At 42.8% G+C, this 288,358-nt stretch overlaps 1 protein-coding gene across 1 annotated transcript; it reads left to right on the forward strand.

Annotated features, from left to right (window-relative positions):
- Window positions 1–50,694: 50,694 nt before the first annotated feature.
- MEGF10 (multiple EGF like domains 10) lies at window positions 50,695–228,375 on the forward strand. The gene is made up of 24 exons (XM_073557265.1): window positions 50,695–51,028; window positions 122,650–122,779; window positions 135,794–135,895; window positions 137,433–137,533; window positions 147,888–147,980; window positions 174,541–174,787; window positions 177,378–177,498; window positions 179,545–179,681; window positions 179,932–180,144; window positions 194,395–194,569; window positions 199,343–199,463; window positions 202,055–202,218; window positions 204,289–204,391; window positions 209,163–209,309; window positions 209,409–209,543; window positions 209,638–209,766; window positions 211,524–211,652; window positions 213,741–213,869; window positions 213,983–214,111; window positions 214,517–214,753; window positions 215,821–215,948; window positions 216,919–217,042; window positions 221,068–221,274; window positions 224,675–228,375. The coding sequence occupies exons 2-24, from the start codon at window positions 122,664–122,666 to the stop codon at window positions 224,833–224,835; spliced, it is 3,348 nt and encodes a 1,115-aa protein (XP_073413366.1). The 5' UTR covers window positions 50,695–51,028; window positions 122,650–122,663; the 3' UTR covers window positions 224,836–228,375.
- Window positions 228,376–288,358: the final 59,983 nt, after the last annotated feature.

Below are 288,358 nucleotides of genomic sequence, written 5' to 3' on the forward strand. Positions count from 1 at the left end.
AAAGCAATAAAAAAGGATTTTGGGGATATGTTAAAAGTAAAAGAAAAGTCAAAGATGCTATAGGATTTTTACAAGATGAAAATGATGAAATGGTAAGACAGGATGTTGAGAAGGCTGAACTTTTAAATTCCTATTTCGCATCTGTTTTCTCTCAGAAAGGAAATGTAACATCAACTGATCTTCACTGTCCTATTAAAAGGGATAGAAGAATCCAGGATATCTATAAACAGAAAGATAGTGTGGGAATACTTAGCTAACCTAAATGAATTCAAGTCTCCAGGTCCAGAGGAATTACATCCCAGAGTACTGAAGGAGATGGTGTTAGGAGTCAGATTTCTGTGGTTACTATGCAGGAATCCAGACCCTCATATTTTGCAGTCTCTTGCGCTTTATCTACTGCAGAGGAGAATGCCTTGCAGCAAATCTCTCCAGAGGCTAAGTTCTTCCATCTGCCTTCTGAGCATGCTCATGAGGCGATCTCCCATTGGAGATTGGGAGTCGTGCTCAGGTCCCGCTCCAGATCTCATTGGTCCATCTCAGAGGTCTGGAAGTTCCCGGAAGGTCCCGGCTGCTATAAAAGGCACGCATGGCTGTTCCGCCATGCGCTAGTATAGTCATACTTGCTGCTATGTGAATGAGGATGGATGCATGATCTGGTGAATGACTCATTTGAAACCCCTACCCTTTGATAATACGCTGGTGTGAGGGATTGAGTTATTGCCAGTACCAGCGCCAGCGAGCTATTGCTCCATAGCCACAGCTGCTAGCGTCCGACATTGCACTTGCGCCATAGCGGTGTCGTTGAGCGGCAGTATTCACGCCGTGCTGCAGTAGCAGCCCACTTGAGCGTTCACGGCTGTGACGCTATATACTCGGACACACACGGTAGGTCTAGAAGGACTTAGTGCCGCCATCTTGGGCTACTCCTGTGACCATTTACCGTGAGTGTTATTTCTCTGAGTTCCTGTGACCCTAACAGGCTCAGCACTTTATGTTCTGTGGCATCTCTGTGACTAAACAGTTACTGCTCTGCACACCTGGGTGAAGGTTATCCTCGTGCGCACCTCCGCCATATTGCTCTGCCACCAGCTAGCAGCGGTTATACCATCTACCGCACGGTGGACCCCGAGCGACGAACGCACTTTATTTATATTTTTATTTAGTGCATTCCGCCCTTCCTAACAGATCGCAGAATAAATTTTTGAAGCACTCTCCATAATCCTTGAAAAGTCTTGGAGAACAGGAGAAGTCCCAGAAGACTGGAGAAGAGTAAATGTTGTTCCTATCTTCAAAAAGAGAGGGAGAGTATTCAAAAAGATATAAATAAACTGGAGCAGTGGGCAGCAACTAAAAGAATGGTTTTTAACAGGGAAAAATGCAAAGTACTACATCTGGGCAATAAAAATGAAAAAAGCATACACAGAATGGGAGGAATAGGGCTAAGCAACATCACTTATGAAAGAGACTTGGGTATACTAATAGATCACAGACTGAACATGAGTCAACAATGTGATGCAACAGCAGTGAAAAAGGCAAATACAATTCTTGGATGTATTAACAGAAGACTTCCCCCGATCTAGACTGTATGCATTATTGCCCTTTACTCCTCTTTGGTCACACAACATCTGAAATACTGTGTCCAGTTTTGGGCACCACATTTTAAAAAAGACATCAACAAACTGAAGCAAGTTCAGAGAAGAGCGACCAGAATGGTGACTGGTCTGCAAACCATGTCCTATGAGGAACAGTTATAGGATTTGGGAATGTTTAGCTTGCAAAAGAGAAGATTGAGAGAAGATTTAATAGCTGTCTACAAATATCTCAAAGGCTGTCACATTGTGGAAGGATCATCTTTATTCTCATTTGCACAAGGAAAGACTAGAAGCAATGGGACGAAACTGAATGGGAGGAGACACAGATTAGATATTAGAAAAAACTTCTTGATAGTTAGGGTGATCAATGAGTGGGACAGGCTGCCATGAGAGGTGGTGAGTTCTCCTTCAATAGAAGTCTTCAAACAAAGGCTGGACAGACATCTGTCTGGGATGATTTAGTGAATCCTGCTTTGAGCAGGGGGTAGGACCAGATGTCCCAGGAGGTCCCTTCCAACTCTACCATTCTATGATTCTATCTATGATTCTATGAACATGCATTCAACACAGAAAAAGAAAAAGTATTTACCAGATTAAGAGATAGGAGATACAGTATACCTGTCATTAAATCAGCATTAACCCCTACACCACCTTCTTGTTTTTTCTGTTTTTGAGGCTCATTTTTTGCTACCCTTCTTCCCAGAGCCATATCTTTTTTTATTTTTCAATCAATATGGCCATGTGAGTGCTTGTTTCTTGCGGAACAAGTTGGACTTTTGAACGACATCATTCTTTTTGCCATATAGTGTGCTGGACTTTAGCATTCAAAAAGTCAAATGGCGTTTCCTCCCTTCAAAGCCCTGCAGTGTGTCCAAACAGTAGTTTTCCCCCACATATGGGGCATCGCCGTACTCAGGAGAAATTACAAAACAAATTATATTGTCCATTTTCTCCTATTACCCTTGTGAAAATGCAACGTTTGGGGCTAAAAGTAGGAAAAATGTGTGGGGTTTTTTCATAGCTCTATCTTCTAAACTTCTGTGAAGCACATGGGGGTTCAAAGTGCTCATCACACACCTAGATACAATCCATGATTGATGTAGTTTCCAAAATGGGGTCACTTTTGTCGGGTTTACATTGTTTAGTCATATCAGAGGCTTTCTAAATGCGACATGGCATCAGCTTATGATTCCTGCAAATTTTGCGTTTAAGAAGTCAAATGGCACACCTTCCTTTCTTAGCCCTGCCGTAGTTTTCCTCCACACATGGAGTACTAGCATACTCGGGAGAAATAGCACCACAATTTTTGGGGTCCATTTTTTCATGATACCCTTGTGAAAATAGACACTTTTTAAAGTTAAATTTTTGTGAAAAAAAGTAAAGAGTTAATCTTTTCCTTCCACATTGCATAAATTCCTGCGAAGCACCTGAAGAGTTAATAAACTTCTTGAATGTTGTTTTAAAGTCTTTGAGGGGAGCAGTTTTTAGAATGGTGTCACTTTTGGTTATTTTCTGTCATATAAGCCCCCAAAGTCACTTCAAATGTGATGTGCTCCCTAAAAAAATGGTTTTGTAAATTTTGTTGGAAAAATGAGAAAATGCTGATCAACTTTTAACCCTTCTAACGCCCTCATAAAAAAAAATATGTTTCAAAAATCTTGCAGATATAAAGTAGACATGTGGTAAATGTTATTCATTAACTATTGTGTGTGACATAACTCTCTGGTTTAACCCCTTTCTGCCATCTGACGTACTATCCCATCCATGTGACCTTGGACTTAATTCCCATGGATGGGATAGTACGTCATATACAATCAGCGGCGTTCACGGGGGGAGCGCCGCTAATCGCGGCCGGGTGTCAGCTGATTATCCCTGCATGCTTCCCTGGACCCTCGGAACAGGACGATGTGGTCTTTGGGGTCCTGCAGGGAGGCGGCTTTCTCAGGGCCTGCTGAGAGCAGGTGCTGAGAAAGCCTGCAGCAGTGCCTGTCAGATCACTGCAAAGTGTCAGATCAGCGATCTGACACTTTATTATATTGTCCAACGCTGGGACAATATAATAAAGTTAAAAAAAAAATCATATGTAAAAATAATTTTAGAAAAATCCCAAATAGATAAATAAAATTCCCTAATTCTTTTTTTTTGTAAATAAAAAACCCCCAATAAAAATGCACATATTTAGTATCGCCTCGTCCGTAACGACCCGCCCTATAAAACTGTCCCACTAGTTAACCCCTTTAGAGAACCCCTTCAAAAAAAGAAAACAAGGCAAAAAACAAAAGCTTTATCATTATACTGTGGAACAAAAAGTGCAATAACACGCGATCAAAAAGACATATATAAATAAACATGGTACCGCTGAAAACGTCATCTTGTCCCGCAAAAAAAAAGTTGCCCTACAGCATCAGCAAAAATATAAAAGTTATAGCTCGCAGAATAAATTGATTGCAAACATAATTTTTTTCATATAAAATTGTTTTTATTGTATAAAAGCGCCAAAGCATAAAAAAAATATAAATGAGGTATCGCTGTAATTGTATTGACCCAAAGAATAAAACCGTTTTATCAATTTTACCACAAGTGGAACGGTGTAAATGCCCCCCCAAAAGAAATTCATGAAATGCTGATTTTTGTTTATTCTGCGACCCAAAAATCAGAATAAAAAGCGATCAAAAAAGTCACGTGCCCGAAAATGGTACCAATAAAAACGGCAACTCATCCCACAAAAAATAAGACCCATGACTGTGGGTCAAAATATGGAAAATTTATAGCTCTCAAAATGTGGTGATGCAAAAACTATTTTTACAATAAAAAGCGTCTTTTAGCATGTGACACCTGCCAAACATAAAACCCCGCCATAAATAGTAAATCATACCCCCCTTTATCACCCCCTTAGTTAGGGAAAAATAATAAAATAAAAAAAAGTATTTATTTCCATTACATTATTTCCATCTCTATTTCCTTTTTCCCATTAGGGTTAGGGTTAGGGCTAGGGTTAGAGTTAGGGCTGAGATTAGGGTTAAGGGTGTGTTGGGGTTAGGGTTGTAGACAGAATTGGGGGGTTTCCACTGTTTAGGCACATCAGAGGCTCTTGAAACGCAACATGATCTCAATTCCAGCCAATTTTGCGTTGCAAAAGTCAAACGGTGCTCCTTCCCTTCCAAGCTCTGCCATGCGCCCAAACAGTGGTTTACCCCCACATATGGGGTATCAGCCTACTCAGGATCAATTGCACTACCCTTGGGAAAATAAAAATTTGGGGAAAAAATATCATTTTTGTGGAAATAAAATTATTTTTTTATTTTTATGGCTCTACTTTATAAACGTCTGAGAAGCACTTGGGGGTTCCAAGTGCTCACCACACATCTAGATAAGTTCCTTGGGGGGGTCTAGTTTCCAAAATGGGGTCACTTGTTGGGGGTTTCCACAGTTCAGGCACATCAGGGGCTCTCGAAACGCGACATGACACCCGCAGACCATTCCATCAAAGTCTGCATTCCAAAACATCTCTACTTCCCTTCCAAGCCCCGACGTGTCAACACCTAGTTGCTTAGATGGTCTTTAGGCTAACCATGTGGGGAGGAGGCGGAACCACACATTGCCCTGCATCTGGGGTCCTTTTGGCATCAAACCTCCAGCTCGAATGACTGATTTTTGGGAGGGAATACCTTTATAGCTTTGGGTTTGTGACATCATAAAAGGGGCCATCTGGTATGTTCCTCCCCTTGCTCTAGGAGTTACAATTCTAACTACAAAACTTATAATGACTATATCTCGCACAGGGTACCTCATATAAACATGCACGTGGTATCATTCTCTTTAGCCTGTCGCAGACAATAGTTAAAGACCAAACATGCAGTAATTATATCACACCATTTATGAGAAATCTAGTTCTTGGTTTTTGCGGGTGCTGGAACCGTGAAAATTATGGGCCAGAATGCTGGGTTGATCCATTTTGCGAAAATGTAATTTTCATATGTCTGCCGCATATGGTTTTCGAGATTTGGCCTCTTTCATGTTACCCATACTTATATCCATGTTTTTGGAAAAAATATGATTTTTTTATTTTCACGCCCGGGCATTATAAACTTCTGTGAAGCCCTTGGGAGTTCAAAGTTCTCACCACATATCGAGATAAATTCCTTGGGGGGGTCTAGTTTCCAAAATGGTGTCATTTGTGGGGAGTTTCCACTGTTTAGGCACATCAGGGGCTCTCCAAACGTGACATGGTGTCCGATCTCAATTCTAGCCAATTTTGTGTGGAAAAAGTCAAAACGGCGCTCCTTCCCTTCTGAGCTCTGCCATGCGCCAAAACAGTGGGTCCCCCCACATATCAGGTATCAGCGTACTCAGGACAAATTGCACAATAACTTTTATAGTCCAATTTCTCCTGTTACCCTTGGTAAAATAAAAAAAATTTGGACCTGAAGTAATTTTTTTGTGAAAAAAAGTTAAATGTTCATTTTTTTTTAAACATTGAAAAAATTCCTGTGAAGCACTTGAAGGGTAAATAAACATCTTGAATGTGGTTTTGAGTACCGTCAGGGGTGAAGTTTTTAGAATGGTGTCACTTTTGGGTATTTTCCTCAAAGTGACTTCAAATGTGATGTGGTCCCTAAAAAAAAAATGGTGTTGTAAAAATGAGATATCGCTGGTCAACTTTTAACCCTTATAACTTCCTAATAAAAAATTTTGGGCCCAAAATTGTGCTGATGTAAAATAAACATGGGGGAAATGTTGCTTATTAAGTTTTTTGTGTGCCATATCTCTGTGATTTAAGGGCATAAAAATTCAAATTTGGAAAATGCGAAATTTTCAAAATTTTCGCCAAATTTCTGTTTTTTTCACAAATAAACGCAAGTTATATCAATGAAATTTTACTACTAACATGAAGTGCAATATGTCACAAGAAAACAATGTCAGAATCACCAGGATCCATGGAAGCATTCCAGAGTAATTACCTCATAAAGGGACAGTGGTCAGAATTGTGAAAATTGGCCCGGTCATTAACGTGCAAACCACCCTTGGGGGCAAAGGGGTTAAGGGTATATGAATTAAAAGTTTTAAAAATGCAAAAATTTGTAATTTTTTGTCAAATTACGATATTCTCATAAATAAATGCAAGAAATATCGAACAAATTTTGCCACTATTATGAATTACAATGTGTTACAAAAAACATTCTCTGAATCAATGGGATCTGTGGAGACTTTCCTGAGATATTACCCCAAAAAGTGACACTGGTCAGAATTGTAAAATTTGGACTTGTCATGAAGTTGGAATCTCAAACACAAAAGGAAGTACTCTGTAGCGCCATAGCATGCAAACATGAAATATGAAAAATGAATTGCATTACTGCATTAGAAATATGAAAAATTGAGAAAGCTTAGCACATAAAATGGCCAATTTATGTGTACCTGGAAGCCACGTTAAGGCTTTTCTCTTTTTCCAGGACCCTACCCTAATGCCAATCCTCACTTAGAATAAAGTCTTCATCTGTATGGGAACCTATGAAGACTTTGTTTGAGTGTATATGAGTTGGTGACACTAGGTTAATCACCTTTTCACACTTAGTTTATGCTTGGATGTGGCGGTCAGTTTTTTTAAATATGATATTGAAATCTGGCTTGGTGAGTAAAGGGGTTAAAAGTTCATTTATGTCTTTTCCTCTATTCCATTGTAGAGTCGTGGGCCAGGCTGGGGGGTGGTCCCTCTAGGTACCGCGCAGTAACGTACAGACACAAGCTGGAGGCAAGTTTCGGGTGCAACAGGTCCAAGTTTATTCTCTCTCTCGCTGTCCGCCAGTTGGCCTCACCGCACTACTCTTCACAGCTCTCCGCTTACAGAACACATTTAACACCGTACTTTCTCCGGGGACATATATATACGTACCGTCCCCCTTTACACTCTGCGACGCTTCTGACAGCTCCGTCACTGTGGCCGCCGTAGGCCTGTGCACGAACAGTAATTTTACTGGTCAAACGTCGTTCCAAATACGGTGTCCTACACCCGGAGCCTCGTCTATACTGCGGCACTTTATGTCAGGACCACCCCCCTGACTTTCTCTCTCCTCAGTCCCCCTGGTTTGCTTTCCTCACAGTGCACAAACTGTCGTAGTCTTCCTGTCACTTGAGCTCCCCCTGGGGACTGGAACTTTCTGGAACCCTCCTGACAAATTTATAGCTTTCCCGGTTCCCTGTAACTCCGCCCCCCATGGCCAACGGTTTCCTAAGCCCTAAGCTGATGTCAAGCCCTTCACTCACACTCCTCCCTGCCCTCTAATGGTCAGCCCAAGGTATTGCACGTCCACTACACTTTCTTAGCTGTTTCCCCCACTGTGATAACTGACATCTGTCTAAACTGTGCAAACCTTCCTTTCTCTATTCTAACAAGTCTGTCCATCCATCAGGTCACCTTCCTTACACCATGACTAAGGACAGTTACCGCTAGAAAGATGTCAGATTTTTGTGTTTCCAGTATTTGTTTTTTTTTTTCTACTGGACCAATAATAAAGCAACTAATTTTTTTTTTTTTAAATATTATCAATGTTTGGATGTGCTGAATTCACTTCTACTATATTTGCCTGCTATTGCTGAGTCTGCCAGCTGGATATGGAACCCACCGTTTGAGATTGTATGTAACGGATCGCATTATTGGCAGCATTGGTGAGCCTCCTCCTCCTGCTTTCTCTGATTCCTGATGATCAAAATACTTCCTGAGTACCTAACACTCATGGAAAACATATTCTTTCAAGCAGAACATCTAAAATTGTTGTTTATGAGAGGTGGCATATATTCCTGTAAGAGTTAAGCAAATATAGTTACAGGACCCTGGCCCAGCAATCAGTTGTCCTTGGCAGTCAGACCAAATCACTGTGAACCTCCTACTGTCTGCATCTTTCATAATACCTCAAATTAGTAGGCCCCTGCAAATCATGAAATTGTGGCGTAACGTATGCATGACTGTCAAGCCCGCAGGTGACTCACGTCATTCGTGAAACCACTGTGCCACAGGTCCGAGCCTGCCTAGGAAGGGGTGTAGCTAATCAGCTATCTAGTGTTCACTGGAGCTGCTAATGGTGGAGACATGTACCCGCCAGGTACCACTTCTAGGCAGTCCCTGCTATTGCAACTGCTGTACCCCGGAGGTCAAGTTCGCTGACACGGACTTGGGCTATGTTCAGACTGGAATAACTCAGAGACTGATTTTAGCAGTCAGGCTGCATGGAATAATCAGAGGCATACAAACACACACACACGGGTCTCGGATACTGGTATTGGCACCAGCCGCACACAAACCAGGGAACAAGATTCACGCAATGGCCGCACTAGGACCAGGGACTTTGAATTCAGGACTGGTAGCACATGGATCGGGGATGAAATTCAGGCTCTGACCACACTTGGACCAGAGACTTTGAGTTCAGGATTGGCCGCAGATGGAGCAGGGGGCGTTGGATTCAAGACTGGCCACACCAGCACAAGGTACAGGACGCTGGCCGCAACGGTTTCAGGGATTCGAGTTCAGGAACCTAGCCACACTGGAACTAGGGATTCCTGCTCAGGACCCTGGTCACAACAGGGTTCAGGTTAATGACTGGCCACACCAAGATCAGGGTAATTCACAACTGTACTGGTAGACCACCACACTACTTAATAACTAAATGTTTTGCATGGCTCCTCTCTATTGGGGAGAGTGCCTTTTAAGCAAGATGGCTTCCAGCTATTGGCTGGAAGCCATCTTTCAAGTGTACTGTTAGGCTAATTGCCAGGCTAAGACTGCCCCATATGGTAGCAGCGGAATCCCCCGGTGGGCCCCAGTGCAGATCTGGGCCCCCAACCCCACTGTATGGGAAGTACTTAGCATAATTCAATTGATTCTGTATAGAAAAAAGCAACATCTCAACATTCATTAATCAAACTACCCAGTTTATTATTTTATAGAGATACAGGTAAATTTGTGAGCGAGGGTAGTGTAATATTTGTATGCAAGTGGGTCCCCGAGGTCAGTGTTACTGGTGGGTCTTTGGCACCCCAGTCCAACACTGTTAATTTCCTTCCAGCCTATGGCTAGAGGCATTTTACTATATGCGCGCTCTGCCACTTTAAGAGCAGGGGAGCGCGTGCTCCACCGGGACTCAGAACAAGAAGTAAGCAGGGAGCACGCCAGGGACCATGTCGCGCAGTCGGGGCGGTGAGTATGCCAGCGTCCCTTCATGGAGGAGGAAGGGGAACCCTGCAGAAATAGCATTACAATGGCTCTCAATACTCTTGTCTGGCAGCCACAGACTACCCAACCCAGTGTTTGATATGAGGGCGGTTCAGCTGTCTTTGTAACAAGGAACTGATTATTTTAATTTCTTATTTTAATTTCTTACATTACATTCTATCAGACCTGATGCTTGAAATTTGCTAATGGACGATGCAGGGGAGCAGCAGGGAGTTTCAAATAGTACATTATTCCTTAAAAAGGAGCTCTTCTACTAACAACATTATGTAAGGGGTGTACAGGGACTAGTTCGTGCCCCATTCCCCTTGCTCATGTTTCTACATCACTGAGAAGGTGGTATATTTAATATGTTCTACTGTGAAATGTAAAGTATATTTAATATGTCTGATATGTTTTAGAATATTGCTGTGTAGTGTATTGTAAATATATATTCCTTGGGTGGTATAATTGTAGAGAAAGTGTAGTATTTAGATTAGCCCACTAGAGGTGGGGCATAATAGGATATGATAGACTAACAGGATTTTAGTTAAGCTAGAAGGGACCAACAGGTTGTAAGGTAGAAGCTTCCTGCTTTAAGTCAGTAGGGGCTGGGAGCCCGGACGGGACAGTTGAGTCCAGTAACGTTTAAGCAAGGACCCCAGCCATCCAGGGCCTATGAGCCGTCGGTCACACGGTAGTGGACGAATACAGGGCAGCACCAGGAAGGTAGCAGCTAACTTCGTGGGAACAATCCCAAACGTCCAGGATGAAATGGACAGGGAACTTCTGAAGCAGATTAGTATGACCAGCCATGAAGCTGCGGTACCGAAGGCGACGGTACGACCCTGCGATATTCCTGGGGGAGTGAGGGACAGCACAGGGAAAGGAAAGGTTATGCTCTGTTAAGAATCTTGTGATGTTTCTGTGACAAAACTGATCATGCTGTGTAAACAACTGAGTAAAGTTGTTTTGTTGGAACTGGATGTGGACTCTGACTGTTATTGCGTGGTACTTAAGGGAAGAAGGCCCTAGCAGACCAGAGTGGACTCTGATGTGCAAGTAAGTAAACCACCAAATGCACAACAAAAGGGACATTGGGTTTATGTGACGGTGGGCCAGGGTGTGCCAGTACTGCCACCCTCAGCCACGACAATCCCCCTGGTCCCTGTTACAATTACATTAGAGTTTTACTGTTTTATATTTAAAACAAATCTGTCAGTAGGATCAACCCTCCTAAGACGTCTATATGGGCATGTAGGTCATAGAAAATTGAATTAATTGACTTCTTGCTATCTGCGATCTAAAGTCTTATTATAGAGAAATCCACATTTTTCTTAATTTATAAATGAGCTGATAAGATCTATGGAATGGACACTGATCTATGAGAAAATCTGCCTCCAGAGTGTATTTTAGATCAAAGAAGCCGTTACCAGTGTGAGACATGTAGATCAGGAGATAAGCTCTGAAGGCAGATTCTGAGGGAAATCAGTGTCCGGCCCATAGTTCTTATCAGCTCATTTACAGGTTAGGAAAAATGTGAATTTCTCTATTCGATGTTTTGTTCCAGACATCAAGGTATCATTTTATTCAGCTTCCTATGACCTACATGCCCATAAAGACGGCTTGATTCTACTGACAGATTCCATTTAACATTACTTCGAGTATTTTCATTATTGCTATTGTCGTATACAAACCTATTTTCAAAATGGATTCTGATCACAGTTTGGGACATGTATTTCTATGTACCATCTATTTGTTAACAAAGCCTCATACATTGGATGGTTGAGTTTGATTTGCAAGATCAGATCAAAATAGGAATCCGGTGGCTGTTGTAAAGATCGGGTAATCACATCCATAAGTTGCAAAGATGTTTGCTATTTGATGCACTATTCTTGTCCATGACTCAAATCAAAATAATGATTATTGTGTTTGTTTTTTCAGTTTTTTTTTTTTCATGTACATGGACAGCACCGTCACTGAAAAATAGCTGTCTGAACGAGGCCTAACGGAACAGATATGTGAATCTGTAAAAAAATATATAAATAACTAATTGATGCATGAATAGTTCAGTTAAATTCTATGGCTACATATGCTGTACTAATATAGTACCATATGGTATCGGTCTTGAGTGCACAATATAACTACCGGTACATGCTGATCCTTTTATACTTTGAGGAAGGAATGGTTCTTAAATTGGGAAACCCTTCTGCAGAATTCTGCTCTATATTAAATGTATAAGTCTAATATTAATATAAGAATCAATCAGATCTTGCTACAGATAAATATTATTGTTCTGTAATGAGATTCCACTGGCCCCTTGCAGACATCTTTGTTAACCCTTTGAACACCAGGGGGAGCAGTTTTACTGAAAATGACATCTATCACATAACGACTTAGTGAAACATGATCCATTGTGTCACTTTTACTTCTCCAGTCCAACATCGCATCATAAAAATGCACAGGTATATTTTATTACATAAATGAGTCCTGCCAAAACAAATGGAAAAATAAGGTCACATTTTTAGGTATTTTAGGTAGAATAATTGGTTATTTTTGAGCATTTCGGAACAGAATGGCGCTCCATAAAGTTCTGCATGCCTGCATCCGAGGCATTCTGTGTAATAAGAATCACAGTAATAATTATTTTGTGTGATAAGAAATATTGATGTCATCCATGAAACCCTGTATTAAAATAATAGTAACAGGAAGAGAATCCATATTCTGCAGAATCTTACAGGGAGAAACAATCGGAGCTTAGAATCAAGAGGGGATGACGGTTGCGATATGACAGCTATAACATGCTTATTTTGTCAATTGGACCTTTGACATGGAATAATTATTTTTTACGTACAGTATAACATAGTAACATTGTTAGCAAAGGCGAAAAGACATTTGTCCATCCAGTTCAGCCTATATTCCATCAGAATAAATCCCCAGATCTACGTCCTTCTAAAGAACCTAATAACTGTAAGATACAATATTGTTACGCTCCAGGAAGACATCCAGGCCTCTCTTGAACCCCTCAACTGATTTCGACATCACCACCTCCTCAGGCAAGCAATTCCAGATTCTCACTGCCCTGACAGTAAAGAATCCTCTTCTATGTTGGTGTAGAAACCTTCTCTGCTCCAGACGCAGAGAATGCCCCCTTGTGACCGTCACATTCCTTGGTATAAACAGATCCTCAGAGAGATATTTGTATTGTCCCCTTATATATTTATACATGGTTATTAGATCGCCCCTCAGTCGTCTTTTTTCTAGACTAAATAATCGTAATTTTGCCAATCTCTCTGGGTATTATAGTTCCTCCATCCCCTTGATTAATTTTTCCTCTAGTTCCATTATATCCTTCCTGAGCACCGGTGCCCAAAACTGTACACAGTACTCCATGTGCAGTCTAACCAGGGATTTGTACAGAGGCAGTATAATGCTCTCATCATGTGTATCCAGACCTCTTTTAATACACCCCATGATCCTGTTTACCTTGGCAGATGCGGTCTGGCACTGACTGCTCCAGGTAAGTTTATCATTAACTAGGATCACCAAATCCTTCTTCATGTCAGATTTACCCAGTGGTTTCCCGTTCAGTGTGTAGTGGTGATATTGATTCCTTCTTCCCATGTGTATAACCTTACATTTATCATTGTTAAACCACATCTGCCACCTTTCGGCCCAAGTGTAATGATAAGTAAGATATGACTTCTGGAAACCTTCCAGAATCTTCCATTCTCTGAGACTTTGCCTGTCACATAGCTGAAAACCCCCCTTCCTCAACCACAGCTCAGTGAAATCTATGATCCCAGTGAGAATTCTTTTCCCTTCCCCCTTAGCCATGAAAGGATTGTTTTTGTTGGAAGCACCATGCGGCTGGATATAAGTATGGGTAATATTCAAGAGGCTGAATCTCGAAAATCATACGCGGCAGAGACATGAAAATTACATTTCTGCAAAATGCATCAACCCAGTGTTCTGGCCCATAATTTTCATGGTTCCAGCACCCACAGAAACCGAGAGCTGGATTTCTCCTAAGCGGTGTGACATAATTACTGCATGTTTGGTCTTTAACTATTGGCTACAACAGGATAATAATAATAATAATAAATTTTATTTCTATAGCGCTGACATATTCCGCAGCACTTTACATTTCAGAGGGGATTTGTACAGACAATAGACATTACAGCATAACAATAATCACATACAGTAGATTATAACAAAATACCAAGAGGAATGAGGGCCCTGCTCGCAAGCTTACAGTCTATGAGGGAAAAAGGGAGACACGAAAGGTGGGTGGTAACAGTTGCCCTGATTGTTTGGACCAGCCATAATGTTAAGTGTGTAACATTACAGACACAGAGGGCTGATGGATGCATAAAGCATGTGGGAACATGATGCGGGGAACCTGGTTATGGTAAAACTATTGGCTGTGCCACACAGGGATAGATTAGGTTAATGTGTTGAGGCGATAGGCCAGTCTGAATAAATGCGTTTTCAGGGCACGCTTAAAATTGTGGGGATTGGGGACTAATCGTATTGACCTGGGAAGTGCATTCCAAAGAATTGGCGCAGCACGTGTAAAGTCTTGGAGACGGGAGTGGGAGGTTCTGACTATTGAGGATGCTAACCTCAGATCATCAGCAGAACGGAGGGTGCGGGTAGGGTGGTAGGGTGGCCTAGAACCGATCCTTGAGGAACCCCAACAGTAAGGGGAAGGTGAGAGGAGGAGGAACCGGCAAAAGATACCGTAAAGGAGCAGTCGGAGAGATAGGAGGAGAACCATGAGAGAACGGTGTCCTTGAGGCCAATGGAACGGAGCATAGTGAGGAGGAGTTGATGATCCACAGTGTCGAATGCTGCAGAGAGATCCAAGAGAATTAGCATGGAGTAATGACCATTTGATTTAACTGTTAGTAGATCATTAGAGACTTTAGTGAGGGCAGTTTCAGTAGAGTGTAAAGAGTGGAAACCAGATTGGAGAGGGTCGAGAAGAGAGTTATCAGAGAGATAGCGGATCAGACGGGAGTGGACCAGGCGTTCCAGGAGTTTAGAGATGAAGGGAAGATTAGAGACAGGTCTATAGTTAGCGGCACAGTTTTGGTCGAGGGATGTTTTTTTAAGTAGTGGATGTATGATAGCATGCTTAAATGATGAGGGAAAAATACCAGAAGAGAGAGAGAGGTTAAATATTTTAGTTAGGTGAGGGGTGACAGCAGGGGAAAGGGACTGGAGCAGATGTGATGGAAATGGGTCACTGGTGCAAGTGGTTGGGCGAGAAGATGCAAGGAGCCTGCTTACTTCTTCTTCTGTGACTGGTTCAAAATCAGAGAGTGAGTTAGATGCAGTGGGGGAGGGAGGACAGTGCATGGTATGAGGTGATTGGGAGATAATTTCCTGTCGAATCTGGTCAATTTTTTCTTTGAAGTAATTGGCCAGATCGTCAGCTCGGAGCTCCGTGGTTGGGGCCTGTACTCTTGGGTTGAGTAGAGAATGAAAAGTGTCAAAGAGACGTTTAGGGTTATTGGATAGTGACGTGATGAGGGTGTTGAAATAGGCTTGTTTGGAGAGGTGAAGGGCAGTGTTGTATGTTCTAAGCATAAACTTAAAATGGATTAAATCTTCGTGTAGATTGGATTTTCTCCACAGACGTTCGGCGCACCTGGAGCAGCGCTGCAGGAAACGTGTTTGCACAGTGTGCCAGGGTTGTCGCCATCTGCGTTGTGGTGTTCTATTTATAGGGGGTGCAAATTCATCCAGGGCACTTTGAAGTGTTTCATTGTAATGCTTCAATGCAGAATCAGGACATGAGAGGGAGGAGATAGGGGCCAATGAAGACTGCAAGTTCTTCATAAGTTTCTGGGTGTTAATGGCCTGTATGTTTCTATAAGTCTGGACAGTGGGGGTGACCTGAGCAGCCTGGCAGTTCTTGATAGAGAATGAAAGAAGGTTGTGGTCAGAGAGCGGGAGAGGGAAGTTTGCAAAATCATCCACTGCACAAAGCCGAGAGAAGACCAAATCAAGGGAATTTCCGTCTTCATGCGTTGGAGAATTAGTAAGCTGCGAAAGGCCAAATGAGGAGGTTAGAGATAAAAGGTGAGTAGCAGATGATGAGAGGGGAAGATCAATGGGGATGTTGAAATCTCCCATGATGAGGGTAGGGATGTCACAGGAGAGAAAATGTGGAAGCCAAGTGGCAAAATGATCCAGGAACTGATGGGAGGGGCCGGGAGGACGATACACCACCGCCACTCGCATGGAGAAGGGGGTGTAGAGTCTGACGGCATGGACCTCAAAAGAAGGGAAGACTAGTGAGGGTAGTTGAGGGATAACTTGAAATGTACATTTTGGTGATAGGAGCAGACCAACGCCTCCACCTGCTCTATTGTCTGATCTTGGGGTATGAGAGAAGTGTAGTCCCCCGTATGAAAGAGCAGCAGCAGCAGTAGTGTCTGACTGCTGGATCCAGGTTTCAGTAAGAGCCAGGAGGTTAAGAGAATTAGAAAGGAAAAAGTCATGAGTGAAGGAAAGTTTGTTACACACTGAGCGAGAATTCCAAAGTGCACAATTAAGAGAGATAGATGGCAGGCAGGGAATATTGATAAGATTAGAGGGGTTTCTGAGTGTAGCAGATGGGGGGTTTGACTTTCTATAACATGGGGGGCCAGGGTTGGGAGCAATGTCTCCTGCGACTAGGAGAAGGAGGATAGAAAGAGTGAGCAGATGGTTAAGTGATTTGTGAGAGCGTCTCTTATGTTGAATGGTGGGACTGACTTGATCTGTGCTGTGTAGCAATGTGAAAAGAGCATGAGTGCTATACATAGGAGAGGAAAGGAGAGAGGGGCTGATATGGATGGAGTGTAGAGCGTTAATGCCAGGGCGGTGGATGTGTGTGAATGCAGCTGCCAGGATATAAATTACACAAATGCATATGGTATATATTTGTTGTATTCCAAATGTACAGGGAATAGATGTATATAAATGTCTTACCTGTCTCCTGCCCTGTCTAACTGCCATGTTATAACTGCCAGTACTTTGATACATGTACTTCGATTACATGTGCATAAATGCCCCCTGCATAAATGCCTTCCCCAAACTATGTCTGAATATATAGGAGGTTAAGGCTAAGATTTTTTTTTTTTTGCTCTGTCTCTTCTCGTTAATCAATCACACTAAATTGAGACACCAGGACCCAATAAAATGTTGTGGTCAAATAAACACATGTCCAGCACTACATGGATCATAAAGCACTTTGAAAAGTTTCTTGACCTCACAACATAAGGGGACAAGCAGAGTAAGTTGAAAAAACTATATACCAGAAATAAGCTTGAATAGTTGAAAACACATAGATAGCATTCAGGATTAACTGCTTGCTGACATTGAATGGAGAAACACAGGAGTGGATTCAGAGCAGAGATTGAAAAAGCTGATTACCAGAAATAAGCTTGAATAGTTGAAAACACATAGATAGCATTCAGGATTAACTGCTTGCTGACATTGAATGGAGAAACACAGGAGTGAATTCAGAGCAGAGATTGAAAAAGCTGATTACCAGAAATAAGCTTGCATAGTTGAAAACACATAGATAGCATTCAGGATTAACTGCTTGCTGACATTGAATGGAGAAACACAGGAGTGGATTCAGAGCAGAGATTGAAAAAGCTGATTACCAGAAATAAGCTTGAATAGTTGAAAACACATAGATAGCATTCAGGATTAACTGCTTGCTGACATTGAATGGAGAAACACAGGAGTGGATTCAGAGCAGAGATTGAAAAAGCTGATTACCAGAAATAAGCTTGCATAGTTGAAAACACATAGATAGCATTCAGGATTAACTGCTTGCTGACATTGAATGGAGAAACACAGGAGTGGATTCAGAGCAGAGATTGAAAAAGCTGATTACCTGTATGAAGAGAATAGAGAAGCGTGACATATTCATCCATGTTATAACTGCCAGTACTTTGATACATGTACTTAGATTACATGTGCATAAATGCCCCCTGCATAAAGAGAATGATACCATGTGCATGTTTACACGAGGTACCCTCTGCGAGATATAGTCATTATAAGTTTTGTAGTCCGAATTGTAACTCTGTAACTCCTAGAGCAGGGGGAAGAACATGCCAGACGGCCCCTTTTATGAAGCTATAAGGTATTCTCTCCCAAAAATCAGTCATTCGAGCTGGAGGTTTGATGCCAAAAGGACCTCAGATGCAGGGTGACGTGTGGCCCTGCCTCCCCACATGGTTAGCCTAAATACCATCTAAGCAACTGTAAGTGTTGAATCTCTATGTTAATCCCTTTTATTTTATATTTGCATTGTACATATCTAATGTCTCAACTTTGTAACATCTTTTATCTGTGTAATCACTGCCCGCCTTTTTGGGAATAAATTATAAAACTTATTAGTCTGTCTTCATGCTCTAAAAACAAACATGTGCCTTTAAGATAATTGCTACTGAATTGGGTTGGCTTCGAATCCCTCTATTAAGTTTTTAACTTAATCAGAGAAACTCTGGAGCTGGTGGTGGCAAAGTGTGATCTGGGCCCTGGGCACTGCTGAGAGTGATGGAAGGGAGTTTATAAACTAATTGGGTGGCTGCGGCCAGAGCATTTTATAATTCCCTCAATGCAGGGTGCCGGGTGGCCAGTCCTCATTGAAGCAGCCGGCCGGCGACCAATTATCCCAGGTGTAGATCCCTGACTGACCTGAGGGTAAGGGGGGCACTGGAGAGCTGCGAGTTCCAAAATGGAACTGAAAAGTTTCATGAAGTATTGTGGGCAGTGGCGGGACAACCAAAATAACCCCCCTGTGATAAATTGTTAGGGCAAGACTAGCTTGCTGTTTTTTGTCACATGGTGCCAGCGGTGGGATAACTAAGATAAGCCTGTGATAGCCATATGTCGGGGGGTTTTGTTTGGGGTTTATTACTTTACCTAATATTCATCTATATTATGTTCTTTATTAGATTTTGGCCTCTGTATTCCTCATTTATTTATTCTATATCCTATTCCCACTAAGCCTCCCTATATAATGACCATTTTTCAAGTCTTCCATTCTCCCTGATTAGGTCCACGGAGCATCTCATGCCCTCCCTGCATGCATGCATGGCGCTGCTTCCTATGCGCTGGGCGGCTTTCGGCATCGGGTGTTGTCCGGTGGGCGGTCACTAATCAGTGACGCGGCCGGTCAGGTGATGCTGACGCCGCTTGGCGTTGTGGTTGCCGCGGTTACGCATGCGTCACCACAGGCGGATGTGACGCGCTCCGTGATACTGGTTTCCTCTTTCATGTACGCCACTTCCTGGACGCCTGACGGCCGTTACTGGGGGAGTGGCCGCAGGCCTGTGACGCCATTGGTCGCGTCCTGTTGACGCTGATTTGTGTCTTTGGCAATTTTGAGCACGCCCACGGCTTACTTAGGGGTGGCGGTGACGTGATATATTATTGGACCATGTATGAAACTCGGTCCCGGCTATTATAATTATTTCCATGGTTTTGTAGGGGGCGGTGACCTAGTACAATAATAGAGTATGTGTGAAATCTTCTTTTATTTTAGTATGCGACTTTGTTTACTATGGTCACCCCGGACTATCTGGGTGAATGGATTAAATTCTATGAGATTCAGGCTGAGGGATTGTTGTGAATAATGTTTTTTTGAGCAGGCTGTTTTTTTCCGTTTTTTCCTTTCTTATGGGTATTATATTTGATACCAATAGCTTTTGGGAATGTGTTGTCTTTTGACATCTCCATGACGACAGTGGCCATTTTATGGGAAGAAGTCAAAGCATGTGATTCTATTGGCTTGCTCCATCATGTGTGCAGTTGCTACAATTCCATTGGTGGGCTTCTCTTTTAAATACTTCCTGTCTTTCACTCTCTTTATACCCCTTGATGAAGCCCATCTAGCCGAAACGTGCATTGGGGAGGGTACACCTGGGTGGACTTATACTACATACCAGCCTGAAGGTAATATTATGCTGTGATACTGTTTGTAGTTAAATCTGGATTTAGTACATACCACGAGTGGTGGCTGGTCCACCTCCTGTGGCAGTGCTATCCGGCTTCCATTGGGATATTGTGACTGGTCATTTTTCTAATTATGGGTGTATGTGGAATATTTAAATTCGGTGTTGTACATTTATAAAACTATGCACATTCCCATGTCCATGTATCCTTGTGTGCCCTATTGTTTTTGCCCATGTACCTTTTGTGATCATCATTGACTCTTATTTCACCTTTTTTCTATAATCCTGATATACTTGAATAAAATTGTCAATAAAATTTGAAATTTTGTATTGGACCCCTTTTTTCGCTAATTTTCTTACCATATATATCCTATTAATTTTTTGTGACGGTCCCTTATGTCCATATATATATATATATATATATATATATATATATATATATATACCCATTTTGGTAACATTATACGTATGTGTACTTGTTTTACTATATATTAATGGGGTGGTTTTCCATGATAATATTATGCACGAAATCTTTAGCATAGGGTGCGCAGACTGTGCGCTGGCCGTGTGCTAGTAGGATTTTGCGTGCACTGCCCCCTTTTGACGGTGCGCCGATGTGCGCGAACGCACCTTGTTGCATTTTGGTGCGCTCGGCGCACCGTCAAAAGGGCACAGCGCACGCAAAATCCTACTAGCGCACGGTCTGTGCACCCTATGCTAAAGATAGGGTGTGCAGATCGCATGCAGCAATGTGCGATAGTAGGGAGGAGATGACCAGAGGGGGTGTGGCTTAGCGGCACCGTGCGCTGCGAGCAAATACGCTAGTGTGAAACTAGCCTTAGTAGTAGACTTTCCATGATTTCTGTTATATTTGGGGGTTTGTAACAGACCATAATGAGAATGTTGTTACTATTTTTCCCCTCCATGTATTTCGACCTATATGGACTCAACATCCTCATTCCCTTCGCTAATATCCTCCCTTAAAGTGGACTTTAGACAAGACTTTACATAAAGATAAACCCCTCCTCCTCTCCGATTTTTACGATGATTTCTAAACAGACTGTAACCCTGTAAGTTAACTGCCCAGTCATAGCTTTTATCTAAGGCCTCTTTCACACATCAGTTTTTTGCCGTCAGGCGCGATCCGGCTTTTTTTTGTAAAACCGGATCCGGCAAAATGCAATGCCGGATCCAGTTTTTCCCCATTGACTTGCATTAGCGCTGGATCGCGCCGGATGGCATTGCGTTTCATCCGTTTTTTGCCGGATCTGGCTACTTGTCTCATTCCGGCGTCTGGAAAAAACGGCTACTGTAACGTTTTTTGTCTCCGGCGAAAAAGCCGGAAGCGCCGGATCCGGCGCTTCCAGCTTTTTGCTACAATGAAAGTCTATGGGCGCCGGAATGCCCTGGATCCAGAAAAAGACGGATCCAGCCACCGGATCCGTTTTTTTAAGTCTGCGCATGCTCAGATCCAATTGGCCAGCCCCCAGGAAACAGATATAACCTGCTAGACGGATCCAGCAAACAAACGGATCCGTTTCTACAGTTCTCCAAAATTTATGCCGGATCCGTTTTTTCTAAAAATAGCCGGATCCTGCCTGACGGCAAAAAACTGATGTGTGAAAGTAGCCTAACCATGCCTTGGTTATTCCCACTATTCTCCAATCCATTCAATGTCAGCAAGCAGTTAATTCTGAATGCTATATATGTGTTTTCAACTATGCAAGCTTATATCTGGTATCCAGCTCTTTCAATCTCTGCTCTGAATCAACTCCTGCTTCTCCACTCCATTCAATGTCAGCAAGCAGTTAATCCTGAATGCTATATGTGTTTTCAACTATGCAAGCTTATATCTGGTAACCAGCTCTTTCAATCTCTGCTCTGAATCAACTCCTGCTTCTCCACTCCATTCAGTGTCAGCAAGCAGTTAATCCTGAATGCTATATATGTGTTTTCAACTATGCAAGCTTATATCTGGTAACCAGCTCTTTCAATCTCTGCTCTGAATCAACTCCTGCTTCTCCACTCCATTCAGTGTCAGCAAGCAGTTAATCCTGAATGCTATATATGTGTTTTCAACTATGCAAGCTTATATCTGGTATATAGTTATTTCAACTTACTCTGCTTGTCCCCTTATGTTGTGAGGTCAAGAAACTTTTCAAAGTGCTTTATGATCCATGTAGTGCTGGACATCTGTTTATCTGACCACAACATTTTATTGGGTCCTGCTGTCTCAATTTAGTTTGATTGATAAACGAGAAGAGAGAAAGCAAAAAAAAAAATAAAAAAAAAAATCCTTAACCTCCTATATATTCAGACATAGTTTGGGGAAGGCATTTATGCAGGGGGCATTTATGCACATGTAATCGAAGTACATGTATCATCAAAGTACTGGCAGTTATAACATGGCAGTTAGACAGGGCAGGAGACAGGTAAGACATTTATATACATCTATTCCCTGTACATTTGGAATACAACAAATATATACCATATGCATTTGTGTAATTTATATCCTGGCAGCTGCATTCACACACATCCACCGCCCTGGCATTAACTCTCTACACTCGCTTCTTTCCTCTCCTATGTATAGCACTCACACTCTTTTCACATTGTTAAATTGCACAGATCCAGTCAGTCCCACCATTCAAGATAAGAGACGCTCTCACAAATCACTTAACCATCTGCTCACTCTTTCTATCCTCCTTCTCCTAGTCGCAGGGAACATTGCTCCCAACCCTGGTCCCCCATGTTATAGAAAGTCAAACCCCCCAACTGCTACACTCAGAAACCCCTCTAATCTTATTAATATTCCCTGCATGCCATCTGTCTCTCTTAATTGTGCACTTTGGAATTCTCACTCAGTGTGTTACAAACTCTCCTTCATTCATGACTTTTTCCTTTCTAATTCTCTTAACCTCCTGGCTCTTACTGAAACCTGGATCCAGCAGTCAGACACTACCGCTGCTGCTGCTCTTTCATACAGGGGACTACACTTCTCTCATACCCCAAGATCAGACAATAGAGCAGGTGGAGGCGTTGGTCTGCTTCTATCACCAAAATGTACCTTTCAAGTTATCTCTCAACTACCCTCACTAGTCTTCCCTTCTTTTGAGGTCCATGCCATCAGACTCTACACCCCCTTCTCCATGCGAGTGGAGGTGGTGTATCGTCCTCCCGGCCCCTCCCATCAGTTCCTGGATCATTTTGCCACTTGGCTTCCATATTTTCTCTCCTGTGACATCCCTACCCTCATCATGGGTGATTTCAACATCCCCATTGCTCTTCCCCTCTCATCATCTGCTACTCACCTTTTATCTCTAACCTCCTCGTTTGGCCTTTTGCAGCTTACTATTTCTCCAACGCATGAAGACGGAAACTCCCTCGACTTGGTCTTCTCTCGGCTTTGTGCAGTGGATGATTTTGCAAACTCCCCTCTCCCGCTCTCTGACCACAATCTTCTTTCATTCTCTATCAAGAACTGCCAGGCTGCTCAGGTCACCCCCACTGTCCATACTTATAGAAACATACAGGCCATTAACACTCAGAAACTTATGAAGAACTTGCAGTCTTCATTGGCCCCTATCTCCTCCCTCTTATGTCCTGATTCTGTACTGAAGCATTACAATGAAACACTTCAATGTACCCACTATAAATAGAACACCACTACACAGACGGTGACAACCCTGGTACACCCTGCAAACACGTTTCCTGCAGCAGTGCTCCAGGTGCGACGAACGTCTGTGGAGAAAATCCAATCTACACGAAGATTTCATCCATTTTAAGTTTATGCTTAGAACATACAACACTGCCCTTCACCTCTCCAAACAAACCTATTTCAACACCCTCATCACCTCACTGTCCAATAACCCGAAACGTCTCTTTGACACTTTTCATTCTCTACTCAACCCAAGAGTACAGGCCCCAACCACGGAGCTCCGAGCTGACGATCTGGCCAATTACTTCAAAGAAAAAATTGACCAGATCCAACAGGAAATTATCTCCCAATCACCTCATACAATGCACTGTCCTCCCTCCCCCACTGCATCTAGCTCACTCTGATTTTGAACCAGTCACAGAAGAAGAAGTAAGCAGGCTCCTTGCATCTTCTCGCCCAACCACTTGCATCAGTGACCCATTTTCGTCACATCTCCTCCAGTCCCTTTCCCTTGCTGTCACCCCTCACCTAACCAAAATATTTAACCTCTCTCTCTCTTCTGGTATCTTTCTCTCCTCATTTAAGCATGCCATCATACATCCACTACTTAAAAAACCATCCCTCGACCAAAACTGTGCCGCTAACTATAGACCTGTCTCTAATTTTCCCTTCATCTCTAAACTCCTGGAACGCCTGATCCACTCCCGTCTTATCCGCTATCTCTCTGATAACTTTCTTCTCGACCCTCTCCAATCTGGCTTCCACTCCTTACACTCTACTGAAACAACCCTCACTAAAGTCTCTAATGATCTACTAACAGCTAAATCAAATGGTCATTACTCCATGCTAATTCTCTTGGATCTCTCTGCAGCATTTGACACTGTGGATCATCAGCTCCTCCTCACTATGCTCCATTCCATTGGCCTCAAGGACACCGTTCTCTCATGGTTCTCCTCCTATGTCTCTGACCACTCCTTTACTGTATCTTTTGCCGGTTCCTCCTCCTCTCACCTTCCCCTTACTCTTGGGGTTCCTCAAGGATTGGTTCTAGGCCCCCTCCTCTTCTCCTTGTACACTGCCCCTATTGGTCAAACAATCAGTAGATTTGGCTTCCAGTACCATCTCTGTGCTGATCACACCCAATTATACGCTTCTTCTCCTGACATCACGCCAGCCTTTCTAGAAAACACCAGCGATTGTCTAAACGCTGTGTCTAACATCATGTCCTCACTATATCTGAAACTGAACCTGTCAAAGACTGAACTCCTTGTGTTTCCTCCCTTTACTAATGTACCTATACCCGACATTGCCATTTCTGTGTGTGGCGCCACTATTACTCCCCAGCAACATGCCCGCGGTCTTGGGGTCATACTTGATTCCGAGCTTTCCTTTGCCCCCACATTCGATCACTGGCTCGCTCTTGTCATCTGCACCTCAAAAACTTTTCTAGAATTCGACCTTTTCTTACTTTTGAGTCTGCAAAAACTCTTACTGTTTCTCTTATTCATTCTCATCTCGACTATTGTAACTCTCTTCTAATCGGTCTCCCTCTTACCAAACTCTCCCCTCTCCAATCTGTCTTGAATGCTGCAGCCAGGATCATATTCCTCACCAATCGTTACACCGCTGCCTCTACCTTGTGTCAGTCATTACACTGGGTACCCATCCACTCCAGAATTCAGTATAAACTTATTACCCTCACCCACAAAGCCCTCCATGGCTCAGCACCACCCTACATCTCCTCCCTTGTTTCAGTATATCACCCTACCCGCGCCCTCTATTTTGCTGATGACCTGAGGTTAGCATCCTCAATAATCAGAACCTCCCACTCCCGTCTCCAAGACTTTACACGTGCTGCGCCAATTCTTTGGAATGCACTTCCCAGGTCAATACGATTAGTCCCCAATCCCCACAATTTTAAGCATGCCCTGAAAACGCATTTATTCCGACTGGCCTATCACCTCAACACATTAACCTAATCTATCCCTGTGTGGCACAGCCAAAAGTTTTACCATAACCAGGTTCCCCGCATCATGTTCGCACATGCTTTATGCATCCATTAGCCCTCTGTGTCTTTACTGTTACACACTAAATATTATGGCTGGTCCATACAATCAGGGCAACTGTTACCACCCACCTTTCGTGTCTACCTCTTTCCTCATAGACTGTAAGCTTGCAAGCAGGGCCCTCATTCCTCTTGGTATTTGTTATAATCTATGTGATTATGGTTATGCTGTAATGTCTATTGTCTGTACAAATCCCCTCCGAAATGTAAAGTGCTGCAGAATATGTCGGTGCTAAAGAAATAATTTTTTTTATTATTATTATTATTATTATTATTATTATTATGTCTTATTTACCTGTAGATATTTCTGCTTTTAGTTCTTCCATCTTGTTTGTCAGGCTTCTGGCGTTTGCGAGCATGCAGTTTAGAGAATTTTGTTTTGTTCCAATCGCCTCCCTGTGGATTATTTTAGAAATGTTAGCGTTTACCCATAGTTAATTAAATTTACCTAAATTTCAGTCTGTAATCTTCGTTGCGTCATTCATTTTCATCCCCCTGATATGCAGTTTGCAGCCTGACCCAAGTTTCAGATTTTTCTATTGTGCTTTTTGGTGTAATACCTGCTCAATGTTACCTCTGTGTGTATCCTGCTTTCTTCACCTGCTTATATGTGTCATCATGACTGCAGATCTACACTTATTTCCTCTCCTTGTCTATAGCCTATTTTCTCTGCTCTCAGTAACACTTTAGATTCTTTCCTCCTCTCTCCACTGCAAATATAGTACAAACCCATCTCCCTTCTGCTATCTCTAGTACTGAGAGAAGGGAAGGGGAGAGCAGAAAGCCAAAGGAGCAGGAGTTGTGTCTATTTATATAATAGCAGCAGACCCCATGGCTGCTATGTGGCCAGTCGGGGAAGGGGGGGTGACCGATCAAGGATGCAGATACAGGTGAAAGCAATGATGGAACAGGGAGCTGTCAAGCATCATTCTCCCTGTGTGTCTGAGCTGATGTCTCAATGCAGTGTGTGTAATGATATGCCTACATCATGCCTGCTGTACAGAGCTTCAGAAAGACCGTATGCTGAGGAGACCGGGCAGTGGGTGAACAGGGAGAGGTGAGTAGCTTCCTGTCTTTTTTATTTAAATCAATGAGTAGATTGTATTCTTGTATTCATTGTGGTGATCATTCTATATGGTGGGCTATGTGCGGGCTATGATACTGTTTGGAGCGCTATGTGGGAGCCATTATACAGTTTGGATTGCTATTTGGGGGGCATTATACTGTTTGGTGGGCTATGTTGGGGTCATTATATTATTCGGAGGTCTATGAGAGATTCATTATACTGTATGTTGGGCTACGTGGGATCCATTATACATGTTGGAGGGCTATGTGATGTACGTTAGACTATGATGGGGCGATTATACTGTTTGGAGGGCTATATGGGATCATGATACAGTTTAGAGGGCAATGTGGGGTCATTATACTGTTTGGAAGACTATGTGGGAGCCATTATACTGCTTGAAGGCCTATGTGGAGGACATTATACTTTTTGAGGGCTATGCGGGGTCCATTATACTGTTTGGAGGGCTATTATACTGAGTAGAGGCCATTATATAGTGTGGCAGCCATCGTGATGTGTGGGGGCCATTACATTGTATGGTCAACTGTGGAATGGTCATAGTACTGTATGGACAGCTATTAAACTGTTTGGAGGGCCATTATAGTGTGTGTGGAGGGTTGTAGGGGCATCATACTGTATGGGGGGACTGTGAGTGTCATTATATTGTGGTGAGCTCACTTTGGAGGCATCATAATGTGTGGGGGAACTGTGGAGGTATCATACTTTGAGGGTGTGCTGTGAAGGATTCACTGTGGGGGGGCACTTTTGTTGCCATCATACTTTAAGGGGTACCTTAGTGAGTGGAAACAAATAAAGGCTTTCAATAGGGTGAAAACTGCTTTGTAAGGGTTTGAGATATAATCTCTTGTGAACCCACTGAATATATACTTTTTTTTATAATGACCTTGATAGATACATTTCTTAACTTTTTGAAAATTTACAATATGGGATCATGACAAATTCTGTTTTTTTTTCCAATGGCAACCTATAAAAAAAACACCATGAACATCTATTTCCTTGTTTTGCTTATAGGTTAGTGAGTGGCGGAGTAATTCTTCATACGATTGTACAGCCATACATAAGGCCTAGGAGCAGTCATTGGACGTCATGGACGATGCGTTGACAAATGACTGTTGTCATGAGGATGATAAGTGGTTCAGTTATGTTAACTCTCTTCTCCCAAGTAATAGATGATGTGACCAAACCCCGTACGCCGATATTGTGCTACTCCTTCATCATTTCTCCAGCTGAATAATCGTTCCTACTTCATGCTTACATCAGTAGATGAAGCAGACAGCAGGCTCCATACTGACTGGATGAAGTGGGACAATCCTCAAGGGGATTAACATTGCCATCTGTCCATTCATAATGAAGTTCCATACAGTAATATGAGCGGGATAGGGGTAAAAGTAATTAATCACTTTGTTTGGGATGACCCAATGGATAATACTGGACTTACTAAAATCACATTATTCTTATACCTTATCAAAACTTATATAAAATATGTGCATTGTATCTTGGGACATCTATAAAAGAACAGAAGACTGTGGTGGTGATGATAATTTTCCCTCTGCCATCAGCCTTGTAACCTTGTAAAGACATGTGTCTACAGACCAGGAAAAAGAATAACACTGTAGTGTTCAGAAGTCACTCAACTTGTAAAATTGTCTTTAAAGAGAATATGTCTCCACATTATGTCCTGAGTAGAGATGAGCGACTTTGCCTCTTTTAGGGTAAAGTCGGGTTTCATGAAACCCAACTTTCGCAAAAGTCGAGTCGAACGAAATCGGCCGACTATAGGGAAAAGTCGGAGGTCCGACTGAAACACGAAACCCAATGCAAGTCAATGGGGAAGCAAAGTCTTTAGGGAGTAGAGGACAGTAAACACACCTACAGTGCCCATTTCAATGCCAACGACATCAATTCTTATTACTTAAGCTTGTCAACCTTAATTTACTTTATAATAATAGTTACGCATTGAAAACTGGGGGTTATTTGACTAAAGTTGTGGGGGGGTAGGGCTGGCTCCAGGTTTTGGTGTGCCCCAGGCGAAAGAGTGTCAGTGCGCCCCTTTAACACATACCACAATTCATGATGCTCCGATACGGCAGAGAAATATTGGTATAGTGCAATGACAAATACTTCACTTCTTACATTACATGACTTATATCTATTTTAAATTCTACAATAGCTCAAAAACCGGACAGTATATTCCTCCATACAGTATTATGGCCACCACATTGTGCGCCATACAGAATAATGAGCCCCATGTATTGCTCCATACAGAATAATTGGTCCCATATAATGTTCCATACAGTATATGATGAGCTCCACATAATGCTACAGTATATGATGGTCCCCATATAATGTGCCATACAGTATAGGATGGTCCCCATAGAGTAGAATGAGCCCCACATATTGCTCCATACAGTATAATGAGTCGCATATAAAGCTCCATACAGTATATGATGGGCCCCATATATTGCTCCTTACAAAATGGGCTCCATATAATGCTCCATACAGAATAGGCCCCATATGTGCTCCATATATTGCTCCATACCCTATATGATGCCTCATAAATAATAAACCCCATATGATGCTCCAGTATATGATGGGCCCCATGGATGATGCTCCATTGTATGATGGGCCTATATAATGCTCCATATATAATGGGCCCCATATGATGCTCTAGTATATGATGATATGATGGGCCCCATAGGATGCTCCAGTATATGATGGGCCCCATGGATGATGTCCATTGTATGATGGGTCTATATTATGCTCCGTATATAATGGGCCCCATATGATGCTCTAGTACAGTTGTGGCCAAAAGTATTGACACCCCTGCAATTCTGTCAGATAATACTCAGCTTCTTCCTGAAAATGATCGCAAACACAAATTCTTTGGTATTATTATCTTCATTTAATTTGTCTTAAAGGAAAAAACACAAAAGAGAATGAAGCAAAAAGCAAAACATTGATCATTTCATGCAAAACTCCAAAAATGGGCCAGACAAAAGTATTGGCACCCTCAGCCTAATACTTGGTTGCACAACCTTTAGCCAAAATAACTGCGACCAACCGCTTCCGGTAACCATCAATGAGTTTCTTACAATGCTCTGCTGGAATTTTAGACCATTCTTCTTTGGCAAACTGCTCCAGGTCCCTGATATTTGACAGGTGCCTTCTCCAAACTGCCATTTTTAGATCTCTCCACATGTCTTCTATGGGACTCAGGTCTGGACTCAATGCTGGCCACCTTAGAAGTCTCCAGTGCTTTCTCTCAAACCATTTTCTAGTGCTTTTTGAAGTGTGTTTTGGGTCATTGTCCTGCTGGAAGACCCATGTCCTCTGAGGGAGACCCATCTTTCTCACACTGGGCCCTACATTATGCTGCAAAATTTGTTGGTAGTCTTCTGACTTCATAATGCCATGCACACGGTCAGCAGTCCAGTGCCAGAGGCAGCAAAGCAACCCCAAAACATCAGGGAACCTCCGCCATGTTTGACTGTAGGGACCATGTTCTTTTCTTTGAATGCCTCTTTTTTTCTCCTGTAAACTCTATGCTGATGCCTTTGCCCAAAAAGCTCTACCTTTGTCTCATCTGACCAGAGAACATTCTTCCAAAACATTTTAGGATTTTTCAGGTAAGTTTTGGCAAACTCCAGCATGGCTTTTCTATGTCTTGGGGTAAGAAGTGGGGTCTTCCTGGGTCTCCTACCATACAGTCCCTTTTCATTCAGACGCCGACGGATAGTACGGGTTGACACTGTTGTACCCTCGGACTGCAGGGCAGCTTGAACTTGTTTGGCTGTTAATCGAGGTTCTTTATCCAACATCCGCACAATCTTGCATTGCAATCTATTGTCAATTTTTCTTTTCCGTCCACATCTAGGGAGGTTAGCCACAGTGCTATGGGCTTTAAACTTCTTGATGACACTGCGCACGGTAGACACAGGAACATTCAGGTCTTTGGAGATGGACTTGTAGCCTTGAGATTGCTCATGCTTCCTCACAATTTGGTTTCTCAAGTCCTCAGACAGTTCTTTGGTCTTCTTTCTTTTCTCCATGCTCATTGTGGTACACACAAGGACACAGGACAGAGGTTGAGTCAACTTTAATCCATGTCAACTGGCTGCAAGTGTGATTTAGTTATTGCCAACACCTGTTAGGTGCCACAGGTAAGTTACAGGTGCTGTTAATTACACAAATTAGAGAAGCATCACATGATTTTTCGAACAGTGCCAATACTTTTGTCCACCCTCTTTTTATATTTGGTGTGGAATTATATCCAATTTGGCTTTAGGACAATTCTTTTTGTGATTTTTCATTTAAGACAAATTAAATGAAGATAATATTACCAAAGAATTTGTGTTTGCAATCATTTTCAGGAAGAAGTGGAGTGTTATCTGACAGAATTGCAGGGGTGTCAATACTTTTGGCCACAACTGTATTTGATGGGCCCCATAGGATGCTCCAGTATATGATGGGCCCCATGGATGATGCTCCAGTGTATGATGGGCCTATACACTGTGTGCAGAAATATAAGGCAAATGAGTATTTTGATCCCATCATCCTTTTCATACATGTTGTCCTACTCCAAGCTGTATAGGCTTGAAAGCCAACTGCGAATTATGTAAATCAGGTGATTTGCATCTCTGTAATGAGGAGGGGTGTGGCCTAATGACATCAACACCCTATATAAGGTGTGCTTAATTATTAGGTAACTTCCTTTCCTTTGGCAAAATGGGTCCGAAGAGAGATTTGACGGACTCTGAAAAGTCAAAAATTGTGAGATGTCTTGCAGAGGGATGCAGCAGTCTTGAAATTGCCAAACTTTTGAAGCGTGATCACTGAACAATCAAGCGCTTCATGGCAAATAGCCAACAGGGTCGCAAGAAGCGTATTGATAAAAAAAAAGGCTCAAAATAACTGTCTATGAATTGAGGAAAATCAAGCGTAAAGCTGTCAAGATGCCATTTGACACCAGATTTGCCATATTTCAGAGCAGCAACATTACTGGAGTATCAAAAAGCACAAGGTATGCCATACTCAGGGACATGGCCAAGGTAAGGAAGGCTGTAAAACAACCACCTTTGAACAAGAAACATAAGATAAAATGTCAACACTGGGCCAAGAAATATGTTAAGACAGATTTTTGTAAGGTTTTATGGACTGATGAAATGAGAGTGACTCTTGATGGGCCAGATGGATGGGCCCGAGGCTGGATCAGTAAAGGCCAGAGAGCTCCACTCTGACTCAGACACCAGCAAGGTGGAGGTGCGGTACTGGTATGGGCTGGTATCATCAAAGATGAACTTGTGGGACCTTTTTGGGTTGAGGATGGAGTGAAGCTCAACTCCTAGACCTACTGCTAGCTTCAGGAAGACACCTTCTTCAACCAGTGGTACAGGAAGAAGTCGGTATTGTTCAAGAAAAACATGATTTTCAGGCAGGCCAATGCTCCATCACATGCATCCAAATACTCCACAGCGTGGCTGCCCAGTGAAGGTCTAAATGAAGAAAAAATAATGACATGGCCCTCTTGTTCACCTGATTTGAACTCCATAGAGAACCTGTGGTCCCTCATAAAATGTGAGATCTACATGGAGTCAAAATATTACACCTCTGGGGACAGTGTCAGGGAGGCTGTGGTGGCTGCTGCATGCAATGTTGATCGTAAACAGACCAAGCAACTGACAGAATGTATAGATGGAAGGCTTTTGAGTGTCATCGTAAAGAAAGGTGGATCTGTTGGTCCTTTTTTTTTCTGTTTTGAATGTCAGAAATGTTTATTTCTACATTTTGTGTTGTTATATTGGTTTACCTGGTGAAAATAAACAAGTGAGATGGGTATATATTTGTTTTTGTTTTTGAAGTTGCCTAATAATTCTGCACAGTAATAGTTACCTGCACAAACAGATATCCTCCTAAGATAGCCAAATCTAAAAAAACACACTCCAACTTCCAAAAATATTAAGCTTTGATATTTATGAGTCTTTTCGGTTGATTGAGAACATAGTAGTTCAATAATAAAAAGAATCCTCTCAAATACAACTTGCCTAGTAATAGTTATGCAAACAAGTATCAACCTAGGGCCTTGTCAGATCACTCCCCTGTTATGGCGACATTTAATTGGGAAAATGGCGAGAGAGGGGAACGGGCACCATGGTCGTTTAACGCATTCTGGTTACCTATTATTCAAGCAGATCCCTAATTTGCTAAAATAATTTTTTGCTATTAATGAGGGTACAGCCCCCAGGGAAAGAATATGGGATGCGTCTAAAGCTTATCTGAGAGGACTGTTGATCTCGGAAGTGAATAGAGTTAGAACTAAGTCTAGAGAATATGAGGAACTTTTACAGAAGGAAGCTATCTCTGCAGAATTGCAATATTTGAAAACTCCGTCGGATATACATTTTAACGCATTAAAAGATGAGGAAAAACGATCAGCCCAAAATAAGCTTTCAAAAGCTGCATATAAACGATACTTCTGGTAGCAGGTCTATTTCAGGGAGGGGGAGGGAACTGGACATCTACTAGCTACCCTGATCAAGACTCAATCTGGCCCTGCAGAGATAAAAAAACAAAAATGGGGAACTTGAAAGATCTTCTGGGGCAATTCTAGCAACTTTTAGTGAGTTTTTTGAGACATTATATAATTTGCAAGGTGGATTCTCTGACGAGTTGCTCAGTAGCTTTTTGGGGACTGCTGGTCTGCCTACTCTGTCGGAATCGGAAGCTGTTTGGCTAGAGGCACCAATTAGTCTGGAGGATTTAGAGGAGGCTCTAGATTCTATGGCAGGGAATAAGACACCGGGGTCTGATGGGCTGCCTGTGGAGGTATATAAACAGTGCTCAAATATAATGCTTCCACAGCTGTTGAAGGTGTTTGAGGCGGCTAGGGAAGATGGGCACTTGCCCCGGTCCTTGAATGAAGCAATCATAGTGGTAATCCCCAAGGCTGATAAGGATCCTTGTCTTCCAGAGTCATACAGGCCTATCTCCCTTTTAAACGTTGATGTCAAGACTTTTGCAAAGATTCTGGCGATGCGGCAGTCTAGAGTAATATCTAGTATTATTCATCCAGATCAAGCTGGTTTTATGCCAGAGAAATCAACTGCAATTAATATCCGGTCGGTTGTATCTAAATTTACAGATCCCATCAAAGGGAAAGGAACCTAGGGCTAAAGCATTTGACAGCATCGAATAGCCATATCTGTGGGCTATATTAGCCAAGATGGATTCCCATAAAAATTTTATTGCCTGGATCTAGCTGCTGTATTTGAGTCCAGAGGCCAAAATTAGAATTAATGGGGAGATCTCAAATACAATTAACTTACACAGAGGCACCAGACAGGGGTGCCCCCTGTCTCCCCTACTGTTTGCTCTGGCAATTGAGCCCTTGGCAGTAGTAATTCGGGTAACACCTGAAATTAAGGGGTTTGGGTATGAGTCTTTGCAAGAAAAATAGCATTGTATGCTGATGACATGCTCTTGTTTTTGGGAGAGTGGCCGTCTTCTCTGAGGGTGGCAATGGAAGTCTTTGGATCCTTCGCAGTGATCTCTGGTTTATGTTTTAACTGGGAGAAATCTTCAATTATGCGGGTGGGAGATGCTCCCGAGAACTCCTTGGAATTGGCCGGACGATTAAATGTAGTCAAAACGTTTAAATACTTGGGAATTCATACTGGGTATAACATACAAGATTTTGAGCGTTTAAATATTACCCCGCTACTTGCTAAATTTCATCCAAAAATAAAGGACTGGGGCAAGTTACCACTGAGCATGGTGGGATGGGCAAACCTGGTAAAAATGGTTCTCATGCCACAAGCTTTGTATGCCCTCCACAATGCGCCCATTTGGATTCCTGGTCGAATCTTTTATCAGATAAACAGAATATTTAGAGAGCTTATCTGGAAGAGGAGTGTTCCTTGAATTCGGTTGGAGGTTTTGCGTACATCTAAAGAACTGGGAGGATTAGCGGTTCCTGACCCGTTTCTGTATTATCTTGCAGCGCAGTTGCAGCATTTCAAAGGATGGGGGGAGGAGGATTCCTTCATGCGAAGTTCCTTGGGATGTATGCTTACATGCGTAGTGGGAAAGGACTTACTGGTGCAGGCGCTAGACTCAGGGCGGTTCCGTCAGGGTCAAGCTATCAATAGTCCGATAATGAAGTGCATGGATAAGATATCGAACACGGCCAAAGAAATATTGGGTATACAGGGAGTCACGGCACATTCCCTGATCTGGAGAAACTTGACATGTACACAGCTAAATAAATTAGAGGGTTTTGAGCTATGGGAGAGGAGAGGGCTTAAACTAGTATCACAGCTTTATTTTGAAGGGGAGTTTCGATCTTTTGAGGATCTCAAACAGACATTTTCCATCCCTAATAAAAGATTTTTTCAATATCTCCAGCTGAGACATGCTTGTGAAGCACAACAGCGACTCGCTCCACTAGGTAATCCAGCTAAAACTCCGCTGTTGGATAGAGTAGTGATGGGAGGAGGATCAAGAGGTATTATATCCATGATAAATGCAACCATGTTGGAAAAGAGAGTGGCAAGTTTGGAGATGCTGAAGAATAAGTTGCAAGTTGATGTAGGTGATTTAACAGATGATGAATGGAAGGATGCATTGCAAGAAGTCACGAAAGTCTCGGTTAGCGAGGCGCAGAGAGTGTCGCATCTTTATTTACTTCATCGAGTTTATCGTACCCCTGTACGGCTGTTGAAAATGGACTATGCTAGAGAGGCAGATTGTTGGAAATGTGGAACGCCCAATGCGGATCTGATACACATGACCTGGAACTGTCCTCGGTTACGTAGGTTTTGGGGAGGTGTGAATGATTTACTTAATACTGTCTATCAATGTCAAATGGTGCTAGACCCCAAAATGGCTCTTCTGGGGCGGGTGGAGACTGCCGCTTTCAGAGGAGCACCAGCTGGCAGTCTCACGAATATTATATCAAGCTTGTAAAAGGGTGGCGGCTCACTGGAAGGGATCTTCTGTACCCACAATCATGGAAGTTACCGATGCAGTTAATAATAGATATGGAAAAATATGTGTATCAAAAGAGAAGAACAACTAAGAAATGAGAAGATATGTGGGCACCTTGGTTGGACACACCGGGTTGACGCCTCCTAGATTAACAAGGATGAGAGCGTTGAGGAGGATATAACCCAAAAATTGCACAGTTGTGGCCAAAAGTATTGACACCCCTGCAATTTTGTCAGATAATACTCAGTTTCTTCCTGAAAATGATAGCAAACACAAATTCTTTGGTATTATTATCTTCATTTAATTTGTCTTAAATGAAAAAAACACAAAAGAGAATGAAGCAAAAAGCAAACATTGATCATTTCACACAAAACTCCAAAAATGGGCCAGACAAAAGTATTAGCACCCTCAGCCTAATACTTGGTTGCACAACCTTTAGCCAAAATAACTGCGACCAACCGCTTCCGGTAATCATCATTGAGTTTCTTACAATGCTCTGCTGGAATTTTAGACCATTCTTCTTTGGCAAACTGCTCCAGGTCCCTGATATTAGAAGGGTGCCTTCTCCAAACTGCCATTTTTAGATCTCTCCACAGGTGTTCTATGGGATTCAGGTCTGGACTCATTGCTGGCCACCTTAGAAGTCTCCAGTGCTTTCTCTCAAATCATTTTCTAGTGCTTTTTGAAGTGTGTTTTGGGTCATTGTCCTGCTGGAAGACCCATGACATCGGAGGGAGACCCATCTTTCTCACACTGGGCCCTACATTATGCTGCAAAATTTTTTGGTATTCTTCAGACTTCATAATGCCATGCACACGGTCAAGCAGTCCAGTGCCAGAGGCAGCAAAGCAACCCCAAAACATCAGGGAACCTCCGCCATGTTTGACTGTAGGGACCGTGTTTTTTTCTTTGAATGCCTCTTTTTTTCTCCTGTAGACTCTATGTTGATGCCTTTGCCCAAAAAGCTCTACTTTTGTCTCATCTGACCAGAGAACATTCTTCCAAAACGTTTTATTCTTTTTCAGGTAAGTTTTGGCAAATTCCAGCCTGGCTTTTTTATGTCTCGGGGTAAGAAGTGGGGTCTTCCTGGGTCTCCTACCATACAGTCCCTTTTCATTCAGACGCCGACGGATAGTACGAGTTGACACTGTTGTACCCTCGGACTGCAGGGCAGCTTGAACTTGTTTGGATGTTAGTCGAGGTTCTTTATCCAGCATCCGCACAATCTTGCGTTGAAATCTCTTGTCAATTTTTCTTTTCCGTCCACATCTAGGGAGGTTAACCACAGTGCCATAGGCTTTAAACGTCTTGATGACACTGCGCACAGTAGACACAGGAACATTCAGGTCTTTGGAGATGGACTTGTAGCCTTGAGATTGCTCATGCTTCCTCACAATTTGGTTTCTCAAGTCCTCAGACAGTTCTTTGGTCTTCTTTCTTTTCTCCATGCTCAATGTGGTACACACAAGGACACAGGACAGAGGTTGAGTCAACTTTAATCCATGTCAACTGGCTGCAAGTGTGATTTAGTTATTGCCAACACCTGTTAGGTGCCACAGGTAAGTTACAGGTGCTGTTAATTACACAAATTAGAGAAGCATTACATGATTTTTCGAACAGTGCCAATGCTTTTGTCCACCCTCTTTTTTATGTTTGGTGTGGAATTATATCCAATTTGGCTTTAGGACAATTCTTTTTGTGTTTTTTCATTTAAAACAAATTAAATGAAGATAATAATACCAAAGAATTTGTGTGTTGCAATCATTTTCAGGAAGAAACTGAGTATTATCTGACAAAATTGCAGGGGTGTCAATACTTTTGGCCACAACTGTAGCTGTGAGAGACCAAATGCATCGGGAGAGACGAGAGGTGTTTTTTCGGGTGAGGGTGGGGGGTGAGTTGGGAGGCATTTTTGTGGGGTTCTATTGTGTTTATGTAATACACTATTTGGGAAATATCCTGTATATGACTACCTGTTTTTTCAATTTTTGAAAATGTTTAATAAACAATTACCTGACATAAAAAAATAAATATGCAAACAGTGTATAATGCTCCATATATAATGGGCCCCATTTATAATGCTCGAGTGTATGATGGGCCCCATTTATAATGCTCCAGTGTATGATGGGCCCATATAATGCTCCATATATAATGGGCCCCATATGATGCTCCAGTGTACAATGGGCCCTATCTATGATGTTCAAGTGTATGATGAGGCCCATATATAATTCTCCAGTGTATAATACTCCCCATTGCTCCAAACATTAAAAAAATCAAATACCTCTCCTCGCTGGGCACTGCTCTACTCTAGACTCCTCAGCGTCGCCATATTCCAGCTTTCTGCACTTGGACTGTTCAGGCAGATTGCGTACAGACGTGACATCATTGCGCTCTTTAATCTGAGTGTCACTGTCAGGAAACACGGAAGCGGTCACAGCGGTGGAGCAGGGAGAGGTAAGTATTGCAAGTGCTGTGCCCTGAGCAAGCAGGGGGGCCCACTCGAGGGTGACGGCAGTGGCACAGGACCCCTCATAGTACGACGGTGTCTGTGATGGCGAGTGGGCCTCCCCACCGTCAGAGACTTTTGCTTACTTTGAGGGGCCCTGTGTCAGTGCCGTCGCCGACGAGTGGGCCCTCCCACCTGCTCAGGGCCCCGGCACTTGCCCAGGCCCGCCAGGTGCTGACACTGGCCCTGGGGGGGTACAGACCAGTTAGGGAGGTGGAAAAACTGGCATATGTTGAGGTGTAGGCTGGACATTCAGCAGCTGCAAATGGAGGAATTACAGAAGTTGGAGGAAGAGGAGGACAAAGCGAGCCATTTTGCTGTCAACCTATGTGTCATCAGGGGAAGGTGGTACAAAATCCTTTGAAACCCAGGCATGGTTCATTTTAATGAAGGTGAGATAACCAACATTTTGGGTCGACAGCCGGGTCCTTCATTCTGTCAGGATTGATCCAGCAGCACTGAAGACTCTGATAGCACACTACCAGCAGGGCAAGCGAGCTCCTGTAAGGCATATTGTGCCAATTCAGGCCAGGTGTCCAGTTTAGAGGCCCAGTAGTCAAAGGGGAATGAACTGTGAGGGAGAACATCGATAGGGGAGGAGAGGTAATTTTGAACCATAGTTGACAACTGCTGTCTCCTGTCTGTAGCAATCGATTCAGTATTAACAGTCATGTGAGCGGTCCTCGAGAAAGCAGTCCACAACCTGGTCATGAAACCCCTGTCTCCAATGCCAGTTTGGCTGTGTGCACCACGAACACCTCTCCCATTTGGCCCAGTACGGCTCGTGGTAGAATCTGCACCGCTGCTGTGTGCTGGGATTGCCTCTAATAAACGGTTTACCAGAGTTGCTTGTTTGATCGCCAATATTAGCTCTAGGTTCTCCTGTGGCATGATGTTGTGTAATTTGCCATTATAGCGTGGATCGAGGATGCTGGCCAACCAGTAGTCGTCATCCTTCATAATTTTGACAGTGCGTCCCTTTTTAGGATCCGCAAGAGATAATCACACATATGGGCCAATGTTCCAGGTGTCAATGATACACTGACAGTGGTGGGTGGAGGAGCACTTTCTGCCAAATCCACATCCCTCCAGTCACGCACAAACCCTGTACCTGACCTTGGCAAGCCAACATTTTCTCTTGCTCCAGAGAAGCATCCTTCTCCCCAAAATAATCATCCAGAGCAGACAATGGATGACTGTCATCAAGGCTTCCCTCCTCCTCTTCCTCCTCCACTGCAGACGCCTGATCCTTAATATGCGTCAAAATTTGCATGAGCAGATGCATAAGTGGTATGCTCATGCTTATGATGGCGTCGTCTGGGCTTACCAGCCATGTGCATTCCTCAAAACACTGAAGGACTTTACAGAGGTCTTTCAGCTTTGACTACTGCACACCCGACAACTCCATGTCTGCCCTCAAACTGCCTGCCCGTGTATCCTACAACAAATGCATCACAGCCTGCCTCTGTTCGCACAGCCTCTCAACCATGTGCATGGTGGAGTTCCACCTTGTTGCAACGTCTATGATTAGGCGGCGTTTGGGGAGGTGGAGCGATCGCTGCAGCCTCTGCATTCGACTGGAGTCTACGGGCGAGTGACGGATGTGCGAGCACAGTCTTCACACCTTATGGAGCAGGGCTGTTAACTCCGGATAATTATTTAGGAAGCACTGCACCACCAGGTTCAAGGTGTGAGCCAGGCAAGATATGTGTCTGAGTTTTGCAAGGGCTATGGCCGCCACAAAATTACGGCCGTTATCACTGACTACCTTGCCTGCCTCAAGATCGAGACTGCCCAGCAATGACTCAGTTTCTCGCTGCAAGTAGTCGGTCAGTACCTCCACGGTGTGTCTGTTGTCGCACAAAGACATCATCTTTAAAGCAGCCTGCTGCCACTTACCACTAGCTGTTCGATAGTGGGACACCTCGTGTGCAAAACTGGCAGCTGCGGATGGAGTGCTCGTGCGACTGCGCTTTGTCGACGAGCTTTCGCTTCTGGAGGAGGGTCGAACACCTACAGCCAACTTTTTCCTATACCGTGGGCTAGGCAGCACTGTCCCACCGTCGCTGTCCCCTGTGGACCCTGCATCCACCACATTAACCTAGTGCGCAGTGATGGACATGTAATGGCCCTGGCCATGCCTACTGGCCCATGCATCTGTTGTGAGGTTCACCTTTCCACTCACTGATTGTTTGAGTGCATGGACAATGCGGTCTTTCACATGCAGGTGGAGGACAGGGATGGCTTTTCTAGAAAAGAAGTGCCGACTGGGTAGGTCATAGCGTGGGACAGCTCTCGGAACGCTTCGCTTTCAACCAAACGGAAGGGCATCATCTCTAATGAGATCAGTTTGGCAATATAGGCGTTCAAAGCCAGTGTAGGCGGATGAGAGGATGAGTACTTTCTTGTCCTACTCAGAGAGTCAGGTAGGGTGAGCTGGACTTGAGAGCTGCATATAGGGGAACTAGTGGTGGACCTGACCGACTGACAGGGGGTTGGTGATGGTGATGGTGGTGGTGGTGATGGCCTACATTCAGTCTTTCATTGCAAAAACATTGTGATTCCCTGACTGCATTGGCCTTGCGACGACACCTCAACATTTCTTGGTGGTGGTGTGTTTACTGGTGGGCTTACAGTGGGGGAAGCGATAGAGCGTTGCTGGCTACCTTCAGTCGGAGCAGGTGCACATGTGCTACCTGAGGTTTTGTAGTCCATCCACGCTTGCAAGTGCATGGTGGTTAAATGTCTAAGCATGCAACTGGTATTCAAATTTTGGAGATTTTTTCCTCGACTAAAGGTCCTTCTGCACTTTTTACAGATAACCTTGGCCTCATCAATAGGATTTTGGTCAAAAAAGTGCCACACTGCACTCTTCCTACTATGGTATAAATTTTCAGTGCTTGCACGCTGTGCTAATTTGACAGTCTGGCCAAGCTGTCCTGCAACTCCTTTTTGTTCTTTTAGCACGTTTTTGGACAGCTACGGGCCTGCCAGATAACCGCTGCTGCGATGTTGATGCCTGCTGCGGATCCTTCTCTTCTGAGCTATTGCCAGCGGCACCCTCTTCCCCAATGGATGCAAATCCGGGTCAACAACTGGGTCATCCATCACCTCCTCCTCCATTTCATGTGCACCTTCCTCTGTGTCACCATGTAGGGTGGTATAGTATGCGTGAAGGGGCACCTGAGTTTCATCAGGGTCAGATTCTGGCTCAGTAGAATGCGAGGGCAATGTAGTGCTCTGGGTCAATGTACCAGCAGATTCATCTAGCAGTGGCTGTGCATCAGTGCACTCCATGTCAGATTCATCTTGGACTGGGGAATTCAGGATTTGACTTGATAGCCCAGGCATGGTATGTGAAAAGAGCTCCATGGCGTAATCTGAAGTGTGGCCTGCTGCATCCTTCACTTTTGGTGTGGCTGAAAGACACAAGGAAAGGTGTTGTTCCTGACCAGAAGCCAGCACTGAAGACTCAGTGCTTGCAGTTTTTGAAACTTCAGAAGAGGAGGTTATAGAGCTGGAGGCTATTTCAGCAATGTAAGCCAAAACCTGTTCCTTGTCACGTGGACCCGTCCTGTGTGACACGAGCCGCAGGTCGGTAACTAAAACAACAAGACACGGCACGTGTAACTGTCCTGTGTGACACGACCCGCAGGCCGGTAACTAAAACAACAAGACACGGGGGGAGGGGAAACAGTTCCAATGGTGGCCCTGCGATAGGGAACGGGGACATGGAGACCTCCTGCACTCCCCTGAGTCAGTGTCTCTACACTCCTAACGATTCCTAGGCCGGTTCTGCACCGGGCGCCGATTAGGATACCTGAAATCCCTAGCTCGCCCTGAACCAATCCCTTACTAGTGAAGTGGCCGGTGCAGAAACTAATCCCACCACTGCACTAAAACACACATTGAGGAAAGTGACAAACAGGGAAACACCACTTAGCTTTGCTCTATTGCTAATGCTCCCAGCAACAGAGTCCGACACCTGAGTGCATCTTTTCCTCCAACCGGATCAACACCTGAGTGCAGCTTTCCAGCAACAGAGTCCCGCATGTGAGTGCAGCTTTACAGCAACAGAGTCCAGCATCCGAGTACAGCTCTCTTCCAGCAACAGAGTCCAGCATCTGAGTGCAGCTTTCACCATAGCTGCCACTCCACCAAGCTTTGCAAGAACTAGAACAAAAGACACCACTGTGTAATAACCCTAGTGGCCACCGGGGGCAAAACTAACTCTAAGCAACCAGCTCAAAGGAAATAAAAAGTTATTCAAAACCTGTCATATCCAACCTGGATCATGACATTTCTGATGCTCCAGCTTTAAAAGCGGTTTACCTACTCCCAGAAAAGGGAGCCTTCCAGGCCTTCTTGAGCCAGACGATGACGCAGGCTCAACAACTCCTGCCTTTGCTGCTTTTGTGCTTTTGGCATAACCAGCAGATGCACCACCACCACCATCAGTGCCAGCTGCCCCCCCCGCCCACATCCGCGGTTTCTTCCACCATACTTCCTCATGTTTGGGAAAATGTACCAAAAATATCAGCAGATATATGGTACTGTATGAGGAGCATACAGCTGTATAAGATGTAGGGAAAAATGTAAATCTCCTTTTATATATTCCCTTACTCACACCCAGACGCTCTCCCAGTATGTATTTCACCTTAATAAAATAAAATAAAATCCCAAAATAAAATGGATCTGAAAATTTGTTGAGCAATTACTTCTGAGTACACCGATACCTCATATGTGGTCATAAACCACTGTTTGGGCGCACGGCAGGGCCCTGAAGGAAAGGAGCGCCTTTTGGAATGGAAAATTAGCTCCAATAGTTAGCGGACACCATGTTGTGTTTGGAGAGCCCCTGTGTGCCTAAACATTGCAGTACCCCCACATGTGACCCCATTTTGGAAACTAGACACCCCAAGGAACTTATCTAGATGCATAGTGAGCACTTTGAACCTCCAGGTACTTCACAAATTGATCTGTAAAAATGAAAAAGTACTTTTTTTCCACAAAAAAATTATTTTCGCCTACATTTTTTTCATTTTTACATGGGCAACAGGATAAAATGGATCCGAAAATTTGTTGAGCAATTTCTCCTGAGTACACCGATACCTCATATGTGGTCATAAACCACTGTTTGGGCGCACAGCAGGGCCCTGAAGGGAAGGAGCGCCATTTGACTTTTGGAATGCAAAATTAGCTCCAATAGTTAGCGGACACCATGTCGTGTTTGGAGAGCCCTTGTGTGCCTAAACATTGGAGTACCCCCACAAGTGACCCCATTTTGGAAACTAGACACCCCAAGGAACTTATATAGATGCATAGTGAGCGCTTTGAACCCCCAGGTACTTCACAAATTGATCTGTAAAAATGAAAAAATTTGTTGAGCAATTTCTCTTGAGTACACCGATACCTCATATGTGGTCATAAACCACTGTTTGGATGCATGGCAGGGCCCTGAAGGGAAGAAGCGCTGTTTGACTTTTTGAATGGAAAGTTAGCTCCAATCATTAGCGGACACCAGGTCGCTTATGGAAAGTATGTGTACGTCAGGTTGGTGTATGTGGTATAGTATGCACCACACACCCACACACACACCAACCTGACGTACACTATGCCTCACACACCAACCTGCCACACTACATTAGGTTGGTGTGTGTGGTGTAGTGTATGTCAGGTTGGTGTGTGGTGTAGTGGTGTAGTGTATGTCAGGTTGGTGTGTGTGGTATTGTATACACCACACACACACCAACCTGACGTACACTACGCCACACATACCAACCTGACACTACATCAGGTTGGTGTGTGTGGCGTAGTGTACGTCAGGTTGGTGTGTGGTGTGGTGTAGTGTGAGGTTGGTGTGTGTGGTATTGTATACACCACACACACACCAACCTGTCATACACTACGCCACACACACACACCAACCTGACGTACACTACGCCACACATACCAACCTGACACTACATCAGGTTGGTGTGTGTGGTGTAGTGTACGACAGGTTGGTGTGTGGTGTGGTGTAGTGTAGTGTACGTCAGGTTGGTGTGTGTGTGTGGTATTTTATACACCACACACACACCAACCTGACGCACACTATGCCACACACACACACATCAACCTGATGTACACTACGCCACACATACCAACCTGACACTACATCAGGTTGGTGTGTGTGGCGTAGTGTACATCAGGTTGGTGTGTGGCGTAGTGTACATCAGGTTGGTGTGTGGCGTAGTGTACATCAGGTTGGTGTGTGGTGTAGTGTACGTCAGGTTGGTGTGTATGGTGTATACAATACCACACACACCAACCTGACGTACACTACACTACACCACACCATACACCAACCTGTCGTACACTACACCACACACACCAACCTGATGTAGTGTCAGGTTGGTATGTGTGGTGTAGTGTATGTCAGGTTGGTGTGTGTGTGGTGTACACACCAACCTGATGTACACTACACTACACCACACACGCACCAACCTGACGTACACTACGCCACACATACCAACCTGACACTACATCAGGTTGGTGTGTGTGGTGAAGTGTACGTCAGGTTGGTGTGTGGTGTGGTGTGGTGTAGTGTAGTATAAATCAGGTTGGTGTGTGTGGTATTGTATTCACCACACACACACACCAACCTGACGTACACTACGCCACACATACCAACCCGACACTACATCAGGTTGGTGTGTGAGGCGTAGTGTACGTCAGGTTGGTGTGTGTGGTGTTGTGTATGACCAGTCCAGCTCTGTGCCAGGCCTACCATTGCCATTAATGACCCTTGTTCTGGATACTTCTGTGTTGTTCTTGTATGTGCGTGTGATGGCGCAGACACCCTTGTGTTTGGACACCTTTTTTTTCTATTTACCTAAATCAAAATGTCCACTATTGTACTCAGTTTTACAGGATAGATATGAAAATGTACTTTGTGTGCGGGGGGGGGGGGGGGGGGGGCCTCATTTTGCTGTTCGCCTCAGGCAGCAGATAGGCTAAGTTCACCCCTGCCAATACCACAGCAGTCAGAACAGGCCAGCAACAGGAGCCAACCACATCACCAGGAGACGACCACGAGAAAACCGATTCACCAGGAGACACCCACTGCGCCAGAGAGAATCGGCCAGTCTACAACAAACAGAAAAAGCATTCAGAGAGACAGACATTTCCAAAGCTTCTATACTTACATAGACAGTGTTGTCCTCACCACGACAAAAAGCAGCACCAGGAGACAAACTGGAGAAACCCGCTGCACATAGAGCCAACCAGGAGCCAACCACTGTACCAGGCCAGTTGACACGTCTAAAATAAACAAAAAATAAAATTAGTACAAAGTAAAAAAAGCAGTGAGAGAGACAGACATTATCTAAGGTTGTATACCTACATAGCCAGTGTTGTGGTATCATCCAGTCCAGAGAGTTAAGGCCTTGCTGTGTCCAAATTTCCTTTTATAGAGCTCTTAATTATCAGGAGGATGAATCACTTCCTGGACCAGCTTATTAAAAAAATGCCTGCGTATAGAATGCATGTGCGTACGCATGTCCTTGCGTACGCATGCGTTCCCATATACAGTAATGCGTTTATTTGATGCACTCATCCGCATGTGCATGAATGCACATATTTGATGTATTTTTGCCACTTCCAAAAATCCAACGCTCGCCGGACACCGCCGCTCACCGAAAAACAATGCATGCGGACGCTGACGCATGCGAACTGATGCAAACGAATGCCCCTGCATACACCATGTTAAAGATAGGGAAACATGATGCATACAGATTGCTGTGGATGAAACGCTGTGCAAACAGACCGAAATGTGAACGCAGCCTAAGGAGCAGAGATGTGATGAGTACAAAGAGTAGGAAAACAGCTGAATCCTAACAGTATCCTAAAAGTAAATCACAATATATATTTTTGAGGGTGAAAATAAAATTTCAAAAGTTTTTTTTTAAGGGTGTTGTGCATAAGAGCCTCACTATTTAACTTTTGGATACTGTTCAGTTTTCAGTTTTTGTCAACACAACATGCTGTTTGATGAATTATGCAAAACTATGAGAAAATTTGCAATTTCCAATCCACAGACTTTTTAGGCTATGTGCACACATTCGGAACGGAACTTTCTGCAACATTTCCGCAACTCCCGCCATGGGGAAAACGCATGCGGAATTCGCATGCGTATTCCCGCTAAACACAAGAGTTTTGCAAGCGTATTTAAAAGGTGATTGACAGGTTGGTCACACCTGTCAAGCATAGTGCTTGACAATTGTGACCAACTTTTTACTATTGATGCAGCCTATGCAGCAGCAGTAGTAAAAGATAGAATGTTAAAAATAATAATAATAAAAAAAAAAAGCTTATTCTCACCTTCCAACGGCCCCTGGCCCTCAGCAACGCTCCTGGCATCTTCCAGTCCCAGTGATGCTTTGCGCGAAGGACCTTTGCGGCGTCACGCTCGCAAGAGCGCGACGTCATCTCAGGCCATTCGCGCAAAGCATCACTGGAACCGGAAGATGCTGGCAGCGTGGTGACAGGCGGGAAGGACTCCGGGGGCCATCAGAGGGTGAGTATATCACTATTTTTTATTTTAATTCTATTTTTTACAGGAATATGGTACCCAGGGCATGGAGGAGTGTCTCCTCTCCTCCAGACCCTGGGTACCATCGGCACATGGAGCGCTCACTTTACGGATGGTGGGCATAGCCTCATGCGTAAAGTGAGCGTTTCAATGCAGTCCTATGGGTGCAGAATCTCCGCAATTCCGCACAAAGAATGAACATGCTGCGGATTTTACCGCTATGCGATTCTGCAGCGGTAAAATCCGCAACATTAGCACAGCAAAAATGCTAAAAAAGGCAACATGTGCACATAGCCTAACTCTTACATTGTTCTGTTACCATATCTCTGTAGTAAGTTTGGATTTGTTCCTGTATCTACGAAGTAAGCTCAGTTCTGGTACTGTATTTATGTAATAAGGTTAGTTCTGCTCCTGTATCTATGTAGTTGGCACCATTCTGTTACTGTATCTATGTAGTAAGCCTAGTAAGCTTGGTTCTGTTCCTGTGTCTATGCAATAAGGTTATCTGTTATTGTATCTATGTATGTTCTGGTAACAAATATATGCAGTTAACTTGGTTCTGTTCCTGTCTCTCTCTATGTAGTAAGCTTGATTCTGTTGCTTTATCTATGTAGTTACCTCTGTTCTGTTCGCATATGTATCATCTGTTACATACGCAGGTGATGCACTTGGTTTGGGAAACCACTGTGCCACGGGGCTGGGCTTTCCTAGGAGGGGCATAGCTAAACGACTACCTGGTGTTCACTTGAGCTGCCCCGGAGCAGATCCCCAAAGGAATAGACAGCCCCCAAGCATATATTGTCGGTGAGACAAGATGAGACACAAGAACAGGCAGAGAACAGACTGAGCAAACCCTGAAAAAGTCCAACACTTCTGATATACAAAAAAACCTGTGATCAAACGATCTCACCCCTGCTAGATCAGCACTCTGGTATAAACTGGCAGGAAGCAAAAAGATACAAACATAACAGGGAACTGAACAAGCTGTAACATACGAAGCAGGGCCCAGCACTGCCCCCAGCAGGGAGCATGCTGAACCCTAGCAGCAAAGCAAAAAAAAGACAACCAGATTAGATGCAAAGGATTAGCAAAAGAATCACATAGCTGAACATGCAGATCAGGCAGGGGACAAAAGAGCTCCAAATGCACACAGAGGAAAAAATCACCAGCAACCTTCAAAAGCAGCCAGCTCCATTATATGCTCCCAGCCAGCAATCCCAGATTCCCAATTATCATCGTCAGGTGGAGAACCTTCATCCACCTGGTCAGTTCCACTACTCTCAGTAACCACCAGAGGGAGCAGAGGGAGCTTCGGCTCAGAAATCCGAGAAATGGAGTTCGCAACAATGAAGGACTGAGTAGTGTTTTATACTATATGGAGGACTGAGTGTATTTTAATATATGGAGGGCTATGAGGAGTGTATTATACTGTATGGAGGACAGAGGAGTATATTATACTATATGGGGGACTGAGGAGTGTATTATGCTCTATGGAGGACTGAGGAGTGTATTATGCTATATGGAGGACTATGAGGAGTGTATTATACTATATGGAGGACTATGGGAAGTGTATAATACTATAATGAGTACTGAGGAGTGTATTTTAGTATATGGAGGATTATGGGGAGTGTATTATACTATATTGAGGACAATGGGGAGTGTATTATACTATATGGAGGACTATGAGGAATGTATTATCCTATATGGAGAAACATGGGGAGTGTATTATACTACATGGAGGACTATGGGGAGCGTATTATACTATATGTAGAACAACAGGGAGTGTATCATACTATATGGAGGACTATGGGGAGTGTATTATACTATATGGAGGACTATGGGGCACATTATATTACATGATGGAGGACTATGGAGTGTGCATTTTACAATATGGAGGTCTGTGGTGCACATTATACTATGTGGAGGACTATGGGGTGTATTATACTAAACAAGCAAAATGCTGCATATTCATCGACTGATTGGATTGTTTATGCTGGAGCAAAAATCATTGTTCTCAGCAGCACATCACTGGTGTAAACTGAAGATGTGATGCTGATAACATGATACTGTATGGGAACAAATTGATTTATTAGTGATTGTTCTGTTCCTATCATTCTTTATCAGTTGGTATAAAGAGGCCGGGAAACAAGCGTCCAACGACTTCAATATTGTCGATCACACTCGTTTAGCGGCCTGAACTCAGCGCACGTAAGTAAAACAGAAATGCTTATGTGCGATGTGCAATATGTTAGCATTTGGGCCCCCATTTAAAACTTTTGCCTAGGGCCCCACTTTACCTAAAACCGACCCTGCTCCCAGCCATTGGCTGGGGGTATCTACCAATGTGTGCTTGCTGCCCCTTTAAGAGCAAGGAAGGGTGAGATCACACTTTAATATGATTTTTCACTAGTGTGTTCACTATACTTAAATAATATATATATATATATATATAAATACAGGGTGGGTCATTTATACGGATACACCTAAATAAAATTGGAATGGATGATGACCCAGATCGACGCGCTAAATTTGCAGAATGGGCAAAACAAAAATTGGAACAGGTCCCTCAGTTTACACAGAATATTATGTTCAGGGATGAGGCAAACGTTTTTGGGTGGGCCATTTATATGGATACATCAGGGCCCAGAGTCCTTAGAGGCCCGATCGCGGAGCTGCAGCCGCTCATTGGCTGTGCAGCTCCATTATTTGATTGGCTGCCAGGCTGCAATTGGCCTGACAGGATGGCTGCTCTGTGTGCACAGGACCGGTGATGAGGTCACTGGAGGGTAGGAGTCAGGGGTCACATGATCAGGAGCCTCTGTGTATTATGCAGGTCTCTGCCATGCTGGTTGTCATGATGCACTGCTGGATGAGGGTAAGTTTATGTGTGGGGTTAGGAGGGGTTTACAGGGTGGATGTAACGGAGCCGTGTGTGTACAAGGTGTATGGAGAGGAGCCATTTGTGTACGAGGTGTATGGAGCGCAGCCGTGTGTGTACGAGGTGTACCGAGTGGAGCCGTGTGTATACAAGGTGTACGGAGTAGAGCCGTGTATAAGAAGTGTATGGAGCACAACCGTGTGTGTACGAGGTGAGCGGAGCCGTGTGTGTACGAAGTGGAGCCGCATATGTACGAGGTGTACGGAGAGAAGCCGCGTGCGTATCAAGTGTACGGAGTGGAGCCGCGTGTGTACAAAGTGTACGGAGCGGAGCTGTGTGTGCACAAGGTGTGCGGAGTGGAACCGCCCGTGTACGAGGTGTACGGAGCGGAGATGTGCGTGTATTTTGGCATTGGGGGGCCCCATTTGAAAGTTCGCACCGGGGCCCATAACTTTCTAGTTATGCCACTGGGATACACCTAAATAAAATGGGAATGGTGACCGTTTTCTTGCGTAGGGTGTCTTACATTGAAATCTGCTGCAATGACCCAGGTACTGCGTCCACGAGACATCAACACAATTTCTATCCGCTCCTCACGTGTTAACCTCTGCGATGTGTCAATGGCTGTAAACAAAGAGAAACTTGTAAATAACTCATAAAAGAATAAAGTTATGTTAAAACCAAGCACACCATTGTTTTTCTTGTGAAATTCTCAATAAGTTTGATGTGTCACATGACCCTCTTCCCATTGAAAAAAAATAAAGTTGGATCCAAAATGGCCGACTTCAAATTGGCCGCCATGGTCACCACCCATCTTGAAAAGTTTTCCCTCTCCCATATACTAATGTGCCACAAACAGGAAGTTGATAGCACCAACCATTCCCATTTTATTTAGGTGTATCCATATAAATGGTCCACCCTGTATATAATTTATATGAAGTTTAATGTACAAATTATACAGGTCACTATCTACAAATATTTACGTATTATAAAGTTGAATGTTTCACAATATATACATAAAATGTAAAAGTAGAAAGTTATAAAAATATGTTCCATATGTTACATTTTGTAAATAATTTAGCCTCGTTACAGGAGTTTCCATGACTTCAGCATTTCTTATTGTCCTGCTTTTTAGAAACTATGATGGAGCAATGAACCTCCTAAGAAAATCCTTTGGTGTGTTTCTCAGCAGATACAACAAAAGGTCTATATGAGGCAGCCAGTGAATGATGCTTGGCCTCCCCGCCCCCTCTGAAACCTCACAGCCTCACTGAATGGGACAGAGAAGAACAGTGAGAACAGGCTGGGAGCAAAGCTCTGAGGTCTGGAGGCTGCTGCACACTACTCAAGAGCTTCAATCCTCAGGACCCACAGGAGCTTGCCCTCTACAGAACACACATCTTGGGGTTTACATTTCTTCTTCTATCTAATCTGTTCTTATGGAGGGGAATTTATGAAAATTCTGAAAGTTACAACAGGATCTCAATGATCCAGACATTGGAGGACTATCATCACAGTCAGTAGCAGAGGTAAGAAGCACATCATTCTGGATAAGGTCTCTGCACTTTCCCCAGCTCATGTGATTAATGTGCACTTGTTCTGATCTTATCTGTAACTTCTCACTCTTTTATTTTTCGGATTTCGCTGATGGAGTCTCTTCCCCCAACTATTAGCTCACATTGGGCAAATTGAGTTGTCAAGTCTGTCGTACAGTTCAATAATTAATTAATAGATATGCCCATTGCATTGTATGAGATGGCAAATTAGTGATTTAGATTATCACAAACCTCAATTTACTCCCCTATAGCTACTGTATAAGCTACTTCACTTTTTTTCAATGCAAAGTTTGCTCTTTTGAAAAGTAATGGGCTTGATTCTGGTCGTTGCCTGTATTCACTAAATACAGAAACTGGCCAGTGATGTTAGATCGGGCTTTGGTTCCTGCTGACATATATTTTCTGCTAATGTGATGTATTGATTCTGGCAAAAGTGATAAATGAATCTATTGTCAGCACTGCGCTGTAAATCTTATTACAGATCTATAGACGGGACAGCGGAGCTCAATAAACATGCCCGTCTCATAAAATGTGCCGCTATACTACGCAACTCTCCCATGTCTAAGCAGGCAGTGCACCAAAAGCTATACTGGAAATATAGCATTTTTTTTCCAGTTTTTTGTAATTTTTCTTTTCCTGCTTTGTATTAGAGATCATTTATCCAAACATCATCTATCTGGGCTGTGGAGGTGGTGAGCCAAACTTCTGATTTCTGCACTCTTTATAAATGACTCTAGTACAGTTTTAGGCTGTGTGCCCATGTTGCGTTTTTTTTAAGCGTTTCCGCAGCGTTTGTGCCGGCTCAGACGCTGCAGAAACGCTTAAAAGAAGCTTCACATTAAATTGCATGCCTTTTCGGCTTTTTGTGCCAATGCATGCGTTTTTAACCGCTCAGGAATCGCTTAGCGGCTAAAAACGCAGCATGCTCATTAATTTCCGCATAGTTGAGCGTTTTTAGCCATTCCCAATGTTCCCAGAAAACGCATGTCAAAAACGCGTCAAAAACGCGAGGCTTTTTTGCACAAAACGCGCAAGAATCACGAGGAAAAAAGACGCGCGTTTTCTGGGAAGGGGATCAGTTTCCGGGGCGTTTAAAAATGCTAGCGTGGGCGCATAGCCTTAACGTCAAGCTTTTCATCATAAAGTTCGATTTCTGAAGAAATACTTTAAAAAAATTGCATAAGGCCTCATTCAGATATTTCTCATATGTATAAACATGTAGTTCACCAGTGTTTTCTCAGTGTGACAGTTTTTACCATCAGTGTTTCATCAGTGATTTTTCACATATAAACAAAAAAGTAAAGCTTCTTCTATCCATTACATTTTCATGGACCCATAGACTTGGTAATTTTCATCCATGACTCAAATCAATAAAAAACGTGAATAGCACCATAGGCTTTAATGGGTACATATAATAATCACAGAACACGTGGTTTATAGACAAACTGATAATAACTAAATATGGAAAACACTATACATTTAATAAATGAATGATACATTTTAGCCTACTCTGACAGCACCCAAAAATTAGACTGACTCCACGCCTCTGACTCCCACGGATTGGCTACCTGCAATAAAGAAAACTTTAGGCCCAAGTCATCATTTGAGGGTTTTTTAGTCACTTTTCTGTTTTTGTTTTGTGGTATTTGGTGACATTCTTTACAATGGCACTATGTTTCATGAATATTCTATTAATAAAAATTGTATTAACTTTTTTGCACCTTTTTATAGCAAAAAGTTGCATGTCACAAGCAACTCTAGCATTTACGCAAAAATGCGTTTCCTACAAAACATAAAATCACTCCAGGGTAGGGATGGGGTTTGGAAGATGGAGTAAATTTGCACCAAAATTTTGTGATTTTCAAAATACCACAGCCATATTGGTAAACACTACAGAACCGCCTCTTAATCTACAGCATCCTTGGCGGCTCCTTCTTTTATTATCTGAACTGGTGTGGTCATCGTTTTGGAGTAAAGCACGTGATGTTGCACCACACCGGCTAATTACTAGAAGAGCAGAGGATGCCATCAGGTAAGAGGTGGTTTTCCGGGGCTCCCGTCCAGCAGCCACAGATTACTGACGTGGCCACTTGACCAAGTCTTGCAAACCGATTCGTATTAGCTCTAGTAAACAGGTGAACCCATAAACAGTCAAATCACACTTATAACTAGACATAAAGAGTAAACACAATAGTGAATTGAGGCTCTTGTTTTCATTGGTAAGCTACATACACCATCAAATGCATATATTTAGTAAGGGCAAAGGAATAGACATGATGAAATTCAAATTGCCCATCCATTTTTTTATGACATGTACATAATAAACATCAACCGAATATAAGTCTTATTTGTTTACTCTTCTATAATAAAACTGTCCAGAATTAGAAAAACATGGCTACTTCCTATAAAAAACAGCGCCATCCCTGACCATGTATTGTGTCTGGTATTGCAACGCAGCCCAACTGAAGTCAATGTAGCTGAGCTGCAATCGCATGCACAACTCAGGTCTGCGGTGGAACTGTTTATGAAAGAAAGCAGTCATGCTTTACTAATCCTGGACTACTCCTTTAAGGAAAATGCATGTTGCTGACATGCAGAGTACGCAGGTAGAGGGCAGTGTACAAAATCATACAACCTCTTTACTTCAGGAATACCTATAGACTTTAAACATCGGAGTAGTCCCCGCTTATCCCTATGTTGATGTTTCAAAATGTCAATTCAGTTTAATCCGCTTTTGCAAGATCTTGAAGCTGTGGAGGAAGGAAGCTGCTGTCAGACTCAGCCATACTTCGCACAGAAAAGATAAACATGTTTTATTCCCATGTTTAACTAATCCAACTATACATGCACAATGCATACACAACTCTGAACTAGCACTGCATATACAGATTAGGAAGCACTCACAGTGCTTTTATCTCCGAACTCAGTGAATATGTGATCACTGGGCGCTGATAGGGAACAGAAGCTTCTGGGTCCTAGGAAATCCAGACAGCTCTTCTATGCAGCCAGGAAGCTGAAATGTCTTGTAGCTGGCACTAATATACCATCCCCAGTTACAAGAGAAATAAATTAAAAAAAAGAACATATTGATGTTTAAATGCCCTCCTCACCCTCTCCCAACGGTCTTTTAAGATCTCATGGAGGGCACAGTGTATAAAATAAATTTTAAAAAAATTGCAAAAAGAAAACAAAAAGCAAGAGTAGGAAAAAAAGAGACCTCGTCAGTCTAAATTGCTATTTCCCCCTTTGAGAAATATACCCAATACATAAAAATAATTTCTGTGTGAAGTGGAATACATTTTACATTGCTTTAGTGGACCTTTGTGGTCATAAATAAAAAACTAAAGAAATAAAAATGTGAAAAATAGACACGCATTTCCTATTTACCTGAAAATGGTCCTGATCAGGAAAAGAGGTAATGAACTGGTTTAGTAATACTGCACCACAAATGGGTGAATAATATGTGAACCAGTTTGTTTGTACTGTCATTATCACTTTGGGGGACTTGCATGTTTTTCTTCATTTTCTGCTTATTTCGGACCTGCATATGACAACATTTAGGACTTGTGTTTCCTTAGTACAGTGATAACCATACTGCCGACATGAGCTGCGCTGACGGGACTTTGTGTTTGTGTTTACACCTGCTGGACAACAGCTGTAGGTTTCGTCACAGGAGCACAGCGCTCCAATTACAGCCCACTCCTGCCCAGTAAGCTGTGGAAACACTGTTTTTTTTGGCAAAAACATGATGCGTCCTGAGCAAAGCATGGAAAGTGAATTAGAGACACCCACTGTGTGGAAACAGGTGTAAAAGACATTAGATCTATTTAGGCTTGGAGTGCGAATAATGGCAGATGACTGGTCGGTAAGACACTAAGCAAAAATATATACTTTTGTAGCTGGGTAGTTCTGGAAAACTCACTACTAATGAGTAATGCAAATTGCTACATCACAAAACTCCATTTCGATATTTGTTTTTCATTTTTAGAAAAAGTCTCCAATTCTGGAAAGGAATTATGTTGCGCCGATAGTTTGTGTTCTACAGTTTGAAACTTCACAGAATATTTTGCTATTCCTATGTGATCTATGCGGACTTGCTGGGGAGGGGGTATAATGAAGAGATCAATTGCTTTCTAAGGGCTCATACTCACATGCGAGAAACTCGGACGAGTCTCGCACGTCAATACCCGGCACTGCCGCCGGCACTTGGATCAGAGGATGCAGCTGAACACTCCGATCCGAGTGCTGGCGGCAGTGCCGGGTATTGACATTCGAGACTCATCCGAGTTTCTTGCATATGAGTATAAGCCCTACGGGTCATGAATTCAGTCTCTGTGAAAATCAACCACAATAAGCCATTTAAAAACACAGAAGTCCGCAAAAAAAATTGCATCATATTCTCTTCCATATTTCGGATGAGACTTGCCTATTCCAGTCTATAGGTGCACAAAAAAAAATCGGCTCCCATATGCATCAATCATACAGCATCTGATTTTTACAAATATATTGCATTTCTTAACATAGGAAACTTTATTTGGCCTTGTATTTGTTATTCACTGCTGATGTATAAAAATGGATGACATACAGATGTTAATAGGGTCTTGTGAATGTAAGCCCCATAATTTTTTTTAATGTAAGCACATCAACCCCATCAGGTTTAAGACAATGTATTCATTTTATATTCAGTTTGCATTATAAGTAAGCATAATAAATAAATTGTGAAATCTGGCGACAGATCTACTTTAACGTTAACAACTCAACATTGGAAACTTCTGTCGTTTTTAAAGAGATTTTTTTTGTAATCTGCATTTCCTACGCAACAAAAACTGTTTTCACACCCAGTATGCATGCAGCAGTATAGGTCTCATGCAGTTTTATATTCTATCTTATTAAACAGTATTCAAAAATAAAGCCAAGTGCATCCTATTTATGTTTTCACGCGTGCCCAATGTTTGTGGACAGGTTTAAATACATAAATGGGTTTTCTTATCTGAACACCATTAGATATATCTTATAATTAGGGACGACATTAGGGGCAGGCAGGCTAGGCAGCTGCCTAGGACCCCTGCTTCCCCATGTGCCCCCAACCAGTGGTGCGCCGCTGTCATGATCCATGCTGGATCAGAACATATAAAAAGCCCAGGTAACCTTTTTTTTTTCCTAAGCTGTGCTTAAGGTTGGTTTTTGCCCCCTGTGGCCATTAGGATTATTGCACTGTGGTGTCGTTTGTTCTAAGTTTGCCCCCGGTGGTGGTGAGCACCATTGCACTCTAGTTTCTTTAGTTAAGTGCACATGATTATTATGCAGGTGTGATTGCTGGCTCTGCTATAAAAGAGTCACAGGTGTTGCAATCAGTGTTGGTGATAGTGTTCATTTCAACCATCCTTGTTGGAGGAAGGAGCTGGAGAGCGTTCCTTGCAGCACTGTCTTAGCCTGGTGTGAAATAGTCATATAGGATTTCCTTGTAGCTCTGACAGAGCTTGGTGGCAATGAATCAGGAGGAGAGCTGCATGCTGGTGGTGGACTCTGTTGCCAGGAGCAAATGCAACAGAGTAAAGCTAAGTGGTGTCTCCCTGTTTGTGTTTTTCTTTAGTGTGTATTAGTACAGCGGTGGGACCAGTGCCTGCGCCACCCAGTTCCCTAGCAAGGGATAGGTGTAGGGTGTGCTAGGGTGACAGTTTCCTGATTGGCGCTCGGTGCGGAACCGGCATAGGGAACATTAGGAGCGTTAGGGACACTGACTCAGTGGAGTGCAGGAGGTCTCCACGTCCCCTTTCCCTATCGCAGGGCCCACCATTGTAACTGTTTCCCTTCCCTTTGTCTTGTTGTTTTAGTTACCAGCCTGCGAGCCGTGTCACACAGGACAGTATCGCATGCCGCGTCCTGTTGTTCTAGTTACCGGCCTGCTGGTCGCGTCACCCAGGACGGGTCCACATGACATTATCACCAACCTCAACTTTTTTTCTGCTGAGCCATGGACCCAGTTCAGCCCTTTGCCCAATTGCTGCAGACCCTTACTAATGAGATTAGGGGGCTGCGCGGAGGATTGGTGTGGCAGCTGCGGCTGTTGGTGGGCTCTGGGGACTTGGTCCAGGAACAGGCTCAGCCAGAACCCAAGATATCCCTCCCTGACAGATTTTCTGGAGGGAGAGATCAATTCTTGGTGTTTCAACAAGCCTGTAAATTGTATTTCAGGCTGCGCCCTCGTTCATCAGGGAGTGAAGATCAATGGGTGGGAATCGTTATGTCCCTTCTTAAAGGGGATCCCCAATCCTGGGCCTTCTCCCTACCGGACGATTCTCCATCTTTAGAGTCCATGGACGGGTTCTTTGTGGCTTTGACGCTTGTTTATGGGGATCCTGATGGCGTCGCCCTGGCGGAATCTCAAATCCATAGGTGTAAACAGGGAGCCCGGGTCGCTGAGGAGTACTGCTTAGAGTTTAGGAGATGGGCCACTAATACTCAGTGGAATGACCCTGCACTTAGGAGTCAATTTGTGCAGGGTTTGTCTCCAAAGTTGCAGGATACTCTGGTGCAGTACTCCGCTAACAGGTCGCTGGAGGCCGCCATGTCCCTTGCCATCCAGGTGGATAGACGCCTTAGAGAAAGACATATACAAAAAGTGCCCACTAATCCTCGCTAGGGAGGAGGACTCACCAGTGCGGACGGAGGAACCCAGACAGCCTGGTGTTGTTGATACAAAAAAGGGGGTGTCTGCGGCTCGTTGTGGTGGGGGGGTATGCTTTTCCTGTGGGAAGCCGGGCCATTTTATGAGAGCCTGCCCAGTTCATGCCAAGTCTCCAGACAAACTTATGCAAGTAGGAGGAGCTAGTTAGTGTACGGAGCTGCCTACGGTTCGGGGAGTGGTGTCGGCATGTTTGTACTGTGGGCAGACTGGTCATGTCCTGAAGGCTTGCCCATTGCGCGACAAATTATCTGTGCCATCTGAGAAGCCACATTCCCCTGGTCGCTTGGAGGAAGGCGACCAGGGAGTATACATTTCCTCCATTTTGCCCTCCCAAAGTACCATGTCAGCAGAGGTCTTGGCTGGCGGGGTACCGGAGGTGATACCAGTGTTTGTGGACAGCGGAGCAGGAGTCAGTCTGGTGGATGCTCGCTTTGTCCAGACTCATGGTCTGAGGTGTAGGACGCTAGCTCAGCCTATAAGTGTCCGGGCCATAAACTCTGTTCCACTGAGCCAGGGGAGCTTGACCAAGGTCGTAGAGAATATCCATCTGCGTATAGGACATCATGAGGAGTCCTTGTCATGCTATGTCTTGGAGGGATTGCCAGTACCTATTGTTTTAGGCCTCCCTTGGCTGAAGAGACACGACCCAGTAATAGATTGGCGGGTGAGGGAAATGGTCAGCTGGGGGCACTCGTGTGAGGACTGCTGCCTAGGAACTACTGTCTCTGCCGTCTCTCTTCAATGGACCCCTTCCTCTCCGGTGAGGGTAGCAGATGTGCTGCAGGAGAGTGGGGGTAAGTCTCAAACCTCGCCATTGGCCAACCCTGGGAGGCACACACCTCGTGGTGGAAGGGGTCGGAGGGTGGTGTACCCCTTGGTGAGGTGCGGGGGTGTGAGTGTGGTGACACTGGGGGACACCTCTGTTGTCAATCACAGAAAGAGTTCTCCAAGTGGTGACAAACGAGTGGCAATAAACGTTCAGGTCCGGACCTGTGTGTGAACAAGCATGTATGGGTGGCCACCAAAGAACATCCAGTGGAAGTGTGTTGTGGAGTCTTACCAGCTCATACCAAACATATACATACACAACTCATTCCCCAGGTCAGAGCTTCGGAGATGTGTGTTGCCTCCAGAACATACGTTGCCAATACCAGCAGGCTCGTTTCTCATCAACCTGACATGCAGGTAGTTGCTGGGATGAACTCTGGGTCTGGGCGTCCCCGCTGTAGGTGGTTCCCTGATGGGGAGCGGTTTTGAGGGTCCAGAGGCCCCTCATTAAGGGGAGGGTACTGTCATGATCCATGCTGGATCAGGACATATAAAAAGCACAGGTAACCTTTTTTTCCCTAAGCTGTGCTTAAGGTTGGTTTTTGCCCCCTGTGGCCATTAGGATTATTGCACTGTGGTGTCGTTTGTTCTAAGTATGCCCCCGATGGTGGTGAGCGTCATTGCACTCTAGTTTCTTTAGTTAAGTGCACATGATTATAATGCAGGTGTGATTGCTGGCTCTGCTATGAAAGAGTCACAGGTGTTGCAATCAGTGTTGGTGATAGTGTTCATTTCAACCATCTTTGGTGGAGGATGGAGCTGGAGAGCGTTCCTTGCAGCACTGTCTTAGCCTGGTGTGAAAGGAGATATATGGGATTTCCTTGTAGCTCTGACAGAGCTTGGTGGCAATGATTCAAGAGGAGAGCTGCATGCTGATGGTGGACTCTGTTGCCAGGAGCAATTGCAACAGAGTAAAGCTAAGTGGTGTCTCCCTGTTTGTGTTTTTCCTTAGTGTGTATTAGTACAGCGGTGGGGCCAGTACCTGCGCCACCCAGTTCCCTAGCAAGGGATAGGTGTAGGGTGTGCCAGGGCGACAGGTTCCTGATCGGCACCCAGTGCGAAACCGGCATAGGGAACATTAGGAGCGTTAGGGACACTGACTCAGGAGAGTACAGAAGGTGTCCACGTCCCCTTTCCCTATCGCAGGGCCCACCGTCGTAACTGTTTCCCTTCCCTTTGTCTTGTTGTTTTAGTTACCGGCCTGCGAGCCGTGTCATACAGGACAGTATCACGTGCCGCGTCCTGTTGTTCTAGTTACCGGCCTGCTGGTCGTGTCACACAGGACGGGTCCACGTGACAGCCGCTAATAGCAGCACACCATGCGGCCACTATGGGACCTGTGAGTCAGGGGGGCCCGCTTGGCACCGCTCCCCACACGCTGCATTCAACTGTATCGACATCTTTGATGCCGATACAGTTTAAAGCAATAATGGAGGACAAAGCGTCAGATGACACTCCTTACCCCATCATTCCCCTCTGCCTCTGATACAGCGGGTGTGCAATGACGTCACTTCATCATACACCATGCTGTTTGCTGGGCAGATGGCAGTGCAGCTGCTGAGCCTGGAGCAGAGTCGGGAGCAGAGAGGTAATCAGGAGAGGTGAGTATTGTGCTTTTTAAAAAAATATATATATATCAGTGAGTACTGGTGGACATAATACTGTAGGACTGGATTATTTTCTATGGGGGGTGTTTTATACTCTGAAGGGGCTACATTATATTCTATGGGGGGCGGCATTATACTATTTAAGGGGGCTACATTATATTCTATGGGGGACTGCATAATACTGTATGAGGGGCTACATTATATTCTGTGGGGGGCTGCATTATACTGTATGAGGGGACTGCATTATATTCTATGGGGGCTGCATTTTATTCTGTGGGGTGGCTGCATCATACTCTATGGGGTGGCTGCATTATACTTTGAGGGGTGCTGCATTATACACTATCAAACTATGGGTAGTGCATTATGCTATATGTGTTATATGGGACCTGCATTTTATTGTATGAAAGACTATGGGGAATGCACTATACTATATGAAAAACTATGGGGTGCATTATACTATGGAAAGTGCATTGTACAATATGGAGGACTATTGGGGTGCATTATACTATATGGAAGACTATGAAGAGTGTACTATACTACAGCTCTGGCAAAAATTAAGAGACCACCACATCAAAATCCTGTCATGGGCAGCCCATTCTCCAGACCTGAACCCCATTGAAAACCTCTGGAATGTAATCAAGAGGATGATGGATAGTCACAAGCCATCAAGCAAAGAAGAACTGCTTAAATGTTTGCGCCAGAAGCAGTGTGAAAGACGGGTGGCAAGCATGCTAAGACGCATGAAAGCTGCTTTTAAAAATCATGGTTATTCCACAAAATATTGATTTTTTAACTCTTCCTGAGTTAAAACATTAGTATTGCTGTTTTTAAATGATTATGAATTTGTTTTCTTTGCATTATTTCAGGTCTGAAAGCGCTGATTGTTTTTAATTTTGACCATTTCTCCTTTTCAGAAAAAAATGCAATTTATTGCTTGGAAATTTGGAGACATGTTGTCAGAAGTTTGTAGACTAAAAGAACAATTTACATTTTACTTAAAAATATACCTATAAAGAGAAAAATCAGACAAACTGAACATTTGGAAGTGATTTCTTAATTTTTACCAGAGCTGTATAGGTACGACTATGGAGAGTGTATTATACTATATGGAGTGCTATGGCGAGTATATTATACTCTATGAGGGGCTTACATTATATTCTATGGGGGCTGCATTATACTATATGAGGGGGATGCATTATATTCTATGGGGTGGCTGCATTATACTGTATGAAGGGGCTACATTATATACTATGGGGGCTGCATCATACCATATGAAGGGGCTACATTATATTCTGTACGGGCTGCATTATACTATATGAGGGGGCTACATTATATTCTATGGGGTGGCTGCAGTTCATTCTATGGGGTGGCTGCATTATACTTTCATGGGGCTGCATTATACTATATGGGGGCTGCATTATACTCTTTTGGCCTATAAGCAGTGCATTATACTATATGTGACCTGCTTTATACTGTATCAAGGACTATGGGGAATGCATTATACTATATGAAGAACTATGGAGTGCATTATACTATGGGAAGTGCATTGTACTACATGGAGGACTATGGGGGGTGCATTATACTATATGTAGGACTATGAGGAGCATATTATGCTATATGGAGGGCTATGTGGAGTGTATTATATTATATGGAGGACTATGGAGAGTGTATTATACTATATGGAGGACTGAGGAGTGTATTTTAATATATGGAGGACTATGAGTAGTGTATTATACTGTATGGAAGACTATGGGGAGAGTATTATGCTATATAGAGGACTATGGGGAGTGTAATATACTATATAGAGGACTACGGATAGTGTATTTTAGCATATGGAGGACTGGGGAGTGTATTAAACTATATGGAGGACTATCGGGCACATTATATTATATGGAGGACTATGGGGTGTGCATTATACAATATGGAGGATTGTGGTGCACATTATACTATATGGAGGACTGTGGGGTGCATTATACTATGTGGAGGACTATGTATATGTGTATTATACTAAACATGCAAAATACTGCCTATTCATTGAGTGATTGGATTGTTTATGCCGGAACAAAAATCATTATTCTCAGCAGCACATCGCCCCCTGAAAACTACAGATATGCTGCTGATAACAGGATACTGTATGGGGACAGATTGAGCTGGTGTAAAGAGGCCGGGAAATAACCGTTGAACGACTTAAATATTGTTAATCACACTTGTTTCGTGGCTTGGACTCGGCGCTTGTAAATACAGCCAAAATGCTTCTGCGTGATGGTGCAATATGTGAGCATTTGGGTCCCTATTTTAAACTTTTGCTTGGGGCCCGACTTTGCCTAAAACCAGCCCTGTCTATAATCTACATCGATGTAAAGTAAGGTCTCAGCTTGGGAACTTCTTTCATGTGACAAAATAGAAAGAAACAGTAAAAAAATACTGAGAGTTCAATTCATTATTGAATTTCCATTTGTTTTGTCCAGTTTTTGTTTTCTGCTTGTTTTTCATTTGTCCCTTATTCTTTTTTATTTGTTTCCATTTAATGCCTATGTTATTTTTTTTTTGTGTTTTCTTGTTTTTTTATGTTCACTACTGTTAGTGTGGTTTGGGGATTCTAGATGTTTTCATATAATTCATCAATTGCAACTTTTTAAAATAATGACAACATTTTTGCACAGATGTGGAGTGAGTTCATTTCCGACTGGAATTTTTTAGCAAATTTTGCATAATTTTTAGAGGAACAAGGAATTTTTGAACTTAACGGTTGCAAAAACCATTAAAGACATAATAAAAGAGAGCAATTATTATTTTGTGAAAAATTCATGAAGCACATGCACCATTTTGAAGAATTTTGGTAAAAAAGTCAACAAAATACTCAAGATAAAGGACTTAAAAAATGCAAGTGATGACTTGGACCCTTGGAGTGCAATGCATTACTTGATTTCCTATTGATATAAATAGGTTGAAAAACAAGAGAAAAAATGGAGTCCAAAGCTATTTAAATGAGATTAAACTTTTATTGTAGCAAAAAAAAGACACATGAAAGAGAACAGGACAAATTTGATATAATAGTAGATGAGGTATCATGTGAGTTAATGACCCAGGACCATAGAGAAAGATCTGATCAACACATAATCAATAGTCATAACATCCATATGGACAGCCCATAGAGGGGTAAGTAGATCAAAAAATATATTGATACAACAGAGCTGAGAGTGAATCTATAAATGACAGAGAAAATTCTCAATCAATTTGCAAAAAGCTATTGCACATTGCCCAATGTACAAGGGGCGAAGGAAAACTTCGAGGCCCACCCATGAAATCTTTTTTGCATGGTCTTATTTTGCAATGCAATATGTTATTTAGTTAGTTGAATGGTCTCATGAGCAATCTGGATTTATTTTGAATTTTTTTGTTTCAGTTACGGCATTTTAAAGTTGGGTCGCAAGGCTGAAATATGGAAATGGAGAAGTTTTTCAAAGTTCACACATCGGCTGCTGCAATTCACTCCTGTGGTTTCCAACTGCTTCAGCACCCACCCTATTCCCCTGATTTGGCTCCCTCGGACTATCACCTATTCCCACAGATGAAAAAGCACCTTGGTGGAAGGTGGAATTGCAGCCATTGCAACAGCCGATGTGTGAACTTTGCCAACTTCTCCATTTCCATATTTCAGCCTTGCGACCCAACTTTAAAATGCTGTAACGGAAACAAAAAAAATCAAAATAAATCCAGATTGCTCATGAGACCATTCAACTAACTAAGGCTAGTTTCACACTAGCGTTTATGAGCGCAGCGACGGCCTGCGCACGGCCGCCGCTAAGCCCCGCCCCCTGCCGCGCCTCCGCCGGTAGCTCCGCCCACCGGCGCATGACGCTGCATGCGCCCTGCGTCCCCTATCTTTATCACAGGGGGCGCAGGCCGTGCGCAGTATGCGTTTGGCGGCGCATGCGTCCTTTTGACGGTGCGCCGACCTGCGCCAAACGCAACCTGCTGCAGTTTGGTTGCGTCGGCGCACCGTCAAAAAGGCGCATGCGCCGCCAAACGCATACTGCGCACGGCCTGCGCCCCCTGTGATAAAGATAGGGGACGCAGGGCGCATGCAGCGTCATGCGCCGGTGGGCGGAGCTACCGGAGGAGGCGCGGCAGGGGGCGGGGCTTAGCGGCGGCCGTGCGCAGGCCGTCGCTGCGCTCATAAACGCTAGTGTGAAACTAGCCTAAATAACATATTGCATTGCAAAACAAGACCATGCAAAAAAGATTTCATGGTTGGGCCTCGAAGTTTTCAGGCACCCCTCGTATATCAAGTCCATAACAATTCTCTGTAGTAATATGAATGGCTGACACTAACACAAAAGAGCCTCAATATATGTGTAAGCAAAGTTGCCTGAATGGTTCTAATTGTCCCAGAAAAAATACCACCATGAAAAGGTGTAGGGTCAAATGGTATATGGACCAATGACGGACAAAAAGTGCATGGGTGCATCTAACAACAGCTCAGATCAGCGGTGAAAAAAACATACCCATCTTGGCTTGATTTGACATATGTGCTGGTCAGGAACCCCAACGCACGTTTCGCGGTTAAAATGCCACTTCCTCTGGGTGCTATGTAATATATTTCTTGCTTGTAGGGTGGCACACAGTTGAGCCTTAATGGTTAAAGAACCTGGGCCTATGTTAATAATGCTGCCATTATATCTTTGTGAGAAGGGCTTGTCCAGTTGGGATTGGGAATATTTATTTTTTAATTTTTTTCAGTAATCCAGGCATAGTGTGGTGGACTGGAAAGTGTTGAGTGTTTCCATAAATGAAGAAGTGTTAGGATGTAAAATGATGTCAGTACATTACATCAGTACATCGCTGGTCTTATTTTCCTTGGGATCTATTCATTTGGTGCCTTCCATTTTAACTGCTGTAAGCAATTAGCAGTTTTAGGGAGGAGTGCTTTGTGGCTGATTTTGCTTACTCTGATGCCTGGGAACTGTCACACAAAGCCTTCTACTTTGCCTTTTGGCATGTGTATTTAGGTTTGAAGAAAATCTCATTCCAAAGACAGATGCTATTTAGGATGTATGTAGAGTATGATGCTCCTATGATAATGGCGTCTTTCATTTTAGATTGTCTTCAGCAATGAATATGGAAGTATTTTTTTTATGTCTTCACTTTTTTGTACCTGTCTATATTATCGTTATTGTTTCATATAGTAAAAGTTTCATTTGACATAGTAGCAGGTTGTATCTCCATGCCATCATCTGGTGGAGTCTTGTCAGGACTTTCTTATTATAACAATAATAATGGCCACATTATACCAAAGTATACCGGTAATGTTACAAGAAATGTAGCTTAAAGATGTTGTCCACTACATTCTAAAATCCCCCCCTTGTATAGAAGTATTTTTGTAAATACCTCTTGTTGGCCTCTCTGCCTGTAAGTGGCGCTATCGCTGACCGCTCATTCAGCATCTAGTGACCCTGGCTGTAGCCACCGCTGATGTCACATACAAGATTTAAATCGGTGGGGGGATTATAGAATGTACAACCTCTTTAATATTGCAACACGTCATATGTAAAACACCTTGACTAGTCACAAGGGATGGTACTTTTTCTAGAAACAGTCAATATCAACAGGAATCATGCTGAAAGATGCGTTATTAATGTCCCAATAAGTCCCTGACCTCCACTCACTGAGTTTGAGGCACCTGAGTTGTCTTCTCCTCGGGCATCACCATAAAGCCAGGTGTATGTCTGAAGATTTCACACTTCATTCTTGAGCTGAAAACAGTGTGTAAGATGGGGGCGATGGCGTCAAGGATGCCTATTTTGGCATGATTACTGCAGATTCTGCGAGAATGTTCCAGAATGAGGTTCAGCACCAGATAGCACTTTTCCGAGTTATACGTTCATGTGAGCGAGCCCTTAGGCACCATTTTTTAATAAATCCATTGCAAGATTTACCTAGAATACTCTATTAAGTCTGTTACTATTCTATTAATTGCGCATATAAAAAAACAGATGTCATATAGATGGCAAAAACCGACATACAGAGAACATACAGTGGAAACTTTGACTACAATAAGGTATGAAAAAAATGTTTGTTTTTTATGGAAGAAAAAGGGATGATTTTTAATATGACTGTGAACTTAGCGTAATGGAATTTTATTTAGCGGCACACAAAATGAAGTCTAATCTACTTCACCATTTAAACATGAATAGATTTGTTTTTTGCAAGAAGTATGGTCAATGATAGCAGATGCGTAGGCTTTCTCCACGTGTAGAAGTGCTCTGCTGTTCCTTTGTCTTTTGATGTTGGGGTTATGTGAGAACTCCATGATACAATATAATTAAGATGTAGCAGATTAAAATATATTACTGAAGAAAACTTACTGTAATTCACTATTGATCTTTATAATGGAGAAAATGTTAAAACATACACTATCAACCACCAGCATTTTGTTTATTCCTTCACAGATTTGTGTTACTGTAGGTAGTAAAAAAATTGATACACATACGGGCATTCGCATATAAACATTTCTATCCACCTCCCAACCATGGAATTAGTGCAAATCAATTCACTGAACCAGGTCCTACAGCCATGTTAGTAACCTGTGGTTGCTGGGCAGGAGCCCTGAGAACCACCTCCTACTTCCTGGCATCTGCAATTCTTCTTTGACTAGCTGACCTGGTGTGACATCATTGTTGTAGAACGACACACATGAAACATTGTGCCAGGCTAGCTAATGAAAAGAAGACCCAAAGATGCTGGGAAGTAGGAGGTGGTTCTTGGGGCTCCTGCCCAGCGACAACAGATTACGGAAGTGGCTACTGAACTGGACACTATGAATCAATTTAAAGCAACTCCTCTACCAATTACAGTCTAAGCTGAAAAACTACAGATTAGATTAATCCCATGCATTACTACTGACTGTGTAAGCCTCCACAAGCGCCACAATCACTTCACATTACAAGATTTGCATGCAAAAAATGTTGCACACATACACATTTATTGAGTCAAATAATACAAAGCAAGACAAAAGCATTAAAAACAAGAAATAAACACGCAAACATAACCATAACCCCCACATAATTAAAGGAACACTAGAACATTTCTAATTCCAAATTGATATTGCGTAATACAAAATAGTACAGTAATGAAGCGATCGCATCAATGGAGGCTAATACACCCATGTAGAAGTAATACAGTATTTGTAGTACTTATTACTGACACATTTATTGTTCTTCATGATGCCACTGCTTCATTACTGTACCATTTTGTATTACATGAGTTTGATATTAGAGGTGTTATACTTGAGGGTCTCATCTCTTATTTTATGGGTAGTTTATACAGTATGTGTCACCCCCTTTGACCATATAGGGTGTTTTGGTTTTGCTTGTGTGTTTTGTTAGTTGTTTTTTTTATCTGTCCATCTTACTTTCTATTATTATTGGACTCAATAAGTTTCTTCTACTTTTTTGAGCATATGTATTGGTGTGCACAGGTGTTTTGTATGTAAATCTTTCTGTATGTTGTAATTATTTTAGATTACACACTGCATATTACTCTAATAGTATCCACCAGAAAACCAATGCTAAAATATCACCATATCAGGTAAACAGGAATACTCCGAATAATTAAATCAACACCACAAGAAAGAGTACAAAAACCTGTATATAATACTAAAAATGCCAAATTTTATTAATATTACATCATAGAAAATGTTTAGGACAATACATAGTTCAAAAATTACACATAATTCAAAAAATTAAAATTAAGAAAGGCATGAACAGTAACAATGTGGTATAGATAGTTCGTATAAGGACAGGGTATACAAATCCGAATTAGATTGTCTATAAAAATAGCACAAACTTTTATCACACTACATATATGGCCACTAAGAATAGGAGACTAACCTATATAAAAATGTGCATAATTAGTAATCACCTATAAAAAGAGTTATGAGCTCCAAATTATTCAAGTGCCATACTATAATCAAAAACAGGACTTCTTACCCAATATGTCCAGATATACCACACGTAGAGCAGCCCCAACGCGCGTTTCGCCGCCTATGACTCTTTTTATAGGTGATTACTAATTATGCACATATTTATATAGGTTAGTCTCCTATTCTTAGTGGCCATATATGTAGTGTGATAAAAGTTTGTGTTATTTTTATAGACAATCTAATTCGGATTTGTATACCCTGTCCTTATATGAACTATCTATACCACATTGTTACTGTTCATGCCCTTCTTAATTTTAATTTTTTGAATTATGTGTAATTTTTGAACTATGTATTGTCCTAAACATTTTCTATGATGTAATATTAATAAAATTTGGCATTTTTAGTATTATATACAGGTTTTTGTACTCTTTCTAGTGGTGTTGATTACATTACTCTAATAGTGAAGCCAATCCTCAACCCTTCTGTAAGCTCCACAATCCCAGCTATTTGTTCGAAGAAGTTAAAGGAAACCTCTCAGATTGTACAGTGCAGTACAATCTGTTAACCCCATTGTGTAATGAAAGAGAAGCTGACCAGAATGATTTATAGGTTTGTTGGAAAAGTTTCAGTGTCACTTACTATTTTATTCATTGAAGTTCCTGGTATTTTTATGTATATGAGTCCAGTGGCTGGTCCTGTTAGTGATTGACAGCTATCTCCGCATGCAGGGAGGACTGTCACTCACTGAATAGAACCGCCCACTGGACTCATGCATACAAACACCAGGGACTTCAATCAATAAAATGCAAAGTTTACAGTAACTTTTCCAACAAAAATGAATATCATTCTGATCAGCTCGTCCTGCCTGCAGATCAGATACCATTTTCAACTTGACAGTTTCCCGTTAAGTTAAAAAATGTAAAGGATTATGACTCTCTCTTATCCAACATAGTATTGTATGTTACCATATACCGTGTTCAACAAAAGTAGACTATGGGGGGGTCTTCTGTTGTTAACAACAAAGTCCATTTTTCTTTGTAGTCAATGAAAAAATTCTAGGTATCGGGATATGGAATCCAGTGTTAGTTGACCATTCATGAAGTTAAAGGAGCCTTCGGATTGACTCTCTAAAGCTAGAAAAACCCTCTGATTTGACATAAAATATCCTTCTTGCAGTTTTTCCTGTGCTGGCTTAACTTGAGAAGATAGGTGACCACTTACTGAGGTGGCTTTTTGAGGAAGTTTTGGACCCTCCAGTCCTGTGCGTGAGAGGTATGGTTGGCAAGTAACCGGTTGCCACGGGACCCCATTTTCCTTTTTGATATGTGATTATAAAGAGTTATATAGGCTTGTCTGTATGGATGTAAATAAGAAACACGTTGCAGACGTAGTACACTTTGAACGTCAGAAAGGGAACATTAATTCTGCATTTATTATATTAGCTTTCATATTCCAGATCATACAAAATTAAATGAACACTTTTTATAGGGCCACTGGGGAAATAAATTGAGCTCACTATAAACATTTAAATGTGCACAATGGAGTTTCTGATCGTTGATTACGTAAATTAGTTTTTCGATGTGAAACGTAATTTGATGCACAGAATGATTTTATCTAACGTACAACAGATAAATTGATGAGAATCTTAAATAAGAGACACTGGCATCAGAGAATCACAGAACAGCGATCATTTATCATTCATATAACAGAAAGCATGAATGATTACGGTATTCTAAGCTCAGAAACGGAAATCTCAAGTAGGCAGTGGCACCTGTCAGACCCTTTTCTTATTGTCTCCATTTGGCCAATTGTAACCGATAAATTGATGGGAGCAGTTTCTGTTCACTCTCGTTTTAGGATTCATGTTGTGTGAAAGCTAAAATTGTAGAACATGCAAAAATCCATTAATACAAAGTCTTCTCATTGAAATGCAATTTCCTATGGTGCATTTTGTGGAAGTGTTAATGAATTACAGAAATGGCAATCCTAACCTGTAGATAGCCCTAATATTCCTGTGGCCAACTAGTCAGGTACTGGAATAATATTTCTGGCGTAAGAAGCAGGACGACTTACCATGAATTTGATAGGCAGATATAGGGACGTCCCATCCCGCCCGCCCTGCCTTTTTTGGCAAAACTGTTTGAAACTGGAGAAAAAAACAAACATTTTTCGACTATTCAAAGTGTTTTTTGTTAGTTTTCTGGCTTAAGCACTTTGTTGTATGGGCCTCAATATGTTTTTTTTCAGTAGAAACCAAACCTTAAAACACAGTCTACAATGAATTTTTTTTTTTTCCAGAAATCACTTTCAGATGTTTCCAACTATTCACACGAGGAAAATGGTTGTAGAAGAGTGCTATGATTTACTTAGCGTGTAATTGTTAAAGAATGTCATTTTTCTAAATAAATGGAATTTCATAATTGGAAAGTCTATCGCGCTTCCTCCATCCGGATTACTTTACCAGTGAATTAGTCTAGATTACTTAGGAGATTCTGTGCATGCTACTTTGCACATTTAAACCTATGAGAGCATGACATTTAAAAGCAGCCGTGCATGGACACGATGTGAGGGAACGCAAAGCTGCTTTGTCAGGGGTCACTTTGAACAAGATACCTGTTAAATCAGCTTTTCTACCAAACACGAAGAGGGCTAAATAATATAACGCCTGACTGTTCCTGTTGAGAAAAGTGCGAGAACAAGTGATATATTCTCATTTTGCTGACCATTTGTACCGATAAGGCCTCTTTCACACATCAGGTTTTCGCCGTCAGGCGCGATCCGGCGCTTTTGACAGAAACCGGATCCGGCGAAATGCAATGCCGGATCCGGTTTCCCCCCCATTGACTTGCATTTGCGCCGGATCGCGCCGGATGGCCATGCCATTCTGCGGATCCGGTGCGTCCGACTTTTTCACACAATGAAAGCCTATGAGCGCCGCAATGCGCCTGATCCGGCGAAAGCCGGATCCGGTGGCCGGATCCGGTTTTTTGGTCTGAGCATGCTCAGTAGCTCTGCCCACAAGACATATATAAAAGCAAGACAGTGGGACCCACAGCCACACCCAACATGCCACCCAAGAAAGCAACCAAGCGCAGCAGGAGAAGGCAGGAGACCACTGCAGCACCATCAGCACCACCACCACCCCAAATGGAGCAGCAAATGGAACATGCTGAGGAGGGGAGGCCAGCAGCAGATGAGAGACGGTAATTATCAAATCCCCCATTCCTCCAAACTAGGGCTATTGAATATCAAGATATTCATTGGCCCTTTGTTTCTCTTTATTCAACAGCCGCCCAATAGATGCAGCAGCAGCAGCAGCAGCAATGGCAGCAGCTGGAACACCACCCACAGGCATGGAGTGTGGCCACCAGGAAGACAGCACATCATCTTCTGGGAGCCCTCCCTCGCATCGTCAGCGTTTGACGGTAAGTTTTTATTTCCAAAATCCATCATCTCTGTAATATATGTCTATTCATTGCCTTTTATTTCAAAACAGGATTCACAAGATGAAGAGGAGCTCCCAGAAGAAGAAGGAAGGGGTGGACAGACACTTGGAGTGGGCTCACAATTGGTAAGTTTTTTGCATCAAACGCAGAAACACAACATCACACTACACACAACACATAGAAAACAATGTTCTGCAGACCACACACAGCAAACAAATGCCTACATCCAAAGACATAACATTTTTTGTTTTCTTCTCTAGTCTTCCCAATCTGGTGCTCGGCCAAGAGGTCCTCGCAGTGCCTCCCAGGGTCGTCGGCGACAGCAACGCGGCGGTCACCAGCGTGTAAGTATAAATATTTTTGCTTTGTTTTTTTGCACTTTTTATTTCATTTCTTTTGTGGAGGCTAATTATGTTATTTTTGTCTTTTTCTTTAACAGCCTTCACAGCGTGCTCCCGACTCTGACGGTGAGGATGGAGGACTCGATGTGGACCACCTCATCGATCTCGTCAGAGAAAGGGAGCCGCTCTGGAATATGGCTGACCGCCGCCACGCTGACCTTATCGTTACCCGACGACTCTGGGAGGAAATCTGTTCGCTCCTTGTGGGCCGCTGGGAGGACCTCGATGTTCGGGCCCAGATTAAAGAGCGTAAGTATATACAGTACCGGTTGCTTGATGTAAACCAGTGTTTCCCGAACTCCAGTCCTCGTGGTCCCCACGGATCATGTGTTCAGGATTTCTATTTACTATGGAAATCCTGAAAACATGACCCCTGGGGACCATGAGGACTGGAGTTTGGGAAACACTGATGTTGTATACTAACCACTCCTTTCTCGTTTCAGGGAACAGAATTGTGAATCGGTGGCGGTCTGTGAGGGATCGTTTCAAGAAGGAGTTCAATAAAGAGATGCGGGCCCCGAGTGGATCTGGAGGACGCAGGAGCAAGTACAAGTACGCACAAGCCCTGTCGTTCCTCCGGGAAACAATGGTCACTAGAAGGTAAATATTACACACCACATGTGAAAAAAAATGTTAGATGTAACTTTTTTTTTTCAGCCAGGGCCATACCATGTCAGTATTTTAATTGTTTTTTTTTCTCTTTATTCCACAGCACGGTGAGCAGCACTCGGGAGCCTGCACGATTGGACCCTTCTGAGGCGATCCCTGAGGAGACCGGCACCGAGGGACACTTCGACCGCCCCGGTACATCTGCACCTTCCCAGCCTTCCCACACATTCGACCCATCTGTCCCATCCACCAGCACAGGAGCATCGTGGCCGCCTACATTACATGAAGCTGCTGGTGAGGAGATCGCTTTCCCTTTACCCCACCCTTCTGCCCCTGCCACCTCTAGTACACCTGCGGGTACTGGGCGGCAGCGGCAGAGGGGTCAGGAAAAGAGTTATGCGCCAGAGTTCTTGCATCTGAATGCATCTTTCCAGAACTGTCTAAAAGTCTTGTCAGAGCAAATCTCCGTAGGCTTTCAGCAGATCAACTCCAGCATTCTGGAGGTGAAGACACTTCTGCAAACCATGCATTCAGAAGCAAGATCTTCGCCAAACCACACCTTTTTCAGGTCTGTTGTGGAGCGCCTGGCAACACTATCTCCTACCCAGCAGATGCATGTAATGCATTCGTGCCACGGTGCTCTACAGCAGGTTACCTCCCAACCTCCTCCTCCCACCACAGTAGTTCCTCCACCTGCACCCCCTCCAGCCACTTTCCATCCTCTCCCTCCTATTACATCTGCACCCCCTCCAGCCACTTTCCATCCTCCCCCTCCTATTACATCTGCACCCCCTCCAGCCACTTTCCATCCTCCCCCTCCTATTACATCTGCACCCCCTCCAGCCACTTTCCATCCTCCCCCTCCTATTACATACCAGCAACCTCACCAGTACCAGCAACCTTCCCAGTACCAGCAACCTCCCCAGTACCAGACATCTCCCCACTTCCAGCAACCTGCCCCGTACCAAACTCCTTCCCCGTACCAAACTCCTTCCCCGTACCAAACTCCTTCCCCATACAACTTTCCATCAACATCATCTGCTCCTACAGTCCCTGCCCAACCCTCCACTCCACCGCCCACCACCTCTTCTGCCTCCCACATGTCCACCCATTCTGTAGCTTTTTCCACACCATCACCTCTAACAGTTCCTTCCCCATCACGATCCCAGTCCTCTCTCCACACTCCCATTGTCGAAGTGTCCCGCAGCCCCTCCAGCAGTATTTCCACCCCACACTACACCGAGTTATAATGTTTTTTTTGTAATAAAAATGCCCATTTGGTTGGTTTCAAACCTTTATTAAAAAAGTTTTTTTAACTTTAAAAACAGTTTACACAAAAAAAAATATTTTAAATAAAAGTTAAATTATTCTTTACACTGGTTGTCTGTCATTTCTTTCTGCGGCGAAATATGTTTAAAAAAAAGGTTAAATACAGGGTATTTAAAAGGTAAAAAGGTATTCAAAACCAGGTATATAACTGTGGGTAAATTTTAGCTTTTTGCCACAGTTGTGTTCCTGGTTGTGTTTGAAGCAAAGTATTTCACCTGAAAAGTTGTGTTTATTGTTGGTGATTTCCTAACAATGTACACAACTTTTGTTAAAAGGTGAAATACTTTGCATAAAACACAACCAGGTACACACCTGTGGCCTAAACCTAAAAATAGAGACCATGACAAGATAGCCAACTTTGGTTGGCAAAGGTATATACTGTTGGTCCAGAAGGTACACAAGTTTGGTTAGGGCACAAATCTTTCACACTCTGTCATCCTGCCAGTGTACTCTGCCTTGAGGTGACATAAAGTATAGTGCAAAATTGTCCCTCATTACTGAAACCGTCACAGAACTTCTAGTGGTAATATTTCCAATGACAACATCCATCTTCGCCAGTAACTTGCTCTTCTTTCCAACCTGCACTTTCTCCTCTACAACCTGTCAAAGAAGGGCTGTAGGAACATGCTATATATAGTTTTCCAGTAGCCAATCCCGTTCGGAAGGCCACAAGGGTCAATTTTAAAAACCGGATCCGGCGTAATCCGTCGAAAAACGGATAGAAAAACGGATGAACCGGATGAGACGGATCCAGTTTTGTCTGTCAAGAACAAGACGGATCCGGCAGAAAACCGGATCCGGCACATCAGGTTTTACAAAACATTTGCCGGATCTGGCATTCCGGCACGACGCCGGATCGCGCCTGATGCCGAAAACCTGATGTGTGAAAGTAGCCTAAGACACACACCATTTAGAAGCTAAGGATTTCTGGATTATGAGCTTAGAACGTAAGCCAAAATGATTTATAGCGGTAGCATGGTTTTGTATTAGGAAAAAACATAATAGGCCCTATAGCAGGCAATGAATTATTGGGACCACCCTTCTGGCATCTGTGTATAGCTATGTAGTGTCACTAATCCTTAGATTAGAGTCATGAATGGGACCTTGGACAAAAATGCCTATTTTCAGCATTCAGGATATGTGTTTAATCACAATCTATCAACAAGATAACACACCCAAAACTATTTTTATGAGCAAGCTACTCTTTCAAACACAAATCCAGCAATATCTTTAAATGGTCAAATTGTTCCTCCATTATTGAGAAAACAGCATTTCATATTGATATGCAAAAAAGGCTGTACAGCAATTGTAGACATGGAGCCTCTGTCACTCCAGCTCTATTCTCCACCCAGCGTTATCTCCTTCTGTTTGATGGGTAGCCTCTGTGTTGCATGACTTCAGGCAGAGTGAGATGGTGCTTGGCAGAGAATAGAGCTGGAGTGACAGAGGCTTCACATCTACAAATAGTTCTTCAGACTCATTTGCATATCAATTCAAACACTATTTTTTCTTTAATAAGGAACGGCCTAGCAATGGAAAGGTAATACTGGACTTGTCTATGAAAGAACTATAAAGCTATATAATTGGTTCGGGGTGCTGAAATGCTGCTGATAGATTCCTTTTAAGGTCGTTATCATGCTTAATAGATTCATAGTACTGGACCTATTGGTTTCTATACATTTGTCAATCCCTGGACTCAATACTTCTTGGTATACCAAAAGATGATCAATGAAAATACAACTACTGATACCCACCACAATCTGCTAATTGAAAGGGCTGGAAAGGCCATTTCATTGTTTACCAGGCACTTCTGTGAACAATTTATAATGGCTTTTCCCGATACTGCAACTCACTCCCGTTCGATAGAATGAGCCAACGTTGTGGAGAGCTGCGAGAACAAGGCAGAACAACTACAAAATATACAAAGCTGTGCCTAATAAGCACTAAAGAGAACTCAGTGGCCACATCGGTCAGCTCATTGTGGTATGCCAAGAGTTGGACCCTGATGATCTATCATTATGATAGGTCATCAATATTAAAATCCTGGAAAACCATTAGATATGCTTATATTTCAGATGAGAACCCATGCAACATACAATTTCCTAATACTTTTCTATACTTCATTAAAGAAATATAAATGTCTTGATATGTATACCTAGACTAACCCTTGACTATAGCAACATTTTTCTTTGTGACACTTTGGTTTATAACACATTTAGGGGCCGAATCATTAATAAAAGCTTTAATAAATGTCTTGCTGGAGTATGATACACTGAATTCATTAAGACGCCACTTAACTAATTTGGCACATCTTCTCTGTGGCAATCAACCTAGAGTGAAAAACCCAAAATTTGCTACAAGTGGGTACAGAAAGTATTCAGACCCCTTTAAATTTTTCACTCTTAGTTTCATTGCAGCCGTTTGGTAAATTCAAAAAATATATTTCAGTTTTTCTTTTTTAATAAACTTGCAAAAATTTCTATATTTCTGGGTTTTTTTCAGTCAAGATGGGGTGCAGAGGGTACATTAATGAGAAAAAATGAACTTTTTTGAATTTACCAAATGGCTGCAATGAAACAAAGAGTGAAAAATTTAAAGGGGTATGAATACTTTGTACCCACTGTACACTTTTGTGCAACTGTGTTGTGAAAAAATTTAGCAACTTTTCAAAGTTTTTACACCAGCTTTCTTCTGAAAACATTTCGATGAATTTCCCCATAATGTCTTCAGAAAACTCTAAGGTCATGTACATGAAGTCTGTATCGTGAAATAAGGATTGTCCAGAGCTTCAGGCAAAGGCGACTCCATACAGCACAGTGTATTCTCTACAAGGCAAGAACACCTGAAATCAGATATGTTTTATAGATCTCACCATAAAAGCTGTCAGTTGAATATTTGGTGCATAATGAGGCATGGTATGTCTTACAGAATTATGTTACTGGTGTTATACGGATCTGTTGGCCACAGACCCATAATACAGGCATGGGTGGGTCTTTTTATTGGGAGTTGTATACATTTGTACTTATGAATCCACACTCATTTTACATTCAATGAAAATGTAAGTGAAAATAAAGACACTACACAGAATATGTGTGTCCAGTGATGACGGTAAAGTAAAACCATGTGATCATGTAAAAAAAATCTTGAACACTCAACATTCGTTCCTAAAAGCGGTCAATGCAACCAAGTCTCCATCAGTGAAGGAAACATGTGTAATGGCATCTAAGTGACAGTGGTACAATAGGAGCATCATTAATGGCTGACCGGTTATAGTGCATGTACAGTCTGTAGTTGAACTAGGCTTTATTGTTCTAGGAGGCATTCGGTGGTGTATTCATTTATAGGTCAATGCAGATATGGGCGATTTAATTTATTGTTCCTATCTCATTGGCTTCACTATCATTTATACAGGAGCTATGGTTTGCAGAAACAAGGCTTTTTAGTCACCGAGAAATAGGTGATAAACTCAGCATATAGTATTTCTGTGAATATTTATAAAGGTGTTTTGCAGGTTTAACCCCTTAGTGACCAGGACAAATTTTTAAAATCTGACCTGTATCAATTTAAATAGTAATAACTCTGGAATGTTTCAACATATCCCATTGATCTTTAGATTGTTTTTTTTTCCTGAGACATCACATTTTATGGTAATGGTAAATTTAGGTTGAAATGTTTTTGTCATGATCTAGGCCGGGTTTTGTATGCTATCTCTCTTTACCGGTCTGATCATGTCAAGGTCTAACTTTTCTCTGCCTCGTTCTGATGTCAGGTTGGCTATTTCTCTTCACTACATCCTGCAGGTGGTGTCAGTTATAGTTTCTGCCTATGGCATGTGTAGCTGACTCTGCGTACCCTGATTCGTCCTGCTGCTTTTGTACCTGTGTCTGTTTATTCCCCTCTTCCCGTCCTGACTCTGTGTTCCCCTTCTCGTGTTTTGACTCCCCGGTATTTGACTTGGCTTGGATCCTGACCTGCTGTTTGTCTCTTGTTTTTTGGCATATCTGCTCCTAACCGATATTCACCCATTTGACTTGTTTCTGACTCTGTGCTTGTTTATTCCTTTGGTACTGCGCTACAGACTAATATCAACCCGGCTTGTTTTTTTTATGGTTTGGACAGGGTTCATGCCCTGCCCTCTCAAGGTTAATTGTATGTGGCCTCCTTTTGGATCTGGGAGGGATATTTATACCAACTCTGAACCAGGATTCTCTGTCAGTTATACTTTTGATCTGTCTGTGTGTCTGACCCCCTGCGTTTGTTTGACTGCTTTCCGTGTATGACCTGGATTGTTTACGCTCTCAGCTTCTCCATTTGGTGTCTCTTGTTGTTTGATTTCCTTGGTTCTGACCTTCTGGCCTGTCTGTTCTGACTTCGCTACCTCGCGTCTCTTTCTGTACTTTATTGCTCGGTTCGGCTCCCTGAACTCCGGCTTTCACCTGACTATCCTTCCATCTCACCCCCGGTACCTCATTGACCTCCTGGTTTTGACCTCGGCAAGTTAGACTTCTCTCCGGCACCGTCCAGCTCCCCTGCACTCCGGCGCCTGTCTCCGCCCTCAGTCACTCCCCCTCTGTCACGTGGTTCAGGTCCTGCTCACTGCCCGGTGAGTTCTCCGCCACTCTGCTCGTGTCTCCCTTACTGTGGTGAGCCGCCCACCTTGCAGTAGGTACACCCGGGGTTCGTGACCGTTTTACTATTCCGTTGCCACTTGGTGGTAGTCTGCTCCTGCTGTGTGCAGTCCTCCTTCCACTCTATTGCCATCTAGTGGGGCTGCATGTACCTGCATAGCAGCAGCTTTTGTTTATTTCTAAAAATATCAGAAATTTGACAGGTCTTCTTTAGAGACGGAGTGATTCAGGTCTTATTTTAAATGTATTTCAATCCCTTCAGTGCTGAGAGCGTTAAGGACCTTTTCCATGGTTGCTGAGACCATACAGCCTGGTTGTTCTCAGCCGCAACTGCTTATCATTTACTTCCTTGATATATACTGGTTCTGGGCTAGTGCTAAAGCTAAATGGTTGGAGTGGAGTTGTTATAGTAGTGATCTGTGGTTTGCTGTAGTATATGTGCCTTTATCTTTTAGTCCCTTTTCCCATTAAGTTTATTCCTCCCTGTCCCTATCCTCCTCCCTATTGTTGGTTTGTTCTTTTGAATGATAGAGGCTTTCTGTTATTCCTGTTTTTGTGTCTTGTTTATCTTACATTTCTTCCTCATGGGGGTGGGGCAGGGGATAGATTAGGGCTTAACAGGAGCATAGTGAGGTCGGAGACCCAGGCCTCTTTACCTTCAAGAGTACTCCCAAGACAAGGAGAGTTAGGGTCCCAGTTCCAGGGACAGTGTGAAGCCCCTCCTTCCTTACTGAAGACTGTCTGTTATGATTGAGTCACCGTAGGAGGCAGACACAAAAATAGAAGCTACGTCCAGAAAACCAGAGAAGTTGGCAACTATCAGATTGCAGACCCCTGAACCTATCAACACAACTAGCAGTAGCCGTGGGGGTTCCTACGATGCCCTAGACCCCTCGATCACAGCCGGAGCGCTAAATAGCCTAAAGACAGAAAAGGAAATCTAAACTGCCCCAGAGCAGACCCCAAAGTAAAAGGCAGCCCCCAACATATAATGACGGTTAAGCAAGATGAAAAAACACTCACACAGATAGAAAGATAGGCTGAGCAAACGATGGGGCCCAAGCTAACTAAACAGAACAGGAAAGGAAGGTTGCTGTCTGCAATCTGCCAAAACCCTATCAAAGACATAAGCCAACAAGCTGATATGAAAAAGACCCTGAAGCAGCTAGGCTTCAAAAACTAAATCAGCACTCAGGTATTTTCAGAAGACAGAGCTAAAGGAATTCAGCACACCCCAGCAGGGAATGGCAGAAATCCAGAAAAACAAAGCAAAACAAAGTCTAAGCACAAATGCAAAAAGCCGAGCAGAAAACTTAGCTTTAGAGGAGCAGGAATTCAGACAGGTCTCCAAGGATCCCACAGAGAAATCACCCGCAGGGCAGAAGGGCGTCGGCAGCCTTATATGCAGTCAGTAACTCCACTCAGCCAGTCATCATCATCAGACTCAGGTGTTTGATAATCTGGCTCACTACCTTTCTTTACCAGAAGAGGGAGTTCCTCGGGCCTCAGTAGTGAAGGGGAAAATGAACTCAAAACAACTGTCACAGCGTGACCAAAACTGACTTTTGCCTCATTTTGTACATATGGGTTATACACATATGGATAGGTACTGTGCTCTGAAAAAGTATTCCTACCCTGTGAACTTTTCCACATATAATTTACGTTACACAAAGAAAGTTAAATGTATTTTATTGGGATTTTATATGAACTACCAACACAAAGTTGCAAGTAATTGTTAATTGTAAAGGAAATGATACATGATTTTCTAAATATTATAAAAATATAAATCTGAAAATTGTGACGTGTTTTTCTATTCAGCCCCCCCTGATTCAGTACTTTGTAGGACCACCATTTGCTGAAATTACTGCTGCAAGTCTTTTGGGTTATGGCTCTACCAGATTTGCACATCTAGAGGCTGACAATTTTGCCAATTCTTCTTTATCAAGATTCATTGACTGTAAGCGATAACTGTCAACATGAACTGAAATAAACACTTGAAATAGATCACTCTGTTTGTAATGACTCTATATAATATATGAGTTTCACTTTTTGTATTGAAGAACTGAACTAAATTAACTTTTTGATGATATTCTATGTTTGTGAGATGCACCTGTAGCTCTAGCTCAGTGAGATTGGATGGAGAGCGTCTGTGAGCAGCAATTTTTAAGTCTTGTCACAGATTGACAATTGGATTTAGGTGTGGACTGTGACTGGGTCATTCATACACATGAATATGCTTTGATCCAGACTATTCCATTGTAGCTCTGGCAGTATGTTGAGGGTTGTTGTCCTAATGAATGGTGAATACTTTTTTAAGACACTGTATGTGATCACATGAAGCTGATTTGGGCTTTTTTTCTGGTAATTTTCTATGGTTTAATGCTTTTTAACTCGTTTTAGCTAGATGTTTTTTCGTCATCTGTAACCTTGTCTACTTTCCCACTATTCTTCATGCCTATAATTCCCATGCATTCCACCAGGTTCTGGTATTTACTTACTTGAATGACATAGAGGGCCATGCATAAACACTGATGTATTACAGATGGAACTAAAAATGTGGACTATAACAAAATCTTGCTTTGCCCCATCATAGTATAACGCAATAATCGACTACATGTGTCAGCATAGTAACAAATTTAGCAGGATTGCAGTAAGATGAGACACTCTTCAGTATTCTGCAAGCAAAGGCTCCCTTTTCTTCATCATTTCTTCCAAACAGCTTGTTACGGAACTGTGCCAATCTGTGTGGAAGGAGATGGCTCTCCCCTATTCATGTCATGATGCAAATGATTCCTGGGAGATCTCCACAGGAGAGGAATGTTCATTAGGCCGCTGAGCACAATTATCGCTACAGTGGATTTTAATTATCTATATAATTACATTCTGGGGCCTCCTCTGGTAATATCACGTACAACTTTTCCATAAGGTGTCAATGATATATTAATGGATTGCAAGAAGTGTGTTAGTTCAAGAGGATTTTTATTGAAAACAATGGGGATATCACTTAGGTTTACCAGAATTTGGCCTTTAGGGCCTGAGGAAAGCTCGGAGACCTCTAGAGAAGATGTATTGGTTGCTTCTCTCTGCTTTCTAGGTGTTTTGTTATCTTTCACTTGAATGAAAAGATGATGTGGGTGAATGTTCCTGATATTTAGGCAGGATTTAGGGAAGTACGATGGTAAAGGGCTCCAAGGAGACATCTCAGAACACAGTTTTGGAAGAAGGAAATGTGAGGGCTGTAGCCCATCAGTGGCTGCTGATTGACTGCAGCTCTGTTGTGACATAACAGTGTTACAAAAGACCCCGCAAATACAACAGCAACATCGCTGCAACTTCGCCATTCCAGGAGGGCTATATGGGGTTTATATTTTTCATGGGGCACAGTAAGATTTAAAGAGGTATTCCCATCTCCAAAGTCCTATCCCAATATGAAGTAGGTGTAATAGTAATAATATTAGCAAATACCTCCAATTAGAAATGTAGTATAGATTTTCTAATTCGCTATGTCTTTTTCCTCATGTACCAATATTCTTATTATTACACCTACTATATATTGGGGTAAGATCTTGGAGATGGGAATACCGCTCGCTTTAAGTAGTAGTCCATTTAATGGAGAACTCCATTAAATGGCTGTAAATAAAATAAAGAGTTGTGTAGGAGGTAGGAGTCTTGAGTAGTTTTGGGCTGTAGACTTCTGAGGGGAGAATTGTGCCCCATTGGGGTAACAGAACTGTGCATCTTTGGCATTATTAAGCTGAGCCCATGTGGTTCATTTGTGGAAATGGGCATGAATTAAACATGCAGACTGTACACACGTATACAGCTACAGCACAATGGACCAGCCGACCTTCTGATCTGTATGGGAGGTCTCCTGACTTCTCCTTGATAGATGATGATGGTGGGGGAGAAAAGATTTCGGCAGTTAGAATTGCAAAGTCCAATCCTTTTGTTTTCAGGGGAGATAAGCTGCCACCTGACATATCTGGCAGCAGTTTTTTCTTCTCTTCCCAATGAAAACACCTAAAGGCCCAGCCGAGCCAAGAGTTTATGTGTATGTGACAGTTGGGAAGCTGCATTCCAGATGTTGATTTGCACCCTGTGACATGGATTATTATATCACTGTTTTTGGAGTTACAATAACATCTGATATACTGTATTTAATGAGACCTATCACATCCCGCCACATAGATTCCCATCAAGCAGCTTCTTTCATTCGCATTGGTTCTCTACAGGTCATCTAGGTATTGGCACATAGTAATGGGCATGGTCGCTACATTTTGAGAATGTGATGCAGATGTAGCAGTGCTAAGAGTATTATATTTGGATCAACTTCTAAGGATATCATGTGTTATCTGTGGTTTTACTTTGGACTGAGAGTAAACTTACTACCTATTAACTACGCCTTAAAATGACACATCCCGCTCAGCTGCAGTCCTGTGATCTATGCACCTAGCAAACATTTCTGGATGTGGTGTAATACTTGACAAGCAGCAATTTCTTTTACCGTATTGAAGAATGAAGTAACGAGTCCTGCTACACAATGGCCCATTGCTACCAGATTAATCCATAGCACATGCAGTCGATCTCTGAAAACCCCTTCAGAAAACAGAAAGTTTGTTGTGCGTGGAAGTAACAGTTGCTGCAATCCAGAAGGGGCAGCTGTTGTGCAGCTTGTTAGGAAATAAAGGGAAATCTGATCGTTTAATCTTTTCTGTTTTTCTCAGACATAGTTTGCAAGTGGCAACTGTTTTAGTCTGCAGTGTTCTACACATTAAGCAGATATTCAGACTTTCGAGTAAACACTTTGGTGTGTGACTAATACAAGCCTTCTTCTGATGGGGAACAAATGTGGCGCAGGGCAGTGCCAGTTATACATGGTCCTTCCTAACATCTCACAGTGTATGTGACTTGTTGTGGTTGGGGATGGGACATAACAGGGCATGTGCCATGGGTGGTGGGTGCCATGAGGGCAACAAGTCAGTCTGCCTTGGCTAGGGTAGTGACATGCAGGGCTAAGGCGCAGAAGTCAGTCTTTATTCTGGGAACAGTAAAGCCTCGTTGTATATCTTATTACCGTTGTATGACTTTTTAAGTTTTTTTTTGTATTTTGAATTCATGATTAAAACTAAAAGGATTCGTCATCCCTCCTGACATGACTGTTTTATTACAGTAAAACTATATATATTCTCCATGGGATAAAGGTTCTGGGACATTCCTGATACCTGTGTGTTGTGCTGATCTCCTGTTGCTCACACTAGAAATGTTTTAACACGTTGACAACTGGGCATTACCATTCTTCTCGTCAAAGAGGTGTGTATCTACATCCGACAGCACTGATTGGACAGTGTCATACCGGGTGGGGACTCGCCAACAACTGGTAACACTCAGTTAACAATGTACTCATAACATTCCAAGAGGCACAGCGTTGACTTTTCGTACGTAAATGAAGATTTTTCTCATGCATACAAACTAGGACCTATTTGGGCAGGGTGTCCGTTTTCAACATCAGTGTTTCTTCAGGGATTTTCACTGATGAAAAAATAAATGAAAGACAAAGCTCCTTAAATGGTAATCATCACGAATTCTACACTGAAACCATCCACGTGCTGTCCATGATTTTCACAGACCCATTGACTTGGATGGGTAATTTCGATCCATGACTGGGTTCACAACTGACATGTGTCTCATATTTTGCAGACCATTCAATCCACATATAAACTCCAACATGTGAACAGCCCCATAGACTATAATGAAAAACTGACTGAAATAAATGTGTCAGAAGATATGTATTATGATTAGATGACAAGCTGCTACTTAAGTATTTTCCCAAATACTTTCTTAAAATGTTTCCTATGAGATCTTCACCGATATCAAACAATAGTAATACTCAAGCAGCCAGCAGAATACTAGTAGTTAGACCCTTACCCTCTCCAGCGGTGATTGTCTGGGCATTTGCTACAATTTTGGATGTCTGGATACAGGACCAAGAGGTAAAGACCAGACAAAACTGAATAAGTTGTAGAATGGGAGCTTTCTTTCATTTTTACTAAACCAATCTGAGACCTTTTAAAATTTTTTTTATCCCCTGGACAGCTACTTTAAGATGGCCTTACACAGTAGATGAATGTCGGACTAACCCATTGATTGCAGGGGGACTGGATGATATCTAATGTGGTGGTATGCTGACTCTCCCCAGATGGCAGATATCATGAGATAGAAGGGTCCTGAATGTTCTTAAAGGGAATGTGACATTCATGCTGCCAAACCATAGGCAACATAAATGAGATACTAGCATTGTATGTTTTGCGCTGAAACACTATGGCATTTCACAGAAAACATACTTTGAAAAGAGCCTCAGATTACTAGTCCAGATTATTAGTCTTAAAGGGAACCTGACTAATCCACATTATTAGTCAGTCAAAAAAAAATCAGATCTGGTGCTACCCTTCACTGCCAGCGTCAGTACTCCAAATGAATATGTTCTGATATCAGTGCAGCTGACGACAAACGGATTGGAAAAAAACAGGGTTTTGGAAGCCACATACATGCCTTTTTTTTTTTCCAAGAATGAAGTCTAGTTTTCTAATAAAGTAACTGGCAAAGTTTCACAACTTTTAATGATGGACAAAATTATTAAAAAAAATAAAAGTTGAGTTACTCTTTAAAGAGGGCCTTTGACATCATGGAACAGTGGCTGTATAGCTGAGTAAAACATTTGTTTTTTTTATTTCTCATCCCTGTTGCAGATATTTTATCTAGTAAAGTTTATGGGGGCTAATTTATTAATTTTAACTAGAACTAAGGGGCATTTACATTTTCCTGTATTTCATTGCCCAATCATAAGTAGGCAGCATCATGCAGGGAAAATAAAAAGAAAACACCCCCGGAGAAGAACCAGCTATCTCTGTGTGATATGGTAAGACTGATGTGTCTGCTCACATCACAAAGATCTCACTGACTACTGTAATTACAAGTGCAGTAGGCGAGCTGAGCTATATGTTATTACCTACAAAGCTCTACAGCTACCCTAGGCATCCGGGAATACTTCAGAGCATTTTATGTAATGACTCAGCTCTGCTTCTTTCCCACTCTCCACATACTGACAGTGATGTGAGAGGAGAGCTGCAGGGTGTCACACTACACTGGATCTGTGCCAGCTATAAAGGCAGTATTCCTCAATGACTGTGATAGATGCAGAGCTGTGTATGTAGTGTCACACAGCTCTGCTCTCCTCCCCTCCCAAGGTCACACAGATCTCACTGCTGGTATCTACTGTTTGATGGGGAGGACATCTGAGCTGTGTGTCATTACATACACCGCTCTTCAGTTTCCCCAATGCCTGGGATAGATGCGGAGCTTTATATGTAATGACACAGTTCTGCTTTCCTCCTGCACTTGTAATGATGGTAGGTTCTGGTAGTGAGATATATACAGTCATATGTAAAAGTTTGGGCACCCCTATTAATGTTAACCTTTTTTCTTTATAACAATTTTGGTTTTTGCAACAGGTATTTCAGTTTCATATGTCTAATAACTGATGGACTCAGTTATATTTCTGGATTCAAATGAGGTTTATTGTACTAACAGAAAATGTGCAATCTGCATTTAAACAAAATTTGACCGGTGCAAAAGTATGGGTACCCTTATCATTTTCTTGATTTGAACACTCCTAACTACTTTTTACTGACTTCCTGAAGCACTAAATTGGTTTTGTAACCTTATTGAGCTTTGAACTTCATAGTCATTTGTATCAAATCATGAGAAAAGGTATTTAAGGTGGCCACTTGCAAGTAGTTCTCCTATGAAGAGTGGCATCATGGGCTCCTCAAAACAACTCTCAAATGATCTGAAAACAAAGATTATTCAACATAGCTTCTCAGGGGAAGGATACAAAAAGTTGTCTCAGAGATTTAACCTGTCAGTTTCCACTGTGAGGAACATAGTAAGGAAATGGAAGAACACAGGTACAGTTCTTGTTAAGCCCAGAAGTGGCAGGCCAAGAAAAATATCAGAAAGGCAGAGAAGAAGAATGGTGAGAACAGTCAAGGACAATCCACAGACCACCTCCAAAGACCTGCAGCATCATCTTGCTGCAGATGGTGTCACTGTGCATCGGTCAACAATACAGCGCATGCATAACGCCTTTTTGTATGACCAAACAACTCAATCTTTGTTTCATCAGTCCACAGGACCTTCTTCCAAAATGTAACTGGCTTGTCCAAATGTGCTTTTGCATACCTCAGGCGACTCTGTTTATGGCGTGCTTGCAGAAACGGCTTCTTTCGCATCACTCTCCCATACAGCTTCTCCTTGTGCAAAGTGCGCTGTATTGTTGACCGATGCACAGTGACACCATCTGCAGCAAGATGATGCTGCAGGTCTTTGGAGGTGGTCTGTGGATTGTCCTTGACTGTTCTCACCATTCTTCTGCTCTGCCTTTCTGATATTTTTCTTGGCCTGCCACTTCTGGGCTTAACAAGAACTGTACCTGTGTTCTTCCATTTCCTTACTATGTTCCTCACAGTGGAAACTGAAAGGATAAATCTCTGAGACAACTTTTTGTATCCTTCCCCTGAAAAGCTATGTTGAATAATCTTGGTTTTCAGATCATTTGAGAGTTGTTTTGAGGAGCCCATGATGCCACTCTTCATAGGAGAATCAAATAGGAGAACTACTTGCAAGTGGCCACTTTAAATACCTTTTCTCATGATTTGATACACCTGGCTATGAAGTTCAAAGCTCAATGAGGTTACAAAACCAATTTAGTGCTTCAGGAAGTTAGTAAAAAGTAGTTAGGAGTGTTCAAATCAAGAAAATGATAAGGGTGCCCATACTTTTGCACCGGTCAAATTTTGTTAAAATGCAGATTGCACATTTTCTGTTAGTACAATAAACCTCATTTGAATCCAGAAATATAACTGAGTCCATCAGTTATTAGATATATGAAACTGAAATACCTGTTGCAAAAACCAAAATTGTTATAAAGAAAAAAGGTTAACATTAATAGGGGTGCCCAAACTTTTACATATGACTGTATGAGCAGGGTCGACACCTCAGTCTTTCCATGTCAGAGAGGATATCAGGTTCTAACCTGTCATGAAGGTGTTTTTCCCCCTGAATAACGCTGCCTGCTTATGATTGGGCAATGTCATGCAAGGGAAAAAGTAAATAACCCCTGTGTTGGGTGTCACAAAAAAAACAGCCAATATCTCTGCAGCAGAGATAAGAAATTTAATGTTGTTAAAGAATATTCGTTCCATCAGTGACTGAGAGGGAGCCCCCAGAACATTCTGATATACTGTACATGCACAAGAAGTTCTTTATGGGAGATCTTTTTCATAATAATAAATTGAGTAGACAGTCACTGCGCGGACGCCTTTGTCACATGTCCTGTTATCTATGAAGACGCAGCTAAACCACTTTGGATTTGAAGACACTTTGGGTGCATTAGCTCAGATCTATTGTTGTTGTACGACACCTGCAATCTTTGAATTGCCGACATTTGCTTTGGTTTAGGGAAGCCCTTTATATATTTCAAGTCAGCTGAGTCAGGCTTTTAGGAGATTGTTCTTCCACGTTCCAGCTACCTAGATGAAAGTCCTGAAGGGAGATCAATTTACACAAAACAAACATTGCAGACTTTGGAACTTATACTATGAAGTGTATCTATTCATGTTTTATAAGATTAATTCTAAAGTTAATGTAAAACAAATCATTTACTTTATGTCAAAGTGCATTTTCTCTCATACCCAGTCCTTTGCTATGTGATGGTGACTTCCAGAGTAAAAACATTCATTAAATATACTCATTTGACTATTCAGCTCTATATGTAAATTGTACAATGACAGAATAAAAATTAAACTTGCAAATTCATACCCTGCAACTTCTCAGACCTGGGGTAAAATCTGCACTAGACTCTACTTCACCATTATGTATCATTGTGGGCAATAACGTCATAGTGTGCACAGTCAATTTACAGGGTGGGCCATTTATATGGATACACCTAAATAAAATGGGAATGGTTGGATTGTCAATGCAACCCTCTTCTCCCACTCTTGACACACTGATAGCAACACCGCAGAAGAAATGCTAATCTAAGGGGGTCAGATTCCTTGTGGGAATGCTCAGACCTGACACCCATAATGTGGTGGTGCACCATCTTGCTGGAAAAACTCAGGGAACGTGCCATCTTCATTGCATAAAGAGGAAAACACATCATCATGTAGCAATTTCAGATATCCAGTGGCATTGAGGTTTCCATTGATGAAGAATGGCCCCACTATCTTTGTACCCCATATACCACACCATACCATCAATTATGGGTGTCAGGTCAGAGCATCTATTTATATAATTGCCTTGTAATGTTTTTATTTCCTGTTCTGTCCAGATGTCACCGTATCCCAGAATTCCAAGCAGAGGAAGTTCACCGACCACCATATTGGGACACCCAAGTGATTGGTGTCTCAATACGGAAACTGCTGCTGATACCAACCTATTGTGCGGTACCACCAATGGAACACCATCGAACCACACACACACACACTCACACACCCTCTCTCACACACTCTCTCACACACTCTCTCACCCACACTCTCACACATACTCACATTCACACTCACATTCACTGTAACATCCCTGCCGACATCACTGCATGGAATCCCATCCCCCACACACCAGCTTACTCACTGTTCCAGGCCTTGCTGTGTGTTCTGCCTGCTGCCGGCTCCATGCTGGGTACCTCTTGCTTCCTGCCTGCTCTCTGCATGCTTCCTGGCTGTGTGCATAGGGGGGCCGCACCAGAACGCTCTGGTTCTTATGGAATCAGGGTGCATCTGTCTAATGTGTCCATGACCAATTACCAAGAGATATCTAGCATTTAGGGCAGCTCCACCCGGTGGTAGCTGCCTGAGCAAGGCCTTAACTCAGTTAGTTATAAGTTATAAACCTAGCACTCAACTTTAGGATATTCAGAAGAATATTTATTGTAGTACGTAAAAAAAGTTTTGGTCAAATTTTGACCTTCTTCAGTAACTACAAAATCAAATGCACAGACATTGAAAATAAATAAATATAAAAAACATAAAAAAAATCCAATTAACAAAAAATGAACAGAAACAAGGTATGTACATAGGATACGGTCAAACATATAGCAACATCATTAAATGCAGTCAAACCTAACCAGAAACCGCGCTCAATCAACCCTAGGACTGATAACAAGATGATGAAAAGAGAAGGTAAGTATCCCCAATGGGGTATGTGACGTACCGTACTATAACAAATATGTGGTAATAGGTAATAAACCCATTGTGAAGATTCATGTGCTCTTAATCTATTAAAAAGAGAATTAACAAGAGAGTGAGTCTCAGTAGTGGCAGGTAAAGGATGCAGTTTTGGCATGTGAATGCTACTCACTGGGGTGGTCCGTCCCACTGCCTGTTGTAGTATGCTAGAATACATACCGTATTTTTCGCTTTATAAGACGCTCCGGATTATAAGACGCACCACAAATTTTGAGGAGAAAAATAAGAAAAAAATATTTTTTAATAAAATGGTGGTGCCTCTTATAATCCTTGCATCTTATTGCTTACCGGGGTTGGTGGCTGCCATGTAGCGGGGTCCCAGGCTCGCTGCTGGAGGAGGCAGGCGTGGAGTGATGCTGCAGGCCGCATTCAGGAATGAGGGGGGACTCTGATGTGTGCCGTTGCTGCTGCATGGTCGTGTGCTGCTGCCGGGTTTCTCCGCTTGTTCGGCGGTTGCTGGCTGGTGCTGCGGGTGTCTCTGGTGCCGCATTGTGTGCCCGTCGATGCCCGGGGCTCTGCCGACATTGTGCGACAGGCCAGAGCCCCGGCATTTCCTCTGTTCCCTGTGTGTGCGCGCTGTGGTGCCAGTAAATAAAATAGCGTGCGGCGTTGCGGGTGTCTCCGGTGTCGCGTTGTGTCCCCGGCATTTCCTCGGTTTCCTGTGTGCCGGTAAAAAATGGCCGCCGGCGCGTGTGCAGATGGGATCTCGGGACCCAGCTCTCGAGAGATGAGATTTCCATTTTATTACCGGCACATCGACGGGCACACAACACGGCACCGGAGACACCCGCAGCATCGGCCAGCAACCGCCGGACGTCCCTGATCACAGCCTAGGTAAGGCATGTCCGCTTTGTAAGACGCACCCCCCGTTTTCCCCCCAAATTTTTGGGGAAAAAAGTGCGTCTTACAAAGCGGAAAATACGGTATATGGGGCCATAAATAAGATGAGCAAAAAGATATGCATATACCACTGTGTGTGATTATATAGGGACGCTAGGTTACCTTCTAGAAGCCAGTAGATGGGGCAAAATATGCGCGTATGCTGTTCACTGGGGAGATCTGTTCCACAGCCTGCAAATGTGTTAGAGATTATGTACAGAGGGCCGTTACTAAAATAGCAGAGAAAGAATCTGCATACTGCAATATATATATATATATATTTATATATATATAAATATAAAAAAAAAAAATATATATATATATAGGGGTATTTGGTTACCTTGTGTTAGCCAGTAGATGGGCAGGACGTCCTCCAGACACAGTATCCACTGCATGTCTGGCTAGGCATAACATTCACTGGGCTTAAGCGTGGGAGGGGGCAGGACTATAAGGCTGGCATCCAATCGGTCGCTGAGATGTAATGAACCTGATGTAGCAAACAGGAAGAACATGGCCGTGTGTGTCTCTGTGTATTGCAGCACTAAAAACAGTGATTTACTGATTGTGATAGCAGAAAGGCTATCAAAAATATAGCGGTAGTGTGCGGGCAGAGGGCAGAAGAAGACAAGACGGGGACAGAAACGTAAGAAGGGATCAAGACCAGGGACGAATTACGCGATCAAAGGTACAAACAATTTGGTGATAAACATTTCTTCCAGGACATTAAATACCACTGAATACACCATTCTTCAAAAGGGTTTGTCCTTTTGCCCCTCATATAGGTGTTGCACCTTCGATTTAGAAATGGATCTCGAACGGTTCTTCCACCTGTTAAGGCTGAAGGTCCATTTCTCCAATACCCCCACTAGCGACACAACCCCCCCAGTAGTCACGAACCCCGAACTCTTGTCTTCACACAGTCTGGGTTTGCGTACAAGAAGCCACTTTCGCCCACCATATGCTTCACATGCAGTGAAGATCTTTGTCAGTTTTGTACAGGATTCTTTTCAAACATTGAGAAACAATATAGATAGAGGTGCACTTTTCTATCCACCTAACCTCACATTGGATGAGAGACTGGCATTTAAATCCCTACAGGAGGATAATTCTATTGTAATAAAACCAGCCGATAGAGACGGAGCACTGGTTATTATGGATAAAAGTCTATATTTGTCCGAAATCTCGCGACAATTGAGTGACAACTCAATTTATCTCCCATTACACAAAGATCCAACCTATGACATAGGTCGTGAAATCGATACCATTTTACAAAAATATTCTAAACTTAAGGTATTGGACCAGAAGACTTGCGACTTCCTTACTAATAGAAATCCAATCACACCAGTCTTCTATGCCCTCCCAAAAGTCCACAAGAATCTAGAGAAACCACCTGGGAGACCCAATGTAGCGTCTACAGACTTTATTCTGTCACCCATAGCAATATACTTAGAAAAGATACTCACCCTTTTGATCCAGAAAACCAAATCATTTATTTTGGACACAGGATCCTTTCTTACCTCAATTCAACATCTTTCAATCATCCAACAGGATGCACTACTGGTGACTTTAGACGTAAAGGATCTTTATACCTCGATTCCCCACTCAGAGGGTATCAATTCAACATTGCGCCTCCTATCCTCTACTAGTATGGACAGGGACCAAATTTCACTGTGCGTGGACCTTCTTAAATTGGTACCTACCTCTAACTTCTTTTTGTTCCAAGATGATTTCTATCTCCAGATATGCTGGACCGCAATGGGCTCGAATGTGGCGCCCCCCCTATGCAAATGCCTATATGGCTGACTTTGAAGAGAGTGTCATCTATAAGAGCGATCTATTCCACAATCACGTCATTATGCGGAAACGCTACATAGATGATATATTCTGCATATGGGGTGGCCCCCTGGAGTCCCTGCATACGGTCTTTAACTTTCTGAATTCATCCTGGCCAGGTATCCAATTTACCATGGGACATGATCCTGGGCACATACACTTCCTATATACCATGGTCACTAAGGGCACTGAAGGAACACTGTCTACTGATTTATACACGTAAGAAACGGATCGTAACAGCCTACTCCATTTCCAAAGCCTACACCCCCCCTCCATTAAACGGGCAATACCTAAATCTCAGTATCAGCGAGTACGTCGTATGGTCACAAATGACAATAGAAGAGAGGAAAGGCTTAATGAAATGACCAATAAGTTCAAAGAGAGAGGCTACCCTACTGCTTTGCTAGAGGAGTCGAGAGACTCTCCTGTTCAACCACGGAAAAAACCCTATCCCACATACCGTACCATTTGTACATGCTTTCCATCCATTCACTTTCATCATTCACAAATCGATACGAAAAAATTGGCATCTGTTATCTTCAGCCCATCCGGATGTACCAGAATTCAAAGATCCTTTTCTCCCGTGTTTCAAAAGAGCACCAAACTTGAAAGACTCCCTGGTCAGAGCAGACATCGGCCCAAAAAATCCCACACAGAAACAGCGTTTTCTTCAGAGACCTAAAATGGAAACGTTCCCGTGTCTACACTGTGTTCAGTGTAATAACATACTCAAGGGGGACAAATTTATACACCCATTTTCCGGTAAAGAATGTAAAATCCAGAATTTTTTCACATGTGACTCGTCACATGTCATTTATCTGATAAAATGCCCTTGCGGGCTTTTCTATGTAGGAGAGACTTCACAACCAGTATGGGACAGAATCTCAAAGCATAAATCGACAATACGATGCAAAAATCTTCTGCTTCGCATCCCCCACCACTTCATTACTATGGGTCATAATATCTCCCAACTAAGGTTTCAGGTGATCGAGCAGGTACTGCCACCCCGTCGTGGTGGCAGTAGAATTCTAAATTTAAAAAACCACGAAGCGTTCTGGATCCATACACTAGGAACTATGAGCCCTAAGGGCCTGAATAGGGAATATGAGATATCAGCCTTTTTGTGATTACACATTGAAATGCATCATGTTTTTTTTTTTTTATATATTGCAGTATGCAGATTCTTTCTCTGCTATTTTAGTAACGGCCCTCTGTACATAATCTCTAATACATTTGCAGGCTGTGGGACGGATCTCCCCAGTGAACAGCATATGCGCATATTTTGCCCCATCTACTGGCTTCTATAAGGTAAAGGTAACCTAGCATCCCTATACGATCACACACAGTGGTATATGCATATCTTTTTGCTCATCTTATTTAGGGCCCCATATACTGTATTTATTCTAGCATACTACAACAGGCAGTGGGATGGACCGCCCCAGTGAGTAGCATTCACATGCCAAAACTGCATCCTTTACCTGCCTCTACTGAGACTCACTCTCTTGTTAATTCTCTTTTTAATAGATTAAGAGCACATGAATCTTCACAATAGGTTTATTACCTATTACCACGTATTTCGTACAGTACGGTACGTCGCATACCCCATTGGGGATACTTACCTTCTCTTTTCCTCATCTTGCTATCAGTCCTAAGGTTGATTCAGCGCGGTATCTGGTTAGGTTTGACTGCATTTAATGATGTTGCTATATGTTTGACCATATCCTATGTACATACCTTGTTTCTGTTCATTGGATTATTTTTTGTTTTTTATATTTATTTATTTTCTATCTCTATGCATTTGATTTTGCAGTAACTGAAGAAGGTCAAAATTTGACTGAAACTTTTTTTTACGTACTACAATAAATATTCTTCTGAATATCCTAAAGCTCAGTGCTAGGTTTATAACTTATAACTACTTGGTTTGGGAACCTAACCTTTAGCACCATTGCTTAAGTTGTGCTCACGGTGTTTTTCCTTTTAACTCAGTTAGTGTCTTGCTGCTGAATTGTCAGGTCCTGTCCTATGTTTCGCCTTCTCTGGATGCTTGATTCCTAGTCCTGTGTCTGTGCCTGTCTTTCCCCCCTCTTGAAGGCAGAATATCCTAGTCTCTGTGCTGTGTCATTGTACCTTTCCTTGTACCTCTCTGTTCGCCCTCCAGGAGGCAGAATATCCTTATCCCTGTGCTATAGTTCTTTACCTTGCCTTGTACCTCTCCGTCCGCCCTCCAGGAGGCAGAATATCCTGATCCCTGTGCTATCATTCCTTGCCGTGCCTTGCATGTGTCCTCTCTACCCACCAGGAGGCAGTATAGCCATACCTTGTCTCACACCATTATCTTGTCTGAACTTAGTCCTACCTCTGCCTGTGCTCCGTACTTTTGTGACTCTGCCTTTGCTCTCGTGGCTTGGTCCGTGCTCCGTACTCTTGTGACTCTGCCTGCTCCGTACTCTTGTGACTCTGCCTGCTCCGTACTCTCGTGACTGTGCCTGTGCTCCGCACTCTCGCCGCACTGCCTGCTCCACACTGTTGCGGCTCTGCCTGTACTCTGCACTCTTGCGGCTCTGCCTGCTCCGCACTCTTGCGGCTCTGCCTGTGCTCCACATTCTTGTGGTGCTGCCTGCTCTGCACTCTTGCGGTTCTGCCTGTACTCTGCACTCTTGCGGCTCTGCTTGTGCTCCACACTCTTGCAGCTCTGCTTGTGCTCCATACTCTTGCGGCTCTGCTTGTGTTCCGCACTCCTGTGGTTCCGCTTTGTTCTGCTTCTACTGCTGCAGAAACTCTTGCTGTTAACTGCAGCTTCTCACCGCAGCCTTCCGGTTCTTCACCTCCTGTGTGAACAGTTCTCTACCTGTTCCTCCATAAACCATTCCTTCCTGCTATTACCAGTACCTGCACCTGCTGTGTGAGCAGTTCCTTCATACACTGTTCCTTCATACACCACTTCTTCATGTCCCTGTGTCTCAGCCATGCCTGCCTGCCAGTGTCTCACCGTGCCCGCCTGCCAGTGTCTCAGCCGTGCCTGCCTGCCAGTGTCTCAGCTGTGCCCACCTGCCAGTGTCTCAGCCATGCCTGCCTGCCAGTGTCTCAGCCATGCCCGCCTGCCAGTGTCTCAGCCGTGCCTGCCCGCCAGAGTACCAGCCGTGCCTGCCTGCCAGAGTACCTGTTGTGCTCTCCTGCCTGTCCTAGTCTCCTGTTCCCCAGTGGGATCATCAGCCACAACCAGACACCATCCTGGAGTGGCACCTGGCAGCTACCTGCCGCACAAGCATGACCTCACCATCAGAGGCTCTAACAAAGGTAGCTGTCTTAGTCATGCCCCTTCCAGGGTAGTCTGGTTTGTGGCACAGTGGGGCCACAACTCGCTCGCGCCAACCTGCCAAGATGCCAGAGTGACACTCACACTCACTCACTCTCACACTCACACACTCACACTCTCACACTCACTCTCACACACTCACACTCACGCAGCCTCTTGCGCGGTACCACCAGCGGTATAAATGGTCTGTGTCTGACCATGTACGGAGCATACCACTTCTCCTGTGCAGGGGAGGAAGCAAAAGACAATACTGACATTACAGCAGGGGATCACAGAGGATTCATTTTGTGAGGTAAAATATTTCACTGACTGTTTTTAAACAATATTTTACCTCACAAAATGTATCCTCTTCGATCTCCTGCTGTAATGTCAGTATTGTCTTTTGCTTCCTCCCCTGCCCAGGAGCTGTGGTATGTTCTGTACACGGTCAGACACAGGGGTGAGAGAGACAAGGCACAGGGGAGAGACAGCTCAAATGGGACAGCACATGAGGGGAGAGCACAGCACAGGAAGGAGAGAGACAGCAGACAAGGGGGATAGCACATGGGGTAGACAGGTCAAAGGAGAGAGCACAGATGGGAGAAGTGAGCACATGGGGAAAGAGAGAGCGGATAGGTGGGTGAGCACATGTGGGGGAGAGACTCTCAACGCTGCAAAAGCCTGCCTCCATTGTGACATTACTGCCCTCCCGATGCAATAGCATCAGGCCTCCATCTACTGTAGTTCCTACATGAACAGTTTCCTGGAAAGTGGATTGGTCATCGTGGGCCAGTGGAATGGCCACCAAGGTCTCCTGATCTGATCCCCTTAGACTTTTAGCTTTGGGGTCATTTTGTGAAGATACGAGATGTGCAGCATCTGAAGCAATGGATACTGGAAGCCTATGCTAGCATTTCTTCTGCGGTGTGTCAAGAGTGGGAGAAGAGGGTTGCATTGACAATCCAACACAATGGACAGCATTTTGAACACATTTTATAAGTGGTCATAAACTTGTAAATAACTCATGAAAGAAGAAAGTTATGTTAAAACCAAGCACACCATTGTTTTTCTTGAGAAATTCTCAATTGGTCTGATGTGTCACATGACCCTCTTCCCATTGAAAAAAATAAAGTTGGATCCAAAATGTCTGACTTCAAAATGGCCGCCACGGTCACCACCCATCTTGAAACGTTTCTCCTCTCACATATACTAATGTGCCACAAACAGGAAGTTGATATCACCAACCATTCCCATTTTATTTAGGTGTATCCATAAAACTGGCCCACCCTGTATAATATATTAAAGTACCAAATTCACTACTGTGACAGTTATGCTATGCTGAGCATTTATCATGAACTATCATCACACCTCTGCACTGCCTTGGTACATACAATGGGGAAGGGGAAAATAAGTATTTGGTACACTGACAATTTACAAGTTTTCCCACCTACAAAGAAGGGAGAGGTCTGTAATTTTTTATAGTTGGTACACTTCCAACTGTGAGAGACAGAATCTTAAAAAAAATCTAGAAAATCACAATACATCTTCAATGCAATTACTGAGGGAAGGAGGTTGTTGGCCAAAATTTTGCAATACATGACCCCCATCAATTCTCCCTTCAATACGGTTCAGTCGTATTGTCCCCTTTGGAGAAAAGCACCCCTAAAGTATGATGTTTACTCCACCATGCTGCATGGTTGGGACGGTGTTCTTGGGGTTCTACTCATCTGTCTTCTTCCACCAAACACGGTGAGTGGAGTTGATACCAAAACATTTTATTTTGGTCTCATCTGACCACATGACCATCTCCCATGCCTCCTCTGTATCATCCAGATGGTCATTGACGAACTTCAAATGGGCTTGGTCATGTGCTAGCAAGAGCAGTTTGACATTGCATGCCCCGCAGGATTTGAATCCATGACGACGTAGTGTGTTATTAACGGTAATGTTTGAGACTGTGTTCCCAGCTCTAGTCAGGTCATTGACCAGGTCTTCCCATGTAGTTCTGGGTTGATTCCTGACCTTTCCTGGAATCATCCTTACCCCATGAGGCGAGATCTTACATGGAGCCCTAGACCGAGGAAGATTGACAGTCATCTTGAATTTCTTCCATTTTCTAGTAATTGTGCCAACAGTTGTCTTCTCACCAAGCTGCTTACCTATTCTTCTGTAGCTCATCCCAACCTTGTGCAGGTCTACAATTTTGTCCCTGGTGTCCTTAGCCCTTTGGTCTTGGCCATGGTGGAGAGGTTGGAGTGTGATTGATTGAGTGTGTGGACAGGTGTCTTTTATACAAGTAATGAGCTCAAACAGCTGCAATTAATACAGGTAATGAGTGCAGAGTAGGAGGACTTCATAAAGAAAAACAAACAACTATGTGAGAGCCAGAATTCTAGCTGGTTAGTAGGTAGCCAAATACTTATTTCATGCAATAAAATGCAAAATAATTATGTAAAATTGATACAATGTGATTTTCTGGTTTTAATTTTTAGATTCTGTCTCCCACAGTTGAAGTGTACCCACAAAAAAAATGAAAGACCTCTCCATTCTTTGTAGGTGGGAAAACTTGCAAAATCATCAGTATATCAAATACTTATTTTGCCCCCTGTACCTTCCAACTTTGAAAGACAGGAAAGAGGGACACATACTATGGCGTACATTGTGCACGTTGGCAATTTCTATTTTATACTAAGCCACTTCCCTAACCTCACCCTCACATTTTATGTGCTTGTAGCAATATGATATATGATGATGTGGCCTCTAGGGGTCTCACTATGTTTATGTGTGTACTATAGTCATGTTTGAAACTTGTTGGTTGTTGTGAAAGAGAACTCTTGTAATGGAGGATTGCACATCATGAAATAAACAGCCTAGCAATACCTACAGAGTGTGATCCATGACAGGAAACAACAGAACAGTGCTCACACAGAAATATTGGTGTTAGTGAAGCTTATTAGTGTTCCTACACAGTATGGTACTACTTTTGCAGCCCACAACAGTGCCTCTCATACACAGTGCAATTCACCCACAGTACATTTACTCCACACAGACTATAATGCCCCTCTTACAGTACATTCCCCCACACACAATATGATGCTCCCACAGCATCCATTATATAATATGATGTCACCACAGGCCCCCACACACAGTACGACACCTCTATCATAGCACATTCCTCCACACACAATGTAATGTACTCACAGTACATTCCCCCACACAGACTATAATGCCCCTCTCACAGTACATTCCCCCACACACAATATGATGCTCCCACAGCATCCATTATATAATATGATGTCACCACAGGCCCCCACACACAGTACGACACCTCTATCATAGCACATTCCTCCACACACAATGTAATGTACTCATAGTACATTCCCCCACACAGACTATAATGCCCCTCTCAGAGTACATTCCCCTACACACAATATGATGCTCCCACAGCATCCATTATATAATATGATGTCACCACAGGCCCCCACACACAGTACGACACCTCTATTATAGCACATTCCTCCACACACAATGTAATGTACTCACAGTACATTCCCCCACACAGACTATAATGCCCCTCTCACAGTACATTCCCCTACACACAATATGATGCTCCAACAGCACCCCATATACAGTATGATGTCATCACAGGCCCCCCCCACACAGTATCACACCCCTGACATAGCTCATTCCCCCCACACACAATATGATGCCCCCAAAGTACATTCCATTACAAAAGGTATGGTGTTCTCCACAGAATATTACCCACAGACAGTATGATGACCCAAAAGTTTCTCTCCCCACACAAAGCATTGTGCCCCCCACAGTATGTTTCCCCAAACAGTATGATATCCCCATAGTCTTCACCCACAGTTATATACACCTGCAGTAAATTCACCTATACCATATGATGCACTCACAGTCCCCCTCCAACAGTATGATGCCCTTAGACACAGTATGATGTTTCCAATACAGCATGATGACCATACAGTCCTTCCAACACAGTTTGATGCCCCCACACAAACATCATTCTTACCCGTTACATGCATTCTCACTCCTCCTGTGTTACTGAACTCGTCTCTGTTAGGTTGTGCCTGAAAGACCTGCAAAACCATTCAGAACTTCAGAATCTACCTTGATAGAATGCTGTAAAGTAAAAAGTAATATACGTCATTCCTATTTGGAGCGTAGGCGCACAAGTATGGTATTCAGCCATGGATAGAATGCCGGTTGGGATCTGTCAGTTCCCTTCGCCACTATTATATTTAACTCTATGTTCTAAGTAAACAAGTGCAGTTGAAAATCAGGACATATCCCCAACCTCCCGGGACAGCGGAAACAAAATTTGTGACTGTTCTGCTTGATCTAGAACAATTGGCACCTTTGTGTATTAATGCTTGTATCTTATGGACATCCCTTTGTTTACCCGGGCAAGGGTGCTACATCAACCTCTTCACTCCACATACTGTAGCTTTTCCACTATTCATGTAAATGTTATAAAGCTTCCAACCAATCATTTAATCTTGAAATTAATAAGAAATGGAGAACTATAAAAAATGAAATCTTTCCTTTGAAATGGGTCCTTAAAGTGAATCTGTCAGTAGGATCTACCCTCCTAAGCCATCTATAAGGGCATGTAGGTCATAGGAAGCTGAAAAAAATGACACCCTGATATCTGCGATACGCCGATAAGAAAACTTATTTCAGCGAAATCCGTGTTTTTCTAATATGCAGATTAGATGTTAAGATCTATGGACTGCACACAGATCTCCCCGAGAATCTGCCTCTAGAGGGCTCTGCAGTGAGATCAGGAGTGGAGACTGTCAGTCAATGCATGTCTCACACTGGTAAGGCCCCCTTTCATTTAAAGTAAACTTTGGAGGCAGATTCTCAGGGAGTCCAGCCCATAGATTTTAACAGTTCATTTACAGCTTAAGAAAAATGGGGATTTCTCTGGAATAAGACATCAAAGTGCTCAATTTTCCTCCTCTCCACAACAGAGCCTGTAAAAACTGCTCCGTGCAGAGCTAAGCTGTGTTTGTTGCCTGTTGTTTAGTGCTGTGACACTGTGAATGGTTCTCAAATCAACATCAAGAAGCAGCGTTTGCAGTTTAATGTCACTGCTCTATCAGGAGCAATTAAAAATCAAAAAACACATCTCAACTCTGCACTGCCTAGTTATTACAAGCTGCATTGTGTAAGCGTGCAGGAAAGTTTAGCTCTGCTAGAAACCAGCTAACAATGGGGTAAAATCACACAGGCAGCTATAATGATGGCAGAACATAAAATCAGCGAGCGTGCTGTACAGGAGCAGAGAGTGCACAGAACCATAAGGAGAATCTAACACTTAGACTAGCTTGATGATAACTCAGAGAAGTGGGGCTAGTCAGGAGCTCATCGGAGAGTGAGTGGGGGGTCTGCTGCACTAAAGAGAAGCAAAGTGCTGCTGGGAAATGCAGTTTTGGAAGATACTAACAGGGCCGCCCATTCTGCTATTAGAAACTAGATGCACAGATGGGCAGACAGAGATGAAAAGAGACACAAATGTACAAGAAAGAAACGTTATGTTGGGATTAGGCTGTATATCCAATAATTTAATTTTAGGAATCTACAAATTCACTGGACTATGGTTTTTTTTTTCCAGCAACACAATGAATCTAACAAAAAATTATCAGGTGCATGTGGGAGTCAGCAAACACAAGAATAAGTGGATCTTTCTTATGTCAAGGCTTCATTGTCCCGTGTGCATGTCTCTTTGTCAGGTTCTCTCCACCTGTACAACCCATGTAATAGAACAAGCATGAGAGTCTCCTTGTGTTTGATGTCGGATAGCATTGTATACCTACAAAGTCCAGGTGTCCTAGACCTTCTTAGATCTTTAGGCTTGTTTGAAAACTTTACAAGACATTGACTATTTAAAGTTTGCCATCACATCCATGTTTCATCGGTTCCACTGCTTGACTGTCTAAGTCTGATTTCCATATTAATGACAACTTTCAGCGAGGTTCACGGAGGGTACCTTTTAAATAAAAAAATGTGATAACATAGTCGCTTAATCACTTGATTTTTAGTAATATAAGAATTTGTATCACTCAGTCTCTGTTTTGAATAAACATGAAGATTTTCTTTCCTCGTCATTAGAGTTGAGCGATACCGTCCGATACTTCAAAGTATCGTATCGGATGGTATCGGCCGATCTTTAAAAAAAGTATCGGTATCGCCGATTCCGATACCGGAAGTCCCATTCAAGTCTATGGGACTTCCGGTATCGGAATAAGAAAAACCCTTTCCTGCCCTTGTACAGCCTCTCTGGGGTCTGTACGGGCCTTTCGGGGGGCTGTGCCGGCCTGCCAGGGGGTCTGTGCAGGCTCCGGTGGTCTGTGCCGGCCTGCCGGGGGGCTGTGCCGGCCTGCCGGTGGTCTGTGCAGGCTCCGGTGGGCTGTGCCGGCCTGCCGGGGGGCTGTGCCGGCCTGCCGGGGGGCTGTGCAGGCTCCGGGGGGCTGTGCCGGCCTGCCGGGGGGCTGTGCCGGCCTGCCGGTGGTCTGTGCAGGCTCCGGGGGGATGTGCCGGCCTGCCGGGGGGCTGTGCCGGCCTGCCGGTGGTCTGTGCAGGCTTCGGGGGTCTGTGCAGGCATCGTCCGATGGGACTACAAGTCCCATCGGGCGATGCCTGCTACCATGACAGTGATTGACACATTAGCCAATGATGGGACAGTAATAGTCCTATCATCCGGCTAATGTGTTGAATGTAAAAAAAAAAAAAAAAAATTACATGCTACATACATGCTACATACATACAACATGCATACTACATACATGCTACATTCATACTACATACTACATACATGCTACATACATGCTACATTCATACTACATAAATACTACATGCAACATACATACTACATATATACTACATACATACTACATATATACTACATGCATGCTACATACATACTGCATGCTACATACATACTACATGCTACATACATACTACATGCTACATACATACCACATATATACTACATACATACTACATGCATGCTACATGCTACATACATAACACATATATACTACATGCATGCTACATACATAGTACATGCTACATGCATGCTACATACATACTACATGCTACATACTACATATATACTACATGCATGCTACATACATACTACATGCTACATACTACATATATACTACATGCATGCTACATACATACTACATGCTACATACATACTACATATATACTACATGCATGCTACATACATACTACATGCTACATACATACTACATATATACTACATGCATGCTACATACATACTACATGCTACATACATACTACGTATATACTACATGCATGCTACATATATACTACATGCTACATACATACCACATACATACTACATACATGCTACATGCTACATATATACTACATATATACTACATGCATGCTACATACATACTACATGCTACATACATACTACATATATACTACATACATACTACATACATACTACATGCATGCTACATACATACTACATACATACTACATGCTACATACATACCACATACATACTACATACATACTACATGCTACATACATTCATACATATATACTACATGCATGCTACATACATACTACATATATACTACATGCATGCTACATACATACTGCATGCTACATGCATGCTACATACATACTACATACATACTACATGCTACATACATACCACATATATACTACATACATACAATACATTCATACAATACATACATAGACATACAGTACATATAACATAGAGTAACATACTTACCAATACTTGTCACATTGTTCCCCGAAGCCATTGTCTTTTCCGGAATAAATATTAACATAACAAACCACAAAAATACTCACCCACGATCCGAAGCAGTCCACGAGTGTGTCCCACGACGATCTTGGGTAGAGAACTGCAGCATCAGCTGATGCTGCCGTTCTCTACGGGCTGCAGGAATCCAATGACGGAAGGTAGGTATCCTTCCGCACTGTATTCCTCCGCCACTTAAAAAAAAAAAAGTCCCTAGTCTCACTTTATGCCATTGCTGTGTGGGAAATTCCCACACAGCAATGGCATAAAGTGAGACTAGGGACTTTTTTTTTTTAAGTGGCGGAGGAATACAGTGCGGAAGGATACCTAACTTCCGTCATTGGATTCCTGCAGCCCGTAGAGAACGGCAGCATCATCTGATGCTGCAGTTCTCTACCCAAGATCGTCGTGGGACACACTCGTGGACTGCTTCGGATCGTGGGTGAGTATTTTTGTGGTTTGTTATGTTAATATTTATTCCGGAAAAGACAATGGCTTCGGGGAACAATGTGACAAGTATTGGTAAGTATGTTACTCTATGTTATATGTACTGTATGTCTATGTATGTATTGTATGAATGTATTGTATGTATGTAGTATATATGTAGTATGTATGTGGTATGTATGTAGCATGTAGTATGTATGTAGCATGCATGTAGTATGTATGTAGTATGTATGTAGTATGCATGTAGTATGTATGTAGCATGTATGTGGTATGTATGTGGTATGTATGTAGCATGTAGTATGTATGTAGCATGCATGTAGTATATATGTAGTATGTATGTAGCATGTAGTATGTATGTAGTATGTATGTAGTATGTATGTGGTATGTATGTAGCATGTAGTATGTATGTAGTATGTATGTAGTATGTATGTAGTATGCATGTAGTATATATGTAGTATATATGTAGCATGTAGCATGCATGTAGTATGTATGTAGTATGCATGTAGTATGTATGTAGCATGTATGTGGTATGTATGTGGTATGTATGTAGCATGTAGTATGTATGTAGCATGCATGTAGTATATATGTAGTATGTATGTAGCATGTAGTATGTATGTAGTATGTATGTGGTATGTATGTAGCATGTAGTATGTATGTAGCATGTAGTATGTATGTAGCATGCATGTAGTATGTATGTAGTATGTATGTAGTATGCATGTAGTATGTATGTAGCATGTATGTGGTATGTATGTGGTATGTATGTAGCATGTAGTATGTATGTAGCATGCATGTAGTATATATGTAGTATGTATGTAGCATGTAGTATGTATGTAGTATGTATGTGGTATGTATGTAGCATGTAGTATGTATGTAGCATGTAGTATGTATGTAGCATGCATGTAGTATATATGTAGTATGTAGTATGTATGTAGTATGTATGTGGTATGTATGTAGCATGTATTATGTATGTAGCATGCATGTAGTATGTATGTAGTATGTATGTAGTATGCATGTAGTATGTATGTAGCATGTATGTGGTATGTATGTGGTATGTATGTAGCATGTAGTATGTATGTAGCATGCATGTAGTATATATGTAGTATGTATGTAGCATGTAGTATGTATGTAGTATGTATGTAGTATGTATGTGGTATGTATGTAGCATGTAGTATGTATGTAGTATGTATGTAGTATGTATGTAGTATGCATGTAGTATATATGTAGTATATATGTAGCATGTAGCATGCATGTAGTATGTATGTAGTATGCATGTAGTATGTATGTAGCATGTATGTGGTATGTATGTGGTATGTATGTAGCATGTAGTATGTATGTAGCATGCATGTAGTATATATGTAGTATGTATGTAGCATGTAGTATGTATGTAGTATGTATGTGGTATGTATGTAGCATGTAGTATGTATGTAGCATGTAGTATGTATGTAGCATGCATGTAGTATATATGTAGTATGTAGTATGTATGTAGTATGTATGTGGTATGTATGTAGCATGTATTATGTATGTAGCATGCATGTAGTATGTATGTAGTATGCATGTAGTATGCATGTAGTATGTATGTAGTATATATGTAGTATGTATGTAGCATGTATGTGGTATGTATGTAGCATGTAGTATGTATGTAGCATGCATGTAGTATATATGTAGTATGTAGTATGTATGTATGTGGTATGTATGTAGCATGTAGTATGTATGTAGCATGCATGTAGTATGTATGTAGCATGCATGTATGTATGTAGCATGCATGTAGCATGCATGTAGTATGTATGTAGTATGTATGTAGTATGTATGTAGCATGCAGCATGTATGTAGCATGTATGTAGCATGTATGTAGTATGTATGTAGTATATATGTAGTATGTATGTAGCATGTAGTATGTATGTAGTATTTTTTTTTTTTAACATTTAACACATTAGCCGGATGATGGGACTACTACTGTCCCATCATTGGCTAATGTGTCAATCACTGTCATGGTAGCAGGCATCGCCCGATGGGACTTGTAATCCCATCGGACGATGCTTGCACAGACCCCCGAACATCAGCACAGCCCCCCGGCAGGCCGGCACAGCCCCCCGGCAGGCCGGTACAGACCCCCACAGGGTGCACAGACCACCGGCAGGCCGGCACAGCCCCCCGGCAGGCCGGTACAGACCCCCACAGTGTGCACAGACCACCGGCAGGCCGGCACAGCCCCCCGGCAGGCCAGTACAGACCCCCACAGGGTGCACAGACCACCGGCAGGCCGGCACAGCCCCCCGGCAGGCCGGTACAGACCCCGGGCAGTCCACACAGCCCCCCGGCAGGCCGGCACAGCCCCCCGGCAGGCCGGCAGAGACCCCCGGAAGGCCCGAAATGACGGCGCATCATGATGCGCACACACCGCGCATCATGATGACGTCAGGCCGTCAATCAACTGAACTTCCGATTCCGATGCCGAATTCCGATATTGAAAAAATATCGGAAGTCGGTATCGGAATTCCGATACAGCAAGTATCGGCCGATACCCGATACTTGCGGTATCGGAATGCTCAACACTACTCGTCATCACTAGTGTTGAGCATTCCGATACCGCAAGTATCGGGTATCGGCCGATACTTGCTGTATCGGAATTCCGATACCGACTTCCGATATTTTTTCAATATCGGAATTCGGCATCGGAATCGGAAGTTCAGTTGATTGACGGCCTGACGTCATCATGATGCGCGGTGTGTGCGCATCATGATGCGCCGTCATTTCGGGCCTTCCGGGGGTCTCTGCCGGCCTGCCGGGGGGCTGTGCCGGCCTGCCGGGGGGCTGTGTGGACTGCCCGGGGTCTGTACCGGCCTGCCAGGGGGCTGTGCCGGCCTGCCGGTGGTCTGTGCACCCTGTGGGGGTCTGTACCGGCCTGCCGGGGGGCTGTGCCGGCCTGCCGGTGGTCTGTGCACCCTGTGGGGGTCTGTACTGGCCTGCCGGGGGGCTGTGCCGGCCTGCCGGTGGTCTGTGCACCCTGTGGGGGTCTGTACCGGCCTGCCGGGGGGCTGTGCCGGCCTGCCGGGGGGCTGTGCTGATGTCCGGGGGTCTGTGCAAGCATCGTCCGATGGGACTACAAGTCCCATCGGGCGATGCCTGCTACCATGACAGTGATTGACACATTAGCCAATGATGGGACAGTAGTAGTCCCATCATCCGGCTAATGTGTTAAATGTTAAAAAAAAAAAATACTACATACATACTACATGCTACATACATACTACATATATACTACATACATACTACATACATGCTACATACATGCTACATACATGCTGCATGCTACATACATACTACATACATACTACATACATACTACATGCATGCTACATGCATGCTACATACATACATGCATGCTACATACATACTACATGCATGCTACATACATACTACATGCTACATACATGCCACATACATACTACATACTACATATATACTACATGCATGCTACATACATACTACATGCTACATACATACCACATACATGCTACATACATACTACATATATACTACATACATACTACATGCATACTACATGCATACTACATACATACTACATGCATGCTACATACATACCACATGCTACATACATACCACATACATACTACATACATACTACATACTACATATATACTACATGCATGCTACATACATACTACATGCTACATACATACTACATGCTACATACATACCACATACATACTACATACATACTACATACATACTACATGCTACATACATACTACATATATACTACATGCATGCTACATACATACTACATGCTACATACATACCACATACATACCACATACATGCTACATACATACTACATGCATACTACATACATACTACATGCATGCTACATGCTACATATATACTACATATATACTACATACATACTACATACATACTACATACATACTACATGCTACATACATACCACATACATACTACATACATACTACATACATACTACATGCTACATACATACTACATATATACTACATGCATGCTACATACATACTACATGCTACATACATACCACATACATACCACATACATACTACATGCATACTACATGCATACTACATACATACTACATACATACTACATGCATGCTACATACATACTACATGCTACATACATACCACATACATACTACATATATACTACATACATACAATACATTCATACAATACATACATAGACATACAGTACATATAACATAGAGTAACATACTTACCAATACTTGTCACATTGTTCCCCGAAGCCATTGTCTTTTCCGGAATAAATATTAACATAACAAACCACAAAAATACTCACCCACGATCCGAAGCAGTCCACGAGTGTGTCCCACGACGATCTTGGGTAGAGAACTGCAGCATCAGATGATGCTGCCTTTCTCTACGGGCTGCAGGAATCCAATGACGGAAGGTAGGTATCCTTCTGCACTGTATTCCTCCGCCACTTAAAAAAAAAAAGTCCCTAGTCTCACTTTATGCCATTGCTGTGTGGGAATTTCCCACACAGCAATGGCATAAAGTGAGACTAGGGACTTTTTTTTTAAGTGGCGGAGGAATACAGTGCGGAAGGATACCTACCTTCCGTCATTGGATTCCTGCAGCCCGTAGAGAACGGCAGCATCAGCTGATGCTGCAGTTCTCTACCCAAGATCGTCGTGGGACACACTCGTGGACTGCTTCGGATCGTGGGTGAGTATTTTTGTGGTTTGTTATGTTAATATTTATTCCGGAAAAGACAATGGCTTCGGGGAACAATGTGACAAGTATTGGTAAGTATGTTACTCTATGTTATATGTACTGTATGTCTATGTATGTATTGTATGAATGTATTGTATGTATGTAGTATATATGTGGTATGTATGTAGCATGTAGTATGTATGTAGTATGTATGTAGCATGCATGTAGCATGCAGTATGTATGTAGCATGCATGTAGTATATATGTAGTATGTATGTAGCATGCATGTAGTATATATGTATGAATGTATGTAGCATGTAGTATGTATGTAGTATGTATGTGGTATGTATGTAGCATGTAGTATGTATGTAGTATGTATGTAGCATGCATGTAGTATGTATGTAGTATGTATGTAGTATATATGTAGTATGTATGTAGCATGTAGTATGTATGTAGCATGCATGTAGTATATATGTAGTATATATGTAGCATGTAGCATGTATGTAGTATGTATGTGGTATGTATGTAGCATGTAGTATGTATGTAGCATGCATGTAGTATATACGTAGTATGTATGTAGCATGTAGTATGTATGTAGCATGCATGTAGTATATATGTAGTATGTATGTAGCATGTAGTATGTATGTAGCATGCATGTAGTATATATGTAGTATGTATGTAGCATGTAGTATGTATGTAGCATGCATGTAGTATATATGTAGTATGTAGCATGTAGTATGTATGTAGCATGCATGTAGTATATATGTAGTATGTAGCATGTAGTATGTATGTAGCATGCATGTAGCATGTACTATGTATGTAGCATGCATGTAGTATATATGTGTTATGTATGTAGCATGTAGCATGCATGTAGCATGCATGTAGTATGTATGTAGTATATATGTGGTATGTATGTAGCATGTAGTATGTATGTAGCATGTAGTATGTATGTAGCATGCAGTATGTATGTAGCATGCATGTAGTATATATGTAGTATGTATGTAGTATATATGTAGTATGTATGTTGCATGTAGTATTTATGTAGTATGAATGTAGCATGTATGTAGCATGTATGTAGTATGTAGTATGAATGTAGCATGTATGTAGTATGCATGTTGTATGTATGTAGCATGTATGTAGCATGTAATTTTTTTTTTTTTTTTTTACATTCAACACATTAGCCGGATGATAGGACTATTACTGTCCCATCATTGGCTAATGAGTCAATCACTGTCATGGTAGCAGACATTGCCCGATGGGACTTGTAGTCCCATCGGACGATGCCTGCACAGACCCCCGAAGCCTGCACAGACCACCGGCAGGCCGGCACAGCCCCCCGGCAGGCCGGCACAGCCCCCCGGAGCCTGCACAGACCACCGGCAGGCCGGCACAGCCCCCCGGCAGGCCGGCACAGCCCCCCGGAGCCTGCACAGCCCCCCGGCAGGCCGGCACAGCCCCCCGGCAGGCCGGCACAGCCCACCGGAGCCTGCACAGACCACCGGCAGGCCGGCACAGCCCCCCGGCAGGCCGGCACAGACCACCGGAGCCTGCACAGACCCCCTGGCAGGCCGGCACAGCCCCCCGAAAGGCCCGTACAGACCCCAGAGAGGCTGTACAAGGGCAGGAAAGGGTTTTTCTTATTCCGATACCGGAAGTCCCATAGACTTGAATGGGACTTCCGGTATCGGAATCGGCGATACCGATACTTTTTTTAAAGATCGGCCGATACCATCCGATACGATACTTTGAAGTATCGGACGGTATCGCTCAACTCTAGTCATCACTAATGATGTAGCTATTTGGGTGCATTACTGAACGTCACAATACCTTCCTTTCAAGCATTAGCAGCTCGTTATACACTTCTACACATGGGATTGTTCCACACTTAGGACTATTCACTAATTGTAATTAAAAAAATGTCAAATTAGTTGTATTGCCTTTACTAGTGACAGATTTTTCAATGGCTAGTCATATTTGTGTGTAATGCATTTCTTTAAACATCACAAAAATAGTCATATTTTTTAAACAAATGTACAATTTACCCTTACTTTTAGTAAAAAATGCATTTTAAAACCCTACTGCAAAGACTTAACTCAGTAGACACGAGAGCTTAGCAGAGCAGAGTCCTATCAGTCAGCCTATGTCTTATCCTTTTGAGAAGGCCTTTGTAAGTGAAAACACAACCCCAACTGGATTCCTAACCACTATCACTGGCTTTTTATAGAACTACTATTTTAACCCCTTAGGGTTGCCCGATGGTTGCAACTAAGCTACTGAAACTTTCAAGGAAATCAAGTCTTCAGACCATTGTTGCTCAGTGCTGTGCATTGGTCAGTGTAAACAAGAGGCCTTGTTTGGACAGTGCAGAACCTCTGCTGGGAAAGAGGGTAAGCTGCTCTTGGCATTAGACATGGGTGTAAATTTTAGCTCTAGTATAAACTGTATAAACTTCTGCCAAAGCCAGGCTCATTGACACTGTCCACAATCATCATTTAACTCCACACCTTGTACACTTTTTCAGAAGTGTCAATATCAATAGACCTATTACTATAAGAGCATTTGGCCCGTCAGTCACAGCTTTATTAGGCCCCACAGTTCGTCTTTTGTTAGTGTTGAGGATGCCATACATTGAAGTCAATCACTACTAAGTGTTTTCACCAGTTGTTGTGGGTCGCCCTCCCAGGGCTGTGGGGTACTCGGTACCGGGCCCGTGTCAGTGGGATGTGTCACAGCAGCGGTGACCCGGTCCGTGGCCCTGGGCGCCCAAGTTATGGGGAAATGTAGTTAATGAAATGGAATAGTTCGTGACGCCACCTGTGGTGTTTGGCAAGCAAGATGTTAAGCCAATGCTGCGTGCAGATCCTCTGGGGCTGATGGTGTGGTGCAGCATAGATGGTGTAGCTCCCCACAGGTGAAGCTGTAACCCCAGGGCAGTGTATAGGCGCAGGTGGTGTGAGGAGTGTTGGTACCCAGATGTAGCAGTGCTGACGGCGTTGGCGCCCAAGTGAATGGAGGACACCAGAGCTTGTAGTTCCAAAGCTTTACTCACAGTTCATGGTACACACTGGTGCCTGCCTCCGTGCCGTGTCCTCTGGGGTAGAGACTCAATCAACCTCCCGGGCAAGTCAGGATTCTCCTCTCCAACAACCCGCCAACATGTACCTCTCCTGAACGACTCCTCTATTGCGCCTTGTAGTGTGAAGAGCTCCAGTACCGTAGTACTCTGAAGTTCCTCCTGTCAGATCTTCCTAACAACTCTACTTGTATGATAGACAGCTGTAGCCTCTCTCGGGGACTCCCTCCTCTGGCGCCCTGGCTCTCTATTCATTTGCTGTTGTGTCCCAAGTCTTGGATGGGAGTAGTGCATTTACAGCCAATTACTCCACCGGTGTCTGCTGCAGAACCATAAGTGTCCATACAACCTCGGGGACCGGGCCCTGGCCTTTCGCTGAGAACCTATAGGCATGGTTCCTCTTCCAACCCACAACTCCTCTCTTTTCTCATACTGCTTCGTTCCGCGCTGTTCCTTCTCTCTTATGAAAGCTTAGGTTGCAGTTCTACGTCTTTCACCTTCTGTTCCTTTCCCGTGTCAGCTGGCTCAGATCACTGAGGCAGCTGCAGCACTCCTTCCTCTCTCTCTCTTGGACCCATCCTCAGTCTCTCCTGACTGACTGTCCTTCTCCCGCCTGACCTCCCGTCAGACTGACCTGTCATTCTAAACCTTCCTAACCTTTTATATATCTCAACTCCACCCACCTCCCAGCACATCTCGTGTTACGAAGCAAGGACCCACGAAAGGTGCTCTGCTATCCTCTAAGCATGCAGCCGCAATCAGGTCCATTGCTGAATTGTCCTGTGTGTGGGTGCAGGTGTTGGAATGTGGAAAGGAGTTCCCAACTTACCTAGGTGGTGGGGCACTACACCTTAGGAGAAGGTGCAGTACCAATGTGGTGACTGAGCCTCAGGGGCGCCACAGTTGCATTTTGAATAGATGGTGGTCCTGTAAGATGCCTTCAAAATGTAAAGACACTAAAAGTTCACACATTCAATTTTAGCTCCATGTAAAACTATGACTCCAGCAATTCACTTCTATGGAGATTATTTGAGTTCATGATTTACATATAGTGTTATCATGGCCCCCACAGTAGACCTCAAACTGTAAAATGCCCCCTGCATTAGCTCCCACACTATATAATGACCACCAGGGTAGGCCCCAAACTGAGTAATGGCCCCCACATTAGCGTACACACTTAGTGTATAATGGCCCCCACAATTTGAGGACCCCCTACAGATGTCCCTACAATGTTTGACAGTTCCAACCACCATATAAGAGCCTCCATAATGTATGAGGGTCCCCGCAATGTATGAAGGCCCCCAAAATAGTCCACACACTGTATTATTGTCCCCACAGTAGTCCACAAACTGTATAATGGCGCCCACATTAGCTCTCACACTGTATAATGGCCCACACACTAGCCCCCAAACTATATAATGGCGTTCACATTAGCCCGCAAACTGCATAATGGACCCCATATTAGCCCACAAAATGTATAATGGTCCCCACACTTTATCCCGTAGTCCCTACAATGTATGAGGGCCCCCCACTGTTTCAGGGTCCCCCACAGTAACCTCCACATTGTATGAGGTCTCCCATAATTTAGGATGGCCCCATAGTCACACCACAAGCTCTATTTAAAATAAAAAACATAATATACTCACTTACTTCAGGAATCCAGGATTCTGATGCGGGCCTTGCATACCAATGTGCTGATGTTATAGTACTGACGCATGCACATGACATTAGGGTCCCGGTGGGGAACGATGACATCATTATGCGGGAACTCTGGCATCCTGTGAGTGTATCGGCACCTCTGCCAGTTCATCGCCATGTCTGCAAGTCAATTTAAGCCTGCGGCCTACAGAAAGGAGAGCAGTAGTGCAGGGAGAGCATGTCTCCCTGCTCTACAGCAGAGCTTAACTATATCGGCATGCTCCAGATGGGCTCCTCTGAGTTTAGGACCTGGTGCGACTGCACCATCGCCCCCCCCCGGTAACCACGCTACTGATATAGCTAATTGAAAACTTAGCATTATATACCACAAGCATAAAGGTATTAGAACACTCCTCCTCCTGAATCACTGAATTCAGGTTTTCATTCAGTCCCATTACCACAAGTGTGAAAAATCCTTGCAGTCTAACATTGAAAAAATGGTTGCTTCTAAAGAGCTCACTGAATTCAAGTATGGTCTTGAAATAAGAAGTCAGTGTCTGTCAAGTCAGTTCATGACACTTCTTTACTTTTAAAAATCTGCAATCAACTGTATAACAAAAGTGGTAGAACCACAGTGCCGTGGACTGAGGAGAGCCTTGATGGGTGGCACTAGGTGAACACCTGACTCTTCGCTAGAGGCCCTGATGGTGAGGTTAGACTTGGCTCCGGATAGACGCCAGGTGCTACTCCAGGACAGGCCTCAGACACATGGCAGCTGACCCCCAAATGGGCAGGTAGTCGGAACGGCCAGGAATGGATAGACTAGGTGGGTACAGGCAGGCCCAGCAGGAACTGGCAGACACGGCTGGAACACGGACTGGAACAGCAGGTGCAGGCAGGTATGGATGGTATACAGACTGGCAGGCAGGTGCTGGCGGGCACAGCTGGTATACAGGCAGGTATGTGCTGGCAGTCATGGCTGGAATACAGGCAGGTAGGTGCTGGCAGTCATGGCTGGTATACAGGCAGGTAGATGCTGGCGGGCACAGCTGGTATGCAGGCAGGTAGGTGCTGGAAGTCATGGCTGGTATACAGGCAGGCAGGTACTGGCGGGCACGGCTGGTATACAGGCAGGTAGGTGCTGGCAGTCACGGCTGGTATACGGACAGGTAGGTGCTGGCAGCAAGGCTGGTATACAGGCAGGCAGGTGCTGGTGGGCTTGACTGGTATACAGACAAGCAGGTGCTGGAGGGCACAGCTGGAATATAGGAGCACAGGGCAAGTACAAGCAGACAAGTTCAGGCAGGTATACTGGCTGGCAGGTACAGGGGATCTGAGAACTAGCAAGCGTGCAGACTATAGACATAACAGGTTGCTCAGGCACTTCCAAACAGGTGGAGGTGCTTTAAATAATAAGTGTCTCCCAGCCATTGCCTGGAAACACTTTATGGCAGTGTGAGTTATCCCTTTAAGAGAGTGGGAGCTTCTTAAAGTATTATTGAAAGGTGGAAACTGTTAGGAGCGATAGAAGAGTCACCAAGTGATAAATAGTGCATAGTGCATAATAGTCACCAATGTTCTGCTGGCTAAAAAGTTCCAAATCTTTTCTAGCATTAATATCAGTACAGAGTTGTGCACCTGGAGTTTCATATACTAGTTTTCCATGGCCCAGCAACTGCATGGCTTACAACACCATGCATAACGCCAAGAGTCGGATGCAGTGGCATAAAGCATGCCGCCTCTGGACTCTGGAAAAATGTTCTAAGAATTGATGAATTGCACTTCTGGAACCGGCAGTCAGGATGTATTTGGGTCTGGCGAGAACGTTACCTGTCTGACCGCATTCTGCCAACTGTAACGTCTTTTGGGGGAGGGAAAATGATATGGAGCTGTTTTCAAGGGTGTCGTTGGCCCCTTCATTGCATTGGTGGAAGATCTTAATGATAGCAAAGCCACAAAACAAGACTAAAGCCTTCAAAAATTTAAATTACTCAGCAGAAAAAAAAGGGCAGCACTGCTTACCTGCCCAGATTTTAGAACAAATGCACTGCAGGGTGCAGCCAGCCGATATAGCAAGATGTTAACAACACAGGTGCAAAATACCAAATTAACAGCCACTCTCCACCTACCCATTCCTGGAGGGGGCGACTGCTTAGTATACATTTGCACAATGAAGACCCGCATAGGGTGCTGTTCACATAAGGGTACTGCACAGTGCCTGGTTCACAGCCTATTAGTCACACCCCTACTATTTGAGTAGGTGGGCTGGCCAGCACACCCCGAATGCATCGCAGTGTAAACACCCCTCATACGAGACCAGACGTGTTTGGGCTTGGCTGCACCCCAAAATATACAGTGCACAAAATACACGAAAATAGTGAGGTATTGGTTGATATTTTGGCCAATATATGCAAGTTCGCAATCCACGTCAAGGATTTTTGGAGGCTTTGGTCTTCTTTTGTGGCTTTGCTATTATTTTGGCCAAAATATCAACCAATACCTCGCTATTTTCGTGTAATTTGTGCACTATATTTTTTGGGATGCAGCCATGCCCATACACGTCTGGTCTCGTAGGGTTGTTCACACTGAGAAGCATTGAGGGTGTGCTGGCCAGCCCACCTAATCGAATAGTAGGGGGCGTGAATAATAGGCTATGAACCAGGCACTGTGCAGTACCCTTATGTGAACAGCGCCCTATGCGGGCCTTCATTGTGCAAATGTATACTAAGCAGTCGCCCCCTCCAGGAATGGGTAAGTGGAGAGTGGCTGTTGATCTGGTATTTTGCACCTGTGTTGCTAACATCTTGCTATATGGGCTGGCTGCACCCTGTAGTGCATTTGTTCTAATATCTGGGCAGGTAAGCAATGCTGCCCTTTTTTTTCTGCTGTGTAATTGAGATCTTAATGATTCAGAATGTCAAGACATTGTGGGTAGCTGTATCTTCCAACTTTGTGGGAACTTTGTGAAAGGCCTTTTTCCGTTCTATCATGACTGCGCCCCAGTGCACAAAGCAAGGTCCATAATTATAATAATCATTTATAGATAATAATTTGTTGTAGAAGAACTTGACTGACTGCACAAAACCCTGAGCTCAACCTTATCAAACACTTTTGAGATAAACTAGAACAGAGATTGCAAGCAGACCCTCTTGTCCTGTATCAGTGATTGACCTCCCAAATGCTCTTCTGGAGGAGTGAGAAAAAAATTCCCACAGATATCCACACTTCCCGAAGAGTGAAAGCTTTAATAGCTACACAAAAGCAGTTGGGAGGGTGGTGGGTAAGTATAAAATGTAGATGTCCCACTAATTTTATCCATATACTGTATTATGTAAAATCACAATTATAAGTCCCAATGCTCTAGAACCACAATTTTTAGTGTTCAATTGGTTTGCGATGTTATGCAGAAAAAATAGCTTCCTCCCCAGTTATTTCTACTTACACAATGAGGAGTTTAACAACTAAACATCGAACGTATGAAATATATATCTCATGGGAATCAAAAATAGTGCGAACATATAAATCCCCTAAAACAAATTTTTTTATTTAATACATTAAAAAACACCTATCCCAGTGAAAAATGGCCAATGCCAAAAGTAACCAGACCTAAACTGGGATGCTACATAGCCCTACTATAAGGCTCACTGATACCTTCCTAGCCGTGGAGGTTGGCACCCTACAAACGAGAATTGGCGCCCCCACTCAACGAGGACTGTCCCTCACTCCCCTACCAGTCCCTATTCAGACAGGAGGGAAAACAATAATCCGATAGGGCATTCTGAAGTTTCATTTCTGCACTAAGCTCGAGCAAAACCTCAAACAATTGATATTGTCCTGATAAAACCCCCACACGGGGGTATATTAACCAATAAATTGCTTGTCATATGTGGGTATGCCCTTATGATATTATAGCAGTGAACATTCAAATTGCCTTAGGCTAAAATAGGACCCCGCTACAGGCGGGGAAACGCATCGGGGTTGACCTGCACATGATAAGTGACTTTGTTTATTATACTATGATTCATAATAAACCCTTGAGAGGGGTGAGTGTGTATTATCTGTCTGTCGGACATATTAGTCTGTCACATATGATCATGATGTGGAGGTATTAGATTTTTTTATCTTTAATATTATCCTGGGGTCCTATTTTAGCCTAAGGCAATTTGAATGTTCACTGCTATAATATCATAAGGGCATACCCACATATGACAAGCAATTTATTGGTTAAGGCCTCTTTCACACATCAGGTTTTCGCCGTCAGGCGCGATCCGGCGCTTTTGACAGAAACCGGATCCGGCGAAATGCAATGCCGGATCCGGTTTCCCCCCCATTGACTTACATTAGAGCCGGATCGAGCCAGATGGCCATGCGTTTCATCCGATTTTTGCCGGATCCGGCAATGTGACGCGATCCGGCGTCTGGAAAAAACGGCTACTGTAACGTTTTTTGTCTCCGGCGAAAAAGCCGGACACGCCGGATCCGGCGCGTCCGGCTTTTTCACACAATGAAAGCCTATGAGCGCCGCAATGCGCCTGATCCGGCGAAAGCCGGATCCGGTGGCCGGATCCGGTTTTTTTGGTCTGAGCATGCTCAGTAGCTCTGCCCACAAGACATATATAAAAGCAAGACAGTGGGACCCACAGCCACACCCAACATGCCACCCAAGAAAGCAACCAAGCGCAGGAGAAGGCAGGAGACCACTGCAGCACCATCAGCACCACCACCACCCCTAATGGAGCAGCAAATGGAACATGCTGAGGAGGGGAGGCCAGCAGCAGATGAGAGACGGTAATTATCAAATCCCCCATTCCTCCAAACTAGGGCTATTGAATATCAAGATATTCATTGGCCCTTTGTTTCTCTTTATTCAACAGCCGCCCAATAGATGCAGCAGCAGCAGCAGCAGCAATGGCAGCAGCTGGAACACCACCCACAGGCATGGAGTGTGGCCACCAGGAAGACAGCACATCATCTTCGGGGAGCCCTCCCTCGCATCGTCAGCGTTTGACGGTAAGTTTTTATTTCCAAAATCCATCATCTCTGTAATATATGTCTATTCATTGCCTTTTATTTCAAAACAGGATTCACGAGATGAAGAGGAGCTCCCAGAAGAAGAAGGAAGGGGTGGACAGACACTTGGAGTGGGCTCACAAATGGTAAGTTTTTTGCATCAAACGCAGAAACACAACATCACACTACACACAACACATAGAAAACAATGTTCTGCAGACCACACACAGCAAACAAATGCCTACATCCAAAGACATAACATTTTTTGTTTTCTTCTCTAGTCTTCCCAATCTGGTGCTCGGCCAAGAGGTCCTCGCAGTGCCTCCCAGGGTCGTCGGCGACAGCAACGCGGCGGTCACCAGCGTGTAAGTATAAATATTTTTGCTTTGTTTTTTTGCACTTTTTATTTCATTTCTTTTGTGGAGGCTAATTATGTTATTTTTGTCTTTTTCTTTAACAGCCTTCACAGCGTGCTCCCGACTCTGACGGTGAGGATGGAGGACTCGATGTGGACCACCTCATCGATCTCGTCAGAGAAAGGGAGCCGCTCTGGAATATGGCTGACCGCCGCCATGCTGACCTTATCGTTACCCGACGACTCTGGGAGGAAATCTGTTCGCTCCTTGTGGGCCGCTGGGAGGACCTCGATGCTCGGGCCCAGATTAAAGAGCGTAAGTATATACAGTACCGGTTGCTTGATGTAAACCAGTGTTTCCCGAACTCCAGTCCTCGTGGTCCCCACGGATCATGTGTTCAGGATTTCTATTTACTATGGAAATCCTGAAAACATGACCCCTGGGGACCATGAGGACTGGAGTTTGGGAAACACTGATGTTGTATACTAACCACTCCTTTCTCGTTTCAGGGAACAGAATTGTGAATCGGTGGCGGTCTGTGAGGGATCGTTTCAAGAAGGAGTTCAATAAAGAGATGCGGGCCCCGAGTGGATCTGGAGGACGCAGGAGCAAGTACAAGTACGCACAAGCCCTGTCGTTCCTCCGGGAAACAATGGTCACTAGAAGGTAAATATTACACACCACATGTGAAAAAAAATGTTAAATGTAACTTTTTTTTTTCAGCCAGGGCCATACCATGTCACTATTTTAATTGTTTTTTTTTCTCTTTATTCCACAGCACGGTGAGCAGCACTCGGGAGCCTGCACGGTTGGACCCTTCTGAGGCGATCCCTGAGGAGACCGGCACCGAGGGACACTTCGACCGCCCCAGTACATCTGCACCTTCCCAGCCTTCCCACACATTCGACCCATCTGTCCCATCCACCAGCACAGGAGCATCGTGGCCGCCTACATTACATGAAGCTGCTGGTGAGGAGATCGCTTTCCCTTTACCCCACCCTTCTGCCCCTGCCACCTCTAGTACACCTGCGGGTACTGGGCGGCAGTGGCAGAGGGGTCAGGAAAAGAGTTATGCGCCAGAGTTCTTGCATCTGAATGCATCTTTCCAGAACTGTCTAAAAGTCTTGTCAGAGCAAATCTCCGCAGGCTTTCAGCAGATCAACTCCAGCATTCTGGAGGTGAAGACACTTCTGCAAACCATGCATTCAGAAGCAAGATCTTCGCCAAACCACACCTTTTTCAGGTCTGTTGTGGAGCGCATGGCAACACTATCTCCTACCCAGCAGATGCATGTAATGCATTCGTGCCACGGTGCTCTACAGCATGTTAAAAAAAAAATATTTTAAATAAAAGTTAAATTATTGTTTACACTGGTTGTCTGTCATTTCTTTCTGCAGCGAAATATGTTTAAAAAAAAGGTTAAATACAGGGTATTTAAAAGGTAAAAAGGTATTCAAAACCAGGTATATAACTGTGGGTAAATTTTAGCTTTTTGCCACAGTTGTGTTCCTGGTTGTGTTTGAAGCAAAGTATTTCACCTGAAAAGTTGTGTTTATTGTTGGTGATTTCCTAACAATGTACACAACTTTTGTTAAAAGGTGAAATACTTTGCATAAAACACAACCAGGTACACACCTGTGGCCTAAAGCTAAAAATAGAGACCATGACAAGATAGCCAACTTTGGTTGGCAAAGGTATATACTGTTGGTACAATTTTAAAAACCGGATCCGGCGTAATCCGTCGAAAAACGGATAGAAAAATGGATGAACCGGATGAGACGGATCCGGTTTTGTCTGTCAAGAACAAGATGGATCCGGCAGAAAACCGGATCCGGCACATCAGGTTTTACAAAACATTTGCCGGATCCGGCATTCCGGCACGACGCCGGATCGCGCCTGACGCCGAAAACCTGATGTGTGAAAGTAGCCTAATATACCCCTGTGTGGGGGTTTTATCAGGACAATATCAATTGTTTGAGGTTTTGCTCGAGCTTAGTGCAGAAATGAAACTTCAGAATGCCCTATCGGATTATTGTTTTCCCTCCTGTCTGAATAGGGACTGGTAGGGGAGTGAGGGACAGTCCTCGTTGAGTGGGGGCGCCAATTCTCGTTTGTAGGGTGCCAACCTCCACGGCTAGGAAGGTATCAGTGAGCCTTATAGTAGGGCTATGTAGCATCCTAGTTTAGGTCTGGTTATTTTTGGCATTGGCCATTTTTCACTGGGATAGGTGTTTTTTAATGTATTAAATAAAAAAATTCGTTTTAGGGGATTTATATGTTCGAGTTTAACAACAAGCCTCCTATTCTGCTGGTGATCCACTTGTAGCTCTACACATATATAATTAATAAGTTGGTGTTAAAGCCCCTACTTTATTTCCCACAGAGTACGATGTGCATGAAATAAAGGCATAATTAATGATATTTTTCTACTGCTGTGAACAAGCTGAAAACAAATTCTGAGATGTTTCTAATTTGAGTTGTTTGTAGTATAATGGCAGCATCAGGATAGAGATCTGTAATTTAACCCAGCGGTAAAAATAATAACAGACAACGCAGTCATGAAACGACTTTAACTTCGTTTGATTCAGAATTTATTCATAAAACAATTGTTCATTATGTGGATTTATTGAATTAATCACGGTAGGGTCTAAGTACCGGCTAAGTTTTGAAAATGCGGCCTGTATATCCTTAGAGATTGTATGACACCATATTGTGCCCTAGAACAAAGAATATCTCCATCATATTGTGCCCTCACATTAAATCAGAAGCTCACAGAGATATAGTACACCACACGGAGCTGTAAAATGGGCATTTAAATGAGGCCATATTGAAAAATAAATGGACTCCATACATTTTTGCTCTGAAGTCACTTAATGCTTTTGACTAAACATGAAATAGATATTCCTTCTTTATGAACAGATGCCAGAGACAGAGAATAAGACACTCTGCACCATGAGCATCCACATCATTTGCCATCCTGCAATACTTGGTGGGTTTTGATATTGGGATTTTGCCAAAGCCTCAGCCTCAAAGATCTCAGTAGTGAAACTGCCTCTGAGCAACCTGATTTAGACCTCATGTAGATGCCTGTATATCTCAAGTAAGGACCGCGACATAAGGACAGACCAGGAATTCCTGACCCAAACTCAACAGCCCCATAGGCATTGATGAGACTCTTCAATTCAGGTCAGGAGACCTGTGGGCACAGACCGGAAGTCACAGTCCATACTGTGATAGACAGATGTCTGAATGAGGCCTAACAGAGATCTACAGAATGAGGAATTGTCCAAACCCATTACACTCTTTAATGTTATAGGTAAACTAACATATTGGTGTGAAAAGTTTTATGTAATGCCCTCCAAGCATGGATTATATCTTATAGTATCTGGGCTATATTGTACTTTTTATGAGAGTGCAGGTAAAATGTCAGTATAGCGGTACACTTCATTGTGAAATGGATTAATTAAATAAGTTCTCTATGAACACATCTTTTCTTCTCTGTCCATTTTTTATATGTGTCATTTTATAAAAAGATTACGTTCAAAGATAATCTGTTCCATCTGACTTCCACCATGCTGCAGCTGTCCATGAATTTTCATACCTTTTTATAATTAACCGATGGTAATTTCTTGTGTGACATGATAAATGTCCTCATAGGTGAACCTTGTAGATTATACATTATTATTATTCATGCTTAGTTACAGTGGTTACATATTACCATGGGTAATTGTCTCTTTCAACAGGTCTTTCATGCAAGATGATGTTGTCAATATCTCACTGCCATGGTCTCTTTGCATTAGTTCTGTACCAATGGCTTGGAATTTCTTTCTCTCTCAACCTCGAGGATCCAAATGTGTGTAGCCACTGGGAAAGGTAAGCCTGTGTCGAGTGGGAGAACTGATGTCAAACTAATCTGTTTATAACAGAAACCGTAATGCATATTAGTAACATAGTTATTAAGGTTGAAGGAAGACTTTAAGTCCATCTAGTTCAACCCATATCCTATCCTAACCTGCCCTTACATGTTGATCCAGAGGAAGGCAAAAAAACCATGTGGCAAACAGTAAGCTTCACATTTGGGAAAAAAATTCCTTCCCGACTCCACATACGGCAATCAGACTAGCTCCCTGGATCAACGCAAAATCAAGGAAACTAGTGTATATAACCTGTAATATTATACTTTTCAAAAAAGGCATCCAGTCCCTTCTTAAATTTTAGTAGGGAATCACTCATTACAACATCATATGGCAGAGAGTTCCATAGGCTCACTGCTCTTACAGTAAAGAATCCGCGTCTGTGAGTATGCTTAAACCTTCTTTCCTCCAGACGTAGAGGATGCCCCCTTGTCCCCGTCACAGGTCGAAGAGTAAAAAGATCATTAGAAAGGTCTTTGTACTGTCCTCACATATATTTACATATTGTAATAAGGTCACCTCTAAGCCTTCATTTTGTCAAACTAAATAACCCCAAGTGTAATAACCTGTCTTGGTATTGCAGACCCCTCAGTTCCCTAATAACCTTTGTCGCTCTTCTCTGCACCCGCTTCAGTTCAGCTGTGTCTTTCTTATACACCGGAGACCAGAACTGTACACAGTATTCTAAGTGTGGTCGCACTAGTGACTTATATAGAGGTAAAATTATGTTCTCCTCATGAGCATCTATGCCTCTTTTAATGCATCCCATTATTTTATTTGCCTTTGCAGCAGCTGCCTGACACTGGCCACTAAATGTGAGTTTGTTGTCCACCCATACACCCAGGTCTTTTTCAGTGACAGTTTTGCCCAGTGTTTTACAATTAAGCACATAATTATATATCTTGTTTGTTCTACCCAAGTGCATTACCTTACATTTATCCCCACTAAAGCTCATTTGCCAATTATCAGCCAAGCTTCTAGTTTACATAAATCCTCCTGTAATATAAAATTGTCCTCCTCTGTATTGATTACCCTGCAGAGTTTAGTGTCATCTGCAAATATTGCAATTCTACTCTCTATGCCCCCTACAAGGTCATTAATAAATAAGTTATAAAGAAGCGGGCCCAATACTGACCCCTGTGGTACCCCACTGCTAACCATGACCCAGTCCGAGTGTGCTCCATTAATAACCACCATTTGTTTCCTATCCCTGAGCCAGCTCTTAACCCACTTACACATGTTTTCCCCTATCCCCATTGCTCTCATTTTATGTATCAACCTTTTGTGTGGCACCATATCAAAAGCTTTTGAAAAGTCCATATATACCACGTCCACTGCATTTCCTTGGTCCAGTCCGGAACTTACCTCTTTATAAAATCTTATCAGATTGGTCTGACAGGAACGGTCCCTTGTAAACCCATGTTGATATTGGGTCATGAGGTTATTCTTCTTCAGATACTCCAGTATAGTATCTCTTAGAAAACCCTCCAGGATTTTACCCACAGTAGAGGTTAAGTACACTGGCCTATAATTTCCAAGTTAAGTTTTTGTCCCCTTTTTGAATATTGGCACCACATTTGCCATACGCCAGTCCTGTGGTACAGACCCTGTTATTATGGAATCTTTAAAGATTAAAAATAATGGTCTATCTATGACTGTACTTAATTCCTGCAGTACTCGGGGGTGTATCCCTTCCAGGCCCGGGGATTTGTCAATTTAAGTGATTTTTAGACGCCGCCGTACTTCCTGCTGGGTTAAGCAGGTGACATTTAATGGAGAATTTTTATCCCTGATAATGTTATCCGTCATGGGATTTTCCTGTGTAAATACTGTTGAAAAAAAGTCATTTAACATATTGGCTTTTTCCTCATCCTCATCCACCATTTCACCCAGACTATTTTTAAGGGGACCAACACTATCATTTTTTAGTTTCTTACTATTTATGTAGTTAAAGAATATTTTGAGATTATTTTTACTTTCTCTGGCAATGAGTCTCTCTGTCTCAATCTTTGCTGTCTTGATTTGCTTTTTACATAAATTATTTAATCTTCTGTATTTATTTAATGCCTCATCACTACCTACTTGCTTTAATTGTCTAAATGTTTTATTTTTGTCACTTATTGCGCCCCTTACAGCTCTATAACCATAGTGGTTTCCTCCTATTTCTAGCATGTAGATGAGATGTACGTCACTCTGGATAAGAATACGGTGCCGGGATAGGACACCAATCCATGTAATCTTTGAAGAAAAATCGCAAGATTTTGAGTTGCTGAAAAACTACACTGTGTTCCAAATTATTAAGCAAATGATATTTTTCTCTGATTTTCCTAAATAGTCGGTACAAATGACATTCCGTATAATAAAGGTCATCACCTGTTAGAGTATACATCAAATTTTATTGAAGAAACCTCCCAATAATAACAGTATAATCTCCAAAATGAATAAAAACTCAAATTGCACTGTTCCAAATTATTAGGCACAGTAGAATTTCTAAACATTTGATCTGTTTTAAAGAACTGAAAATGTTCATTTGTGGAATTTGCAGCATTAGGAGGTCACATTCACTGAACAAAAAAGCTATTTAACTCCAAAACATCATAACAGGCCAAGTTACATGGTAACATAGGAACCCTTCTTTGATATCACCTTCACAATTCTTGCATCCATTGAACTTGGGAGTTTTTGGAGAGTTTCTGCTTGGATTTCTTTGCATGAAGTCAGAATAGCCTCCCAGAGCTGCTGTCTTGATGTGAACTGCCACCTACCCTCATAGATCTTTTGCTTGATGATACTCCAAAGGTTCTCTATAGGGTTGAGGTCAGGGGAAGATGGTGGCCACATCATGAGTTTATCTCCTTTTATGTCCATAGCAGTCAATGACTCAGAGGTATTCTTTGCAGCATGAGATGGTGCGTGGTCATGCATGAAGAGGATTTTGCTCCTGAAGGCACGTTTCTGCTTTTTATACCATGGAAGACAGCTGTCAGTCAGAAACTCTATATACTTTGCAGAGGTCATTTTCACACCTTCAGGAACCTTAAAGAGCCCTACCAGCTGTTTCCCCATGATTCCGGCCCAAAACATGACTCCTCCACCTCCTTGCTGACGTCGCAGCCTTGTTGGGACATAGTGGCCATCCACCAACCATCCACTACTCCATCCATCTGGACCATCCAGGGTTGCTCGACACTCATCAGTAAACAAGACTGTATGAAAATTAGTCTTCATGTATGTCTGGGCCCAATGCAACAGTTTCTGCTTGTGAACACTGTTTAGGGGTGGCCGAATAGTAGATCTATGCACCACAGCAAGCCTTTGAAGGATCCTACACCTTGAGGTTTGAGGGACTCCAGAGGCACCAGCAGCTTTAAATATCTGTTTGTTGGTTTGTAATGGCTTTTTAGCAGCTGCTCTCTTAATCCGATGAACTTGCCTGGCAGAAACCTTCCTCATTCTGCCTTTATCAGCACAACATGTCTGTGCTCAGAATCAACCACAAATCTCTTAACAGTACAATGATCACGTTTAAGTTTTTGGGAAATATCTAATGTTGTCATCTCTTGACCAAGGCATTGCACTATTTGATGCTTTTCAGCAGCAGAGAGATCCTTTTTCTTTCCTAAATTCCTTGAAACCTGTGCCCTGCTTAATAATGTGGAACATCATTCTTAAGTAGTTTTCCTTTAATTGGGCTCATCTTGTAAACTAATTATCACAGGCGTTTGAGATTGATTTCAGTGATCCAAAGAGCCCTGATACACAATACCATCTATGAGTTTATTTGAAAAACAAAAAATTACATCTTTAGGACACTTAAATCCAATTTGCATAATAATTTGGAACACAGTGTATATCAGATTTAGTAGAAAAGCAATCCAAAAACAGTGACCTTTTGGTCGAATGGACCTTCTTCAAACAGATTGCATGTGATACACTGCTTGGAACTACACTGTGTGGAAAAGGGATTCAATGCCCATAATATTTGCGCTTTATAACAGACACCGTAATGCAGTGCCAAAAAGACCGTTAGTAGTATTTAGTCATTGTGTCTGTCATTTTGATGGGAAAATTAGCTCCAAATACTTATTTTTCATGGGTTTCCCATTGGTAGCAAATTTTGAAAACTCTGATCTATTGATGATGATTTATGGTAATTAGTCCAAATGTTTACAAATATTTACAATATGTAAATAGTTTTAATTATTATAATAAATCACCATGTATCTTTTATTAAAAATATCACTTTCTTCTCTATATAAGTAAGAAAATTCTGCAATGCATATATGCCACATCCCCAGTAGACAATAAGTCAATATCAACAGTTCAGTGGAATTGGCTTCTGGCTATTTCATTCATAAATTACACCACGACTCGGAGCATTTTATTTGTTCTGCCTATATCTCATTTCTTTGTTGATTTTTTTTCAATTATAGTTTCTATTATGCTTCTAATATATACAGACTGGGAATTAAATTGTGCAATGTATTTGCAAAGCTGAAAGAACGAGATCCAACTCTTTCTAACGCTGGCTTTTTCTAACTTGCATTTTAATGAACCTACAAAAATATTAAGTGTAGAATAGAAAGCAAATATCTATTATTTTAATGGAAATGCTTCTTATATAATTCAGTGATTTCTTAGAACAGTACAGAAAAAGGGACTCTCGGGACTAACAACTAAGACTTGTAAAGTGTAAAATGAAGAATGTTGTCTAGAGCTCCATTTTCTAAGGGTACCGTTACACTTAGCAATGCACCAGCGATCCCGACCACGATAAGTGGTCGCTAGTGAGCTGCCAAACAGGCGATAGACAGCAGGCGATCCTGACGTCCTCCCGCCCACGTCTACGCGTCGCTCATCGGCGCCAGCAGGAAGCCCAGCAGGAAGTGGCTGACGAGAAATGGCCCAGGATGTTCTCGCGCAATCAGCGATAGACAGCAGGGGAGTCGGTCGGAGGTAAGTATCACACCTAGCAATATTGCTAGCAATATCGCTGCAGCATCACAAAACTAGTGATGTTATAGCGATATTACTAGCGATATCGCTTAGTGTAACGGGCCCTTTAGACCTGATTTGTGTGAAAATATCAGTAGGCAAAATTATGACTTTGGATATGGGATGACCGCTCACTCCACAGTATAACAACTCAAACTACAGTAAGCTTAGACTATGGAATAAATACACAAAACATTTACTTTGAGTGTCAAATTGGGTACTACTTTTTTTTTTTAAGTCAAAAGACTCTGACAATGACTGTGTTAGTCAATTTAAAATGTTAGGTCATTGGGACTCACAGATTTTGTAAGCTCCCCATCTGTCTTAGCATCGAGATAGTATGCAATATAATGGTGACGAGCTCTGGCTTGCCATTCTAGCAGAGCCAGTATGCTACATGGACACCAATGACCTTAATGAACATCCTCACTCCTGATCTCAACCACTATGCCACCTGAATGACATTACCATTACGACATCCTTCAAACTTTGGCCAATTCCAAAGCTCAGCCTGTTTATTGCCATGTGGTATAACATCTTTTTTTTAGTTAAAAATTAGACCATCTTAACTTCCACCAGATTTTTTGTGACTTAATTCAGTGCCTCAAATGTACAATGTATCTATGTAATATACAGTGTGGAAAATAAATATTTGACATGATGCCGATTTTACAAGTTTTCCCACCTACAAAGAATGGAGAGGTCTGTAATTTTTATCGTAGGTACACTTCAACTATGAGATGATGTTTACATACAGTAATTAAATTGCATTTTATTGCATGAAATTAGTATTTGATCACCTACCAACCAGAAAGAATTCTGGCTCTCATATACCTGTTATTTTTCCTTTAAGGGTATGTGCACATGTAGTTTTTAGGTGCTGCGGATTTCTCCCCGTGGATTTTGTAAAATCCGCAGGTAAATTTCAGGTCAAAAGACCTGCGGTTTACCTGCGGATTAGGCTACGGTTTTGCCCTGCGGTTTATCACCTCTACAATGGAGGAGATAGTAAACCGCAGCGGAATCCGCAGAAAAGAAGTGACGTCATTTCTTTCTGCGGATTTGAAACCGCAGCAAAACCGCGTGGAAAATTCCGCAGCATGTGCACAGCGGTTTCCATTTTACATAGAGTAAAATGGTACTGTACAATGCAGAAGATTCTGCTGCGGAACCGCAGGGCCAGAAATGCTGCAGATCCGCAGTGTGTGCACACACCCTTAGAAGCCCTCCTACTCTGCACCCATTACCTGTATTAATTGCATCTGTTTGAACTTGTTATCTGTATAATAGACAACTGTCCACACACTCAATCAATCACACTCCAATCTCCACCATGGCCAAGACAAAAAAAGCTGTCTAAGGACACCAGGGACAAAACTGTAGACCTGCACAAGCCTGGGATGGGCTACAGGACAATAGGCAAGTAGCTTGGTGACAACAGCTTGGTAACAAAAGTTAGCATAATTATTACAAAATGGAAGAAACACAAGATGACTGTCAATCTTCTTTGATCTTGGGCTCCATGCGAGATCTTGCCCCATAGGCTAAGGAAAATTACGAGAAAGGTCAGGAATCAGCCCAGAACTACATGGGAGGACCTGGTTAATGACCATAAGAGAGCTGGGACTACAGGATCAAATATTACTATTAGTAACACACTATGCCATCATGGATTAAAATCCTGCAGTGCACACAAGGTCCTCCTGCTCACATCAGCACTTGGCCCATTTGAAGTTTGCCAATGACCATCTGGATGATCCAGAGGAAGCATGGGAGAAGGTCATGTGGTCAGATGAGACCAAAATAGAACTTTTTAGTATCAACTCTACTCGCTGTGGAAGAAAAAGAATGAGTACTGTGATAAAACACTCCGGGATCGCCTTTGCTGGGGTCAAAGGTCACGTGCATTCAGCATGAAACTCAGGCGCAGAGCTGGGATTCGGGTATAACTGACCCTGGGTCAGGTTTATTAACGGTGAAAGCAATGCATAAAGAAATAAAACATAAAACAAATCCTTGCCTGTCCGGCACTAACTAAACAATGGACAACCTAACTACCAACTGGCGGGCTTCTCCCGTCCAGCCAAACCACAGTTGCAGGCGGCACTGCTTCCACTCACGTGTGTCTCTCACACAGACAGGCTCTCTGTGTTCCCAGGCTGAGACACTCACACAACCACCTGGCATCCTTTTATATCCACCTCCCATTATTCATTAGCAAGCAGGTGCGATACTGACCAGGCTAAGCCACATAGGAAAGGAATCTGGGCGAGATATACCTGCCCTCATCCACTATTCCCACATGATTCTCACATATCCCCCCCTTCTGCTCAGACCACTCCGGTCGAGCAATGACACCCGCCAAACAGTGCACTCGGGACAGGGCATCTGCATTTCCCATCTGAACCCCTGGGCGGTGCTCCACCGTAAAAGTGTAAGCCTGCAGGGCAAGGAACCACCGGGTCACCCGGCTATTCCGTTCCTTGTTCAAGTGCATCCACTTGAGAGGGGCATGGTCAGTGATCAGCCTGAACTTTCGGCCCACCAGGTAATATTTGAGGGCCTCTAGAGCCCACTTAATGGCGAGGCACTCTTTTTCTACGACTGCATACCTTTGCTCGTGTTTATTCAGCTTCCTGCTGAGATAGAGGACTGGGTGTTCCACTCCGTCCCTCACTTGTGAGAGTACAGCACCGATACCGGTATCAGAGGCATCCGTTTGTACCACAAACTCACTGCGGAAGTCCGGAGTCACCAATACGGGCTGAGAGCAAAGTGCCCGTTTTATGCTATGGAAGGCCTCTTCAGCCGCTAAGCTCCATTTAATCATGATGGAGTCTTTCCCTTTTGTAAGATCCGTCAGGGGGGTAGCGATGCCTGCAAAATTGGGTATGAACCGGCGATAATAACCGGCGATCCCCAGGAAGGCTTGCACCTGCTTCTTGTTGACAGGTTGTGGCCAGTCCTGAACCGCCTGAATCTTATCAACCTGGGGTTTAACAACACCCCTCCCAATTACATACCCCAAATACCGGGCTTCTTCTAGCCCGATGTGACATTTCTTGGGGTTCGCGGTTAGACCTGCCTCCCACAGGTCGTCAATCACAGCTTGTACTTTCTGGAGATGAGTCTCCCAGTCCAAGCTGTAAATGACAATGTCATCCAAATAGGCCGAAGCATACCGCCTATGTGGCCTCAAGACTCGATCCATCAGTCTCTGGAAGGTCGCCGGTGCCCCGTGCAGTCCAAACGGCATATACACATACTGAAATAAACCTTCCGGCGTAGCAAATGCTGTCTTTTCTCTGGCAGCCTCCACCAGAGGGATCTGCCAATACCCCTTTGTTAGGTCTAGGGTCGTAATATACCGGGCTTTTCCTAACCGATCTATTAACTCGTCGACCCGGGGCATGGGGTAGGCATCAAATTTTGAGACCGCATTCAGTTTCCTGAAGTCATTGCAAAACCGGATGGTGCCGTCCGGTTTAGGAATTAGCACAATCGGGCTGGACCACGCACTGTGCGATTCCTCAATGACTCCTAACTCTAACATTGCCTTCACTTCTCGGGAAACGGCTTCACGGCGCTTCCGGGATTCGGTAGGGCTTTACGTGAACTGTGACACCAGGTTCCGTTACGATGTCATGTTTCATTAGCATAGCCTGCCCGGGTTTTTCTGAGAAAAACTTTTGGTTGTGAAGTAGAAACTGCCTGACTTCCGTCTTTTGCCGCTCCGAGAGAGTCTCTGCAACCTGTACCTCCGGTACGGTATGTGAGCAGACAGGACGGGCCAGCTCCGCTGACAAGGCAGACCGATCCTTCCAGGGCTTTATCAGATTTACATGATAAATCTGTTCAGGTTTCCGTTTACCTGCCTGGTATATTTTGTAGTTTACTTCACCAACTCTTTCCTTGATCTCAAAGGGGCCCTGCCACTTTGCCAGGAACTTACTGTCCACCGTGGGGACTAGGATCAACACCCTATCTCCGGGTGCAAACGTACGGATCTTGGCGCCCCTATCATAGATTCTTTTTTGGGCTCCTTGAGCCTGTATCATGTGTTCTTTGACGATAGGCATAACAGCCGCAATACGGTCCTGCATTTGTGTGACGTGATCTATCACTGTTTTAAATGGAGTGACCTGACCCTCCCAGGTTTCTTTTGCAACGTCTAACAGTCCGCGAGGACGTCGGGCGTACAATAACTCGAAAGGCGAGAATCCCATGGAAGACTGGGGTACTTCCCTGATGGCAAAAAGCAAATACGGAAGTAAATAGTCCCAGTTCTTCCCATCCTTGTCTATCACCTTTCTCAGCATCTGCTTCAGAGTTTTATTGAACCGTTCAACCAACCCGTCTGTTTGAGGGTGATACACGGATGTGCGTAACGGTTCGATTTGTAACAATCGGCAGAGCTCCTTCATTATCCTGGACATAAAGGGGGTCCCCTGGTCGGTGAGTATCTGTTTTGGTATACCGACCCGACTAAACACATGCACCAGCTCCTTGGCAATCGTCTTGGTGGCCGTGTTACGCAAAGGGATGGCCTCCGGGTAACGAGTGGCATAATCCAAGATGACCAGGATATGTTGGTGTCCACGTGCAGACCATGGAAGGGGCCCAACTAAATCCATCCCAATCCTCTCAAACGGGACTTCAATAATAGGTAGGGGTACCAAAGGGCTACAGAACCGGGGCTTAGGTGCAGAGGCTTGGCAGTCAGGACAAGACTCGCAATATACACGAATATCATGATGCATGCCTGGCCAAACAAAACAGTGTAATATCCTTTCGGTGGTTGTCTGGACTCCCAGGTGACCTCCCATCACATGTCCGTGGGCCAGGTCCAGCACCTGCCGCCGGTAGGGTTTTGGCACGACTAATAGTTGCACCGTATCTTCCCCCTTTTTCTCTATCTGATAGAGTAAATCATTCTCCAGAACCATGTAAGGATATGCCAGCCTAGAGCCAGGTTCTACGGGTACCCCATTTATCACTTTCACATTTGTCCTAGCCTGAGAAAGGGTAGGATCCTTTATTTGCTCGCTTTGGAAGTCATCTTTCTGAACTTCTAAATCCGGCAAACGGGGAGGTGGACGGCTGTCAGCCTCCTCCTCTTCCCCGGTCTCCTCATTATCACCCGCCATGACTGAAAACGGGAACTACAGGTCATTTCCCGCAGACTCTTCCCCCGAGTCTTCCGGGGAGACCTCTTCCAGGGGTTCGGGACCCACATGCTCCCTGGGAGAAGAATCATGTACACTATTACCCGAGGGCATCAACTGATTCTCCCACAATTGCCAGAAGTGGGGAAAATCCCGGCCCAGGATAACATCATGCAATAACGCCGGGACGAGTCCCACTTTATGTTGCACAGACCCATAGGAAGTTGTAATGCATATGACCGTGGTGAGGTACGAACAGGTGTCTCCATGCACACACGTTACAGAAAATTTGTCTGATGGTCCAGTCGGGGCTGACACCAGACTGGCCTTCACCAGAGTCACCACACTTCCCGAGTCTAACAATGCCACCACATTTTTGCCATCAACAGTTAAATCACACAAATGTTTTTCCACATCCTTTTGACTGGCATTCACACTCACTACCCGTGCAACCAAAGACATGCAGTTTTTAGAGTCTGTGACGTCGCACTGCATGGGTTCAGTAGTGACCGGACAGTTCGCAGCAATATGTCCCATCTCTTGGCAGCGGAAACACCTAACGGGCCCCTTGCTTAGACCATAGTTCGTTACTCTCGGCCTCGCAGTGCGGGCAGTCCCGTTTTCCTCCCCCACTGTCTTAGGGATTTTTCCATCTCCCCTACTCCCTGGAACAGTCTTACCGGTTCCACATGGAGATGATGAAGAACGAGGTGGGGTAGCGTCGTCTCGGAGTCCTTCCGCCGCGGAGTAACGTTCAACCAGATCCACCAGTTGATCTGCCGTCGTAGGATTTCCATGGCTTACCCACTTCCTCAGGGCTGGCGGTAGAGCTCTCAGGTACTTGTCCATGACGACTCTCTGGATTATCTCTGGCGCTGTCAACACCTCGGGTTGTAGCCACTTCTTCGTCACGTGGATCAGGTCGAACATCTGGGACCGCGGTGGTTTATCCGGCTGATAAGTCCATTGATGCACTCTCTGTGCACGGACAGCGGTCGTCACTCCCAGCCGGGCCAAGATCTCGGCTTTCAGTTTGTCAAAGTCCTGCGCGGCTTCAGGCTCTAAGTCATAATAAGCCTTTTGGGCCTCACCGGAAAGAAACGGGGCAATCAGGCCGGCCCATCGTGCCTTCGGCCATTTTTCTCTCACCGCCGTCCTTTCAAACGTGGTCAGGTATGCCTCGACGTCATCTTCGGTCGTCATTTTCTGCCAGTACCGACTCACGTGGATCACTCTCGACTCGGCTTCCAGGTTAAGCTCAGGTAAGCTTGCCAAGCACTGCGCCACCTGCTGGAGAAGCGAACGATCGGTAACTGTCATGTCCACCAACTCCTTCAGCTGGGCCATCATCACCCGATTAGCTTCTTGCTGGATGGCGGTGGACTGTACCAGCGCTTTCACCACGTCCTCCATGCTCATGCTTGCAACGTGATGCCCGCATTCTCCACCACAATGTGATAAAACACTCCGGGATCGCCTTTGCTGGGGTCAAAGGTCACGTGCATTCAGCATGAAACTCAGGCGCAGAGCTGGGATTCGGGTATAACTGACCCTGGGTCAGGTTTATTAACGGTGAAAGCAATGCATAAAGAAATAAAACATAAAACAAATCCTTGCCTGTCCGGCACTAACTAAACAATGGACAAACTAACTACCAACTGGCGGGCTTCTCCCGTCCAGCCAAACCACAGTTGCAGGGGGCACTGCTTCCACTCACGTGTGTCTCTCACACAGACAGGCTCTCTGTGTTCCCAGGCTGAGACACTCACACAACCACCTGGCATCCTTTTATATCCACCTCCCATTATTCATTAGCAAGCAGGTGCGATACTGACCAGACTAGGCCACATAGGAAAGGAATCTGGGCGAGATATACCTGCCCTCATCCACTATTCCCACATGATTCTCACAGTACATCACCAATAACACTGTCCCAACCATAAAGCATGGTGGAGGAAACATCATACTTTGGAGGTGCAAAGGGGACAGGACAACGGCACCATATTGAAGGGAGGATGGATGGTGTTTTGTATCATGAGATTTGGGCCAACAACCTCCTCTCAGTAAGAGGATTGAAGATGGGTCGAGGCTGGGTCTTTCAGCATGATAATCACCTAAAATACACAGCCAGGGCAACTAATGGGTGGCTCTGTGAGGAGCAATTCAAGATCCCGGAGTGTCCTAGGCAGTCTCCAGACATGAACCCAATAGAAAATCTTTGGAGGTAGCTGAAACTCAAAGTTTTTCAGTGACAGCCCTGAAATCTGAAAGATGTGGAGAAGATCTGTATGGAGGAGAGGGCCAAAATCCCTGCTGCATCTGACCATGTAATTGCAAACAAAGGTATCTGTACCAAATATTAAGTTCTGTTTTTCTATTGCATCAAATACTTATTTTATGCCATAAAGTGCAAATTAATTATGTAAAAATTGTACAATGTGATTTTCTGGAATTTTTTTTAAGATTCTGTCTCTCACCGTTGAAGTATTTCTACAATAAAAATTACAGACCTTTGAAGGTGGGAAAACTTGCAAAATCGGCAGTGTGTCAAATACCTATTTTACCCACTGTATAACAATAAGCTATGAAAAAGGTTGACAAAATATGGCAAACCACAGACTCGAAAAAAAACATGCTGCATCACTCCGTAAGGGAAAATTATGGAGAAAATCATGAAGGATTACCCTATTCATAAACCTATGGCCTTGTAAGAATAACATTAACACATCATACTCATAATACATTTTTACAGGGTATCAAATATTATTAAATGGCAATCTCAACAAACCAAACTGTTATTCGTATTTTCACAGCTATTCTGTAACAGTTCAGGAATCGTATGCACATCCATTTGACCAGGTCTATTACACCAGCTGCACAGATATATTGAATTGGTTCAAATGCACAAGACACAGGTAAGCTGTTCATTGCTGTAATCACCAATCTACCTACTATGTACTGTATATTACTGTCGGCTATGCACTGTATATGTAACGTTATAATTGCTTAATTTTTCCTTTGCACATGGTATTATTATTTATTTATATAGCACCATTAATTCCATGGTGCTGTACATGAGAAGGGGTTACATACAAAGTTATAGATATCGTTTACAGTAAACAAATTTACAATGACAGACTGGTGCAGAGGAGAAAGGACCCTTCTACGGGATAATGGGGAAGAGACAGAAGGTCGGGGCTGCAGCAGCTCTGGTGGTGGTGATGCGGCAGCTCAGGTGGTGGTGAGGTGGCAGAATGGTTACTGCAGGCTGTAAGCTTTCCTGAAGAGATGGGTTTTCAGATTCCGTCTGAAGGATCTGAGGGTGGTGGATAATCCGACGTGTGTTGAGGCCTGGAATTCCAGAGGATGGGGGATATTCGGTAGAAATCTTGGAGGCGGTTGTGTGAGGAACGATTAAATGTGCAGGAGAGTAGGAGGTCTTGGGAGGATCGAAGATTACGTGAGGCAAGATATCGGGAGATTAGTTCAGAGATATAAGGAGGGGACAGGTTGTGGATGGCTTGTAGGTCAGTGTTAGTAGTTCGAACTGGATTCGTTGGGGAATTGGGAGCCAGTGGAGGGATTTGCAGAGGGAAGAAACAGGGCACTAGCGAGGAGAGAGGTAGAGTAGTCAGGCAGCAGAGTTGAGGACAGTGACCTATGTTTCTGCATCCAGTGAGGCACCATGTAAACCCTATAGAACCTTAACCTTGATGCTATGCCACTAAGTGGCTGATACTGTGTGATCAGGCTATGAAGCTGGGCATTGCAGATGGTCTACCAGACATTAAGTGGTGACATCCCCCAGAAATGAAGGTAAGTGGCTCAGATACTGTGTGATCAGGCTATGAAGCTGGGGCTAGATGGTCTACTAGACATTAAGTGGTGACATCCCGCAGAAATGAGGGCAAGTGGCTCAGATACTGTGTGAGCAGGCTATGAAGCTGGGGATTGCAGATGGTCTACCAGACATTAAGTGATGATATCTCCCAGAAATGAAGGTAAATGGTTCAGATACTGTGTAATCAGGCTATGAAGCTGGGGTTTGCAGATGGTCTACCAGACATTAAGTGGTAACATCCCCAGAAATGAGGGTAAATGGCTCAGATACTGTGTGATCAGGCTATGAAGCTGCGGATTGCAGATGGTCTACCAGACTTTAAGTGGAGACATCCCCAGAAGTCAGGGTGTGTAAGTGAGACCCCAGAGGTATAACATTTCAGAAACCTCTATTTTATAATGTTGTAAGCTGAATACAATATACTTCTACTTCATTGCCTTGTAACCCATCGCTCTTTCACACACGTGTGGTGGTTCCTAGGGGTCTTGAAGTAGAGGTGTCCTTTGTTCAGAAGAACGCAATTCCACCTTTGTCTTATACCTTATTAAATATTCCAGTATACATTAGCTAAACTTTCACTTCTAATGAATTTTTTTTTGTATTTTCTGCAGAATTAGTTACCGCACTGCATATAGGCGTGGAGAAAAGACTATGTATAGACGTAAATCTCAGTGTTGCCCTGGGTTTTATGAAAGCAAGGACGTATGTGTGCGTAAGTATTTTTCAAAAATTCTAAATGAAATGTTGTACAGTTGATGTGCAGCTATATAGAATATCATTGTAGGTTGGGTGGTGCAGGTTCTCTTACATAATAACCTATTTTTATAATTGCATTGACCTATCTCACCATGTGTTACTGTATATGATAGACTGACAATAATGGAGTAGCACTTGCCACCTATGGCTTTATAGAATAATGATATTGTGGGTTGTTATGTTTCATTGATGACATCTGTTTACAAATGTGGTCGTTTCTGACCATGAAACATTTGTCAAATCTAGCCAGAAATAAGACATGGAATTTCCCATTTCCTCTATTGCGGACTCTTAACAGATGCTTCATCTATGTCTCATAAATTGGTGGATGGTGTCCAACGATGTGTAAATCATATTTCTTGGTCACTTTACTCTTGACTTGTTATCATCTGCACTGACTACTTGTATTGACTACTGTAAAGGTCAGTGTGAGAGTTAGTTAATGTCATTGGATTTAGTGTACAGATATGCCGAATTAAAGGGATTATCTCTGCCACTATACCCCAATTGATCAGCTTTTATAGCCAGAGGAAGCCACGCTTACCTGTACATTTCCCCTGCAATTTATGGACGTGCCGATTCCACCAAAGCATAAGCTGCCATTACAGAGAAGCTCCATATTCTGTCTTATAAAAGGGGGTCCCTAGTGGGGTCCCCACTCTGCCATCTATATGGAAGGACAATCCCTTCAATAGTAACATTGTGACGCCATATCATATAAACCAGTATAATGTTAGCACAGATATATGTTTTATATTTGACTACATACTACAATTACATTACTGTATCTAAATTTTTGCAATTTCCCTGTCATGTTGTGGCTCTGCCTTCTGAACACGATTCACATACTGGATGCTAAACACATCATTTTTTAAAGGATTTCTTACAGCAGAACTAATAGTTGACAGGCATGATTGACATCTGTGAGAGTAAATACATCCATTATTATCTGTAACGCACAGAAATCACAGAAATCTTTCCTTTACACTTTATGTTCCTTCTGCTCCATGACGCTGAGGCTGAGACTGACAGGAGCAGATGTCTGGACCAAGCTGTTCCAAGAGTTTGTCCTAGAAGTTCAACTAAACGTTTAATCATACAGTATGATTCTCAGAGTACAGAGCATCGTTTCACAACTTTTAGATATAGGTAAAATAATGGACAAGCCTCGTATAGCTTATATGTATTAATATAGGATGTACCACTATAACATATTTCCGCCAAATCCACCTAAAAAAACAAATTACTTAAAGAGGTCACCGGTGGTCGGAGATGTCACGGCTCGTGGCTCGGCAAAGACCAGAGGAATGCAGCATTGGAGTGGGGGGATAAGTGAAAGGGGTCTGGAGAGATTATGCAATCTTTTATTGTTTTAACCCCCTGACATCCCACTGTGGAATTTATCTTTTCAGCAGAGTACCACTTTAAAGTCTACATGTCCTTTCACACAAAAAATGTAAATATGCATGGTCCTGCTGCCCTCATTCCCCACAAATAGCTAAAGCTGCATTTGGTTCTCATACTAGTCCAATACATCCAAGAACTGTCAGGATTCTCATGGACTGTAACTTGCCATCCACTCTTTTGAAGTGAGCGGTTCTCCTTTATCAGCATTCTACCAGCACTATAAGAGCTGGAGAGAAATTTCTCTCACTTCCCAGTATTTATTACTCTTGACATTGTCCATTGGCTTTTCTTGCCCCGAATTGAAAGCCTGTCTGAGAGACAGGAGACCAGGCTTAAGGTCCCATTACATTTAGCGATGCACCAGCGATCCCTACAATGATACGACCAGTTCAGGATCGCTGGTGCATTGCTAAATGGTCGCTAGTGAGCTGCCAAACAGGCAGATTCCACCAGCAACGCAGCAGCGATAAGCAATCCGTCGCCGGTCACTCTTACCTGTCACACCGCAGCGATGATGACGACTTCCGCCTGTGTCCATGTGTTGCTAGTCGGCGCCAGCGGGACGCCAACGAGGAAAAAATGGCCCAGGACATTCGAGCGTGACCAGCGATATACAGCGGGGGGGCCGGTCTCAAGTACGTGTCACACAAAGCGAGATCGCTAGCGATATCGCTATGTGTAAAACGCCCTGAAGACCAGCTGCACTTCCTGTAATGTGTCTTGGTTTCTCTGCTGCCAGAGATGGATTAGATGTGACTGCAGGTAGTAGACAGCAAGTTAGACAGCAGGGAGAGCCATAGTTGTCACCACTTTACACAGTAATGTAACATGGCGTGGGGCGGTAACTGTTGCCGAAGTACTCGTCTCTTTTACCTGTCACATTACATGAAAGGAGGGGTTTCCTGGCTGAGTATATGGACTTGGGCTGTGAGGGCCCTACGCCCGTGCAGGCCGCATATAACCAATGTTCCTGGATTGCCAGGACCAGGTGTTTCACAGTTCAATAATGGAGACGACCATTTGAAAGTAAACATTTTACTGAACAGAAACTTGGTAGGGAGTATATACCAGTGATAGCAGGTACATAGTCTTAAGAACATGCACAGTTCCGTATTTTCTTTCTCCTCAGGGTGCTTGTATGCCCAGACTCATCTTCAAGCTCTCTGACGGTCTGGAATGCCCAGAATTTTTTACTCCTCTCACGTTCTCAGTCCTGTTTAAGCCCGTTATCTTCAAGAGTTATAAACTCTGGACCATTCTGCTAGTCATCCTCTCCCAGGACCAGCCTTAGATCAATCACTCTGGCTCTTAATCACTTCTGTTACAGATCTTGCTATCCCTTTCTCAATTAGGGACACCCTAAAATGCGGTACTGTTCACAATGGGCCTCAGTTACTTTTTCTATTCACTCGAGACCCTATCTCACTCTCTGACAGGAAATATGATTGTAGACAGAGTCAGGTAGGCGGCTTCAAAGGGAGCGCCAGGCTGGCGGTGGGAGCAGATACAATGAGGATGGTCCACTGCAGCTACGGCCGGGTACCTCAAGAGAGGATCAGACAGAATAAAAGTAAAATAGACCGGTCATAAGAAGCGCAAGTGAAGCAGTTCAGCTGGTATTAAAAGTCTTCATTTATTAGTTTCCACAACGCGTTTCAACGGAATGGCTTCCTGTTACCTGCCACCAGAGGAAGACGGAGCCATTCCGTTAAAACGCGTTGTGGAAACTAATAAATGAAGACTTTTAATACCAGCTGAACTGCGTCACTTGTGCTCCTTATGACCGGTCTATTTTACTTTTATTCTGACAGGAAATAGTTAATTTCCATTCAACTCAGCACCTCCCACTCTGGGCTAGTCTCAAACATTAACTGTAACTGTCTCTATTGTCAAACTACACACATTATCAATATTACTAATACCTAATGTTAATGCAGATTGCAATTCTTACTATACATCACAGCTCATATTGCATTCCATAATATTTTACAACAATAACCTTGTTTCTTCAAGGGGTAACGTTGGCAGCATGTCCATCTCCTTACAGTAAGACAACATAATTTAAAATAAAGCAATTTGCTGATTGATATTTAGCAGATTGTGTATCTTGTTAGATCAATTTTAGAAATCATTTAAAGTTAGAAGAGTATAAGACCAAAATGAACTCTTAGTCATTAACGCATCAGTTTAAGGTCTCATGCACAGAAGTGTATACAGTGCCTTGCAAAAGTATTCGACCCCCTGGAACTTTTGATCATTCAGAGATCCACAATGAACTTCTGGAGTGAGTTTGCTGCACTGAAAGTAAAGGGGACAAATAATATTACAGTTTTTGAATTTCCACAAAAATTTAAAATAACCAATAAATGTCGTCCAACTTCACAATTGTGTCCCACTTGTTGCTGATTCTTCACCAAAAATTTACATTTGGGATCTTTATGTTTGAAGCATGATATGTGGGAAAAGGTTGAAAAGTTCCAGGGGGCCGAATACTTTCACAAGGAACTGTAATTGCTACATGCCCTATTCTGAGGTTTGTACAGAACATTATATGGAACTCATGCAGAAGTTCACAGAACTCGTACACTACCAGTACAGAACACCATCTGCAATCATGCAACTCCAGTAACCTACACAATACTAATTTGTTCCGAATAGTCATAAAGTCGGGAATGAAATGTACTCGTGTTCTAATGGATTTCTGGCCAAGAAAAAAAATGGGAAATGTTTGGATAATTTTATTATTGAGCTGAGATATGCCACAAAACATATCAACTAGACTTGAGCGACTTTGGTCGGATCGGGTTTCGTGAAACCCGAATGAAACAAAATTTGAGTCGGATGAAACTGGTCCGACTAGGGCAAAAAAAGTCGGAGTTTCGTCCGAAACCCGACCCCAATGCAAGTCAATGGGAAATAAAAGTCGGCATTGAGCGGATGACATTCATCCACTCAATGCCGACTTTTATTCCTCGTTGACTTGCATTGGGTCGGGTTTCGGACGAAACTCCGACTTTTTTTGCCCTAGTCGGACCAGTTTCATCCGACTCAAATTTTGTTTCATTCGGGTTTCACGAAACCCGATCCGACCAAAGTCGCTCAACTCTAATAGCAACCAACGCAGAGAGAGTGGCAGCTTGGTGCTCCTATTGTGGAGCTGTGGCAACTTATTGGTGCTACCATTAGTGAGCAGTAAATGCAGTTTTGGAATTGGGTATTCTGATGAAGGCCTGGTCATTATGTAGAATGGTGGGATAGGTAAAAACATAAATCAATACAATAATGGGAGAATTAAAAAGTGTATATTGAGTGGCGAGTGCTCTACATGTCATGTATGAATATTGACCCCTTACCGAAAAGTGATGCAATAATACGTCACATGCCAAGTGCCGGTAATGCTGACTGTAATACATAGCCAGAATCTTGCTGTAACAATTACTGACAGCGGCATTTAAATAACATGATCATGTGAACTGGCTTGTCTCCCATTGATACCAATGGGTCATCATGGCAGCCAAGACTGAAGGCTCCCACAGCTGCTATTTTTGACCTCCTGTGAAGCGCAGCCTTTGGCTGACCTTCATAGGAAAATATAATTTTGTCTATATACAGTAATAATGTGGTAAATCGCAGGTTCAAATCCCCTAAGGAGACTAAAAAGTAAAAAAAAAAAAAAAAAGTAAAAGTAAGTAAATATTTGAATCATATTGTGTTTTCCCCATATTAATAACAAATACATAATAAAAAAATATACAAATTTGGTATCGCCATGGTCAAAATGTTCAATTTATCAAAAATAAAATGAATGAAATAAAATGAATTACCCAAAACGATAAACATCAAAGAGAGATAAAAAAATTGAAATGCAAGAACTGCATCTTTTGTCACCGCAACTCTCTAAAATAAATGCAATAAAAAGCATTAAAAAATAGGCAATAATGCAGACCCCTCAATTGAAAAATCAAAAAGTTCTTGGGTGATTACACAAATCAATTTTTTATGTTTACAAAATTCTGGATATTTTTCACCACTTAAATAAAAAAAATGTCTAGTACGTTTAGTAACACAGTAATGTCGGTGACATGGAGAGTCATGCTTACAGGTTATTTTTAACTCAAAATGAACAACTTAAAAAAAATAGCAAAAAAAAACAATGACTGAATGGCATTTTTTTTTCCATTTTCTGGATTTGAAATATTTCTCACATTTCCAGTGCATTTCATGGTAAAATGAAAATTGGCATTCACAACTACAATTTGTCCTGCCTAAAAAAACACAAGTCCTCATGTACTTACGTTGGCGAAAGATATTATGACTCCTCGAAAAAGGGGAGATAGAAATGGAAGTGCAAAGAAATTTTTTAAAAAGCCAGGGAGTGAAGGGGTTAATATGTTTTTTTTTTTTACTTTAACATGTAGTAAACTTAATCTATCCTCAAGTAATTTCTGAGCAGGATATTGTGTAGGAAGAAAGCCGGTGTCGGAGAAATTTAGCTCCACATACCTTCTGAAGTTTCTTTGCAGAGAGGTTGGAGGCTGGTGTAAGGAGACCTGGTGGGAGGGTTTAGCATCTCATGTCCTCTATCTTACAAACCCTCTGCAGATTTTGGAAAAATAGAAAATATTGTTAAGCCAACCTCTTTGCTTTTATGATTGAAACATATTTCACTTGTAGTCCCCATTTTAATTACCTGGATTAATCTCGGAATATGTAACAATAGAAGCTCCTCCGCCACATCTGCACCAACATAATACTACACAAACACCACCACCGGGTCTCCTGCCAGCTGCTGCGCCCTAGCGTTCCCTTCAGTTGGTAACTCCGGATGGCAGCGCGCCAATTAAGTAAGCCAAACTGAAATAATAGGCCAACTCTGAGTGCGGGGGAGAGAACGGGATTGAGTTCGGGATTAACCCTTTGGAGCCCGAGGACGGCTACAAACTCCTACTCCTTCTATTATAAGGATCACATTTTTCAGCTCCAATTTCAGAGAGACTTCCCAGTAAAAGTTTCCTCAATTTGGATTTGGCATTGCTAATATTATTGTATAAGCAGCTGCTCAAATATAACGCTTCATGCCGTATTACCCCCCTAATTACTAAGCCGAAAACAGAGAGGAGGAAGTTACAAAGCGTTTATTCACCTAAGATAATGTACGTTAGATTTGGAGAGGTAGACTTTTAATCTATACAACCTGAGAATATCCCAAATTTTATAAAGTGATAGCATGTCACCAGGATATACCATGACTTCATAACTGGTGGGGGTCCGATTTATGGGATGCTGAAGACATTTGGGATGAACATATTGGAGAGTCTGCTGTATAATCTGCTAACATACAGAGGAATGACAGCTCCTGGGCCACAGTGCAGCACTGGTAATAGTCCTTCTACCTTACAAGACATTTCTGATACTGGTGTCTCCTCATGTAATATAGGGATCTTAAGGCCTCTTTTATCACTAGGTTCTGGGTGCCACCTCTCAGCCACTTATATGATGAAAGTGCCAGGCACTGGGATATTAACAACTACATCACCACTAATGATTGCTTAGATTGCTAACACTGGCAGGAATTTCGAGTAATTACTCCAAACATCATTTAAAAAAAAAAAAAAACTATTCTGCTGTCTTTCAACCAAGTACAAGCCACATTCCAGATTTATCCACAAATATTTTTAATTTCAGCATTTTTTAATCTCGGTTTTGGAACCCAGAAGCCCTTCTCCCATCAAAGTTTTTATCCTCTTAAAATATTGCAGTCACCATATTATATAGCACTGTGTACTTACAATTGCTCATTTTGCCTTTCTACCTAATTAATTATTCTCTTTTCCAATAGATCTATGACACCTCATGATTAAAAACCGACTAGCTGAATCCTTTTAAGCTCTATGTAGAAACAGAAAGTCTTTTTTTCCCTGCATGAGTCATCCCCTTTTTCATTTCCGGACCCAGCTGCTTCACTTCATCTCCCTGCCAGTGACTTTGCAGTGATTTAGAATTGTAGTTCTAATGATGATTCATGTAGGGAAAATTGACCTCCTGTTTCTACACAGAGCTTAGTCAGTTTTTAATCACATAATGTCATAGTCCTATTGGAAGAAAGAAGAATTAGCTGGGTAGAAAGGCAAAATGAGCAATTGTAGTAGACACACAGTGCTATATAGTATGTACAATGATTGTAATATATTAAGAGCAAATGCTGATGGGAATACTTCTTTAACTTCACATTTCATCTTTTTTTGAGATCATCAAGTCTTATCTTCAGGTCTTCATGAATTAGTATCCACGATATACTTGCACATCATGCAACACAAGTCCTCTAGGTCTCCCGTCATGGCTTTGAGCAGTTGGAAATCCTTGATTCTTCATTATGAATGGCACAAAAACACTTATTGCACTGTGGTGGACAGATCGGAGACACCGAACATGAACGTGTAAAAATTTTACTGAACTCTATTATACCATATGAACAAGCAGTCTCTGTACATAAAACACGTCCTGCCAAATTCCAAAGGTTTGGGAGCAGCTGGTGTCAGTCCCCGCTCACTTCATGCTTGTCACAGACTCTCTCCTCTGCCCCTGGGGGGCTTAGTTTATAACAAGCTAATCAATGAATAGTCTGTTTGGGACAAGAACCATGTGCCTTATATCAGCAATAATATTATCGGAATTACACTCACCAATCTACTATATGCCGTGTTTCCACAATTCCTTTCGAGAACACTGCAATGCCACATTTTTTTGAAGGATGTCCACTTAGATTTGTCTTCTATCAGATCGGGTTTGACACTTCATCTTTGATTTAGTAGATCAGAATTGCTCTATTTTCTCTTTTGAATTGGCTTGAAGCAGGTGACAATTTTCATTTTTAGATGCCCGTAGTTTCATTTTGATCTAATACTTTATCTAATCTGGAAATAAAAGGTTTGAAGGCACCTTTAAATTTATTTCTTAAGAGCTCTAGAGTTCAGATTTAATTAATCAGTTCTTTATATAAACTGATTAGATTACCCATTTCTTGGAATGACGTGTCTTCGGGACCACAAAAATAGCCTTTAAATCTACCTAATCAAAATTCTGAAACTCCATTAAGGGATTCTCACCAGGTTTTTGCCACCTAATCCAAAATCAGCACTTTGTAGAGACAGAGGCCCTGATTCCAGTGATGTGTCACTTACTGGGCTGCTTATTATAGCTTTGATAAAATCCCTGTTTTTATGAGCAGGAGAAGTAGGAACTCTGTTGCCATGTAGTCCTACATATTCACGAGCTTTGTATAACTCCGCCTTTTCCACTGACTGTACATATTAATAAGTCTGCATATTAGTGGTGTGGGCGGAGTTATACAGGGCTCAGCATTCAGAGAGCAGGCAGATCTGCAGCAAACACATATTTTATCATTAAACAACAACCATCCCAGTAAGTGATACATAACTGGAATCAGGGTCTCTGCCCCTACATTATGCTCTTCTCAGATGGGGTAGCAAAAATGGTGACAGATTCCCTTTAAAAACACAAAAAAGTATATATATCGGTCATTAGTTAACAAGATATGGCTGTAATGATTCTTCATGGATCATACATTACTGCACAGATTTAAAAAAATGTCCCAAAATGAAATATACACTTGTACAAAATCTGGTCTGGACAATTTGGATTGTTTTAATCATATGTGGGCATTCATAATCTATGGAAAGACATACAAAACGTTATATAAATTGCTTATGGTGTTTCTTTAAGTCTTGAATGGGCAATGTTTAATGTAATGTTAATTGCTGATATTCTCCTTAGACAAGGGGTGAAGGATGTATTATTTGGGGAGCAGTAACGAGGAAAAGTACACTTCATGTCTGCCTTAATTCTGTTCTGCCCCCTCATTCTTTGTTCCACTCTAATGATTAAATACATTAGCAGATAAAGAAAAACTTACTAAATGTTTCTTGGAGATTTGGTTACCCCTCTTACCTTGAGCATTAAGAAAAGGTTGGTATGTAAGCTTCACGCCACAAATTGGTACCAGAGTGAGGCTAGTTTCACATTAGCATTTACAGCCGCAGCGTCAGGCTGTGCACGGCCGCTGCTAAGCCCCGCCCCCTGCCGTGCCTCCGCCAGTAGCTCAGCCTACGGGCACATGACGCTGCATGTGTCCTGCGTCTCCTATCTTTATCACTGGGGATCCAGGCTGTGCGCAGTATGCATTTGGTGGCGCATTCGTCCTTTTGACGGTGCGCCGACCAGCGCCAAACGCAACCTGTTGCATTTTGGTTGCGCTTGGCGCACCGTCAAAAGGACGCATGCGCCGCCAAACGCATACTGCGCACGGCCTGCGTCCTCAGTGGTAAAGATAGGGGACGCAGGACGCATGTAGCATCATGCGCCCGTAGGCGGAGCTACCGGTGGAGGCACGGCAGGGGGCGGGGCTTAGCTGCGGCCGTAAACGCTAATGTGAAACTAGCCTGAGATAATTCATGGGAAAACACCCATACACAGAGTTGTTGAGCTGATGGGCTTCACATTTTAGTGGACACACATGGGATAAGAAGATTAGGGGGTGAATTAAACATAAAAAAAAATTATTGTTTATATTTTCTTTAATATTTGTACGTTATTTCCCCATAAAACATTTAATAAAAAGATTTTGAAAAAAACAATGATCAGGATAATTTTTACTCCCCCCATTTAGCTGTACCTTATATAGAACTTCGTCATGTTTTTTTAATACATGTTTCTGGTAAATAATATATTTCAGAATATATATAAACTTTAAATATTAGAAGTAAAGAAACTCTATTTATTTTGGACAAACTAATAAAGCCGAATAAATGTGATTCGACCCTGATCTGCTATCGACCATTTGGTGCTGTTCGGCTTACTCTTCCCTTTCTTTTGATGTGTGACAGCTCACTGCGCTGATAAATGTGTTCACGGCCGCTGCATCGCTCCCAACACCTGTCAGTGTGAGCCGGGATGGGGAGGACCCAACTGCTCCAGTGGTAAGTGCCCAGCTGCCGCTGTCTGTCTCCGGATGTTCTGCTCTTGTCTCTGGGGATATTGTGTTCACAGTTTTAATGATCTCCTATGTTCCTATACATTTTTGTATATATTTTCTATAGATATTATACTGATTATAGGTTAAGTGTGACATCAAAAACTATTTTTTGGGGGGGAGGTAATTATCTGATTTATCAAAAAACTGAATAGTTTTAGATACAAGTCAAAAGATCTAATATCTAGTAAAATTGCCAATGGAATAGGGACATGTATGTTAGCACCAGTCATTCGGTACCAGAAATATACTGTGAGTTGTGAGACTTTTCCTTGTTGTTCTTGATAGACTCCAATACTGTGAGTCCTAACTCCATGAGGTACAAAAAATGTGAAAGTGTAAGAAATACTCACAAATGTCTGCCTACAGGAGCTGGGGAGCAAAAAAGCGAAATGGCGTCTTATCCAATAGCAGCAGGCATATTAGTGAGGAGTACTTGCTCACCTGATGGGGTTCTGTAGCTCACAAAAATGTCAAAGTTTTAGTGGAACAGCTGCTTCAGAACCACGGGTCACAAAACCAAGAGAGTTCTGTAGACTAATATTGAGTGGTTTTTCTGCACTACTCCTGGAGTCCCACAAGAAGGATCCAGAACACAGAGGTCGAAAACATATGGTTTTAATATCAACGCGTTTCAAAGTTTTAGAACTTCTTCCTCAGGATGCAACATCAACCTTCAAAACGCGTCGATAAGAAAACCGCATGTCTTCTATATCTGTGTGTCCTGGATCCTTCCTTTGGGACTCCATCATTAGTGCAGAAAAATCACACAATTATCCTCTACAAAAATAAATGCCTGCCAGACACTCCGCTCCCCTAATGTGTACGGGACCACCATCTCTTCCCCATTGGCCGATGATGTGTCCGAAAAGGTTTAGAGACTTGAATGTGATTTATTTTTTACATACGGTACAGTTTAAATGATTGAAACAAAGTGAGTGAGTAGGAGGCCTAAGAGGTTGTCTTCTTACCGTGAGGCTTGTTGGGTTATTATACAATGTGTGTTATACCTTGTTATTTATGTATTTGTACACTGACACATTCACTGGTGTGTAATTTGGCTATTACCTATTACTTATCTTGGTGTGTGGTGCTGAGCTTTTGGCATTACTTTATTCATTTCTAATTATAAGGTGGTTCTAGCAATATCAGCCTCAAATTGCTTCATAATCTCTCACAAGTAGTTTTTCTCATAGTATATAGATATGTATATATTTAGTGATGACATTGATAAAAATATTGACAGTCTTGATTATTATGCACATGAATTTGATATTTTATATTAACATTTTCATGTATTTCCGATCATGTCTGATTCTTCTGGTACCATAGATGTGATGGTTATTGGTACAGGACCCCTATAATTTGCTGTACGCCTATAGCCAGATAAAAGGATTCCCGGGTTTGTCAGTTAGGCTGGTCGGGCCGAGACCGAATACACATGGACTTATGAGCTATTTCATGCTGCAGCAGGACTCATAAAATGCTTATATTAATAGCAGGACACATAGCCTTTCAGACATGGATTTTCAAAGTAAAAGCACCAGTGTTATCAGGTCTAAGAGATCTATTTAATAATGTATAAAGTTTGCAAGTTAAATAACTCATCAGGTTTAAAGGGGTTGTCGGATCCAAATCTGCATTCACTCTGTGCTACTGCAGACTTATGAATCCCCCCAGCACATGTACTGTGCTGCAAGGATTCATCGGTTTCTGAGCTGGGACAGGAGGGTATATCTGAGTTTACATACTCCCGGCCAGAGCCCATCCATTGAGCGTGGCCTCGCTCCATACACTTGTATGAAGCGAGTTTGCATTTCGACTAGTGCCACAGCGGTCCAGTGGGCGTGGCCAACTAGAGTGTATGGAGTGAGGCTGCGCCCACTGGCCAGCTGTAGCCGCGAGTATGTGTAACGCATACATACCCTCTGGTCCCATCTCAAAAACTGGCAAGTCTCCGCAGCGCACAGTGTGTGTACCATAGGGGGATTCATAAGTCTGCAGTCCCACAGAGTAAACCGAACAACCCTTTTAAATGAGGAGGATTATATCATGAAAATACTCAGTAGGAATATATTCAGACCTATTATAAAGAAACCGGTCGGAGCCATGGGGACTCACTGGCACCTCCATAATGTGTCTGCATTCCAGCCTGTGTCCTGCATTGACATCTTGTCATTCAGAAGAGGATTATAAAGACATGAGCAAACTCCTCACCGGGTGCTGAATCAGACTTTCAGACATTGCTTTGGAGAGATTCCAGTGGTCACACAGACATACAAATTCAGATCTTGTTTCATTGACTGGGTTCTTCTAAATCTCTCCATGTTATGCGGCAGTAACATGACTAGCAACTAGACAAAGGAGGCTCCTAATTTGGGTTTCCAGTGTTAAGGCTCCACTTCTGTGGACTTGTCTGGAATGTCTAATAGAAGTAGGTTTTATATTACAGTGATAAAGCCCAGGCCATACAGCGGCCCATAAAACCCATGTCAGCTTATGTAGATTTCATTGCCTATGTAGTGTGAATATCGGTAAGGAAAGTAATTTAGGTCAACTATATTAGTAATTCTCCAGTGTGATCTAGATGCTGACCCTACCCAACCCATGGATTGATGTTGTAAAAAAAATCCCTTATAAAAAGTGTAAAAAAAAACCCTGAAAAGTTGCCAGTATTCACCCATTAAATCCTTCATCACTCGAACACTGCAATTCCACGGCAGCTTTGGTCTCGCTGTTGCATCGATAATGTGATGTACGTCCATGTGTCCACAATATTGTTGTACCCCCCAAATTCTTATAATATCAGTTAAAAATGTTTAATCTTTTTTTATTCCAAAGTTTTTATTCCATTTTTCATGTAATACAAAGAAGAGCATAATACACAGAAGAGTTACATCACATACAGTTGGGACATCGCAGTAAAATAGAACAGATACATTTCAGTTTCCAATACATTAGTTGTTGCTGTCGAACAGCCGCGAGACATGCAGGCGCGGGGACTCGAACATATTTTTCGAGCACGCCGAAGTCACTCGGTTAGCACACGAGCATGGTCGGATAACACCTTATCCGAGGACGTTCACTCATCACTACTTCTTAACGGATTAGGAGCAGGGCCATAGTTACAATATGGTGCACTAATACTAACTCCACATGTCACGTAAAAATAATGCTGCAGATTGGTTGTTTAATTTATGGGAAATTTAGCCATGGATTTCGTCTGTCCATGGAGGATTTTCTTTCTGAATTTGGTTTGCTAAGTGGAATTTGTGCTAATATCACAACCAAAATTCCTCAACGGAATTTTTTTTTTCAGTTGATCTGATGCTGGCATTTTCTGTATAACTGTGGTATATAATACTGAAAGTTGTATTCAGTTCTAAAATGTGACAAAACCGTATCCTTGTAACGGAACCATGGGTGAATAACAAGGCTTTCCTTGTAGTATGCTAACACTGACATCCTCCCATTGACATTCATGTGCAGTAAATTAGTCCAATAAAGATTTATTGAGCAAACACAATGGAGCCCTCCATGTACCCTAACCATATAGCAGACATGTTGAACTCGTCCCTTGGAGCTACTCTATCAAACCATCCATCAGACATGATCAGGATCACTTAGAACAATACCATTCATCGACTTTAAAGGCTCGAACATTGATTTGACGATTTTGTTGGTTTAGGTATAAAGCAGCAAAAAGCAGAGGAATTAAGGAGTCCTGGTACATTGTGTTCTGGTGAACAATTGTTCTTTATTTTTCAGTTTCCCTCTCGATTTGTAAGAAAAGTTGCACACTGATATACAAAGGTGCACAAAAATGTAGGGCAAATATAACATTTATAATAACCATGTAGACTATACTCAGCAAAGAAAGGCCTATACTGTTATTATTACTACTTTGTGTCAATCTTTCATCACCTGTCCTTGACTGCATACAGGTCTTTTAGAGATGAAAGAACAGGTTTTTTTCCAGCTTTTTTATCGCCCTGGAGAAATGATGTAAAATATATTAATTATGTACAGTGTTATAATTAGGCCACACCTGAAAAAGAGTCAGTCTGCCAAACACCGTACTCATTTTGGACCGTTTCCCCTAGTCTTTGATGTGTAGTGCTCACATTTCCCACCTGCTCCCTAAAGCGCCACTTACAGATCACAGCAATTATCGACATGAATGGTGACATCATTCACAGTATTATGAGTGTCAGTATATTCTTCACTGCACTGTCCTACAGTATACACAGGCTGAAACAAGTAAATTTAAAGTAGATGGGAAAATGATTGTTACCTTCATGATTTCTTAAAAACATCCTGGTTAATGTTAATCAGAAATTGTACTATGCTTAACAATTTATTAAGAATACAGCTCAATGCAAATAAAAACGTATTAAAATAAAAAAAGAGGCTTGCATAAGTGACCCAGAAAAATCAAGTGTTGATGATAAAGAACAACACTATATGGTCACAAAAAGAAAGTAATGGGAAAAGCTGGTATTTAACAAGAACAGTTAATTTTGATCATATATATTGTAAGGTAGCGCTGTCATTCAAGGTTGGGGGCACTCGCTTGGCAGCCAAATAATCAGATCCCGCACGGATTTTCCATAAAACCATAACAATCCATGCGGTTTATTCAGGCATCATAAATCCACAGCAGCAACATAAAGTTCATATCCATAGCATAACGTTCATGACAGAGCTTCCCTCTGTTATCCCTGTGGTCACACAGGTAACGCAATGTTCAGTACTCAGGCTCTTCAGCCTCACAGATATCTCACCCCATCTGGGTTACCTCATGGTTGCTTCAGACTCCAGACGTTCATTCCCTGGGAACTCTCAGATTCTGGCAGCCATTACACACAGCCACTTCACATGCTGTCAGGCAGGAATCCCCATCTCCCAGCGGGACCTTCCACAACGGACCAACCGGGTCCAAGCATTCACTCCATGTGACCTACCCTGGCCACCTTATATGGTCCGTAGCCACGTCCACCGGGTCACATGGCTATGACCTCATCACAGGTCCTTCACACTCACATAGTCTTTTACTACCAGCGTTTTCAGACACACCCCTGCGTGGATTTGTATGTAGCTGGTTCCGCCCATCTCTCCAGCTACCTGAAGACTTTCCGAAGACATTGACACGGAACCTCAGCAGTATCACTGCTGATCAACACATACACAAGTCTTCATCTCAAGGCCACCCACCTTGAGATACATTACGATCATTCAGCATCCTACTCCTATCAGGACACTGGAAATACTTATACGCCTGTCCTGGACCACCCACACAGCGCCCCCTAGCGGATAGAGTGGTCACTACACCACAATATGAATAGAATCAATACAGATTATTATAGAAAAGCACAGTTAAAATACACTCTGTAAAGTATGGCTGTGAGTGCCATAGAAAATACCAGCAAATATAACACAATAAATAATTAGCTTTGCAAAAGGGATATATATAATAATTACTAACATTAAAGTGTAGATAATAATACTGCAGCTAATAGTGTATTAATCAGTACAATGTTCAATAAAATTCCCTAAATAGGATGTAAGGCCATAAGTGCAGGTATCATCATAATACGTGTAGACAGTATGTAAAGGAAGAAGATAATTACTGCTTACCCATAGCAGTAATAGAAAAGGAGTGTGGCGTCTGTTCCGATTCCGACGTTTTGCCACTGCTTTTGTGAGAGGTGTGACCCCTATTATGATAATACTTTCACTTTTGGCCTTCCATCCTATTTAGGGAATTATGTTAACCATTGTACTGATTAACACACTATTATCTGCAATATTATTAATTGCACTTGTACTTTATTGTTAGTAATTATTATATATATATATATATATATATATATATATATATATATATATGTGTGTGTGCACCGTATATACTCGAGTATAAGCCGAGGCACCTAATTTTGCCACGGAAAACTGGGTAAGTTTATTGACTCGAGTATAAGCCGGGTATGCATTGTCCCCTCATCACTGTCCTGGTATGCATGGCTCCTCCTGTCCTGGTATGTGTGGCTCTCCATGTTGTATGCATGGCTCACCCCCGTCCCATCATTGTATGCATGGCTCACCCCCGTCCCATCGTTGTATGCATGGCTCACCCCCTCTCTCATCCTTGTATGCATGGCTCACCCCAGTCCCATTGTTGTATGCAGGGCTCACGCCCTCCCATCCTTGTATGCATGGCTCGCCCCCCTCCCATATCCTTGTATGCATGGCTCACCCCCCTCCCATCATTATATGCATGGCTCACCCCCCTGTCCCATCACTGTATGCATGGCTCACCCTCCCCTCCCATCGTTGTATGCATGGCCCCCCTTCCTACTCACCCTCCTCGCGCCGTCCCTGCATCTCCTTCCCATCCCTGCATCTCCTTCCCGGCTCCGGCAGCTCTCCTATGCTGAGCTGTCACGTGGTACCACTTATTAAGGTAATGAATACACACTCCAAGCCTATGGAAGTGGAGATGCGTGCATATTCATTACCTTAATGAGCGGTACCATGTGACCGCTGAACACAGGAAGAGCTGCTGGCACCCAGGTGGAGATGCAGCAACGAAGGGTGAGTATGACATCTTCTTGAAGTTGGCGGCTATAGCTGTAACTGTGCCACAGCCGCTGGCTCCTGCTGCTGTTCCGCCACTCCAGCGCTCCCCCTCCCCTGTCGGCTTTCTGGACAATGTCTCGTGTATAAGCCGAGGGGGGGCATTTTCATCACAAAAAAATGTCCTGATAATCTCGGCTTATACACGAGTATATACAGTATATCCCTATTGCAAAGCTAATTATTTATTGAATTATATTTGCTGGTATTTTCTATGGCAATCACAGCTGTACTTCACAGTTTCTGTTTTGACTGGCAATAGCAAGAAAAAAGAAGGAAATAACCAGCTCACCTACTGCAGCTTGTGGCGTGTGGAAGCACGGAACTCTCGTAGTCTTGCATGCACATGGCGAAAAAAAGGAAGAAAAAGTTCCAGCTTCTGAATTGATCCAAAATTTATTGATTAAAAAGCACAAAAGTCGTAATAAGACAGTTCACATCAGTGCCAGTAGCAGCAATGTGTTTCGAACACTATACACGTGTTATTTTTCAAAAGCTACATATCAAGGAAAGCATGATGATTTTATACAAGAACCAACCAATGAGAGGCAACAATCAACGCATGAAACAAATGAAAATAATTAAAATGAAACGAAAAGTGCAATAAAATGCAAAAAAACAAGTGATTCAAGCAAACATAATATGACAAAATCAAAACAGAAAAAAATAGTGTAATAAAAGAATACAATGCACACTAATAATGATACATGATTTCTCTGTGTGCGTTAAGTCCAGCAGGAACACAAGTCCCCAGGCAAAAGACCCAACAGGCTTCACGTGTCATTAACAATTTTTTAATATCGCCACCTCATGGTGATGCCGTGAGTCTCTCTATACCGATAACTTTCAATGATGCAGTATCCCTCTGATGATGAAAAATAAAATGCTTATATGCAAAAGACATATTGCGATTAGAACTTCCCAAAGATATAATATCTGTGATATGTTCTGAAATCCTTACTTTTAAATTGCGTGTAGTACATCCCACATGGCTGAGATTGCTACCAGTGCAATTAATCAAATAGACTACATTTTTGGAATTACAATTAATATACTGAGATCTTATATTGGCTAGGATTATCACTATTCATAAGCGTATGGGTTATAGCGGAGTGTGCACAGGTTCTACAACGCACACTATCGCATTTATAAAAACCAGGATGATATGGCCAAGTTCTATGTGTCTTAGTGGGATTGTAAAAGCTTGGGGAGATTATACTGCCTGTGGTAAGTGCTTTTTTCGCTACAATGTGACATCCAGGAGAGAGTATAGAGGATAAAATTTCATCCTCATATAATATGGGAAGATGCCTCTGAATAATAGATTTAATAGCCCGAAATTGCGAACTATATTGAATAGATAAAACCATTTTCCGATCAGAGACATATCTGATGGATGTTTTAGGTGCAAGTAAATCACATTGCTTCTTTTTCTGCACACTTCTGTCCAAAGTCCAATTTGGATAACCTCTCCTTTATAATTTGTCACAGCATACCTGCATTTCATCAGCTAATAAGGATGAACTATTGCAATTCCTTGTAATCCTAGTCAGTTCACCCACCGCAACAGACCTAATTGTATGATGTGGGTGGCTAATGCTTGCATGTAAAATGCTGTTGCCTGACAAAGGTTTTGAATGAGTGGAGGTAATAATAAGTGAGCCTACATTGCCTTTCAAGGATAAATCCAAGAAAGATATAGTGGAAGAATCACAATTAAAAGTAAACCGTAAATTGAACTGATTTGAATTCAAATACTCAACAAACTTCGGTATGGGAGATACAGCGCCAGTCCAGATGGAGTGTATCATCGATGTATCTGCCATACCAAAATATATAGAACAGAAATGAATTATCAACTGAATAAAGATACATTTCTTCCCAATAAGACATCACCAAATTTGCAAAAGAGGCGGAATGCTTACCGCCCACTGAGACTCCCATGCATTGGAGGTAGAAATTCTGATCAAAGCAAAAATAGTTGCGATTTATTAAAAAATGCAATACTTGTATAGCATGCTGACAAAGATCAGCAGTATTACTATATTTTTGAAGATGATATTCAACCGCTGTAATGGATAAATCCTGGGATATCAAAGTGTATAAAGAAATAACATCGCAACTCACCCAGCAAAAGATCTCACTCCACTTTATATTAGAGAATTGCCCCAGAACATCTTTAGTATCTTTTAAAAATCCTGGAGTGCAAACTCACAAAGGTTTCTAATATGGAATCTAACCATTGACTAAGATGTTCAGTAATGGAGCCAATTCTGGATATAGTAGGGCGCATTGGTGGCAGTGAAATTCCTTTATGAACTTTGGGTAAAGCTTGCCTGACAGGCAATATAGGATGATCAACTTTAAGATATTCAGATTGAGATTTAGTTATTACCCCCAGTGAAAAAACGTCGTCAATCAATTTAAAGGTTTCAGCCTGATAACAACATGTAGGATCACTCTTCAACTTGATATACATGGTGTTATCCTCTAATAAGGAATTAATCGGGTTGCAATATACGGTGGAATACATGACTACAACCAAACCACCCTTATCCGCCATTTTGACAGTTATTTCAGACATATTTTTTATTTCTTGTATCGCTTTAAATTGTGATGGATTTAAATTAGTATTTTTATTCATCTGACTTGTATTTTTATCCAAACACTTTAATTCCCATTCAATAAATGTTTGGAAACGGTCCATACATTAAACCCTAGAATGGATTGGATAAAAATCATGATTTTTTATGATCAAACTTGCTGCTTTCTTGACATTCTTTTCAGAGGATCCATCATCAGTGTTCAGATCATGTAGATTCTTTAGACCTACCTGTTCATTAAAGGTTAAATTACGGTATTCATTAACCATGACACTGTGTTCTTCTGAAGAAAAAAAGGGTCTTTTGATAGTTAAATTCCGTACAAGCTTATTAATGTCCAAAATAGTATGAAATAAATCAAACCGTCTATAAGGCACAAAGTTTAACCTCAAGGAGAGGACTTGCATTTGTTCATCAGTTAGCGTGCAACTGGAAAGATATAAAACATTAGAAAATATGTTAGGCTTTACATCTTTTTGCGGTGGCGGGTGGCCATTCCTGTGAATGCTGCCGTGTTTGTGGCCTGCTGCCGCTTTGAGCATTTTTTTGAAAAGTCTGCTTTTTAGGCTGTCGATAATATGATTTTCCATCTATTAAGTTATCATTATGCGCATCATTTGATCCAGGCCCGGATTTAGGGGGAACCCAAGGGGCCCAGGCCCTGGACCACCCACCAAGTGGGGGCCTCCCACCAATATAGGGATAAATATCTCAAAACATGTAAAATACATGTCTCTTTGCTGTGAACTGTTTCTAATGATACGGAACATTTACCAAAAGAGAAACTATTGAAAGTGTAGGGACCTGGCTACGGTCCTACATCTCAGTGGCTGGTGCAGTGCGGCAGAGTCATGGCACCTCACCTGCATCAACATCCACTGACCTGGCTAGCCAGACTTCCTTAGTACCCTGTACCTAATGCTTAGCTTATGGCATGCGACACGGCACACTCTTTAAATCTGGTTGCTAAAAATGCTGTAGAAAGCTGCTCGAGTGCTGTACATTTTTTTTACTTCCTTGAAAAGTGGTTCCACTTCTTCACAGTTTCAATGCATTGGCATCAGCTTCTGACTGAGGCTTTGAAAAATATTGACTCAGCAACAGCATTGACTCTCAAACGTGTCACAGCAACGCGTTGGTCCTGCAGAGCTGACGCTATTAAGGCCCTTAAGCATGACTATCAGCAGATTAAAGATGTACTTAAACAGATTGCTGATGACTTTGAATAAAAAAAGCTGTGTACAGTGTGAAGCAGAAGGACTGTAAAGACAAATGAATCAGCTTGAAATTGGTATTAACATCACCTTCTGGAATGATATCCTGCAAAGAACAGATGCTACTAGTAAAAATCTACAACATGCAAAACTCGATCTAAACACTGCCGTGGCGTCACTGACCAGCTTAAAAAACTATGTCACATCAAAGCAGCGTGACTCCTTCAAAATTTATGAGAAGCAAGGCAAAGAACTGTCTGGTTCATCTGAGTATGTTAAGACGATAACTCGACACAGGCGCCGAAACGTGTGTCTCAGTCCATTGGATTATGGCCATACGGAAGAAGTACAACTTAACCCTTCTGAAAAATACAGAACAGAAACTTTCTTGCCTATCATTGATCAGTTTATCGCTTCTCTTGACCAGCGTCTTCAAGCTTATAAAGATATATCAAGCAAATTTAGCTTTTTTAGCCATCTGAAAGAACTGTCTTCAGACGAGCTTAAGGCCACAGCAGAGCAACTCGTCAAGTCTTATTCAGATGACTTGGACATTACATATATCGATGAACTGTGTCAGTTTGTAACATTTGCCAATTTATACACAGACGAGGAGCCAAAAGATATCAACACTGAACTTTTCATGTACAAGCTTATGATGGAAAAGGGATTGCAGGACACTTTCCCAAATATTGAGATAGCTCTAAGGATATATTTAATTTTGATGGTAACAAACTGCAGTGGTGAGCATTTCTTCTCAAAACTCAAATTAGTTGAAAACCAATTAAGGACATCCATGAAGCAGGAACGACTTGTAAATTTGGCTATCATGAGCATCAAGTCAGATATACTGCGTGAATTGGATTTTAGTGACATCATTAGAGATTTTGCAGCACGAAAATCAAGAAAAGTGCCTGGAATGTAAAAAAATGAATGATTTTACCTGAATTACTCTGCGTAAATGATTTTTGTAAATAAACTTGCGTTCGTTTCATTTTGAGTTTTTGCATTACATATTGCAACAAATTGAAAAATGGGCCTCCCTCCAAAATGGGCCCCGGGCCACCCACCTCTTAAATCCAGCCCTGATTAGAACTACTATCGAACGACTCTGGTTCTGAAGAACTGAAAGACACTCTTAATCCAGATGAATCAGAAGTATTGCTGGTAAGTTTGAGAATAGTTCATGGTGCCTTAGGTGTTTTCTGCCACCTGCCCCACTCATACACCTGATTATCTTGATAGTCTTTAACATTTGAAATTTACTTTTTTACGAGAGATTATGCTGTTTTCCAATTTGGATATAGATTGCTGAATTATTGCTGAATTATGCTAGAAAATCCTTCTGCTGAGTTTCATTTGTTTGTTGATCAAAAGAAGTTTTAAAAGATGTCCCACAGTCCCTTTTATGCTACATGCTCTTTTCAATGTCCTCTCCTTTGCATACCGGCCCCCTCTTCACACTGTCCTCTCACACTGTGTCCCTCTATAGGGCCCAGTCTTTATACTGTACTCTCATCACACTCCCCCTCCTTAGTATACTGTGCCCTTACACTGTCCCCCCATGCTACGCCCCCACTACTCACTTTCTATTCTGTGCCCGCTCACTTTTCTCCCCCCATACTGCCTCCTCACACTATTCCCCTCCCTCCTACTGTCTCCTCTCACATCTCACCTGTTCATCATACTGTCTCTTCATATTTTTACCCCCTCACTTTCTATACTGCATACTCACACATACCCCCAACTACACTTACTGTGTCTGCACACTTCCCATCACCCTCACTCCCCGTACTCTGTCCACATACATTTTTCCCATCGCTACTCATACTGTGTCCGCATACATTCTCCTGTTCGCTCCCCATACTGTCTACACCCATCCCCACTCACCATACTGAGTCTGAACCCATCCACCATACTGTTTCCTTGTACACGCCCCCATTTCCCTGTACAGTTTCCTCATACACGCCCCCATTCTCCCATACTATTTCCTCATACATGCCCCCCCATTCCCCCAGACTGTTTCCTCATACATGCCTCCCATTCTCCCGTACTGTTTCCTCATACATGCCCTCCATTCCCCGTACCGTTTCCTCATACATGCCCCACATTCCCCCGCACTGTTTCCTCATACATGTCACCCATTCCCCAGTACTGTTTCCTCATACATGCCCATGCCCTGCATCCTCCCCTTTGCTCCTCATTTTGTGTCCTCAAATCTCCCCCCACACATTAAATCCCCCATGCCCACTCCAAATCTCCCCACACATTAAACACCCCCACCCCCACTCCAAATCTCCCCCCACACAATAAATCCCCCATTCCCCTCCAAATCTACCCCCACACATTAAATCCCTCACTCCCATTCTAAATCTCCCCCCACACAATAAATCCCTCATCCCCCCTCCAAATCTCCCCCAAACAATAAATCTCCCCATCCCCACTCCAAATCTCCCCCATACATTAAACACCCCCATCCCCACTTCAAATCTCCCCCCACACAATAAATAACCCCGCCTCCACTCCAAATCTCCCTACATACAATAAATAACCCCATCTCCACTCCACATCTCCCCACGCACAATAAGTAACTCCATCTCCACTCCAAATCTATCCTCACACCAAATCTTCCCACACACAATAAATAACCCCATCTCCACCCCAGATCTCCCCCATACACTTATATTCAGTGTCTTCAGCTCCACTGGAGCACTTACCACTCATCCTGTGTCTCTACAGCGCCGGCGTGACGTCAGCAGCGTGATCACATGACCTGATCACGCTGCTGTCATCGCTCTGACCCGGCGGACAGAGCTTCAATTGTACTCGCGTCTTTAAGATCCCTGGGAGCTGGCACACTGCAACTTCTCTGTTCCGGCTGTCAGCTTGACAGCCGGTACAGAGAACAGCTGACTCCCAGTCCGGGGGGTGACAGAATGCAGCCACTGTGGGAGACACTGCAGACCGCTGCATTAGGTGGCCCAACTGCACCCCCCTGCTGGCTGCGCCTGGGGCACATGCCCCAGCTGCCCCCCCAGAAACATCTCTGCGGTGAAGAGTCTGACCACTGTATGGAAGTTTTCAGTGACTTGTATATAAAACGCAAATAATTCTCCACGTGAGCTTTAATGGAGATTAAGTTTAGAGGATGCCCTCTAACTTCGTCCGGTATATACCACAGTACCGAGCCTACATAATGTCTAATTTGAGTAATAGTAAAATTATCTCTCACCAGGACTGGGTATTTAAAGACATTGTCTTCCAAAGTAAGAGGACATTTATTGTCCGCCATCATGTCAAAACCAGTCTACATCCATTATTCCCAAGCACACAATAGATGGGAGGTGGCCTGCCCTGTAGAAAAGAGGCCTCTGAAGGGAAGAAGCACCAGGATATGGAGGTCAAGTCCACTAATTCATCTAGCATGACGCCATCCCAGGATTACTAAACACAGTAGGGGGTTATCCCTAACTTCCACTGGGACCTCGGCTTGTCGTAGGTAAAGCAGAGTAGGGAGACTAAAAGGTCTACACATCGCCTCATTTATTGGAGTATTGGTGAAGCGGGTGAAGGCATAGATCCAGTCCAGGGAGCGGCGGATTGTTTTCTCTTTTTAAATCATAATGACAACCCAAAATATCCAAATGACCCTGATCAATAGGTCACATACCCCATTTCTTAATACCATGTATTGCCCCCTCTAACATCAATGAAAGCTTGAAGTCTTTTGTGGTAGTTATGGATGAGGTTCTTTCAGTTGGTAAAGCTGCCCACTCTTCTTGGCAAAAAGCCTCCAGTTTCTGTAAATTCCTGGGATGTCTAGCATGAACTGCGTGCTTGAGATCTCCCCAGAAGTAGCTCAATGACATTGAGGTCAGAAGACTGAGATGGCCACTCCAGGACCTTCACTTTGTTCGGCTATAGCCAATGACAGGTCGACTTGGCCTTGTGTTTTGGATCACTGTCATGTTGGAAAGTCCAAGTATGTCCCATGCGCAGCTTCCGGACTGATGTTTGCAAATTTGGCTCCACTGCCTCCAGCATTTGCCGATAGCCTGCTGCATTCATCTTTCCTTCAACTTTGACCAATAGTTTTCAGAGAGTCTAGTATTTCAGCCGATGCTATTTGTGGGTTTTTCTTTGCATCCTGAACAATTTTCCTGGCAGTTGTGAACAGAATCTTTGTCTACCTGATCATGGTTTTGTTTTTACAGATCCCCTGATTTTCCGTTTGCTAATCACAGTTTGAACGCTGCTGACTGGCATTTTCAATTCCTTGGATATCTTTTTGTATCCCTTTCCTGTTTTATACAGTTCAACTACCTTTTCCCGTAGATCCGTTGACAATTCTTTTGCTTTCCCCATGATGCACAATCCAGAAATGTCAGTGACCGGATGAAAAATACAAGATTCTGTCTGGACCCCAGAAGCTCACTCAGCTTCTATGCACACACACTGATTACAAGCAAATAGGCCACAGGTGAGGATGTTACCTTTAGTAGCCATTCAAACCCATTTGTGTCAACTTTTGTGCATGTTATCAGGCCAAAATCACCAGGGAATGTGAACTTTCGATTAGGGTCATTTGGATATTTTGGGTTGTCATGATTTTATAAAAGAAAACACAGTAGTTTGACAATAAATGGCTTCACTCAACCACTAACCATGAGTGGAGAAAAAGTTTTGGTGTGATCATTCATATTCTATGAAAAAAAGGCCAAGAAAGCAAAAATTCTGCTGGGTTATGTAAACTTTTGAGCACAACTTTATATGTATATTGATGGGTTCTTTTGTTCAATATTCCCCCTTTGTGAGCTAGAGCTAGGAGCCATGGAGCATCAGACACTCCTTCTTTTCTGGACTTGACATGTCCATATATTACAGGAAACATATGGACATACCAGCCAGTTTTACGGTTTCACCCACAATGGCTTCAGTCAGAGAATTGTATGGCAAGCTGCACATGATGTGAGGGATTCAGGAGACCAACTTGATGTCATAACCTCTTTGATATCTGAACTCTTTTTATTTCCCTTTAATTGTATTTTTTATGTGTTTGCTTTCTTATTTTATTTTTGTTTTCTTTGCTTCTCATATCATACCCATAGCTTTGCACTACTGGTGTAGATACTTTTCACAAGTACTAGACCTCGTTAGTAACACAATCCTGATGCTAAATTTATATTTCCCTCTTTAATTTAAAGAACTGAAGAATTGAATTTCTGAGGACAATAGCAATGTATTACAATACATGCGTAAGTTAGTAAGAAAATTCTACCTCGGGAAATGGATTTGAAGAGTACGCAAAAGAAAACTGACTGGAAATCTTCAAAGAAAGCAAACACAACTGCACATTTCTTTTGTGTGTGCTCTTCATGGCTCAGAAAGCATCGACAAAATGACAAAATGGCCTAGATTCGTCAATAGAAATCCTTCTTTAGAAAGCAGGACACTGCATGAGGGCACAGTTGCCATAGGGGTAGAAAACCCACCGTGCAGTAAATGAATCTCAAAGAAACAAAGCGTTGGAAATAAAATCCACATTTTGATATTGTTGTCTTGAGTTTCAAAGCAGCTCAGCTTTTATGTAGGACACGAGGACCTGGATTGATTTTCATTCTCTTGCTCTAGATATTATGGCTTTCTGCTACACGGTCAGTATTAGGTCAAGAGCCTGGATTGCCTGAGATCATTCATAATAATTTAGCTATATTTCTGTTTTCTCCATGGTAATTAACCTTAATACAATCACCATGTTACTCAATGCAACTTAGCGCCAGACTAATAATAATATCCAACCGATAGTACACCTCAATGTGTCCCATACTGTTGAGAACTATTAGGTTATGTTCACACATAGAGGAAATATTGAAGATTTTCCATCTTGACAGTTGGACAGAAAATCCACAGTGTGATACAGTAACAGGAATATGGATGAGATATTAACATATCTTTAAGAAAAAAATATCTGCAGGTAAATTGACACGTGGTGCACATTGTTAATATTTTAAACATGCAGTTTTACGGCAGATTTTTTTGTAGAACTTTACGTAAAATCGACATTGATTATTTTGGTCCTGTGTTGATGTACCTCTAGTCTACATTCCCAGATGAGTTTTTGGTGCATTTTAGATGTTGCAGAATTTCTGCCCCTATTATTTGAATTAGTTTACTTGCATTTTTTTGTTGCGTTTTTGTGGGCTTTATTTTTATGCATTTTTATTGAACTTTTGACGCTGTGTTTTTTGTCTCTTCAGTCTGTCATTCTTTAATTAAAGCCACCTTGTTTTTAATACTTCCTGTTTTGTTTGCTTTGATAAAACTTAATAGTTATAATTAGGTGTGGACAGCATGCATTTTTTTATGCGGGGAAAATCCGGAAAGACAACTTAGCAAACCCGCAAGAGAAATTGACATGCTGCCGATTTTAAAAAAAACATACCATGGGTCAGTTTATGTAGTGTTAAAAAGAAGCAAATAGCATGAGAGTTCTAGAAATCCCACCTACTTTGCTAGAACAAAAACACACAGTGTCAAAAACTCATCGTGGGAATCTAGCCTTAAAAAGGTTTCCACGTTACTTTCAGGCTAAGGCTATGTTCACACGCAGCATTTTTGGTGCATTTTTTTCTGAGGTAAAGAAGCTACATTTTACTGTGCCAGAAAAAGCTCTAAGAATTTAGAAATATCATGTACGCGTTTGTTTTTTTGCCGGACACAATTTGAGCACTGCAGCATTTTTACTGCGTTTTTTTTTTCAGCAGAAAACAAGATTCAGTTTACCATACCAGCAAACAGCTCTTTCTGTGTTTTTGCTGCATTTTTTGCAGCCTATTTGGTGAATAGAACTAACTTTACCTAACATGCACTGTAGACAAATCACACATAGAATCCGCACCAAAAAAAGCAGCAAAAACGCCGCAAAACCTTTTCAAGTGCAGCATTTATACTGCCATGAGAGCAGGTTAAGGCTGCAGAAAAAAATGCTGCAAAAATACTGCATGTGAACACAGCCGAAGGCTAGTTTCACACTAGCGTTTGTGAGCGCAGCGACGGCCTGCGCACAGCCGCCGCTAAGCCCCGCCCCCTGCCGCGCCTCCGCCGGTAGCTCCGCCTACCGGCGCATGACGCTGCATGCGCCCTGTGTCCCCTATCTTTATCACTGTGGGCGCAGGCCGTGCGCAGTATGCGTATGGCGGCGCATGCGTCCTTTTGACGGTGCGCTGACCTGCGCCAAACGCAACCTGCTGCAGTTTGGTTGCGCCGGCGCACCGTCAAAAAGACGCATGCGCCGCCAAACGCATACTGCGCACGGCCTGCTCCCACAGTGATAAAGATATGGGACGCAGGGGGGGCTTAGCAGCGGCCGTGCGCAGGCCGTCGCTGCGCTCACAAACGCTAGTGTGAAACTAGCCTTCGAATGGGTCTTTAACATACATAATTAACTTACTCAATGGGCTTATTAGGGTATGTGCACATGCTGCGGATTTTGCTGCAGATCCGCAGCGGTTTTGGCCCTGCGGATCCGCAGCAGTTTCTGCTGCGGTGTACTGTACCATTACAATCTATGAAAAACAAAATAAGCTGTGCACATGCTGCGGATTTTTCCGCACGGATTTGCTGCGGTTTCTAATCCGCAGCATGTCAATTCTTTGTGCGGATTCCGCAGCGGTTTTACACCTGCTCCATGATCAGCTGTCAAACCGCAGGGCAAAACCGCAGGCTAATCCGCAGATAAACCGCAGGTCTTTTGACCTGCGGATTTTGCAAAATCCGCACGGAAAAATCCGCAGCACAATCCGCAACGTGTGCACTTACCCTTACTCGAAGCCCAGAGCCTGTACAGCAACACATGGAGGATCTATGGCCCCGAAGGTTGCCTCCATATTGCATCATTGCTTTTAAGAAGAAAAGTTTCATTAGTGACAGATTGTTTAAATCAAGTTTTATGTTTTTAATGTTATTTTCCTAAATTAAAAAAAAATCCTGAAATCTTGTTTTCACACTGACAACTGCAAACCAAAACATACTGACGCTTCGGCTCTGTAGGGTCAGAAGTCATCTCATATAGCATTCCAAGGTTTTTTCTTTCTATTGGAGTCAGCGTGGAAAAAAACCTCTATGTCTCCAGAGCCAAATGGAGGTCCAGTAAGGACTCCTAGATTTCCATGGATGCTATAGTGTATGGACGAGACCTCACACAATGAGCAAATTTGGTGGCGTAATCCACAAACCAAGATGATGTTTCTGTATGGTGGCTACTTTCCTCGCTCAAGAACATTTCTTTGGTTGAGCTACTGTGAAATGTACAGTATCAGTATGTACAGCTATATACAGTAGGTGAAACTATAACATGACCATGTGTATCACAAGAGGAAAACCAATACAATTTTACAGTTGCAATGTGGAAAAAACATACATCAGAAAGTCTATTCTACAGAATGGCAGTAACGGTTTTTTACTGCGCATAAAATACAAAATGACAGATATACAGTAGATGGGAGAAACTTGGACAACTATGGCTGGAAATTTGGAGAGAATAGCTAAAAGGGAGGACAAATAAACGGAAATGTGCAAATTACTTTTATATTCCTCAAGAGCTCATAAATGTCGACTACTTTCCATCTCTGTCTGTATAAATGGAGTAGGAGCATATGAAATAAGACTCGCCAGTGTTGGGTGGTTGTCAGACAGCAGGAGGTACCTTTAGGGAATACAGTGTCTCCAGAAGGATACATTTCCTTACCGTAATGGAGCTTTTAGATACAAAATTAGGGTAACACAGACAGACAATTGGCTGTAAGCTTGACCTTGAAGTTTCAGAGCGGACCTTGTGGTCCCAAACCAGCAAGAATTCCATATGACGACTTGTAACCCAAATACATCTTTATTTCAGATAAACAGCTGTGCTTCTTAGGTTACCCACCAGCCATTATAGACGGCATTCATTCAACATATCTGTGATAATTAAGTTGTGTGCATTAGTCTTTTAACACATTTCTGTAGAGCAAATCATTATTCTGATTAGTGTTAGCTGTAATGATGATGACAAAAAGGATGTAGCAGATGATAACGTCAAGACAAAGTAAAGGGCAAAAGCAACAATGGTAAAAGCACTCAACAATGTGAGATGTACAGTGGGGAAAAAAAGTATTTAGTCAGTCAGCAATAGTGCAAGTTCCACCACTTAAAAAGATGAGAGGCGTCTGTAATTTACATCATAGGTAGACCTCAACTATGGGAGACAAACTGAGAAAAAAAAATCCAGAAAATCACATTGTCTGTTTTTTTTTCATTTTATTTGCATATTATGGTGGAAAATAAGTATTTGGTCAGAAACAAGCAATCAAGATTTCTGGCTCTCACAGACCTGTAACTTCTTCTTTAAGAGTCTCCTCTTTCCTCCACTCATTACCTGTAGTAATGGCACCTGTTTAAACTTGTTATCAGTATAAAAAGACACCTGTGCACACCCTCAAACAGTCTGACTCCAAACTCCACTATGGTGAAGACCAAAGAGCTGTCAAAGGACACCAGAAACAAAATTGTAGCCCTGCACCAGGCTGGGAAGACTGAATCTGCAATAGCTAACCAGCTTGGAGTGAAGAAATCAACTGTGGGAGCAATAATTAGAAAATGGAAGACATACAAGACCACTGATAATCTCCCTCGATCTGGTGCTCCACGCAAAATCCCACCCCGTGGGGTCAGAATGATCACAAGAACGGTGAGCAAAAATCCCAGAACCACGCGGGGGGACCTAGTGAATGAACTGCAGAGAGCTGGGACCAATGTAACAAGGCCTACCATAAGTAACACACTACGCCACCATGGACTCAGATCCTGCAGTGCCAGACATGTCCCACTGCTTAAGCCTGTACATGTCCGGGCCCATCTGAAGTTTGCTAGAGAGCATTTGGATGATCCAGAGGAGTTTTGGGAGAATGTCCTATGGTCTGATGAAACCAAACTGGAACTGTTTGGTAGAAACACAACTTGTCGTGTTTGGAGGAAAAAGAATACTGAGTTGCATCCATCAAACACCATACCTACTGTAAAGCATGGTGGTGGAAACATCATGCTTTGGGGCTGTTTCTCTGCAAAGGGGCCAGGACGACTGATCCGGGTACATGAAAGAATGAATGGGGCCATGTATTGTGAGATTTTGCGTGCAAACCTCCTTCCATCAGCAAGGGCATTGAAGATGAAACGTGGCTGGGTCTTTCAACATGACAATGATCCAAAGCACACCGCCAGGGCAACGAAGGAGTGGCTTCGTAAGAAGCATTTCAAGGTCCTGGAGTGGCCTAGCCAGTCTCCAGATCTCAGCCCTATAGAAAACCTTTGGAGGGAGTTGAAAGTCCGTGTTGCCAAGCGAAAAGCCAAAAACATCACTGCTCTAGAGGAGATCTGCATGGAGGAATGGGCCAACATACCAACAACAGTGTGTGGCAACCATGTGAAGACTTACAGAAAACGTTTGACCTCTGTCATTGCCAACAAAGGATATATCACAAAGTATTGAGATGAAATTTTGTTTCTGACCAAATACTTATTTTCCACCATAATATGGAAATAAAATGAAAAAAAAACAGACAATGTGATTTTCTGGATTTTTTTTTCTCAGTTTGTCTCCCATAGTTGAGGTCTACCTATGATGTAAATTACAGACGCCTCTCATCTTTTTAAGTGGTGGAACTTGCACTATTGCTGACTGACTAAATACTTTTTTTCCCCACTGTAGACAACTCCTTTAAAGTTGTGCCAGACTGAAATTCCCAATAAGTGTTTATTTTTTAATATAACAGATTTAGAAAGTTTAGGAAAAAATACCTTCTGGGAATGATGAGCAATGACCTTTTTGTTTCCATTCCTGTGTTTAAAGGGGCTTATACATCACAAACAAGTTCAAACGAGTTGAAACACCTCTTTAACTTGAGGGGCACCACTGACTGAGACCACGTGCAAACATTTGGGTCGTGATTCATCAAGGCCAACATCGTTCATGTCAGTCTTTATGAGAGGGCATTTTGGAGTTAGAGGAGCTTTTGTGGCATAAGGCATGTCACAGCTTTTCAAGAACTACATGAGCTGGCGTCGCCACTCCCCATGGCACCTCTGTTTCACCCAAACTCCGCAAATTTTGACTAGACTGGCCATAACTGGCATGAAAATGCCAAAAATAAAAAAAGTCACAACATTTTTGTGCAAAAAAAAGTACGACTTTTCAAATCGTTTTACACCATACATTTGGCATCAACACTTTGATGAATAATAATATTCTTTATATTTATATAAATAGGTAATTTGCGCTAGCAGGATAAATACTGAACAAACAGTGTATAAACTCACACAGTGTATAGACACATACAAGACACTTCTCCCCTTCTCACACCAGGGGTAATACCGTTCAGACGTTGCAAAGAAATGTCCACAGTGGAACTGGTTCACAAAATGTATATAACGATACCTTCGTTCGGATGAATTAGGAACTAATGGAAGACTCCTTCCTCAAGCAGGGTCCCGATGCAGAGGTGACGCTGCAAGCAGTAGTGATACTGACGGTGGTAAGCTTTAGAACGTTAAAGCTCAGTTGGAGAATGCAGGTATTGGACGCTGCTCCGGCCGGTAGCAAGCGTCCTTCTAATCGCGTGACCGCCGCCGACACCCAGCGAGTATAACCGCGCGAATAGAATTCAAAAGCCGGCAAGGTAGCAAAACGTGCAGGACCTTGCGTGACGTCACGGTCACGCGGAGCACCACGTGACTGGCTAGTGAGCGCAAAAAAGACCAAAAAACTGTCTTACGCGTTTCGGAATCACCGGATTCCTTCCTCAGAGATGGTCTATAGGAATCAAATAAGGGCTTATATACCCACAATCTCCAGCCTCCATATTCATTGGTTAAAGGCAAACAATTCAATCTCGCTGTTTAAGCCATTAGTAATCACTCCTTGTTTTTTAGAGGTCAGTTTTTTATGGTATAATCGTGAGCCAATGACATTGTTTTCTACAAAAATTTTTACATCTAAAAAATTAACTTCTTTTAAACTGGTGGTCATAGAAAATTTTAAAAAATAAGAATTTTTATTTAGATGTAAAAATTTTTGTAGAAAACAATGTCATTGGCTCACGATTATACCATAAGCCTACAGATTCTAATAATTTTATTTCACTTGATAGCTGCCATTTACCTAGCTGGCTACTAAATGTTCCAAAAAGTCAACTAATTAGAGCTTATCGCAATTGTTCGAAAAGGGAGGATTTTGATAGAGAGGCAGAGGCAATGATGAAGAAGTTCTCCAATAAGGGTTATGATCCAATATCTTTAGTAAAAACAAAAAAACTAGTGGAAAAAATTCCAAGGGACCAACTACTGGAACAACGGAAGAGAAAAAATGGTAATGCTTTTATGGAAGATACCCCTATAATTACACAATATAATTCTAACAGTTTAATTTTTAAAAAAATTGTCAGGAGACATTGGAATATTCTGAGAAATGATAAGGTTATAGGGGAATCTTTACCAATATACCCTAGGTTCATTTTCAGGAAGGCGCAAAATTTGGGCAATCTTATAGCCCCCTCTATTTCCAAACCTTCAAGCAGCATTACACCAAATCTGGAGAAATTACCAGGGGTTTTTTTTCCGTGCAGAAAGTGTGGCCCCTGCAAAAAACTGACCTCTAAAAAACAAGGAGTGATTACTAATAAATTTGCGGAGGTAAAAATTAAAGATTTTATAACCTGTGACACCACAGGGGTTATTTATGGTATTACATGCCCCTGTGGGAAACTGTACATAGGACGCACAAAACGCCCACTGCATGTCCGGTTAGCAGAACATCTGCGCAATATTGGAAACAGATTTATGGGTCACCCACTTTCACACCATTTTGCTAATCAGCATGGAGGCTCTATTAAAAATGTTAAAGTTACGGGCATTAGAGTGGTTAAAAAAAGCTGGCGAAAGGGGAACTTTATCCAACAAATGTCAAGAGAAGAAAGCAGACTGATTTTTGAAATGAATACACTTGTTCCTAATGGCTTAAACAGCGAGATTGAATTGTTTGCCTTTAACCAATGAATATGGAGGCTGGAGATTGTGGGTATATAAGCCCTTATTTGATTCCTATAGACCATCTCTGAGGAAGGAATCCGGTGATTCCGAAACGCGTAAGACAGTTTTTTGGTCTTTTTTGCGCTCACTAGCCAGTCACGTGGTGCTCCGCGTGACCGTGACGTCACGCAAGGTCCTGCACGTTTTGCTACCTTGCCGGCTTCTGAATTCTATTCGCGCGGTTATACTCGCTGGGTGTCGGCGGCGGTCACGCGATTAGAAGGACGCTTGCTACCGGCCGGAGCAGCGTCCAATACCTGCATTCTCCAACTGAGCTTTAACGTTCTAAAGCTTACCACCGTCAGTATCACTACTGCTTGCAGCGTCACCTCTGCATCGGGACCCTGCTTGAGGAAGGAGTCTTCCATTAGTTCCTAATTCATCCGAACGAAGGTATCGTTATATACATTTTGTGAACCAGTTCCACTGTGGACATTTCTTTGCAACGTCTGAACGGTATTACCCCTGGTGTGAGAAGGGGAGAAGTGTCTTGTATGTGTCTATACACTGTGTGAGTTTATACACTGTTTGTTCAGTATTTATCCTGCTAGCGCAAATTACCTATTTTTATTAATTGACTTTTACTGTTGGACAAATTGGGTGGTTGTTGTCTATATTTGCAGCTGCAGGCCTTATCACGTAGGAACCAGCGCCTTTGTGCATATGTCTTTATGTTTATATTTATATAGTCTAACGTATTCCGCAGTGCTTTACAATTTGCACACATTATCATCACTGTCCCCGATGGGGCTCACAATCTAAATTCCCTATCAGTATGTCTTTGGAATGTGGAAGGAAACCGGAGTACCTGGGGGAAACCCACGCAAACACGGGGAGAACATACAAACTCCTTGCAGATGTTGTCCTTGGTGGGATTCGAACCTAAGACTCCACTGCTACAAGGCTGCAGTGCTAACCACTGAGCCACCGTGCTGAATCGGGGCCTTGATCTTTTCAAGGGAAGTTGGTGGCTCATTTTACCTACAGCATCCACTACAGGAAAAATATGGTACTACATACTGCCCTTATATAAATACAAGACAATAGATGGGCAGTCTCGGTCCTCCAGGATGAGAACTTTTAAGACTCGTTAAGTTCCCAGATTAAACTCCTGAATCAGCTCAATTTATTTTTTACGTTACAGGGTGATCTGCGTTGGAAGTGTTTTTCTCTGCAGTATTGCTGATAGAAATCTTAGGATGTCTAATACATCCATTGTTCTCCTTGGGGTAATATTAATGTCGATAATCTTCTCTAATGAAAAGGAGCCTTGTGTAAGGAACCAGTTTAGGGATTGCCACTGTAGTACAAAGAGTCTTTATCCTAATTCGTATATCTGCTTTTTGGAAATCAAGATTCTGGTTCCTTAATTCACTAACCCCGTTGATCTGAAACACATAAAAAATGATATATTTGTTGTCCAATGGATTAGCTGATGAGTTACCATGCTCTTGTAATTAATTTATCCTCTGTTCTATCCAGAAATACATTTTCAAAGCTCAGTTGTAATAAAATGATTAGGAAATTTAAGAGCTATGCATGCCAATAAATACCACACCCATAATGGTACTTAGCAAAGAGCTCAACTCTAACTGAGTCATCTCTGCCTACTTGTAGCTTGGGTATTTTGTTTGGAACAGCTGAGCTTGCTATCCTGCCCACAGCCCTCAGACTGGGCCGAGCGCAAACATTTCCGGTGTCTTAAGTCTGTCCCCGGCATTAATCCATATTAAGACTCCAGGATAAGAATTGATCAGGAGGTGTAAAGTCCAGTGACAAAAAGAATGTTCATTTTTCACAAACCCAACTTTTAGAAAATATAATAAGTAGATTTCCAGCTTTTGCGTAATAAGGATTTTGTATGAATTACTGGCTTGATTTGGTTGGAGTTCTTGTAGACAAAAGCCTATGTTTGTGGTCTATTTAACCGCTTACTGATGAGTAGATAATCACATTGCAAAATTTCTGCAATGAACTGTTCAATGTCGCCTATTATTTATACTGCGATTTAGACCCATCATTGGGGGTTTCTGTCAATTTTGATGACAAAAATAGCATGGTATGCATTACTATTCTTGATGTAAAGTAACCATCCTTGATTGGGCACCTTTACACTCAGTGGTGTCCATCTAAGATAAATCAAGTATACATGAATGCCTTGATATTAGGCCACGTGCACACATTCAGTATTTGGTTAGTATTTTACATCAGTATTTGTAAGCCAAAACCAGGAGTGGGAACAATCAGAGGAAAAATATAATAGAGACATGTCAAATACTGATGTAAAATACTGACCAAATACTCAGTGTGTGAACGTTACCTAAGTGTGATCATGTAGCTCAGTACAACTTGTTCATGTTAACAGCAAAACAGTTGACGACAATATAACTGTTTACGTTACCAATAAATAGGCTTTAGATTACAACTTGTCCAGATTTTATCCTAAAGCAATTTACGAATTCATAGCATTTATTGTACAACTCATGCCTTCACCACCATATCCTGGAACAATTAGGAGCTTAAGTTCAAGTTGGCATTCCAAGACGTTAAAGTCATGTTTTCCTTCCTTGGTTGGGTGGTGTGTGCAATGTTGGCCTCGCAAGAACCGGCTTCATAAAATCACATGTGTGCCTCGACTCTCCTGATCTAATGCTTTGTGCCATCTTCTCATTTACACTGTTGAAAGATGTAAGACATCTGACACTTCAATATTTTTCATTCTTCATCTAATAGATCATTAACAACATGCATTAACTTCTTACCACTGTGCGATTTATGCTTTAACTCAAATATGGTTGCTATGTTTAATATATTATTACTCAGTTTCTGGATCTGTTTCAACTAATATTAAAAGCCTGTTGTCTTATTCATGAACAGTTGTGAATGTTGATTCTTTGTCTAGACGTTAATTAGAATGTTACCATCATTTTGTTGGCAGCTTGCGATGCTGATCATTGGGGGCCACATTGTAGCAGCCGATGCCAGTGCAAAAATGGAGCTCTTTGTAATCCCATTACTGGAGCATGTCACTGTGCTGCTGGTTTTAAGGGCTGGCGTTGTGAGGAACGATGTGACCAAGGGACGTATGGAAATGATTGCCACCAAAAATGCCAGTGTCAGAATGGAGCAACGTGTGATCATACCACTGGAGAGTGCAAATGTCCCCCTGGTTATACTGGAGCCTTGTAAGTACCTTATAAAGATCTTTATTGTTTTATGTCAATACACTGACACAACCTGAGTTAGTAAATGCTTTTGTTTAATGCGGCACCTTGACAAACACTATTTATCTGCAGATATAGGGTTAACTTCCAAGTACACAGCTGTGTAGCAGTATTACTGGAGCAGCAGCTATAGGGCAAAAATTATATTTTATTCTCCCTGCAGCCGCTCGCTTCCAGTCATTGGGGCAGCGCAGGGGGCTATGATGGTCACTGTTCACTATTGAGGGGGGCATTGTTTGCCGCCTACTTTGCATACCATTTGCTACAAAGCAGGCTGCCAATCAAATTGCTAGCTAATGATTACAGCCGCACTCGCATGATAGACAGAGGCTATTTTAACCATTTTATGCAGCGCCCGATGATTTGAAGCGAGCCTTCACCAGAAGAAGAAAACTTAATTTCTTCCTATAGTTTCTCCTCCAATAAGCCAGCTAAACAGGATTTAAAAGCTATTTCCCCCCAGATTACCTGAGGGAAAAAAACCTTACCTTATTTATCTGCAGGTAAACTGCATTTCTCAAGGTGACAGGTTCCCTGGGCTAAATCCTACAGGACCCCAATCCACCAATTTTGGAGGAAATGGAGGACCATTTCATGTGAATGGAGGCCTGTTCGGTCTAGCCCATAATGCTGTGATCCTTTACAACAGGTGAGCCCTGTGTACATCTGTACGGGGGTTGTGTTGGGAACTTTGGAGTGTGTGTGCCCATCTTTTTTCAGGCAGGAAAACCTACTAGGTGTTTCAAGACAAAAACACTTCAGGAAAAGCTAGTGTTTTATTTCTCTTTAAGTATATTTTTTAGTATTTTTTCCCATTTCTTATGTGATTTTTCAACATTTTTTATTTTCTTTTAGAGTTTTCCAGGTTTTTTATGGCGATTCTTTTACTGCCGTTAATGCCTTTAACTGGCTTTACCTCCATTCAACAAGGAAGAAACTACTAGCTCGTTTACAAACAATCGGAATCTTCCAGGCATCTCTCAAGCCTTCCCTTCAATTTGTATTGTAAAGTATTGAGCTTCAGAGCAGATTCGGGTTGATTATGCTAATGTCACTCAGATCAAATTGTCAGAGTTTGATCCGAGCGTCACCTTAGGGTACCGTCACACTTAGTGATGCACCAGCGATCCCGACAACGATACGACCCGGTCAGGATCACTGGTGCAACACTAAGTGGTCACTAGTGAGCTGCCGAACAGGCAGATCTCACCAGCGACGTAGCAGTGGTCATCACTTACCTGTCAGACGCGGCGATGAAGACGTCCTCCCGCCCACGTCCACGCGTCACTCGTCGGCGCCAGCAGGAAGCCCAGCAGGAAGTTGCCGACGAGAAACGGCCCAGGACGTTCTCGTGCGATCAGCGATAATCAGCGGGGGAGCCGGTCGGAGGTAAGTATCACACATAGCGATATCGCTAGCAATATCGCTGCTGCGTCACAAAATTGGTGACGTTTTAGTGTGATCCAATTTTCTCACAGGTGCGGAGAAGAAGGAGAACTTAATTTCTCCATCTTCTCCATTGTGTGTGTGCCTGCAGTAATCGGACTGCACTAGGATGACATTCGAGAGCAGTCCGATGTTTTACACACATCCATAGACTTGTATGGGTGCATGTGATCCGATTACCGTGATTATTTTCTTATGCCGATTCGACATGAAAACAAAGCACTGGTTGACACTGCCCTATAGTATAACATTGGGCTAAGTGCTATCCCATATATCATCAGATAGCTCTCAGATGTGTTATGTAGACATGTGAGGGAGCCCTAACAGTCACATCTATTTTATAGCAATCCGATGTGACAGGGCTGAGAAATAAAGTAAAGTTGCTTGCAAATTGACCTCAAAGTACAGGGTGGGCCATTTATATGGATACACCTAAATAAAATGGGAATGGTTGGTGACCCAGATCAGCACGCAGAATTTGCAGAATGGGCAAAGCAAAAATTGGAACAGGACCCTCAGTTTACACAGAACATTATGTTCAGTGATGAGGCAAACTTTTTTGGGTGGACCATTTATATGGATACACCCAAATAAAATGGGAATGGTGACAGTTTTCTTGTGTAGGGTGTCTTGAAGTCTGTTGCAATGACCTGGGTACTGCGTTCACCAGACATCAACACAATATAGTGAATCTAATAGTGTAATCTTCTTTATGCTTTTGTTTTTCCATGGATTTTCATACTATTTATAAAAAATGTAGGCCGAATATTCTCTGGGACATTATCTGTAGTTTATGACTGATAAATAACAGTGATTCAGTGCTATCAATAGGATTTTTCTTCTTCAGACCCCCTAAACATGATATGTATAAAAGAACAGGCCGTAACTTAAACATTATGACATATTCACATAAAATGCCTTGACTACTTGAAAAGTGCAGGTCCCACCTCTGAGACCTACAACAATCTGGCAAATAAGAGTCCATCTCCATTGCAATCTATAGGGTTGCAGTAAGAGCTAATCAATGCCACTTTAATACATATATACATTGTAATATAGAATATTATCCAGCTTTTAACCAGTATATAATTTGTCTGCCCTTTAGCTGTGAAGATCTTTGCCCTCCCGGTAAACATGGTCCTCAGTGTGAAGAAAGATGTCCATGTCAGAATGGTGGAGTTTGCCACCACGTCACTGGAGAATGCAGCTGCCCCGCGGGGTGGATGGTACGTCACATGAACTCATTACTTTAGTTAGATTCGGACAGCTTTAACTATGCAATGTAATCAATGAAAAATAATTAACTAATTCAGTCAATACCCTTTTCCTATCTCACTGAATGACCTTTAGGGAAAATAGTAATTAATTAAGTGGCACAATGCACCAGAATGCCTTCTTAATCCCGCCTGAAGGAGTGTGAGTCCCCATTATAATATGATGCATGTCAGATAATTACATTTAAAAGCTTAGTGTAAGGTAATTGATTTATTTGCTGGAGAACGATCTACTTCCAGCATTATTATGTACAAAATTATATTAACAGGACTTGATTACTTATATTAGCAGATATAGAGTATTGTAATGCTACAAAAATAGCATATTAGCAATACTAGACACAGTTATTACACAGGTTTACATATTTTATCTATGTGTTTATACCGCTATAGGAAAGTCTGTGCACCCGCTATGGAGACATTTGAATGTTTCACTGGTAGGAATCAGTGATGCGAGGCAATACCTTACAAATCTTGACTCATAGGGTTATTATCATGCCCTTTAACGGTTAAAAATTGCAAAGTACTTATAAAAACAATTTACTTGATTACTGCTCGTTGTCTAAGTTACCAGTTATCGCAGTTTATCAGTGGTGCCTGGGTCAGGTGCACAGTGCTTACAAGCTCTTTTCTGTCCAGCTTGTCAGTGCTGCTCCGAAGCTGTCAGGACTCAGGATCACTAGATCAGGCAAATTCTATGCACCTGCGCTCTTCTGATAATTTATAGGAAAAGATCTCTCTGCTTGCAGCATTAGAGAAAGGAAATTTCAGGACAGTGGAGCAACTATCCCACTGGTCTGAACTGTCAATCAAAGAGAAGCGCACTGCCCATTGACAGGATAGGAAGCCGCAAGACTGGGGAGGCAATCCCGCTCTTAACATCAGTGTCGGAGCTAGCTGGCAGTTTATGTCCTTAGATGCTATAAACAAAATCGACTGTGACATGTAAGTGGTTAGGCAGAGCAGAGCACGGGTCTCTTTCACCTCACAGCACAATCACCATTGGGTACAGATGGGATGTCACGGCTGCAGGAGCATAAATAAGGCCCTCATGCCTGCCATGTTACTATGTCAAAATCAGTATATGGCCCCTGTTCAGGATTTGAGCATTTTTTATGACACTGGGTGACCAAAGCATCTAAGTGGATATACAGTGTTCTCTGACATCTCATAGCCCCGTGCTATGTGATCATGGAGTATGGATGATTTGCCATGGTAGCCAGAGGCTTAATGAAGAGCCCCATGTCTGCCATATTGGTATGTCTATTGCCCCTTAATAGGAGGAAGTTGATAGGACAATAGACTGCAATATACATAGTATTGCAATTTATTGTACCAGCAATCAAGTGGTCGCATGTTCACTTCAGCCATTGGGACTAAAGAAGATAAAAAAAAAAGTTTAAACCTTTGTTAAAATATCTAAAAAAATATGGAAAAATATAATGCATTATCGCATTGATAAAGTCAGATCTATTAAAATATTCTATTGTTCATACACAACTGACAATCTTTGTCAGTCCCATAGACATTTCATAGCACATGTGCATTCATGTCTCTGCATTCAATACCAACTTCAGCAAAATAAAACACGGATTGCTCAGGACCCCCATTCTAGTGGTCATTTAGGGTCCCAGTGATGTCAGACAGTTATTACCTATACTGTGGCCCAGGGATGACCTTCTGTATACACATACCAGCCAGGGCATAAAGATGAAATACTATTCAGTTCTGAGTATTTCGAAATGACATCTACAGTCCACACCTAAATTCTCTAGAACTCTGACCCATAGAAATGAAGTATATTTCCTACATTGCTTTATGTCAGATAATATTGTGCTGTAACTTACCTTTCATTGTGTGATCTGTAAGAGTTTGTATTCTTGTGCCTTGGGGTAATTGCCTACAATTGATGGGGTCAGGTGCTTATTTTAATTATCTGCAGTCACAATGCGTTCATCATTTTTGGATGCTGCGTGATAACCTTCTGTTTTAATTTAGGGCACAGTCTGTGGCCAGCCTTGCCCTGAGGGTCGCTATGGCAGAAACTGCACTCAGGAGTGCCAGTGTCACAATGGCGGTACGTGTGACTCTGCCACCGGTCAATGTCACTGCAGCCCGGGATACAACGGAGAACGGTGAGGAAGAGCTGGAATGATGTGCACTTTCAGGATCTAATTGTGTTCTTGCCTTTATCTTGAGAATGATGGTACAAGTTGGTATTTTCTTTTATTCTGCAGCGGAGTGAATTACATTAGTTTTAGAATTTGTTTTATAAATCATCCTCCCATCTGTTGTCTTCATAAAAGCCATTTAGGTGAATTTCTGCACATTGCCAATCCTAATGAATCATACCTTTAGCCATATTCTGTTTTTATATGTGTTTAGATGCCAGGAAGAATGCCCCGTAGGGTTGTATGGAATGAACTGCGCGGAGACGTGCCGATGTCTTAATGGTGGAAAATGTTACCACATCAGTGGTGCTTGCCTTTGTGAACCAGGTTACACTGGGAAAAACTGTGAAAAGACTCTGTGCTCAGAGGGCGTCTATGGGATGAAGTGTGATAAACTGTGCCCGTGCCATGGAATGAATACACACAGGTAATCTGGAATTTGTTTTCAAAGATTCTAAAAAAATAAAAGCTTGTTTTCTAGTTTTCGGTAACCTATAAATAAATACAGCTCTGGCAAAAATTAAGAGACCACTGCACAGTTTTATAAAAATCAGCTTCTCTACATGTCTGACAGCTATTCCATTCCAGTGTCAGTTGAATTCCAACCAGAGTACACCTCATTCTACTTAATGTGTTTCTGATTAGGTGATCACCTGAACCAAATCTTATTTAACGAAGGAAAGTATAAAAAACCCTGCTGAGGTGTTCACAATCCTCTTGCAATAGGACAAGCTGGATGGCAAAACAAGTACTAGTAATATCCCAAAAGTAATAGGAATGAAAAAATGGATTGCAGTCCATTACAACAAGGTCAAGCAGCAGACATTGGGAGCAACAAAGCCGCAGACCGGCAGAAGGCGAAAACGACTCTCCACTCACCGGGATGACCGTCATCTTATTCGAATGTCACTCAGCAACCACAGGATGACATCAAGTGACCTACAAAAAGAATGGCAAATGGCAGCTGGGGTGAAGTGCACGGCAAGAACAGTTCGCAACAGGCTCCTAGAAGCAGGGCCCAAGTCATGTAAAGCGAGAAAAATGCCTTTTATCAATGAGAAGCAAAGAAGAGCCAGGCTGAAGTTTGCCAAAGACCATAAAGATTGGACCATAGAGGACTGCAGTATGGTAATCTTCTCTGATGAGTCTAGTTTTCAGCTTTGACCAACACCTGGTCGTCTAATGGTTAGACGGAGACCTGGAGAGGTTTACAAGCTGGAGTGTCTTGCACCCACTGTGAAATTTGGTGGAGGATCGGTGATGATCTGTGGATGCTTCAGCAAGGCTGGAAATGGACAGGTTAATCTTTGCAAAGGACATATGAATCAAGCCGCATACAAGGTTATCCTGGAATAACAGTTGATTCCTTCTGCTCAGGTAGTGTTCCCCAACTCTGAGGACTGGTTATTCCAGCAGGATGATGCGCTATGCCACACTGCTAGGTCAATCAATGAGTGGATGAAGGACCACCACATCAAATCCCTGTCATGGCCAGCCCAATCTCCAGACCTGAACCCCATTGAAAACCTCTGGAATGTAATCAAGAGGAAGATGGATAGTCACAAGCCATCAAACAAAGAACTGCTTAAAGTTTTTTACCAGGAGTGGCATAATGTCACCCAAAAGCAGTGTGAAAGACTGGTGGAAAGCATGCCAAGACGCATGAAAGCTGTGATTAATAATCATGGTTATTCCACAAAATATTGATTTCAGAACTCTTCCTGAGTTAAAACATTAGTATTGTTGTTTCAAAATGATTATGAGCTTGTATTCTTAGCATTATTTGAGGTCTGCAAGCACTGCTTTTTTTTTGTTATTTTGACCATTTCTCATTTTTTGAAAATAAATACAAGTTTAGTGCTTGGAAATTCGAAGACATGTTGTCAGTAGTTTATAGAATAAAAGAGCAATTTATATTTTACTCAAACATATACCTATAAAGAGAAAAAATCAGACAAACTGAAAATTTTGCAGTGGTCTCTTAATTTTTCCCAGAGCTGTAGTGTGCTTATCATGAGTAATACCAGCATGGTTATTGTATATGTAGGAGTGCACAAACACATGCATGTGCACCAGCTAAGCACTGATGTAGCCAGTCATTGTGTGGTACTGCGATCCAGTGCAATACTTTGTGTTACAGGGATTGTTCATTTTAATTATTTTTGGATTAGTTGGGTTCCTGTGCATAAAAGTAACAAAGACAGCAGTGCATACTCATTTCTGCTCCAGCTGTAGCTCTGTGCTGCAGTCTTCAGTCTTAGTTGATGTGGTCACAGTGGGCTCAGCAGTGATGCTGATGTAGAAGGCACCTGACTGTCTCAGTGACATCACCACTGCAACAGCCACATTAAGGCCAGGGTCAGACTAGCGAATGTGATGCGAGAAACTCGTGCATCAATACCCGACACTGCCGCTGGCACTCGGGACTGGAGTGTGCGGCTGCATAGAAATACATGCAGCCACACACTCCGGTCTGAGTGCTGGCGGCAGTGCCCGGTATTGATGCATGAGACTCGCACAAATTTCTCGCATCACACTCGCAAGTCTGACTCCGACCTAAAGGGGATATCCGAGACTTAAAAAAAAAAGAAGGCATGTAGTCTCTAACAGAGGCAACTACTTATTTGTTGTACCCGGCACTGGTCATTGACCGCTCCTGCCAGAGATTCAGCTGCTCCCTGTCAACAGAGCAGCAGTTTTTCTTCTTGTTGACAGGGCAGGACTAATGATGTCATGCTGATTGACAGCCAGCTTCCCTCAGCAGAGAGCAGGCTGTCAATCAGCACACATGCAGATACCTGCCCAGGACGTTGATTCACATTCTAATGCGAGAAGGTATTAAATTATGCCATTGTGAGGTAGCGCTGTCATGTAAGTAAGGGGTTCTCGCTTGCAGCGATCGAAAAACACATCCGGCACAGGATTTTCCAACAAATCATAGTCTATGAGGTTTATTCATCCTTCATAAACCTCCAGCAGCAATATACACAGCATTACAGGAGAGCGTCCATTATACAGGCTATTTAGCCCCAGGGTTATCTCACCCACGTCAGGGTTCCCATATGGCTGTTTCTCCAGGCCGCAGAAGTCCACTCACTCCTCAGGGACTCTCAGACACTGGCCGCCATTACACACACTGCCGCTCCACAGGCTGCTGTTAGTGAGGAGATCCTTCTCCTCACGGGACCTTCCAAACTGGACCAATCAGGTCCCAGCATTCTCTCCATGTGACCTAACCTGGCCACATTATATGGTCCATAGCCACGCCCACCGGGTCACATGACTATGACCTCACCACAGGTCCTTCACACAGACATATATACTTTACAATAGCATTCATAAACATACATATGTCTCTATCTCAAGGTCACCCACCTTGAGATACATAATGGCTCTTCAACCACTCACACTCTTGGGACATCCACACAGCGCCCCCTCGTGGACACAGTGGTCATTACACCACATACCTCCCCCCTATGTTCAAACTTGTGGGGTTGAACACACAACATCACACCAGGGTCTCGAGACCGGGCACGTATTGCACCTTGCCCCACAGGTCGAGAGAACTGTCTCCATTTGTCATACGGCCTCATCTCTACATTAGGCCTCCCCCGCCCCCAGCGGTCATAATACCGGTCATTGTCTTTGACCCTCCAGTCACGGTCTGTCTGCATCATCAGACACTGTTTAGTCACCACACTGTTACAGTGCCCCTTGTCACCTGATCTTTCTCTCATTGACCGTCTCTCTCGGTTGGTGCGGTCATAAGTCTTAGTCGATCCTGCTGTCTGGCACGAGTCTGACTCAGTCAACGTCTCACAGGAACTACAGCCCTTCAACCTCGTACGGTCTGTCGAATTGCCACTCGCTGACATTCTTCGGCCATCTGCCATGTCACTTCTTGGCGGTACCCCTGGGGTCCTTACATCTTGGTATGAAGGCGGCCGCTACCTGGTATTCCGCACTTCTTTATTAATCCGCTGGCGGTCCAGCTTCAACTGTTCAATCTCTTGCAGGTACCCCACTCTATACTCCAAGAGCAATTGAAAGTTCCTCAGGCTTTCCATGGAGCCAACCACCATCATGGGAATCCTTCCCACTTCACCAGACACCTGGTCTTCGTCATCAGGAGGGATCCTCACCCTCACCACACCGGAGACATTCACAAGGTCCTGCATCACCTTCCCGGACCTTCCAATGATTCTCCCAATCAGAGCTTTGGGTACCGGAACCACATCTTTCCTCAAACCCAACCGATCCATAGCCTCTCTTGCTATCTCTAGGCGTCGAGCAGCCTTCATATTACTCCGCCTAACCAATTGTTTGACACGTAGACACTGCAAATGCATCTCTTTCAGGACAGCTACTCGGTTTGATGTGTTTTCCCTAGCTGATACTATCACCAACTGCCGAGTCTCAGGTGCCCAGTGCACCTTACACGCTTTGACCGCCTCTTTGAAAGCCTCATGCACACCTTCCTCAGCACAGGCTTCTTGCATGTCTTCTGGTACATCAATTACAACCTTGAAGGTCGTGGACTTGCTCTCATCCTGGACAGATGGCTCTGGGTTCCCCACGGACACTTCCCTCAAGATATCTGTCATGACCGGATGACTGTCTTGTGCAGCTCTTGGCTCACCATCTTCCTGAAATTTACAGTCTTCAGGACCCTTTTCCAAGATGGGCTTTGTCAGTTCTGCCTTGCTATCAGTCGGGGACGGCCGCTGTACGTCTTCGCCCATCCACTTCTTCTCCCACAGAAGACCTTTTACTACTCCACTGAGTTCTTGCAGAACTTTATCTCGCTCCTCTGCCAGGTAGCGACGCTCATCCTCTCTCCTGAGAATCTCCTGTTGATGCTTCTCTTGGGCCTCTCTGAGCACCTCCATATCCTTCACTATAGCTTTGTTCATAGTTTGACACGCTGACAGGTGACCCCTGAGCTCAGAGACTTCCTTCTCCAGCTCATCCACTCTGTGCTCAGCTGTTTGTCTCAGGCCTCTTTCTTGTTTGACACATTCATCCACCTCCTCTCTGAGGGCCTTATTCAGTCCTTGCCACGTTACCATGTGGCTTTTGAGCTCAGAGACTTCTTTCTCTAGCCCTTCTATTCTGTGCTCCCTTTCTTTCTCAGAGCCACAGTCACCCCCAGAGATTAAGTCATCCCTCCAGTTACTCACTAACAGTGTGACTACTTCCGCCGTCTTACCCACCAGGTCAGCGTCAGTTTTGTCACGAGATGTCAGGTCCGTCCGTTGGGCTGACATACCCCTTTTCCCAGTCACTTCCACCTCTGACCTCTCCCCGTCAGGAACCGTCACCGTCTTAATATCTGTTAGCCCAACTATAGGAACGTCTCCCTCCTCGTACCATAGGTCATCCAACATGACAAAGTCCCGGCCGCCCTCCAAGGTATACACCAAGTCTGGTGGTATCCCGCCACCTTGGCACTCACTGCCTCCAGGCCCCTCAAACACCACTCTGTCTAGCATATAGTTCACCGTGACCCCATGTTTACAGCGAACCTGGGCCATTTTCTCGGTCAGACAGAAAGTGAGAGGAGTTCCTATCAGAGTCACCTGACTCTTGGAGTCCAACCGTCCCGACTCGAGATTCCTTCCCGGTGCAGCATCACTGTACACACTTGCGGCCCGTCATGCTCCGGAAAGTATATTCCACATTCTGGAAACGACATACACGTACACTGCAGTTTCCCAGACATACCCACTGAGTCACCCAGTGCTGTCACTTCTTCAAACTTGGCCCCTTTCTGGACCCCCACCCCACTTTGGGTTGCCACCCCAATTTGGGTCACCGCCCCCTTTTGGGACTCCACCCCTTTTTGGGTTACCACTCCAATTTGGGTCACCGCCCCCTTTTGGGTCACCGCCCCCTTTTGGGTCACCGCCCCCTTTTGGGATTTCCCCATGTCCGTCCTGCAGAACCTCTTAGGCCACAGTTCACACAGTACAGTTTGTCTTTTAACGATACCACACAAGTCTTTGCTGGCACCACCACAGCTCCTGCTGTCACTGATCACCGGCACCTCCGGCTGCTGTTCACACACATACACAGCGGCTGGTGTCACTGCAGCCCCTGCTGCGCCATCTTCGTGGACCCGCCGATCCACCGGAAGCCGCTTGTCACCTTCGTAACCCCGCCGGGTTACTGGAAGCCGCTTGTCACCCTCAAAGATAAAAAAGCCACAAAAGTGCACCCATAGGGCCTTACCAGTGCAGGTACAATGGGTTATGCAGCAATAATACAGGGTACTCACCCTTAATAGTTGTGTAAAGCCACAACTACTGTATCCGCTTAGTCACATGCCATAAAGCTGCAGCAGGATGGCGTAGACAGACAGCGTCTGCTACCAATGCTCCCAGGGCAGATCCCTTAAAGAAAACACCAGGTCCCTGTGCTGCGAGACCTTCGTGACCCCACTGAGCCACAGCAAGCACTTTCAGGTTTTTGCAGAGAAAACGAGGAAAAGGAAAAAAAAAAACACATGCACAGTCTCTCACGTGTCCTGTTCGTGTGCCACTCAGGACGTACCGTCTCCGCCTGAGACCGTCCACCACACAGGGCGCACCGGGTGCTATTCAGGGAGCAGCCCTCCTCCCAGGGTCTCCCAACACACCGGCCTCACCAGGTTTCAGGGGCTCAGCGGGTGCTCTTCAGGACATCCGTCTCCACCTGAGACTGCCCAACACCGCCTCACCAGGTCCAAGGTCATAGCACGTGCTTCAGGGCTCTTCCCAACACTGACCCTCCAGGACCTTGCTCACTGAACCCTCCAAGAACACAGTCTTTACCACTGACCCAGGTCAGTAAAACACTTTTTTTTTTTTTTTTCCCCCCTTCTTTCCCGACCGGCACCTGCTGGCCGCGCAGGTTCTCGGACCTCTCTACCGCAGAGGTATCCTATAAGTCTTTGCCACTGACTCCTGTCAGCACATCACATGGCTTTAAGACCGTCAGCCCTCCTGGCTCAGCATTGCCCCCAGCAACCGAATCTGCAGTCCTTTTCCGTTGCCCCTAGCAACAAGGCTACAATATTGCCCTTTGCTTTCTCCACCATATGTGAGGTAGCGCTGTCATGTAAGTAAGGGGTTCTCGCTTGCAGCGATCGAAAAACACATCCGGCACAGGATTTTCCAACAAATCATAGTCTATGAGGTTTATTCATCCTTCATAAACCTCCAGCAGCAATATACACAGCATTACAGGAGAGCGTCCATTATACAGGCTATTTAGCCCCAGGGTTATCTCACCCACGTCAGGGTTCCCATATGGCTGTTTCTCCAGGCCGCAGAAGTCCACTCACTCCTCAGGGACTCTCAGATACTGGCTGCCATTACACACACAGCCGCTCCACAGGCTGCTGTTAGTGAGGAGATCCTTCTCCTCACGGGACCTTCCAAACTGGACCAATCAGGTCCCAGCATTCACTCCATGTGACCTAACCTGGCCACATTATATGGTCCATAGCCACGCCCACCGGGTCACATGACTATGACCTCACCACAGGTCCTTCACACAGACATATATACTTTACAATAGCATTCATAAACATACATATGTCTCTATCTCAAGGTCACCCACCTTGAGATACATAATGGCTCTTCAACCACTCACACTCTTGGGACATCCACACAGCGCCCCCTCGTGGACACAGTGGTCATTACACCACACCATATAAAGCCATATTTTGTAAATTAAGACCACTGTAACAATAAAAGAGCTGGCTAGTAAAGCAGTTTGTGTAATTAGGAGTGTATCATTCTGGAAAGGATTGCCATAAAGGTGAATTGTTTCTCTTCCTATAATGATCTGGATTCACATTTGTTTATTTAATATACAGCGTATTCAGCATTTTACTAGTCTGTAGTAGAAGAAAACGGCAGAATCAACAGTCCCCATTAGTTTAAGTAGTTTCATCTATTGACTTTAGGTGCTGTGATTAATCAGCGTTGAGACGATAGTTAATGCTTTGCTTGCTCATCTTGGCTATGCATGATTATAACTACTCACTCCAGACACATACCCCCAAGCAAACCGGGCTCAGAAACTATCTGAAAACAACGGGATGCCTGGTCATTACTCATACTAACCCAAACTAATCATAAAAATAAGCACAGCTCCTTTTTCTGTTAGGATAACTTGGCTCAATATATTTCAAGATGACAAAGACTTTCAGGGAATTTGGTCAAAAAGTTTTTACTCCCAATTGTATTTAGTTATTTCACGAGTCCTAGCCACAAAGTACAGTACAAAGGCTTAGTGTGTCTCCTGGCATGTGCCCATTGCTGTATGTTTGTTTGCTACACCCTAAGTATTTTTACACTCTGCTTTATATGAGCATAAAGTATATCGTAAAGTATATCATCTGTATTGAAGGAATCAAATGGTTTGATCTTGATATTCCCAGATCAAATATGATCTGAAACCCCTGTGCTTCTATGCGTATCCTATTAACAGCCATCCGGCGTAATGCCACATTCCTGCTTTAGGATTAACATGTATGAATTTGCCCTTTAAAAACCAACACCTACACATGTAGCCACAGACATCCCCTCTATGATTATATATAACAAGTTTGAATCCAGCCCTGGAAATACCATAATTGAAATGGTTTTGCCAGTTGTTATTCACAGTATCGGATAACTGACTTTTTTTCACAACTGTGATCAACAAAATGAAAAAAATCCTGTGGGTCTCATGCCAGAATTATTAAAACATGCATGTGGGCTTTTATACATTCATAGAGGAACGCCTAAACCTGCCTTTATATAATGAGGTCTAATAAAATCTATCGGCTAAAAGTGCCCACACATGAGATAGGACTGTCTCTCCACACAAGAATAAATGTTCAAGATATATTATTCTGCCACCGTTGTACGTAGGCGAGATGTAGATGAGGGATTTGAGCACGGATTTCTGTACAAGCAATGCTAGATAGGTTACTCGCTATCCCCTCCTCCTTAGCCTGACCTGTTGCAGGTGGATGATCCAGGAAGGAAGATCAACCACATAGGTAGTTTATGCACAGTATCTTGACAAATAATGATGCTCAGATGTCTAGGGTAGATGAAGGGATGAAGATGAGGTAGGGTTGAAGGATGGAGGATAGAGGTAACAAGGAGAACCCTCTCTCCATGTCTGACCAGAAATAAAGGATGTGAGGAAGAAAATATGAGGAGTTACATAGAAAGAGGCATGATGGGAGATTACATCAGCAATACATGAGTGTGACGCTAGTCACTTCTCACAGCTAAGCCGTGAGTCAGAGTGGTCAGGGAATCCAAGGTCAGAAGCCAGGAGGATACGTCATAGACAGAATGAAGAGACAAAACCGTAGTCCGGTAACGTTCCAAGGTCAGAGTACCGGGAGGATAACGGATCAGAGCTGAAGGGGTTAAACAGGCGGATAGTCAGAACAAAGTCCAAGATGTGCAACAGAACAAGCATATAGAACTCAAGGCACAGGGAGCACAAAGCACAAACCTCACAAGATGAATGTACGTCTGGCAGTTGTCTGGTGAGGAGATGCTCAGTTAAGTAGGCATGGCCATTACCCAGGATAGGGAACACCTGAGACAACCGACGCCTCCCAGTCACAGATTGGCTAGTCAAGCTGTCAATCAACACACTGACAGCTCAGCACGCCCCTGAACCAGACTGGATGATCATGCTGTCCATCAAAGTACTGACACCTTCAGCACGCCCCTGTACTAGATTGAATGGTCGAACTGTCAGTAACTGCATCCAAGACACCCTGAGGGGTGGAACCATGACAATGAGAAAATATAATCACAATGGTCAGGATATGGCAGCAAAGGACAACAAAGACCACACAACCATCATAATAATGGTATCAAAATATTATGCATAAGTCTTTTTAAGGGCTCATACTCACTTGCGAGAGACTCTCATGATTCTCGTGCAAGTCTCTCGCATGAGAACCTTGCTCTGCCTGCCGGCACTGAGACCGGAGCGTGCGGCTGCATAGAAATACATGTAGCTGCACGCACCAGTCTGATTGCCGGCGGCAGCGCCAGGTTTTCATGCGAGAGACTTGCACGAGAATCATGAGAGTCTCTCGCAAGTGAGTATGAGCCCTAATAGTTATAAACTGTGAAAAAGATAGCTGGACAGCACAACACTTGTTTGTCGCTCTGCAGTTAAAGTTTTTATATTGGTGTGCTCATCAAGTCCTGAAAACATCATCTGTCAGGAGAGTCGAGGAGGCCTCCTCACATGTAAGATGGCTGGATAGTGGGACCTAAAATTGTTTTGTTCAGGCGACTTGAAACCAATATGTATTACGGTCTTATCCGGCACTGTAGAACAGCCAACACATTCATTCACATTCCCGATATTCTTATTTTGTGTGTTTTTCAATATTGGTGACAATATGAAAAATTGTTCATTTTGTTTAAATGGAGGGACAGATTTGCCCATTGATTCTCACAGTACATATGTGATTTGACATGTCAGAAAATCCTATAATTGCAATACCCATTCAACTACCGGCACTTGTAAGAATAATATATTGTCTTTGGCTAGACATTAGGATAAAGTAAAGCCCCCATACACAATGGACAGCTGTTGGCCAAACAATGGCCATCTACTGTCCTGACTACTCCACACACAGGAGTGCTGGGATGTCTTCGGCAGGTCCCAGTGCTCTTGTGTTGTCTATGAGTGAGATGCTGTCCGGAATTGCCCATGCCGAAATATCATGTAGCCCAACATCATCTGTCGGAGGAGATCTGAGAGGCCCTCGATATCAGCAGGTTCAGCTAACATAAGTCTAATGTCTATAGTGACCTTAATAAAACACACGGTAAGCAAAATTGTGCAACAAAGTGTAACTGTTTCCTTATTTTTACAGCGCAAATCACATTAAAAAAGCAGATTTAGACACAGGAACTTCTGGTACTCCTGCAAGTTCTGCAGAAATCACATAGTTGCACTCTGCAAACATTCAGTCTGCTCATGTCTGTATTGGGCAAGATCTTTCTCATTAAGGATTTTGTAAAACTGTCTATTGATACCTATAGATCGGGGCATTTGTATGTACAGTGGGAAAAATAAGTATTTGACATGATGCCAAGTTTGCAAGTTTTCCCACCTACAAAGAATGGAGAGGACTGTAATTTTTATTGTAGGTACACTTTAACTGCAAAATACTAAATCTAAAAATAAAAAACAGAAAATCTCATTGTATGATTTTTACATAATTAATTTGCATTTTATTGCATGAAATAAGTATTTGATACAATAGAAAAAGAGAACTTAATATTTGGTACAGAAACCTTTGTTTGCAATTACAGAGGTCAGTTGTTTCCTGTAGTTCTTGACCGAGCTTGCACACACTGCAGCAGGGATTTGGCCCTCTCCATTCTTTGTATTTGTGAAAACTTGCAAAAATCGGCAATGTATTAAATACTTATTTTCCCCACTGTATATGTAAAAATAAGGATATTTCTTATTAGGAAAAGGGCATACTTTGGGTTTTATTAGAGAGAATCTGTCAACAGGTTTTTACTACCCTATCTGAGTGCAGTATTATGTAGGGGCAGAGACCCTGATTCCAGTGATGTATCACTTAGCAGGCTGCCTGCTGCAGTTTTGATAAAATATCTGCAGCAGATCTACCAGTTCTCTAAATGCTGAGCTCTAACCCATCCACATCACTGGCAGATTTCTATATACACTGTGCATAGGCAGAAAGCTGCCAATCAATGGTGGGGGTGGGGTTACACAGAGTTCATGAAGATGGAGAACTACAGCAGGTTTACTAGTGATAATCTCCTGCTGATAAATCAGTGATTTTTATCAAAATTTCAGCAAACAGCCCAGTTAGTGACACATCGCTGGAATCAGGGTGTTTGTCTGTACATTATGCTGCTCTCAGATTTAGTGTCAACAGCCTGATAGCAGATCCCTTTAACTGCCTTCTCCCACAGTAATAATTGAAGTAGTTCAGTTTTCATTGCTTTACCTCCCATTCAGCATGTTAGTCCGCAGACGCCCGGCGGAGGCCGACAGTCTAAAGAGCCTCATAAAACAATCTTTACATTGACAAGACATTTGATTTACTTCTTAGACCTGCCCTTGTAGTGAGCGGGAGGATTGTACCAGAGAGTGGCACAAGTGTCCTATTGTACTGCTGGTGTTAACACGCGTCTTATTACACAGCTGACCATGTCAGTCTGCAATGTGGCAGCAGCTGCTTTAGCTGTGGGCTCAATGGGACCGCTGTTCCAGGTGGAGACAGATGGTCTCCTAGCCAGGTAATAGATGTATGGTCGAAGTCTGTAACAGCAAAGGTCAATGCAGTCATTTGTTTCCTTGCCACGTGCAGAACAGAAGATAAAATAATCTCAGCGCACAAAAAGCAACAAATTAATTCTCATTATAAAACAATCACAGAAACTAATGTCTCCATACTGTTCTGACTACAAATGCAACAAAAATGTAGCTTGTGGCATAATTTTTCACATGGCATGGTGTTTGTTGATTTCAAGGGCATGGAACCATTACCATCCAACAAACAGTAACAATGCATATTATCATAAATTGTGTGCAGGGTAGCACTATAGTGTGAGTAGTATGAGAGGTTATGATGGCTTTCTATCAGTACGATAAGTCATGGAGTGTATGATATACGGTAAGTCATGGTGTGTATGATGTACGGTAAGTCATGGAATGTTTGATGTACGGTAAGTCAAGGATTGTATGATGTATGGTAAGTCATGGAATGTTTGATGTACGGTAAGTGATGGAATGTTTGATGTACGATAAGTCATGGAGTGTATGAAGTGCGGTAAGTCATGGAATGTATGATGTACGGTAAGTCATGGAGTGCATTATGTACGGTAAGTCATGGAATGTATGATATACGGTAAGTCATGGAATGTATGATATACGGTAAGTCATGGAGTGTATGATATACGGTAAGTCATGGAGTGTATGATATGCGGTAAGTCATGGAGTTTATGATATGCGGTTAGTCATAGAATGTATGATATGCGGTAAGTCATGGAATGTATGATGTACGGTAAGTCATGCAGTGTATGATATACGGTAAGTCATGGAGTGTTTGATGTATGGTAAGTTATGGAGTGTATGATGTACGGTAAGTCATGGAATGCTTGTACGGTAAGTCATGGAGTGTATGATGTACGGAAAGTCATGGAGTGTATGGTATACGGTAAGTCATGGAGTGTATGATATACGGTAAGTCATGGAGTGATGGAATGTTTGATGTACGGTAAGTGATGGAATGTTTGATGTACGGTAAGTCATGGTGTGTGATGTACGGTAAGTCATGGAATGTTTGATGTACGATAAGTCATGGAATGTTTGATGTACGGTAAGTCATGGAACGTTTGATGTACGATAAGTCATGGAGTGTTTGATGTACGGTAAGTCATGGAGTGCATGATGTATGGTAAGTCATGGAATGTATAATGTACCGTAAGTCATGGAGTGTATGGTATATGGTATGTCATGGAATGTTTGATGTACGGTAAGTCATGGAGTGTTTGATGTACGGTAAGTCATGGAGTGTTTGATGTACGGTAAGTCATGGAGTGCATGATGTATGGTAAGTCATGGAATGTATAATGTACCGTAAGTCATGGAGTGTATGGTATATGGTATGTCATGGAATGTATGATATACGGTAAGTCACATTTTAACAATGAATGGAGCACTTTGAAATGAACTCATTACAACTGACAAAGTGCGCATATAATGAGAACTAAAGCACCATCTTATAGTAATCACTATGATGGGAGGGAAAGGAGATTAGGGCATGTTTAAAAAAAAATACATTCCCTTGTTCTCACAGGAGATGGAGTTTTAAGTAGAAGCCTTCCCCCTCTCTCTATTGAGAACTTATTGGTCAAGAGCAAGTTGGTCTGGATGAACAAGTTTTCAGCCAACAGCTATCTAAATTGTATGGTCAGTTTTATGGTGAAAACGCAAAGTTTGACCAATAATTCCAAATGGCCTTACTTGCTTTCACTATTGTAATGAGTTAGTGAATGACCAGGCCATGAGGTTACGGTGGGACTAAAGTTAAAGTGGTTGGCTTGTCATAACACATTGATGACTTACCCGGAGGAGCTCTTTTACACCTTGAATGGGTTTGGGCTTTGTAGCTTCTTTCCATGTGTTTACGTCTGTGACCCCACTGAAGCAAATAACAGCTGATCAGTGGTAGCTCTGCATATCGGACCCCCGCCTTTCTGATAATCCTGAGCTAGCCTGTGAATATGTCATTAATATGTTATGACTGGGCAAACCCTTTAAGACAAAATGAAATTTGTGGAAATAAATAGTCACATCTGTTGAAAATATTTTTAGATTATACTATATTAAAATTATTGAACAAGGCAAGAGCTAAAAATGAAATTTGCAATAAAAGAAAATAACATTCTAATTCTTTAAATTCTATTTGATATATTTTTTTAATTGTAAAACAATTATGCCTGTAATATCGAGGCATACAGTAAAGGTAAAAATGACTGTTCGTCAGAAATTAATAGTTTAGCACTTCTATTCTTAAAACAATGATGAAGAAAACTGTAATAATTTTGCTCTTGGTGTCATATTCAGCCACGGGATCATTTGTTGACTTGTCTCTTTCATCCTGTCCCCTCAGCTGTCATCCTATGTCTGGAGAATGTTCCTGTAAGCCTGGCTGGTCTGGACTCTACTGCAATGAGACTTGTTCTCCCGGCTTCTATGGCGAATCCTGTCAGCAGATCTGCAGCTGCCAAAATGGGGCAGACTGTGATAGCGTGACTGGGAAATGCATCTGTGCTCCAGGTTTTACGGTAATTCAGAAGCTAAGCTGCGCTATTTCCTGTTCTCGTATGTGCAAAAGAGAGAAGCCTAAATTCTTAGGCTGTGTGCACACGCTGCGGAATCCGCTGCGGATTAATCCGCACGGATTTTGCAAAAACCGCAGATAATCCGCAGGTCCAAAGACCTGCGGATTATCTGCGGTTTTGCCTGCGGTTTGGTCCTGCGGATTCACTATCTCCACAACGGTGGAGATAGGAACCCGCATCGGTTTCCGCAGAAAGAATTGACATGCAATTCTTTCTGCGGATTCAAAACCGCAGCAAATCCGCGCGGTTTTTTCCGCAGCGTCGGCACAGCGTTTTTTTTTTACCATTCAAATGAATGGTACTGTACACCGCAGCTAAAACTGCTGCGGGACCGCAGCGGCCAAAACCGCTGCGGAAACGCAGAGGAATCCGCAGCGTGTGCACACAGCCTTAGAGTAGTTAATGTCTATAGGTTGTTGGTTACACACGAATATTAAACATTTCACCTCCACTATAGGAGGGCCACACATACTGTAGCTTCTAATCAGTTAGAGAATGTGCACACGTTCAGTATTTGGAGGAGAAAAATCTGCTGCGTACACCGGAGTGTTGGCAGGAAAAAACGTTGCATAAAATATGAAAGTTTTTGATGCGTTTTTTTCCCCATTCATTTAAATGGTTGAAAATGCTGCAAAAAAGCTGAAAGAATTCATATGATTTAAATGTGAAACTACTTCAAATCTAAAAGAGAAAAATAAGCAGCGTATGAATGAGATTTCACAATTTTTTAATTTACTTTGCTGGTACATTAAACCCCCCCCGATTCCAGAATTGTTATCGACGTCTGTACATTTGTTGTGCCAACAGTTAGAAACAGTGGTATAACTAGTGTCTGATATATATGTCTTCCATCTTGGTATATATGTCCCTCATGCTGTTGAGAAGTTATGGGGCTCCATAGCAGAAGTATAGTGCACTCCCCATAGTCCTCCATCTAGTATAATGCACCCACCCATAGTCCTCCATGTAGCATAATGCACAGCCCATAGTCAAACATGTAGTATAATGCATTCCATAGTTCTCCATATTGTATAAAGCACCCCATAGTCCTCCATATAGTATAATGCACTCCCCATAGTCCTCCATATAGTATAATGCATTCCATAGTCCTCCATATAGTATAATACACAGGCCATAGTCCTTCATATAGTATAATGCACAGCCTATAGTTCTCCATATGGTATAAGGCACATCATAATCCTCCATATAGTATACTGTACCCCATAGTCCTCCATATAGTGTAAAGCACAGCCCATAGTCCTCCATATTGTATAGTGCACCCCATAGTCCTATGGTATAATGCGCAGCCCATAGTGATCCATGAAGTATAATGTACAGCCCATAGTGCTCCATGTAGTGTAATGCACAGCCCATAATCATCCATGTAGTATAATACACAGCCCATAATCATACGTGTGGTATAATGTAATAATGTACAGCTTATAGTCATCCATATAATATAATGCACAGTTCATAGTCATCCATGTAGTAGTACTCACTGATTTAAAAAAAATAAATAAATACTCACCACCCATACGCTCCCCAACTGCTGAAGGAGGAAACTGAATTCAGTGTGCAAGCAACAAGAGCACATGACGTCACTGCCATATGTCTCCGATCATGTGCATGTTGACATCAGCTGCTGGCCTCTCACTGGCTGCCAACATCCATTGCCATGCACGGACTCGATGGGTCTGTGTGTCGCAATACACTTATGCTGAATGTGTGACCGCGGTAGTTATACCCCTGGTTAGAAATAACATACTGTTAGGTATGCCCACATTACATAAGTGATGCAATTTTGAGAGTTGCAGGTCGAAAATTGGGTGGTTTGGATGGACGTTGTTGCTTGGTGGCTGCCATTTACCTACAGAAAATGTAGTTTGCAGAGCTCAGTTTCCTGCCAACTTTTTTCTTACCTAGCAGCTGATGGGTAAAGCAGCACACACATGACCATAGGTTTAACTGTAGAGCCAGTGGTCCTGATTCATCAAAGCTTTTATGCCAGGAAACTGGCATAAAAAGTTTTAAAAAGCCGCAAAATGTTGGTTGCGAAAAAAATTGCGACTTTTGGAGTTTTCCAGCCATTTTTACTCAGCTTCGACAAAGTAGGGGAAGATTGGGTAGGACAAGGCATGGATGGCGAACCCACAAAATCATCAAGAACGGTGTGAAAAATGCTAGTCTTGATGAATCGGGGCCTTTATTCTCATATTCCAGTCCTGACCTGCTTCAAGTTACTGCAATATCTCCCAACCAGTGATCCTTGAGCCCTGATTAGGCGCCATACTTATTACAGCCTACACCAAGATACTTTTCAGAACAGTAAACATATCAAAGCTGAATTACCCATGCTGGACAAGAATTGCCCACCCAATGCCAACAACTTCAAGACAGGGATGACAATGGGAGCCTCTGTGAGTATGTGAAACAGATAATTGCCCTTAAATATGCATTTATTGATAAATTAAACACCATAAAAAATAGACTAGAATCCTCCATGTATTTTGTAACAAAACAGATTTTGATTCATTTTGTGACCAAAGTCAAGAAAATTGACAGTCACCTTACGACCCTTAGTTCTTTTAAAAGAGATAATGATTATCAACAAAACATAACACAAGAGCACTTTATATCCAAAGAAAAGGCCATTCGAGTGACGTCCATATTGACAGGTTTGTTTGATGGTCTATAATTTGTAAGGGGCCTCCAAACTGTACCCCGATAAATCTTGAGATGTTTTTGTCACCTGCTGAAATTCGCCTCATAGGTAGTTCACAGCCATTCAACAAGGACAACGCAATGAAAAGTAATGGTTATATTTAAACAAGTACATATGGTATGTCCTGAGTGATGGACACCGCCACTTAGGTCATGAGTTACCACAGAAGCCTGGTCTCTATATTAATGTGATGGAATCAGAGTACAGCAATGTCCGCCATCTCTTACATATGGGTATGTGCACATCTTAAGTATTTGCAGCAGACACTTCTTCACCAAAACCGTGTCTATTGGTTGGAACGACGCTGCATAAAATGTTTTTGTCACTTGTTTGCATGATTTTTTTATATTTTATTCCCCATTCATTTGAATGGGTGAAAAACGTTGAATTGACATGTTCCAGACTTGAAAATTCTTCAAACCTGCAAGAAAAAAATTAGCAGCATTTGTATGAGATTTTCAAAGCAAAAAACGTGCAGAAGAAACAGATCTATGACACGGATCACGTGATAACAGTTCTCACAAAAGATCATCATTCTCGGCAGCACATCGTCCTATGTAAACAGGACCGATGTGGCTGAGAACATTGGCATCCTGTGCGCACTGAACAAGCTTACTGATCATTTAGTGCGCATCTAAAACTGCTGTCTGCCTGTGTAAACAAGCAATTAAAAGACCGCCAAGCAGCAAACACTTAGGTTAGGCTATTATTTATTGCCACCAGATGTCAAGTGAACTATACATTTCCACTTGCTGTTTTACCGTTCGCAATAATTTGGCAGAGAATTAATGTAATTCTGTGGTAAAGATCCGCAGAATTTACTTCTGTGCAGAAATTTGCAGAATTTACCTGAGAATGCATCTTCATTTGAAGTTACCTGAAAAATTCTGAGGTAAAGTCCAACTTGGGCAGAACGTCACCTGAGGAGAAGCACCACCTCAATCTGGACTACACCTGAGGGGAAATGCCACCCCAAAGAGGACATCATCTGAAGGGAAGCATCACACCAATCAGGACTTCACCTGAGGGGAAGCACCACCCCAATCAAGACTTTACCTGAGGGGAAATGCCACCCCAAAGAGGACATCATCTGAAGGGAAGCATCACACCAATCAGGACTTCACCTGAGGGGAAGCACCACCCCAAAGAGGACATCATCTGAAGGGAAGCATCACACCAATCAGGACTTCACCTGAGGGGAAGCACCACCCCAAAGAGGACATCATCTGAAGGGAAGCATCACACCAATCAGGACTTCACCTGAGGGGAAGCACCACCCCAATCAAGACTTTACCTGAATATGTTATTGCCTGGAAACCAATGTATTTAGTTACTTATTTAGATGGCATTTAGGAGGCAGTCGCCTGTACCCATCAGTTGTTCATAGGTGGCTGTCATTCAAAGAGAAAATAGTCAATATCATCTGTAATGCAGAGTTAATTCATAACTCTAGTATTCTGTGCATACCCATTATGAAGAGATGTAATACAACAATCTCCCTCCATTACTGTACACAAGAATTCAATATTTCCTGCTGGCCACTGGCGGACACAGACAGAAGCGAGCTCCAGTGCAAGAAAAATATATGAGCCCTTTACAGTCCAATACCTCATCATAATGCACAATTCTACATATTTTGGAGGTGGAAATGGGCCCTTTTACCTTTTGGACCCATATGCAACTGCACAGGTTGCACCAATCAAATGTTGGCCCCTGCTGCTGGCAGTTCACTGTGTAAAAGCACACTGAGTGTGAATCCTGGAGCTCCGACAACTTTATATCACTGGTAACAAGACTAATATGCAGGCCATTGTACGTATTAGATAAGGCTACACGTCTTTCAAGCATTTTATGAAACTAGATTGTGCAAGGAACATGAGAAAATTACCCTTTAAGTGTTTTTAAGTCCGTGTTTGTTTTAACCATCTTTTAACAACTCCCAGTGTGTCATGAACTGATGACTTTAATGATCTCATAAAACGTTGCTGTTCCAGGGTGTGGCTTGCTCAATAGCGTGTCCAGCTGGCACATATGGAAGTAACTGCTCCTCTGCATGTATGTGTAAGAATAATGCCGTGTGTTCTCCAGTGGATGGCTCCTGCACATGTAAAGCAGGTAGGGCTGCTTCACTTTCTGTATTACCATCATAGGATGAGAAATTCCAAAATGTTAAATCATCAAAGCAGAAGATATCGTCTTTACAGTGGGAAATACTGGTGTTTATTAACATTTGTCAGTAGCAGTCTTAGAATTACACATGCTGAAACTGTACAGTTTGACACACTTTGTTCTATGAAACCAGGGTGTTATAAATCACTAAGGGTATGTTTCCACGGGCCGTATTACATCCGGATTTGCTGCGGATTGATTGCTGCGTACAGCCGCAGCGTTTAATCCACAGCGTCCAGATGTTACAGCATAGTGGAGGGGATTTTATGAAATCCTGTCTCCACAATGCATCCTAATACGCGGGATACACACCCACGAAACCGGACATGTGGCGCGTCTTTTTAGAACGCAGCATTTCAGTTTACCTTGCGGAGACACTGTGTCTCCGCAAGGTAAATAACCCGGTCTATGAATGCGATGCGGCGATACCGCATGTATTCAGTGAACACATCCGAAATCACTGCGCATATAGAAGGGGCGGGGCTTTGGGCGAAGCGGGCTTTCCTCTCCGTTTCAAAGGGCAGGCAATGCGCTTAGTGGAAACATACCCTTACAAAAATTCAAAACAAGGGGGGTTTGAGAAATATGAGGGATAACAATACACATGAAGGCAGTAAATAGTTATGACAAATGTATAAAATGGAATAAATACCAGATAATACCCTCTAATACCACATGTGCATTTATGGATCTATTGTGGAGTCATTGGTGAACATATACACAAAAGAAGAAGAAAAAACGAAGATACAAGTCCAGTAGTGTAGTTAAAAAATATACAACTTTATTTAGTAAAATACATAAATGATATGGGGGGAGAAAGACTGGTAGTGTAAATGGATGCAATTTCAAGGCAACACTCACAAAAGAGTTAATATGGACATATACTTAATCATGATAATTAATTTACCAAAGATGATAAACTTTGGTATGAAACTCAGTATAAACACAAATAAAAAGGTAATTTATTAAAGTGCAATTAGTGCTATAACTTGAATTGATATAATGAAATCAATGCTCCGTATATTCCAAACATTAAGCTATATCAATGCATGCAGGTCATCTGAGATGTAGGGTCTATTTTGTAAATATCATAAGTGCTTGAGAGAAAGTGCATGTGCATATATCTATATAGGGAGTCCAAAATCATGGAAAGAACACTGTGCAGAAAGGGCACCTATTATGTTATAAAGATTGCCCGCAGGCTACATCCAGTAACATGAATTAAATAGGAGTGAGTGAAGCAATGAAGTGTCTTCCCCGACGCGCATTTCAGCATCTTCCTTTGTCAGCGGGACGTTGGCAGATGCCGAAACATGCGTCGGGGAAGACACTTCATCGCTTCACTCACTCCTCTTTGCCATACAGGTACTGTCTATTAAGGACTTTCATCTTTGTTTTTTTCTTCTTCTTTTGTTATAAATCACTGTTAGGGTAAGTTCACACTAGGTGTTTTTTCAGCTTTTTTTTCTGCAGCAAAACCTGATCTCTTGGCAGGAAAGAAGCTGCAGAAAAAAGCAGGTTTTCCTTGCATTTTTTTGCTGCTTTTTTTGTGTGAGTTTTTGCTTCAGTTTTGGCATGCTAGATTTGTCTCTTGTGCATGTTGATAAAGTTTAGTGTTGAAAAAAATTCTATTCTCTAGAACTAGGTTTTGACACAAAAATACGCAGCAAAACCTGATCACCCATTCATTTCAATGGGTGAAAAACGCTGAACAAGCGAACCAAAAATGCTGAAAGAAGTGACATGCTCCATTGTGCAAAAAACCATGCAAAGCAGAAAATCCTAATGACGTCTCATAGACTTTGCTGGTACGGTAAAGCATAGCTAAAAAGGTTCACTGTTGTAAGATGTGCTCACTTTATTACTAGGCTGTCAGTTGCCAGAAAATCAAATCCATAATGCTATAATTTATTCTAATTCTGGATATAGATTTTAGTAGATTGGTGGGCGGCAGGAGGCCCTCTCCATTCTGCTAAGCCTCTGCACTTTAAAAAAGACACACAAAAAAACTGCAAAAGTGACGAAAAACTGTAAAAAAAAAGTCACAAATGTTTGCACAAATTTGGTATGCTTCAAAATGTTCTATTTTATCAGCCACAATTCTTGCATATACCTCTTAATAATTTCTCCAATGTCTGTATATCAAATAACGGTGCTTTCATCATTTGCCTTGTAGTCCTTCTGCTTCTTCTACAAACATGCATGCTTGGCTGAGCAAGTATATTTATTTTAATAGGGAGAGTTGTAATCAGACATGTCAAAAGTTGGCTAACTTCCTATGGGACTAGATATGTTGGAAGCTTCTTGACTTTTCAGTGCATTTTTAGAATGTAGGAGAAAACAAAAGTACCTGGAAGAAGTTCATACAAATATGTGCAGGACATATAAACAATTAACGGTAACATTCTGTTGTCTAACGTGAAGGACCTTACAAAAACCCTTAAATATTGTATAAAGTACCATACTACTTTTATATTTTATGACATATTTTGTATTAATAAATAGTTGTCTGTATGGACGCATATTTTTGTTCTCAGGTTGGTACGGCGTGGACTGCTCTATTAACTGCCCCCGAGGATCCTGGGGTTTGGGATGTAATTTTACCTGCCAGTGTCAGAATGGGGGAGCCTGTAATGCATTGATAGGAACATGCACCTGTTCCCCTGGCTGGAGGGGGGTGAACTGTGAACTTTCATGCCAGGTAAAATGCACAGATATGTCTATTTTCATAGGATGACAATATTTCAATTTCCTCTATTCATGTTTAAAAATTACCAAGTTACAGTGGGGAAAAAAGTATTTAGTCAGCCACCAATTGTGCAAGTTCTCCCACTTAAAAAGATGAGAGAGGCCCGTGATTGACATCATAGGTAGACCACGACTATGAGAGTCAAAATGAGAAAACAAGTCCAGAAAATCACCTTGTCTGATTTGGCAAGATTTATTTAGCAAATTATGGTGAAAAATAAGTATTTGGTCATTAAAAAAAGTTCATCTCAATATTTTGTTATATATTCTTTGTTGGCAATGACAGAGGTCAAATGTTTTCTGTATGTCTTCACAAGGTTGGCACACACTGTTGGTGGTATGTTGGCCCATTCCTCCGTGCATATCTCCTCTAGAGCAGTGATGTTTTGGGCCTGTCGCTGGGCTACATGGATTTTAAAATCCCTCCAAAGCTTTTCTATGGGGTTGAGATCTGGAGACTGGCTAGGCCACTCCAGGACCTTCATATGCTTCTTACGAAGCCACTCCGTTGCCCTGGCGATGTGCTTGGGATCATTATCATGCTGAAAGACCCATCCACGTTTCATCTTCAATACCCTTGCTGATGGAAGGAGGTTTGCACTCAAAATCTCACAATACATGGCCCCATTCATTCTTTCATGTACACGGATCAGTCGTCCTGGTCCCTTTGCAGAGAAACAGCCCCAAAGCATGATGCTGCCACCCCCATGCTTCACTGTAAGTATGGTGTTCTTTGGATGCAACTCAGCATTCTGTCTCCTCCAAACACGAGCTTTGTTTCTACCAAACAGTTCTATTTTGGTTTCATCAGACCATATGACATTCTCCCAATAATAATAATAATTAAGCAGGGGACACGTCTGACACTGCAGGATCTGAGTCCCTGGCGGCATAGTGTGTTACTGATGGTAGCCTTTGTTACGGTGGTCCCAGCTCTATGCAGGTCATTCACTAGGTCCCTCGTGTGGTTCAGGGATTTTTGCTCACCGTTCTTGTGATCATTTTGATCCCACAGAGTGAGATCTTGCGTGGAACTCCAGATCGAGAGAGATTATCAGTGGTCTTGTATGTCTCCCATTTTCTTATTATTGATCCCACAGTTGATTTCATCACACCAAGCTGCTTGTCTATTGCAGATTCAGTCTTCCCAGCCTGGTGTAGGGCTACAATTTTGTTTCTGGTGTCCTTCGACAGCTGTTTGGTTTTTACTGTAGTGGAGTTTGGAGTGTGAATGTTTGAGATTGTGGACAGGTGTCTTTTATACTGATAATAAGTTCAAACAGGTGACATTACTACAGGTAATGAGTGGAGTAGACAGGAGCCTCTTAAAGAAGAAGTTACAGGTCTTTGAGAGCCACAAATCTTGCATGTTTTTAGGCGACCAAATACTTATTTCCACCATAATTTGCATAATAAATGCTGCCAAATCAGACATGGTGATTTTCTTAATTTTTTTTTCTCATTTTGACTTTATAATTGTGGTCTACCTATGATGTCAATTATAAGCCTCTCTCATCTTTTGAAGAGGGCGAACTTGCACAATTGGTGGCTGACTTAATACTTTTTTTCCCCACTGTAGATGCACTCTAAATAATTATGTAATACATTGGAATTTGTAGGTCTATGCTTAACAAAATCTGCAAATCATGAATCCATACACTCCAAAAGCCTTTTGCCGCACCTGCACCTGACGCACATATATATTTCTTCCCTTCACAATAAATAAATTCTCCATCGATGTGTCTCTGAGGGATTGAGCCATAAAAGTGTCTTAACATCTGATCTAACAATATGTTACCAGACAGTATTTAATATATATCTTGTGAAAATCAGCAGAGGAAGGCAAAGAAATATCAGTAATGCGACGTGTCAGAGGCCGTATTATGCTAACATAGGCCCTATGGATAGCTTGTGGTTAGGATTGAGCACATTTATGATGTACAGTAGCATATAATCTATGTCACTGAAAAGTCCAGTGTCCTTTTTACATTTATGCAATTGTAGATATTGTATTTATTTGAAGGATGGCACCTATGGAATGAATTGCACTGAACGTTGTGACTGCAGTCATGCTGATGGTTGCCACCCAGCCACTGGGTACTGCCGCTGCTTAGCAGGATGGGCAGGTAAGTTACATGTTTATAGACCATGAAGCTGTTATCAGGATCAAAGATAAGTATATCCTTATATCATCAGTAATCTGTCATCAAGAATGTATCTCGCCTCCTACCCTTCCATATATAGTGACGCCAGGTCATAGAGCATGCTCACAACACTCCCAAAAAAAAGGCAACAAGGTTTGTAGTGCCATAAAGAGAATCTTCTCAACTGCTGTACAGAGCTCAGAGCGGCAGCTGAAGCAAAGTGGCTGCCCCTATAATAATGTAAAGAAAAAAGAGTTATTATAACCTTCCCGCTACCTGCTCCAGGTGCTTCAGCTGTTAGGCACTGATATTTTGACTCTATGAGTGGCTCTTACAGCAGCGGAGGCAGTTCTGACATCAGCACTGAGTGGCGCCCAGCACCTACTGTAGTTCACTCCTCTGAAGGGTAACTGTTCTCTATACCTGCTGGGTATTATGCATATTAAAGTTAATATCAAAGATAAGGACTGTAAATGAATGTCTTGCTGATTAGCCAATCGGTGGGGCCAGTCAGCTGACCAATGGCAAGGCAAGTTCAGTGGTTCAATGAGGATGCAGGTACCCTAATTGCTGTTTATTTCCTAGCCCTTATCAGTTATTGCATTGTATTACTCTGCTCCTGATGCGCCTACTGCTGGATTGACCCTCTATGTTCACACTCAGCTCTTGTATCTTTACTACTGCTGATTATCCAATGACTATGTACCTGGTTTTTGATTTTGTCATTGTTCCCATTTCTCTATCAAATCCCAGTAGAGTGGCTTGTACCAAGTCAGGCCATTACTAATACAAGAATAAAATCACATACTGTACATTCATAAAATACAATCTCATCATAAAAACAATATGGGTGCTCCATTACCTTAAGTCAATTCATAACTTCAAGTAAACCCAATGATGGCTAGTTGCTTGTGACAAAAGCTCAAGAGTTGCTCATGTTTTCACATAATAAATTTACTTAAAAGTTGCTAACCTTTTATGCATTTGTACCATATTGTACATAGTTTACAATTTCCCTGTTAAAAGGAACCTCTCTACGTCTCCTTAAGATGTCTTTCTGTTTCCTAACTTCTAATAGACTGTGGCCAGCTTGTAGCTCCAAAAACCCACACACTACTGGCCTGCCAGGAAAGAAATGACAATAAAATGCAGTGGAAAATGGAAATATCTCCGTCTTGGGCAATGGGTGTATATTACGGTCTGTTGGATACAAGCTACATTAGAGCTGTGGCTCGAGAGGGAATGTTGATTACACAAGACAGTTACAATAGTGCAGCAAGCATAAAGACATGAGCACTTCTGAGCAACTGGGTGAAGTTTTATCATGCGCCCTCAGTAATTGCCTAGCAACTTGTGCAGACCATCAAAGACCTCTTTGTCCAGAGCCTTGGCAAAAAAAACTCCTTTGCAAATCTCCTTATCGACATCAAAACAGACCAAAATCTGTCAGAAAACCAGTTTTCCTTTGGGGGCCGCACTTGGAGCACAATATGCACCTTCTTGTAGATAGCATCCAAGTCTTCCAGTGTCCTTCACACTGTACAGGACATTTTGTATGCGTGATACAAGAGGCATCACACACTTTGTAAATTTGCCAAGTTTCTCTAACTTATAGAAAGTGAAAATTTTCCTTTTATACTGTGGCATAAATCATCCATTCAGTTGTCAGGCCGCTTTGATTGTTAAAGTGGAGCAGACACAATTAGATTTGAGACGCTTGCTGGCATGCAATCTTCAGGGTATTCGCAGAGGAATACGTTACTCCTCCTAAAACCCCTATTTTACATATTGCTCCTAAATGTTGTGTCCATTAAAGCGGGGCCGAGCCATAATTAGGAGTTCTGGTTATAGATTTGTTCTTGGCTAGAGATTAGTGGCTCGGTCAAGGATTTTCTTCTGTGCTGTTTTATTACACAAGGAGGAGAAAAAAAGTTTAACAAAACAGGGCAGCATGAATGAGCTTCTCAGTGCAGCGTTCTGGAGCGGTCAAATGACGTGATTTCCTTTGTGACCTCTATCATTTGTTGTAGGATTAATAGTAACCTGCTCAGGGCTCATTAGAAATTAACCCTTGGTTCATCTAAGATTCAATATTTCGTGAAAACAAACCACAGACTCATAGAGATGATGGGAATTTCTCTGTCAGGAAAGTTTGACATGATGTCATCTTGACATAAGTCCCATAGACAATAAATGAATCAGAGGTCTAGCATGCACACTTCACCTCCATTTGAGAAGAGGCTCTGCAAAGTCCTGTTTTCGGGAGCTCTGGGACTCTTAGCAGTAGCGCTCCCAGCAATCAGTAGGATATTTCCTCACCTATGGATAACAAAGGACATTGTTGCCATGGTGCACACAAGGTTATAATTCTAACTAGCATAGAGACGTGTATATAATGTGCATACAACATTCTAAAGCATCACCAGCGTTTGTTTGGTGTCCCATTTGTGTAGCGGCAGAAGTATTAGCTCTAAAGCCCCCGTCACACATAGCGATCTCGCTAGCGAGATCGCTGCTGAGTCACAGGTTTTGTGACGCAACTGCGATCTCACCAGCGAGATCGCTGTGTGTGACACTGACCAGCGACCGGCCCCCCTGCCGGTTATCGCTGATCGTCCTGAAATGGCCAGGACATTTTTTTGATCGCTGGTCTCCCGCTGGCCAGCACGCATCGCTGCGGGAGACCAGCGATCAGCGCGTTGGTAACTAAGGTAAACGCAGGGTTTCTAAGCAGCGCGCGGTGCTTAGAAACCCGATGTGTACCTTAGTTACCAGCGCGCTGATGCAGGGAGCTGGTAACCAAGGTACACATCGGGTTTCTAAGTGACGCGCGCCGCTTAGAAACCCGATGTGTACCTTAGTTACCAGTTCCCTAAATCAGCGCGCTGGTAAATAATGTACACAGCGACGCCGCGCGCTCAGAGTCGCTGGTGCTGATCGCTGGTGAAGCTGCCTGTTTGATAGCTCACCAGTGATTGTGTAGCGACACACCAGCGATCCTGACAAGTTGATATCGTTGTCGGGATCACTGGTGAGTTGCTATGTGTGACGGGGCCCTAAGACTAAGCAGAGGATTTAGAAAAGGTGCCACTACTAAGGAGAAGATGCAGGAGAAACGTTCAGCTACAGTCATGGCCGAAAGTGTTGGCACCCTTGAAAGTGTTCCAGAAAATGAAGTATTTCTCCCAGAAAATTATTGCAATCACACATGTTTTGTTATGCACATTTTTATTTAGTTTGTGCGTTTTGGTGTTATTAATCCACAATACGGACTATCCCGCATTGCAAACTTTCATCAATTTTTCTCTGCCATCCACGTCCATGGAGATTAGCTACAATGCCCTGAGTTGTAAACTTCTTAATTATGTTGCGCATGATAGACAAAGGAACATCAAGATCTCTGGAGATGGACTTGTAACCTTGATATTGTTGATATTTTTCAACAAGTTAATGCGCTACACAGAGACATACAATGCGAAGTTTGAGACAACTTCTCTCCTTTTTATTTGGTTTCAGGGTTTCAGGTGTGATTTTCATATAGCCCACACCTGTTACTTGCCACAGGTGAGTTTGAACGAGCATCACATGCTTGAAAGAAAGTTGTTTACCCGCAATTTTGAAAAAGTGCCAACAATTTTATCTGGTCCATTTTGGGGGTTTTTGTGTGAAATTATGTCCAGTTTCCCTTTTTTTCTAATTTTTTTTGTGTTGTTCCAATACACATGAAGGAAATAAGGGTATTTATGGATGATTAGAGGCTGCAGGGAGAAGTGTCCTTTAAGGATGAACTGAAGATATAGAACAGATGTCAGCTTAAAGGCAAGAAAAAGCTAGAGAAAGAAGTGTAAGATCTAGAGTTATAAATATCAAAGACTGACCGTCACTTCCAAACAGAGACCAGATGTGAACAGGTGCATGCTAAGAGTAGTCACCTTCATATATACGATAACTAACAAATAAAGTTGCACTCTGTAACACTATAATGCTATAGCATTGGCCATTCCATGTATGCCCAGCAACAAGCTACAAGGCGATTCTCATTGCTGGGAACATAACCTAATGTGAGTGCAACTTTCTTTATTTGTTAGTAATATATGGAGGAGGCTACTCTTAGTAAGCACCTGTTCACACTTGGCCTCTATTTGAAAGTGAAGGTCAGTCTTTGATATTTGTATACATAGGCTCTCTAACTGAGCACTCCACCCATCAGCCTATGGCAGTTTTAATCACAGCAGGGTCCTAGCTACCCATATAAATATAGGCCAGGAGAGGAATCACTTTAGGTTAGGTTCCCAGCAAAGAGGATTGCCTTGTCTTGGCTGCTGGGCATACATGAATTGGCCAATTTATGCACTAAGTACTGTATCTTTGTTTTTCCCTATTTTCTAGAGCAGTAATGCAATTTCAATTTCATATACCATATTTCATGTTTGCATGATGTAGGTTACAGAGTGCAACTTTATTTATTAGTTAAGATCTAGAGTTAGCAGAGCATACAGACATAGCTAAACGGTGCAGTTCGTATCACTTTTTAAAATCAAGACACTGAATCAACAAGCCTTTCAAAACTAATGCACTAAATATTAATCTGGGAAATATTAGATATGCTTCTAGGTTGATACCTTGTCTTAAAACTGGTAAAACTATTTTGGAAAAAAAATAATCTGGAAGTAGCACCACATTAACGCTATTAAAAGTTTATTCTTGGGTAAGGACATTCTTCATAGATTATCTTATATTTTCTTTTTATCAGGTATGCACTGTGACAGTGTCTGTCCAGGAGGACACTGGGGACCGAACTGCTCTAAGTCTTGTAATTGCATGAATGGGGCCTCCTGCTCACCGGATGAAGGGATTTGTGAATGTGCACCAGGTTACAGAGGAACCACATGTCAAAGAAGTGAGTTTAACCGGTCTTATATATAAATGTATTAATGTAATCTATGTGGATGTGCTGCTATAAGATTTACTTATTACTTCTTGCTTTATGTGCTTGCAGTCTGCTCTCCTGGATTTTTTGGACATCGATGTAGCCAAGCTTGTCCACAATGTGTCCACAGCAATGGTCCCTGCCACCATATGACGGGCATGTGTGACTGCCTAGCTGGATTCATGGGTTCACTGTGCAATGAAGGTGAGGACACTTCACTTTTTTTTATCACAAGGCAATATGAGAACTACAGGACTGATAATGTATAACCAAACTCTCGTACTATTTTCCCCATTAGTTTGTCCCAGTGGCCGTTATGGAAAGAATTGTGCTGGCATTTGTACATGTACGAACAACGGAACTTGTAACCCCATCGATGGATCTTGCCAATGTTACCCTGGGTGGATTGGCAATGATTGCTCTCAGTGTGAGTCTATTTTGTTTATTGGACCAGCATTATTTTATGTGTTGCCGTGTTGTATTTATGCTTGTAAATGTATTTTTCCAACAAAGTTTAGATCATCTGCAGCCCATGTTTGTCCTATGTAGCTTTGGTTACAGGCGGAAACATCATGTTATTCAGAGAAATGTAGCGGCAGCCATCAGATTCAATAACGAATTAGGAGCAATTAACAGTGAGCAGGAATCTGGGACACCAAAGAGTTAGCCAACTCTTTACATCTTACACATTCGAAACGTCTGTTAAGGCCACATTAGAGGCAGAAGATCCTAATACACTCAGTAAGAAGACTATCTGCCCACAAGGAAGGAAGCCGACAGGAGCTGAAAGAGTTATGACACTCTGTTAATAGCAGGAACTAAGTTAAATGAAATGCAGACAAAGGCCTCCGTGTAAAATGATCCAATTCATGTGGAAAAATGAGACCTTTCACTCTCTAATTGTATAAGCCATGGCTGTCACATAAGGGGACATGACCTAAAATTTTACACAGACATTCCAAGACTATTTGAAAAGTGAATTAACCTGAGAAGACAACACAGTATTTATTCTCATTTATTAGAAATAGCATTAGTGCCAATTTTGTGCTACTGATTTACTACTAGACTCATGCTGTTAAACTATTAGCCACTGCGTATTTTTCTGTAATGTTCCTTAGGCTTCGTTCGTCAGTCAGGGGTTTTTTTTTTACGTATCGGTGATTTTCATCAGAATGTCTCCTTCTCCTATTAGTCAGTGAAAATCGAACAGCACAAAGATTGCATCTGAGTGCTGTCCGATTTGTTTCATAGACACATAGTCTTTCATTGCCGAGTTTCATCAGACACTCAGATCAACAATGGACATGTCTCCATAAAAGAACCCGAACATGTGAACAGCCCCATAGACTGTCATAGGTATGAGTGCTAGTCATGAAAAAAATGGATAAAAATGGGATGTGAAAAACTGATCTGTGAATGGACCCTTACTTTATATCTTCTGCTCCCCCCTCACTGCATCCATTCAGTCCGTAAGATGACTTATAGGGAATCTGTCAGCAAGATTTTGCTCAGTAAACTACAGACACTGTCAGGTTGGTGCTGTTATACTGGTTAAAATGATACCTCCCATCAGATTATATGGGGAATTGAAATACATAATGGCTAATAACTCTCTGAACGAGCACTCCGCCCTTCAACAGGTGGTGACTTTAATTACAGCAGGATCCTTCCTACCCATAAATGCAGGCTTTACTGAGAGAGGTGTCCACATTCACCCAGGAATTCAGACATCAGTCTAAGAGAGGTATTCACATTGATACATAGGGACCCATCAGTTTTTGAGACCACCTTGATGTTGGTTGATGGGCAGGCATGAATTGGCTAAATTATGTGCAAAGCGTCTCATTTTTTCCTAGTTCTCAGAAGCCGTATTGCTATTCATATTTCATATATTTCACATTGACATGCTTCAGCATGATAAAGTACAAGTTTTTTTGTATACATAATAGCTAAGCCACCAATGCATATTCAAGCTTCTAGTAGCCTGCAGAGGCATCTCAATATTGTACTCCATTGATAAATTCCCCACAATACATAATACCTGTACCAGCAATCATACAGTAAGATACGCACACAGGAAAGTTACATAATAATAACAACAATTAAAATTTGAGTCAGAATGGAAAAAGTTTACAGAATTTTACAAGAATGATGGTAAACGTATAAAAATGTGATTCATTTCAGCGTGTCCTCCCGGTCACTGGGGTCCCAACTGTATCCACACCTGTAACTGCCATAATGGGGCCTTATGCAGTGCGTATGATGGAGAGTGCAAATGTTCTCCTGGATGGACTGGACTTTACTGCACCCAAAGTAAGATCTGTATACCAGCAAGGCAAACTTCATTTGTGCATCATGTTACAATATTAAGACTTCATATCCCTAAATACAAACAGATAGTGGAAAGCATCAGGGATTTATTTTTGGACTTGCAATCATTCTGCATGATGACGGAATCTGTGAATAATCTGAAAATCCGGGAATTAAAATACTCAGGCGTCGAGTTGTAATAATCTGGCCCCTGGGGACTCGCTGCTTCGATCATTTTGAAGTCATGTGGTATCTAAACATTCTGCAGCAGAATATGTATTAGTTGTAAGTAATACATTGTTAGATAAAAAAGATTTTAACTTTCCATTAAAACAATCGTTCCCATAATGTGTCATATACAAACTGTAGCGATAACATGAAAATATGAGAGTCGACGAAGGACTGGGACTCATTGCACTATATAGTGCTAAAGGAATAAACACTAGTGTTGTCAAGAATAGCTGATTAAATTCAATGTATCAATTATTTTTTCTTTATTTCTCCTGCATACAACTAAGTGAGTAACCAAAAATAAGCAGCGTGCGAATTACAATGTGACTTGTTTTTGTGGATTTTTCAGACTTAACACTCATACTGTATGCACTTAATAACATTATATCTAATTTTTAGTTTTCCCTCGGCTCCAAAAAGGGAAGAAACTAGCTGCATTTATGTCTCAAATGCACAGCACACATAAAAGAGGGGATTCTGCTACCCTAATGTTTCTAGCACGCCCTCAGAAGCAGCAGCATGGTGGACATTACGCAACAGTATTAATGGGTGCTCTTGGCTTTTGAAATGGGCAAAATTGCAAAGTGCTTGTAAAGCAAACAACTTTGCAATTTACCTTAGAAAGAAGGGATTTTTATTTCTATAGTGTACAGCTCGTGCTAAATTACTGGTGATCTCTGCAGTGAATCAGAGGTGGACGGTTTCCTAGGAAAGGAGCGAGCGCTTGCAACCACTAATCTCTGATAGCAGCATCTGTGATATCCCTTTTGAAATCAGCGATGCAGCAATGATGCTGCTCCCAAGTGTCCTTCTTCAGGAATAAATCGCCCTATGGCAACTAGGAAGCTAGAAAGCAGGGGAGAAGTAGGCTTCTGAATATTGAAGAAGAGAATAAGCTTTTATCGGGATGGTTCCCAATGTCATAAATAGGTTTCATAATAATGTATGTAATGCTATGGCTGGCATCCCTCCGTCTCAGTAACACTTCTGACTGAGGATCCTGAAACTAGTAGTTTGAACGGAGCCTGAGTCCGTTTCCATGTCAGTAACCATTCTGCCAGAGGATCCAGAACTTAGCAGACTGAATGGAGTCAAAGTCCATATCCATGTCTGCGTACCTGACCCCTGGGGTCATCAGCCTCAGTACCGGCGATTGCCTAGGAGTGGTACCTGGTGGCTACCCGCAGCCAACCCTGACTCTACCTTCAGTAGCTCCAATGAACACCAAGTAGCCGCTTAGCTCCGCCGCTCCTAGGAAAGCTCGGCTCAAAAAAACAGTGGGTCCACGAACCTTCAGGACCTGCATGCATAACAGTGTACAGCAAAACTTCATTTTCTCCCCGTAGTTGCTTCTTTAAGTCTGCCAGACAAGATTTAAGTGCTACTTAGGGCTTATGGAGACATCCATACTACATGGTCCGAGCATGGACAGCAATGCACATACTGGCCATGGGTCTCCCAACCCAAACATGACAGGCTCATATGAAGCCATTGTGCTCAGGTCAGGAGAGCCATGACCAGTCCATGCATTGACATCTGTGCTCGGACCGTGTTGTATAGATGTGTGCATGGGCCCTTACCTGCAGATTACCATTATATCAGTAAGTAATTAATGCAGGCATTGGTTCTGGTGATCACAGGTTCTCTTCAAAAGAAGCATTTTTCTATAATAATACATATTATCGCTTGTACCAGTGATTTATGACAAATATCTCCCATATGAAGCAGCAGTACACATGATCCGCCAACCCAAGATAAAACTCCACCTGAATGTGAACATGCTGTCCTTGTGCTATAGTGACTGGTGAGGCCTCCGTGATATATAAGTGATAAGTAATAATATTATCATCATTCCCATAGGATGCCCACTTGGTTACTTTGGAAAGGAGTGTTCCCGAGTGTGTCAATGTCAGAATGGTGCCGACTGTGACCACATAACTGGGCAGTGTACATGTCGCACAGGATTCATGGGAAAACACTGTGAACAGAGTAAGTCCAAATACCCATGGTACTTTTGTTTGACCGTTACTGTCGCAACAGATTTCCATTATCTAGGAGCACCAATCTAGTCATACTCATGATCATTTTCTGTGTCCTGTTAGAATGTCCATCTGGATCGTACGGATACGGATGCCGACAAGTTTGTGATTGTGTTAACAATTCCACATGTGACCACATTACTGGAACCTGTTACTGCAGCCCAGGCTGGAAAGGGACAAGGTGTGACCAAGGTGAGGGTCTGAGATGCGATAACCATCTTGCAGCTGTCTAGTAGTTAGTCCTATGGTTGGCCAGTATCTGATATGTAACAATATGTGTAACAGTTTAGTAAGAAGTATCACACAAGGAAATGAAGGAATTTGATATTTCAGTTTTTGATCTAGCAAAGTAGTAGTATTTTATTGGATTTAATGTGATTCTCACTCAATTATGTTATTAATGGTGGACTCACAATGAGCCTATTATATGTAGTAAGTGTAATTATCTGTTCTGTACAAAGAGGTGCCCACATTATTAAATAGTCATTTCTTGTCTTCTGTAACATCAATTAATTGTCTCAGCTAATGACCTCTTACACAATTCACCCTTCATATCTATGTGTGCTAATTAATGTTCTCTTTTATCTTCCTTTCTAGCTGTAATGATAATTGTAGGAAACCTGAACAGCCTGACCCGCACAAGTGCTGCAATCCCTGCTGACACTTACCAGATTGGAGCCATTGCTGGCATCATTATCCTTGTCCTGGTGGTCCTGTTCCTGCTAGCCCTTTTTATTATCTACAGACATAAACAGAAGGGCAAAGAGACAACGATGCCATCTGTATCCTACACCCCAACCGTCCGAGTCCTCAGCACAGATTATACCATAGCAGGTAACAGTTTCTATACTGTAGAATAACACATTCAATGGGCTGGATTCAGTATTGCCTTTGTGCCTGTTTTTTATTTATTTTTGCTGTTTTTTTACTAATTTTTCACTTATGTCTAATTCTTGATTTAATTTGTGCCTTTTTAAAAGTTTATTTTTATTTCTGTTCTCCTGGGGGGGGGGGGTTATGCTCATCATTGTGAGCGTGTTTTTTTTTTTTTCAGATTTGTATTCGGATCATTCATCATTTGCAACTTTTTTTTAAAAGTCACATAATTTGCCGCAAATGTACTCCATTCCCACAAAGAGTGATTTCATGAGTTCTAGTTATTTTGGTGTAAATTTATGAGCTATTTAGAGAAATGTGACTTTTCACACTAAAAAACAAAAATCACAAAAAAGTTATAGACAAAAAAATGAAACCATTTTTGATTCTGCGCAAAATTCATAAATCGCGTCTCTCCATCAAGCATAGTATAACACAAAATATGAAGAGTCACGTATTTATTAACAACACAAATGAATCAGGGCCGGTGTGTCTGTCTTAAAGAAAAAATGTAAAAAGTGAAATAAATAAGAATATACCAATTGTCAGTCATTCTTTGCATTTTACTATTGCATTTACTTTCAATGATAGCCATAAGCAGTCAATGTGGCCACTCTGTCCTCTGATTTGATTCTGTAAGATTCATGTGGAATGTGACCGAGGAAAATAGAACCATTTATCTGGAAGTATTCAGAATACCTCCATGATGGTGTATTGTACAGAGGCTCCATATAAGAGCTGAGTGCCTATGGCTCCATAGACTCCATGTACTGCCGTAGAAGCTCAACATGTATGAACATTTAATGTTACATAACGCATCACACCTACAGACGAGAGCAAACATAAGAAAAAAAATACCGGTAGACATAAAATAGATTTGCTGGTGAGTTCCCTATGCTACACTCTGTCGCCTCTTCAGATGATAAACCGTGAGATCTAGAAGGCGTAATGTATTCAATGGGGAAAGGCAGGTTTTGCTCTAACAATGCTGGAAATACTAATTTTGAAATATTTCTTGCACACAGATACTCTCCCGCACAATAATGGAGCAAATCCTAACAGCCAATATTTCTCTAATCCAAGCTATCACACATTGAGTCAGTGCACAAGTGGACCTCATCTTAGTAATATGGACAGAATGATGGTTTCTAAGGTAAGGTATCATGTCTGGTTATTTTACACAACTACTACCAGGGCTGAAAAGAGCTGCAGTACTTAGCCCCTTCATCCTCAGCATTGGTTAAGGTACCAAAGGGTAGACCTCCACTGATCGTAAGGTCATGATAAATCCCAGCGAAATGCACTTTACTATGTTCTACCACCAGTATTACTTTCTTTATATAAGTCCCATACCTTATCTTCTCCATACAGTCATCTTGGTGGTATGGAAAGATTATAAAAACATTTCAAAGGATGATGACATGTGTATCTTGATACTGGTAAAGTACAAATTGAACCAACCACTGGAGGAATTCCAGAAATTCTGCCCTCTACTCATGTTCTGCTGTGGTGTTTTGAGGACAACTGATCACAATGATGATATTCCTGCTGGTTAGATTGACATGCTATTCATGGGAGTAGCTTTGGGGCCAAAAGTACCACACTAGATTTCTCTTCAATCATTAAATAGCTACCTCCTCCTACCTAGCTAGGACCCCAATTTCAGGCTTCCATAAACCAAGGTTGACACCCTGGAGCTTGTGCAAAAGCTGAATCTGGGTCTACGTACCACATAAAAATCAATCTGTTACTTAGCTTCGTATTTTCTTTTTTAATTTTGGTCTATCTCTAGAAATTCAACATCATCAATTCCTATTTATATATTAATAGGAGTAAAGAGGACCATTTTCAAAGAACTTTTCCATCAATAAATCAATAATACCATTTAATTATTGAACATTTCTCTTTGGTCTGTTAATTAAGTCATTACAAGTCCTTCAGACTAAAGCAATAACCTTAAGTAGAGTTCCACAAAAATAAAACGTTATTGACTGACTGACTGCCATCGTCTATTAATTATATGTTAAGGTGACAGCTGTTATCGACTGATGAAGTAATAGTGTGATGTAACTGATCTGTAATAAAATATTGCATTAAAATTTGCATTTTCATTTTTTATGCAGTCAAAAAGCAGTCAACTCTTTGGAAACCTCAAGAGTTTGGATCCTGGGAAGAGATCACACACTATTGATTACACAGGAACGCTGCCAGCAGACTGGAAGCAAGGAGGATTTCTGACTGAACATGGTAATGCTAAGGATGCAACATGAGCTTTATGCACTGTACACAAAGAATAGGCTGCAAATCAGCAGTATATGAAGTGGAAAAGTGGCTTTATATAGAGTTATTTATTTCATAGTATAATGTTAACCAGAATTGTGCAAATCTCCTGAAATTCGATTTGGGCAGATTCACTTAATTTGTAGAGTAATAAAGGGAACTTTGCCTGGAACAGGTTGAAAAAAAATTAAAAATCTCATGCACTCCTCTCCTAATTCTCCCTTATACACTCACTGGCCACTTTATTAGGTACACCTGTCCAACTGTGTGTTAAGACTTAATTTCTAATCAGCCAATCACATGGCGGCAACTCAGTGCATTTAGGCATGTAGACATGGTCAAGACAATCTCCTGCAGTTCAAACCGAGCATCAGTATGGGGAAGAAAGGTGATTTGAGTGCCTTTGAACGTGGCATGATTGTTGGTGCCAGAAGGGCTGGTCTGAGTATTTCAGAAACTGCTGATCTACTGGGATTTTCACGCACAACCATCTCTAGGGTTTACAGAGAATGGTCCGAAAAAGAAAAAAAATCCAGTGAGCGGCAGTTCTGTGGCCGGAAATGCCTTGTTGATGCCAGAGGTCAGAGGAGAATGGGCATACTGGTTCGAGCTGATAGAAAGGCAACAGTGACTCAAATTGCCACCCGTTACAACCAAGGTAGGCAGAAGAGCATCTCTGAACGCACAGTGCGTCGAACTTTGAGGCAGATGGGCTACAGCAGCAGAAGACCACACTGGGTATCACTCCTCTCAGCTAAGAACAGGCATCTGATGGCTACTTTCAGCAGGATAATGCGCCATGTCATAAAGCTCGAATCATCTCAGATTGGTTTCTTGAACATGACAATGAGTTCACTGTACTCAAATGGCCTCCTCAGTCACCAGATCTCAATCCAATAGAGCATCTTTGGGATGTGGTGGAATGGGAGATTCGCATCAGGGATGTGCAGCCGACAAATCTGCGCCAACTGTGTGATGCCATCATGTCAATATGGTCCAAAATCTCTGAGGAATGCTTCCAGCACCTTGTTGAATCTCTGCCACGAAGAATTGAGGCAGTTCTGAAGGCAAAAGGGGGTCCAACCCGTTACTAGCATGGTGTACCTAATAAAGTGGCCAGTGAGTGTATATGCCCACCTGCTATCCGGTCATTTGATTAGCTCGCTTCGGCCTTCTTTGCTTTCCAGTCGCTTCTAGATCTTCTCTCTTCTGGCTCTGCTGTTGACACGTTCATATGGGGCAAGATGCATGTCAATGACATTAATGATGCCTTCTACATGACTGCTTGGAGCATAATCAGTGTTGTCGCCAGAAAAGAGAAAACCTGGAAACATCCGGAAGGAGAAGAATACCGATTGAGAGCCGATTGAAGAAGCAAGCGGCGATGAGATAGGTATGGGCAAGGCTATGGAGAGGTGAGTATAGAGTTTATTTTTTTAACTCTTTTCTTTCCCTTCAGAATCCAGCAAAATGGCGCCTAACTGGATGAAATCCCAAAGATACCAATTTGGTAGAAACCAAATTTGGGAGGAAATTGGCAGTTTTGATTTGTTTAGAATCACTTCACTCATCTCGATTACAAACCTACCTCTTCTTAGGCTTGGAAATTAAGATTTAATAGCAGTTGTACAGACTCTGCCATTCTATCACATGACTGCAGTATAGAGCTTAGCTGCCAGTCTAGCGAAGGGTATGGGGGATTTTTCCTAATTCTAATGAGATATACATTTTCATATTGTTCATGTTTTAATCATGAGGGAATTCAGCTTGTTATTATATAATTTTTCAATTTGGGGAAAAAAAATCTGATTTTTAGATACAGAGGCATGTAAAAATTTAGGAACCCCTGGTCAAAATTACTGCTTATTGTGAACAGTTAAGCAAGATGAAGGATGAATGAACTCTAGAAAGCCTAAAGTTAAAGATGAAACATTTATGTTGTATTTTCATCTTTTACATTTTAAAAATTTCTAAAAGGAAAATGGGCCAATGGAAAAATTTGGGCACCCTGTGTTAGGGTTCTAGGGAGGAACCCGAAAGTGGACCCTCTGGGTCATGGCTCCATAACCCCCAAGGACGAGCGGACCAGGTGAAGACCACCCCCTATACAGGGAGTGTTAGGGCAGGCCCAAGGGAGATGGAACCACAACGGCTGGAACCAAAGGGTCGACTTAGAATGTATAAGGGAGAGATATGGAGAAGGCCAGGGTGAGGATGGAGAGAAGGTATGGGCCAGTAGCAGGTGTATCGGTGGGCTATGGGAGAAGAGATGGACCAGGAAGACCAGGACAGGCACGGACCAGAAGCTGAAAGAGAAGAGAGACACAATGAGATTGGCAGACACAGGACTGGCGGACACAGCTGGAACACAGGACTGAGGGAGAAGGCGAAGGAGGATGGACAGGCACAATAAACAAGTGGCACGTAGTGACAGTGGCAGCGGTACCGGGGTGACAGGCATGGCCGAGACACAGGACGGACTGACAGAGCAGAGACTGAGGGTAGGCAGGCAGGCGAAGATAGGATGCCAATCGGCTGACAGAGCAGAGATACTGGACATGAAGGCTAAGGTAGGATGCAGGGGCCTGAGGGGCAAAGAGTGAAGCTGCACAGAGAGTGCAGGCACCACCGCAAGTGACAAACAGGCATCTTACCTGCAGAGACGCGAACAGAAATACCCGGTGGGCGCTGCCATGATGGGGCGGAGCCACCGGGTCACAACCTCCCAAGATGCCCTGCAGCAGAGGAAGGGCGAACGCATATGCGCGGGACACTGACGTGCCACGACCCCGAGAAAGCAGATGGGGAGCCGTGCAGGAGCAGACCGGGGATGCGCTGGGGGGCAGAGACCCCCAGGTAAGGGTCCGCGGCCATAACACCCTGCATAGTTAGTACCTAGTAGCACCCCCATGTGCAAGTATCACAGCTTGTAAATGTTTTTGTAGTCAGTCAAGAGTTTTTCAATTCTTGTTGGAGAGCTTTTCATCCATTCTACCTTGGAATCTTCTTCCAGTTCTGTGAGATTCCTGGGTCGCCTTGCATGCATTGCTATTTTGAGGTCTAACCACAGATTTTCAATGATGTTCAGCTCAGGGGACTGTGAGGGCCATTGTAAAACCTTCAGCTTGTGTCTTTTGATGTAGTCTGTTATGGACTTTGACTTGTGTTTAGGATCATTATCCATTTGTAGAAGCCATCATCTTTTCAACGTTAGCTTTTTAACAGAAGGTGTTATGTTTGCATCAAGAAGAGGAAACAGCAACTTGAAAATGCTTTGCATCTTCTTATAGCCTTCTCCTGCTTTGTTGGCCTCCACCATTTTAATTTTCAGATTGCTAGGCAGCTGTTTTGAAGAACCCATGACTGCTGTTTTTTGGCAAATGATTGGAGGAGGCAGGGCTTTTATAAAGCTGGGCAATTTGCATTACCTGGCCTTATCTACTATAGTAATAGTGAAAAAGTCATAACCCTAACAGGATAAATAGTTATCTGAGCACACAAATCTCTAAAGGTACCCAAACTTTTGCATCTGTCCATTTCCCTTTTTATAATATTTAAAGTGTAAAAAATGACTAAAATATATATATATATATATATACATATACACACATATATATATATATATAGATAGATATATGTATATATATATATATATACAGGCCTGTTAGAGATAATTTCGTTCTCTGCTTGCTTAACTGTTCACATTAACAATATATTTGACCAGGGGTGCCCAAACTTTTACATGCCATAGTAAGACATTTCAACCTAATATTTTTATTTGTGTAAATGACCCTAAAACTCCTGCACTGTGTAGAATGTTGTGTCTTCAAAATGTTGCAGTAAGTTGACATAACATTTTAGTCCTATAGAATACAAGTATTTGATATCTCCAGTGCAATTTCTATCTATTAGAAGGAAAAGATACGATTTCTCCATAACATGCTCTTTATCAAGTACACTTATCTGAACCTTTTGGTTTATGGTTTTCCCAGATCTCTTGAAGAGTTCTGCATATAGTATTAGCAGCTGTTCATTGAGCAGTACTGAAAACCCATATGCAACCATCAAGGATCCACCAGTTCTTCTACCAAAGCACACTGAGTGTGGATATGTGGAGATGAAGTCACCGGCACGCCGAGACTCTGCCTATGCAGAGATAAGTAATACCAGCCTGGCCACCAAGAATGTGTATGAAGTTGGTAAGTGTTCCTTTAACTCATTCTGTCCTTTTTTTTTCCTTTCCTCGTTAAGAAGGAAACTTGACTGCAAGTTTTTACATATGGAAATAATGGTATGGCTGTGTAGGCACTCGTCTCCCAATAAAAATAACACCTTTCTTGTAGATATCCGATGTGCCAGTATTAAGAATTATAGTAAAAAAACGAAAACAGGACAACTCGAACTTATGGACTAAAGAAAGGAGATCATCAAATATAATGCAAATGAGAAAAATATATAAAGAAAATGACCTTTATTCAGACATTAATGGTGCAAGGTAACACTAAAACAGAACGTGCCCGTACTTGGATCAATATAAGTATAATAATACATGATGAAAGATGAAAAAACACAGAGGACCAAAAAAATAATAAAATCACTATGGACATATATGCACAAAGATAAAAATCATAGGGTAAAATGAAATAGTATTTTTATGCATATGTAATACCAAAAAGTACATGTATAAAACCCATAATAACCTTATCCAAACAGAAGTGAGAAAATGTGAAAAATATTATTAAAAAAAATAATAACACATAGTAAATATGAGGCAGTGAGCCAAAAATGAGATATATGACCAAAAATAAATAAATATGCAAGGTGCAAAGGTGAGGTAATTGAATATATTATATATGATAAAGTGCAAAAAACGCCAAGGTAAGGATAAAGCATAAATAGAGGTATATACCTTTAAGGTCTACCAGTCCAAGTACAGCACAGCCCCGACCCGTGCTTTGGATGTCAAAGATCCTTTGGTATTCTTTTAAGAATTCTAGTGTAGAAGTCAACTGCAAGTCAGGTTGAAAATGCACTGGAAGAAGAAGCAGACAAAGTGCATGGACTCACCCCAGTGCACTTCCAGACTGATTTACACATGGCTGCTATGCTAGATTTCCAATAACTGGCACATGAAGTCGCTGGGAAAAAAAGTATCGTTTTATTAGGGGACAAGCGCCTTAACAGCTATACCACTGCTTCCACATGCAAAAAGTGCTGACACGTTACCTTTAAAAAATTCACAGTTGTGTGTGCAGCATGTAAATGGACTTTTAGTCTGTGTCTTTGATATGGGACAGCTGTTTCCTGAATTTTCTTAATGGTAACATACTTGAACTTAAAAGGGAGGAGCATAACCATGATGTTATTCATGGAATCATTAAAGGCATCTCTATAGACAAGAAAACTGTTTAAAAAAAGTCCTGAATGGTGTACAAAGATACAAAAAAGTTCTCAATCCTTGATTCCCCTCCGCTCCTATTCTTATGCCGCCCAGTTCTCCATTGATCATTATTTCCTGATGCTTCATTGATGTTCTGACACAGAGATGTGAGCACATCTCCAGCCAGTCACTAGCTGGAGCAGGTCTTTGTAATCCTTTGCAGAGTATAGGTTGGCGGTGGGCAGCGTCCAAACCCGAGTGGCTGGGCATCGGTGTGGTGAGCATGACTTTGTACATCATTTTGCTTCTCTGGAATACCCCTTTAATATCTGACTTCTAGCAATTTTCCTTTTACCAGCAGAATGCTTGCTATGTCGTAGATGAGTCATTAATGGGATAAAAGGCAAGCAATTATTTTAGATAGTTACATTGTTGTTGCTTTTTATTGCAGCACATTATTTTTCAAGGCCACCTAAAATGGTAAGGCACTCTTGAATGAAACATTTAGTGTGCATGTATGATTATCTGAAATGTTTTTTTTTCTTTTTATTTGGATTATGCTTGTTGAGATCTTCAGTGAGGTACAGAGATTCTATATTTTTCACTTATCTTGTGGATAGATGATAAATGATTATTTGCGAGGCAGACTCATTTATCTGTCTGTGATGGGCTTTTGACCCTTTAAGGCTTAGTTTATGGGGAACCTGTCACATGGATTCATTTACTGCCCGAACCACAAGCGTCATGAATAAGAGATCGACTTCTGCATTACACGCAACTGCAACGTGTTTAAGAGTAAAACATACCTGTTTGCAATGCAGGATATGGTCTGTTATTCATGCTGGCCATGGTTCAAGCAGCATGAATTATGTGACAGGTTCCTTTTAAAGCGAACCTGTTAGCATGATTTTTCTAAGTAAACTACGTAAACTGTCAGGTTGGTAGTATTAAACTGATTAAAATGATACCTGGGGTGAAGAAATCCATCTTGTGGTTCTTGTGTAATCAGTGTTAGAAGTTTTCAGCTAATGATATGCCGATATGCCCAGGCTCCGGGGCGAGACTGTAGGAAGAGTCTTATCTTCCTGCTCTAAGAAAAACCAAAAAGAGACATGTCCACATCATAATATATGTATTTGAAAACGACTGTATTTACAAAGATCTAGATTTTGTGAAAGGATTTGCCAGAGAAAAATAAACTCTAAGGCCTGTTTCACACTTCCGTTTTTTGACGTCAGTCAAAATCCGCCAGTTTTAGAAAAAAATGGATCCACCCCTTCTTTGGCGGGTCCGTTTTTTCCCCCATAGACTTGCATTAGCAGCGGATTTTGACTGACGGTCGTGCGTTGCATCCGTTTTTGGATGGATCCGTTTGAATTGTAGCGGAATCCGGGCAGAGCAGACGGACGTTGAAACATTTGTTTATAGCGACGGTCCGCTTTTTGCAAGTGCGCATGCCCGGAAGATTAGCTCAGTGAAGAATTTTAACCCTGAATATCGTTCTGGCAGCGGCATCAAATGTCTCTCTTTCCCTCTCTCCCTCTCTCCTTTTCCAGACTGCGGTTCCTTTAAATTTCCTGCCCTTTGCAACTTCGCCGGATCCGTCCAAAAAAATGGTCCGCTGACACCCATTTGTTCAATAAAGGAAACGGATCCGTTTTTTCATCTTTGGCGGATTTCGACTGATCACAAAAAAATGGAAGTGTGAAACAGGCCTAAGGGCAGATTAATTAAGCCTGGCATTGCACACACCAGTCTTAATGACAGGCTCGCTGGAGTGCAATGCATAAAATTCATTAAGAGGCGTATGCCACGTAATGAATTCGGTGCATCTTCTCAGTGGCATTCGCCTCCGTGCGCCTCACCAGATATGCTACTCCTGTAGCGGACTTGAGTAATAATAATAAATTTTATTTCTATAGCGCCGACATATTCCGCAACATGCATAGCCATACGGCGGCTCTTCCCCAGCTATGCCCATTTTGTTAGAAATGCTTCCAACTGGTGTAAAGAAATCATAATATGAAAATGTTTTGTGCAGCTTCGTCTTGTGCAAAAATTTGGTGAATTTTCAAATCATTTTAAGCCAGTTTTCTGGTGTAAAAACTTTGATGAATTAGGCCCTAATTGTTTCCAAGAAAGAAATTTGCAATTCCTATGTGGGTTAATTTCACATGATAATTAATGACAGTACTACATATTTACATCTTTTTCCTTAGAGCCTACTGTGAGTCATGCACAAGGAGGATTCAACAGCATCGGTAAAGCCAGCCAGGATCTCTATGACCTTCCTAAGAACAGTCACATTCCATGCCACTACGACCTTCTTCCTGTCCGGGACAGCACTTCATCTACTAAGACTGAGGCAACTAGTGAATGATAGTAGCAATCAATCACACCCCAGCATACTACACTGACTCCTGCTGAACTGTATGTTTCAGTTCACTAGACTGTTATCAAGTGAGACTACTGTCCTCGGCATTAAATGACTGCACCAGCAAAGCTGGAAACCTTGTTTGCCAAGCGAAGGACAACCTTAAAGATGAGATGGATCAAGTAGCAATGCCAACTTGACAATATACAAGGGCTGTTAATTGAGCTCACCGATATGCTGTATAACAATAGAGAATATTTCCAGTCTTTGAAATACATACCACTAACCCTTTACCCTCACGAGCCGGAAAGCTTTCATTCCATAGTTCCGTTTTGATCAGTTTTAATTTCCTGATGGCGAAAATACATTTTTACATTGTTCTTTGATTTGCACTGACCTGACTTTGTTATACAAGTCAGTGAGTGCGTGTATAATAGTACTGTGTATTAGGATGGTAGCGATGTCGTAGAGGTACAACTCACATGAATGGATATTTGAAGATCACATGTTTAAGGGGTTGTCCACTACTAGGACAACCCCTTCTTAAACTAAATGTTCAGCCCCAATAATATAATAAAGATTATACTCACCTCTCGTGCCAGGTCTGTTTCAGCAGTGTCGACACTTGCGGTTCTGGGGCTGTGATGCGGTGGAATGACACATGATGCACTGGCGTCATTGTCTCCGCCTTCGGAGAAACTGAAGATGAAGAGGAAGTCCGGGATCAGCTGCAGCAATAGCTTCCTCTTCATGCTCAGTTTGTCTGAAGGCGGAGACAATGACGACACTGGCACCGGCACCGGCACAGAGGTGAGTACAGGCTTCATTACTTTATCAGGGCTGAACATTTAGTTTAGGAAGGGGCTGTCCTAGTAGTAGACAACCTATTTAAACCACTACATGACATGTTAGCCAGGGTTTAGTCGGTGAGTGGCAGTATTTGTGTGTACATATGTATAAACCCTGCCATATGGCGGTGTCTACATTTTATTATTGTATGGTAGTTCCAATGTGGGCGTTATTTATACTTATTTTGGTGAACCCTTCACAAATCAAACTTGATGCTTTAGTGTAACAAGACTAAAATGGGTAATACGTTTCAGGGTATATGGAAGGTCGGCTATAATCAACATATGGGAATAAGACAGGCTAATACGTGACTAGTGTGAAGCTTGCTGATTATATGCAATGATCAGTAATTCTACATCAAGACTACATGACCCCATCACACACTCTGGTAATAAATAACGAGGGAAGATTACATGTTTAAGGGTCATTTTTATGACTTTTCAGTAGATGGCTTATCTATAGGATAGGTTATGAGTGTACGATTGGTGTTGGTCTGACCCACAAGGTCTTCGCCGATCTACAGAGCTGCAGTGCTGGGCACAGTCGTATTTTAAGAGCATCAGTGTCCTGAGACAAAGACCCAGAAAACCTCTTTAAAACTGCAGATTAGCATACTGTTTATTTACCCAAGGTAAACCGAGTAATGTATAATTACATACAAATTACCTTCTAAGAAGTCGTTTTGTGGGCCAGGAGTCTGTTTATAAAAATAGTTTGCAATTTTGGGATATCGCCAAAACCCACAAAATTGCAGATACCATTCTGGGTAATTACTGGGTAAACAGCTGCACATTGTAAAGGATGGCAGATAACTGCTCAAAATATAATTTTAGAACACCAGTAAGAATCTAACTTTTTTTTTGGTGCGATTGACAGGATGTTGACTTTATGAGCCGAATGGAATTTCTTCCAATTGTTTGCAAGGTACATTGGAAGTAAGATGATCGGTCCTAATGGAAACCTACGCCTGTAGCAAATTGTGGTTGGCCATTAACCTTCAGGACTCATCAAACTATTGTAAATGCCAAATATCTCTGCACATATTTGGATCACTATTGTTTTGCATTATGCAAGGTGCATATCAGCAATTATTACTAGTTATGGTGTTTCTTTATTTCTCCTGAATATAGTGACCCTGCAGAGTGTTGTACAAGACCAGCGTTATTAATCCCAGTTTTTTTAAAAATATGTGTTGTATTATAGCAAATACTTTATAGTGCCATGTGTAGATTATTTTATGCTACAAAAGTGAGTTCCTGTTTATACTTAAGGTACCTTCTATTTTATTTTCTTCTTTTATAATGACTTTAGATTTTATGCTTTATGCTTAAGCTGGACTTTTGCATAGCTCTTTAATGTTATTCTTTTAACCTTTTTTTCTAATTTTTCTAGCCAAGATCCTTCTTTGTATTCCATACTTCAGTTTTGCGTGCCAAGTACATTCTAAGGCTATGTGCACATGTATGCAGAAATGTCTGCATAAAAACCGGACTCCCTTCCCAGAAAACGCGTGTTTTTTTCCGCACGTTTTCTGTACATTTTTGGCGCAAAAAACACGCATTTTTTATGCTTTTTTTCCACGCGTTTCCAGACCCATCGAAAATAGCTAGAAACGTGGAATTTTCCGCAAAATTAATGAGCATGCTGCGTTTTTTACCACGAAGCTTTTTTTTTGCAGTAAAAAGCGCATCAATATGCCCTAAAAGTGCAAAATGCATAGAAATGAATGGGAAGCTTATTTTAAGCATTTTTTGGCAAATCTGCGAAAAAAAAACGCGAAAAAAAAACGCGAAAAAAAGCTACGTGTGAACACAGCCTTACACAATTTAATGTTGGGTCACTTTTCCAGCCAACTAAAAAACAAATATAATGCCACATCATATAATTAAAACACCACATTCCTTTAGGGGTAAGGTCTTGATTCCATATTATTTCTTTTTTATGTAACTGAAAAAACTTGAATTGAGTCAAAGTTTTATATTCTGAGTTTGGAGGAGAAAAAGGTCTCTAATGCCAACTATTGGAGGTAGCAATCTTAGAAGTCAATATTCACTCTCTAAAGGGCCATATAGTATGACTTAAAGGGAATCTGTCAGCAGGAATTCACTCCCAAAACTATTTGTATGGACATGTTGCTCTTTCAAAGACAAGTCCAGCAATACCTTTATGTGGCCAGTCTGTTCCTCCATTAATGAGAAATCAGTGTTTCAATTGTTTTGCAAGTAAGGCTGAAAATCTATATGTAGATCTGAAGCCTCCGTCACTCCAGCTCTATTCCCACCCCAGTGCCGCCGTTGCCTCCTGCTTGACTGACAACTCATTTGCCTGAAGATACACAGCATAGAAGCAGTCAGTCAAGCAGGAGGAGGGAGCGTTGCAGGGCAGTAAATACATCTGGAGTGACAGAGCCTTCAGATCTACAAATGGCTCTTCTGCCTCATTTACATATTAACTCAAACGCTGATTTCTAAGTAATTGTGGAAAGCTTTGGCCATGTAAAAGGTGTTGCTTGGCTTGTATTTGAAAGTTCTAAATGCACCTAAAAATTGTTTGGGTGCTGAAATCCTGCTGACAGATTCCCTTTAAGTCATAAAGCCAAAACAGACTCTTCTACAAAAGTAAATAATACTCCATGTTTTACTCTTAGGGCTCATACTCACTTGCGAGAGACTCGCATGATTCTCGTGCAAGTCTCTTGCATGAAAACCCGACACTGCCGCCTGCACTAGGACCGGAGCGTGCGGCTGCATAGAAATGCATGTAGCCACACTCTCCGGTCCGAGTGACGGAGGCTGTGCCAGGTTTTCATGCGAGAGACTCATATGAGAATCGTACGAGTCTGTCGCTAGTGAGTATGAGCCCTTAGAGAAGATTCTGGTTTTCCTGATGATTATTTTCCTTTTTTTGAAGAGGCTATTTGCATACTGTTTTCCCAGGGATCATTGCCTGACCTATAAGTCTCTTGACACATTTTTGGCAAGCTTCTCAATGAGAAACTTTACCGCCTAGACCTGAGTTTGAAGGACATATAAAACTGGCTAAGGATAGTCCAAAATTTGTAAACCACTTCCTGCTATCTTGTATTGTGCCTACAATTTAGGGGTGCTGAGGAATGACTGCATTTAATGTAATTGTACTGTGCTATTGCCACTGCTGTCATTTTTTCTTATCTGTGCTAAGTCTATAAGGCCCCAATGGTGTAGTCCAAGCCAATGATAAGGAGAATGCAGCCTATTTTTTCCTTAGTAGTAACTTTTCTAGTATTCAGTCACTGACTCCAGAGTTATGAATAGTCATTGAACTCAAAATGATTCCTGTATTTAGGTGAACAGGGTTTCGGATGAGTCTATCCTACAAAACCGAACATGACAAAACTTTACTAACAATTTTGTACTGCGCCACTCTTTCTTTATTCCTCGTCACTATCCAAGAGTTGTGAGTGCTACCAAACAGGTCAGAGCGCGAAAAGTACTTTATCTCACCAGATTTGTAATAAGTTAGATTAAAAAAAAAACTATTTCTATACTTTCCATGTTGCAATGGCTGTTCTAATCTCTAAAGTTCATAGACAGAGGAAATATTTTAAAGAGGCGTTTCTAACCTTCACATTGATAAAGGGCTTTTAACAGTTGTGCTGGATTAAACTAACATGGCTGCTTTCTTTCAAACAATCCCACTTTTGTGTATGGGTTATGTTGGTTATTGCAGCACAGCTCCACCAAAGTGTACAAGACTGAGCTGCAATACCACACACAACCTGTAAACAGAGGTGGCGCTATTTTTAGAAGAAAGCAGCAATGCTTGTTTCATCCTTGATGTTGGTATATCTTTAAATTCTATCCAAAGATAAAATATGCATTTGTATAGAGTTATCTATTAAGTCATTTTTCTGTTTACTTTCCCGATTTTCCACTAAAATAATTTGTTTTGTTTTTGTTGTAAATTGAAGGTTGTATTTTTTGGTATGAAATTCAATTGTTCATCTGTTTTATGATTAAGAGCATAATTTAGTGAAAAGGTAGCTGAGAAAAGCTAATTTGTTTAATTGACTAAACCATTACAAAGTCCATATGTGATTAAATCCCTATGTACAGAATCTGTAGCTAGGTATCTCAAACTTTGTTTTTGGGGGTTCTTTGATTGTAAGATAAAAAAAAAGTTTTTATGAGTTTTATAAGTTATGGCGTGCTCCTACAAGGATGTCAGTATGGCAAATCAGAACAATGCTATACTGACCCAACAAGTAAGGCCGGGGTCGGACTTGTGAGTACAATGCAAGAAACTCGCTTCAATACCCCGCACTGCCACCGGCACTCGGGACCGGAGTGTGCGGCTGCATAGAAAAACATGCAACCGCACACTCCGGTCCGAGTGCCGGTGGCAATGCCAGGTATTGATGAGAGATACTCGAGCGAGTTTCTTGCATCATACTCGCAAGTGTGACCCCGGCCTAACAGGGATATACTCAATGACTTCCCTGGAATATCCTTAAGGCTCTAATAAAAAGGAGAGACCTGAATTATTGGATCAGCTGACTATGCAAATTGCCTCTTCAGAGAGAAAGAGGCCTTGAAAATTAGTGCCTCCTATTGGAAGTTTGCAATCCTAAAAATCAATCTAGACCCTTGACTGTTAGGATTACTACCTCTTATAGGTGGCACTAGAGTTCAAGTCCTCTTCCTCTCTGAAGAGGCAATATGCAGATTTCATTTCCAGAGGAGCATGCATGGCGTATAAGTCTCCTCACTCTGACATGCCAGGCTCGGCTTGTAACTGTCCACAAGGAGAATGTTACCCGTTAGATTCCTGGATCAGTTAGCAAATTTTGGGGTACCTAAAAGCCTCTCAGGACTGCCTGAATATTTCTGTCTGTGATGCTCAGATGTGGCATCGTGAGACAGCAACAGTGTCTAGATGCACATGCAAGGGATTAGAACAGGTTTTTAGCAGATAGACACAGAATTACCCCTCATAAGTGTTGTTACCTTTACAGCAGCATTTATTGGCCATGACTCCCTACCCCAAAAAAAAAATTTGTCTTTGTGCACTGCACCCTCAAGTCTCTTGGAAGAAAGTTTCTAAAAGTCCCCAAGTATTGTCCACAATAATGGAACATTGATATTATGGGTCTCAGACCTGTGGAATACCACTGAACTAGGGATGTGGTCTGTTATATAGCAATAATAAAGAGGTACTGTACACCCGTGTCATAACCCATGTACACCCGGGTCGTAATTCAAGCCTTAAACAGTATCTATCCTTGTGTTACAGATCGAATAACCTTCAACGTAGGGATGCAATGAAGCCATACCTGTGGTCTCATTTGGTAGAAATGTGGAAACAATATGATTCTGTATGAGTGTGTTTTTTGTGTTAGTTCATTGTGTGTATATACAACAGTTATTGTGTTACGAGATGGAGGACACAGTTTGTACTTCAGCCGGTTTGAGGAAGCATGGTACCCTGTTATTTTAATGCTCTTGTCAAAAAAGAAAAAAAGAAAAAAAACAAGTCTTTAAGATATTTTTGTATTTCTTCCACAATAAAATCTATATTGTTAAAACACAACATGACATATTGTGAAATAATTTATTTTTGTCTCACAATTCCTATGATATGCTGATGAACTATCATGATACATGGTGTCTCCAGCAGTGGTTAAATGGTACTGAAATTTTCACACTCCATGCCCCATTGGTATGTTTTCTCAATTACGTATATACCACAATTATTTTTTCCTCAAAGATTCTGCGCCAATCTGTATGATTCAACCTACGTGCTCTTAAAAAAAGAAAGAAATGGGCGCACATCGCACAGTATGGGAATAGATACACAATTTGGTCCGCTCTACAAAGGCCACTTCAAAAAAAGGAAAAATGTTGGTCTATATCTGTAGTTTTCAAAGTTTGAAGTATCTCTTTTAAACACAATGGACAAGAAAGACACTGAAACTACATGAACGGGACATATGGTTTGTGGACTATTCTGTAACTAATATAGTAAATAAATGTTTGTGCTTTTTACATTTATCATATTTGTTGAATTCAATACATCTTCATAAACCAGTAACATTCTCAGGTTTTTTCTCAAAAATTGGTGATAAAGCCATTAAAACGTATTTGTAAGCCAAAAATATATTAATAGGAAATTACCCAAGAATCTAGTAACCATAGCATCAACTTTGCCAGGTTCTTGCCAATGATAGCTATCTGTTTTGTCTCACCTAGTGAGGAGGATCCTTGAAGCCCTTGCTCCGGATGTACAGTTGTCATGCAGCACCCACAAATGACATTGCTGCGTCTTTCAGACGTGAGTACAATTGAAGTTCTGCCGGCCGGGTCACGGCGACCTCAGCAATGTAATCAGGTCATGTGATCATGCTGCTGACGTCACTTGCTGATGTTACACAGGTATTGGTGATAAGTGCTCCAGACCAATGGAGCTGAAGACAAGATTTAGTGTGTGGTTGTAGGTAGATTTAGTGTGAGGAGAGGGGTGAGTGAGATTTAGTGTAAAAGGAGTGGGAAAAATTTCAAGGCGCAGTATGAGGAGCAAGGGAGGATTTGGGCATATATGAAAAACAGTATAGGGGGATGGGTGCGGACACAGTATGGTGAGTGGGGGGGTGGGTGCTGACACAGTATGAGGAGTGAGGGGGAAATGTATGAAGGGGATGTTGTAGACCCAGTGGGGGGATTGGTGCGAACACAGAATGAGGATTGGTGCATACACAGTATGGGGAGCAAAGGAGGGACATGTATGCAGACACAGTACAGGAAGCGAGTGGGGGATGGGTGCAGGCACAATATGATGAATGGGGAATGGGTGCAGCACAGTATGAGTAGTGAGGGGTAAAATGTATGTGGACACAGTAAGGGGGAGAATGTATGAGGACAGTATGGGGAGCGAGGGTGATGGGATGGGTGCATACACAGTATGGGGAATTTGGGGGATGTATGAGAGTGAGAGGGTAAATGTATGACGAGACAGTATGGTTAGCTGGGGAGATGTAAGAGGAGATGGTATGAGTAAGAAGGGGTAATGCGTGAGGAGAGTATTGAGGGGAATAGTGTGAGCAGACAGTATGCGTCGAGAAAGGTGTGAGTGGGCACAGAATAGAAACTGAGTAGTATGGGGGGTAGCATTGGGTGACAGTGTAAGGGCACAACCAGGAGAGGACAGTATGCCAAGGAAGGGGAGTGTAAAGAGGGAGCACAGCATAGAGACTGGGATCTATAGGGGGGACACCATGTGAGATGACAGTGTGAAGAGGAGGCTTAGTATGGAAAATGTGAGGGCATGTACCATAAGAGGGACAGTGTGGGGGTCATATTTTGTTCTTGGAATATAGTTAGGGGCAATTATTTATTCAGTGACTCAGCATAGGGCAGATATTTTTATTCATGAGCATTACAATAACACTATTTTTAATGGCATTGTGTGGGGATTGAAGTCTGCAGAGACGAGCTGTTAATGAAAAAAATAATCATGGTGTCTGTACAAGACGAAGAAAAGAAATCAAACAACTCCAAATAGAGGCAACATCATCTATCAGTTTGCTAGATGTAAATTTTTTTTGGTGATTCTAATTCTCATATTTTTATTTATGTTAGGAACATTAAAGGGGTTGTCTTTATCATTGGGCAAATTTACAAAATCAGCAAGGGATCAAATAACTATTTACTTCACTGTAAATGGATTCACTCAATGAAAATGAATTGAGCAAGGCTGGATACGCCTAGTTAGAATGTGGCCAGAAGTATACAAATCACATACTTGTGCTGACATGACCGTTGGCTCTTGCCACCTTCAAGTGTGCAATTCATGTGCTGTGAGAATTCAGAAGCCTGCAGTCACATAGAGTGACTGCAGACTTTAGTCTCAAACCTGTACAAGCCCTTTAATTATAAAAAGAAGCACTACAACATGCCAATCCTAACAGCGTGCAATATACTCACTGTCAGAATTCAGCTCTGCTTGCAGGTTCCTTCAGACATCACATGGCCACTTCACTCGTATGCGATTTTCATACTTATGGTCACATGACAATTAGATATTCTTCCTGCTTCTCTCAGTTTTTCACTGAACATTGAGAGAATTAGGGAGTGCAGCTTGACTGTAAGGCCGGGGTCACACATGAGAGAAAGTCGCAGGAGTCTGGTATCTCAATACCCGGGACTGCCGCCGCCACTTGGGACTGGAATGTGCGACTGCATGTATTTCTGTGCACCTGAGCGCTCTGGTCCGAGTGCCAGGTATTGAGATGTGAGACTCGTGTGAGTCTCTCACAAGTGTGACCCCAGCCTAAGCGTGTAAATCGCATATGTGCATGGGAAGGGGAGCCAAACTTAATTCATATCCCAGGGGTCGCAAAACCTAGATACACCTGTGCCTTTTAATAATTAGCTGCTCTCCTTTGAAATGACTTCTGAATATCCTTTTTAAAATGTGGAGCCCAAAATTGGATCCCATATTCTAGATGTGGCCTTAAAATGAATTTATAGAGGGGCAACAATACATTGGGATTACAGGATTTTCTTTCTCTTTTTATATACCCTAAAATCTTGTTTGCTTTTGCAGCTGCTGCCTGACATTGAGTACTGCTGCTCAGCTTACTTGTAACCAGAATACCCAAGTCCTTCTCCTGTTCTGTAGTCCCAAGTATACTCACATTTAATGCATATGGAGCACCCACTAGGGCCGTGGGGTACTCGGTACCTGGCAGTTCTTAAAGGGGAAGTGTCACAACAGCGGTGACTCGGTCCGTGGCCCTGGGCGTCCAATGAAAATGTTGAATAAAGTTTATAGGGGATGATTTAAAAGGGAATTAGTTTGTAGTATTCGGCAAATAAGGTGTTAGCCGACGCTGCTTCAGAGTCCGCTTGGGCTGATGGTGATGCAGCAGAGTTGTTACAGCTCTCCACAGTAGAGCTGGGCCCCAGGGCAACTGTATGTGTAAGTGATGAGATGATGGTGGTTGTAGTGCAGGGCAGATGGTACAGCAAACAAATCTGAGGACACAGCAGGGTTGTAGTTTCCACACTTTAACTCGCAGTTTGAGGTGCAGACCAGGGCACTGAGTACAGATGACAATGGAGTTCCGGGCAGCCCGAAGCAATGCAGGATCCACTCAGCTAAGTAGGTTGGAGTTCTCCTTACTGCGCTGCTCTATTTGAGGTCCTTGATGCCTAAAGCTCTGCTCAGTCCTCTGTTGCTCTCACTGTCTGTCAGAAAACATTACTCGCATGGCAGGCAGCTTGAACCTTTCACAGGTGTAGCTCCTCGTGGCATCTCCGGGCTGTAACCTGCTGTTGTGCCTTCAGGTGTGTGATGGGGGCAAGAAGACCTGCTATCTTCTGCCCTCCGAATTTAGCTGATGAGACCGTAGTGCTCTGCAGCCAAGGACTCCGGTGTCCAGTTCTAGTGCTGAGCTCTGGGATGAGTGTGGTCACAGCTCCTCTTCCCAAGCTTCACTGTACTTTTCTCTTCCTCTCTGATTCAGAATACACTCCAGTCTGGGGACAAGCTACTCACTCATCCAGTTCCCAGCACTGACACATTTAAACTCTAACTAAAGGTCCCGTCACACCTAGCGACGCTATAACGATCCCGACAGCGATACGACACGACAAGGGATCTTTGCCGCATCACTATGTGGTCGCTATTGAGATGTCAGACAGTCCAATCTACCCAACGACGGAGCAACGATCTAGCGTGACCTTTGTAACGATGTCGGTGGTCGTTGGGACCCTGTCACATTGCATGTTCCATTGACGATTCACACCTCGATGAGGGATGTACTGTGTGACGCTGTATTTACACAGGCGTGGATTGCGCTCCCTTTCTCACACCCTCTCAGCTCTGAATGGTGGACGCTACCGCGTCCTGATTGGCCGTGCATTTAAAAGAAGGTGACGTACTAGCGCTCCATTTCATTCAAAAAATACCTACCATTAACTGGCTAGAGAAGCAACGAAGATGGAAAAGCAGATAATCCAAAATGGAGTCGCAGCCGTTGGACAAAAACAGGATCTCAACTTGGACACACCCGCGTCAGGAACAAAGAACTGAAGCGCTACTTTGTTAGCTTCTTTTAAAAGGAAGCCCGCCAATCAGGACGCTGTAGTGACCACCAATCGGAGCCGAGGTAGGCGTGGAAACGGGAACGCTAATCCCCGCCTTGTCTTGCTTCTGAGTCGCTAACGAGGTCGTTAGGCTAGGAGTCAAACGTGACGATACAAGCAAATCAGCGAGACATGAGCGACCAAAGAAATGTCCAGACATTTTGGGCACGATCAGCGATACCCAGGCAGGGGAGCTGGTCGCTGGTCACTGTCACACACAGCGATCTCGCTGGTAAGATCGCTATAACGTCACAGTTCTAGTGACTCAGCAGCGATCTCGCTAGCGATCTCGCTTAGGGTGACAGGGCCTTCCTCCTCCTGACCAGAGAGAGCAGCTCCCCTGAAGTCGGGTTCAGAGCTCCCCCTGCTGGCCAAGAGCAGGAACTGTGTTGCATGCTGTGCATACCTGGCCAGGGGATCCTTCCTAGCTTCAGGCTTGACATCACCCCCTGTGAGGGAGGCAATGCCATGGTGGCAACCGGACTCCTGGGGTGCCACATATGTGCAGCAATAGGATTACTCTGTCCCAGGTGCAATACTTTACATTTATCTTCATTAAACCACATTTCCCAAATGTTTGCCCATTCAGACATCTTATCCAGATCATTTTGTAATATTTTAATGTCAAAGCCAGCAAAGACTGACAGTTTAGGCCGGGGTCACACTAACTGACGCAAAATACGGTCCGTAGTTTACATGCGTAATATGGAGAAATGTCCCCTAAATAGTGTTCCGTTTGTCATCTGTAATCAAGGTATGGTCGCGTATTTTGCGCATGTAAGCATACATATGTAATCTGTTATGAATAGGTCACCGAGGAGGATGGCAGGAATAGGCTAGGCCACCCGGAACCCAGAAAGGTTGGTAACTTAGCGGATTGCAGACCCCTAACCCTAACAACACAACTAGAAGTAGCCGTTGGGCGCACCTAAGATGCCCTAGATGCCTTGGCACAGCCTGAGAACTAATTAAGCCTAAAGCAAGAAAGATGAAATCTAAACTGCCCCAGAGTAGAACCCCAAATAAATAGATAGCCCCCAAACATATATTGTCAGTGAGACAAGATGAGGCACAAACACAGGCAGAAAATAGACTGAGCAAATGATGGGGCCCAAACTGTCTAGATAGGATAGGAAAGGAAAGACACTGTCTCCAATCACGCAAAAACCCTAAAAAATCTAACACATCTGATGTACAAAAAACACTGAGGTCTCACGACCTCTCCCCCACTATATCAGCATTCTTGTGTGAACTGGCAGCAAAGCAAAAGAAACTAATATAGCAGGGGACTAAACAAACTGACACAAGCTGTAACATATGGAGTGGGGTCCAGCACTGCCCCAGCAGGGAGCATGCGGAACCCTCACAGCAAAGCAGAAAGAGGCAAAACCAGATCAGATGCAAAGGATTAGCAAATGAACAACTTAGCTGAAAAATGCAGGATCAGGCAGGAGACAGCAGACCTCAAAATGCACAGGAAGAAACCAATCACCAGCAGCAACTGAGGGAAGCCTGCTCACTTATATCCTCCCAGTCAGTAACCCCTGATTTCCAATCATCGTTGTCAGGTGGCAGACTTCTGTCAACCCGGCCAGCTCCACTACCTGCAGTAAGCACCAGAGGGAGCCCTGACTCAGAAGTCAGATCAAGAGAATTCACAACAGTAATCCATATGTAATCCGTATGTAATCCGTAAGGCGAGATTTTCTCGCCAACTTGCAAAATGGACATTTAATGGTTTTGAGGCCTGGAAACTATTTAAATCATTAGCCTATACCCTATTTATTGGCTCTGTAACAGGTGGCTGCCTCCATTCTGTCCATTTTTGACCTTGCCTTGTCTAGGTGTGTTGGTGTTGTTTGGCCAACATGACAGACAGTCTGAGTTTCAATACAACTGAGCAGGTTCTCTTCAACTGGCTGTTGTCACGCCGCTTTGGTCAGCCATACCCAGTGATAGTTGATCCACGGAGGAGGAGAGGAATGTGGGTCCATCCACTTTTGAGCCAGCAACTCACAAGAGGTCATTTCCACCGGCTCTATTCTTCTCTGCGGGATCATCCTGAAAAATGTTTTCAATACTGTCGCATGAGCCTTGCCATATTTGATCTACTCTTGGAGACAGTGCGCCCTGGGATAACCTTTCAGCACACAAGGATGCGCAAAGCTATATCTGCAGAGAAGCGACTTCTACTCACATTACGGTATGTACTACACAACCACATTCTCTATGTTCATGCTGTGTAAGTATGTGTATTTTATTTTTGGGTACCATTTTTTGGCCTCATCTTAGTTCAGATATATTTACACTTACAGACCAGAATATTAGGTGTATTATGTACTGAATATCACATAGTCATTATGCTTGCAAAAATATGTGTGTTAGTAGATATAACAAATTATAATGTTTTGTATGTTTGTAGCTGTTCTTTTTCTAAATGTTGGCTTATAAATTTTACCTTTCTGTTTTTCTCCAGCTTCCTGTCCACTGGCCTGTCTTATGCCGCACTCCACCATGAGTTTCTCATTGGAAGATCTACCATTTCTGGCATAGTCAGGTCGACATGTAGGGAAATCTGGTCAAGACTACATCAACTTGTCATGCCCGAGCCCAGGATGGAAGACTGGTTGAAAATCTGAAGGGACTTTGAGGAGGAATGCCAGTTTCCAAATTTATTGGGGCCCTTGATGGGAAACATATTGGGGTGCGTAAACCGCCGAACTCTGGCTCCCAATTCTTCAATTATAAGCAATACTTTTCTGTTGTTTTGTTGGCTCTGGCCGACCCTCAATACAAGTTTATAATTGTCGACATTGGGGCCTATGGAATGATGGGAGACTCTAGAGTCTTCAATACTTCCATTATGGGTCGGCGGCTACGCACCAACCAGTTGGATCTACCCCCACTATGCCAGCTACCAGGCTCAACTCAAGAATCAGTCCCTTATGTCCTTGTGGCAGATGAGGCGTTTCAGTTAACGCGCAATGTAATGAGGCCATATCCCCGGCACAGCCTGGACCACCGGCGCAGAATTTTTAACTTGTGCCTATCACGTGCTCGGCGACTGGTGGAGTGTTCCTTTGGCATTCTTTGTGCTAAATGGCGGGTCCTCCAGTCTGCCATTCAGCTGAGTGAACAAAATGTTAATGAAGTTATAAAAGCCTGTGTCGTTCTTCATAACTTCACCAGGATTCATGATTGTTCCTCCTCTGCTGGTGTTGTGTGTGGGTTGGACAAAGTGCATAGGGCAAGATTACATGTCAACCCTCAACGTAGACTGCTCTCTGGTCTAAAAGTGCGTGATATTTTCACTAATTATTTTATGTCACCTGAGGGGGAAACTTCTTGGCAAGAGCATGCTGTGTCTATGTTGTAAATTTTTGCTTTTTGTCTGTGTAAATATATATCTTTCAACCCCTTATGTTTCTCTCACTTTGTAATTCCCTTGGTAAGCGTATGTTAGTATGTCATGATGTTATTGCATAATTGAGACAGAGACGTTAAATTGATTTGACAAATTTTTACTTTTGCCAATTTTTTTTGTTTTAAACCATATTCTTGCCATATGGTTAATGTGTAAATGGCACAAAGTGGCCTTTTTGCATATTTTAAATGTGTCAAACAACACATTTGTAGAGCCAACAAAAAAAGACAAGGACATAATTAACACAAAAATATTACAACATTACAAATGGTGGTAGGTCGGGGGAGGACAAGGCGGAAGCCCAGCCTGTGTTGGCTGCTGGCTATTTTGGCCAACTTGGCCCTCGCCCTGTATGGGGGCATACTCTTGGCCATGATGTTGGTAGTGTGCTGCCTCCTGGGATTGTGGTGGGTACTGGGCAGTCTGATACTGTACAGGGACCTCCTGTTGGGGCTGGTAGGCCCGTGGCTCATACCCCCAAAATAGCCATGTCGTCCCCAACCAGGTTGGGACCAGCGTACAACACTGGGTGGGAGCAAATGGCCATATTGGTGAGGTTGGCTAGAGGCAGACATATGTGGTTGCTGTGGCCAAGGTTGGGTAGGGGGAGGAAGGGGGTGAGGTGTAGGCCCATGTGTAGGAGGATCCTCAGAGCCTGATTGAGCAAGCATGTGTGGGTGTGGTCTAAGGCACATCAGATTCCTTGGGTAAAGCTGCCAGCTCTCCAGAAATTCAAATACCTCATATGGGGTATTGGGGGGTGTGCTTGCATCAATCAGGATCTGAAAAGATCCTCGAATACGTAGCCTCACCTCACGGGGAAGGGATCGAAGATAACGGGCCAGGCTGCGTGAGTACGCCTCCTCCCCATCATCATTATTCACTTGAGCAAGATAGTTGAGGACCCCTGTGTCCACATTTGTCCGGGTATCTTGGGCAGGGATCTGGCGCCTTCTTCTACCTCGCCGGGATGGTACAGCAGGCTGGGGGGAGCCCTCTAGGTGGGCAGTTGGGCTGCTGCTGATGTTGCCCTGATCATCCTGTATGGCGAGTGGTGCTGCAGCTGATGGTCCTGCTTGTGGCTGTGGTCCTGGTGGTGGGGTTTGTGGTGCAGGTCCAGATGCAAGGGCAGGCGCAGGGTGAGCAGGAGATGAAACTTTACCCATGCTTCTTGGAGGGGGAGAAGATGGGCCAGCCTATTAAACAGAGCTGGCACTGGTTTATGGAAAACATGACACATCCGGCTTGGTATGGCTTGGAGAGAGATGCTAGTGATAGAGGTTCCATGCGAAAGCTTTTCTTTTACTTCCTTCTGCAAAAGCACAGTGCGAACTCATCACATCCTATATTTCGGTCGATAATAGCCTGGAGGGAACTCATTAAGTCGACTAAAAATATCAAAAAAGCAGAGCAAATCTTAAAACTACCCCTATCTTCATTTGCACTGATGGATGATCTCCCGATGCTGGAGGTATGGGGGAAATCTGGAATCAAAAAGGTGGGGGATGTTTTTAGTGGAGTTCTTGAAATTCAATGAGATCAAGGCTAAATATAATCTACCATCTTCTGAGCTGGTCTTTTACACCATGTTGAAAGACAGAATTTTGAAAATCATAAAAGGGAAGACTTTAAATTATGAAATGCTAACTTCACTGGTGTGCAACCTTAAAAATAAAAACCTCTGGAGTCTGCGTAATTTGTATAGATCTGTCGTCAAGGACCTAACGAGCCACAAAAACATATACATGAAGAGATGGGAGTCCGATTTAGGTGCTGATATCCGTCTCGAGAATTGGAACGATGCCATCAAATTCACTTACAATTCCAACACATAAGTGGGTCTTTACAAGGGTTATTTTAAACTGTTAAATGGGTGGTACTATACCCCGACAAGGTTATCACATTTTAACACAGAATTATCTTCCTTGTGCTGGAGAGGCTGTGGACATCAAGGGAACCTCTACCATATATTTTGGGGTTGTTCAAAGATCAAAAACCTCTGGTTCCAGGTCACACAGCACATTAACCTCATTGCTAAGGACTTCACAATTACACCTGAAAGAGCACTTCTTTCATTAGACATGGAACAGTTTGATGATTCGGTAAGATGCATTATCATACACATCCTCTTAGTGACTAAGACCATGTTAGCACAATGGTGGAAGAAAGTCGAGGTTACTAAGTTTTCGGACATACTTGATAAGATAGGCCAACATAGTGATTTAGAACTCAGATTTGCGATTAACAACAATCACATCCACAAATATACAAAAAAAGGAAGACTTGGAACAACAAATACCATATCAGATAGACCTATTAAGAGGTATTATATTTTGAGGAATAAACATGGCCGTTGTAGTACCGGGATGTTGTATCTCCTTCCAAGAATGTTACCCCATAATAAGGATTGGCGATTTTCTTTTCCTTTTATGTTGTTATTTGCTTTATGCTATTTAATGCCTATTTGTGGGTTCTCTAGTTTTACATTTTTTCCGCACCTGTACAAGGTTCTTTACTTCCCAGTCCCTTTCCTCCATTCCTACCTTCCTTCCCTTACCCTGTTTAATTACTGAAAACCATTAAAATTATTTGAAAAGAAGATGGGCCAGCCACCTCTTCCCCTCCAGCCACAGGATCTATGATGGGCTCTGTATCTGACCCAGTTTCCCTTTCAGTAAGGTTAGACTGAGTTCTGTTATGAAATATAAAATACCCAAAAAAAACATTGGTTTGGGCCCTGTAAAGTATCTGTGTAATGTGGTGTGAGGTTTCTACTTACAGGCTCAGATCCAGAATTGGAGCGAGGAAGGAGAGGCGATCATAGTAGACATATTTTCGCTTGGTGTGGCCCGCATCCCCACTCCTGGCCCGCTGTTGACGTTCCCGCCTGTACTGGTCGCGGATGCTGCGCCAGTGTCTCATCACATCTTCAACTACAATGTGTCAGAAAATATTCTACATTTCATATATTTGCAAAATAACCTTTACAAAAAGGAGCATAGTCATGTGGCCTAGTAGGGTGTGATTTTTACCCAGGGTGGCATATATAATTGGGGCAACAAGGCCAGATACACAGGGTCACAATAGCTCAGGGGGCAAGTAACAACTCTAAAATTGGTTGCCTAGGCATTATGAGGAGCTTGTGGACAGGGACCAATTATGTCAGGGTAAAACAGTGGGTCAAATCTGAATCTACAGGCCTCAAGAGGCAAAAAGCGCAAGCGCAGGAAGGGGGGGCTACTTCCAAAATCCTTTTTTGACGTGAGGTAATTTTCAACCCTTTTTTTTGTCGCCTCCTTTCTTACCCGGTCGGCATAATGGGCATCATGTTGGTCCCATATTTCCAAGCGCTCCTGCACTAGAACAATCGGCATCTCCACATTCAGGTAGTAGGGTGCCATGATGCTGTATTCCGTGGAGGCATACTTCCTGTATGTCTGGAGCGCATTTTGAGCTAATTAGCATGTCTAGCTTCCTGATCATTGGTTGGTCCATTTTCTGTCACCTGCCAAAGTCGTGCGTATTTCTCGCAAGTCACATGTGTGGTCTATGTGTAATGCGCTGTTTTTGTGCACCCATAGACTTGCATTGGTGTACTACGGGCATAGTACGCTGACAATCGCAGCATGCTGCGATTGGTACGGACCGTAAAATATGCGCGAGAAATATACGGCTGATGGGAGCTACCCTATAGAGAATCAATGGTCCGTGTGCAATGCGTGGTTTTAACATCTCTCACTCGTCCGTATTTCTCGCTAGTGTGACCCCGGCCTTACTCTCAATCTCAGTGATCCAATCTAATACCTTTTCAACATCTTGTGGACTCACCAATCATGCAGCACTACTCTGCCCTACGAAATGACACAGTATGTCCTGACACCTGTGTGCACAAGAGGAAGGTGTTTCATTTGGGCATGTAGCAGGCACAGAATGACCTTGTCCTATCCCTGTAGTAGCTGCACCACCAGCACCAGCAGTCACATCCCCTATATGATGCTCTCACCATTTTTTAAAGTGTTTTATTTAGCACATTACTTGCACAGAGATTGTGGCAGAGCGGATTTATTTTTTGCCACACTGCACTTATAGTCACAGTGGTAGAGTAAAATTATTTGCTTGGCCCACAAATGGAAAAGAGGCGGATGCAGAGTAGATTTATGTTTTTGGCACACTATTCCTATAGACACAGCGATACAGTAAAATATTTTTGGGGGGCCACAAAAACAGCTGCAGAGTAAATTTATTTTTTAGGCACACCACTCATACGGACATGGCTGCAGAGTACACAGAGGCATATTGGAACAGTACTCTCACAGGCAGGGTTGCAGAATACACACAGAGGCTTAAAGGCACATTTCTTCCACAGGCAGGGGTGCAGAGTATACACATAGGCTTAAAGGCACAATACTCCCACAGGTGGGGGTGCAGAGAACACACAGGGTCTTAAAGGCACAGTACTCCCACAAGCAGGGGTGCAGAGTACACAAAAAGGTTTAAAGGCACAGTACTCCCACAGGCGGGAATGCAGAGTACACAAAGGCTTAAAGGAACAGTACTCCCACAAGCAGGGTTGCAGAATACACGCAGAGGTTTAAAGGCATAGTACTACAACAGGCAGGGGTGCAGAGTACACACAGAGGCTTAAAGACACAGTACTCCCACAGGCAGGGTGTCCAGTACGAACTTCAAACTTTACAGTTTGGGTTCATTCATCCTTAGTTAAAGGGACTCTGTCTGCACAGAATGACTGTGTAAACTAACTACTGCAGCTCAGTGCTAATCATTTAAATATACCTTCCCACCTGCTTCTTTGATTGACAGCTCTGGCTTTATAAAGGCAGAGACAGATGTAAAACAAACAGATGGGAAGGTGCATTTAAATGTTTTGCCTCGCCATGATGCACTGAGCGACTGTACTTTTTTTGAACAGTCATTCTTTGTTGACAGAGTCTCTTTAATATTTTTTTTCAGCAAATACATCGATAAACTAATGGTCAATTCAAGTTCAATAGGAGGAATGGAAACTCAATTATAGTCATACAGGTGAGAAGTCACAGGGAAATTGGGACCCATTTGTCGGGATCAGTGGGAGTCCCATAAATGGTGTTCACAACAATCATCCATTCATCATCACCTGTTGTAACTTCTCACCACTAATACCACATTGTTTATAGATTTTTCTGAAAATAATCAATTTGTGAACATAAAAAAATAAAAGCACATAAAGTAATACAAGTAACAGAATGATATCATAAGTTAAACAATATTTCCAGACTGCATGGCACATAAATCTATTAGAGCCATATTTAAAGATTATACATGCAGTCACAATCAATCAAGGCATCGTGGAAAATGAAGCAGCAGGAAGAAATTACAAATCTTTCACAGAAGTATGCAAAATGACCTTTTAGCTTTAGATACAATGTGATAGAGCAGACTCTAAGGATTTGGCCATTTAGGCCGATTAAAACATGACTATTTTTAGTATTGTATACACTGTTATTTATAGTTTGACCCCTTCTGTCTATCTGTCACTGTCCAATAATTCAGTATTTATTCATGCTCCATCCATAGTGCCAACACATTGCTACTGCAGCACATAGTGTGACAATGTAGCTGCTGGAGTGGTACATGTATGTCACTAGTCATACATCAGGCAAACAGGGTATGTACAGCTAGGAGACTTAGGGCATGGCTGCCACTGTCTTGGACTTTCTAACGCACCTCATTAAGAGCCAACTGTAACATTAAAAAGGTGAGGAACCGGTTGCACCCATGGAATTTATCATCAGTATTAGGGCTTGTTCAGAAGACCGTATAATCTGTCAATGTGCTGTCTGTATGTAACAGATACCATGCACAGGCTCAGACTGGCCGTCAGTGGAACAGGTGAATCCTCCGGTAGGCCCTTCTGCAAGCAATAGTTGGCACAACGCACTTGATTCTTATATACAGACAGTGTCTAGTTATGCAATTACAAATCTACCCAGTTTATTATTATATAGGAAAGGTAAATTTGTGAACAAGGGTAATGTAATATTTGCATGTGCATCAGGAGAAAAGAGAGCGATTGATGTAAAAATATTAGTTGCGCTTTATTAGACAAGTAATCAAAATATACATAATAACAGATGCATAAATGTAGACATCACAAGACTGCAGCAAGATAATCCAGGTGTGTCACAGGGGAATTATGGTGCCCTTTCATGCATAAATAACATATAAACATAGAGTTAATAAAAAGTGCAAGTGCTTTTGGTAAATTATATGCATGAGGGAGGACTAAAGGTGACGGTCCAAATTAACAATAGCCCATAAGTATGGATAACCATAAGAGGTTAGATGGAGGACCGAAAGCCCGAAGACTCACCAAAGATGTAGGGGACACCGGAAGAGACCCCGAACCGACTGGCCATCAGAGGAACATGTGAATCCTCCAGTAGACCCCTCTGCAAGCAGTAGTTGGCACAACGCACTTGATTCTTATATACAGACAGTGTCTAGTTATGCAATTAAAAAACTACCCAGTTTATTATTTATATAGGAAAGGTAAATTTGTGAACAAGGGTAATGTAATATTTGCATGTAGCTGAACAGTGGGCCTTTGGTACTCCAGTTTGACGCTGAGCATATGGACTGACCAATGCAAGTCAATATAGTAGTTCACATGAACAGTTTTACTCACTGATGGTCTAGGTGTAAAAATCACAGCAGGCACTACTATAATCCATTTTTTGGATCAAACTCACTAATTATAAGTCAACAAGTAAAATATAAGGTTGGCACTCGGTAAAAGAAGGTTCTTGTAAAAGAATATCACAGTATTATACTCTTGTATAATCTTTGCTTTTATTGAATCCAAGGAATTTTTAGACTCAAACGTGATTGTGTAGAATACAGAAATCAAAAATACTCATCCATATCAATTGTGATTTCTCAAAAAGTATTCAGCTATGACTTTTCAATTAAATCATTTCAGCTCATCCCAAGCCTCCTTCAAATATAATCACTAAGGCCTTTTTTACGCTTCAGTTTTTTGACGTCAGTCAAGATCCGACATCGCGGCGGATTGACGGATCTGCTATAAATGTGTCAAAACGGGTGGAAGCGGATGATATGGATCCGTTTTTTGACGGATCCGCTATACGGATTTTTATACGGATCCGTCAAAAACCGGATCGGTATCATCCGCTTGCATCCGTTTTTATCATCCGTTGGATCCATTTTCCGACGTATCCGTTTTTCCACACCTCCAAAATGGGATGCTCCCTAATATGGTTTGCTCTTGGAAACTGTTCCCAAACGTGATTGGATCCTGGAAACTAGGGGAAAACTATATCTAGGGTGTTTTAACACAATATCTTTGAAAGGTTGTAGAGCTAGTGGCAGAGATGGAAGGAGTAATAGCGAATATTAATAGCATCTGTGTGGATTTTGAGTGCAATCGTTTGGCAATTATTGCTCAGTAGAAGGAGGAAACAAGACTGCGCATCCTGCGTCGGCGAAAGAAGAGACGGCAGTGGATTCATCCTATAAATGCACAGAGATTGACCCTTGGAGTTTTTTCGACACTTTATCTGGAATTTAGGGATAACCCGGAGAAGTTCTTCAACTATGTGCGGATGAGACACAACCTGTTTGAGATTTTGGTGGAGCATGTTGGAGCGCAAATCCAGAGAAGGGACACGTACTTGCGCTTTTCGATATCACTGGCGGTGCGTTTGATGGTGACCCTTCGGTAAGTTATCTTTTTTTTTAAAGTTTTGATTCTGCAGACTTTTATTGTCATGTTCTTGCTCGTAGTTTGTATTAAATTTATTTTTTCCCCTTTTTTAACAGAATCCTGGCAACTGGAGAATCCTTCACCTCCCTCCATTACCAGTTCCGGCTTGGGATAACTACAATATCTGGAATAGTCCAAAAGACCTGCCCGGCATTGTGGGATTGTCTAAAGGAGGAGTACATGCCACAGCCAACACAGAAAAGGTAGCTTGAGATTGCTGAAAACTTTCAAGAAATATGTCAGTTTCCTAATTGTGTTGGTGCAGTGGATGGGAAGCATATAAGGATTGTGAAACCCGTTGGATCCGGATCAGAATATTTCAATTTTAAGAAATTCTTCTCAATTGTACTGATGGCAATTGCTGACTCAAAATGCAAATTTATTGTGGTCGATATTGGTGATTCACAAGTGTTCAAGATGTCTGCAATGGGCCATCGTTTGTATGGAGAAAATTTTGATTTCCCACCTCCAAGACTACTCCGTGGAACAACAGGCCCACCAATGCCATTTGTGTGTGTTGGTGACGACGCATTTCAACTGTCTAAACATCTTCTGAAGCCATATGGAAGTCATGGATTGACACACAGGAAAAAAATCTTTAATTATTGAGCGCGAAGAGTGGTGGAGTGCACTTTTGCGATTTTAACGTCAAAATGGAGAGTGCTGTTAACTGCCATAAAAGTGAAAACTGAGACTGTGGATGAGGTGGTAAAGGCATGTGTGATCCTGCACAATTTTGTAATTTCAAAGGAACCAGTTTCCATTGAAGAAATTGTTTGTGAAACCACCTTTTGGGATTATCACCAGACAAGTATTCGGAGTACTGTGTCAGTGACAAAAATGAGGGACACATTTGCTGATTATTTTGTATCACCGGAAGGAAGAGTTGACTAGCAAGATGACATGGTATAATATTTTTTTTTTTTTTAATGTTATACCGAGTTTCCTTTTTTGTATGGCAAAAACTTTGTTCCTTGACCCTTTTTGTACCTTTAAAAAAATCTTGTGTATTTAACCTGTACACCTCTGGCGTACCTTCACCATTTTTGTACCTTTACCAAAAAATGTTGTGTATTTTACCTGTACACCACCGGTGTACCTTGAACCTTTTTTGCACCTTTAACAAAAAATGTTGTGTATTTTACCTGTACACCACCGGTGTACCTTGAACCTTTTTCAAAAAATGTTGTGTATTTTACCTGTACACCACCAGTGTACCTTAAACCTTTTTGTACCTTTACTAAAAAATGTTGTGTATTTTACCTGTACACCACCAGTGTACCTTGAACATTTTTGTACCTTTACCAAAAAATGTTGTGTATTGTACCTGTACACCACTGGTGTACCTTGAACCTTTTTGTACCTTTACCAAAAAATGTTGTGCATTTAACCTCAACACCACTGGTGTTTTGTTTTTTTTTTGCTTAACACTAAAGAAAAAAATTAAACACAATAAAATTCTTTTGAAACAAAAAATATTTTATTTTTTTAACAATTTGTTAAAAATTATTTACAAATGCCGGTATTGTTGGGTGGAGATATCATCTGAGGAGTTAACAGGGCTGACCACATCGAGGGGGGGAGGACTGGGAACAAGATTGGTGAGGATCAGAAGTGGAAGGGGGGTTAAAACATGAGGTTGGGATGGGAGTTGATGGACAGAGGAGGTTTGTGGGAACATTGAAGGTGTCGGTGGGGGTGGGTACGGTGAGAGCATTGGGGTATAATGCAATGGGGAAGGAAGGTACTGGGAAGAATGGAATTGTGAATTCGAGAAAGGAGAAGGAGTGGTGGGAGGATGGACAGTGGTAGAATGGACGGTGGGAGGATGGACGGTGGGAGGATGGAGGGTGGGAGGATGGAGGGTGGGAGGATGGACAGTGGAATGAGAAGGTGATGGAATAGGTAGATGGGTAGATTGGGAGGCCTGGGAGATTGCAGTCACTAGAGCATTGTGACAGCTTTGCATCACATGCATCTGTAGGTGAGGATTTAAATTTTCCATGTGCCGGACAACTGATTGAAAAAAATATGTCTCCGCGCCTGGATTGACTCAGTATGCATCCTCTCCATATAACTTCTGAGTTCCATGATATTTTGATTTATCATGTTCAACCCAGAAGTTATCTGTTACCCTAAAAGTCGGAATGCATTCTGGATGCATGCATTCAGATTCAAACACTCAGACAAAAACATCCTTTCCTGACCTCTCAGACGCTGCCGTCCAGAACCAAAAATGGTAGAGATGTTGTGGCAGTGTCAGAGGGGTGGGGTAAAGGGTACTGTAAATCGTCACCTGCAGCTTCATGTGATGAAGACTGCCCTGCTGCTCCAGTGCTGGTGGATGGTACAGAGGGACGAGACAAGAGGGAAGGTACAGAGGGGTCGGATACCTCGATGTGGTCCCCGGTGGCGGTCTCTGAAGGGATCCCTGCAGAGGGAGCCAACTCAGAAGCAGGATCCCGAGTGCTGCAGATGGTGCTAAAAAAGAGAAAAAAATATATATTAATATATTGATATTTCATTGGACTTGCTGGAAAAAAAAATTACGTTAAACATGTAAACATTTGTACTACAGAAATGGTGTGTGGAATATTTACCTTCTGCTCACCATCATCGACCGGAGGAACAACAGGGGTCTGTAGTATTTATACTGGCTGCTCCTGCGTCCTCTCGATCCACTCGGGGCCTGCATCTCCTTGTTGAAGTCCCTCTTGAAGCGAACCCTGAGTGACCGCCATCGTATGATAACCCTGTCACCTGTGAAGCAAAAAAAAAACCAAAGTGGTTAGTATTCAACACTTCACATGCTGTAATATAACTTACTGAAATTGGAATACTCACGCACTAAATCCTTTTCCCTCGCATCAAGTTCCTCCCAGTTTTCTATAACCGCAAAGCAGACTTCATCCCAATGCCGTCGGGTGGTTGGTTGGTCGGCATGGCGGCGGTCCGCCATGTTCCACAGTGGCTCCCGCTTTCGCCCGCCTTGATGAGGGTGTCCACATCAATGATCCCCTCGTCATATTATCTGTCGGGAGCACGCTGTGAAACCTGTGAGAAAAAAAAAATATTAAATTCATACACATGAGGTTCATTAATCAATCACCCAAATAAAGTGTAACTTACTGTTCGCTGACCGCCGGAAGCATCACCTCGACGGCGCTGGGATGTCCTGGGAGTCAATCTAGTGCGGGCACTGGATTGTGAAGACTATAAAAAAAAAAAAAACATGATTATGTGCTTGGATGGATGCGTAGTTATTGTGTGTGCTGTGATCAATGTTTGTGTTGGGTGTAGCATTATGTATGTCAGTATTTGTATCTGCTAAACTTAGGCTACTTTCACACATCAGGTTTTCGGCGTCAGGCGCGATCCGGCGTCGTGCCGGAACGCCGGATCCGGCAAATGTTTCTGAAAACCGGATGTGACGGATCCGGTTTTCTGCCGGATCCGTCTTTTTCTGGACAGACAAAACCGGATCCGTCTCATCCGGTTCATCCGTTTTTCTATCCGTTTTTTCGACGGATTACGCCGGATCCGGTTTTTAAAATTGACCCTTGTGGCCTTCCGAACGGGATTGGCTACTGGAAAACTATATATAGCGTGTTCCTACAGCCCTTCTTTGACAGGTTGTAGAGGAGAAAGTGCAGGTTGGAGAGAAGAGCAAGTTACTGGCGAAGATGGATGTTGTGATTGGAAATATTTTGAAGAATTTGGTGGATTTTACAGCGGAGGCGAATCGTTTGAGGGTGATTGTTCTGGAGAAGGAGAGAGCGAGACAGCAGCGCATCAGGCATCGTAGACAATGTTTGTGGATCCACCCCATCACAGCCAAGAGAATGACGCGTGGGGTCTATTCTACACTATGCATGGACCTTCGACGAAACCCGGATAAATTTTTTGGATATGTTAGGATGAAAATGGAGAATTTTGATTACTTGGTGGAGCGCATTGCACACCTCATAAGAAAAGCGGACACCTATTGCCGCTTCTCTGTTTCACCCGCAGAGCGTCTGATGGTGACTTTAAGGTAAGCCACATTTATTGGATATGATCGCATCAGAGCACACTTTCACTGCAATCTTGTTGGTGGTAGTTTGCATCTCCAAGTGTTATAGCTGAGTTTTGGTATGTAATGCTGTGATTTTAAACTAATTGATTGTTTTTTAATTCCCCACAGATTTCTTGCAACTGGAGAATCCCTTTCGTCACTGCATTTCCAGTACAGACTCGGGATTTCCACCATATCTGGAATTGTGAAGTACACATGCCGTGCACTGTGGGACTCCTTAGCTGAAGAGTTTTTACCAGAGCCCACAACAGAGAGGTGGATTGAAATTGCTGACAAGTTTCAACAGATATGTCAGTTTCCAAACTGCTTGGGCGCTGTGGACGGGAAACATATCCGCATTGTAAAGCCAGCTGGATCGGGATCGGAATATTTCAATTACAAGAAATATTTTTCAATTGTCCTCATGGCCATCGCTGACGCGGAATACAAATTTATTGCGGTTGATATTGGGGCCTATGGCCGCTCCAATGACTCTCAAGTTTTCAAACTGTCTGCCATGGGGCGTAAACTGTATGGAAACACCTTCCAGTTCCCACCACCTAGACCGCTGCCGCAAACATCTGGTCCACCTATGCCATTTGTCTGTGTAGGGGATGAAGCCTTCCAGCTGTCAGAACACCTTTTGAAACCGTACTCTAGCAGAGGATTGACAAGACCAAAACGCATTTTTAATTACCGCCTCACAAGAGCAAGAAGAATGGTTGAATGTACCTTTGGTATTCTGACAGCCAAATGGCGGGTCCTATTGACTGCGATCAACCTCAAGACAGAAACTGTGGACGAGGTGATCAAAGCGTGCGTGGTACTCCACAATTTTGTTATCTGCAAGGAACCCATTTCCATTGAGGACACCTCTGAAGAAACCACCTTGCAAGATTACCATGACATTACCACTAGAAGTTCTGTGACGGTTTCAGTAATGAGGGACAATTTTGCACTATACTTTATGTCACCTCAAGGCAGAGTACACTGGCAGGATGACACAGTGTGAAAGATTTGTGCCCTAACCAAACTTGTGTACCTTCTGGACCAACAGTATATACCTTTGCCAACCAAAGTTGGCTATCTTGTCATGGTCTCTATTTTTAGCTTTAGGCCACAGGTGTGTACCTGGTTGTGTTTTATGCAAAGTATTTCACCTTTTAACAAAAGTTGTGTACATTGTTAGGAAATCACCAACAATAAACACAACTTTTTAGGTGAAATACTTTGCTTCAAACACAACCAGGAACACAACTGTGGCAAAAAGCTAAAATTTACCCACAGTTATATACCTAGTTTTGAATACCATTTCACCTTTTAAATACCCTGTATTTAACCTTTTTCGCCGCAGAAAGAAATGACAGACAACCAGTGTAAAATAATTTAACTTTTATTGAAAAATGTTTTTTTTAGTAAACTTTTTTAAAATTTTAATAAACTTGTTTAATAAAACTTTGAAACTATAAAACTGAAACCATAAAACTGGTCATTTTTATTTAAATACACACATAATTCTGTGTAGTGTGTGGTGGAAATACTGCTGTAGGGGCTGCGGGACACTTCGACACTGGGAGTGTGGAGAGAGGACTGGGATCGTGGTGGGGAAGGAACAGTTAGAGGTGAAGGTGTGGAAAAAACTACAGAATGGGTGGACATGTGGGAAGCAGAAGAGGTGGTGGGTGGTGGAGTGGAGGGTTGGTGTACATAAAAATCCCCTTAAAACACAATTTTATTAATGATCATAAAAACACACCTTCCCAGTGACGTTGAAAAAATGTCAAAAATTAAACCTAGTATAAGGTGCTGCATAACCCTACATTAAGGCCTAACTGATACCTTCCTATCCGTGGAGGTTGGCACCCTAATAGTACGATATTGGCGCCCCCACTCAACGAGGACTATCCCTCACTTCCCTAGTGATCCCTAGTATCACAGAGAGGAAAACAATTTCAAGATAGAACAGTAATGAAAAGATCAGAATGCCCTAGGACTTATGCAGACCAAACAAATAATACAACAATAAGAAATAACCCACATCATGATATCATGTGACCCACAAAAAAATAGCAGCTATTCTCACTTAGAGAGATAAGCATCCTCAAATACAATCAGCAATAAATGAAAAGGTCACTTATCATGTCTCATGGGGGACCCTCAACGCGTTTCCCCGCCGTAGCGGTTCATCAGGAGGAATAGTCCTATCAAAAATATTGTTGCTGCTTCATGCCTGATATCTTCAATAATAGTGGCACCAGAAGTCTAGGAAACCGGATTTAAATAACCGGTGTGATTGTTTTGCATACCACCCACTATCCGGCAGTCCAATCGGTGTGAAGATGCAAATAACTGAGAGCCAGGTGTGCAGCAAAAAATACATCATATACCTGAGAGCCCGCCGCTGCATTCAAAATTCAAAGCGGAAGAAGGGGTCATTAGCGTGCGTTCCACCGTGGGGCGTATCCAATATGGCGCCCATACTTCCGGTAGCGCAACCCCCTCAACGGATAGTAGCCTCCGGAACCATACTGTGCGGGCAGAGCGGAGGGGAATCAAAGATGGCGCCGGCACTTCCGGTCACATGTTTCCCCTTAGCTCCCGGACACGCCCATAGATACCAACAATGGGCGCATCACCAATGTGGGCCGGACCTTTCGATCACATGCTTACTCCCTGCTCAATAATGTAAACAAACAGAGCGCATCATATGAAATCGCCAGGAGATCAAGAGTCTGCCCGCAATACAGTGTCCCACAGATTTATCGCAGTAAGGATGACCCCAATAAATCTAGTAGTACCAATGTCCTCATATTCGGCTTAATGCTGCACATCAGAAATTCAAGAAATATAGAAAAATAAAAGTACATATTGCTATGCGGTAAATCAAATCAACCATCCAATGTGGTCCATGCCATACAGGCATCATCCAATATGCCAGACATATAGAGCCCCCTATCATAACCCCATAACAGAAAAAAGGGGGCAAGTTCAACCAACCAGAGACTCAAAAAATCACAGAAAACAGGCATATGAGATGCATTCATTCATCCCATTAGGGAAAACCGATTGTAATCTGAACATCCATTCACACTCCCGTCTCAGAATTAGATTGTCCAGATTACCTCCCCTAGCCCTTGGTTTGATTAATTCTATCATATTAAAGGTGATGTCACTCATTCGACCCTGATGTATACCATTGATGTGTCTGGCGACAGGAGTATCACGTTTATTTCTGATATCCCCCAGGTGTTCACCCACCCTCACCCTTAATTCTCTAGTGGTTTTTCCCACATAATCCAATGGGCAGGTACACGTGGCCTTATAGACCAGACCTGTTGATTTACAGTTTCCAAAATCCCTAAGATAAAAGGTCTTACCATTGTGTGAACTCTTAAAGGTCTTACATTGAAGCATATATTTACATTTAGTACAGTCCCCACACTTGAAGAAGCCCAGAGGTTTTCTATCTAACCATGTACCCGTTCCCTTGGGTCTTTGGTAGAAGCTATGCACAAGTCGATCCCCTATAGATCTACCTTTTCTATATGTAATGGAGGGTTTAGGTGGTATCAGCCCCTTCAAGTTCGGGTCAGCTAAGAGTATCCCCCAGTGCTTTTTAAGAACATGGTACACCCTGTCTGACTGACCATCATACGTGCCAATAAGTCTGACAACAGTGTCCCTGACAGTATCTTCTTTTTTTGACTGGAGGAGAGAGGGCCTATCCGCTATGAATGCTTCATGCCATGGCCCATTCAGGAAACGTGGGGGATAACCCCTGTTTCTAAATCTATTATATAGGTCATTGGCTTGTTTTCTATAGACACTCAACTCTGTGCAGTTCCTTCGAACCCTAAGGAACTGTCCTTTAGGTATCCCCCTCCTCAAAGGTTCCGGGTGATGGCTTGTCCATCTCAACAAACTATTTGTTGCAGTAGGCTTCCGATAGGTACACGTACTAATCCTTCCATCACCATTTTTTGAAATCGTCAAATCCAGGAAATTAATACTTGTGGTGTGACACTCTGAGGTAAATCTAAGTCCCACTATATTCCCATTGATATACTCAATGAAACGAAGAAAATCTGACTCAGGGCCAGACCAAAATATCAGAATGTCATCGATATATCTGGCCCATAGATTGATAAACGGAGTCCACCACTCCTCTTCCCCCCCAAAAATATGGGTTTCCTCCCACCAGCCCAGGAAGATGTTAGCATACGTGGGGGCACAAGGGCTCCCCATCGCAGTCCCCCTGAGCTGGTGGAAGTACTTACCATCGACGAGGAAGTAATTCCTGGTGAGAACAAATCCCAACAATTTTTTAATGAAACAATTATGTGTTTGACACTCAACTGCTCTCATTTGTAGAAAATGGGCAACCGCCTTCAAGCCCCACTCATGTGGAATACAACTATACAGTGCCTCCACATCGATAGACGCCAGCAGGGTGTTTTCCTCCAGAACAACACCCTCCAACAGGTTCAACAGATGTGATGTGTCACGTATATAGGACGGTAATGTGGTCACAAATGGTCTTAGGACTCTATCCAAATATACACCACTATTCTGAGTGAGTGAGTCTATTCCAGAAACTATAGGGCGACCTTTAAGTGGTTCAAACCCCTTATGAACCTTTGGTAATGCATAAAAGGTTGCTATTGTGGGGGAATTCGGAAATAAAAATCGAAATTCATTATCCGAAATCACCCTATTCTCTTTAGCTTCACTCAGAATAGATAATAACTCATTTTTGTATCCAGATGTTGGATTATCTCGTAGGACCTCATATGTGTCCTCATGATTAAGGAGCGCATAGCACATTGCCCTATATTTATTATGATCCAGAAGCACCAGGTTGCCCCCCTTATCCGAGGCCTTAATAATTATTCTGGCATTTTTTTCAAGGCCCTCAAGAGCCAACTCTTCAGAACGAGAAAGATTAGATGGATGACTCTGATTTATACTTGAAATTTTACGGAGATCCTCCTCCACCATCTTGGTAAAAATATCAATACTCAAAACCTCATTATTAGGTGGCATCCTGGTGCTCCTATTTTTCAGAGTAGTGAAGGGGCCCAAACCCCGTGGTTGCTCGTTTTCCCTTAGGAGACTAGTCAGAGCTTCCAGGCCCTCTAGGTCTTCATCAGCTAAACCCAGTTGGAGACACTGTTCACGATCATGCTGTTTAAAGAAAAGTTTCCATTTCAGATTGCGACAAAATAAGTTCAGATCTTTGACCCAATTAAAGCAGTTAAATGTATTAGTTGGTACAAAATTAAGACCCTTCTGCAACACACAATATTCATCTTTAGACAATTCATATGATGACAAATTGATAATTTGCCCCTGGTCAATTACATTTTTCTCCTCAGGTCGTATCCTACTGTTGGACCTCTGTCCAAAAAAGATTGTGATATAGAGGATGATGATCCCGAGGAGGAATGTTGTACCCCCCTCCCTCCCCCCATATCCCTTTGTCTGTGCTGGTTTCTTGGTGGACGCCATCTCGGCCTATTGTGTCCACTTCTTCCCCGGAGATTGTTTGAGTTATCCACTCGTTCAGTGTCAGATGTATCAATATCTGAGGAAGATACCTCAGTTTGATTTACCACTTGATATCCGTAAGCCCTGTTCTCTTTAAAATCAGTCAGATCACGTGTAAATTGTAAATGTTTACGATCCTTAAGATTGGTCTGAAACTTCTCGACTGATGTTTGAAGAATATCCTCCCTTCGTACAAAATCTGGATCAGTTTTAAATTTTTTTGCCTTTTCAATTAGATCATTTAGCTTTTTGGTAGATTCCTCAAACAACCTTTTCTCCTCAGTTAGGAGAAGTAACATAAAACGAGTAGAGGACTCAACAGACTCTTTAGTCCAATTAGCAAGAAACTCAGGATTGGCCGTTCGGGGAGAGGGCTGTATATTAATACGTAAGCCCTTGGGTACAATTTTATTTTTAATGTAACTTTCCAACCCCCTTATCTCCCACCAGGATTTTATATTTTCCTTGTAGGCATGATAGAGGTCTTTAAATAAAGTTTTAAGAGAGGGGCTGTCAGAATTATCAAGTAATGGATTTGTAGAAAACACCTGGTTGGCATCCTGTGCCCACAGTTCAGTATTAATTGGGGTTGATAAGAAGCTGGCCATATCAGAGAAACTTAAACCAGAAAAAAATTAATTAATGGAGATTGGAAAAGACTTAGTGTACATAAAAATCCCCTTAAAACACAATTTTATTAATGATCATAAAAACACACCTTCCCAGTGACGTTGAAAAAATGTCAAAAATTAAACCTAGTATAAGGTGCTGCATAACCCTACATTAAGGCCTAACTGATACCTTCCTATCCGTGGAGGTTGGCACCCTAATAGTACGATATTGGCGCCCCCACTCAACGAGGACTATCCCTCACTTCCCTAGTGATCCCTAGTATCACAGAGAGGAAAACAATTTCAAGATAGAACAGTAATGAAAAGATCAGAATGCCCTAGGACTTATGCAGACCAAACAAATAATACAACAATAAGAAATAACCCACATCATGATATCATGTGACCCACAAAAAAATAGCAGCTATTCTCACTTAGAGAGATAAGCATCCTCAAATACAATCAGCAATAAATGAAAAGGTCACTTATCATGTCTCATGGGGGACCCTCAACGCGTTTCCCCGCCGTAGCGGTTCATCAGGAGGAATAGTCCTATCAAAAATATTGTTGCTGCTTCATGCCTGATATCTTCAATAATAGTGGCACCAGAAGTCTAGGAAACCGGATTTAAATAACCGGTGTGATTGTTTTGCATACCACCCACTATCCGGCAGTCCAATCGGTGTGAAGATGCAAATAACTGAGAGCCAGGTGTGCAGCAAAAAATACATCATATACCTGAGAGCCCGCCGCTGCATTCAAAATTCAAAGCGGAAGAAGGGGTCATTAGCGTGCGTTCCACCGTGGGGCGTATCCAATATGGCGCCCATACTTCCGGTAGCGCAACCCCCTCAACGGATAGTAGCCTCCGGAACCATACTGTGCGGGCAGAGCGGAGGGGAATCAAAGATGGCGCCGGCACTTCCGGTCACATGTTTCCCCTTAGCTCCCGGACACGCCCATAGATACCAACAATGGGCGCATCACCAATGTGGGCCGGACCTTTCGATCACATGCTTACTCCCTGCTCAATAATGTAAACAAACAGAGCGCATCATATGAAATCGCCAGGAGATCAAGAGTCTGCCCGCAATACAGTGTCCCACAGATTTATCGCAGTAAGGATGACCCCAATAAATCTAGTAGTACCAATGTCCTCATATTCGGCTTAATGCTGCACATCAGAAATTCAAGAAATATAGAAAAATAAAAGTACATATTGCTATGCGGTAAATCAAATCAACCATCCAATGTGGTCCATGCCATACAGGCATCATCCAATATGCCAGACATATAGAGCCCCCTATCATAACCCCATAACAGAAAAAAGGGGGCAAGTTCAACCAACCAGAGACTCAAAAAATCACAGAAAACAGGCATATGAGATGCATTCATTCATCCCATTAGGGAAAACCGATTGTAATCTGAACATCCATTCACACTCCCGTCTCAGAATTAGATTGTCCAGATTACCTCCCCTAGCCCTTGGTTTGATTAATTCTATCATATTAAAGGTGATGTCACTCATTCGACCCTGATGTATACCATTGATGTGTCTGGCGACAGGAGTATCACGTTTATTTCTGATATCCCCCAGGTGTTCACCCACCCTCACCCTTAATTCTCTAGTGGTTTTTCCCACATAATCCAATGGGCAGGTACACGTGGCCTTATAGACCAGACCTGTTGATTTACAGTTTCCAAAATCCCTAAGATAAAAGGTCTTACCATTGTGTGAACTCTTAAAGGTCTTACATTGAAGCATATATTTACATTTAGTACAGTCCCCACACTTGAAGAAGCCCAGAGGTTTTCTATCTAACCATGTACCCGTTCCCTTGGGTCTTTGGTAGAAGCTATGCACAAGTCGATCCCCTATAGATCTACCTTTTCTATATGTAATGGAGGGTTTAGGTGGTATCAGCCCCTTCAAGTTCGGGTCAGCTAAGAGTATCCCCCAGTGCTTTTTAAGAACATGGTACACCCTGTCTGACTGACCATCATACGTGCCAATAAGTCTGACAACAGTGTCCCTGACAGTATCTTCTTTTTTTGACTGGAGGAGAGAGGGCCTATCCGCTATGAATGCTTCATGCCATGGCCCATTCAGGAAACGTGGGGGATAACCCCTGTTTCTAAATCTATTATATAGGTCATTGGCTTGTTTTCTATAGACACTCAACTCTGTGCAGTTCCTTCGAACCCTAAGGAACTGTCCTTTAGGTATCCCCCTCCTCAAAGGTTCCGGGTGATGGCTTGTCCATCTCAACAAACTATTTGTTGCAGTAGGCTTCCGATAGGTACACGTACTAATCCTTCCATCACCATTTTTTGAAATCGTCAAATCCAGGAAATTAATACTTGTGGTGTGACACTCTGAGGTAAATCTAAGTCCCACTATATTCCCATTGATATACTCAATGAAACGAAGAAAATCTGACTCAGGGCCAGACCAAAATATCAGAATGTCATCGATATATCTGGCCCATAGATTGATAAACGGAGTCCACCACTCCTCTTCCCCCCCAAAAATATGGGTTTCCTCCCACCAGCCCAGGAAGATGTTAGCATACGTGGGGGCACAAGGGCTCCCCATCGCAGTCCCCCTGAGCTGGTGGAAGTACTTACCATCGAAGAGGAAGTAATTCCTGGTGAGAACATCTGTTGAACCTGTTGGAGGGTGTTGTTCTGGAGGAAAACACCCTGCTGGCGTCTATCGATGTGGAGGCACTGTATAGTTGTATTCCACAAGAGTGGGGCTTGAAGGCGGTTGCCCATTTTCTACAAATGAGAGCAGTTGAGTGTCAAACACATAATTGTTTCATTAAAAAATTGTTGGGATTTGTTCTCACCAGGAATTACTTCCTCTTCGATGGTAAGTACTTCCACCAGCTCAGGGGGACTGCGATGGGGAGCCCTTGTGCCCCCACGTATGCTAACATCTTCCTGGGCTGGTGGGAGGAAACCCATATTTTTGGGGGGGAAGAGGAGTGGTGGACTCCGTTTATCAATCTATGGGCCAGATATATCGATGACATTCTGATATTTTGGTCTGGCCCTGAGTCAGATTTTCTTCGTTTCATTGAGTATATCAATGGGAATATAGTGGGACTTAGATTTACCTCAGAGTGTCACACCACAAGTATTAATTTCCTGGATTTGACGATTTCAAAAAATGGTGATGGAAGGATTAGTACGTGTACCTATCGGAAGCCTACTGCAACAAATAGTTTGTTGAGATGGACAAGCCATCACCCGGAACCTTTGAGGAGGGGGATACCTAAAGGACAGTTCCTTAGGGTTCGAAGGAACTGCACAGAGTTGAGTGTCTATAGAAAACAAGCCAATGACCTATATAATAGATTTAGAAACAGGGGTTATCCCCCACGTTTCCTGAATGGGCCATGGCATGAAGCATTCATAGCGGATAGGCCCTCTCTCCTCCAGTCAAAAAAAGAAGATACTGTCAGGGACACTGTTGTCAGACTTATTGGCACGTATGATGGTCAGTCAGACAGGGTGTACCATGTTCTTAAAAAGCACTGGGGGATACTCTTAGCTGACCCGAACTTGAAGGGGCTGATACCACCTAAACCCTCCATTACATATAGAAAAGGTAGATCTATAGGGGATCGACTTGTGCATAGCTTCTACCAAAGACCCAAGGGAACGGGTACATGGTTAGATAGAAAACCTCTGGGCTTCTTCAAGTGTGGGGACTGTACTAAATGTAAATATATGCTTCAATGTAAGACCTTTAAGAGTTCACACAATGGTAAGACCTTTTATCTTAGGGATTTTGGAAACTGTAAATCAACAGGTCTGGTCTATAAGGCCACGTGTACCTGCCCATTGGATTATGTGGGAAAAACCACTAGAGAATTAAGGGTGAGGGTGGGTGAACACCTGGGGGATATCAGAAATAAACGTGATACTCCTGTCGCCAGACACATCAATGGTATACATCAGGGTCGAATGAGTGACATCACCTTTAATATGATAGAATTAATCAAACCAAGGGCTAGGGGAGGTAATCTGGACAATCTAATTCTGAGACGGGAGTGTGAATGGATGTTCTGATTACAATCGGTTTTCCCTAATGGGATGAATGAATGCATCTCATATGCCTGTTTTCTGTGATTTTTTGAGTCTCTGGTTGGTTGAACTTGCCCCCTTTTTTCTGTTATGGGGTTATGATAGGGGGCTCTATATGTCTGGCATATTGGATGATGCCTGTATGGCATGGACCACATTGGATGGTTGATTTGATTTACCGCATAGCAATATGTACTTTTATTTTTCTATATTTCTTGAATTTCTGATGTGCAGCATTAAGCCGAATATGAGGACATTGGTACTACTAGATTTATTGGGGTCATCCTTACTGCGATAAATCTGTGGGACACTGTATTGCGGGCAGACTCTTGATCTCCTGGCGATTTCATATGATGCGCTCTGTTTGTTTACATTATTGAGCAGGGAGTAAGCATGTGATCGAAAGGTCCGGCCCACATTGGTGATGCGCCCATTGTTGGTATCTATGGGCGTGTCCGGGAGCTAAGGGGAAACATGTGACCGGAAGTGCCGGCGCCATCTTTGATTCCCCTCCGCTCTGCCCGCACAGTATGGTTCCGGAGGCTACTATCCGTTGAGGGGGTTGCGCTACCGGAAGTATGGGCGCCATATTGGATACGCCCCACGGTGGAACGCACGCTAATGACCCCTTCTTCCGCTTTGAATTTTGAATGCAGCGGCGGGCTCTCAGGTATATGATGTATTTTTTGCTGCACACCTGGCTCTCAGTTATTTGCATCTTCACACCGATTGGACTGCCGGATAGTGGGTGGTATGCAAAACAATCACACCGGTTATTTAAATCCGGTTTCCTAGACTTCTGGTGCCACTATTATTGAAGATATCAGGCATGAAGCAGCAACAATATTTTTGATAGGACTATTCCTCCTGATGAACCGCTACGGCGGGGAAACGCGTTGAGGGTCCCCCATGAGACATGATAAGTGACCTTTTCATTTATTGCTGATTGTATTTGAGGATGCTTATCTCTCTAAGTGAGAATAGCTGCTATTTTTTTGTGGGTCACATGATATCATGATGTGGGTTATTTCTTATTGTTGTATTATTTGTTTGGTCTGCATAAGTCCTAGGGCATTCTGATCTTTTCATTACTGTTCTATCTTGAAATTGTTTTCCTCTCTGTGATACTAGGGATCACTAGGGAAGTGAGGGATAGTCCTCGTTGAGTGGGGGCGCCAATATCGTACTATTAGGGTGCCAACCTCCACGGATAGGAAGGTATCAGTTAGGCCTTAATGTAGGGTTATGCAGCACCTTATACTAGGTTTAATTTTTGACATTTTTTCAACGTCACTGGGAAGGTGTGTTTTTATGATCATTAATAAAATTGTGTTTTAAGGGGATTTTTATGTACACTAAGTCTTTTCCAATCTCCATTAATTAATTTTTTTCTGGAGTGGAGGGTTGGGCAGGGACTGTAGGAGCAGATGATGTTGATGGCAAGTTGTATGGGGAAGGAGTTTGGTACGGGGCAGATTGCTGGAAGTGGGGAGATGTCTGGTACGGGGCAGGTTGCTGGAAGTGGGGAGATGTCTGGTACGGGGCAGGTTGCTGGAAGTGGGGAGATGTCTGGTACGGGGCAGGTTGCTGGAAGTGGGGAGATGTCTGGTACTGGGGAGGTTGCTGGTACTGGGGAGTTTGCAGGTACTGTGGAGGTTGCTGGTACTGGTGAGGTTGCTGGTGCTGGGGAGGTTGCTGGTGCTGGGGAGGTTGCTGGTGCTGGGGAGGTGGATGGTGCTGGGGAGGTGGATGGTGCTGGGGAGGTGGATGGTGCTGGGGAGGTGGATGGTGCTGGGGAGGTGGATGGTATGTAATAGGAGGGGGAGGATGGAAAGTGGCTGGAGGTGGATGGTATGTAATAGGAGGGGGAGGATGGAAAGTGGCTGGAGGGGGTGTAGATGTAATAGGAGGGGGAGGATGGAAAGTGGCTGGAGGGGGTGTATATGTAATAGGAGGGGGAGGATGGAAAGTGGCTGGAGGGGGTGCAGGTGGAGGAACTACTGTGGTGGGAGGAGGAGGAGGTTGGGAGGTAACTTGCTGGAGAGCAGCGTGGCATGAATGCATTACATGCATCTGCTGGGCAGGAGAGAGCGTTTCCATGCGCTCCACAACAGACCTGAAAAAGGTGTGGTTTGGCGAAGATCTTGCTTCTGAATTCATGGTTTGCAGAAGTGTCTTCACCTCCAGAATGCTGGAGTTGATCTGCTGATAGCCTGTGGATATTTGCTCTGACAAGACTTTTAGACAGTTCTGGAAAGATGCATTCAGATGCAAGAACTCTGGCGCATAAGTCTTTTCCTGACCCCTCTGCCGCTGCCGCCCAGTACCCGCAGGTGTACTAGAGGTGGCAGGGGCAGAAGGGTGGGGTAAAGGGAAAGCGATCTCCTCACCAGCAGCTTCATGTAATGTAGGCGGCCACGATGCTCCTGTGCTGGTGGATGGGACAGATGGGTCGAATGTGTGGGAAGGCTGGGAAGGTGCAGATGTACCGGGGCGGTCGAAGTGTCCCTCGGTGCCGGTCTCCTCAGGGATCGCCTCAGAAGGGTCCAATCGTGCCGGCTCCCGAGTGCTGCTCACCGTGCTGTGGAATAAAGAGAAAAAAAAACAATTAAAATACTGACATGGTATGGCCCTGGCTGAAAAAAATTTTTACATATAACATTTTTTTTCACATGTGGTGTGTAATATTTACCTTCTGGTGACCATTGTTTCCCGGAGGAACGACAGGGCTTCTGCGTACTTGTACTTGCTCCTGCGTCCTCCAGATCCACTCGGGGCCCGCATCTCTTTATTGAACTCCTTCTTGAAACGATCCCTCACAGACCGCCACCGATTCACAATTCTGTTCCCTGAAACAAGAAAGGAGTGGTTAGTATACAACATCAGTGTTTCCCAAACTCCAGTCCTCATGGTCCCCAGGGGTCATGTTTTCATGATTTCTATAGTAAATAGAAATCCTGAACACATGATCCGTGGGGACCACGAGGACTGGAGTTCGGGAAACACTGGTTTACATCAAGCAACCGGTACTGTATATACTTACGCTCTTTAATCTGGGCCCGAGCTTCGAGGTCCTCCCAGCGGCCCACAAGGAGAGAACAGATTTCCTCCCAGAGTCGTCGGGTAACAATCAGGTCAGCGTGGCGGCGGTCAGCCATATTCCAGAGCGGCTCCCTTTCTCTGACGAGATCGATGAGGCGGTCCACATCAATCCCTCCATCCTCACCGTCAGAGTCGGGAGCACGCTGTGAAGGCTGTTAAAGAAAAAGACAAAAATAACATAATTAGCCTCCACAAAAGAAATGAAATAAAAAGTGCAAAAAAACAAAGCAAAAATATTTATACTTACACGCTGGTGACCGCCGCGTTGCTGTCGCCGACGACCCTGGGAGGCACTGCGAGGACCTCTTGGCCAAGCACCAGATTGGGAAGACTAGAGAAGAAAACAAAAAAAGTTATGTCTTTGGATGTAGGCATTTGTTTGCTGTGTGTGGTCTGCAGAACATTGTTTTCTATGTGTTGTGTGTAGTGTGATGTTGTGTTTCTGCGTTTGATGCAAAAAACTTACGAATTGTGAGCCCACTCCAAGTGTCTGTCCACCCCTTCCTTCTTCTTCTGGGAGCTCCTCTTCATCTTGTGATTCCTGTTTTGAAATAAAAGGCAATGAATAGACATATATTACAGAGAAGATGGATTTTGGAAATAAAAACTTACCGTCAAACGCTGACGATGCGAGGGAGGGCTCCCAGAAGATGTGCTGTCCTCTTGCTGGCCAGACTCCATGGCTGTGGGTGGTGTTACAGCTGCTGCCAGTGAAGCCAGTGCTGCTGCTGCTGCATCTCTTGGGCGGCTGTTGAATAAAGAGAAACAAAGGGCCAATGAATATCTTGATATTCAATAGCCCTAGTTTGGAGGAATGGGGGATTTGATAATTACCGTCTCTCATCTGCTGCTGGCCTCCCCTCCTCAGCATGTTCTATTTGCTGCTCCATTTGGGGTGGTGGTGGTGCGGATGGTGCTGCAGTGGTCTCCTGCCTTCTCCTGCGCCTGGTTGCTGTCTTGGGTGGCATGTTGGGTGTGGCTGTGGGTCCCACTGTCTTGCTTTTATATATGTCTTGTGGGCAGAGCTACTGAGCATGCTCAGACCAAAAAACCGGATCCGGCCGACGGATCCGGCTTTCGCCGGATCCGGCACATTGCGGCGCTCATAGGCTTTCGTTGTGTGAAAAAGCCGGACGCGCCGGATCCGGCGTGTCCGGCTTTTTCGACGGAGACAAAAAACGTTACAGTCACCGTTTTTTCCAGACGCCGGATCGCGACACATTGCCGGATCCGGCGAAAACCGGATGAAACGCATGGCCATCCGGCGCGATCCGGCGCAAATGCAAGTCAATGGGGGGGAAAACGGATCCAGCATTGCATTTCGCCGGATCCGGTTTCTGTCAAAAGCGCCGGATCGCGCCTGACGGCGAAAACCTGATGTGTGAAAGAGGCCTTACACTCTGCTCGCCCCCTCCTTGCATTTCTCCACCCTGCATGTCTCCACCTGGAAGCTCCTCAGATGAAACAGAATAAATGCATATAGGGTTAAAAAAATGTGTCAAATAAGAGTAAAAAAAAAAATTATTTAGATTGCCTCAGTTCGCTGGTGCTGTGAGGGGGGGCTCCAGGAAGAAGACATTACTCCCAAACTGCTGCGGCCTGGCTGGTGGGTCTCTGCTGTGGCCTGGCTGGCGGCTCTCTGCTGTGGCCTGGCTGGCGGCTCTCTGCTGCGGCCTGGCTGGCGGGTCTCTGCTGCGGCCTGGCTGGCGGGTCTCTGCTGCGGCCTGGCTGGCGGGACTCTGCTGCAGCCTGGCTGGCGGGTCTCTGCTGCGGCCTGGCTGGCGTTGCTTCCTGAATGGATCTGCAAGTATAAAGACACTTTAAACTTACAGGGAAAATAGAACTGGTTGCCTAGTGTTCTCTGCTGCGGCCTGGCTGGCGGGTTTCTGCTGCGGCCTGGCTGGCGGGTCTCTGCTGCGGCCTGGCTGGCGGGGTTTCTGCTGCGGCCTGACTGGCGGGTTTCTGCTGCGGCCTGGCTGGTGGGTTTCTGCTGCGGCCTGGCTGGTGTTGCTTCCTGAACGGATCTTCAAGTATAAAGACACTTGTAAAGCTACTATACAAAGGATCAGAAAAAGCTTTCAGGCCTTTATACAACAGGAAAAATAGAACTGGTTACCTAGTGTTCTCTGCTGCGGCCTGGCTGGCGGGTCTCTGCTGCAGCCTGGCTGGCGTTGCTTCCTGAATGGATCTGCAAGTATAAAGACACTTGTAAAGCTACTATACAAAGGATCAGAATAAGCTTTCCGGCCTTTATACTTACAGGGAAAATAGAACTGGTTGCCTAGTGTTCTCTGCTGCGGCATGGCTGGCGGGTCTCTGCTGCGGCCTGGCTGGCGTTGCTTCCTGAACAGATCTGCAAGTATAAAGACACTTGTAAAGCTACTATACAAAGGATCAGAAAAAGCTTTCAGGCCTTTATACTTACAGGGAAAATAGAACTGGTTGGCTAGTGTTCTCTGCTGCGGCCTGGTTGGCGGGTCTCTGCTGTGGCCTGGCTGGCGAGTTTCTGCTGCGGCCTGGCTGGCGGGTATCTGCTGCGGCCTGGCTGGCATTGCTTCCTGAACGGATCTGCAAGTATAAAGACACTTGCAAAGCTATTATACAAAGGATCAAAAAAAGCTTTCAGGCCTTTATACTTACAGGGAAAATAGAACTGGTTGCCTAGTGTTCTCTGCTGCGGCCTGGCTGGCGGGTCTCTGCTGCGGCCTTGCTGGCGGGTCTCTGCTGTGGCCTGGCTGGCATTGCTTCCTGAATGGATCTGCAATTATAAACAAACTAAAGCTACTATACAAAAGATCATACCAAAAAAAAATGTATCTTCAGAAATATTTTGATTGAAAAACCACCCCAAAAAAATTTATACCAAAAACACAGAAAAATATTAACTACTTGGCTGTTTCCCCTCCTGTTTAATTTAACAGTTAACATTGAATGGTGATATGCGCAATGCGCAACCTTCCCAACCCTACACCTCCTGTTCCCCTTTAAAAAAAACAAAAACACCTTGGTATTGTATGTATACCAACACTTTCAAAGTGACCTGGTTTTAGTATTTAATGTATACCCACACGAACAGTGATCTGGTTTTGGTATTGCATGTGTAACCACACTTAAAGTAACCTGGTTTAGGTATTGCACGTATACCCACACTTAAAGTGACCTGGTTTTGGTATGTAATGTATACCCACACTTAAAGTGACCTGGTTTTGGTATTGCACGTATACCCACACTTAAAGTGACCTGGTTTTAAAATGATACTACGGACAGTTTTTGGAGACAGTTTTTATTTCTCTTATTTTTTTTTGTTTTCAATTTTTTTTTACAATTAGGAAATTAGGACCTACTCTGCTCTTTATTTTAAATACAACTACAGTACATGAAAAAAAAATGGATGAACACATGCTACACAGTCACACCACATACAATCACAGCAAGGTTGGAAATATTCAAATACAATTACAGTAAAAAATGCTGAATAAAAAAACACACACAGAAATGTAACACTTTCAGGCCACACATACACACACACAGGCAGACTACACACACACAGGTAGTACAGACACACACACACACACACACACAGGTAGTACATACACACAAACACAGGCAGGCAAGCCACAGACACACACAAAAATGCCACACACAAATAGGTTATTGTTAGGAACGGCGGAACGCACTAAATAAAAATAATAATAAAGTGCGTTCACCGCTCGGGGTCCACCGTGCAGTAGATGATATGACTGCTGCTTAGTGGTGGCAGGCAAGCAATATGGCGGAAATGCGCACGTGGGTTAAATGTCACCCAGGTGCGCAGAGCAATCTCTGTTAAGTCACAGAGGTGCCAACAAAGACAAATACAATAAGGCTCAGCCTGTTGGAGTCACAGTACTTAGAGTAAATGCACACACGGTATCTGGACACAGGAGCAGAGCCAAAGACAGCAGAACAGCATCCGTCTAGCCTACCGTGCGTGCGACGTCGCAACTGCGAACGCCAAGGAGGGCTGCAACTGCAGCGCGGCGTAGGACACTGCCATTAGACTACAAAGCTAGTACGCAAGCGCAATGTCGGACGCTAACAACTGTGGATGATGTAGTAGTGGCGCGCTGGTGCTGACTCTAAGCTTAGTCCCTGTCCACATACGTAATATCAGAGGGAAGGGGTTTCAAATGAGTCATTCACCAGAATCATACATCCATCATCTTTCACACAGTAGCAACTAGAGACTATACTAGTGCATGAAGGGACGGCCATGCGTGCTTTTTATACCAGCCGGGACCTTCCAGAAGCTTCCAGATCTCCGAGATGGACCAATGAGATCTGGAGCAGGACCTAAGCACATGACTCCCGATCTCCAATGGGAAATCGTCTCATGAGCATGCTCAGTAGGAGGACAGAGGGACTTAGCCCCTGGAGAGATTTGCTGCAAGGCAATCTCCTCTGCGGTAGATAAACAGCAAGAGACCGCAGAATGTAAGGGTCTAGATTCCTGCAGCGCAGACGCAGAAACCTGACGCCTAACAGCTTATACTCACACTTGCAGGCCTCTTTGCTGGCAGGCTGTTGGTGCTGGCTGGCACTGGCAGGCCTCTCTATCCTGGCTTGGTGGTGGCAGGCCTCTTGGTGATGGGCAGGTGCTGGCAGGCTTTGTCTCTTTATCTTCTCTGTTGCTATCTTGTCTCTTGCTGCTGGTGCTGGATGTCTGGGCCCACTGAGTAATTAGCCCACCTTATATAGTTTTTGGACTGTCTGGAAAAGTATCTTTTTTCTGAGCATGCTCAGTGCGAAAAAGCGGATTCTGCCGGCGGGTTCCGCTAAATGGCGGATCCCGGCGGATCCGCCGCCCATAGGCAGCCATTCTATCAAATGGCGGACTATGGCGGATCCGCCGTGATCCGCCATTTTGACGCAGACAAAAAACGTTACAATGTCCGTCCACCTCAGACAGAATCCGCCAGAAATCTGGCGGATCCGCCGAATAGCAGATGTAACGGACGACCATCCGCCAAATCCGCCACTAATGTAATTCAATAGGAAAAAGGGGGCGGATACGCCAAAAAAAAGCAGATCAGCTATTTTCAAAAATTGGCGGATTTTGACTGACGTCAAAAAACTGAAGTGTGAAACAGGCCTAAACTAGAGATAAATTTAGGTCGGTACAATTATTAAATAAAATTTTGAAAAAATGGTTCATCATGACATGTAATATATCAATAAGAAATCATTCTCAACAAATGGGACATGTATCTGGTAAATTTGAGCACATGGCGCGTACATAAAATGTTAGAGTATACTGTTATATAAGAGAAAAAAAGGTAAAAAAATTTAAAATAATGGTATGTATAACCTAGGACCTTGTCAGGGATAAGAAGGTATCAAGGTAAGACACACTGGCGCTCCTGAGCAAAAAATAATCTATGGCAGCTGCAAGTGATAAACAGGTTCTGTGCAAAACCTGCTAAATGTGTACAAGTGCTAAAACTATTAGTTTAAAATTCACTGCGCTTACTCATGCGAACCTGTAAAAAACTATGGAGTGTTGGAGGATTGAATGTAAAACAGTGCGACGCAATGGTACACTGGAGTACGATAAACCATATCAGTTGCTAATGGATGGCAGTAAACATGGGCATTTACTTCATGAGCAGGCTTGGAGGGGATGCTGCACTCAAGTTGCTGAGATGCAGAGAGACCACAGCATAGGGAGCATCCCCCTGTGATGCTGACAGGCGTCGGATGCACAGGAGACTTCATGCTAGAAGGTAGCGGCGGGCTCCGGCCGGAAGCTCCGCTGCTGTGAAGCCGAAACTAGCAGGAAGCCGGAGAGCGTGACATCACATGACAAGCAGCTAGCAAGGACGGGTGCGTGTCAGGGACAATTCTAACCGACGCGTTTCGAGGGACGCAGTCCCTCTTCTTCAAGGTTATCGATATCACCCCTGCTCAGTCCTTATATATCTCCAGCATTCCACTTAGGCTCCGCCTGAGCACATGGATCGGATGCACGCCTCCATAGTGGAAAAGGATTCACTACTATGAATATAATGTGCTGAGCTAGTATTGAATGGTTGAAACTTAGATAAATAAATAAAATGTAGATAACGCTCATTCATATGTGTGTGGCTTAAAATGTGAAATGTGTTCACTAAGAATTAACCTTTATTAATAAAATTAAAAAGATTTCTTTAATGGAAATGTTTTAATAAAAAATGAATGAGTCATTATGGATTAAATATTGAACACCAGAAAAGGGGGAGGGTGTTAGGAAACTAAAATTATATATAAAACCAAGGGGGATAAGCTTAATGATACTTGAAGTGGATATATACACATATATATGTGCATTTCAGAAACACATCACTTTTGAATTTATTATTTACTAAAATTATATCTAAAATATAGGTGAAAGAAATCCAAAATTAGGAATAAGAAGGTACTCACCAATGATCAGATTTGGGAAAGATGCCAAGAAGAAACACCAAAAGCCTCAGTATACTCTGAATGTTTTATGCATGTTTGACCCAAGGGCAAGTTTATTCTGAAAGGTCATGGTCAAAGTGGCACCCAACTGTTCAGCTTTCCCCCGGAATGCATCCCTTGTAAAATTAACAAATCTCTGTCGGTTATAGTAGATACAATTTATCCAGTCCACTTTTTTTTATTCATTATAACAATGGGGACTCCAATAGCGTTGATGTACACGTGAGGGTCGAAAAGAGTAGAAATGCAGGCACGACGCTTGTGTCTCTGATTTTCCGTTGCATATTCGAGGAGCTTGTCTGTATTTGGAAAGACAATCTGGATTGACATCAGGAATTTAACAATAACACATGTACCCTCTGTAGCGCAGTGGGGGTAGGTGCAGTGCGAAAGATAGGCAGAGACCACAGGAAAGTTCAAAGCAATGCCTTTTATTGTCCAAAAACTCACACATACGAGTGCTGTCCTCCAGATCACAGCTGGGTTTCAGTAAATACAGTCCAGAACTCAAAACCAGTGGCCGTGGACAATGACACCGCCGTGTCTTTTGGGTGCATCAGCCGCATTGAGTTCCCTGGCTCTGTGTTAGCTCCACACTGACCTGGGTAGCACAGAGCCCCCTGCTCTGCAACTTGCAAACTCTAAACTGACACACCCAAAACAAAAACTGACAGATTTAAATGGAATCATTGCCATAGAGCCACTTTCAAAATCCAGCGTGGAGAAAGGGATTCGCCCAATACCAAACCCGCAAATCCCTCTAAAAATAAAAGCCCTTAGCGGGTTTTCCTAACAAACTAACAGTCACTACTTGGACCCAATCCATTCTCTCTTTTATTTTGCCTTGTGATTCACAGGCGTCCTGTTTTGAAGACGGCACTCCAGCGGGTTTAATAGGACTCCGTCCACATCCTAGGAGACACTTATCAACCCTCGCATATGATCCCCCTCATTGCCTCACACCTCCCATCTTGCTAGCAGTACTGGATAATAGTCACGCCTCTTTACGTTTCTAGGGTTTATGAGGGAATACAACTGAGCAGAATACAGCTTGAAATGTTTTCTCCCTTTATATTAGAAAATAGCTGAATTAAGCAGCCGAAAGCAATAGGGTTTGTCTGAATGCTTATAGGAAAGGGCACCATGCCTAGTTGAGATCTAGCTAGGGGGCAGACTATACAATTACTGTTATTCATGGTGAATGCAGAGTATTTTACCCATTCTAATCAATAAATGATCTCCAAGTATCCCATTTCCAGAGATAGATAATCCTCATAGATTAGGGGCAATAGGAATGAGTCTTATAAATAGGCAAATAGGTTGGCCCCATATATCCTTAAGATAAAAGTGTCCTAATCTGTCCATGTCCCCAGAGATATTTATGCCCATCACATATAGTCCAGCATCCGTAACAGAGGGGTTCTCTATCATCAACTATAGGGGAAGACAGTTGCCAGACTTACAAGTAAGACAGAATCCTAATGTACAGCGTTTAGACATGTAACAGAGTCATTCTAGTAAGGAACCTTCTACCATTGTTGTCTGTCTTCTCCCTGGCTACAGAAGGATTGTAGGCCTAGTCTTCCCCAGTTTTCCACCTCACCCTACTCCAGAACTCACCATCAGACCCATACCCAGTGTTGGTGGTGGTGACACATACAGTGGGGCAAAAAAGTATTTAGTCAGTCAGCAATAGTGCAAGTTCCACCACTTAAAAAGATGAGAGGCGTCTGTAATTTACATCATAGGTAGACCTCAACTATGGGAGACAAACTGAGAAAAAAAATTCCAGAAAATCACATTGTCTGTTTTTTTTTCATTTTATTTGCATATTATGGTGGAAAATAAGTATTTGGTCAGAAACAAAAAATCAAGATTTCTGGCTCTCACAGACCTGTAACTTCTTCTTTAAGAGTCTCCTCTTTCCTCCACTCATTACCTGTAGTAATGGCACCTGTTTAAACTTGTTATCAGTATAAAAAGACACCTGTGCATACCCTCAAACAGTCTGACTCCAAACTCCACTATGGTGAAGACCAAAGAGCTGTCAAAGGACACCAAAAACAAAATTGTAGCCCTGCACCAGGCTGGGAAGACTGAATCTGCAATAGCCAACCAGCTTGGAGTGAAGAAATCAACTGTGGGAGCAATAATTAGAAAATGGAAGACATACAAGACCACTGATAATTTCCCTCGATCTGGTGCTCCACGCAAAATCCCACCCCGTGGGGTCAGAATGATCACAAGAACAGTGAGCAAAAATCCCAGAACCACGCGGGGGGACCTAGTGAATGAACTGCAGAGAGCTGGGACCAATGTAACAAGGCCTACCATAAGTAACACACTACGCCACCATGGACTCAGATCCTGCAGTGCCAGACGTGTCCCACTGCTTAAGCCTGTACATGTCCGGGCCCGTCTGAAGTTTGCTAGAGAGCATTTGGATGATCCAGAGGAGTTTTGGGAGAATGTCCTATGGTCTGATGAAACCAAACGAACTGTTTGGTAGAAACACAACTTGTTGTGTTTGGAGGAAAAAGAATACTGAGTTGCATCCATCAAACACCATACCTACTGTAAAGCATGGTGGTGGAAACATCATGCTTTGGGGCTGTTTCTCTGCAAAGGGGCCAGGACGACTGATCCGGGTACATGAAAGAATGAATGGGGCCATGTATCGTGAGATTTTGAGTGCAAACCTCCTTCCATCAGCAAGGGCATTGAAGATGAAACGTGGCTGGGTCTTTCAACATGACAATGATCCAAAGCACACTGCCAGGGCAACGAAGGAGTGGCTTCGTAAGAAGCATTTCAAGGTCCTGGAGTGGCCTAGCCAGTCTTCAGATCTCAACCCTATAGAAAACCTTTGGAGGGAGTTGAAAGTCCGTGTTGCCAAGCGAAAAGCCAAAAACATCACTGCTCTAGAGGAGATCTGCATGGAGGAATGGGCCAACATACCAACAACAGTGTGTGGCAACCTTGTGAAGACTTACAGAAAACGTTTGACCTCTGTCATTGCCAACAAAGGATATATCACAAAGTATTGAGATGAAATTTTGTTTCTGACCAAATACTTATTTTCCACCATAATATGCAAATAAAATGAAAAAAAAACAGACAATGTGATTTTCTGGATTTTTTTTTCTCAGTTTGTCTCCCATAGTTGAGGTCTACCTATGATGTAAATTACAGACGCCTCTCATCTTTTTAAGTGGTGGAACTTGCACTATTGCTGACTGACTAAATACTTTTTTGCCCCACTGTATATGTACTTTTGGGTGCTTCTATAGGTGTCCCTATGCTGACTCTCTACCCTAGGCAGGAGATCATGTTACACAGATCAAAATTATAACCGATTATAGGGTCTGAGGTATTAAACCAGAAAGTGGTAACTAGCTCCCTATTCTTTTTCTCTTGGGACAAAGCACTTGATGAATCACTTATTTACCAAGGCAAAAAGGATAAAGCACAAGGTGTACGTCCACATCATTCTGTGCTTTTCCTGGGCTCAGATGTCTTCTTGCAGTGTGAGGTGTGGATCCAGTTAGTATTTCTCCTGAGCTTTACAGCCGTCTTAGTTATCAGCAGAACTTAGAACGACCCATCAAATCGGGGCTCAAGGGCTCTTCTGACGTATCTTTTGACCACAACTCAATCTCCAGGCTGCAGCGGGTGGCTCCCTTCCACAGAATCTGGAAGATAAGAATTAACTTGAGAGTATATGTCAGACAAGCGCTTTGTGAGTGCAATAACATAAGAAGACAGTCTTTATGTTGCATCTGGAGCTGCTGTGGAACATACAACCATAACCTACGGACTGACCCAAATAACACCTCATATGGGCTGAACCCTGTCTTTTTGTAGGAAGTATACCTGGCTGAAAGCATTACAAGGGGCAAGAATTCTGTCTATGGTCTGCTCGTTTCAGCTTTATGGATTTTCAGTTTCTGGGCTCCATTCAGTCTCTCTACTATGTCGCTACTTTGTGGATGGTACGAGTATGAAAGACCTAACATTGTAACATGGTAACATAGCTAGTAATGCCGAAAAAAGACATTAGTCCATCCAGTTCAGCCTATAAAATTCTGTCAGAATAAATCCCCAGATCTACGTCCTTCTAAAGAACCTAACAATAACTGTAAGATACAATATTGTTACGCTCCAGGAAGACATCCAGGCCTCTCTTGAACCCTTCGACTGAGTTCGCCATCACCACCTCCTCAGGCAGGGAATTCCAGATTTTCACTGCCCTAACAGTAAAGAATCCTCTTCTATGTTGGTGGAAAAACCTTTTCTCTTCCAGACGCAGAGAATGCCCCCTTGTGACCGTCACCTTCCTTGGTATAAACAGATCCTCGGAGAGATATTTGTATTGTCCCCTTATATATTTATACATGGTTATTAGATCGCCCCTCAGTCGTCTTTTTTCTAGACTAAATAATCCTAATTTTGCTAATCTCTCTGGGTATTGTAGTTCCTCCATCCCGTTTATTAATTTTGTTGCCCTTCTTTGTACCCGCTCTAGTTCCATTATATCCTTCCTGAGCACCGGTGCCCAAAACTGTACACAGTACTCCATATGCGGTCTAACCAGAGATTTGTACAGAGGCAGTATAATGCTCTCATCATGTGTATCCAGACCACTTTTAATGCACCCAATGATCCTGTTTGCCTTGGAAGCCGCTGCCTGGCACTGGCTGCTCCAGGTAAGTTTATCATTAACTAGGATCCCCAAGTCCTTCTCCATGTCAGATTTACTCAGTGGTTTACCGTTCAGTGTGTAATGGTGATATTGATTCCTTCTTCCCATGTGTATAACCTTACATTTATCATTGCTAAACTGCATCTGCGACCTTTCGGCCCAAGTTCCCAACTTATCCAGATTCATCTGTAGCAGAATACTATCTTCTTTTGTATTGACTGCTTTACATAGTTTTGTATCATCTGCAAATATCGATATTTTACTGTGCAAACCTTCTACCAGATCGTTAATAAATATATTGAAGAGAATAGGTCCCAACACCGTCCCCTGTGGTACCCCACTGGTCACAGCGACCCAGTTAGAGAAAATACCATTTATAACCACCCTCTGCTTTCTATCACTAAGCCAGTTACTTACCCATTTACACACATTTTCCCCCAGACCCAGCATTCTCATTTTGTGTACCAACCTCTTGTGTGGCACGGTATCAAACACTTTGGAAAACTCAAGATATACCACATCCAATGACTCACCTTGGTCCAGTCTATAGCTTACCTCTTCATAAAAACTGATTAGATTGGTTTGACAGGAGCGATTCCTCATAAACCCATGCTGATATGGCGGTAAACAGTTATTCTGATTGAGATAATCCAGAATAACATCCCTCAGAAACCCTTCAAATATTTTACCAACAATAGAGGTTGGACTTACTGGCCTATAATTTCCAGGTTCACTTTTAGAGCCCTTTTTGAATATTGGTACCACATCTGCTATGCGCCAGTCCTGTGGAACAGACCCCGTCGCTATAGAGTCTCTAAATATAAGAAATAATGGTTTGCCTATTACACTACTTACCGTATATACTCGAATATAAGCCGAGATTTTCAGCCCGTTTTTTTGGGCTGAAAGTCCCCCTCTCGGCTTATATTCGAGTCATATACACCGGGGGGTCGGAGGGGGAGAGGGGGCGGGGGTGTCAGGTCATACTTACCCGTCCTGACGCTGTCTCTTGAGCCCCCAGCTTCTCCGCGCTCTCTGTTCCTGCCTTCAGCGGTCACGTGGTACCGCTCATTAAAACTCATGAATATGTGCATATTCATGAGTTTTAATGAGCGGTATCACATGACCGCTGAAGGCAGGAAGAGAGCGCGGAGAAGCTTGGGGCTCAAGCGACAGCGTCAGGACGGGTAAGTATAGCGATCCTCACCTGTCCTGCGTCCATGGCTCCTTGCTGCTGTCTGTCATCGGTCAGTGACTTCAGACAGCAGAGGGCGCAGTGACGTGATAAGTGCGCACCGCGCCCCCTGCAGTCTGAACGTCACTGACTGATGACGTGGCAGATAGCGGTGAGCAGCCATGGACGCAGGACAGGTGAGTATCTGACACCCAGCGACGGAGAGGCGAGTATGTCATTTTTTTTATTTTTACATGCTGCAGCAGCGGCAGCACATGGGGAAATAATCTTAAGGAGCTTCTAATGGGGGCAGCACATGGGGGAATAATCTATGGAGCTTCTAATGGGGGCAGTATATGGGGAAACAATATGGAGCTTCTAATGGGGGCAGTATATGGGGGAACAATATGGAGCTTCTAATGGGGGCAGTATATGGGGGAACAATATGGAGCTTCTAATGGGGGCAGTATATGGGGAAACAATATGGAGCTTCTAATGGGGGCACAATATGGAGCTTCTAATGGGGGCAGTATATGGGGAAACAATATGGAGCTTCTAATGGGGGCAGTATATGGGGGAACAATATGGAGCTTCTAATGGGGGCAGCATATGGGGGAACAATCTATGGAGCTTCTTATGGGGGCAGTATATGGGGGAACAATCTATGGAGCTTCTTCTGGGGTCAGCATATGGGGGAACAAATTTATGGAGCATTTCCCACCCTAGGCTTATACTCGAGTCAATAAGTTTTCCCAGTTTTTTGTGGCAAAATTGGGGGGGTCGGCTTATACTCGGGTCGGCTTATACTCGAGTATATACGGTAGTTCTCTTAGTACTCGTGGGTGTATGCCATCCGGACCCGGAGATTTATCTATTTTAATCTTATTTAGCCGGTTTTGCACCTCTTCTTGGGTTAGATTGGTGACCCTTAATATAGGGTTTTCTTTGTCTCTCGGCATCTCACCTAGCATTTCATTTTCCACCGTGAATACCGTGGAGAAGAAGGTGTTTAATATATTAGCTTTTTCCTCATCATCTACCACCATACTTTCCTCACAATTTTTTAATGGGCCTACACTTTCACTTTTGTTCCACTCCAGGGCAGACATTATTTCCTGCATCACTTCTTCGGTAAAATGGGTGCCTTTGTCACTCTCAATGGTCTTGTGCACCCCATATCTGCAGTCAACTTCTGAGATTAGCTTCTTTACAGTAGTCTTGGCAGTGGCTTTACATATGGAGTATGCTTCTGGCCACCCTGAGAAGAGGGTGACACACACAAGTACATACTCATGGGAAGCTGAAAGTAGTCTATCTGAATGTGTTGGAATAGCTAAAGGTGCCTTGGTGTGTGTCTCATCTTGGTGGTGTGTCCCACATTGCTGAGCGCACAGGTCAGACAGGCTTGAACGTGTTTGGCTGAAGTGACAATGAATCCAGGGTTAAATTTTAAATTTGAAATGAGAAGTTGTGACATTATTGATTTTATTTTTACTCATATTTATTTATTTCCATTAATTTTGTATAATAATTGTGTTATTTTATTCCTGATGTCATTGGTTGTTTTAACTTTATGCTTTGTCATGTGTATCTTTTTGTCCATCCCATTCCCCCTTTTAGTCTCCCTCATGTCCATCTTAATTAATGATTCATGTGAGCATTTAAACTCCCATTCTCCTTAGTTTAATTTTGTTCAGACAGAGTCTAAGAAAGCATATGCACAGTGGTGGCGAACCTATGGCACGCGTGCCACAGAGGGCATGCAAAGTCCTACTTCAGCTTGATCTGCTTACTTGGGCTCACATCCAGCTGAAATGTATTGCAGAGCATGAACTTGCAGGGTCAGTGTGAAGCAATACACGCTGCTGTCCAATCAGTGGCCAGCAGCTGATGTCAGTGTACATGTGACTGGGTGCATGGTAGTGATGTCATTCGCACCTGACACTTGAACACTGAAGTCAGATGCTGGTGTCACAAACTTATACGGTTAAGTTAGGGCACAACGTACACCAAATAATGGGGTGGAAAGGTTAGAAGGCCCTCAACATAGGGAACAAGGGATGGGGCATCTCCAGGACTCCAACCTGTGCCTGTCACTAAACTCCCCTAATGCCCTAAGCGGGTCCTTCCCCCCGCCGCTGTCTCGTGCCTAAAAACCCTCTTTGTCTCCTCATTATTCCCTGGCTAGAGCATTAGCCGGCAAGGACGCTAGCTTCACCACAGCAGATGAAGAACAACTCAGGGAGAGGGACAACAACAAGACAGACAGTAAAAGGAGAACTTAACTTAGCAACTGTCTCTGCTGCAATGCACCGCACAGCAGAGGAAAGGCACCAGGACCAAGAACTCCACGAACACAGCAGAAGCACCACTGCAACCAGAGAGCTCCTTACGCCAGGCTTAGGCAACATAGATTGCTCTATCACTGACAGTCAACTGATGACTCATGTGACTTTTTAAAAGATGGTGGGAGTGGCCACCACCCATATCAGCTGACTAGCAAATAAAACAGCTGCCAGCAAGGAAACTGACATTTAAAACCTGCTGACATGAATGGAAAAAAAGCTACATTTAAAATATATCAGAGCCAGTGCTGCCACAAATCCAAAGTGACTCGTGAAAGTTGGCTTGAGAAGGCAGCATGGTGGGGGAGAGGAAAGAAGGTGAGTAGGAGCGTTTATTGTTTTTTTTTTTCTATGTGTTGAACGATAGTGGCGCCGGCAGGATTGGAGACAGATACCAGGATGGGAGGATACATACCAGCATGGGAGGCATATACATGGATAGGGGGAGCATATACAAGGATGCGGGAACATATATGGGTCGCCCTCGCACACCCAGGGCAGCGGGGTACTCGGTAAAGGGCCGGTGTCAAGGCGGGAATGTGTCACAGCAGCGGTGACCCGGTCCGTGGCCCTGGGTGCCCAAAATCAATGGCGGTGATGTTAATGGTGTTAAAGTTTATATGAATAGTTTGTGACGCCACCTGTGGTGTTTGGCAAGTAAGATGGCAAGCCAACGCTGCATACAGATCCGCTGGGACTGATGGTGTGGTGCAGCAGAGATGGTATAGCTCCCCACAGGTGGAGCTGTAGTTCCAGGGCAGTATAGGTGCAATGGATGAAGAGAGGCGCAGAATGGTATGGATGATGTTACCCAGATGTAGTGGTGCTGGAATAACTGGAGGACACCAGAGTATGCGGTTCCAAAGCTTTACTCACTGTTTGCAGTTCACACAACTGCCTGCCTCCGTACTGTGTTCTCCCGGTCAGGGCTCCAGCCAACATCCAGGCAGGATAGGATTCTCCCTTTCACACTCCGCCAACATGTACCTTACTGAACGACTCCTCCAATGCGCCTTTAGGTGCGAAGCACTCCAGTACTTAGTTACCCTGGAATGCCTTTCTCTAGGTGTTCCTAGTCTTTACTTGTATGACAGACAGCTGTAACCTGCTTCGGGGACTCCTCACTGCGTCCTGGCTCTCTATTCAGTTGCTGTTGTGTCCCAAGTCTATGATGGGAGCAAGGTGTTAGCGGCTCACTACTCCTCCGGTGTCTGTTGCCGGACATAAAGATCCAATCAACCTCGGGGACCGGGCCCCGGCCATTGCGCTCTCTGGACTGGAAGGGTTCTCTCTCTTTCTCAACCTGCTTCCCACCGTCCTTCTATTCTCCTTCGTTCCGATCTGTTCTCTCTCTCTTATGGAAGGTTAGGTTATCAATCTTATCAGTCTCTTTCTCTAGTCTTTCTTGTGCCAGCAGCCCAGATCACTGGGACCTGCTGCAGCACGTCCCTCAGACACCCATCTTCTCTCTTCTCTCTCCTCAAACCAGCTAACCACCAACTTTCACTCTTCCCACTCTTTTGTATCATCTCTCTCCACCCGCCTCCCAGCACATCTCGTGTTACGAAGCAGGGTTCCACGAGGGGTGCTCTGCTGACCCCCAGCATAAAGGTGTTAGGTAGCCCCACTAAACTATCCTGTGTGTGGAATGCAGGTGTGGAGCGTGGTCAGGAGTTCCCACCTTACCTGGATGGTGGGGCACTACACCTTAAGAGAAGGTGCAGTACTTCTGTGGCGACTGAAGCCTCAGGGGAGCCACATACCCCCCTGTTAAACACAGCACGTCTGCGGGCTGTAAGACAACAAAAGTACAATTCAGGAACACAAAAATGTTAAATGCTGTTCAACAATGATTATTTAATCTTCCTAATGTAGGAGGTACATTTCTTAAACGTTACAAACAGGTTAACTTCCTATCTTAGTATCAATAAATTTACTTAAGTGCAATTCTTAATTCAAAGTGCTATACTCAACACATTTTCTTTATTACATTTTCTATCAATTATTCTCTTTTTCTTTCTTTCTTCTACTGGACGCAAGACACTGACCATCTACGCTTGGCCTGTCACCTGTCACTTTCAATTCTGTATTCTTTATTCAATTCTCACATTCTATCTAAAAGCTTTTCTAATTCTCTGTATCAAATATTCTATAAAAGACATTTACTTTTCACAAGACACAACATTATCAAATACGTTATCATAAAACATTCAAAATTCTTGTAAGGTGCTGAACACTACTCCCAGCCGGGATTTCTTGTAGTGTCCCTTGAGGTAGACATCATTCTTCGAAAAGTGTCCATGCAAAACATTATCTTTGCAAAGAGTCTCTTTATATGTAAAACCAAGAAAGGGGCACCTAAAGAGGTGCAACTATTTACAATAAAAGTTTTTGGATCAATCAGCGTCCATGATCTCCACAGTTCCATTTGTAGAAACAGGCAACAAAAGTGCTACCGGAAAAACATGATAGCAAAAGTAGAAAAATAGAAAAAGGCACAACTGGTGCAAACAAACCCTCCTGGGTAACGAGATTTAGTAAATGTAAATTTCAATTGTGGTCCCCTCCTGGGGTTCTGGAAGCTGAACTGGAACTGTTCTCATCTTGATTCTGGTTCCTTACTATGGGGTCTTGTCTGGTACGAGGTCTAGCTCCTAAAGGTACTGTCACACTTAGCGATGTACCAGCGATCCCGACTAGCGATATGACGCGGTCAGGATCACTGGTACATCGCTAAGTGGTCGCTACTGAGCTGCCACATAGGCAGATCTCACCAGCGACATCGCTGGGGATGGGGGTCGCTACTTACCTGTCACACTAGGCGATCCTGCGTCCTCCCACCCGGCTCCACGCTCGTCGCTCGTCTGTTATGATTGAGTCACCGTAGGAGGCAAAAACAGAAATGCTAGCTAAGTCCAGAAAACCAGAGAGGTTGGCAGCTATCGGATTGCAGACCCCTGATCCTATCCACACAACTAACAGTAGCCGTGGGGGGTTCCCACGATGCCCTAGACCCCTCGATCACAGCCGGAGAATTAAATAGGCCTAAAGAAAGAAAGGGGAAATCTAAACTGCCCCAGAGCAGACCCCAAAGCAATAGGCAGCCCCCAACATATAATGACGGTGAAGCAAGATGAAAACACTAACACAGACAGAAAGATAGACTGAGCAAAGACGGGGCCCAAGCTAACTAGATAGGAAAGGGCAGGAAAGCTGCTGTCTGCAATTCGTGAAAAACCCTATGAAAATAAGAGCTAACAGACTGACAGTGAAAAAGGCCCTGAAGATGCTAGGCTTCAAAAAAGCTATGTCAGTACTCAGGAATATTCTGAAGACAGAGCAACAGGCAAAAGGAGATTCAGCTCACCCCAGCAGGGAATGGCAGAATCCAGAAAAGCAAGGAAAACAAAAACAAAACACAAATGCTGACAGGCAAAGCAAAAAACTTAGCTTTAGAGGAGCAGGAATCAGACTGGTGTCCTAGAAGTCCACAGAGAAATCACCCGCAGGGCAGAAGGGCGTCGGCAGTCTTATATCCAGTCCGTGACTCCACTCAGCCAGTCATCCTCATTAGGCTCAGGTGCCTGATAATCAGGCTCATTACCTTCCCTTACCAGAATAGGGAGTTCACCAGACCTCAGTGACGAAGGGGAAAATGAACTCACAACAGTACCTCCCCCTTGAGGAGGGGTCACCGAACCCTCAACCACGCCACCAGGGCGATCAGGGTGAGCCCGATGAAAGGCACGCACCAATCTTTTGGCATGAATATCAGAGGCAGAGACCCAGGAATTATCCTCCTGACCATAACCCTTCCACTTAACCAAATACTGGAGTCTCCGTCTAGCCAGACAGGAATCCAGTATTTTCTCTACCTCATATTCCATGTTACCTTCAACCAATACAGGGTCTGGAGGTGCCACCCCAGGAACAACTGGTTCAACAAACCTCTTCAACAAGGACTTATGGAACACATTATGGATTTTAAATGTGACAGGAAGAGCCAAACGAAAAGAGACCGGATTAATAATCTCGAAAATCTTGTAAGGTCCAATAAATCTAGGCTTAAACTTAGGAGAAGCCACCTTCATAGCAATATTTTTTGATGATAACCACACCATATCACCAATCTTAAACTGGGGACCAATGGTCCTATGTCGATTGGAAAACTGCTGGGCCTTTTCCTGGGAGAGAGATAACTTATCCACCACTTGGTCCCAGATCTGGTGCATTCTCTCCACCACAGTGTCAACACCTGGTCAGGCAGAAGGCTCCATCTGTCCTGAAGAAAATCGAGGATGAAACCCAAAGTTACAAAAAAAAGGTGACATCAAAGTGGCAGAACTAGCTCTATTATTTAAAGCAAATTCGGCCAAGGGCAAAAATGAAACCCAATCATCCTGATCAGCGGAAATAAAACATCTCAAATACGACTCCAAGGTCTGGTTTGTTCTCTCAGTCTGCCCATTGGCCTGAGGGTGAAAAGCAGAGGAGAAGGACAACTGAATTCCCAGCTTGGAACAGAAGATCCTCCAAAATCTAGACACAAACTGAACTCCTCTGTCAGATACAATGTTCTCAGGAATCCCGTGTAAGCGAACCACCTGTTGCAAAAACAGGGGCACCAACTCAGAGGAAGATGGCAACTTAGGGAGTGGTACAAAATGAACCATCTTAGAGAACCTATCACAAATCACCCAAATAACAGTCATTCTTTGAGAGACCGGCATATCAGAGATGAAATCCATTGAAATATGGGTCCATGGCCTCCTGGGGATCGGCAAAGGCATCAACAACCCACTAGAGCGAGAACAAGATTTAGACCGGGAGCAAGTCCCACAGGACTGCACAAAATTCCTGACATCATGAGACAAGGTGGGCCACCAAAAAGAGCGACTCACCAGATCTCTAGTACCAAAAATACCTGGATGACCAGTCAATGCAGAGCAATGAACTTCAGACATCACTCTCTTCTTCCACTGGTCAGGAACATACAACTTTCCACTGGGACAACACTCAGGTTTGTCCTCCTGGAACTCTTGCAGAGCAAGTCTCAAATCGGGCGAGATGGCAGAAAGAACTACCCCTTCGCCTAAGATGGTAGCAGGCTTGGTCACCACAGGAGAATCAGCAAAGAAACTCCTAGAGAGGGCATCTGCCTTGACATTCTTAGTTCCAGGAAGAAAAGAGATCACAAAATCAAAACGTGTAAAAAACAAGGCCCACCTAGCCTGTCTAGGGTTCAAGCGTTTAGCCGACTCTAGGTAAATCAAATTCTTGTGGTCAGTGAGGACCACGACTTGATGATTAGCTCCCTCCAACCAATGTCTCCACTCCTCAAATGCCCATTTCATGGCCAACAGTTCCCGATTCCCCACATCACAGTTACGTTCAGATGGAGAGAACTTTCAGGAAAAGAAAGCACAGGAATTCATTTTAGATGTTACAGGATCCTTTTGGGACAAAACAGCTCCTGCACCAATCTCAGAAGCATCCACCTCTACCTTGAACGGGAGTGAGACACCAGGTTGCCGCAAAATCGGGGCGGAGGTAAATCTTTGCTTCAGCTCCTGAAAGGAAGCAACAGCCTCCGGAGACCAATTCAACACATCAGCACGCTTCTTAGTCAGATCAGTCAATGGCTTGGCAATACTAGAAAATTTTGCTATAAATTTCCGATAAAAATTAGCAAAACCCCCAAACTTCTGGAGGGCCTTCAAAGAAGTGGGCTGAACCCAATCATAAATGGCCTGTACCTTGGCCGGGTCCATTTCAATAGTTGACGGAGACAAAATAAATCCCAAAAATGAAATCCTCTGTACTCCAAAAAGGCATTTCGATCCTTTGACATACAGGGAATTCTCCCTCAAGATCCGGAACACAGTCCGAATATGTTCCAAGATATCATCCAGATAGATAATCAAAAATTTATCGACAAAGTCTCGGAAAATATCGTTCATGAAGCACTGGAAGACAGAAGGGGCATTAGTGAGCCCAAAAGGCATCACCAGGTACTCAAAATGTCCCTCCGGAGTATTAAACGCCGTCTTCCATTCATCCCCCTGCTTAATGCGGATAAGATTATACGCCCCCCTGAGGTCAAGCTTGGTAAACCAGCAAGCATCTCTAACTCTAGAGAATAGATCCGAAATCAGGGGTAACGGATACTGATATTTAATAGTAATTTTATTGAGGGCACGATAATCAATACAAGGCCTTAAAGAACCATCCTTTTTGGCCACAAAAAAAACCCGGCACCTAAGGGTGAAGAGGATGGTCTAATATGACCCTTCTCCAACGCCTCCTTAATATAGGACCGCATAGCCTCATGCTCGGGTACAGATAAATTGAAGAGCCGACCCTTGGGAAATTTACACCCAGGGCTTAGTTCAATTGCACAGTCATAACTCCTATGAGGAGGCAAGGACGCAGACTCATTCTCACTAAATACATCATAAAAGTCCGCCAAATAGTCAGGAACATCATGCGACTGAGGAGAGGTGGAAAAAAACGGAGCCTCACTAAGGGCACACCGACAACAATACGCAACCACACCTTGCTTACGGATGACATACGGAGCACTATTTAGGGGTCATTCATCCGTATTTCGCCTGTAAACTACGGACCGCATTTTGCGCAGGTTAGTGTGACCCCGGCCTAAAGGCCATTTCCAGCATCTGTATGCTTCTCAAAGTAGCCATCGTGACAAGTTCTACCAGTATTGTCACATGAGCCTTTCCATATTTGACATTCTGATAGAGATTGTGCGCCCTGGGATCACCTTTAAGGACACCAAGATGCGTTTTTTCTGCGGTTTTGAAACCGCAGAAAGAATTGACATGTCAATTCTTTCTGCGGATTCCGCTGCGGTTTGCCATCTCCTCCATTGTGGAGATGAAAAACCGCAGGGCAAAATCACAGAGCAGTCCACAGGTAAAACCGCATGTCTTTTGACCTGCAGATTTACCTGCGGATTTTACAAAATCCACGCGGCCAAATATGCAGAGCATTCCACAGCGTGTGCACACACCCTAACTGTTCACAGTAACAGTAAGTTGGACCAGTGGAGCCCAAACTTTTACATGCCACTGTAGTAATTTGCATACAAACCTCTCAGCTCTAATATACTGTATAGAGGAGTCACATAATTCATTTTCTCCTGCTTTTTCTTTCAGGCTATGTGCCCACGTATGCAGAAAATTTCTGCTTGAAAACCGGACTCCTTCCCAGAAAACGCGTGTTTTTTCTGCTCGTTTTCCGCACAAAAAACCCACGGTTTTGATGCGTTTTTTTCCGAGCGTCCCTAGACAAATAGAAAATAACTAAAAACACAGACTTTTACACAAAATTAATGAGCATGCTGCGTTTTTTTACAGCGAAGCGTTTCTTTCACGGAAAAAAACACATCAATATTCACAAAAAGTGCAAAATGCATTAAAATGAATGGGATGCTTCTTTTGAGCGATTTTTAAGCGTTTTTGCTGGTAAAAACGCTTAAAAACGCAAAAAAACGCTTACGTGGGCACACAGCTTCAAACCCACTAATGTCTGACGCAGCAAAAAAAAAAGTTAGTAAATATAATTTTGGGTGTGAGATAAATGACACTCTCACTATAGCTACATCAACAAAGTAGAAAACTGACTTTTACCAAATGTTCTAGGAATGCTAAAACTATACAGATCTTTTCTGATCTATTTTTCCAGCTTATTCTATAAACAATGCATTATTTTATGAAGCCTTATTAGGTGTAATAACCTTTTCAATGTAAATGTATACCATATATTAGCATTATGACAAGGCTGTAACATGAGAGCAAATTTCCAGCTTTTCATCTCCATTCATCATCCTACATCTGTTGATAGATGCCTGCTAGCAAGTGTTTGGTGTCTGGCTAGACATTTGTTCAGCAACGTATAGAATGTCTAAAATACGATAATAAAAACGATATAGCCTTCTAAGTAAAAAAATGTCCTGCCAAAAGGTCACGTCGTGCAGTAAAATGTTGACACAAAGGATTAGAAGCCTAGAAAAATAAGATTCATGCCAAGCGCGTGTGCGCCTCTTGCTAAAATCAACCATGGAGCAAAATGAGTGATCATTTGGGGTTTACATCGTACATAAGAATTCTGCTAAAGTCACTTCAAACTTCTTAGGACAACTGATCATTTGTGGAAAACGCTCTTGAGTCTGGAGAGAGTTGCTGGATAAATGGAATGAAAAATGGTGGCTTTAGGTGGCAATGAACCCAAGTCAGAAGTAGTGATTTTTTCTTTGTTTTATTCTGCTGCTCCTCTTTGTAATCTGTATTTTATTTCTAATTTGACATACAATTCCAAGGATATGAGCCTTTTTACTTTGGGCGCTGCTCTTGATAATTGGGAGAGGGGGATGTCTTTAAAGGGGTTCTGCATTATTACCCGTGAGCACCGCTTTCTTGGAAAGGCCTTAAAAATGAACACTAGATAAAAAAGCACATATCTCTGGAAACGTACAGCAGATTTAAAAACAAAAAAAGAAAAAAAAATACTTTGTAGCAGCTAGAATAATATAATAGCAAAAACTAGTAACTCTTGACCTGGCGACAGGGCTTCTTTAACGAGAATGTCCACCACTGTAGCCACTTTAGTCTATGGTTGACTTCTTAGAGAGGATTTCCAGGTGAAAAGTACAAAAAATACCATATATTGGTAATTCCAGAAGTTGGTGCAGCGCTCAAAATTTGTCAGTTGCTGAAAATCTGCAGCTTTTCCTGAATTCTTCACTCCACGGAGAACCCCGGTCACATGCACTAAACTGTAAACTCTGCAACTGTCACAGTTATATGAGACTCATCTCAGGAATATAAAGTGAGAGTGCAGCAATGGACTGGAGAACAGATTCATTAACTTTAGTGGATATTCATCTGCCTTTAATGAATTTACAGCACTGATTCCAGTCCTAATGCTCAGGGACTGATCCAATCATGTTAAGACACATAATACAAAGTAAGCATTTTTGTTACCTTCAAAGCATGCAACAAGCACCACCTGCTGGTCACTAACTAAAACTGCATAGCCAGCGCACAATGATAACCACTGGACGTGGCTGTGACTAAACGTACGTTACTATGAAAATAGATCTTAATTTTTTTCCAATCATGAGTTGCCATTTTTATGCTGCAGTTTTAAATTTGACACAATCATTATATTTTCAATATTTTAATTTTTTTGGTAAAAAGACAGTAAGGAAGGATTTATTA

This window comes from Dendrobates tinctorius, unplaced genomic scaffold, assembly GCF_039654945.1.
Source record: "Dendrobates tinctorius isolate UK_male_01 unplaced genomic scaffold, ASM3965494v1 ptg000003l, whole genome shotgun sequence".
NCBI classification, from domain to species: Eukaryota; Metazoa; Chordata; class Amphibia; order Anura; family Dendrobatidae; genus Dendrobates; species Dendrobates tinctorius.

Excerpts from the sequence above, each read along its gene's own strand:
- MEGF10 (XM_073557265.1), top strand. The coding sequence starts at position 122,664 with ATGATGTTGTCAATATCTCACTGCCATGGTCTCTTTGCATTAGTTCTG. Across the intron at positions 122,780-135,793 it reads GTGTGTAGCCACTGGGAAAG|CTATTCTGTAACAGTTCAGG; the intron begins GTAAGCCTGTGT and ends GTATTTTCACAG. Across the intron at positions 214,112-214,516 it reads AGGGACAAGGTGTGACCAAG|CTGTAATGATAATTGTAGGA; the intron begins GTGAGGGTCTGA and ends CTTCCTTTCTAG.